The following is a 288,358-nucleotide window of genomic DNA, read 5'->3' on the forward strand; positions in this document are numbered from 1 at the left end:
ATACTCTGGATGATTCGGAACGTGTAAACGTTCCGAATCAGCAGCGTTTAAAACAGGTCCCATTTCTTTCTATGGGAGCCGGCATACGTGCGCTCCCCATAGAAATGAATGGGCTGCTTTTTCCCATTCATTTCTATGGGGAGCGCGCGTATGCCGACTCCCATAGAAAGCAATGGGACCTGCTTTAAAGGGATTCTACCACTAAAACACATTTTTTTTCTAGTTAACACGTCGGAATAGCCTTTAAAAAGGCTATTCGTCTCCTACCTTTAGAAGTGCTCTCCGCCGCGCCGTTCGTTCAAAATACCGGTTTGCACCGGTATGCTAATTAGATCTATCGCAGCGATGGGGGCGTCCCCATTGCAGCTCGAAAACCGACCGCAGCGCCACCTCTATGGTCTTTGGTATCCTCCCCTTCCTTCTTCAGCATCCTGTCAGACGCCTGCGCAGTACGCTCTGTTCGGCGAAGATTGCCAAACGTACTGCGCATGCGCAAAATTACGGTGCCCGCACTATGGCTGGGACCCCAATTTCGCGCATGCGCAGTACGTTCGGCAATCTTCGCCGAACAGAGCGTACTGCGCAGGCGTCTGACAGGACGCTGAAGAAGGAAGGGGAGGATACCAAAGACCATAGAGGCGGCGCTGCGGTCGGTTTTCGAGCTGCAATGGGGACGCCCCCATCGCTGCTCCTGCGATGGGGACGCCCCCATCGCTGCGAGAGATCTAATTAGCATACCGGTACAAACCGGTATTTTGAACGAACGGCGCGGCGGAGAGCACTTCTAAAGGTAGGAGACGAATAGTCTTTTTAAAGGCTATTCCGACTTGTTAACTAGAAAAAAATGTGTTTTAGTGGTAGAATCCCTTTAAACGCTGCTTAGCTGCAGCTTAGCGATCCCCACTTCACTGACACAACAGCCGTGTTCTGTGCTCCGTGTGCACAGCAAAGTCATCTGCTGTCTCTTCTGTATGCCGGCTGCTGCCTCTGGGATGAGCTGGGACTCGGAGAGCTCATCCTACAACAGCAGCGACAGCAGAGTCGGCATTGCTGTGCACACGGAGCACAGAGCACGGCATCCAGCCGGCTGCTATCTCAGTGAACTGGGGATTGCTAAGCCCTGCCCCCAAAAGCTCCACAAAGCCCCACCCCCGAAGCCCCGCCCACCACTGCCGGGCATGCCTTATTTTCGGGGGGGCTTTGTGGAGCTTTTGGCAATTCAACAGAAACCCCCGCATGCCTTACTTTCGGGGAAACACGGTATGTTTTGGATTAGCACAGGCTGTGTCAGTGTTTTTTCATTATAATGCCAGTTTTTATGTATTTAATGATAAAAAAAAAACCTCTTGCCCAAAATACTCTTAGCAAAAAATCTTTTTCACTAACAAGGTTGTCCGTAAAAACAATGTAAGCCACTGTCGGCAGTCACAGATCAAATTGCTCTATTGCAAAATAGACTTAACAAAATTACATGATTGGCATGAAAAAATTAACTGTCCAGTGCCTGTTGAATTCTAGGCAAACTGCAGTATTTGCAGGCTTATACAGCACAGTGCATAAATTCTATGTCCCTCCACTCCTATGAGTTATCTACCTGCCTGGAATTGATTAACACTAACTAAACTTCATTCAACTTCTCATCTGCCTATTATTTTGTGGTTCTATAATAATTGTTGGGGTTGTTTTCCAGTGCAAAATGGAGCAATTGGTTTGGATCATGTAGTGATAAATAACATGTCTGTCCCCTAGATTGACTGTCATTAAAATAACTCCTCTAATCCTTACATAAGGCATTATATTCTGTCTGTGATATCACCACTGTAAGGTCTCACTTACCGCCTATTACTGGCTGAGAGGCTGTCAGGTGATGCCTTTGTATATGAGAGCTTTAGAAACTGTCTAAAAACTAGTGTTACATTGTTGGTGTAGTGAAAAAGCTCCATCATTCCTTGACTAGAAACATGAGGTCTATATTTCATGAAAAAACTCTTTATCAGAAGAGAAATACTTTAAAAGTACAAAAGTACTATATATGAGTTTCAGACTGACAGTTAAACTTGATTGAGATTTTTGGTCATATTTCTTATTATCTATTATTGGGTTTTTTTTCCGCCAGCCACAGAATAAGGGGGTGGGTTTTGATTCATGGCTGGGGAGGGCTACACAGTATTACAAATCTCTTTATATGTTTAAAGGTTAGGTTGCATCTATATTGCATACATTTATTAACTAGCCACCAACAGAGACTATGTTATCATTCATGTTTAAATAGGATCACTTTCTGAAGCCCTAGCAGTGGGCACACTAGTGTGACACTCTTAGCAGAGGCAATTCGCAGTCTTCTCTTATGGAGATATCATTGAACATCCTATACAGATCACACTTTGTTCTTACTCGCTTACATGTGGTGGACATGCACTATTGCTATTAGATATTATACAGTAATCAGCATCATGATGGGCCACATCGGACTTACACAACCCTCAATATACCTCCCACGTGACTCATCTGACTCATCCAACTGATCTTTTGGGCCTCCCAGATCCATTTGGCTTCAAAGCGGTGCACAGAAGGGCTTTTAGTCTACATTTCTGCAGCTACCACAAGAGTATATGAAATCATGCCGTTTGGACAACTCAATTCCATCAGACTGTTTTCCATTGATCAGTTTAACAAGATGTGGGAGACCTGGCCGCCCTCCTCCTATTATCCCAACTGGCCCTATCTCTTTACAATATGAAGCCCCTATTACCTTCTTCATGTGAAGTAGGACCAGTAGTGAAATGTCTTCCTGAAATGATTCCATGGATCAGGGACCAGAGTCTTGATTCTCTGCCTCCTTGTATATGGATGAAGATGTCTTGTGTTATTATTTTCTACTGATGTTGTTCCACGTTACTGCTTTTGTGTGTTCTTGTCTGGTGTATTACTGTTGTATGCCTTATACAACACTTTGTGCATTCAATAAATGTATACATTTGTTGCCAAATTTATAGACAGTTAAAAGTTACACACTTTGCAAATATAAATAATTGGCAGTCTATGAAGACAGTCTTTTGTCTTCATAGACTGTCAATGAATGCAACCATGAATGCAGGAACTTTGTATAGTCTGGCACTTGACACAAAACCAGCCATGATTTTGTAATTGAGACAGGGTTATGTTTTTGTGCATTCTATAACCTTGTCTGTTTCTGTGTTCCAGTATGAGAATATCAAAGGAAGTCATGGCTGGTTTTCATACCATGTACATGCATAGTCATATTCATTGGTAACCCAACAAGACAAAAGATTATTATTAATTGTTTAACTTGTATTTGTCTATAAATTTTTAAATATAGTTAAAACCCCTTTATCTTCTTCAAAATGATGTCTACAACATGACCTACAACCTAGTTTGCAAAAAAACAAGGTATCAAAACTACTGTATGTAAATATACAAATAACTCATGAAATGTGGTGAGGCAAAAGCTAAAATATTTCTATGGTCCTGCAAGCTATCATTGCCTTGGTCCTTAAGGGTTAAAGCATACATCATTTACAAAGCATCAGATTAATTATAATGATGACGAGTTTGTGTTTCTCATATAGGGAGATTAAATCATATAAATCTTCTATTTCAGGTCATTTTCTCCTCTGAGCATTGAACCATAGAGATGACAGACACATAACAATCTAGAGGATTAGTAACTGTAATAATAGATAACTCACTCAGTAATAGAAACCTGTAATATAGGACTTTACTGGATTATTCCTGTGATATAGACACTTGAGACAGTCTGTGGAACCCTAGATATACTAAAGAAAGCAATGGCTATTTTTGCCTTCTTATCACGAATCCTCATTGACTAAATTGTCATTAAAATTTTATTTCTTATCTGACAAAATTGATCCCATAAGAGTTGGTGGTTATTATTACACACTAGTGTTATATATAAAGTTTGAATTTCTATGTAATGGATGCAAGATCATTGCATTTGTTGATATGTGTTACAAATGTGAATATATTCAGTTAACACAGTGATCTGAGACGTATAAATACCAGCTCACATTATATATTTTATCTTATACTTACATACTGGTATGAATACATCAGCAGATGCTATATGATATCATTGGTGGTGGTCAAAAAGGCAAATTTGGTGAAAATAAACTTTGACAGTGCGATCTACTGAGAAGTTATGGTGGCTATAGCTGTCCGGGACACAAGCGGACATGCGCAGTCGGCTCTGCCCAGGCCCGATGCCTGGCAGAGTGAATTCAGAGCCGGAAGACGCCGCGGGGAAGCTGCACGGAGAAGACTTCTAAAGGTAAGAGAAGAACCAGCGTTGATTGGCCGACTGTATAGCATTCAGCCAATCAATGCTGGTTCTGCATCAAACTTTTCCATTCGAATAGCGAGTGGTACTCGATCGAGTACAAGTATTGTGAATACTGTAGTATTCGATCGAATATCGAGTACTACTCGCTCATCTCTACTGCAAATGTGTTCATACGATTATAGAGACAATGATACTGGTTAACCATTTCGAGAACAGCCTGATTGTTGAAGATTATCATCATTCTATGACCACCTTTAGAGACATTGAGAAACAATTCATTTGTCAGGAGCCAGTCTGGAACCTCTGCGGCAATGCACCAAGGTTGCCTGCACTCTCCTATTGCGGTGCACGGCCTGCTACTTCCGGGTTCAATGGGCGGAGGACGGGAACCTCCGCATAGTCTGCAGGGGTTGCTGGCCTCCTCTGCTCCACTGGACTGCAGACTTATGGGGTAGGGGGTCATGCGACAGGCCTAACATTTTTCAATATGCTAGACACATGGGTCTCAATTCTCACGGAATGGGGCATGGCTTAAATGTGCTACAATGCACCAAAAAATGTACCAAAATAGTGTAGTAAAATTCTGGATCAAAGTAAATCAAGTAAACAGTGGTATATATCTAATCTAAAGATACACTCAATTTACCATCCAGAATCAGCCACTTTGATAAATCTGGTGTATTTTCAGACTACCTAAGTTTGCACTATTAGTAAATCTAGGCCTGTGAGTTTATGATAACTACTGCTATAAAATAGATAAGGGACAAAATCAAAAAAGTGTTGTTTACTATTTAGGTGCACTCAGATACCTTGATCACCTTGTGAAAAAATGGTTTTGACAGAAAGATTGCAGAATTTTCCTCTCCAGACTCACTGTTTCCATTACACCTATAGGGAAACCACCAGCAATTCTGTAGGTATAATTGACATGCTGCGATTTCCAAAAGTGTAAGGGGTTTGGGATTGCTGCATGTCCGCACAGCCTCTACTCTTTTGGGAAGGCAATACACTAGATTTTGGAGTGTGTGTGTAGGAATATGTGTCCATTTAGCAAAAAGAGCATTTGAAAGGTCAGGCATTGATATTGGATGTGAAGGACTGGCTTGCATTCCGTTTTTGAATGGAGTTGGGATCGAGGATCTGTTCGAGCTTCTAACGTTCTATTACAGCAAACTTGACAAACTATATCCTTAGGAATGCCAGTTTGTGCTGAAGGAGGAAAGGATATTTCCCAAACTGTCAACCATAAGTTCTAAACATACAATTGTCTTGAATTACTTGCATGCTGTAGCATTAAAAGGAGCCTGTCACCAGAAAACTATGTATCAAACCAGCACTATGCTCAGCACCATTTTACCTTTAGACCAGTGGCGTACCTACCGCCATAGCATAAGAGGCAGCTGCCACAGGGCCTGGGACATTAGGGGGACCGGTGACAGCCGCTACCGCTGCGTTTTTTTTGTTTTTTTTAATAGGCAGTTACAGGCCCTATTTACTTACCCGATCCTGGCTGGGCCAGGATCGGTAAGTGACACCACACGCCCCACAAACACTATCATTATACTCGGGGGTCTTTGCAGACCCCCGAGTATAATGATCGGAGGCCCGGGAGACGTAAGAAACATGAAAAATACTGTTACTTACCTCTCCATGATCCTGCCAGGCCTCCTTCCTACTTGTCTGACGTCTCTGACGTCACATGAACCCGGCCTGCATCCCGGGTCATGTGACGCCCAACGTCACTGAAGAAGGACGGCACCGGAGGCCGATAGCGTAGGAGCCGGGGGACAGGTAAAAAATAGTAGTTTTTTATGTTTTAATTCCCCTGGGTCTCCGATTATTATACTCTGGGGTCTGAAAAGACCCCAGAGTATAATAATTGTTTATGGGTGTCCACAGTGGGGCATAATAGTGTGTGCAGGGGTGACTATGGGACATAATACTGTGAGCAGGGGCCACTAATGGACAAAATACTGTGTGAAGGGGCATAATAGTGTGTGCAGGGGCTACTAAGGGACATAATAGAGCGCGCAGGAATGCGTAGGAAGGGGTCGGTATAGGTCTTCTGCGTCAGTGTTGGTCGGGGAGCCATGTCAAAAGTTCGCCATGGGGCCCCGCCATTCCTAGTTACGCCATTGCTTTAGACAGTCCAGTAAATGCGCTTGCTTCTGGCATTTGCTGCTGGAGACAAGGTGGTTCTATTGCACACATCTATTACATTTAATATTTATAAAAGGAACTTTTTGCAGGAAATGAAGCTTCTGTTCGACTGTCTAAAAGTATAATGGTGGTCAGTGTAATGTTCCCTACAATGCAGTGTAGCTGGTTCAATATCATGTTTCTTGATGACAGACTCCCTTTAATAGTAACCTTCACTAAAAGCCTAACTAACTAAAAGTATCCTCCACCATTACCCTTCCTTCACTATTTTTTTTTACAGTGAGCACTACAATCCAATGGGGTATCTGCCAAAGTAAGAGATCTGAAATGTCAGCCTGTATTACATCAGGGTGTAACCCCTGCAGGGAGCTCTCTGTATACAGCAGATGCTACAGGGATGTCAAGAGAGGAGGATTTTTTGTGCCTGGTAAAAAGCAGAGAGTCCCTGACTACTGAACACAGGACCGAGAACAAGTTTCCACAGCCTTCCAGCCCTCTCTGAGGGAAGAAGCAATTCTGCAGCAATGTCATTCCTGAAGATACTCCAGACAATCCACTCCATTTGTGTCCTCACACCTGAAAGACGCAGTACTCAGATAGTGAGTAGACCTTGTTGGAACTTCTTATACTAATATTAAGAAGTGAGAGCTGTTGCTAATAGTATCTTGCTGTGTCTCACATACTAAAGTGCATCAAAAGTTCCTGAGAGCATGCCAATGGCCACGGCAACTGGGCCCGGATGGTTGGACTGTTGTCATTGAATTTCTGTGGCCATTAATTTTTTTTTTGTTTTGTGAGCAGTTAGAAGGCATGTTCTGCACCTGTTTCCTGCAGTATAAGGCTAGGTTCACACCTGCATCCGGTCTCCGTTTTGGGCTTCCATCCTCGAATCCGCTTAAGAAATGAAAGCAGGAACTTTTCTCTCCACATTTTCCTACCTTTTTCGGGCAGAAGCTGGGGGGGGGGGGTAGGGGGACTTAGTGGAGCAGACCCCACTATAGTCTAACTACTTTTTTAAGTGGATTAGGTTTCCGCTTATTGGAACCAACAAACAGAAACCCAAACACAGGTGTGAACCTAGCGTAAGTGCAGATCACTACCATCTGTGAGTTACTGTACTAATGTGCTCAGTAAAGACAGTATAATTTGTCTGTTTGCATTATTCTTACTAAGTTCACCGCTGTTTACCCTTCCTCTATTAAATCTGCAGAGTACTTTTACCCTTACCTACTGTGATTGTGTACTGAGCTTGGGTGGGGGGAGGAAAAGACCCAGAGTGGATCCCTGAAATACATTTCTATAAAGTTCTCAGCAAGATTCAGGTGGAGGCCTTGCTCCATATTGAAGTGGGAAATACAACACATCCTGCCTACAAAGGTGAGCCCAAAGGGGTGGTATAAGAACCCATTTCCACTGCTCTGGTGTCCAGTGGTGGCATTTTGGAACCAAATGACACAACCGAGGGCAGGCGATTTTAGGCACCTCAATCTTCTCAATTTCATGGCCTGACCTGTGAATTTTGCATGGTCTAACAGGTTGTATATTAGCTATTGTTACTCCCTAGACAATAACTCACAATAATAGCACTTACAGCTGACAAGGACACATCTAAGAGGTCAAAAATGTCACAATCGGACTTGTGGTAAAGGTGGCATCCTATGACTGTATCACAATTATAACCAGTGTGTTCTTCAGAATGACCCCTGCTACCACCAATGGTTGTCTATGAATATTGTATTGCATTGCTGTGTGCTTGATTTGGAGAACATATGATCACATCCTCAAATTTTATATTTCTCTCAAAGTACTATTCTCCAGATGTACAAGGTAACAATCTTTGCATCTGTTATATATTTCATTGTTCTCATTATTCACTATAGAAACTGAAATATCTACAAATGGTTCTGGTCAGACACAAGATCACATTACTGTAACACATCGCCGAGAAGGATTATTGATCTTTGTCCCAGTAATGTACAGTTGAGTTACAGGAAACCATCTTGTGTATTGGTAGCTTTAATATGTATCAAGTTGGCCATACACATTAGATATTTATCTGTATAGGTCATTGGCAGATCCAGCATCTGCTTAGACTTATGTGTATGACTACTACAGATATCAGATTCTCAGCAGATCTCACCAAATGTATCTGAATCCAGCTACAGTACAGACCAAAAGTTTGGACAAATCTTCTCATTCAAAGAGTTTTCTGTATTCATGACTATGAAAATTGTAGATTCACACTTTTTTTATTAAAAAAGTGTGAAACAACTGAAAATCTGTCTTATATTCTAGGTAGCCACATTTTGCTTTGATTACTGCTTTGCACACTCTTGGCATTCTCTTGATGAGCTTCAAGAGGTAGTCACCGGAAATGGTCTTCCAACAGTTTTGAAGGAGTTCCCAGAGATGCTTAGCACTTGTTGGCCCTTTTGCCTTCACTCTGCGGTCCAGCTCACCCCAAACCACCTCGATTGGGTTCAGGTCTGGTGACTCTGGAGGCCAGGTCATCTGGAGCATCACCCCATCACTCTCCTTCTTGGTCAAATAGCCCTTACACAGCCTGGAGGTGTGTTTGGGGTCATTGTCCTGTTGAAAAATAAATGATGGTCCAACTAAACGCAAACCAGATGGAATAGCATACCACTGCAAGATGCTGTGGTAGCCATGCTGGTTCACTATGCCTTCAATTCTGAATAAATCCCCAACAGTATCACCAGCAAAGCACCCCCACACCATCACACCTCCTCCTCCATGCTTCACGGTGGGAACCAGGCATGTAGAGTCCATCTATTCACCTTTTCTGCGTTGCACAAAGACACAGTGGTTGCAACCAAAGATCTCAAATTTGGACTCATCAGACCAAAGCACAGATTTCTACTGGTCTAATGTCCATTCCTTGTGTTCCTAGCCCAAACAAGTCTCTTCTGCTTGTTGCCTGTCCTTAGCAGTGGTTTTCTAGCAGCTATTTTACCATGAAGGCTTGCTGCACAGTCTCCTCTTAACAGTTGTTGTAGAGGAGAGTTGTTGTGTCTGCTGCTAGAACTCTGTGTGGCATTGACCTGGTCTCTAATCTGAGCTGCTGTTAACCTGTGAATTCTGAGGTTGGTGACTCGGATGAACTTATCCTGCGCAGCAGAGGTGACTCTTGGTCTTCCTTTCATGGGGTGGTCCTCATGTGAGCCAGTTTCTTTGTAGCGCTTGATGGTTTTTGCAACTGAACTTGGGGACACTGTCAAAGTTTTCTCAATTTTTCAGACTGACTGACCCTCATTTCTTAAAGTAATGATGGCCACTCGTTTTTCTTTACTTAGCTGCTTTTTTCTTGCCATAATACAAAATCTAACAGTCTATTCTGCAGCACTATCAGCTGTGTATCCACCTGACTTCTGCACAACACAACTGATGGTCCCAACCCCATTTATAAGGTCATAAATCCCACTTATTAAACCTGACAGGGCACACCTGTGAAGTGAAAACCATTTCCGGTGACTACCTCTTGAAGCTCATCAAGAGAATGTCAAGAGTGTGCAAAGCAGGAATCAAAGCAAAAGGTGGCTACTTTGAAGAACCTAGAATATAAGACAGATTTTCAGTTGTTTCACACTTTTTTGTTAAGTATATAATTCCACATGTGTTAATTCAGTTTTGATGCCTTCAGTGTGAATCTACAATTTTCATAGTCATGAAAATACAGAAAATTCTTTGAATGAGAAGGTGTGTCCAAACTTTTGGTCTGTACTGTACATTCTGCAGATAATCATGTATGACCTGCTTTATGAAGCCTGCAAGGCCTTCATATGTCACCAGATAGCCTTCCCTGGGTGCTGTAAGTTTCTAGATATTCTCCCCTAAAAGCAATACTTCTTTCATACAAAGTTGATGGAAAATGTATTTCTGTCAAATGAATGCAGAAGCTGGTAGAAAAAAAAAACGTCTGTGTGAAATAGGAAGCACATAGAGGAACAGTGGACATCCTATAAATTGCTATGGCAGCCCTTGTACAACTTGGTATAAAATGGTTGTTGTGCATGCCTTAAAGAAGGCTGAGTAATGTCATAGCAGAATTTCACACCTTCTTTGATTTATGAATTTGCTACTATTTATACTGTACTAGCTGCTACCCGTGACTTCGTCTGCGGTGATTGTAGAAGTGTGTAAATAGAGTGGGGGGTGAAATGTTAGTAGTGTGTCAAAGGTATGGGATATGACTTTTTGTAAATTGAGAGACTACGTGAGCCTTTTCTTGGCGGCGGCAGTCTAGCTCAGTGTAGGCGGCGGAGATGAGCAGAAGGATGCCTACACGCTGCAAGGGACAGACCGGAGCCGCGGGACAGGTAGGAGAAGGTGGCGGATGAGCTAATGTGGGCACGAACTGGAGACATGATGGGGGTAGTGCACTGTATGAGCGATTGTGGAAGGGAAGGGCTATGGCGGGCGTACGGCCACCTGGCATACCGAAAGTGCCGGCATGCGCCGTAGTACAACAGGGTATGCCGGCAGGGAGCAAAGGCAGTGTAAGGGAAGTGAGCAGTGGTATGCAAAGAAGCGGCGGTTATGGCGGGCGGTTGGCATATGAACATGAGTGGCATGGGCCGTAGCAAGGGGGGTGAAGTGAGGTGCAAGTGACTGTGAGGTGTGTTTGGGGAGGAGAAGTGGAACGATGGGGCATTGCGGGAGAGGGGTAAGGTTATTATGGAGCGTAAGGTGTTGGTACAGCAAAGTATAGAGGCCAGAGGTCCTGGTAGTGGACGAATGGTACGTGAACTTATCAGTGTCGGGCTGGTGGATGTATCCTGCAGAGGAAACAGCAGGGAGGTGATAGCGGCGTCGGGTAGTGTTGCGGCCTGGAGCCAGTCTTTCGGGTGCTGTGGCCTAAGCTGTAGGTGCAAAATGGTGGCGTGCTGGAAAGATGTTCTTTATGTGTGCAAAGTGCGCATGCTCCTGTCAAGATAGTGTAGTAGTGTGGTGGGCGGTGGCGTGGATCCTCCCAGCGGTGGGGTCGGCAAAGATGGCTGATCCGAAGAGTGACAGAGGTAGGCTCCTGCAGGATGGTGAAGGTGAGGGTGAAAGTGAGAAAATAAATGTGAATGTGAGTGTGGGGGGTTAGGGGCTAGGCTGTAGGGGGTAATGTGAAGTTTAGGGGCTTGCTATGGTCCAAGGTGTGTGAGATTGCAGAGATGGTGATGTGCGTTTGTTTTTTGTGGGGGTCCTGTGAAAAACATATGTGGGTTATTGTGTTGAAAAGTAGCCTATTACGCAATTGGGTGTATTAACTATGTTTGTGGAAAATTTGAGACAAATCAGTGGAGCAGGTTTTGTGTGATTGACCGCCAAACATCCGAACATCCAAAGTCACAAACCCACAAACTCACCATTCTTTGTACATATGGTATTTTCTGACAAATGACAACTTTTGCAGATACTAAACATTTTAGTCATCTAGTAAGTAATGGCAGTACACTGCATTGTACACACTGACTACGAATCCAGGGTCCCCTTCATAGGAATTTCCGTATTTAGCCATGGACAGCTATATACTGCTTATGACATAACCATGTTATGTATAGAGTAACTCCTGATATCATTGTCAACCACAAGTTGGAACAACGTTGAACAATGTATCTGAATCCATAACTAACTTTAACATTCCAATAAATGGATAATTGCAGTTACAGAATTTTTTTTAAAGCAAAAAGGCAGAGTTCAAGATGGACATGTATAGTTTTGCTTCTGGGCCTTTTACAGAATATCTTCTTAAAGCATAGGAAAGTCTTTCTTTACTATCTTAACCAGTTGCGCTATATATCATCCCAACTCACAATGGCAAACCTTATTGCTGTGAATTCTCAAACTTCACTAATGCCCTTGTGACTTATCAGACATAAATCACCGCAATGACACTAAGGAAGTATATTAGAGCTTTGTGGCTACTGACAAGATCAAAAGTCATAATGATATAACACCATTGTGCGGGTTAACAAGCAGGGTAGTCTGCTATTAAAAGAACCTCTTTATGTGAGAAAGATGGGGTGAAAAGGGCAAACCCCGACTCTATTAGGACAGTCTGTGTATTGTATTTTCTAAGCAGTAGGGTTTCCATACACAATGCTCTCAGTCCTTTGGGAGAGAATCTAGAGTCTTCAAAGAAGATGCCGTGATTGTATCGCAGTTTACTGTAAAATGTGTGCTTAAGACAACCTCATTCATTACTTCTAGGGTCTCATTTTCGTGCAAGTTATCAGTCATCAAAACATCCTGTGGCAGTGAGATTCAAAGTTTCACCAATTTTAGTGTGAAAAAGCCTCACATAGGACTATGTAGAGGACGCCCCCTTGTCATAGATATGGGCATTGATGTAAACAGACCATTGAAGAGATCTCTGTACTCTTCATTCATATATTTGTACATCATAATTAGGTTACTATGAAGCCATCTTTTCTCCAAACTGAACAACCCCAAGTTTGATATCCTGTCCTTGTACTCCAATCCAGCCACCCTCTTAATTACCTTGTCGCCTTCCTCTACACCCGCTCTAGGTCAACTATGTCTTTCTTACAGTAGATACAGAAAATTGTGCACAGTATACTACATGTGGCTTGACTACTATAGCCATTATATATACACCATGTAGAAGGGTGTTCTTCAATCTACAAGTCTAGAGCATGAGTTGGCTACTTTTTTACTATTGCATGCGTATTTAAAAAATAAAAATAAATCAAAGATGAAGCACTCAGTGTGCCATTCAATAAAGTCATACAACACCATCCATATCAGCCACCAATCAATTAGTTGATAAGGAGAGACTAAGACCTCCCTAAGCATATAGCCATGCCCAGACACTATGTCACACTTCATGCTTCCCCACTTAGTACATCCTCTCTTGGAGCATCACAGTTTACGCTGGGTTCACACTAGCGCCCGGAGTCCGTTCTGAGCTTTCCGTCTTCTGCATGCAGTACCTCTCAGTGTTTCGAAGATCATCGCTATAATGCAGTTCATTTGATAATTGTCTATCGGCTGTACTCCCCGCACTGACACCTTTCTTCAGTAAAGCCGGGGTGTACATCTCTGGCTTCACTGAAGAACAGCACAGGCATCGGGAGCACCAGAGATGAATTCAATACGACTTATCTGTAGATAAGTATAAAGTTTCTTTATTTTTAATGCGCTGCAGATTTCATTATAACAACGCAATTTTTGGTCAACTAAGCCCCTGCTCCATAAGAGCCCATGCATGGTTTAGTGCCCCAAATCGCCCTGACATATTCCCATAAGAGCACAGCTAACCTTTCACAAATATTTTCTGACTCTCTCTTGACTGGTGGTTGGAGACCAGGTGCTATGAGGTTTCTCAAAGATGATCACAAGAAGTCTCAGAGAATCTTCTCTTTCTCTCCCTCATTCTATAAAATCAACAAGATCATATGGAACATTATAGAGAAGTATGGTCCTGCACTGATGTGAATAAAACAGTTGGGATGAGATAGAAACTTCCTATTAATCTCCAGAAGTCTTTGCCTGTGCCCATGTCTCTTGTTTCTCTCACTAGGATCCTGTTTATTCCTTTCTCTCTTCTATCTAAAGGCTTATATTAAAGCTTTACTATGATACCTCTGTGATCTGCAGTTCCTATCACAACATAGAATACCACAGATTTTAGAATGAATGTCAGTGTAGCACGTAGAGGAAGCAGGCAAATTTTATATTATAACATGCTCGGAGCAGGTTAATTTGCCCCTTCTTTATTGGCAAAGCCCACCCATTTGCGATAAAAAAAAAAAAAAAAATCTCTCATTGATAATTCAAAAAGAAAGGCCATAATGCAACCCACTGCTGTGGTGCCCCCCTGATTTCTGGGGTCCCACGTGGTAGTGCGTGTTGAGTTATGGCCAAAGATGCCCTTGGTTATACTCACCTGCACTATAGATTTAGGTTGGAGGTTTGCATGGCTGTTGATATTGCCCTGTACAAAAAAGCAACTAGAGCGGTTTCCTGTTATTTGTATTAAATCTTGTCTATGGCCATACACCAGTAGTTCTTGAAGAGCCTATTGTCAAGATGAGCTGAATTTGGGAAACTCATGAGATCTTCATCTTCTTCAGTATACTCACCATCTTAAATATTTCTTGTTGATTTGGCATTGTCTTAATTGTTTATTATGTGTATAGTTTTAGAAAGGAGTCAGTAACAAACATAGATAATTACAAAGTTCTTTTTATTAAGGTAAGAATTTTTTTGAGTTTTTTTTTTAATTTTTGTTACAAAAAAGCTAAGTGGTTCTGACAGCACAAAGTACATTTATTTTGTACATAATGCTACAGATCCATTGGGCTGGTCCAAAGCTTTAGATTATTGGATCCACAGCTTTTGAATGTCTGTATTGAACTATGGCTAGCAGGCCTATAAATCCATACTCCTATCTCTAACCCACTTTAATATATTTACACAGTAAAAAAATGAAAGGAAAACAAAAAGAGTACACATTTCAATACAAAAACATTTGTAAAAAAAACCCAAAAAGTGACAAATAAAAAGTACTTATTTCTATCTTACATTTTTTTTTTCAGGATGCGCCGTACAAAGGCGCAAAATGAGCAGTTGTGTAAAGACAATGTGTGGGATATGAATAGAGTGGCATGCTATTCTCTGATTGAAAACTGTATTAGGATGATGGGTTTGGCAATATTCTTGGTCCCCATGAAAAAAAATGACAACAAACAAACAAAAAACAAACATAAGGCACATACATTTCAAGAATGTTCTAAAATGCTGATATGTTGTGGACAACGTAAAAGGCTATAGGCAAAGTAAATAGGAAAAAAAAAAACATAGTACCTTTTGTAAAGCGATAACAAAATCTAATATAAGTCTCTTTGGGAAATAAAGTCCACAGTGCTACTTGAAGTCAAGTACTGTACTGTTCCACCATATATAAGAGTACCATACATGAAGCACGTAACAATAACAATAAAAAGTGGATACTTCCCTTTCTACAAAAAAAATGGATTCTTCACAAATCAAGACATAAGCACAAATATCAGTCAGTAGAGGTGTGGCCTAATACAAGTATGGCAAAAAGTCATTGCTAGGACCCATTCGAAATATGGCATGGAAAAACATACGGATTGCTTGAAATATTTGCAAATTTTTGGGTTAACGATCAATTAAAAATCCTGTAGGTGTCATATAAAATAAACAAAAAACCAACAATTTACAAAAGAACTGTAATGTGTCGTCAATACATATCCATTTTTCATGCAACCTCCAAAAACATTGACAAGTTCTCTTCTATAGTAACTGTGTAAAATTAGGAGCTTTGCTTTTAGAAACTAAGTGAGGACATATAGGATGTGAGATGGACAAGCGTGTTCAGGTAACATGTGAGCACCATGGATGAGTCTGATCTTCCAAACACAATACACTTTATACAATACCGATTTTCTAATTGACTAAACAGAACAACTTAACATAATTAAGACTTTTTTTTTTTTCACATGTCAAACATGCACAGACATTACACAGTTATGTTGTCGTACACTAAGGAAAAATGTATATAGACCCATTTGGAGAAAAATAATAATAAAAACAAAACAAAAAAACATGGTTTTGTGTTGGCAATACTGATCCATAATTGAAATGGAAGACTATTTCTCCCTACAACACTTTAGGGTTTGAGTCTTTATTCCATAAAAGGAACATACTTGGAATGTATCCCATTTACTAGGGATAAAATTGCTAAAACACGTACATACATATAAAAATGAGTTGCCTTCTTGTCGATAGAAGTTTGTTCTAGTCTCCAGTCTATTGCATAACAGCAAGAAACTTGCTTTCTTCTGCAAGTGAGGTTAGCAATGAACTCATGTCCCCTATTGCCATATTACTGGTGCTTACTGGCATGCTTGGGAATGTAAGAGACGCTCGAGGTGTGGTAAGACGTGATGAATTTCGTGACAGGTTTTGGATGATGCTAGGGCTCAGGGCTCCTGAAATTAAGCTGGCATGATCCCCATCATCTATAATGGCATCAAAATCAATTTGCACTCCATCTAAACTACTGCCATCAATATTATTGACTGTGCTGGACACTTGGTTAGCTCCTGGTGAAACAAGCTCAGATGCATTGGTATTACTGCCATCTTCTAGGAGACAGTTGGCTTCTATTATAGCGTAAGCGCCCGGTTTCACCCGCTGTTGAGTGTATCCTATGGTTTGGTCATAGAACTGACCTGAATAATTCTGTGGATTAGCACAATGTTGCTGTGGTTGCATTTCTACTTTAATGCCATTGGCCTTGTAAATCTGTTGGTTGCTTGCACACGACTGGTAATTCCTGATTTGCTGACCATTGGGTTGCGAGGTTGTCAGGAAGGTCTGTGTAGCTTCCACGCTGTGACTGTTTTGATCTACGGATGTCTGGTTAGATCGATTCACTCCTAAGAAATACATGCCATGGATCATATGTTCAGCTGCAAATTGCTGTAGATATTCCTGGTTTAGAAGATTTTGATTCTGGACTATATCAACTGTATTGGATGACTGCTCAGTATATTGCATGGATGGTACAATGTTCTGTTGAACGTTATTAACCTGATGGTTGCCTGTAAATTTCTGCCCCCGATTTGCTGGATTGTAGGAACTGGCTGTTATTGGGTATTGTTGATCTTTGATAGATAGTGAAGTATTGTAGAGATTAAGATTTTGTTGCAATGCTTGAGGATTGCTTTGCATGTTTGGACATCCTCTTTGCAGCGACTGTCCACTCTTTGACATGATTTGCTGTTGGACCATCATATTATTATACATTCCAAAAGCTCTATTTTGTTGTGTATTTAGACGGTGTCCATACCTAACTCTGGAAGGGGAGTGCTCAGCACTGCCAGAGGTAACTTCATTCCATTGTATAGGAAGATCATTTTTATTATTTACTTGGTCTGTCTGCTCCACATTTTGGAAAGCTTGAGTATATGAGTTATTATTCATTTGGGATTGGTCATAGTTGTTAATGTTCCTTGCTGTATTGTTTTGCGTTTTGTCTAACTCACTATTTTGTGAATTTTCGTACAGGTTTTGGTTTTGCAAATTAAGGTACTGAACCATATCATCTGGTAAGAAATCTTCGTCATCCAAATTCCCTTCTGCTTCCATGATCATGGCCTCCAGAGCAACATTTTCACTTATACTGGGAGGACATGGAGAATACACACCGCGGGTATAGTTTTGCAAGGCTAAGTTGCGCCTTTCTATAGGCGGTGCCACATCGTGGGTGCTGATACTGTTTAGGCTGTTGAACCTCTGAACTCTACCAGTAGATAAGTTAGCAGAAACCATTTTCACAGGGTCACTTGCTCTTCGCATAGCATTCCCTTGAAGATCATTGGATATGAAATGTCTTCTTCCAAAAGTGCCTACCCCACCATCACTACACCTTCTAGAAACATTTGATGAAGAAAGAGGAGATAATCTACTATCTCTAGTATCACCCAGCAATGCCATTCTAGTCTTCAGGCTCATCATGTCCATGTTTGGCAGTGGTGTTGGTGGAGGACCACCTGTAGCAGCAGCATATTTTGCTTTTAACCGATATTGCTGTGCAGGAGTGAGACTGAGGAGGCTGGGTAGCCCATCACACTGACTGGATTCACTGGATCTCCTTGAGGCATCAGTGGATATAGGATCATAGGAATCTGCAACACTTATATTCTGAAGTCTTCCTTCAGTCTGGGAAGTTTCACTAGATCTTCGACTAGAGAAACATGGTGAAATTCCAGAAGACCTTCGACTGCTTAAGTAAGCAGAACTGATTGTGCTTGTATTGCTGTCCCTCCTGTTGTTCAAGATATTCAATACTGTGATGTCCGTGCTTGAAAGTTCATTTCTGTTTGGAAGCGCAGCCATGGGTCCTCCCACATTTATGTTGCTGCCCAATTGCAAACCTGGATGGAAAGAAGAGACAAAGTAAGTTTCACCATCAATGGAAAAGATAAAGCAAGTACAGGATAACAGAACACCAAGGAATAAACAAGCCTTGAAATACTGATTTTAACATGTGAAATACAAGGTTGAAGAAAATAATACTATACCATTTCCAGTGATTGGTGGTAGAGATGGTGTCTTTGAAGGTGGAACTAGGTTCAGTCTTGGAAGTACTCCATTAATCTGCTTTATTCGTTCTACTTTGACTTGTTCCATCCATTTGGTTCCTGTCATGATCCTTCTGCCTTGTAAACCAAGTCCTGTAGTTGCTGTGGAAATGGTAGAGTCCATGATTGGGGTATCGTCCAGGGTGCTGAGGTCTCCTATGCTGCCTCCATTATTCAGAGTAAGCTCGATCCCACTGTTGGTATAGTTGCTGTTGGGGGACTGCTCGCTGCTGCATGAAGACTTACCACCAGGGCTTGGCTGAGATGTCTGCTTTGCATAAATAATAAACACCAATAAGTTCACAATATAAAAAAGAACTTGCCTAAAATTATTTACACAGACCTTTCATGTCCTCTGACATTAGCAGCGTTATATACCGCTAAAAAGCTTACCACGTTCTGAATTTAGTACACTGTTGGCTTTGCTGATATGTATCCTAGTGCAAGATATATTTGTGCCGTTAGTTTCCACACTGAAATTGCTGCACTATCGGAAGGGTGGGCCGTACGGCTTATTGTCATCAGTTGGTAGTGAAGAACACCCTGATGGTACTCTTCCATAGCCTTGTACTGTCTGGTGGTGGGTATCCCTCATAGCCTAGCAATGACACTGAGCTGTAAGGTCAGCGCTTACGAAAATAACGGCACCAATATCTTTGGCACCAGGATGTATACTGGCAAGCTGATGGTGCATTGGATTCAGCACACTGATAGTTTTCTAGCTGTATATAATATCGACAATGTCAGAGGACATAAGAGATTTTAGAGTGATGATCTGGTTTAAAGAGGACCTTTCACCACCTCCACCAGTTTTGGTTTTTAGCATCTATTAATAGGTGTCCCTCCACTGATTCCAGAGCAGTTGAAATTTTTTTCCTTGGCTCCTACCAGTCTGGAGCAACAAATACAGTTAGTTTTGATGCCTGATGTGCTATGTAAGGTGTGTAATGTCAGAAGGGCACTGTCAGGCAGGGGGTGTGATTCAGAGCACCAATCAGAGGCAGCCATTGTCAGGGCTCAGAATCACACCCCTTGTCTGCCCCTGCCTGACACCTCCCTCCTGACAGTACAGAGCCTAAATGGTATATCAGGCACCAAAACTAACAGCAATGATTACTTGGGAACAGTGGGCGCTAAAAAAAAAATTCCAACTGTGCCGGAATCAGTGGAACAGCGGCTATAAAAATGGTGTAAAGAGTAAGACTTGTTGGAGGTGGTGAAAACTCCTCTTTAACTATTAAACAGTCATAATTGTAACACAAATTGTTCACACGACTTAGATTTTCACATGGTTATCATCTCAACAATTCTAACACATTCAAAATATTCTTTCTATTTATACACTTTTTCTAGAACATAGAAGTTAAAACACATAGCACACCACTAACAAGCACAAAAACAAGCAATGCCAAAAACACAAAACAATGGTCAATATACTGAAAGAAAAAAATCTTTTCACAAGGAAAACCAGCAAATCATATGTAAAACTAGTCTAGTTAATAGAGTGGAAATGAGGAAATGGGGTGTCTGATCCAAATATATAGAAGTGTTAGCCCTCACCTTATTACCCACTGTCCTTAGAAAGGTTGAGAGAGACAATTAAGAACATCAGACAGAAAAGACATTAAATTAGTAAATTCAAGTTATAACAATACTTTACACATGTGTTTAAATTCACATTTACATTTACAATGTAGGTAATAATGTATGACCACGTGAGATGCTCATACACTATAATATAAATTCTGTTACACTCCACAAAAATGGAATAACGCAACAAGCCAAGAATCTCTCACTACCTAGAGGAAACGGGAAAACAGTAGCAAAAAATAAGGATGACAAGGAAAACCCCCCACTTGGTGAAGGTAGATGTCATGTGTAAAAGGGTGCATCGCCCAACAATGCAAACCGTGGAACAACAACCATGTACTTTTTTTTAATATGTACATGTAGAATGTGCACAATGGGTTGCCAAGTGGCGAAAAAGTCCCACATTCTGGATTCCTTCAGGAACAAGGCATTCAGGCAACTCATATTTCATCTAAAAACCAAAATTAAATGTAATGGAGCACTTGGGCACAGCCATGCTTGTAAAATGGTTTTTAGCCGGCTGTGGAGATGCAGAAAACAGTATCTAGCTAGTCAGGGACAGAGGAAGTAGTTTTGGGTAGATGGCACACAAGTACACAAGCCCCACCCCAAGACCCTGTGCTAGGTAGTGTAGCAGTTTAATAATACCCTCTGTGAAAGGCTCTATGAAAGTATGAAACCAGTCCATGGAACATATGACTAGGCCATATTAATAGAGATATTAGTAGAGATCTCTGCCCTTTCCTGTATATTTAGTAAGGAATGTAAGTTGTTAAATGTCAAGGTGACAGGGAACGAATAGAGATAGAAAACATAGAATGGTATCTAAAGAGTAAGCTACATACCATTGGCTTTTCAGTCTTCACGGATTTCACGTGGAGGCATTCTTCATGCTTTGAGGTAGTGTTATTGAGGTCCTTGTGCTCGCCATGTGCACCCTGAATTGGATGGCCTGGCGACCGTGATTGTGAATGGCTTCCAGGTTCTCGTGGTGGAGGGGGTCTCGGGTGGATGTCTCCCCGCTGTTTCTTTGTTACGTGCGCTTCAGGACCATGTACTGTTTTTACATGTTTTCTCAAGGAGCTTGGATCTGTGTAACGTTTAGTGCAGCCAGGGATCTTACACACATACGGTTTCTGTGGGGGGGAAAAAGAGAAAGAGAATATACTAACTGTAGTAATAATAATGTCACATCAGATGAAGTTTGCAAACAGGAGAACATACAAACTTTATGCATATTTTGCCATTATTTTAATCAATCCCAAACCATCTAAATACACACAGTAATGAACTTTATACAGAGAAAACAATATACAGAGTAATAAGTGGCTCGATATACCTATTTTATTGTAGAACCGCTAGATGGCGCTAACGTCCAGGTTTTTAACAGGTTAGAATAGCAGTCTACTATTTTAGCATTCGTATGGACTGAGCCTACCTCATCTCTATGTAGAGTAGATGATAAAAGACTGATATTATTTTGGCATAGTGACCCACTTCTTATAAGACCTCCTGAATATACTGGCTGTCAGTTTAATATAGGATGTGCATGAAACTGTTTTGTCATCAGATTTTGTATACATACTGTTATATGGACACGCGTGATACATTTGCAAGAAAGCAGAAGATGGAAGAACATTTTCTGTAACTTGATTAATGAAGCAAGCAAGATATTTGTAAAACTGGAACACGCATGCAAAGCTAAGGAACATTCACTCAGACAAGCCTACATGGGAACTGAATTTAGCAATGATACAATTAAAATTAGCACGGAAATTCATGGTAGAAACCTAAAACATATTGTGGAATTTCAGAAAAATACTCTTTATTGTAATGAGTCAACATGGAAAGCCTGAGTCATAACATGGAAGCCATACAAAGTCATACTGGATCCACTCAGTCTAAGCTTTAGCTATATTATCTAGTCTACAGTCAGAAACATCCCTGCTCTGACCACTTTTATCATGGACTATACATATATGCTATACTTTTATACAAACCTCTTATCTTAACATAACAGAACAGTTAATGTCTTCTTATCTACAGATTTATCCTCCCTCACCTTTCCTCTTGGCTAGACACAGCCAGATATCTAAGTCACTAGATGATTCGCTTTTCAAAATAACGTGATTTTGGGTTATTGCATCACAAGATGCCTATCCTATGTCTTTATGAGTGGTCACCCAGTGTTTGAGTTGTGATCTGCAGCCTTTCACATTATGATACAGCAATAACTTATTTAATGAAAAACTAATGATCTTTACTAAATTTCACGCTCCAGTAAGGGTGGACACATTTGTATTCAGGTACTTACCTCATTAGAATGAGTTCGGTTTTGGTGCTTCGCTCTGTCTGATGCGTTGGAGAAAGCCTTGTTGCAGCCCTCATGCTCACAGACATACGGTTTCTCTCCAGTGTGAGATCGCAAGTGAGTTTTCAAGTTTTCTAATCTGGAGTAAGCCTTTGAACACCCTTCAAACTAATCAAGAAGAAAGTTTTAACATCACCTTGACTGTAAACACCAGTAGCATTTCACAAGACAATCCCTGTATGAATGTACTTTTGTACTAATGTCTCATCTAGACAACCTCTTGTGTAGATGAGATCCCACAGGTAATAAAGAGATGTATCAAACCCGTAGGCAGAACCTTATTCCTCTAGCAGCCACTGCTGGAAAATGTGCTATTGCTTGATAACTATATTTTAATACTTGGCTCTTCTCTTTGGCTAATTCTGTGGTATCCTGAGCTGGACATATCTGTGTTCCCTATAGCAAGTTAATATGGCAGTGAGACTCCTTTCCATTGTTCTTTCTTTTAGCTCAGGCTGTAGTATACCTTAGATTATTCTGAAAGTAAAATATTAAAGTATTAAAGTAGAGAGGTTGAGACCCTATGTTGCGGGAATGCAACTTTTTTTTGCTGCGTTTTTTGAGCCAAACCTAGTAGTGGCGACAGAAGGAATGGGAAATATATAGGAAGCTACTTTCTGCTCTTTCCAACCCTTACTTTGTCTCAAAAAAATGCAGCAAAATTGGCAACAAAAAAGCTGTGTTTCCGCAAAGTTGGGCTTTAGCCTAAGGCTGAGGCCCCACCTTGCGGAAACGCAGTGTTTTCTGTTGAAGATTTTGTTGCGGGTTTTTTTTGAGCCAAAGGAATGGGAAATATATAGGAAGATAGGAAGTTCTTATACTTCTCCCTTCTGCTCAATCCACTCCTGTATCTGGTTAAAAAAACAAACAAAAAAACCCATCAAAATCTGCAACAAAAAAAGATGTGTTTCCTACTACTTCGGGCCTCAGTTTAAGGGATGTGTCATTTACTGCAGAAGTAAAAAATTATTTTAAAAAAAATAAAATTCTCATGAAGATGTCACCACTACTTACAGTGCATTTGTGTGGCTTCTCCCCTGTGTGCCGCCTCATGTGGACCACCAGCATATACTGAGCCTTAAATGGCTTTTGTTCTCTAGAACAGTCCAGCCATCGGCACACAAACTCTTTCTTCTCTCCATGTATGTGATCGTTGTTTATATGCTGTGAATGAGAGTTTAAAGAAGGTTAGTATAAAAATAACAATAATGATATGCAGCTAAATAAAAATAGATCCTGAATCAAACATTTCAAATGGAAATGTGACTAAAAGTAGAAAAAGCACGTCACTTTCAGAATTTTGTGTTGGAATGGTACCACATCTTACACAGATTATTTCCTTAAATATTTAGTTATTATTCCAATGAATTTAATCATATTTCAATTTGTAGCCAATTTAAAGTTTAACATTTTTACAAATAATACGGTAATTGAAATTTTTTTCCTAGTTTTAGTAGATTTTCTCTAACTATTGTAGTGGTGCCAATTTATTGTCTTAAAAATCTGCCAATGGATAGGACCATGAATGCAACAACTTTCTGTGGTCTAGGACTTGTCAGAAACCCACACGACTTTCTGACCAAAGCAAGTTCCTGCATCCATGATCGTGTTCATTGGCTACTACATAAGACTGTCACTAATAAGATGGGTAGAGAAAATCTTTAAAATGCTGCAAAACTTATAATTATTTATGTTTGCAAAAATGTTTACCTTTAATTTTCTGCAAATTTAAATACAGTTCTTTTCATGGGAAAACTCCTTTTGGTCAGGGCCCCACTTGGAGTAAACGCCATGGGAAAAGAAAAACGTGGTGTTGTACAGTCACAGCAAATTGGATGGGATTCACATAGCAGGAAAATACACAGTGCGGACACAGTGATTTCCAAAACCGTTGCGGTTTTGGAAATCGCAGCATGTCAATTATAACTACGGAAACGCCGGCGGTTTCCCTATTGAAGCAGAAAGTCTGAAGGAAACCCCTGCAAACTTTGGGTGCAAAGCGCTGTGTGCAACGTGTGGATGTAATTCGTTAGAATAGTAGGGGCTCTTAATGGCATAGTAAACGTACATTAATTTTCTTGCTGCTGAGAAAAATAATTTTTAACCAGTACGGGCACAGCCACGCTTGCTAAGGCACCCATTCTCACCTGTGTTTGCCATCCAGTGCTGCTCCCTAAGGCCGCGTTCACGCAGGATTCTTTGGTCTGCAAACTGAGGCCGGCTCAGTTTCCGAACCGAAAAACGGGTAGCTGCGACTTGATGCCGCTGCCGTGCACCGGAATCCAGTTGCGCACATCGCTCACAATTAGGCCCAATGAATGGGCCTAGTTGGGAGTGTCTTCACGCCTCACGAATCCGCCTGAAGAATGAGCATGTTGCTTCTTTTGTTCCGACTCCATTTGCTCTCCGGCTCTCGGAAAAAAAGAACTGGTCTGCTCCCATTGATTTCAAGGGGAGCCGTCTTTTTGGTCAGGATTTTGAGGCAAATTCGGCTTCAAAATACTGACGAAAAAACTATGTATGAACTCAGCTTAAGGTAAATACAGGTCAGGAGGTGCCTCAACCACAGACAAAAACAGGTGCTCAGGCAGATATGGCCATGCACAGAATAGTCATTTGCATGCAGATTAAAAGCTAATTTTCTTAGTAGTAAGACTGCACTTTGACACACAATAGTATATACAGTATGCCACTACCTGTCCTTACAACAGCATAAAGATGATTGAGAAGTCAGTTTGGTGATGATAGATCTCCTTTAACAACTCCTAATGTATTTCTGAGCAGGGCAGTTCATTCCTTACCTAGATATCCTGGGACTGTATAATTGCAGTCACTTTTTATAATATTCCTCTCAATGTCTTTAAAGTGCCACCATAAATTATTATTGACTCCCATCCAAGCCATATAAACTCTAGCTCGCCATACACCACTGTGGTTACTGTATTTCAGCTCGCACCTTTCTACAAGACACGGTAAACCTCTAAACTAGTATAACTGTGTCAATAACGTCTAGGTCAGGGTTGTCAGGCAGCTTTATGTTTAGAAAGCCACAGGGACTAATCTCTGCAACTATTCCAGCTGTACAGAATCCGGTGAAATGACAGCAGGCGTTGTACAGACAAAGACACATAAACCTTGTTTCCTTGCGAGGGAGGAATGGGTCAAGCAGCAATTACAGTTGATGACATTTCACAAAAGCCTAAAGGGACTATTGCGAAGTCCAAAGCTTTCAGCAGACTCAACCTCAAAACAGGTTAGGAATTAAAGCGTGTCAGAGCCACTTCACATGCTACCCCAATCCGGGTACAGATACAGCTGGTAAACACTTACTTAACAGGCAGACTTTACTGGGAAATACCTAGAAATCATTCTGTTTTATCAAATAGGATTTTTCTTCTCTAGAAAGAACTCTGAGCTATCTATTATCTTTAGACCTCATGCACACAGCTCATAGACTCTGGCACACGGGCCTGTTTTATGGATTCATAGAAACTGCATATGCTACCATATGGTTTGTGTATGTGTTACACTATCTATAGCAGGCTATGGATGCCATATCAAAGATCAGTATTATGGTTGTGTACGTATGACAATCATTTAACAAATATGTATTTATTAGGTTCTAGATCAGTTACTGTATATACTCGAGTTTAAGCCGATTTTTCAGCACAGTTTATGTGCTGAAAAAGTCCCCCTCGGCTTATACTCAAGTCAAGCAAAAAATAAAATAATTTTTTTTTTTCTATGACCAGCCGCAATAGAATTTCCCATAAAATAGTGAAAAAAAGAAGCTTTAAAAAAAATATAATAAAAAAAAAAAAAAGTAAATAAAAGTTCTAAATCCCTCCTTTCCCTAGAATACATATAAAAGTAGAAAATGACTGTGAAACACATACACCTTAGGTATCCCTGTGTCTGACAGTACCCGGTCTACTTAATATAGGGTATCTGCAGTGCTCCTGTTCCGTCGTGAAGGGGTTAATAGGAGCACTGCAGATACACTATATTCAGCCAGACTGAATTCCAAGTGGGGGGGGGGGAAACAGTCCTCAAGCTCAGGGAAGGGGCAGACAGACAACCAAAACACCCCCTCCCCTCCCCCAGCAACTACTGTACCCAAAAACGCCGACCATTTTAATTTTTTAAATTTTCCAGTAGCTGCTGCATTTCCCCCCCCTCGGGTTATACTCAAGTCAATAAGTTTTCCCAGTTTTTTGTGGTAAAATTAGGGGCCTCGGCTTATATTCGGGTTGGCTTATACTCGAGTATATACGGTATGTTAAAAAGTAAATGATAAAATGGACTACTGCACGATTTTGGTTTCTAATAAATGGAAATACACATAGATTGTCTGTATATACTTAAAAAACCAAACTTTAACCATATATTTACACAAACTTGTGTAGTAGTTATTCTTCTATATTGCCTCTAGATGGAGCAATGCACCAATATGTTCCACAAACTACAGTATAACAATAATAATATACATACAATACTTTGCCTGAAGTGACTACTTTGTACAGACACATTCACATGTTGCAAAAACACTAATTACATGAAATCAAAAACCTGACAGGGATAAGTATAATATTTTAATCTGACTGCTGCCTGGGGTACATATCCTGGAAAACAAAAAACTCAAAGAGCTCTTTAAGACAAAGACAGGCACATAATATAACACTTGTAACTCAAGTTCAAAAACAGCCCAAGGGTTTTTTATGAAACGAAGAATCTGATTTTTCTTCCTGGAGGAACATTCGGGTGGTTGGTAATTAATGTTTTAATACATTCTCTAGATGCAATTGTGACTTAGGGCCATGTCGAGAGGGCAGTCTGACAGCAGAATCACTGCGGTGTGTGACAAGTCAATATCGTTTGAGCAGATCATTCTTGTGTTTCCCAATCGAACAAAAAAAAAGTGGACTCACACAGACAACTCCTATATCTGCAGGAGAACATAGTAATGAATGACTGGTGAATGGATGTACACTGAAAGTCATACTGGGTAAGGCTACATTTACAAGACTGTGCAAAAAGTTAAGAACGGATGAAACGGTCCATTTTTAATAGTCATTTAGCACAAATCTTCACAGATTCGTCATAGACTTGAGTCTATTCAGGGATTCATGAAAATGGGCAAAAAAAAGCACGTCCTATTTTTTTTTTTTTTTATGTAGATTGTGAGCCCCACACAGAGCTCACAATGTACATTTTTCCCTATCAGTATGTCTTTTTTTTGGAATATGGGATGGAAATCCATGCAGACACGGGGAGAACATACAAACTCCTTGCAGATGGTTTTTTGCCCTTGGCGGGATTTGAACACCAGGACTCCAGCGCTGCAAGGCTGCAGTGCTAACCACTGAGCCACCGTGTGGCCCCCCACGTTGTATTTTTTGATTGCCAGTATTCATGATTTAAAAAGTGGATGTGTGAATACACCCCCAATCTTTCATTGTTCTTAAATACATCTGATTTTCATTGTTGTGGACATGTATCTTGTTAGCAGCTCTCTACTATTATTCTTAAAGGTTGGTCCTGAGCAGGCTCTATGAACGGGCCTTCTTCTGGACAACCCCTTTAATGGGACATTCAAATCATATTTTTAACATGTGTTTAATAATTTAACAAATTTGTCAAGAACTGGGAGTGAAATTATTATAATCTGTGAACTTTTCAGACCCCAGAGTATAATAGGTGGAGGCCCAGAGGAGATGAAGGAAAATGGCAGTTATACCCCCCTTCCTTCACCTCTTCTGGGCATTCTTATGGCATCCAAAGTTCCTTCTGATTCTTCTTCTGGCTTCTTCCAGCCTTCTGGTTGATGTCATGCACTCCGGGGTCACCATTGAGGCCCAATCATGGGGCACGCGAACATCATGACACTACACAGGCATAGTCATTGGACCTCAGTGGTGACCTCAGGGCACCTGATGCCATCTAGGAGGCCGGAAAGGACCCAGAATGAGCACCTAAGGATGCCCAGAAGATGTGAGGGAAAGTAAGTAAAATGTAATAATAGGCCTCAACCTATTATATTTTGGGGTCTGAAGGGATTCCAGAGTATAATAATTTCACTTCAGTTTAGCCAGTGTTGTGGGTCGATATCTGGTTTGATTCAAACTGGTTTGCTCATCTTTAGAATTTACATTTACATAAAGTTAATGTTAAAAAAAATTAACAATGTACAGAATATCTATTAATAGGAATAATTCTGTTTCACCTCAGTAACATGAGAAAAAACTGATTTGTAAACTGATTTGTAAATTGATTTGAAAATTGTTGCAGATTATGTTTGGCACTCTATAAATAAAAATATTATTAATTATGAAAAATAGATGATAGTTTCCCATTATGGTAAAAATACATTTGAAACAACTTTTCAGATTTGAAGGATGTGAATACTGGCAAAGGTAGAGTTCCTAAGAGTTCCTCTGCTACTGAGAATGAAGAACTGTGGAAATTTTTGGAACAGATGATATCTAAACTCCCCTTATCACAGTGAGATTGCTTTGACATGCAGATTTGTAGTATATATACACACATATACATATTATTGGAAATGAGGAAAAAAATGTTAAAGGGTATGACTTCTAGTATACAGTGAATTATTAAAAAATAAGTTGAAAGGTTCCCCTTTAGGAAGAGGATAAATGGGACACAGATCTTGATTTATCACTAAAATCTAATTGGAAGACAATATTTAATAATGTGATAGAGCTCTTAAGGAATCCCAGTTTGGGGTTTAATTTAATCCATAGATTCTACACTACACATTAAAAATGAGACCAGATAAGGTAGATATTTCAGATATAATTTGGACTTGTCTTAATAATCTAAATAATTGGAAGGCGGTAACACATATTGGTAAGACCGTCAAGTGTAATCTGTCATAAGGCCCAATGTATTGCATGTTGGGTTGAAGGTTTGCCTAATTACTGGGTAGAAGGATTTGTCTAATTATTCAAAAAGTTGGCTATATTAGAATTATAAAAAAAGAATACCAATCTTTTCTCTCTCTTGTTGCTTCCAATACCACTGCACTACTCCTCTCCAACAGTCTGTGTTTACTTGGCTGCAGAGATGAAGTCCCCATATACCCCCAAGTCACTGTTGCAGCCAATCTTTGTCCTTAGTGGTCATATGCCATATACAGCAGAGACCAGTTATTTGCATTGGTGACATGGGGTATCTGGGCACATCACTGCAGCAGCCATGTACAAAGTCTGATGGGTCGAATTAAAGTGCAGGCATTGAAAGCGACTGGGGAATGAATAGGTAGGTATAGCTTATTTTCTTACAATTTCTGGAGATGGGCAACTAGATTACAGTATACAAAAGTCATATTATTATGCAAGTAAACTGATCGGAAAAAACTGGATATGGCATAAAGGGCATGTATAGAAACATTGGGTGTTGGACATAAAATAAAACTCTTAAATATATCAAAAAGTAACAAGCGATGAAATGTTTTGATCTTAAACTCTCTTTAAGTACTGCAAGAAATATGAATTAGCTCAAGGCACAATAGGCATGCAATGTCTAGTTATGCTACTAAAATCACCTATGGTCTACAAATACACACCCTATGGGTGCCAACTAAGCGCAGTCAAACATGGATGAGTGCACAACCAAGCTCAACTAATAACAACCCACCATAGAGCACAATGAATTTCACAACTCATCATGTAGCTTAGGCCTCACTCCTACATATTACACAAAACATACCATATTCCAGGCATACTATGTAAAGCATTGTGCATCTAGGAGAGCAATGTATATTATTAGTAGATGCAGATGTATCTGAAAATAACAGGATAAAGTCTGGAAAAGCAGAGTTATTGAAACAAGAGACAATTGTGTGTGTTTGTCAGATTTTGTAGGGTCTCCTATCATTCTACCTGTCAACCTTTTGAATCCCTGAGATAAAGTGAAGCTGTGTTACCAGGGTAGTTTATACTCCTGCCCTCATTTCATAATATAGCTCGACTTTCATTTTTATCCGCTGGTTTTGCAGCTGCCCGCACATAACAGTCAATAGGTTAAACATGCTCGGTTTGTATGTTTAAATACGAGTCCGAGAATTCCCAAAAGAGAAGAAAATCCCTGGCTCTTGTACAAAGAAAACACAGTACTTTGCTCCAAAGAGCTTTCTGTGGCAATTTAAATGTACAGAGACAGACACAATATCCTGGAGAAGTCAAATCTACCTTATAACATTCCTGACCCCAAGAAGAAGATATGCCCCCGCAGGGACTTGTTCAGAAGGTATCTATTCAGAAAAATACACTTATCCATAGTGCAATGCTCCCCTTCTTGTTACAACAAGACATTCAGTATTACAATGGTACAGTGTGAACACTGAAAACAATGACTGTTGTAATGTATTCCAAATTGTCCAAGGGGCACAGTGCCGGCATGTTATCCGGGCTTGGAGAGAATAGTAATGAAATAGCATTATAGGTACAACTACTTAATATCTTAAACATTTTACAAAATTGTAACATTAACCGTTTTACAGTCCAAAGCTAGCCCTGGAGAAATGGACTGTCTTGGAGAAACAGAAGTAAACATTCCACTTTCAATTACATATAAGCGAATAACGAAACACTGTAACAAGTGGAGTAATGTTATAGGCTTGTATAGACATTGAATAATGTAGTGTAAAGAAACAAACATATGTTATGGTTGAAACGTTGTGGCTAAGGTGTGAGCTGCCCTTAATCTGCCTTGAACAAGACGTATATACCATTGAAGTGTACCCAAATTGACGACTGAAATAAGAGGAAGGAGGCCCCTACTCACAAAATATTTTCATTTATGAAGAATTAGGGGTACTTAGGGTAATATCTATCTATCTATCATCTATCTATCTATTATAAATTTGCAAATACAGAAATGTGCCTTCTGAAGGAAGTAAGTGGTTAACAGAGCTCTGAGCCTTAAATTTACAGTGCTTGCTTTCATAGCGGTGTTGCTTGGTTTGTCTTTTAGACTCTGTCAACACGGCTGTGGAAGCCCGTAGCAATGTGATTCTGTTTCACGTTCCATGACTATCCTGTGCTCTGCCTGAAGAAATGGAATCCAACAGGAAGCTAGTTAAGGAGGTGGTATTTATGATGTGACATTCTTCCCTTGAGATCTGCACTTTGTTGGCCTATGTACTCTCCATGGACTGTAGAGCAGTTCTGAATGATGCATTTAGATCCCCTTTCTTTTATAAATAGAGAACTGTGGCTGAATTACTACTAGAGATATACAGGGCTGATTTAAGAGAAAAAGCTGAGATGGCACAATGGGGTTCATATAAAGGACATTTTCGAAAAAGCACTTATGATGTCATGGGGAAATTGATTATATTGCAATTTCATAATAGGCTGTCTCAAAAACAAAGAAAAGTCTAGATACTTAAAAATGGATTCCCACCTCTTTGAACTGGTCAGACATACAGTCTCATGACCATGTTCCTGGTGTTTAACTCCACTTTTTGTGATGACCTGTACATTAAACGCATGCAGGTTATTAACCTCCTCTCTGTTGTACAGGACTTCACACCTCACTTGCCTCTAAGCACCATTGCATGCTGACTCTCCCTCGCCCTCTCTGTAGGGATCATGTTTTACATACTGGGAAGCAGACTCTGCAGTGAGCAATAGAACAGCATAATTGTGCCTGGATGTAGGTGTGTTTAAAAACAGTAACTGAATATAGCATTGTCTTACACTTTGTAATAGATGCATGCAGCTCTAAATAGAAGTAATGTCTGTCATATAGGAATTATTTTTCTTTACATGGTAATCTGGTCCACTGCAGGGCCTGGTAGCTTCAAAACAAAGGTGCAAAACAGTGCTGGGCAAGGTAATGAAACTGAAAAGTAACTACTTCTGATCTGTGGAGGCATAAGTACATGCAAAGGTATTTTAATTTACATTTAAGAGCTTGGAAAATCCATTTAGGCTAAGGCTCCATGTAGCGAAATGGAGCAAAATTACAAAAAAAAAAAAAAAAAAAGCTGCAGAATGCATCGTTTTTTTCATTGCATTTTCGCAGAGTTTTCCTTTGTGAACCTTCTGCCCCTATCATATAGAAAACCCCAGCGTTTTTTAAGGTATAATTGACATGCTGCGATTTTCAAAAATATGGGCATTTTTGAAAACAAAATGTGTGAATGGTATTAGCCAGAATCCCATCAACTTTGTAAAACAAAACTTTTTTTTTTTTTTTTTTTGGGGGGGGGGGTGTGCTGCGTCTTCGCAATGTAGGGCTTCACCTCTAGGCACTCTGTGACCCTCTGGCTGACTACATGCAGCAGTCTAAAAGGTTTACAAAAAGTGTTTTTTCTTTTCTTTTTCCTCCAGAAACAGCACTATTATTATCAATGGGCTATGCAGGGTATAGACAAAAGTGATGCGGATGGGGGTTGAGATTTTTTTTTTTTTTTTAAATCCGAGACAAACCCTTTAAAAATATCCACTTGTTTGCCTTGATGGAAAGAGCTTAATCACTGTTTTGAGCCAGTTTTGTGATCCTTATGGCTAGCTATATTTCTATAGCACCCATATGGTAGCATTGCGTCACACTGACACAATTCCCTTCTGTGTTCATTCATTAAATCAGTGTTACCTTGGTGCAGACGGTTTATTGCTCAGTAAGCTTCAGTTTCATATTAAACATCTCAGCAAAGAAAGAGGATGAAGGGAAGTGTTTCATTCCAATGTCAGGTGCTTTTCCAAGCACACATCTGCAAGACTACACAATACATAACATAGGCAAAACTAATGAAATCTCTACCAAAAAGCACCAAGTTTCTTAATATACAATCTGCATTGGTTTAACTGGGTAAATACACAGCGTAGGAAAATGTTGCCCCTTTTTTTCCACATAAATCTAAGGTAATTTTAGGATCAAGAGAGGGAAAGAAATGTGCAGCTTTAATGGTGAGACATTCTACATATTTTTCTATTTGCAAGCAACACTTTTTTATGGGGACTATGAATTTTCTCATAAGGTATTAAAAATAAATTCCAGCTAAATTCAGGTATTGATAGCTGGAAAGTTAATAGCTTAATATGGTTCATTCTGGTGTTATGGAAAAAAAAACGTCTTATATAACACCTCAAGTCTGGCTCACAGGCTGAGCCTTGCCAATCTCTTCCACACGGTGCTGACATTTTTATAAAGCATTTGCATTGGTCCAAGGCGAGCGTAATTATTTCCACACATCATGAAATTCTATTGCCAATTTAGTGTTTTCACATGTTTATGGCAAGAACGTAGAAATTGGGAGACAAATCTTACGCTTCAAGCTTTTTTTGTTCTGTTTGCAGCCACTAGTAGGCTTAGGAAAAGGTCAATGTAGCATTTCAAGAACAACATTTTCTAGGTTGGAAAGATGTCCAGCTCTCATTCTTTTTTTTTCATAGAATGCTGCTTAATAAAATTGGGATTGTAATGAAAAAAAAAATCTGAAGATACATACCATAAAAATAATCAGCAAATGGCTAAAAATAAGAAAAGGTAACATGGTAAGTTAATGCTGTCGTGGTTGTGTCTTTTACATGATGCTTAAAGGGGTTTTATCAGCACAACACAATGGCTCAGTGGTTAGCACTTGTGTCTTGAAGTTCTGTCATCCTAGATGTGAATCCAGCCAAAAGCAACACCTACAAAGAGTTTGTATGTTCTCCTTGTGTGTGTGTGTGTGTGTGTGTGTGTGGGGGGGGTTTCCTTCGGATACTCTGGCTTCCTCCCACAATCCAAAAGCATACTGTTACTGAATTTAGATTGGGATCCCTACTTGGGACATTGTTAACAATATCTGTAAAGCGCTGCAGAATATGAAGTTGCCATATAAGTGTCACGGGGTGACTAATGCTATACAGTCTCAGAACACTTCTCACTGACAAGTGTGTGATGTGATAATAGCAGTGGTAAAAGGAGATGTTTCTGTAATGAAAAATTCTATTGTAGTAATTCTTTTTGACCACAAGATGCCGCTGTGTTAGGTAAAGGAAAAACCAGGAAGTGACGAGTTCAGGAAGTGGACTGCTGTAGTGGGGGAGAAGAAGCTGGCTGTGAGCAGTGAGAGATCTGAGGGACAATCCATTGCCATCCGCTGCCCTGCAACGCTTGTTTCAGGCCAGGGCCAGCTCTGGAGAAGCCCGAACCTGTTGCTGGTTCCCATGTCAGGAGAGTTGGAGACGATTGCTGTGCAGACGCCGCGGAGCGGATGACAAGAAGGACCAGCCCTTGTGACACCGTGTTCCAGTTGCCTGGAGGCAAAGAAATTCCTGTTTCCTTCGGAAAGTCCATCTGACTGTTCGCCCCCTTGCTAACCCGGGTAAGCGGAGCTCCGATTCACCTTTCATAAGGGTGAATAGTGTATACACGCAGTAAATAGTTTTTTTTTTTTTGGCGCCAAAAACCTAGCATAGACTGGTTCCGGCCATTTTGCTTTAAAGCGAGTTCTATCTAAACGGAGATACAGCACGTGTTGTCCTGCTATTCAAAAGAGACACTATATCCTGGATTATAGTACCAGAAGTACATCATAAGAGGAGTTATTTGTTTCACTAAGACTTGTGCAGCTAAGCACCAACTTCTGATAAAACAAAACCGGTTGCTGAAGTCCTCCCTGCAGGGTTGGGGTAGTGTGTTGAAATGTGGATATTGGGGAGTGGGTAAGTTAAATAGTAAACTGTGATATTGTTAACCCCAGTGTGACACCGCAGGTGATCTTCCTCTGCATACTTACATTGTTTTGTTAGCTTGGTATTAATAGGTAAATTGCAGCTGCTATATATATGTAGCCGCTAGTTAAAGGCATAGTTCACTAGTTCTGACATATTAGGTCACGGTGCAGTGTCACTCAGGGGTCTCAGCCCTCGGCTGAGTGTCTTGTAATTATTGATTTCATCAGGCCTGTTAGCCTGGAGTTCACCCCAAAAGGGTATAGAGTAAAATTTATATTTCTTACTTCGTGTCTGGTGTGGTTGTGCCTGTCCGTGGAACCGCTGTATCCTAAAAGTTCCTGCAAGAGCCCCGGTAGCCAGTCGGCTGCCGTGTCTTTCCCTTCCTCCTCCCCCCTTACATTTTTGGCGTAGTCGGCAGGATACGGTGCCACCATGGACATGGACAACGCATCTGGGGACGCGCCCTTGGTGGACGCGGACCGTGTGCCTAATGGCGGGGTGGCTGTAGGTGCTGTCCTCCCGCCTGTTGCACCTACCCTTGCACCGACAGCCCCAGTCAGGTGTTTACCAGCAGGTGCCATCTTAAACCAACTGACTAAATTTGACGGACATAACATGTTGCTGACCGATTGGACTGAACGACTGAGGAGTGCGATTAAACTGTGTAATCTAGCCCCCGAACTCCAACCGGAGGTAGCGATAAATGCTCTGGAAGGGAATGCCCGACGGACAATCACATTACTGCCAGAGTCCCAGAGGAGTACGGTGACAGACGTAGTAAACAGGTTGGAGAAGGTTTACGGGAACCGTGCCCCGTCAGTTGATTTACTTGCCCGGTTTGTTAATCGGAGACAGAGGGAGGGGGAGACCGTCCCTGAGTATGCTAATGAACTACAGGGGTTGTTAGCTGATGTCCGGAGGGCCGAATCCCACGCCCAGCGTGCCCCTGAGGAAGATGACGAGCTGTTGAGGGACTATTTTATTCGGGGATTATGTTTGAGTACGGTGAGGCGGGAACTACAGAACCGCGTGCTGGCGGACAAGACCCTGACCTTTGTCCAGATTCTGGAGGAGACCATCGCCAGGACTCAAATGGAGGAGCCAGAGGTGGGTCAGGTCGCCATGCAGAGAGCTGGAAGGGTGATGACCAATGCTGTAGGGGGTGAGACAGAGGCCCAGATGAGAGAAATGCAGCGTACTATAGATGCGCTAACCCAACAATTGAGCCAGGTGCAGAGTAGGGTACAGACTCCTGCTGCTGGGAACCCGTTACCAACTCCCTCAGACGGGCCCCCATGTCAATGCTCAGCAAGACCCCCCATGTGGCAAACAGAGGAACCACAGGGAAGGCCATCTCCATCACGGCCGTGGTATCGCTCTCCTCCTGACCCCCAACTGCGACAAAGGCCACCACCTCGGGAGTGGGACTATAGCAATGTTCAATGTTGGCAATGTCAAGAGTTCGGGCATATCTCAAGGAACTGCCCAGGACCGAGAAGGGCCAGGCCCAGCAACTCACCGCCGTTAAACGGGAGACCTCCGCGATAAGAGGGCGCACCGCGGGGGTATCAGGGGGCCCAAGTGCTCCAAAAAGCCCACATGATTTGATCGCAAAAAGCCCCGTGCTGGAAGTGAGTTTTGAGGGAAAGAAGGTCCCCTGCCTAGTGGATACGGGTTCTGAAGTGACAACAATGCCCTTAGACTATTTTGAACGGCATCATGGCCACCTTATGCGACCAAACACCGGAATGGTTATCCGACTGAGAGCGGCAGATAATGGAACTATCCCTGTACATGGGGTAGTCTGGATGCGGCTTCGGGCCTGTGGCCAAGAATTAGGAGTCAAGGGAGTTATCCTTGTCAAGTCTACCTACTTGCCGGAGGTCCCGGTGATTCTAGGCATGAATGTGTTGCGAGACCTGAACCACGTGCTTTTCACCAAGAAAGGACCGGAGTACTGGAAGCGGACTACGGCACATAGGCCAACACAGCAAGTTTTCCGGCAAATTGTCCAGACTTGCCGAATCCAGAAGGGACTCCCTGAAAACCACCGGCTGGGGGCGGTGTATACCCCGAATGGTGCGCCCGTAAAAATACCTCCCCGGCAGGAACGGACATTGATGTTGCCTGTGGGGACCAATCTGAATGTGGACGGATTGGATGTCGAGCTGGAACCGGTAGAGCGGTGTGAAGAGATAACTGGTGTGATGTTTGGGCGAGTGGTGGCCACAGTCCGAAACGGGCGAGTGCCGGTGCGGTGCGTGAATCTACAGGATCATGAAGTGACCCTACCAAGGAGAGTCAAGGTCGCCAGAGTCTTCCTACACCAGGGTGAGACAGCCCGGAGAAGACCCTTTACTCTTAGGGAAGAGAGAGGGGACGTTTGGACCTTGGCGGTACAGATGGATCAACCTGAAAAACCCACGCCCGAGTGGAATGGGAGGAAGATCCTGGAAATGATGGGAATAAACCGTCCCTCTTTGAGTCCAGACCAAGTACGGCTAGTGGAAGAGACCCTATGGGAGTTCCAAGCTGCATTTTCTAGGCATGACGAAGACTTTGGCTGTACGTCTGCTATCGAGCACCGAATACCGACCGGGAACACGGCCCCAATCCGTGAAAGGTATCGACAGATCCCACCAAACATGTACCAAGAAGTGAAGGAGATGTTACATCAAATGTTGGATAATGGCGTGGTACAACCAAGTCAGAGTCCGTGGGCTGCCCCGGTGGTGCTGGTCCGAAAAAAAGACGGCACCTTACGCTTCTGTGTCGACTACCGGAAGCTGAACGCAAAGACAGTGAGAGACTCTTATCCCTTGCCGCGGATCGAGGAATCCTTATCCGCATTGGGAAAGGCGAAATACTTCTCATCCCTAGACCTGGCGAGCGGATACTGGCAAGTGCCAATGGCAGCAGAAGACAGACAGAAAACAGCGTTCATCTTGCCGATGGGCTTGTATGAGTTCAGAAGGATGCCCTTTGGATTGTCCAATGCCCCCGGCACGTTCCAAAGACTCATGGAGTATTGTCTTGGTGACCTAAACTTTGAGTCAGTGCTCATCTATCTGGACGATATTGTGGTCTTCGGATCGTCCTTCGAACAACATCTTCAGAGGCTGAGACAAGTCCTGAAGCGCCTGATGGAGCATGGGCTCAAGGTCAAGCCCAAGAAGTGCCAGCTGTTCCAGACACAGATTGAGTACCTGGGGCATATTGTCTCTGCTGAGGGGGTGCAACCGGCAAGCAGCAAGGTGGAAGCGGTACAACGCTGGCCTGTCCCAAGAACCCTCAGGGAACTTCGCGCATTCTTGGGCCTAGCTGGATATTACCGGCGCTTCATAAGAAATTTTTCAAAGAAGGCAGGACCGCTGAACGAATTGCTGAGGGGGACCTCCCGGGGGCCAAAGAACCAGCCCATTCCATGGGGAGAGAAACAACAACAGGCGTTCGAGGAGTTGAAGGAAGCCCTGACGAGTGCACCAATACTCGCCTATGCGCAGTTTGACAAGCCCTTCATGTTATACACAGATGGGAGTCTCCATGGCCTAGGTGCGGTGCTCGCCCAAGAACAAGATGGCCGTGAGAGGGTCATAGCCTATGGAAGCCGGTCCCTGAGGGAGACAGAGAGGAACTTTGACAACTATAGTTCATTCAAGCTGGAACTACTGGCCCTAGTGTGGGCCATGACGGAGAAATTCTCAGAATACTTGACAGGAGCGGAAGTGACTGTTATGACCGACAACAATCCCTTGGCGCACCTAGACAATGCAAAGTTGGGTGCTTTGGAGCAGCGATGGATGGCCAGGTTGTCCAGGTACAAGTACAAGATCAAGTACCGATCCGGTAGAGAAAATGCAAATGCGGATGCCCTGTCTCGAGTGACGCCGGATGACTCCGGACGAGATAAGGATGGAGAGTTGGAAGACTCAGAGGTTCCCCACTTGGGTAGAATACCCTTGTTTGTGATACTGGCACGGACAAGTGGGGTGGTGACAGACCGACCAGTGTTGCTTGGGAAAACCCATGGAGATTGGGTATATGCTCAGAATGATGACGTGACCCTAAGAAAGATCAAGCAGTGGGTGATGGCAAAGGAGTGGCCTACCCCGATGGAGCGCAAACGCTTGCCACCTATGGGGGCAAGAGTAATGCAACAGTGGGATAGACTGAAGTGTGAGAATGGGTTACTGTACCGTAAAGTATATTTAGAGACTGAGTTGGAGGTGAGATGGCAACTAGTAATACCAAGTACCAGTGCCAGGGAAGTTGCCCGTGAGGCTCATGTGAGAGGGGCCCACTTTGGTCCTGATAAAACGTTCAAGTGGCTCCAGCGATTTGTCTATTGTCCTGGTCTTGAGCAGACAGTGCAGGACGTGTGCCAAGCCTGCAGGGCCTGTGAGCTCGCTAAACCCCCAGAACAAAGGGCCCCCACTCAGACGATTAGGACCACTGCGCCGTTGGAGGTGCTGATGATTGATTATATCCTGATAGGACACTCCAACAGCGGACATCAGTACTGTTTGGTAATGACCGATCACTTTACCAAGTTTGCAGTAGCAGTAGCTACGAAAGATCAGACTGCCGAGTCTGCCGCCAGGGCTGTGTGTAAGCACTTCATCCAAGTGTATGGGTGCCCCACTCGTATTCACTCAGATCAGGGGGCATGTTTTCAGGGGCGGCTCATGTCGGAGTTGTATCGGGTGTATGGTATCCACAGATCCCGGACGACTCCTTATCACCCAGAGGGGAATGGGGCCTGTGAGCGATTCAATCGCACCCTCCTTCAGATGTTGCGAACGTTGGAGAAAGATCAAAAAGCTCGGTGGCCAGAGAGCTTAGCTGAGTTGCTCTGGGCCTATAATAATCGGGTCCATAGTACCACCGGCTACACGCCATACCTGATGCTGTTTGGGCATCCCGGACGGGAGATTGAAGAATTGAACTTGACAAATCCTGAGAGAGAGGGCGCTCGCTCGCCCGATGACTGGGTAGAACTACACCGTCGAAAACTGCAGACCATACACCGATTGGTGATTGACAAAACCCGACTGTCCAGTCACCCAGACAAGACCCCGGTTCAACATGAACCCTTCCAACCTGGGGACAGGGTGTTAGTAAGGGCCAAGAGACCCTCGGGAAAGTTGGATGATCGGTGGGAGGCAATGCCATATCGAGTAAAACGAAGGGTCATCCCTGACGGACCAGTGTATGAGATAGAGCCTGAAAGGGGTGAAGGAGTTACCCGGACTCTTCACCGTAATATGCTCAGACCTTGTAATTCAGAGACTCCCACAACGGAGACTGAGGTGCATCGGTTGAATCCGACAGCCCCAACCTTCACACCTGCTGCACAGATTGATCCCGATGAGTGGTGGGATGTACCAGTTCCCATGTCTGAAACGGTTCCAGCCGTGGTGATCTTACCTCCACGGGAGGGGACGACACTAATGGCTGCTCCTGTACAGGAACCTGAGCCGACCTGTGGGAATGAAGTGACTGATGCCCCGACTTTACGCAGAACGCCAAGGTCTAATGCTGGGGTTCCCCCACAGCGATACGCCCAGGATGAGTTTGTCTGGGGAGGTCTGTCGAGGACGCCGACCTCTAGTGGGGTGGTGTGTCACGGGGTGACTAATGCTATACAGTCTCAGAACACTTCTCACTGACAAGTGTGTGATGTGATAATAGCAGTGGTAAAAGGAGATGTTTCTGTAATGAAAAATTCTATTGTAGTAATTCTTTTTGACCACAAGATGCCGCTGTGTTAGGTAAAGGAAAAACCAGGAAGTGACGAGTTCAGGAAGTGGACTGCTGTAGTGGGGGAGAAGAAGCTGGCTGTGAGCAGTGAGAGATCTGAGGGACAATCCATTGCCATCCGCTGCCCTGCAACGCTTGTTTCAGGCCAGGGCCAGCTCTGGAGAAGCCCGAACCTGTTGCTGGTTCCCATGTCAGGAGAGTTGGAGACGATTGCTGTGCAGACGCCGCGGAGCGGATGACAAGAAGGACCAGCCCTTGTGACACCGTGTTCCAGTTGCCTGGAGGCAAAGAAATTCCTGTTTCCTTCGGAAAGTCCATCTGACTGTTCGCCCCCTTGCTAACCCGGGTAAGCGGAGCTCCGATTCACCTTTCATAAGGGTGAATAGTGTATACACGCAGTAAATAGTTTTTTTTTTTTTGGCGCTAAAAACCTAGCATAGACTGGTTCCGGCCATTTTGCTTTAAAGCGAGTTCTATCTAAACGGAGATACAGCACGTGTTGTCCTGCTATTCAAAAGAGACACTATATCCTGGATTATAGTACCAGAAGTACATCATAAGAGGAGTTATTTGTTTCACTAAGACTTGTGCAGCTAAGCACCAACTTCTGATAAAACAAAACCGGTTGCTGAAGTCCTCCCTGCAGGGTTGGGGTAGTGTGTTGAAATGTGGATATTGGGGAGTGGGTAAGTTAAATAGTAAACTGTGATATTGTTAACCCCAGTGTGACACCGCAGGTGATCTTCCTCTGCATACTTACATTGTTTTGTTAGCTTGGTATTAATAGGTAAATTGCAGCTGCTATATATATGTAGCCGCTAGTTAAAGGCATAGTTCACTAGTTCTGACATATTAGGTCACGGTGCAGTGTCACTCAGGGGTCTCAGCCCTCGGCTGAGTGTCTTGTAATTATTGATTTCATCAGGCCTGTTAGCCTGGAGTTCACCCCAAAAGGGTATAGAGTAAAATTTATATTTCTTACTTCGTGTCTGGTGTGGTTGTGCCTGTCCGTGGAACCGCTGTATCCTAAAAGTTCCTGCAAGAGCCCCGGTAGCCAGTCGGCTGCCGTGTCTTTCCCTTCCTCCTCCCCCCTTACATAAGGAAAATAAAAAAATATCCACAGGCGCTCGAAATGGCATGTCCCTACTCCATTCATTTCAATATGATCACCTGTCAAAGACACAGCTGAAGCTCAGCATTCTGGGGAATCACACTGAAATGAATGGAGCAAGGGTACACTTTTCTTGCCACCTCTTTATTCAGTCTTTGGGGCAAAATATTTTCCTTCTCATGATTAATGGGAGTCCCAACAGTTGGAGCCCTACAAATGAGTAATTTATTTCCTACCATTTGGACCATGGCACTGGAAATGCTGTAGAGTTATGTATATACAAGTGCATCTAGATAAATTAGAATATCATCAAGTGTTTCTTTCTGTTAATGATGATGATTATGGCTTACAGCCAAGGAAAACCCAAAAATCATTATCTCAGCAAATTGGAATATTATATAAGACCAGCTGTAAAAAAAATTATTTAACACAGGAATGTTGTCCAAGTGAAAAGTATGTTCAGTAAATGTCCTCAATACTTAGTGCGGGCTCCTTTTGCATGAATGACCGCATCAATATGGCAATGTGGCATGGAGGGATCAGCCTGTGGCACTGCAGAGGTGTTATGGCAGCCCAGGTTGTTTAATAGCAGCCTTCAGCTCGTCTGCATTGTTGGGTCTGGTGTCTCTCATCTTCCTCTTGACAATATCCCATAGATTCTCTATAGGGTTAAGGTCAGGTGAGTTTTTGGCCAATCAGGCACAGTGATACTGTGGTTATTAAACCAGGTATTGGTACTTTTGGCAGTGTGAACAGGTGCCCGGTCCTGTTGGAAAATGAAAATTCCATCTCCAAAAAGCTTGTGGGCAGAGGGAGGCATGAAGTGCTCTAGAATATTCTGGTAGATGGCTGCGTTGACTTTGGTCTTGATAAAACACAGTAGACTTACACCAGCAGACGACATGGATCCCCAAGCCATCACTAATTGTGGAAACTTCATACAAGATACTATCTTCTGCATTTGTTTATTAGCTTCAGCTTCCTGCTATATAACTTCCACACTAACCCCTCTCACCTTATTCCCTCACGTCTTTCTCACTCCCCGCTCCTCTCTCTCTCTCCCTTCCTCCCATACACCCTCTCCATGTCTCTCTAGCTATCCCGCAATTCCCTACCTACTCAGCTCAGCCCCCGACACTATTACAAAGTATACTTACCTTCCTGTGAGACAGCTCCTCCTTCATTACTGATTCTGTGGCAGGCGCTCTATGATCCACCTCAGCTGTGCATGAGGAAGCTGCATAGTAGAGGTGGATTATCGGCAGTAGTGTGCAGAGCAGCGCTTGGACAAGAGAGTGCGCCTGCAGAATCGGTAAAGAAGGAGGAACAGTCTCACAAAAAGAAGTGTAGAGGGTAAGTATAATGGGGTGGATGGGTGGGGAGTAGTAGTGATGATCCATTTCCAGAAATGGGGAAACGGATCGTCACCGGATGGGTAACTATACATTTTTGATTAATTATGTAATTCAGAAAGTAGGAGGGTGTTTAGATTAGTGTAGGGATTTCCAGTTATCCTGGACAACCCCTTTAAGGATAACTTTTAATGTGTAGTAGTATATACTCAGCAAGGAACTGCTTATATGATTATAAATGGTAACATTAAAGGTCTAAGGAAACAGAAGGCTGAAAACTAGTTACTGTAAATTGCTTTAAAAGGTGCCGTAAAAAAGCTGGCAATGCCATGTTTTATATAAAAATCCTACATTCGCTGCTGGCTACATAACCTATGAAGAGCTGAACCCGTTTCCTGCAGACAAGGCAGACAGGATACTGTTAGGGAGACCAGCCAGGTCTAGAACAGGTTTACTTAGTCCTGTTTTCAAACACGTAGCACATTGTGGATTTTTATTGCTCATTTCCAACATGGAGGAATTCACTAAAATTATTATAGGAATCAAAATAGCTGGCCTGCAGAGTCTCATCAACTTGGCACCGCTTTTACTTGGCATACTATGTACTTTCTTTGCTGTGAAGTCCAGGATTCACTTAGTCATGCTAATAAACTACATCAGAGTACGCCATAAATACAGATACTGCACAGGTCAGCATCTGGAGCTAAAATTCACAAAAAGAAATTCAGTGACATTTAATCGGAACGATGGAAAAAGGAGATAATTGACGGTAACTAGCAGGATTTGTAGCTCCATTTCAGGCACACATGGGGCTAAACACGGCATTCTCAGTTATTAAAAATTACAGGCCCTGGGCAAATTACAAGAAGTAATGGACTAACAACTAAAAAAAAAAATAAAAATCTGAAACTATTTTTTTTTTTTTGCTAAATTATCTCAATATATGAGCAAAACCCGTGACAAGTGCAATACAAATAAAAACCATTGGGTAGGCCACATAGATATATATAGCATATACATCTCACAACAGAGTACTGTAAAATCAGTTTTCTTCCAAAAAACTAAACTGAATCCTAGTATACTCATTTTGGAAGGTCTAAAAAGTCTATGGAAAGTCCTATTAAGGTACAAAAGTTTCTTTCTGACCCCAAGTGGTTGAATCGGAATTATAAGTGAAACCATCTTAATAGAAACTCAACATCTACATTTGATATCTGTTCTATTTGTTGATCAATGCTGGCCAAAAAACTAATTCCTACTAGTCAAATCCATATACAGTGCTGCTTAAAGGGCCAGCACGTGGTCTGTTTGTTGTGGCCTGTGGAGCTTCAATTAACTGGCAAGTATGCACATGAGTATAGCAAGTATTTCCTGTGGGAGCACATAGCATGGAGGTGTTGAGTGAGGAGAAGAGACATTAGTCATCAGTAAAGAAAAAAAAAGATAAGGGCTAATATGTTACAGGGAGCAGCAAGAAATGTTTGCACAAGAAGAGTTTTTCACTGAAATGGAAATCATAGAACAACCATGCTAAAAAAAAAAAAAAAACCTATAAAAACTATAATACAGATAACTCATATGTTTTAGACATGCAGGCACATAACTACCACATGTTACAGCCAAAACAGGGCACGGGACATTGACCTCAGGAAAACTCTTGCAAAGTAAACATGTCTGGAGTGCGTCATAATCATAGTTCTCTTTTATTATCCCTGGGGGCTCTACGGCAGCCACTGTTAGTCTGTGGCTATCAGTGTTATAGGTAGAACAGTGGTCTTGTGTATGGGGGCACCCCAACTTTTCTCCCTACAGAATAACTGGAAAAGTATCAACAATTTCAACATGATATACTGAGGACTTACAGAGATTTTCTAAGCTAAAAATATTGATGACCTATCCTAAGAATACGTCATCAATACCATTCGTATATGACACACCCACCGATCAGCTGTTCTCAGCAGCAGTGAATGGAGCAGGAAGCAGGCAGCTGTGTTCACCATGTAGTAACCAAACCAAGATATTGCAGATCAGCTGCCATTCTTTTGAATGGACCCTAAGTTGCAGTGACTCCTACCACGTTCTACCACGTTACAGAGAACAGCGCTCTCTGCTTCCTGCTCCATTCCCTATGTGTCAGCTAATGAGAAAAACTGATACGTGGGGGTGTCAGGTGTTGGACCCTCACATATCAGATATTGATGACCCATCTGTATGATAGGTCATTAATACTTTCAGCCCAGAATACCCCCTTTAAGGGATTGCTTCACCAAAAAAAAAAAAAAATATTGTTAAAATTAAGTTTTATGTTTATATATATATATTTTAGATAATTTCTGGTGAGTTTTTAAAAAGTTATCCATGTTATTAGCTAAAGTAAAAAAATTTAAAAATCCTCCAGTTCTGAATCCAGCCACTAAGCCAAATAACATACCGAGATTTAGGCTGGTCTTACACGGCCGTAATGTAAGTCCGCAAATGGTCCGCAATTGAGGACCATTTGCGAACACATTATATTCAGTGCGGCCTCTTACACCACCGGATATTTTATCCGTGGTGTGCCAGGCCGCAACTGTGGTCTGCACTTTATAGAGCAGGTCCGCAAAGGCCATGAATTCATGGCACTGCACGGACTCGCCCATAGAACTCTATGGGCAAGTGCAGCAGTTCACAGGCGTCTGGGGTGTCTATGTTGATTATCAGCAACTAGTGTTGCTGATCAGCAACTTGTGCAACCTAAAATCATTACGGCTGTGTAAGACCAGTCTTACAGTTTTCTGTAGATTTCATTGCTGCAGCCACCTCGCCTAACAACACACCGATAATCACAGTTATCATATTTATGTAGAGATGACTTATCACAATAGGCGATTTTGAACCCTATCTAGTCCCATTTCTGCAGAATGACCTATGCCCTAGTCGCAGAGCACGCTTAGAAAACTCTCCCATAGTCTATAGGGTCTGCCCCAAACTACTGTGCCCATGGTCCATATCCAGGAGACAGGAAGTGACAGCATATTTAGGTTTAGTGGCAGGAGTTGGAACTGCAAGTTTTTTAGGATTAAAAAATAATATAAAAATAACATAGGAAATTAAAAACAACTTCACCATGTGATTAAATAATAGGTCATTACCTAGCGACACTTTCCCTTTAGTATTCGAGAGATAATTTGCTACTGTACTTATACATGAAAAGAGACCCAAGTACCATCTGTTCTAATGAAATCTACTTTTTAAAGCATGTTTTAACATACAGTTAAAATGCACACAATTCAGACTCTTCACATAAACACACCATCACAATATATTCCATTTGTAAATGTTTCCTTTAGTTTGTATGGATATAAAACACTAGAGAGGTCTTTACTCTAGAGAGCTCTATGAAGTATGCTGAGTGAACTGGGCATGGCTTCCAATCCCATTTTCAGTGGACTGGAGACGGGACAGACAGCTTAATATGATGCCAGTTTGGCGGAGGCAGCAACGTCTAGCTGAAACGTGATGAGTGAGTGGATTAAAATCCTGGAAACATCTTAAGTCACAAAGTAATAATTTCTTGATATGCTTTGTAAGTGATGAACCATGGATAATGAGTCTGGGATGCGGATGAAATCGTAACAGTATTTAGGTTAGCATGGGGACAACAAGACAAGAAGAGAGAAACAGAAGAGAGAAATAGATACACTTAAGGAGTACACCGAATGGAAAAAGCAGGGAGTGGGTGAAAATGTCTTAGTCTTAAAGGTGATCACATACTAGTTATATAATATACTGGGATATATTTTGTTGATGTAGAAATGCTACTCTGCAGAGTTTCATCATTAATGTATGATTTATGTGTATTAAATGCAGAGGATACTAGTAAACTAGTTGGCTGTTGACTAAACAAGTGAACTAGTATACCAGTGTCTACTGATCATATTGTTGAAGGTGGTACTTGCAGGTGTTCGGATTTGTACCAAGAATCCCAATGTTGCCCCACTTTGCTACAACAGGAACATCAATGCAATGGGGATGTGCATATCACAAGCTACAAATACCTCTGGGTGAGTTTTTATTGTTATGAGTGTAAGTAAATTTGCAAACTTTATTTCTTTCCTTCATCACAAAATAGAAGTTCTCTTAAGACTGTCTTGTTGTACATGAGATCTTGGGTGGACCTTGGTTTGAACTTCCTCCTTAACTTTTGCTCACACGATTGTATCCCTCCCTGACATTTCAAGCATGTACAACTACAGTTTTCCATGTAGCCTGTGTCATCTGCTGCCAAACATCCAAACAGCTCATTGACCGGTATCAAACTGTAGGATGAACTGTTGAAAGTTTTTTGGAAATCACATTTCCTTTTCATCAGTCAGCAGTAAACAGTCTGCCAATTTTTAAAGAAAAAGATTCCAGTGATCATCCTTTGGAGAGAACATAACAATGGATTAAAAAAATGGACGTTTTAAAAGAGGACCTGTCACCTCTCCTGTGTTATATCATTTCTCTGTTATTCCTCCTAGAAAACGTATAAATCGGCAAATGGTGACCCTCCATACAGTGACCCTGTCCAATCAGTGCTGACGGGGTGAGACTGTGCCTGGATCAGCTCCTTTGTTAAAAGAAAGGGGGCAAAAGGGGGTAGATTTTGACGCCGAATCCACCTCACAATCTGCCCCCTCACAATAGAGGTCTATGTAGACCGCTAGCATCCTTTTTTCTGTGAGTGGTTTGTTCCCGCTCTCAGAAAAAAGAAGCGAGCTGGCCTTTCTTCAGCGGATTCATGCGCCAGGGACTTCCCCGGCCCCGGACCAAGGCCTGGAACACTGGAGCACCGGAGAATATGTTTTTTTTTAAAGTGGACAACCCTTTAAGGTTTCTAGGAGGAATAAGAAGGGAAGGGCAAAACACAGAGATAAAAGAAGAGATGGACCAGAGCTGAAGATGGCTACATTTGTAGTGCTAGGTGATGCTGCCACCTTGCCTGATACAATTCTGCGGTTGTGGCACCACTGCGCTACACAATATGTTTAGTTGAGTGTTCTATAAAATAAGATCATTTCATAATGCCATTGTTAGACAATTGGCTGCAATAGTCATATGAAGACTTGCAGATGTTTAATACACATAATTATGCCTGTTCATATCTTGACATATTACTATATACCTACATTTGGTCCATTCTGCATACCAAAGGAGCGGGGCAATGGCTCTTTTCTAGATAAAAACTGCATTTTTGGTCAGAGAATTACTATAAATTCTTTACCGTAAAATATAATCTTCTGATTCCTGACAATGTGCTTCCTCTTCACGAGCTATATGAAAAAGCTGAGATTTATGATGCTTTATGTCAGTGGCGTTAATGTGTTGTGTGGGTCTTTAGACAGGTAATGCTTTCTATTGTTAAACTTTCCGGTCGGGATTCTATCACAGTGCGTACCCGCTAACTATTAGCACGACAACATTTTTTAGTAACTTTTTTTGCAGTTATTTATAATTCCTGCATTCCGATTTACATGCCACAATAAATAACTCAGCAGGAATCCTTGCCTGTGTATTCTCACAAATACCACAACGTGATTTCCTTACAAAAAGATGGTATGTACTCTCATCCCCATCACAAGTGAAGTGAGACAAATTAAAAAAAAAAAAAAGTAATACAAGCGTTGGACCTATCTAGTTTTCTTTGTGATCAATAAAGTCCTTTCTTAGTGGGCAATCCTGAAAACAAATTACTGCCACCCTCTGTCCTTCTTCCCGGATGTGGCTTTGTCTCTGTCATATAATGCTGCTCCTAGTCTGAGTGTTGTTCTTCCTTTGCTGGCACATATCTAAAATGGATGTCCCTAATAGGTGCGGATGTCACAGCAATATAAACGAGTTAGGCAGAAGGCATGATTCATGGCACCGCATCTTACTGTCCGCTGCTGTTTGTGATTATGGATCAACTCACAACCTAATGACACTTCTTATTTAATCAATAATTTCCATGCTGAGCAGACAGGCCTCTTACAGGGAATCGACAAGACGCTACTGATAGCAACAAGGCACTGTTATTAATCTTTCCTTTGCCAGCTTATCAGGCAATGCTGAAAAAGAACCACCAAGATAGATTTGAAGTAACACTGACTGGCGTTCACATCCTAAAAATCTGCTTAGCGCTTCTCAGTACACTTTTCAAGTCTCTGCCTCCGTTAGTGTTATTTATTCTAAATGCTGTCATTTTAGGAAATATTAGCAGGGAATTGTATATAAAAAGCAATTCGTTTAGAAAAATTTGCAAATCAGCGGGACCTTCACTAGATTACTTAGGCTAGGCTGGCCAATACAGACTAATAAATCACAGTTTCATTTGAGATGTCAGTCGCCACAGCGCCTTGCAACAATGTTGGCATCTGTGATTCAGCGAAGCCTTTTCATCTTCAAATAAGATGCTTTATACTGATAAGAACAGTAATCCTCCCCTGATCAAAAAAAAAATCTGCATTTTACCAATTAAAGCTTCTGCCAGGAGCAGCACTGAGACTCCAGTGAAGTTTATCTCTGCTAAACACAAGGAGGAATACAGTCAGAGCTTTGTTTCATTTTCAGCTTGAATACTTATCTTTCTATAAGAACTGCAGTGTCTAGGTCTGGTGATATGCTCGTCCCATACCTACACTACAGCTCACCATATGATGGGAAATGCACACACACACCAACCATACCTTCTGCAGATCAGATATGCAACCACTTTGCTTGCAAACAAATACTGCGCTAAACATAACTAACTATACAAAACACACCGAAGTAAATAATCTACAGCATTTATATAATAACAGAGAAAAGTTCTATAAAAGAAAAGCAATCAGAAATGTGTAAGAAGAGAAAGAAGATTGCGGGTGACCACTATCAGCCCCAGTTCAGGAAATAACTATAGTGTTTATCCACGACTGCTGTAACCATTAATCCCCTTTAGGCTAAGGTGCCACGTAACAAGCCGAAGGCAAAAAATGCTTCAGAAAAGACACTGCGTTCAGTTTTCTTCTGCCTCTGTTCTACCTATACAGAAAACGCCATCTTTTTTGTGGGTATAGTTGACATGCTGCGATTTGCAAAAACAGTTGCGTTTTTTAAATCACGGCATTCCTGCTACAGATTTTTTTCAGCAACGGATAATCCCATCCATTTTGCAGTTAAAGTAAAACCCAGCATTTTTTGCCGTGTCGGCAAAAAGCTGCATTTTTGCAGGGTCCTGGCTTTAAGGGGTCTTCACATAATGTGGCTGGGGTTGGTAGCATGCAATGTGGCTGAAAAATACACAGGTACTCTAACGTAATGTTTCTTCATGAAGTACCATGGTTTCAGAGACACAGCTAACACAAGTGTAGGAATGTGTAAAACTGCTTGTGCTTTTGCCATGTGGCACACTATTGCCTCGTAGGAAATGAATCCAAGCCACAAGATCTTCTGAGGAGACTGGGACCTGCCATAGAACTCTTCACAGCTAGCACACACTATTTTATAAGTATATGTTTTAACTTTTTCCTTTAAGGGACATGTTAAACAGTGGCATTTTTAAAAACCTATTACTATCATGATACTATAATGCTATGGAAGAGGTTTATGGGCTAAAAATGTAAGAACAGGTTTCTTTTAAGGGCCTTAAAATGATGTTTCCCTTCACACGACTAAACAGAATTTTTGTAGCACTATTAATTCACTTTAAAGGAGTTATCCAGGATTAGAAAACATGGCTGCTTTCTTCTTCTAGGAAGTGATATTACATCTGTTGATCCCATAGCCATGCTGTAGCTAAGTCCCATTCATTTATTAGCACTAAGCTGTAGCATGGCCATGACCCTACAAATGCAATGTCACTTCCTAGGAAGAAGTAAGCAACAATGTCTTGTAATGTCTTTACCTCTTTAACTATTCTAACTGTGCCAGAAGAAGAGGATCAGCACCTATTCAAAGATGCAAAGAGCTGGACTTGTTGGAGGAGGGGAAGTTATATATTTCCTTGCTGCCTGCAGCCACCACTTGGAGACCCACTAAACATCTTATAGGGGTTGTCCACTTTCACACCAATATTGAGAAACAATTGTTATTGTTTATATTATAAAAAGTCTTCCATCTTTCCAATATACTTTTTGTATCAACTCCTCATGGTTTCCTAGATCTCGGCTTGCTTTCATTCATTCTATTTACTCCCAGTGGATGAAAATCAGTCCTTGGTCATGTGATGCGCACACAGGTGCTGCTCGTTATAGTCACAGCACAGTAATCAGACATCTGCCTTGTAACGAGCTGTGCACCTGTGTGCTCATCACATGACCATGGACTGTCTGTCACGTGAGCATGGACTGATTTTTGAACACAGGAAGTAGAATTAATGACAGCAAGCAGAGATCTAGAAAACAGTCAGGAATTGATGCAGAAAGTATAATGGAAATTTTATAACTCTTTATTATACAAACAATAACATTTATCTGTCAATGTTGGTCTGAAAGTGGACAACCCCTTTAAGTTAAATATGAATTTGTATGGTACAAGTGGTTGTTGTAATAGCAGATTGCTAACCACAATTAGGGTAAGTTCACATGGCTGAAAATAAAGAAGAATTTCTCTTCATTTTCCGCCGTCGCTACCCGTGTTTGGATGTCTATATAGGGCATTGGCATCCCGTTGTGGCTTCCACTGCTAATTGGGCCTAGATGAATGAGGCTGAGTTACTTTTTGAGCGTCTTGCTGTAACTTGGGCGGAATCTGCCACAGCTTTGAGGGTGGAATCTCCCCCAAATTCGTAGCAAATTCCTCCGTGTGAGCGTACCCTAAAGCATTATAATATTATTATTCAGCATTTTGGACTTATATAGATTAAACATAAGTGAGACACAATATAGGACACTTTAAAAGTTAATCGATAATTAAAAGTTAAAAAACAAAACAAAACACTATCTATTGCTAAACAAACAAGTCTATTAGTCTTCAGGCTAGTAAAAGGGATCATGTACACGGCATGGCCCTGTGCACAGAACGTGTATGGCAACCTAGTATGGACCCTTACAACTTCCATGCACTGAGAAATCTTGCTTTACAGAAAAACAAAAGAAGATTGAGTAGTGGAAACATTCTGATTCTTTCCTAGTAAAAATAAGAGGAAAATATTGGGGCTAATGTGGGGCAACTGGCTGAGAACATAAACTGTTGCAGATGACTGGAGATAATTGTAACCAGCTTCTCTGTGCACTGAAGAGAACAGTGAAACAACAATTGTTTTTAATAGTAAGCTGAATTAATGCAACGCACTAAACTTGTCCAGAAAACAAGGGGAAGATTAATTGAGTCCAACTGTCTTTTGACCTTGTTTCAAAGCCAGGGAAAACTCAAAGTATGGCCAACACTCCATAAATTAAACACCACAGGAATGGTTACAAGTATCTGGAGAGTCTTGAAGTAAGGCTACACACAGCACTGTCTTTCTGATGAGGGTCTTTTTTACTGCTTCCCCAGTCTTATGTTTGTCTGCCCAGTAAGAGATAGTCTTTACAGCTTAAGCGAGAGCTGAAACAGTACTTTATTCGTTTTTTCATAGATCTTTTAACAGGGTATTACAACAATCTACCTTAATCAACTATCCCGAGGACTGATTCTAAGAACGCGGGTCACAAACCATTCCTCCTATCTGTATGACCAGAGCAAGAAGGAGTTCAAATAGGAGCAGACCCTCAGTTCACCCATTGTAATGATTGTGGTGGTCCCAGAGATCAGGACCCTATGTTGTGGATAAGTGATGTGTTTTCTAAGAAACCCTCTTTAAGGTCAGAGCCCCACGTATCGTAAATGCCACGATTTTGTCACGGCAGAGACGCTGCTTAAAAAAAAAGCATGACATTTTACAGTTCCTGCAAAGTGGATGGGATTCTGGCTAATCCGATCCACACGTCACAGAAAAATATTTGCAGGGGACACGCTTGTGTTTCAAAAACATGTCAATTATAAATACGGAAACACTAGCGGCTTCCGTTTAAGTATAATAAAAGCAGAAATTCCTCAGAGGAAAACTCAGTCTGTGAAAAGCACTGCGGGAAAAACTATGATGCGTTTCTGCCACAGTTTTTCCCTTAAAGCTTTTTGGCTGAGGCTCGTTATGTGGAACCTTAGCCTAAAGCAGTGATGGTGAACCTATGACACGCGTGTCACAGGTGACACACCAAGCCATTTTGTTTGACACACATTGGCAGCTATTAATTCTGTTACTACAATAAACAGCTGTCAATACATTTACTCACCTGTCCACGCTCCTGTCCCGGTCACCCTCCGCTGCCTCCTCTTGGCAGCACTACACTGCCGTCACAATGCTGAAGAATGCCGGGATGCTACGCTTAGCATCCTAGCCTTCATCTGGGTTGGCAACAGCGCACCCTGGAGACGGCAGTGGAGGGCATCCGGGTCTGGAGCGTAGATTGGTGAGTAAAAAGTATTGGCCACTACTCTGTGTGGAGATAACAGGAGGTAATATAAGACAACTACCTGGAGCAGAAGCCTATCTGCCATCATCTGTCTGCACTAGGGACTTGTAGTTTGGTACATTTAACTCTCGCTAGTCAGGCTAACTAAACTGATCAGTGGAAAATTAACCCCTATATATAATGTGCAGGCTGTCTCTAGTTTACTTATATCATTCTAGGTTCCATGTTCATTTAAACCGGGATTTCTTCGGAACGGCGGCGCGGAGAAGAAATCTAAAGGTAGGAGAAGAATAGCCTTTCTTAAGGCTATTCCTACGTGTTAGGGACAAAAAAAAATGAGTTTTAATGATAGGATCCCTTTAAATAACCACTATTCTTTGTTCCTAGAATTAATTGACGATATCATTTTCCTGTTCATTTGCCTATAAGAATTCCAAATATCCAATTTAGCATACCATGGAATGCCATATAATAGTTGATAAAAAAAATGACATCAAGCACTCTTTTATGCATGTGTGCTGTATATACACAGTATATACAAGATAATATTATGTATTTGTACCAGGTTAAAAGAACTCTTTCATTTCAGCAGCTTGTTTCACAACCAAGTCAGGACAAGAGGCAGGATTTAAAACTGCTCAGCAAAACTCTGCTGTTGCTGCCTATACCCCATTCCATAGAAGGATATTAGAGATGAGCGAACACTAAAATGTTCGAGGTTCGAAATTCGATTCGAACAGCCGCTCACTGTTCGAGTGTTCGAATGGGTTTCGAACCCCATTATAGTCTATGGGGAACATAAACTCGTTAAGGGGGAAACCCAAATTCGTGTCTGGAGGGTCACCAAGTCCACTATGACACCCCAGGAAATGATACCAACACCCTGGAATGACACTGGGACAGCAGGGGAAGCATGTCTGGGGGCATAAAAGTCACTTTATTTCATGGAAATCCCTGTCAGTTTGCGATTTTCGCAAGCTAACTTTTCCCCATAGAAATGCATTGGCCAGTGCTGATTGGCCAGAGTACGGAACTCGACCAATCAGCGCTGGCTCTGCTGGAGGAGGCGGAGTCTAAGATAGCTCCACACCAGTCTCCATTCAGGTCCGACCTTAGACTCCGCCTCCTCCGGCAGAGCCAGCGCTGATTGGCCGAAGGCTGGCCAATGCATTCCTATGCGAATGCAGACTTAGCAGTGCTGAGTCAGTTTTGCTCAACTACACATCTGATGCACACTCGGCACTGCTACATCAGATGTAGCAATCTGATGTAGCAGAGCCGAGGGTGCACTAGAACCCCTGTGCAAACTCAGTTCACGCTAATAGAATGCATTGGCCAGCGCTGATTGGCCAATGCATTCTATTAGCCCGATGAAGTAGAGCTGAATGTGTGTGCTAAGCACACACATTCAGCACTGCTTCATCAAGCCAATACAATGCATTAGCCAGTGCTGATTGGCCAGAGTACGGAATTCGGCCAATCAGCGCTGGCCAATGCATTCTATTAGCCCGATGAAGTAGAGCTGAATGTGTGTGCTAAGCACACACATTCAGCACTGCTTCATCAAGCCAATACAATGCATTAGCCAGTGCTGATTGGCCAGAGTACGGAATTCGGCCAATCAGCGCTGGCTCTGCTGGAGGAGGCGGAGTCTAAGGTCGCTCCACACCAGTCTCCATTCAGGTCCGACCTTAGACTCCGCCTCCTCCGGCAGAGCCAGCGCTGATTGGCCGAAGGCTGGCCAATGCATTCCTATGCGAATGCAGACTTAGCAGTGCTGAGTCAGTTTTGCTCAACTACACATCTGATGCACACTCGGCACTGCTACATCAGATGTAGCAATCTGATGTAGCAGAGCCGAGGGTGCACTAGAACCCCTGTGCAAACTCAGTTCACGCTAATAGAATGCATTGGCCAGCGCTGATTGGCCAATGCATTCTATTAGCCCGATGAAGTAGAGCTGAATGTGTGTGCTAAGCACACACATTCAGCACTGCTTCATCAAGCCAATACAATGCATTAGCCAGTGCTGATTGGCCAGAGTACGGAATTCGGCCAATCAGCGCTGGCCAATGCATTCTATTAGCCCGATGAAGTAGAGCTGAATGTGTGTGCTAAGCACACACATTCAGCACTGCTTCATCAAGCCAATACAATGCATTAGCCAGTGCTGATTGGCCAGAGTACGGAATTCGGCCAATCAGCGCTGGCTCTGCTGGAGGAGGCGGAGTCTAAGGTCGCTCCACACCAGTCTCCATTCAGGTCCGACCTTAGACTCCGCCTCCTCCGGCAGAGCCAGCGCTGATTGGCCGAAGGCTGGCCAATGCATTCCTATGCGAATGCAGACTTAGCAGTGCTGAGTCAGTTTTGCTCAACTACACATCTGATGCACACTCGGCACTGCTACATCAGATGTAGCAATCTGATGTAGCAGAGCCGAGGGTGCACTAGAACCCCTGTGCAAACTCAGTTCACGCTAATAGAATGCATTGGCCAGCGCTGATTGGCCAATGCATTCTATTAGCCCGATGAAGTAGAGCTGAATGTGTGTGCTAAGCACACACATTCAGCACTGCTTCATCAAGCCAATACAATGCATTAGCCAGTGCTGATTGGCCAGAGTACGGAATTCGGCCAATCAGCGCTGGCCAATGCATTCTATTAGCCCGATGAAGTAGAGCTGAATGTGTGTGCTAAGCACACACATTCAGCACTGCTTCATCAAGCCAATACAATGCATTAGCCAGTGCTGATTGGCCAGAGTACGGAATTCGGCCAATCAGCGCTGGCTCTGCTGGAGGAGGCGGAGTCTAAGGTCGCTCCACACCAGTCTCCATTCAGGTCCGACCTTAGACTCCGCCTCCTCCGGCAGAGCCAGCGCTGATTGGCCGAAGGCTGGCCAATGCATTCCTATGCGAATGCAGACTTAGCAGTGCTGAGTCAGTTTTGCTCAACTACACATCTGATGCACACTCGGCACTGCTACATCAGATGTAGCAATCTGATGTAGCAGAGCCGAGGGTGCACTAGAACCCCTGTGCAAACTCAGTTCACGCTAATAGAATGCATTGGCCAGCGCTGATTGGCCAATGCATTCTATTAGCCCGATGAAGTAGAGCTGAATGTGTGTGCTAAGCACACACATTCAGCACTGCTTCATCAAGCCAATACAATGCATTAGCCAGTGCTGATTGGCCAGAGTACGGAATTCGGCCAATCAGCGCTGGCCAATGCATTCTATTAGCCCGATGAAGTAGAGCTGAATGTGTGTGCTAAGCACACACATTCAGCTCTACTTCATCGGGCTAATAGAATGCATTGGCCAGCGCTGATTGGCCAGAGTACGGAACTCGACCAATCAGCGCTGGCTCTGCTGGAGGAGGCGGAGTCTAAGGTCGGACCTGAATGGAGACTGGTGTGGAGCGATCTTAGACTCCGCCTCCTCCAGCAGAGCCAGCGCTGATTGGCCGAATTCCGTACTCTGGCCAATCAGCACTGGCTAATGCATTGTATTGGCGTGATGAAGCAGTGCTGAATGTGTGTGCTTAGCACACACATTCAGCTCTACTTCATCGGGCTAATAGAATGCATTGGCCAGCGCTGATTGGCCGAATTCCGTACTCTGGCCAATCAGTGCTGGCCAATGCATTCTATTAGCTTGATGAAGCAGAGTGTGCACAAGGGTTCAAGCGCACCCTCGGCTCTGATGTAGGAGAGCCGAGGGTGCACTTGAACCCTTGTGCACCCTCAGCTCTGCTACATCAGAGCCGAGGGTGCGCTTGAACCCTTGTGCACACTCTGCTTCATCAAGCTAATAGAATGCATTGGCCAGCGCTGATTGGCCAATGTATTCTATTAGCCTGATGAAGTAGAGCTGAATGTGTGTGCTAAGCACACACATTCAGCTCTACTTCATCGGGCTAATAGAATGCATTGGCCAGCGCTGATTGGCCAGAGTACGGAACTCGACCAATCAGCGCTGGCTCTGCTGGAGGAGGCGGAGTCTAAGATCGCTCCACACCAGTCTCCATTCAGGTCCGACCTTAGACTCCGCCTCCTCCAGCAGAGCCAGCGCTGATTGGCCGAATTCCGTACTCTGGCCAATCAGCACTGGCTAATGCATTGTATTGGCTTGATGAAGCAGTGCTGAATGTGTGTGCTTAGCACACACATTCAGCTCTACTTCATCGGGCTAATAGAATGCATTGGCCAATCAGCGCTGGCCAATGCATTCTATTAGCGTGAACTGAGTTTGCACAGGGGTTCTAGTGCACCCTCGGCTCTGCTACATCAGATTGCTACATCTGATGTAGCAGTGCCGAGTGTGCATCAGATGTGTAGTTGAGCAAAACTGACTCAGCACTGCTAAGTATGCATTCGCATAGGAATGCATTGGCCAGCCTTCGGCCAATCAGCGCTGGCTCTGCCGGAGGAGGCGGAGTCTAAGGTCGGACCTGAATGGAGACTGGTGTGGAGCGACCTTAGACTCCGCCTCCTCCAGCAGAGCCAGCGCTGATTGGCCGAATTCCGTACTCTGGCCAATCAGCACTGGCTAATGCATTGTATTGGCTTGATGAAGCAGTGCTGAATGTGTGTGCTTAGCACACACATTCAGCTCTACTTCATCGGGCTAATAGAATGCATTGGCCAATCAGCGCTGGCCAATGCATTCTATTAGCGTGAACTGAGTTTGCACAGGGGTTCTAGTGCACCCTCGGCTCTGCTACATCAGATTGCTACATCTGATGTAGCAGTGCCGAGTGTGCATCAGATGTGTAGTTGAGCAAAACTGACTCAGCACTGCTAAGTCTCTGCATTCGCATAGGAATGCATTGGCCAGCCTTCGGCCAATCAGCGCTGGCTCTGCCGGAGGAGGCGGAGTCTAAGGTCGGACCTGAATGGAGACTGGTGTGGAGCGATCTTAGACTCCGCCTCCTCCAGCAGAGCCAGCGCTGATTGGTCGAGTTCCGTACTCTGGCCAATCAGCGCTGGCCAATGCATTCTATTAGCCCGATGAAGTAGAGCTGAATGTGTGTGCTTAGCACACACATTCAGCTCTACTTCATCAGGCTAATAGAATACATTGGCCAATCAGCGCTGGCCAATGCATTCTATTAGCTTGATGAAGCAGAGTGTGCACAAGGGTTCAAGCGCACCCTCGGCTCTGATGTAGCAGAGCTGAGGGTGCACAAGGGTTCAAGTGCACCCTCGGCTCTCCTACATCAGAGCTGAGGGTGCGCTTGAACCCTTGTGCAGCCTCGGCTCTGCTACATCAGAGCCGAGGGTGCGCTTGAACCCTTGTGCACACTCTGCTTCATCAAGCTAATAGAATGCATTGGCCAGCACTGATTGGCCAGAGTACGGAATTCGGCCAATCAGCGCTGGCCAATGCATCCCTATGGGAAAAAGTTTATCTCACAAAAATCACAATTACACACCCGATAGAGCCCCAAAAAGTTATTTTTAATAACATTCCCCCCTAAATAAAGGTTATCCCTAGCTATCCCTGCCTGTACAGCTATCCCTGTCTCATAGTCACAAAGTTCACATTCTCATATGACCCGGATTTGAAATCCACTATTCGTCTAAAATGGAGGTCACCTGATTTCGGCAGCCAATGACTTTTTCCAATTTTTTTCAATGCCCCCAGTGTCGTAGTTCCTGTCCCACCTCCCCTGCGCTGTTATTGGTGCAAAAAAGGCGCCAGGGAAGGTGGGAGGGGAATCGAATTTTGGCGCACTTTACCACGTGGTGTTCGATTCGATTCGAACATGGCGAACACCCTGATATCCGATCGAACATGTGTTCGATAGAACACTGTTCGCTCATCTCTAAAGGATATCAATTATAGATAGTGACTTGCTGTAGCAGGAAGCCTGTACTGTCACATACTAGATAGACAACCATGGAGAATCATGAATCCTGCTATTAACTGGATGTAGTAGTGCCGAAGGATAGGTGCTGTAAATAAGACAGAGACTAAGGATGCTTTAAAACACCTTGTCTGCCGATTAATGTATCATGAAAGGTTCACTATATCCACAGTTGAAAGGTGCTTTTCAATTCAAGTCTCAGATGTCCCTTTGTAGAGTGGCATCTAAGAGATTAACATGTGGTACCTGACCTGTAGTATTAGTCAGTTACTTTGTCCACATCTAGTAACTTCACTGTATAATTCTACCAGGAATGCTGAATTTATGATGCAGTATAAGCATATGTTTTGGTAGGGTTAGATCATTTTTGATTTTTTTTTTTCAGCTACAGCACCATATCTGTCAACAGGCTGTGTCTGGTATTGCAACTCAAGAACATTCACTACAGGACAGCTGAGATGCCATACCAGGCACAGTCCATGGGCAGGAAAGTCACAGCTTCTGTAAAAAGCTGGAGCTTTATTACCTAATTCATAGGGTGGAAACACGAATTAGACTGTGAATGTGACCTATGCGAAGTGTCAAATCTCTACATCTCTGCAGCATATATTAGTATTGTGTTGCAGTGCTCACACTTTGCTTAGGTATTACATTTTCATTTCTTTTTGATGCGCTTTTAACCACTGCACAGCAATGTATATACTGTGTAACGCCATTTCCACATGACAGTATTTTGTATCAGTATTTGTGGACCAAAACCAGAAGGTGTAATAGGTGCAAATGTAATGGTTCAGCGCTTGTGGTCACACATGCCCAGAAGTTCAGTCATACTGCCCAGATGCTCTTATACACGGGCAGAAGAATTATTTATTTTGCAGGCCAGCTAATAATAATCGGAGCATTATAAGTGTTATTATCTCATGAGCACTTGACTTAGGTGGGCTAATTGCTGAAAAGGACCACCAGGGGGCACTCTAACAAGTGTGTAACAGCAATATGTAAACACGGGAGCAGTTCTTAAATTGTTTCAATTGAATAATTGTCATGTACTCCATCACTGTTCCATTCAATCTTGGCTCAACCCGTTTAAGACCAGAAGAGCATAGCGTAGAATTAATGACATGTTAATCATCATTCTCACAAATATTCTTATACTATTATTATTATTATGCTCATCATATGAAACTCTTCCATGAATCTAAATATACCATTTGATATGTGTGCACTTTGTATTCTTGTTCTATATAAAATGCCTTTCTGTTCAGTATCACATTGTTATCCGTTGCTGGCGCTCTGCTGCTTCAGTTGTTCTTCTGCATAATTTCCCTATGAACATTAAAGGTAAGTTTCCCTCCCCTCTACTTGAGGATGAAGAAGACTCTACGGTATTGAGCTGAGAGGTGGTCTAAAGGATGTGAGGGTCAACAATCATTTTCTGCCTGAAGCGAACAATCTTCTTTTAACAAAACTAATAATGTATTAAATTTGCGAAGAAGAAAAAGACGCTTTGGTTTATAGAAGAAGTCCTGGCTTCAGGTTAGTATTAATTCATGTTCAGCTTACTATTACTCAATAAATATCAAAGTCTCCTACAGAAAAAAATAATGTTTGCTGGCTTACAAGATCAGAGCCATTACACTCTCTGCCGAAGACTTTATTGAATTTTGCAGTAAGCTTTAGCTGACTGAACAGGTCAAGCACCACAGCTAAGACTTCCCTTTATTCTTTGAAACTCATAAAGTCCTCTCCAGCATGCAATGCTGCTGGCTAAGAAACTTGACTCAACACGGGGTCAAAGACCCCGACCTCTATGGAGAAAGGTCACATAGCTTTCAAACCCCAGTTCCTGAATTCCATTAACTTACATGCACTAGCTGTTCTTGTGTGTCAAACTCTCTGGAGCAGGCTTCCCAATGGCAGTTTGTCTCATAGACGACTTCAGGCTCTTGTTTACTTTCATCTTTGTCCCCCTCCTCTTTCACCAGAGTCATTCCATCTGGCTGATCCTAGACACAGAGTTAAAAGATGGGAATGTTAAATTACGAGGGGGTTACATAGTGAGACAGAGATCTGCCTAATTGCCCAAAATACTCAGTTCTTTAACATGCCAGCAGTGATCTGGATACAATGATTATTGATATTTAAAGACGTTGTATTATTGGCAGAAAATTGTACATACTAACATGCAAACCTTTTATTTTATGAAAACCTAACAGGCAGATAAAAAAAAAATATACATATTTCTTATAGTAACAGTTCACCAATTGGCAGCAACATTCAGACATAACAGTCTGAGGCACTGGGCTCTTGGAATTGTCTTCAATTCATAATATATCTTCATACGTTTTTTTTTTTCTATTTATACAAGTTTCCCTGCAGAGGCCACTAGAAGGAGCTCACCCGAGGTTTACAGAGCTCCTATTAAACTCCATAAAAATACAGCTCCCCTAGTGGTGGCTGTCAGAATTTCTTTAAACTTTTAATTTAAACAACAAAATCTTAGAATGAAGTCACCTAGGGAACAAATTTAACATGTTTTGGGCTCTTGTAAAGGTGCATACACCTTCAATAACTGTCCTCCTGATCTTCTCCTACACATGAAGGCTCAGTTATACCTGTATGACAGTGGTTTATTGTCCTTAAGAACAAAATGATGAGAAGATTATACTGAACTTCCTATCTTTTCTTACACAACATCTTATGTCATACATATAGGATAGTCGCCCAGTTCTTACTGAATCAATGGGTTTGGCTAAATTATTGCCCTCATCTCCTACTGACTACCAAGGGAAGTGTCACACAGTGATTTTCACTGCATTAGTTTAGCAGGTGAACTGAAGTGTCTCATACAACATCCACTGAATGTAACAGTATATAGTTACATGAATTTTGCAAGAGAAGAAGCCACACTTTAGCTCTAACTTACGGAGAATTCAGCTTGGAACCCCCCTCCCCCTCTCTAGGTCCTTTAGGACCTATGGAAGGGGCTTATCCAGATGAGACAACTATAAAGATATATTGTGAAATAAATGAACACAGAATTTTGAACCAATCTGTATTTAAAAGTAAGTGTAACAGGAAATGTAAGACATTTAAGATATTGTTACCTGTATGCTCCCTGCAACAGGACTGGGCAGCTCATCCTCGGGCTTAATTTTGGAACGCTTATTGTGCATTGGATCCCCTGTACTGCTCACCGCAGACTCACTTGTTGGTTTGTTCTGTTGAACAACATGGTAATGTAAGTCTGTAACATTCAGGCAAAAACTTTACATAATGCTCTATTATAAATTCACCATTGCAGTTTTTGAGGCACGCTTTTTGCTTGATAATTTGAACAGTTGTTGATCTGAATAGTTTGGACCAATGACAAAAAAAATTCCAGTTTTGCATAACTTCCTCCAAAAACATAGTTTTTCTATCCCATTAAAAAGAACAGAACCTTGTCAAAATGATAAATAATGGAGTGAAAAGTGGATGCCCTTATAACCTTTTTCCTTTCATTTTCTGATTTTCATCTTACTCCCTGCCTCCCAAAAGCCAATTAATTTTTTTATTTTTAGCCATTTGTTTTGATCACTTTTTGTTCAAATTTTTTGGGAGACGAAACATGAACTGTATGGGAAAAATATCTTTATAAGTTAATCAGTTAGCCATTTTTTGACACAGGGATGTATTGTGTCTCTGGGTTTTACTTTATTTTAATATCTAATCTAAGGAAAGAAGGTGTTTTGAACATATATATATATATATATATATATATATATATATATATATATATATACACTATTTTTACTTTTTTCTACCTTCTAGGTCTTCAGCCCCCTGGATCTGGTCACTAGTACAATATAGCTCAACGCTAATGCACTGCAGCGTCTTGTAAAATCCAAGAGCGGTCTGTAATAGAGATATGCTGAAAACAGTTATTGGAGCCTTCAGTAGGCTCCCCGCTGTCATGGCAATGGGGTGCCAAACAAAGACAGTCTCCATGGACCAATGGTATATAGTTGCCTATCGATGCCTCAGTCACATTTGACTAAGGCATCTAAAGGGCAAATGCCAGTGATATGATGGCGGGGGTCTTTACTGTGTTTAAAGATCCAACAGCCTTGGTTATTTTTTTCATATTATCCTATCTACACCTCTCAAAATTCATAACTTTTTTTTTATTTTTGTGTCAGCATATAAGGGCTTACTTTTTGCCCAACTAGTTGTTTTTTTTTTTTAGTTGGTACCATTTTGGGTTTTGATTAGCTTTTATCAATGTTTTTTTTTTGTGGGGGGGGGGGGTCTAACCTACTATATGTATGTTAGCAAGAGGAAGAAGACAGAATAAAACAGGACAGCAGGATCAGATTACAGACAGGATTTGTAGAATTTCTGCACTGCAGTAACCACTGCCTTTAGGTAGGACAACATGAAAAAGACTCTCTGTGTGTTACAGTATATCACGCATACTCGTGCCTCATTGACTACAACCAATGAGTATGTCAGAACTGACTCTTTCCCTTTTTGTACAAACAAAACATTGAAAAACGGAAATGTTTTATCGGCCAGGGAGACAATTCCAATTTTGTCCCACAATCTAGCCCATATTACATTCCTAGCAGTCAGATACACACCTATTTATAGTAAGTTGCTGGGCTACCGGGTTTGTTTTTGGCAAATTACCCTATTGTTTCTATGCTGCCTACATTCTGGGGACTGCAGGGAGGGATGAGATATGCATATATGTCTACATTTGTAAGAAAAAGTGTCTCCCCTGGAAATACATCACGCTGACTTATTCAGAACCTGGAGTATGCTCAGAGATGAGATTGGTGCCTACAGCTGTTCATTACAGATGAAGACAAGAGGCAGAAAGCTACATTGACAGTTAATTAGAAGCCCAGTTGAACCACATGTTAATATAATGATGTGCATAATGTAAGATGTACAGGACATGGGAAAATATACAAAAAAAAAAACAATGGGCCAGACAGGAATGATATATGTGAATATAATGTATGCTCCGCATTACTCCTCTACAATCCATCCTGGAGCTTTGAAGTGATAGCCTGGGATGGACAAGCAAAATGACTTTGATACATGAGCGCAAACACATTTTCATATTTAAAAAAAAAATCCATTGATGTGTAACCATAACAAATATTTCAGAAACTTTGCTTTAAGACGTCTTCTAGAAGGTAAATCTGCAAATCCAACTGAACAAGTTTTCTATTATCTTTAAATATGTATAGCCTAGAACATATTTGCCTCTACAGCAAATGCATGCACAGGAATTTTTTTCTTATATGGTACATTGCTCTCCCTATAGAAAATAAAAAACACCGCTGTGATTTTTATTACATTTTTTTTGTAGGAGAAAAGGTACATTTGGTTATGTATTAATTTCACATGTAAAAAAAAAATGTGCATCTACCTGGATCTGTGATGGGCAGTTTACTTACAAAGTAAATAAAATAGGTGATAAAATACAACAGCAAAACTGTATGTAGTAAAGGGAAGAAATAACATCTCACCTGAGTGACTTCTGATGGACCCACACTGACTTGGACTGGATTCAAGACACTAGGAATTCCTGGAACGGTTCTCTGGCTGGGAAATGTGGGTGCAGGGTGTATAAGCGGGGGGCTATGCCCAAATGCTGAACCTATACTATGCTGCCGATTTATTATATGCTGATGCATCTGTTGCAAGGACACTGGGGTAGGAGGATACGTAAAGCTCAATGCCGGGCTGAAAAGAAAAACAATAATAATATTACAAAAACTACATAAAACCATTCTGTTTTTAAGAGACACCGGTAAAAAAAAATTTTTTGACTCATTTTACTTTCTGAAAGACAATACCCTCAATAGTAAGGCTTAGTTCACAGGGGAACGGAATAGCGTATTTTGGTCCTGATTTTGACGCAGGAAGCCACATCAAAATCAGGACCAAAATATGCCTGACACGACCAAAATGAATGGGCCTAATCCAGAGGGTGCCGCCATGTGGCGGACGCTGTGGCTCAATGAGCCGCTGAATCTGTGTGAAGAAAGGGCAGCTCGCTTCTTATTTACATGAGCGGCAACATGCCACTCACGGAAAAAAGATTGCGAGTGGTCTCAGTACACCACCATTGTGAAGGAGCGGATTATGACGTGGATTCTGCACCATAATCCGCCCCCTCTGTGCCCGTGTTGTCTACTCATAGTGTCTTTCCTGCCTATAATTCTCCATCTCTTACAGTTAGGTCACCATATCCCCTATGTTATCAGCAGTCCTTGGAGCAGCTGTCAGGATTTGTGGTGGACATTATTCTATGATTCTGACAGAGTAAGACCCTGATAGGTGTGTATATATATATATATATATATATATATATATATATACACATATATATAATGTGCTCTGTAGCATTTTGCAGAATGGGAAATAGATGTGGGCTTAGGTGCTAAACATGGAGTCGTGGATGACATGGGTAACAGTAGCAGCAATGGAAGATTTGAATCTACTTCAATGTCTAACTTAAACAGCTAAAAATAAAACACTGGAGTGTGGCTCTAAAGTTTTATAGATACTCTTATCTATGTATAACTGCACAGTAAACACAATACTTGACAAGAAGACTGATAACAATGTGACCTATTACAGAGCAGTAAACATAAGTCAGTTTACAGAAAGGTAGACAGGATTTTCTAAGACGCCTTGTGTAATGAGAGATCCTTTAAATCTTAGAATGTGGAAACTCCTACATAAGTCTTCAAATCGCATTATCAAGAAAGAAAATCAATTGGTAAATGTGTCTTGTACAGAGCGCTTGTCATATCACTCATTTAGAAAAAAAGCGAAGGAAGGTTCTGCTCAGCCAGAATGTCACCTAAAAAGAATTTCCGTCAGTGCAGCTTGCATTAAAATCTGCTGTAAGACTGCTGATCAATGCGTTTCAGTGTGGGGATATTCCGATGGGAGATCCCGTCTCTCTCTTCCAGTTTAACATCATTAAATGTCTATTAAAGCCCATTATGCATGCTAATACCTGTCATCACTTCATTACTCCTCTGTGTTCCTGAGCCTACGGTTCAATTCTGAGGAAAATTATATTACAGCATAAAGACTTCACTCTGCAAGCAGGCATTGCCAAACCACTCTTTATTGCATGCTCCTCAAGTAAATTGTTCCCAGTGATACACTCCAATTGCTAATGGAAGATAACAGAAAGCTATGTTAATTCTCACTTTTTCTTCTTTCTAGAAACTCTTTGCCTTCTTACTGCATGTCTGCATCTGGACTGTTCTTATTGTTATATCCCTAAATAAAAAGGAGTGATCGCTTTGCTTAGAAACGGTTTGACAAATTTGTATTGAGGATTTTGTGTTTCTTGTTCACATGATGACTTTGTAAATTTGTCTTTATTAATCTGTGTGTACATGAAAAGTCCACAGACCTCGGCCGATTATTTTCATTATGATTAGAATTTTTACTGCGTTTGGGGAAGAACTCGATATGCTATAATTAATATAAAACAGGATTTAATGGAAAAAAAAAAAGCTTCAATAACCGCGTTTACTAAATATATTAAAACTCAATGGCAGGGAACCCGAAGTTGGCGAATCTGCTTCCATCAGTACCTATGACATATTCACGTGGCCCCTGATGTCATTCGGTGAAGCCCTGAACCAACTAGACACAGATGATCCTGGATGTGTCAAAGAAAAGAAAGGTGGCCACAGCTCAGGAGCGGTGTAGGAAAGTACTGACAGTACACAGTGCCACCAGATCTGAGGTCCTTAAAACAGAAAAAGGTTACACATCCCCAATCAATAAGAATGCAATAGATGGACCAATCTGTTTGGGATACAGGCTGAAAGACAGCGCTCACCCGGACATACCAGAAACTTCTTTATTATTGGGATGAGAACATGGCACAACGCGTTTCGCACCACTGATAGTCCTCTCCTTGTTTTCCAATCAATAAGAAGTCTTGCATGGTTCTGTATGTTTATTATTTAGTTCCCTTTCATCACCCAGAAGCCAGGGAAATATGAGCTAATGGCCCTTCCACTTTGTAACACCCCTACCCAATAAGGGCTTACAGTCTCTTTACGCACACGCACTACAGTTATTTTCACAGGGACCGAACTGGCCTATCTGTTTGTTTTTGTATTGTGGGGGAAAACTGTAGAACCCCCTGAAGCTCAGGGAAAATATAGAAACTCTATAAGCTTCACATAACTGTGCTGTTCTTTATGGAGCTGACGGACTTGATGATCTATTTAAGGCCTTATTCACACAATAGATGTTGTTGGTTTTTTTTTTTTTTTTTTTTTTTTTTTTTTTTTAAACCAACAAATGTCTATGGGTCTATTCACGTCTATTTTTATGTCCGTCAAAATAGACAAAAATTGAGCATATGAGTTTTTTTTTAATAGCTGAGAAAAATGGTCTGTTGAAAAAAGGATATGTGAATTAATCCATAGACATTTAAGGGTTTTAGGGCTTGTTCACACGTGGGCAAAGGGGCGGATTTTGACAGCAGATTTCGCTTCAAAATCTGCCCCTTTACAATGGTGGTCTATGTAGACCATCCGGCTTTTTTTTTCCGCTAGCGGCGGGCTGCTGCTAGCGGAGGAAAGAAGCAACCTGCCCTATCTTCAGGTGGCCGCCCCCGGCAGCTCCCTCCTATGTCGGCTCATTCATTAGAGCCGACAGCAGAGGGGAAAGCCGTGACCGCGATGGTCGCAGCAGGCGGGTTTTGACAAGAGAGAGACGCGGCTCGCCGCGTCTCTCTCAGTGTCAAAACCCGCGCGGGCAGTTCACGTATGAACTAGCCCTTAAAATAACCGTGTGAGGACCATTCGAAAAACAGCAACATCGTGATGTGAATAAGACCTTAAGATGTTACCTTGGAGCACAGGGCTGCAAGACAACATAGAAAATAGGCAATGGCTCCCCTACTGCCATAGTGCTGAACTATATACACTGTATTCTTAAGAACCCCTAATTTGACGCTTCCATATGACATAAATCTTGACGGCGATATAAAAAGCGATTGGTCAGCACATTGCACTGGCATTGAAATGCTTTGTTTTCCTCCACCATATTAACGGCCATGATAAATGAACACATCTCACGTTCAGACGCATTAGATTAAAAAATACACATCTTATAATTAAGGGCAAATTAACTCATTAAAGCAAATAATCCCAACGATTTTCATTATTATGCCTTCTTGATAAAGCGCAGCCCAAAACAGGACTTATTCCGAGTAATTATATTACTATTATTATGACTTGCAAGAGCTTTTTGCCGTTTAGGACAGAATATCATTAGAAATACCCTAAGAGAATGTTGGCAGTATTTGAAGAGAACTCTTTTCATTTTACTCTGCGCTACTTTTTTTTTTTCTTTTTCATAATGCAAAGCCCAAACATGGGGAACACGGTAATTGTTCTCTGCAAGAGTCAGGAGGAAATCAGTAATAATGTTCAGTTATTACAAGCCTATAGTCCCTGCCAGTGTTCCTGAAAGGAACTATGAATGATTACAGGCTGACTTTGCTAAGGTAACCACTACGGATGATTGATAGGGCATTAATCAAAAGATGCATATCAGCTTCAGAATTTGTTCACAAGCTCCCTTCTAATAGCTGATTTCATGTTCACTGACTTCTATGCCAGTTTGTTCAATTTATTCTTCAATGTACAGTACAAACCATTCATCACACGGCACAATGATTTAATGCTCCCTCTTCCTTTCAGTGAACATATATTACAAAGTGTAACTACCCTGTTCTGTTCATTAAAACGCAGGAAAACAATGTCATGTGTGGATTTAGAAGATCATTCTGCATTGATAGAGAACAAATGTACACTAAAAAATAGGGAGAGTTCTTCACGGAATCGCTACAGCGTACTATTTATTTCCAGAATATTTCATTTTGCCAATTTTACACAAATAATCCACCTGATTTACCAATTCATTGCAGTTTTTGGTAGACTCGAACACTGTTACAATTCTTTCCCCAATAACCTTCAGCTCTATAGTCAGTTAATCTGTCCTCCTATACTGATAATTAATTCATGTACAGTCATAATCTATCCAGCCACAGAGACCAGGAGCACCGATGCACAATAAAGAACCGAATACATAGGAAAAAGAAATATATATATATATATAATATATTATATATATATATATATATATATATATATATATATATATATATATATATATACTAATATAACTAGCTAATAATTTAAGTATCTAAGTTATATCAAAGGGAGTCTGTCACAAGAACTCCTACAGATAGATAGGTTAGGAATTCCTGAATCGAACAGTCTTTTCCTTATAAATTGCTATTTTTAAGCAATGCAGTTGTTGCTATTGCACAGAATAGGTAATCTCTCTCTCCCCCCTGCCACCTCCCTACTGATTGACAAGGGCAGGTGAGATTAGTTATATACTGCCTGACTTTGTGAATCAGCAGAAAGAGGGGGGATAGGTGAAGGGTGGCAAAGAACAGTGGAGGTTTAACTCTTAGGAGCAATGGCAGGAACCTCATTGCTCCAAAAGGCTCATTTGCACATTCACAAAATGGGAATATCTCAGCAATACACAAGAGGAAAAAGCTGCTTCATTCAGGTTACCCTAACCTATCTGTAGGGATGGGTTGATATCCTGGATTCTGGTGACAGACTCCCTTTAACCCAGCACCACTTGCTGACATCATGTTAAATGTGGAGGAGCTTCTTTATATTTCAGCTAAAAGGGACCCAGGTGTTATCCCAGGGGTAGGGAACCTTCGGCTCTCCAGCTGCTGTGAAACTACAACTCCCAACATGCTCCATTCACTTCCATGGGAGTTCCAAGAACAGCAGAGCAAGTATACATGCTGGGAGTTGTAGTTTCACAACAGCTGGAGAGCCGTACGTTCCCTACCCCTGTGTTATCCTATAAATGAAAAGCAAGTAGAAAAACATTTACTATTAATTGTATTCAATTATAACGCGCCTATATAATCTGTTGTGCTGTGCGAAGATTGCTAGCACTCCCAATGGTCCCTGTCCCTATTTTGGGCCACAATCTAAATTCCAAATAATTTTCTTTTTTTTGTAGTGTGAGAAGAAACTGGAGAAAGAACATACAATACCTCTGGTCAGATTGTTGAGGGCCCCGAGTCTGTAAGGCAATAGTGCTAACCACCATGCCACCGTAATGCACAAACATTTGTACAAAAGATCGTGTTGAGAAGTTTATCATGTAAATTAAGAATATTATGACCATAAGTCTTCATCCTGTAAAACTACAGCTACCAATATGCAGTTTAGGAGCAGTAACAGCTGGAAAAGCACAGAATGGAAACTGCTAGAGACTATTTCTTTGCATGTTCCTGGCTAACAATGGAATGGGCAGATGACGCTTGGTTTGGGGTCAGCAGTTCCAATGTACTGCTACTACAGTTGTTCATATGCCTCAAAGAACAACGCTGAAGGAGGTTAAGTTTTCTAGACCCAGAAAGGAATTTTTTTTTTTTTATGGCTATCCAAATTTTTTATGTGAAAGACACTGAATAGCTGCTCTGGTTACTCTTCATTCACATAAAGGAAAAGTATATTCTTGTGGGAAGGGTAAAAACAACAGGGGAAAGAGGTAAGCTCCATCATGCTTCTGGAAACACAAGTAGACGGGCAGCTCATTACGCTCTTACTGACAGCTGCAGATGGGGAGAATTTATCATCTCAATCTACTTCTGTACAAAATTTTCTTCTGTAATAACAAGGCAAAATTTACACTTCTGCTGTGTGGTACAGTCTATACAGGCTATTAATCCTGGGCTACAAATTTATTGATAAATTAAAAGTCCCGGGATTCGAAGTTACAATAAAAAATGACAAAGTAGGGTAAACATACACTAAACATTCACTAGGACCAAAGAAAATGTTATTGAAGTCTGAAACTGTTTTGGCCCCTTCTGGTTTGTATTTGATATTGTTTAAAGTATCTTAGCACTATAGGCCTCATTCACACATCAGCATATTTACATAGTATGCAGTTTTTTTCACTGATGTGGAGATATCACAGGTGCATCACATCAATCCAAATCTCTGGGTCAGTTTAAAAAAAAATTGATGGCATCGATGTGTCATCCATTTTTTCATGGATCCAGAGATACAGAAAATACAGTAAATAAAAAAACAACAATTCTGATCTGTTTGTGCATGTGAAAAATGGATCAACCGTGGACAATACACCAAGAGCAAATGAGCCTGGTGGAGTGCTGTACACGATTACAACTGACACCACACGTCCATAAAATGGTGAAGTGTGAATATAGCATAACAAAAATTCACAGACCATAAAAGCTGAGCTACAAATGTTCTGGAAAATATCAGATGCTCTATACAGGAAAAACATTGGATATCTGCAATGATGTGTTCCTACTCTTACAATCATTGTTCATGTATCTGCGCCTTCCACAGTTAGCATACATAAACAGCTATGCTACATGCCACAAAACGCTGCACATCTTAATAGGGGGCCATTCACACGGAGGAATTTGTTTGAAATTTTAGCGCAAAAAAAAAAAAAGCTAGCCTTCTGCTAGCAGAAAAAGGAACCCATTGAAGTGAATGGGAGGCTTTTTTTTCAGCGCTGAAATTCCACACCAAATTCCTCACCATTCCTCTGTGTGAATGCAAGGCTGAGGCCACACAATGCGGATGTTGTTGCAGATTTTGTTGCGTTTTTTTGAGCCAAAGTCAGGAGTAGATTGAGCAGAAAAGAGAAGTTATAGAAGTTATAGAGTTCCCATTCCTTTTGTAGCCATTCTTGGCTTTGGCTCAAAAAACTGCAACAAAAAAGCTGCATATCCACAACATGGGGTCTTAGCCTAAATCTGTCATATTTTAGAAGTCTGAACATCCAGAGCAGCGCTATAGGGAGCTGTAAGCCCACCTACAGTGGTATAAGACTCCAAAGTTGTTTTTCTCCAAATCTCCAAAACACACATAAGAAAGCTATGATGTTTATCAGTGTAATGTGCTCAGTAATGTGGTGGGGGCAGTTGAATATGCTTAGGGGTGGTGATAGACTCCCCAGTATAAGAAATATGGTTCCCATTTTGAATGCCGAATCTTCTCACATACAAGTTTCTGCATCGAATGCTGCACGAGACCTTTTATGTATCATAGATATTCCATCATAACACTTCAACAGCCTCAGTCCTAGTGTAAGGTAATACGTTTCTTCTTGGTGTGCATTTCAACAAAGACAGTAGTTTCTTCCTATATTTGGCAGATGGGGCCGTCTGGAAGCCTCTAGTGCTGTCAATCTGCTATTTGCCTTGTATAGTGTTTTATTCCCGGTGTGATGTAAAATGAGTCATAGCTCTATTCCTTATTAGGTCAGCGTGTTGAGGATTAGCTGCATGTACATGACAAATATGCAATAGAAAATAATAGCACTGCATGGAGGGAACACGACAAAGGCCCAACTCCTTTGCGGCTGAAACATCTGAGACTCTGATATGTAATTCTGGAAAGGGAAAGATTTTATTTTTTTTTTCATGTGGGTGAGTGAACTGCATTGTAATTTTATTAAGATGTGGAGTCTCGAATCGCTAGCTTAACTAACTTAGAATAATAATAAAACTAAACATCGCAGAACTCATAATGAAAACCAAACTTTGTGGCAATTCTGATACCGGTCACAGCTGTGGAATTTACCCAGAAACAGCTGTGATTGAAGTTACGGTAATTGAATGGATTTCTTTAACTAGAGTGTTTTTTTTTTTGCTCAGTAACTTATTAATTTGCATCAAAATACTAAAATGATGTAGAAATCCTTGATTCCAAATGTGCACTTAAGAGTTTCATGTGCACAAAGGGATTCATAACCATGAGTGTGCTGGGCTTGCCGCTGCTAGCCAAGTAGCACAGTACACTTACACTGGCTGGGCTAATGAAATAATAGACCGATCGCTATAATATTCTGATCTTGAACAGTGCAGCATTATAGGGACAGAACCCTCTTTAATATATTTGAAAACTATTTTGGAATCCTAGGTTTGGTTTCAAGCATTGTTACAGTGCCATGCCTTTATGGGATTTTCTGGTAGTGAGTAATTTTGATAAATAGGTTAGGCCTGGTTCACATCTGTGTTCGGTATTCCGTTCAGGGAGTTCACTTAGGGACCCCCCGAACGGAATACTGAATGCATTAAAAAGTGGTGAGCAATGAAAGCACACGGACCCCATAGACTATAATGGGTCCTTATGTTTTTCGCACCGTGTCCGCACGAGTCAGGCGGAGAGAAAAGTACTTCAAGCACTACTTTTCTCTCCGCATGATTATAGTCTATGGGGTCCTTGTGCTTTCATTGCTCACAGCTTGTCGATGCGATTGGTATTCCATTCGAAGGGTCCCCAAGCAGACTCCCTGAACGGAATACCGAACGCAGATGTGAACCTGAGCCTGATGCCTGCTGCTCTAGATGCTGTGCAGGCCCCCTCAGTCTCTACTTCTTGGTCCCTCTGGAAACACATACAAAAAATGTCTACTTGGCCAAGCCCTGTCCATACTAGTGACCCACCTTGGCCAGTGATTTGTTAAGCAGCATTTCCTGTGTGTTGAAAAGAAAAAGGAAATAGAGACTGGCAAAGAACCTTGGCAGATTCAGAACAAGGGCAGCAAAGGACTCCTTCACATTGATCCGAAAAAACACCTCCAGTTATTAGAAACTCTTCTGAAAGTGCCACAACCAGGTGATATTTTTGCATATCGTCTGTTGGTATCTTTGAATGGGTAACTATTTAAAGAATGTATAGCCAGGCAGCCATCTTATGTACACAATTACATCTACAGATATCATGTGTGGACTTGCGTTAAATAACAAAGTACACCTATGATTTATAGCTATTGTAACGCCATGGTACTGTTGCTAGAATTGAGTGTTTAGTGATATCACATTGCGTTTTGAAATCTTTTGAAATGCTTGAAGTGGATTGCCAACCCAATAGAATAGCAAGGAAACTGCACACTTTTGTGCATGAGAAATTAATTTTTGTCGCAATTTTTGTGATATAAGGCATGTCTGCTACACACTACCTTATATGCATCTGCTATCAAGAAATACCTCCTAAAAACTGAACTATACCAAATTAGACATGTCTATTCTTTATTTGCTTTTGTTTTGCTTCACCTATTTTTTTTTCCTTAAATATTTTTAAAACAGAATTTAGAGACGCTTATTTTAATTACTTGTAATTCTCAAAATTTCTAAGATTAAAAAAAAAAAAAAAAAAAAAAAAAAAGAAGAATGTCCGGAAAAAAAGACTTTACCTTATTGCGCTTGCTGATAAATGTCCATAAGAACCGCTGGCTGAGGAACTGCTACGTGAGTTGTTGAGAATGGTAACAAGGGAGTTTGGCGATGTTCTGATCATGGTCTGAAGGTCAAAGCTGTGATCAGACAGTGGCGATATAGACAATGTTCGTTTCCTGCTCGGTCGGGCTGTGAGTCTAGGGCTGGGAAATCTGGAACCTGAAAAGAGGAGAAAAAGTTAGTGCTAACTATACCCCGGTACAGCGGCACATTAATTTCAGTCTGTCACACTGGTCCAGATGTATTCAGCAGTTCCGCATAACGGATAGTCCAAGCGATGGCCCACATTTTATAAACTTTTTGCTTCAAGAACTGAATAAAATGTATTAGTGTACAAGATGCAGAAAAATTGGGACATGCAGATCTATTTTCTCTTAAAGCATTGATGTAAAAGGTGATGTGTAAATACATGCTATTATTATTACAGTACAGACCCCGTTTGCTATAGAGTGGGTCAAACTAGCGAGTAGCTTTGACAAGTGCCTTCACTTTCCACCTGTGATCTACTGGCTACAATTGAGGAAAATTAGGAAGAAAAATGTATCTTCCCAAAGCTTCCCTCAAGGGAGTGTTGTTTATTAATGTGCAAGCGTATGATAAATTGCTAAACAAAAGGATAAGACTTCTATGTATTAGCCCTCTCATTTCTGGTGATTTATGAATCTGACGGCTGCTACGACGTTCCATTCATTAATTCACCACAAGCGATGAGATGCTGCCGCCTTTGCTTGGGTATGAGCTACCAACAAACCTTTGTTTAAGTAGAAATGAAGACATGTAAATGAACAAGAGTCCCATTTAGGTAAATGTTGTCCTTCCATTGTGGTTCAACTGTATTTTTCTATGGACTAAGACGTTTGGAAAAAAAAAATAGTGGAATCGGTGTACTAATAATAAAAATAATATGGTGAAAAGCGATGTGTAAAGAAACACTTTTTCGTTGCAGTTTGCTACAAGGTGCCTTAGCCTAAATATTTTAAGTGCTACATGTTCATGGGGTTTGTCCAACCCTGAGCAGCTACAATGCTACCACATATCCAATGTCCACAAAAATAACAGTATAAATTACAAAATCAACTGCCCAAGCTCAGACTGTGAGGTTTTACTAGGTCTTACTGAAGAGTGGAGTTCATGACAGGGTAGCACCAGTTTTCATCCACTCATGGCATGTAACCCCATTAAAGCTTTCCTGCTACAGAGGAGATTAACATAAGTTATCCACTGTGAATACAATTTATCTGCTGTTTATATAAAGCCTTTGGCTCTCATTATAAACACAAACATGGGACGATTTATTTTATGCCCAGAGATAATTATCTGCTCAAAACGTTTTTCCAGTTAGGCCGACTGCAATGTTAAAGAAACCAGAGCATGTGCCTCTTCTGTTCGTTTCAGCAACCGCACCCGTGTGATGAACTTTTTACAAATCTCTATTACCCTTTTAAAAAGTCACCAAATTGCAACTACTGGCCTGGTTTTTTTTCACTTTCTATTTACAGTATTTTTGTTGCTTTTATAGCTCCACCCGGTAATCATACATTTCAGTGGTTGTCCCCAATGGGATACAAAAAGAATTACTCATACTCTACGTCCATACCTGCAGCGGGGCAGTCCATTACAAGACCAGAAGAATGGAAAACCAGTCGGTCTATTGACTATTTTTTTCCCTGAAACTGTTGGACAAAAAATCTGGCTTGCAGGGTTTTTTTAGCAGGGAATTTCTGACCTTTTGGCTAAGGCCCAATGGGATGTCCCGCAGCAAAAAAAAAAACACTGTGAGAAAACCACGGTGGCAACGCATCACGGTTCTTCTCGCAGCACTTTAAATAGAAAGTTCACAGAGGTTTCCTCTGCAGACTTTCTGTTTCAATTACACCTATGGGGAAACCGCCGATGTTTCCGCACGTATAATTGACATGCTGTGATTTCCAAAACCACCCCGGTTTTGGAAATCAGGGCATGTCTGCAGCATAGTTTTTACCATAAAGGGGCCATGAGATTTGCTAGAATCCCATACACTTTTCTCTGACGGTAAAACGCCGCAATTTTTTCCATCGTGTGCAAGACCAAGTACATATCTTTGCAATGGTGCCACTATAATCTTTTTGTTGCAACAAAGTGAAGTTAAAAATATTTGAAAGCACGTAAAGTGATATGCAAATTAAAGGGATCCTATCACTCAGACATGATTTTTTCCAAGTACCACGTCGGAATAGCCTTAAGAAAGGCTATTCGTCTCCTACCTTTCGTCGTCTTCTGCGGGCCTCGTTCGCCTACAATCTACGTGGCAATCTACTCTCGGTATGCAAATTAGCTCTCTCGCAGCACTGGGGGCGGGCACCAGCGCTCAGACAGCACTGGGGGCGTCCCCAATGCTGTGAGAGAACTCTCTCCAGCGCCGCCTCCATCTTCGTCAGCAGCGTCTTCTTCAGCGTCTTCTTCCGGCGGTGGCTTGTAACTTCTAGGCCTTGGGCAGAGCAGACTGCACATGCCCATAGGCCACGGGAAAATGGCTGCTTGTAGGCGATTGGCGGCACGGAGAAGACGATGAAAGGTAGGAGACGAATAGCCTTTCTTAGGGTTATTCCGACGTGGTACTTAGAAAAAAATTATGTCTGAGTGATAGGATCCCTTTAACCGCCATGGAGCAGTCTCAATCTGGTCTCGCTTTCTGCTTGCTAATTGAAAGTCCTGAGCGTGACCGACATTTTCATATTCCTAAGGCCCTCAACAAGGCCCTGGACTTCATTACATGAAAGAATAAATTATAACATGCATTCTACTAGTCATTACTGTAGCCAGTCTGTGAGAGTATCTTGGCCATGACTTATATTATACTATGATATCATTCACACTGTTCTTGACATTTTTGAGTTTATTCACAGATAATCAGGCAGAGTTCCCTTTGGCTTCTTAAATGTAGTTTGAGACAAAGTTATGGCATAACTGATTCTAGTATTTTAATGGGATTATTTGTTTTGATTCACGGTTTCCAGCATTAAAGGGGTTGCCCTGTGGGGGAATTATAAAAATAGTAAAAATAAATAATAAATAAATAAATGCTCTGACACTTCCCAGGTTTCCTGTTGTTCTCTGCGTCCTGCTCTTCCTAGACACGTAGGAAATGACTGCTCAGCCAATCACAGGCCAAAGCAATGACTTGTGATAGGCTGAACAGTATTTCAATAGGGACTATGGAGTAGAGAGTAGATCATTTTTTTAAACTAATTCTGACACTTCTATAAAAAAGTATCCCATAACCTTTTTACTGTTCGATGTTCATTAAGCCTACAGTACTGTCTAATGAAATATTACATGTGATGTTCCTACAGGTCAATGTCCTGCTAAATGGAAATAATCCAATCTATATATTGAATTTCATAATGCAATCCTAACAAACTTTGAATAAATCAATTGTAAGAACAAATATAAGAAACTCTGTGGCATGCCTGATCCAACTAAAATCCCTCATTCTCCACTTATCAAGTTCTCTACCTGCTCCACTTCTCCTTGTTTAAAGCGACATTCACTCAGAAATCGCTGATGAATTCAGACTAAAGTTCACATTAGAAGTCAATAGAGACAGGCGTTATGAGTAAGAACTGAATGAGAGAAGAGACTGTGGCTGCAAGCAGCTATATAGGAAATTTCTATGTTATCCCAAGTGATTTATTCACAGCAATACAGTAAGGTGCTTCTCTATAATGCCCAACATGATCCTGTGAGGGTAGATTCATTCTCTATGTTCTGCGTCTTGTCTATGGCAGTCATAGTAGCTGGGCCTCTACCCTCTAGTTTTGAGAAAGTGAAAATTAGAGGCAGAGTCTGCAGAAGGAAAAGCTACTAATAAATGCACAATATAAGAACTAATATTCTTCCTCATGTACATACACTGTAATTTATGCAAAGTTTGTTCAAAGCTTAAATACCCTTTAAGAGTAGCAACAGTAGAAAGAAGGGCTCATAGATATTAACACTACACTGTACGCATCCTGAGTGCTCTTAAAGTTAGTGTATTATTTCATGCAGATACCAAACATACAGTGCTGACCTAAGTTTTCCTAATTTTGCATCCATGAACATTAATATACAAGCGATGTTGATAGAAAACTTTATTTGTACTGTATTACTGAGGTCAACTGTTTTCTTTAAGTCTGACTGCAAAAGCTTTCATTTCCTCCAGTGATAAATGATAGGACATTCAAAGCCCACCTTAATGACAATTAATTTACAGACCAGGGAAATTATTTTAATTGGTTTTCCCACTAGCCTTTGTCTAAATAAAAACACCCATCATCCATTACCTGACTACACACATTCCCGTCATGTGAAGAAAACGAGACGGTGTCAACTGCCTTTGTTTTTCTCAGCGTTTCAACTTAATTTGTCTTTTTAGTCATTAGCACCGTTCCAGCAAATAATTAGCATTAGTGGAGACTGAATGCAATAGAGTTATACAAGGCAAACCTTGCACAAAAAAGTAGCAAAAAGACATATTAATAAGTTACAAAAAACAGACACTAAGCATGAAAACAGAAAGCACAACTTTTAGTAAGATGATTTTGTAAGATTGTAAGATTTATCATGTGTCTGCACCTATTTTAAGGGGTTTTACACAAACTTTATGAGCTTGGGGCTTTTTGTCTGGGAAAAATGTGCAACAAAAGGGTAACTGCACTACAGTAGATGTGTAATATAAAAAAATATATATGTATCTCACAGCCAGAGGCATAACTTGAAGCCACTCATAGTATTCGATTGAGCTTGCTTATTTTTATTGTTACAATAAATCACAGTTCATGGAAGCCACATAGTAAGTTGCATAGAGAATTATAGCATACAGTTGACAATGCCTTTCATCAGGCAGTTGAAGGTATCAATAGAAATAAGGATGAGCCACAAAGGCAGGGCCCATGGTAGAAAACCATGTATCGTTCAACAAAAAAGAGGAGACAGCTGTGTGTTGGAGTGCTGTCCATCCTTCTAACATACTTAGAGTATTTGGAGTAGTCTAGCCAGTCCTCCTTGGAATTGTGTACCCAAGAAATTCCATACTTTGAGAGTGCTGCCTATCTTTCTTTCCCTTGGTTAACTTGAAGCTCCTGAACTGGGCCCAAATACAGACGACTCAAAGGGTTAACCCAATACTTAATTATGCCGTAAAAGGGGTGTGGTTTAAAAGGGGCAGGGCCTAAATCATCGCTATTAATCATAATTAAGATAAAATGTCTGATTAATCACAAATTTGATTTAGGCCATAGTTGCTCAGCTCTACACTAAAAGCAGGAAAAAAAAACTGAAGATGGCAGCAAAAAGTAAGTGGTTTATTTACCCATACAGATGCAATGTTTCAGGTACTAATGTATATACACTGTAAAGGTGGCAAAATGTTCAAAGAGAAAGAAAAATATAAAGCAGGATTTATACTTTTCCTTCCGAATGCAATTCTGACTCTGGCTTCAAATGCGACTGTGTATGAAACTACCAAAAAGGATAAAATCATGCACAGAACCAGTTTGAAGTTTTAGATATACCATGTTTTACTGTGGTGCCCACAAAAGGATCACTAGCAAAGAAGTAATTGCATATTTCATTGTGTACGTGCACTATAATGTTTTATGGTTTAAAATGTAACTTTAACTGGACTGCATCATTAAGGATGAATATAGTAGATGTTATTTCTCTCGCTTTTGATCATTCTGGTGAAGTGGAGGAGACACTGGAACACATTTACCAATCCAAGTCTGACACTTTTCTGTCTACATTTGTGCCAAAATTCATAGTGCACAGCATTTATGACATATTTATGAACAGTGTGCACTAGAAAGAACAGAAAACTACGACAGGCTAGACACTTTTGAAAAATGTGCACCAGAATGGACGATGGGCGTGGTTCAGAACAGAATGGGCATGGTTCAAAACACAATGGGCGTGTTTTGAAGTGTCTAACTTTATAACATTTATTAAACAGAAAAGAACGAATGTGGTGCTGCTTTCCTGTGCAAAGTAGACCAAGTTTAAAATGGTGACAATTTACTTTGTGCTCCATAAATTTCTGTTGTGCGCCACATATTTGTCTCAATAAGCGAGAGATGATTTGCATGCTTATGTTATGCCATTATGTTTTGTGCCAAATATTGGTCCTTTTTGTGCCAAATATTTGTCTCATGGTGAGACAGAATTTTGGAGCTTCTAGAAACAATCTATATTTACGAAGGTCTATATGACAGATTCATAAATGTGTCTAAAACTACAAATGGGATTCATAATTTAAGACCGTGCAAAGTTAGACAGTATTGATAAATGTGCCCCAGTGTGTCTCCTTTTTCCTTAAGGCTAAGGCCCCATGGGACGTCCCACAGCAAAGTATAAACCGCGGTGGAAACACATCATGGATCTTCCCATAGTGCTTTAGACAGAATATTTGTAGAGGTTCCCATCCACTTTGCGCTGACTATAAAACGCTGCAATTTTTCCCATTGTGTTTCCACCATGGGCAAATTTCTATCTTGGGTCCTACCAACTACTATCAAGCTTACTTTTTTTTTAACACTAAGGGTCCATTCACACAGAGGGAAATGGCGCTTTATATGGCGCTGAAAAAAAAGTCTCCCATTGACTTCAATGGGTGCCGCTAGCTTTTTTTCCTACTAGCGGAATTTTCTACTAGTGGAATAAAAGCTAGCAGAACCCATTGAAATCAATGGGAGGCTTTTTTTTCAGTGATGAAAATTCAGCGTCAAATAAAGCGCCATTTTCCTCCGTGTGAATGGACTCTATGAGTGAATACAAAAATAAATGATGATCCCTGTATACCTACGATCTTATGGTTAAGTACAGGCACTGTACCAATGTCACTGAGATAAAAACATGTACTTATATTTAAAATGCACATTTTCTCACTCGCAGATATAATAATAGTTCAGCAAGACAGGAAAAAAAAGCTTTTTGGCTGGACATTTGATTCCTGTCTGCTCTAGTCTGGCATTCTTTGTCTGCTTTGTTGAATAGTTTAGTCTAACATTTATTCAATAATCCCTTCTTTAATGAGCTTCCTCGAAAGCTGACCCATTAAATGTAAGCATTACAGTTGTTGTACTCAGGCAAATGGTGGACATATTCATGTGAACTCTGATGGCTAGTGCTGGTTTATTGATCTCTCCTAGACTACAAAACCTTTTTATAGGGAATGTTGCTCAACTTTGTTATCAGAAACTAAGCTACCCGTATGTTACATGTACAATTCTACATGTTATAAATGTAAGATTCTACTGTCTGCTTATATAGTATATAACATATCTCAGTCATCATGGAGCATTTCATATATAAGTAAAAAAAATATAAATCATGGACTAAGATTTGACATAAGAAGGATTGTAATTCTAGTTATGATTATTATTATTATAATAGTTTTTTCATAGTAGGGCAGCAACAGAAAAAAAACTTGTCTGTGTACTGCCCGCTCCTTGACTGACGCATTGATTTCCAACAGTGAACCTGGCTAAAAAACAGGCAGGAATAGGACCCATCCTTTGCTTCTGAGCGAACAGCAACCTGCATGGACCCGACTATGTGTATGGGGCCATAGAAGATAATGAGTCAGTATGCTAGCCGTGAAAAGCACCGCTCACATACTGACAAAGCACTCATGTGTATGGAACCATATTTAGACAACTCACTTTTTGTCACGCTATCTATTTTGGCTGTCATCCAGTTTTTGCATTCAGCCTGAATATTCTATGGGGCACGCGACACATTATATAACTTTGAATTGTGTTCTAAGCCTTCATAGCCTGAAGGTTGACTTGTCGGTCATGTGTTATTTTATGCTGCTCCAACTACTAGCTGCTCCAACTACTATACTATACGTATATAGACCATCAGGAGAATAAGACGACATTTCCTAGAGCAGAACATGACTGTATCCATGCCAGACTGCCATTACTCGGGCCAAAAGAATTTAAGATTAAACACAACATTTCCCTGTGCTTCCCAGTGCTACTCAAAGGCAAGACAAATGTCTTAGCTGGAAATGTCTAATAAGAAGAGCACGAGAAAGCATATTTGAAAATTTCCCCAGTCTCCCTTTGATGTTCTTACAAGGTCCACTCAAGAAGTTGTTTGACGTTGGATATAGTCCCAGAAAATAACTGGGCAGATGTGTAGTGAAAAGTGTGATGACTTTATTTCTCTATTTAAATACTGTGCAAAACAAAATAAGGGTTAAATTCTATGGATAACAAATACTAGAATAATGTTATGTTGTGGCACATGCAATATACTCCATTGGATACTGCGTCTTGAACCTTCATAAAAGCACTTAAAGGGGTTGTTCAATATATATATATATATATATATATATATATATATACAGTCCTATGAAAAAGTTTGGGCACCCCTATTAATCTTAATCATTTTTAGTTCTAAATATTTTGGTATTTGCAACAGCCATTTCAGTTTGATATATCTAATAACTGATGGACACAGTAATATTTCAGGATTGAAATGAGGTTTATTTTACTAACAGAAAATGTGCAATATGCATTAAACCAAAATTTGACCGGTGCAAAAGTATGGGCACCTCAACAGAAAAGTGACATTAATATTTAGTAGATCCTCCTTTTGCAAAGATAACAGCCTCTAGTCGCTTCCTGTAGCTTTTAATCAGTTCCTGGATCCTGGATAAAGGTATTTTGGACAAACAATTCAAGTTCAGTTAAGTTAGATGGTCGCCGAGCATGGACAGCCCGCTTCAAATCATCCCACAGATGTTCAATGATATTCAAGTTTGGGGACTGGGATGGCCATTCCAGAACATTGTAATTGTTCCTCTGCATGAATGCCTGAGTTGATTTGGAGCAGTGTTTTGGATCATTGTCTTGCTGAAATATCCATCCCCGGCGTAACTTCAGCTTCGTCACTGATTCTTGAACATTATTCTCAAGAATCAGCTGATACTGAGTGGAATCCATGCGACCCTCAACTTTAACAAGATTCCTGGTGCCAGCATTGGCCACACAGCCCCAAAGCATGATGGAACCTCCACCAAATTTTACAGTGGGTAGCAAGTGTTTTTCTTGGAATGCTGTTTCTTTTTGGACGCCATGCATAACGCCTTTTTTTAGAACCAAACAACTCAATCTTTGTTTCCAAAATGAAGTTGGCTTCTCCAAATGTGCTTTTGCATACCTCAGGCAACTCTATTTGTGGCGTACGTGCAGAAACGGCTTCTTTCTCATCACTCTCCCTGACAGCTTCTCCTTGTGCAAAGTGCGCTGTATTGTTACCGATGCACAGTGACACCATCTGCAGCAAGATGATGCTGCAGCTCTTTGGAGGTGGTCTGTGGATTGTCCTTGACTGTTCTCACCATTCTTCTTCTCTGCCTTTCTGATATTTTTCTTGGCCTGCCACTTCTGGGCTTAACAAGAACTGTCCCTGTGCTCTTCCATTTCCTTACTATGTTCCTCACAGTGGAAACTGACAGGTTAAATCTCTGAGACAACGTTTTGTATCCTTACCCTGAACAACTATGTTGAACAATCTTTGTTTTCAGATCATTTGAGAGCGGGCTGTCCATGTTCGGCGACCATCAAACTTAACTGAACTTGAATTGTTTTGTAGAAAGAAATGGTCCAAAATCCCTTCATCCAGGATCCAGGAACTGATTAAAAGCTACAGGAAGCGACTAGAGGCTGTTATCTTTGCAAAAGGAGGATGTACTAAATATTAATGTCACTTTTCTGTTGAGGTGCCCATATTTTTGCACCGGTCAAATTTTGGTTTAATGCGTATTGCGCATTTTCTGTTAGTACAATAAACCTCATTTCAATCCTGAAATATTACTGTGTCCATCAGTTATTAGATATATCAAACTGAAATGGCTGTTGCAAACACCAAAATATTTAGAACTAAAAATGATTAAGATTAATAGGGGTGCCCAAACTTTTTCATAGGACTGTATATATATATATATATATATATATATGTATAATGTGACAGGTGGGGGCGTAACAAGCTGCCCCCACACAGATCAGCTACAGTTGTACAGGGTCACTTAAGGATAGGCCATAAAAGCCATTCCTGGACAACCAATTCTATAGAAGGAAGCCACTGATCAGTCGTTTTATGGGACCACAGTGATCATGACCCTGTTTATATCACACACTGATGTCATTCCAGCCATAGAAGTGAGTATGAGAGGCTGTAATTACATCTCACAGCCACATCTCGCTATCAATAAGTCAGTGTGCAAAGTGAAAAGTAAAGGGGTTACAGTGCTTGTACGAGCACTGGGGCCCCTTCAAACAGATGATCAGGAGGGGTTCTGGATGTCAAACCCCTACTGATTTTCCATTGATATGAACAATCCTAAGGATAGAGTGTCAATAAAAAGGAACTGAAGTAAACCTTAAATATGGAGCAATACTGATTGTAAATAAGAATGCAATACCGTTACCTATTTCACAAGGGTACATCTCAAACACAAAAATTCAAGCATGAAACTGATACATTACTTACTTTCCATGGCATGAAGGTACTCCATATGAAGAGCTGTGGCTCCAGCACCTGGAGTTGCTGGGGAAGTGATGATATCAGCATATGGACTACGCTGTCCTGCGAGCAAGGCCATATGTTGGTAATACTCAGCAGGGCTCACACCAGCATGTGGAACTGAAAGATACAACATGCAGAAGCAATAAGTATCACACAGTCTTATGTGCACAATAACTATACTTTCATGACCTATCTGGAGATCTAAGGAATATTGCCATCTAATAACAAGATGACAAAACATGAGTATATAACATCACCCAGTGAATTAAGGAGAAGCAGTACTGGTGCCATCCTTGCACAATCAATGCAAGAAAATACAGCTTGGTTGATGGCTGCATCTCCCTGCACAGCCTTCAGGTTGGGAGCACCACTGGAAGGAGAAAACTTTACAGAGAACACAGCACTATGCTTGTGGTGAGGTTCCTTCATTCTCACGATCACTGGACCCTCGCTGATCATAAAGTGATGACACATCACAGCCATATGCTATACCTCTTTAATCCCTGTATAATGAAAATCCAATTTTCTAACATGATCTGTGCTTCAGTTCTTTTAAAAAGAAGTCTGTCAGCTGGAAAATTGTAAGTAATGACAGTACCTTGAAGGGTTCTTTACATAATTTCCAAATATACATTTGTTATTCAGCATTGTAGCTCCAATACTGAGAAAATTGCTGTTTTATTCATATGCAAGTTAGAGTAAAAGGGATTTGGGGGCATTTCTTTTCTTCCCTGAGCTTTACTTCACTATTACCTCCCTGTTGTCCAGCTCAACTCACCATCATTTCAGTGACAGCTCTCCCCAGAAAGAGTTGGGTGGCAGTTAGGGGAGTTAATCTAATGCTGGGGAAGACAAGAACCACCTCCAAATCCCTTTTCACCTGAAGGGGTTTTCGGGGCAAAAAAAATTTAGTACTTTTTTTTTTTTTTAATGTCTGTTAGTGCTACTAATGGAGTAATAAATGCACCCATATACCTTTTAGTGTGTTTTGAGTGACTTATGGGTGTCTCTGCGGGCTGCTGGTATTTCCAGCTTTTGTTTACATGCTCAGCTTCTTGCTATGTAACTTTCTCACTAATCCCTCTCACCTTACTCCCCCCTCCTTCCTTTCTTCCTCCTTCTCCCTCTCTTCCCAGTCTCTCTAACTATCCTGCCCTCCCCTACCTACTCAGCCCAACCCCCAACTCCTATACAGTACTTACCCTCCACGCGTCTTCCGGCGAGACGGCTCCTCCTGTACTGCTCCTGTACTCCTCCTTCTCAGCAGTGATGATCCATCTCTATTGCGCATGCAGTAGTAGTAGTGGTGACGATCCGTTTCCAGAAATGGGGAAACGGATCTCTCATCGGATAATCAGAAAATGTTCCTGGGGCAATCACTTGACCACCCCAAGGATACGGGTAACTATTCATTTTTGATAATTGATGTTATTTAGAAAGTAGGAGGGGGGAGGGTGCTTAGAGTAATGTAGGGATCTCAAGTTATCCCGGACAACCTCTTTAATTTACATATTAATAAACAGCTATTTTCTCAATGATGGAGCTGCACTGCTGAATAACAAAGGTATATTTGGAAAGTGTGTAAGGTGAAATACAAGGTACTGGGATGGCTTTAATTCCAATATTCATTTAGACAGACTCCCTTTAAGATCTCTACTTAGTGTCAGTGTCAGTTTTGGCTACATCCAAGGGCTGAAACCACTTCTACAGTTGCAACCATTTTCGGCAATCCTCTGACAGTTCTTTACTCTTTCAGTCTTATACACATTTCTACGATTGTCCAATCATAACAATTATTAATCTGAGAACTATCAGGTCCTGTTAAAGTTGGATTAAAAAAATCTACTGCATTTGTTTTTCCTTTATCTCTCAGATTCCCGTTGGCAGTCATATTTACCGAGTGACAAACTGCCTTCTTTTCTGTAAGTGTAACTTTATGTTCTGTGTCAGTGACTTGATTTCTCTTTAATATGTTAATTCTATCATGGTAGATGATGTGAAAACGGTGTTCTAGTTATGTTCAGTATTACTGATCTTATTTACACATTTAGGCACAAAAGAAGAACATTTCTCGCACAGCAGGTTCACGTCAACAGCAGCGCTCGCAGCGAGAGGACAGAAAGCAAGATGTTTAGTGAAAGAGGAAATGTTAGCAATTTCCTACCATCCTGCCTTATCTTCTATAATTTATTAAGGTGTCTAATAGATAAGACATGTCCTTTGCTGTCGTGCAGCCAGCAAAGAAACGGCTGGGGATGCCTTTCACATGCTGAACAGGAACGGATTTGCGTTTAATAGCAACTCATTTTACACAATGTTGATCATACCTATCACACCTGGCATTGAGACTGAGTGTATGCATTTGTGATAGTCATCTAAAAGCCGTGCACATCCAATGTGAAATCTTAACATCCAGCCTAGGATTACAATCTGATCAGACTGACAGTGACTATGATTAAGTTAAAAGCTAAAATCCAAGGTTCTCCAGTTAAGGTTTCATATATTGCTGAAGGCTTTTGAGGAGTAAATTAGTTATCACAGCACTGTAAAAAAAGTAAAGAAATAAGGCAGCAAGATCATTTTTTTAATCATTGTGGACCATCTGCAGGGTGGCTAAACCTGCAGCAACGACCACACATATGGTATAAGGCTAGCATTCCATAGAAAGTTTCTACTTTCTCCTTCTAGATCACTGTTGTATAAACTTACCATCAGTAGGGCTGAGCCCACGGGCTGCTGATATCATAGAGAGTGAGGGGCTACTGTGTAGAGATCTGATATAGTCCATGTAGGGATTGATGTAAGGATGAGGAGGACTGAAAGGGGAGTCTGAAGCTGTTGCGGGGTTCCTGTGTGGAGATATCCGTATGAATGGAAGATCTGGATATGTCGGGCTGCTTGCTAATGCAGAAGGCCTGGAAAAGATGAGGATAAAAATCTCAGTCAATAATACTGTCCAGTTGTGATTTTTTTTTTTTTTTTTTTGTCATTCAATAATAATGTTTTTAAAAGGGCTTATCTTATCATCTGATATTGGAGTAATCTTACTAAGTATCGGAGAATCGTATGCAACCATAAATTTGCACAAATATGCATTGTATGCATGTGTCCTGGATAGGGAGGAAGACCTCTCGCAACATTTTCTCCAGAAAACAAAAGGTTCAAGCATGTTCAAATACAACTTTACAATCCTTTTCCATTCTACTGTGAAGGGAAAGTTGTAAGGTTCCATTACACATTAGTTGGTCACTAGGTACTGTCAGAGTTATCAGCTTTGGCAGACATTAGTCTAATGTGTATGGTCAGCTTTAGGCATTATTCACATGAACATCAAAAATGGCTGTGTGAATACTGTCTTTGTAGCGACCGCCACATGACCATCTTTAGAAAACATTGATTACAGTGCGACTATTCACATATCCGTTTATTTGATGGACCACTTTAACAGTCCATCACAAAATAGGATATGCCCTATTTTTTGTCCACTTTCACTTCCTTTCTCTATGTCTATGAGGGATCTTTGAAAAAATTTGGAAAAATAACTGAAAAACTGGTGGTTGCATCTGGTTTTTATGGCCAATTTCTAAAATGTTTATATGCATGTAAACTAAAAGCTCATGTACATACAGTTCCCAGTCCATGGATGCCCAAGTTTCATCCATTTAGTATCTATTTTTCATTGATCCATTTTTCACTACTCACAATTCATCAAATCTGTTGTTTGGCAATGGATCAGTGAAAAATGATGGCGCTCAGAAATATACTCTGATCAGTTAAAAAACCTGCCATGTACACAAGCCCATAGGAAAGCATTCTAATGCTAATGCTGTTAAAAAAATAAAACGGATGATAAAACGGTCATGTGTGTGGACCCTAAGTGGCCGAGCTGCAATATCGGACACAAATAATGCTGTTTTTAAAGTATTTTTAGTGGACCACCGTATTCCTAAAAATAATAAAACAGATTTTGTCTGTGGCAGGACAAGTTTTTGGACATTTTAGGTTTTGAATACAATTTTCATATCATTTTACCTTTAAAACGGAGAACAAAAAAACAAGACAGAAGCTCTAATTAACTAACATGTTGGGAGAAGACAGAGGGCTCCTCAATACAGAAGAAGATGTGTTTTGATATTGGTGAGAGCTGCTATTGGCAGATGTCACCAAAGCAGACTGTAATCTAATGTTAGAGGCAGCTCTACCATGTCTTCCAGGCTAGACAGAAAGATATCTTAATCACAGATCAAAGCAATTCCCGGGAGAGCTCCAGAGCCAATGAAACAAACTATGGTGGATGTGATACTTGTCTCATCTCCCTCATTCCTCTCCTATCTACTCCATCTGGAACTTGTACAACTTTGTTTTATTCTCAGCACAAAATTAAAATACTTACCGTATACACTAAAATATGCAGATTTTAGAAAATGGGCAGCACTTTCTATTCAGTACTGCTAAACGTACGATAAATAAAACGGCTTAAAAAATTCAAGAAAATTCAGTTTTATAAGAAAATTCCCATTCCTATTTAGTCAGTTCAGGACACCAATTCTATTACTCATTGTGACCACACAGTCGCTCCCTGGCCACACAGAGGAACATATAGAATATATATCTTGTGAAAGAGTAAGGCAAAATGATGGGTAAAGGTAAAGAAGAACATATACAATATAACGCCATATTCACATTTGCTACTCATAGAGGGTAGTGGGGTCTTACTGTACTTCCATCTGCCTTCAATTTCATACAGGGGAACAAGGAAGCTAACATAATACTGACTTGTTGTCTAGTAATAGCATTGCGTCTATGGGGAAATACACCTAAAGCAGGGGACCCCAAACGCCGGTCCGCAGACCACTACCGGGCCGCGGGGCGTGTTGCACCGGTCCGCGTATTGTCGCTTGGTTGTTGCTCATCAGGATAAGGTGAGCAAAGTGCGGGGTTGAGCCGGGACCCGCTGTATGCCCGGGATTCTAGTACTATGCAGGACATGCAGCGGGTCTTGGCTCCACCCCGCACTCGCCTACCAAACTTTGGGCAACTACATTACACGTCACTTATCCCTGTGATGTGTAATGTAGCTGTTGTGAGGCTGTAGTGAAGTTAATAGCAGCGTTAGAAGTGATATCCATCATCAGTATTAGAGATGAGCGAGTACTGTTCGGATCAGCCGATCCGAACAGCACGCTCGCATAGAAATGAATGGACGTAGTCGGCATGCGGGGGGTTAAGCGGCCGGCCGCCGTCAAAGCGGAGGTACCAGGTGCATCCATTCATTTCTATGGAGCGTGCTGTTCAGATCGGCTGATCCGAACAGTACTCGCTCATCTCTAATCAGTATCCATCTTCATAACAGTGTCTGTCATCAGTAGCCATCTTCATAACCTGCAGTGTCCGTCAGTTTGCACTTTCTCTTGTGTTTTCATATGTACATGATTCTAATCTACACCCCCATGCTTAACCCTGCCCCCAACAACACCCCATTCCTCACCCCCATCCACACCCCTTCCCATCCCCATCCACACCCCTTCCCGCCCCCACCGGGCCATAGAAAAATTGTCTTGCTGAAACTGGTCCCTGGTGGAAAAAAGGTTGGGGACCACTGACCTAAAGCATTCAGCAGAGTGTCCCGTAGTACAGACCATTGCTATTACCAAAACTTTTCTTTATGAGTATCGGTGGTCCATTAAAAAAAAGAAACTGAGACGAGTGTTCTGCAGAGTATGAGTATACATTTTGTCATGAGATTTAGAGAGCCTTAAGCAATATCTGGAAAAGTCCAGCAGAATCTAAGAATACAGCAGTGGCTTAATTCCTTAACATTATACCACAGAATAAGAATTTACATTTGAATACCAGCTCACTGTCTGGATAGTGCTATGTTGCGTGCAAATGACTGAACTTTGTCACGTATATTAGAAAACACTATAGTAGATACTATTCTCTCTGATACTTCTTTGCCCTTAGGAATTAATATCATCTCAAAAGATTTTCTTAAAGGCCAACAGTTGAGGGCAAAGAATCACAGCACAGAAAGAAGTGGAACTATGTATGAAAGAATGCCCAGTTATACAAATAAGAATGCTGTAAAAATACACTGCTCAAAAATATAAAGGGAACACTCAAATAACATATCCTAGATCAGAATGAATGAAATATTCTCATTGAATACTTTGTTCTGTACAAAGGTGAATGTGATGACAACAAAATCATAAAAAAATCTTAGGGGGCATTCACACGGAGTAATGCCGGGTGTGTATCACAGCCGTACACGCCGGCGTTACGGCAGACTGCCGAACACTTTCCCATTCACTTCAATGGGAGCGCACGTAACAGCGGCGTTTACAAGCGCTCCCATTGAAGTGAATGGGAAGTGTTCGGCAGTCTGCCGTAACGCCGGTGTGTACGGCTGTGATACACGCCCGGTGTTACTCCGTGTGAAGGCCCCCTTAAAAGAAAACAAATTTATTAACCAATGGAGGCCTGGATTTGGAGTCACCCGCAAAATTAAAGTGGAAAAACACACTACAGACTGATACAACTTTGATGTAATGTCCTTAAAACATGTCAAAATGAGGCTCAGTAGTGTGTGTGGCCTCCACGTGCCTGTATGACCTCCCTACAATGCCTGGGCATGCTCCTGATGAGGTTGCGGATGGTCTCCTGAGGGATCTCCTCCCAGACCTGGACTAAAGCATCTGCCAACTACTGGACAGTCTGTGGTGCAACGTGATATTAGTGGATGGAGCAAGACACGATGTCCCAGATGTGCTCAAACGGATTCAGGTCTGAGGAACGGTTGGGCCTGTCCATGGCTTCAATGCCTTCATCTTGCAGGAACTGCTGACACACTCCAGCCACATGAGGTCTGGCATTGTCCTGCATTAAGAGGAACCCAGAGCCAAGAGGGACAAGAGGTCTTGGGAGCTCATCTCGGTACCTAATGGCATTCAGGCTACCTCTGGCGAGCACATGGAGGGATGCACCTCCCACCATTAATGACCCACTGCCAAACCGGTCATGCTGAAGGATGTTGCAATAGATCGCTCTCCATGGAGTCTCCAGACTCTGTCACGTCTGTCACATATGCTCAGTGTGAACCTGCTTTCATCTGTGACGAGCACAGTGTGCCAGTGGCAAAGTTGCCTATCCTTGGGGGCCACACGGTGGCTCATTGGTTAGCACTGCAGCGCTGGGGTCCTGGTGTTCAAATCCCGCCAAGGGCAAAAGAACATCTGCAAGGAGTTTGTATGTTTTCCCCGTGTTTGCATGGATTTCCATCCCATATTCCAAAAAGACATACTGATAGGAAAAAAAAACAAAAAACATTGTGAGCTCTATGTGCGGCTCACAATCTACATTTAAAAAAAAAAAAAAAAAAAAGTTGCCAATCCTGGTGTTCTGGGGCAAATGCCAAGCATCCTGCACGGTGTTGGGCTGTGAGTACAACCCCCATCTGTGTAAGTCGGGCCCTTATACCATCCCCATGGTGTCCGTTTCTAACCGTTTGTGCAGACACATGCACATTTGTGGCCTGCTGGAGGTCATTTTGCAGGGCTCTGGCAGTGCTCCTCCTGTCAGGGCCGGCTCCAGGTTTTTAAGGGCCCTTGGGCGACAGAGCCTCAGTGGGCCCCCTTATGGAGGAGGCGGGAGTCGGGACACTGAACGCCACTGCGGGGTGGACGAAGCGAGTGACGTCACGCAGGAGCGTGGCATCACCTATGCCATGCCTCCCAACTTTTGAAGAGTAGAAAGAGGGACAAAATGTGCGGCAAATTTAGCTCCGCTGACTTTTATGTTGACTCTGCCCATTCTTATTCATTTTTCATGTGCCCCCACACCGTATAATCCTCCTACAGTCACCCATAAATTATATGCCCCCCCTCCATCTCTCCACCAGTTTCATATACACCCTTCCTCTGCCCCCAGTTTCATGTCCCCCCCCTCCATCTCTGTCCCCAGTTTCATTCCGTTCTCCCCCCCTTTATCTGCCCCAGTGTCATGCTTTCCCCCCCGTCATCTGCCCCAGTGTCATTCCGTTCTCCCCCCCTTCATCTGCCCCAGTGTCATGCCGTTCTCCCCCCCTTCATCTGCCCCAGTGTCATTCCGTTCTCCCCCCCTTCATCTGCCCCAGTGTCATGCCGTTCTCCCCCCCTTCATCTGCCCCAGTGTCATGCCGTTCCCCCCCCTTCATCTTCCCCAGTGTCATGCCGTTCTCCCCCCTTCATCTGCCCCAGTGTCATGCCGTTCTCTCCCCCCTTCATCTGCCCCCCGTGTCATGCCGTTTCCCCCCCTTCATCTGCCCCAGTGTCATGCCGTTCACCCCCTCCATCTGCCCCAGTGTCATGCCGTTCTCCCCCGCCCTTCATCTGCCCAAGTGTCATGCCGTTGCCCCCCATTTGCCCCCAGTTTCATGGGTCCCCTTCATTATATTCCACCTTAATGTTTAACACAAAACAAACACTTACACTCACCTTCCAATGCTCCCCCGCCGCTCTTTCTCCACTCACATAGTTGTAGGCCCGATGTGACATCATCACATTGCGCCTACAAATGCAGAAGCCGGACCACAGCGTTAAAGCAGGAGCTGAGCTGTGACAGTTCCTGCTATAATCGCTTATGTATTCCAATATTTTAGAAAAACCTCCTGGTACAGATGCCTCTATCTCATTGGGCCCTTGAGTTAAACCTGCCTACACAATCTTTAAAAGTGTACCCCAACTGTGTTACAGTTCCTGTTCAGGAGGGATTTTGGAGACACTACTGGAGCAATCTCACACCTTAAAGGGGTATTCCCATGATCACAATCATATTTATATTTGTAGACAATATATTTGTAGAGGGCAGCATAACAGTGGCACTGTCTCCCTGTTTACATCTTGGGAGACAGATTTGTATATTTTTCCCATGTTCCCTTGCAGTCAGTAGAGCAACTATGGCTGTATAAGTCTCCACACACCTGAGAAGGTGGTCTCTCCCTAAGGATAGACGTTATCCCCATAATCTGGTCTCTCAGCCTCTCACTTAAACCAAATCAATTCTCTCTAGGCTGCGCTGATGAAGTCCAAAGAGACAGAAACGGTGCCGTCCGTAACTGAGAAATTGATTTGGTTATAACCCCGCATTATGCAGTGAAGACTTCTGGGAAGTCGGGCATGATGTTCAGGGTGCTTGCTATAGAGGGCAGCATAACAGAGGCACTGTCTCCCTGTTTACATCTTGGGAGACAGATTTGCATATTTTTCCCATATATTTGTAGAACATTTTTAAAACTGTAAAATTTGTAATGATTTACATTTGCAAAAAATTTCAACTTTTAATTGTTTACAAATCTAAATATAGGTATGATCATGAGAATATCCCTTTAAGTACAAATTCAACTCTAGCTTAGGGTTCGGTCACATCTGCATGATTCGTGCAGGCAGTGCGCGGCAAACCATTATAGTCTATGGGGTCCGTGTGGTTTTACAGCACAGCGCTTGCAATTGCGTTTGTATTCCGATTGGGGGGGGGGTCTCCATGCGGACTCTGTCTGGATGGAATACAAAAGCAGATGTGAACAGGGCATTAGACCCTTCTGCTGCTGAAGTCCTGCGTCACAACTGCCTCCACTGTGGTTTTTCCTGTATAGTTGGGAATAGGCAGTACACATCAGAATTTAAATTGTGCACATTGTGGTGGAGAAAATAACCATCACCTTTTTGAAGGGTGATGTCTACCTTGTCTTCCCTAACTATAAGAGATATTAATTATGTATCAGAACTCAGATAATGATTGTCAATCATACGGAGATCAGTTACCGATCATTCAGTTATTATACAATAAAACTATAGTTTTTATATTGAATGACAAGGTAATTTCATGTTGCATACACTGAAAAAAAAACATAGTCACTTATAACATTAGGCTGCATTACAGGAATAGCAAAATGCCAAAATGCATAGTCTGTTTTCAATTAATGAATCAAGTGACAAAGAAATAGTAAGGCTATTAGGAGCATGCACTTCAGTGTCTCCAGCTCCATTAGTAACAGATACAGCAATGGTCTGAAGAATCTGGGCTATTCAAAAAAGAGGGCATGTCGTGTGAGAACACAGCTCAGGAAGCAATTAATTTGTCAAACAGCCTTTGGGAATCTCACACCTGCAGTCTTCTTATAAATCCATACTACTGGAAACGTAACGGCGCTTCCTGCACGATAATAACCAAATGGAGCAACTTAGCTTAGCATCGGTGTACAACACCAGGGATTTCTATCCATGCTGATAAACTTCTTGGACTCTCTCTCTAAATATGTAGAACGGTTACTATATCTAACAGTAAACCTCACACAGTTACGGTGTATACATACAGATATGTCTATTCCTACCTTAGCTAGAATTTGATTAAGGTCTATGAAACCAATTCTATACAATATAACTACATGCTAGCAGAACCCTTGGCAGACTGCAATTCAAAGAACGACTACTGGTTGTTCACACATAGACACATATGGGATAGTAATCTTGTGACACAATATCACAAAACCATGCTGTTTTGAAAAACTATTCATTTCTTCACACACATGTTTGGACATGTGAAGCACAGATGAGTAGTGTGGATGGACATAAATGTACCATGGGGCCACAGAAACAGTCATCACAAGACATAAGAAAACACTGAATGTTTTGGCAAACACACGTCACAGTAGGTGGGCATTCAGTTTAATAAGTACAATTTATGTGTTTTTCCTCAAAAATGTTAATTATTCTTTTTGATAGAAGACAAAAACCATTACAATGTTCACACAAACACCTTAAAGGGGCTCTATCAGCAAAATCATGCTGATAGAGCCCTACATATGCGTGACTAGCCTTTAAAAAGGCTATTCAGGCACCGTAAATGTTATATTAAACTACCCCCCAGCCAATGATCAAGTGGTTGTTAAGGGTTCCGTTTCTCTAACCACCGGTGATCAGCTGTTATTGCAGGGTCACATATTTCACCTCCCGTGGCCAAACTGTAATATATCATAGCAGCTATTCAAATGAATGAGCGACTATATGATACATAGGCTGGTTGGGTCCACAAGGGCAAGAGCGGCTCTTTGTGTGCTCATTAGGGGGAACTATCGGCCATAACCTCCTTCCAAGACATTTCTATACCGTTATAGGGCAATTGCAAAACAGTTTTAGTTGTGAGATAAAAACTTATAACCAAAAATATTAGTAACTATATGAACCATTATAAAAAAAAAACAACATAAAACTTTCTTTCCAAATACTGCTGACAAGCCAGTTACGGTATCTTAAGGTTAGCATCTTTTGTGAGGAGGCAATTATGGTCTGCAAAAGTTCCCAAGGATATTAGTGAATGCTTGTTTTATTAAACATGTGCACTTCCCTTTGAGGTTCATTTCATATGGCTCTAAATACTGCATGGAAATTTCCAAACAGCCGCTAAGGGTCTGTAATCATTTAGATGAAGGATAGGGTCTCCCTGAGACCAAAGCCCGCTTGTCATTGATTAGAACAAACAGAGCTACATATCAAGGCAAAACGCTTTAAACTGAGCCTGAAAGTTATAATACTGAAGGACCTTTTCACAAGTCACTTTACTGCTATTAGACGATTCCACATTTACATCGTTTTCCCCATCCAGGTCTCAGCTTCTTTATCTGTATTCTTTCAAATCCTGAAATTGCTTGGATAAGAGTGAGGTATTTTTTTTTCTTTTGCATTTCTAAGAGCAGTCTGAACTTTCAGTGGAATTGAAGAGGCTTTGTGTCAAGTACAGCTAAATCCAGCCTTTCCGTATCAAACCACTGCGAGAAAATTACTGTGAGGATGATAAGGCTGTGAGATATAATAAAAAGTGACTCTACTCAATTTACACTGCAATATTGGTATGACTGAATATTTCTCATTCAGGTGACTGATAAAATCACTAAACTGTATTGCAGATAAATAGAGGAGGCTTCTGTCAAGAATAAACACCATTAATCATGAAGTCTCAGCCACAGAGTGGATGTGCTTAGTACCGCTGTACAACGCCAGCCAAACATTGCATGTAACCTGCACTTTTTTCTCTCTTCTCCATCTCTTTGCTTAACCTCGTAACCTCTGATTATTATTTTTTTTCCATTGAGGAAGAATTGGACAGTTGCACTGCACTCCGATAACCTCCTAATGGCTTATCTAGACCAGCCGGAGAGCAGCCCGCAGCATTTATAAGTGGTGTGTAGTATCATCAGACTAAAATAAAGAAGACTATCTTTAGATGGATGACTCTCTTTGCCCATGCATTACCAATTAGCTGATCAGAAAACTTATATAGTCAGAATTAGTCATCTTCAGCAGTGTAATAGGTCCAACGATAAAACAAATGTTAAAACCTTTAAAAGGGTTGTGCACAAAAAATATTTAGAAAAACTGCTGGTCACTGGGGTCTAACCAATGAGACTACCACCAATCCTGAGAATAGAGGGGGATGTATTTTGGAGATATCCTATATCTAGCCAACATCTAGTGCCATCTCTCTGAGCAGTTACACACATCAATTCCATAAACTGATGATGCTTTACTAGTAATATCATTAAAATAACAAAAAAATCTAATTGAAACGGCATAGATTAAAATGTGTACATAGGAGTAAGGCTAGCCACACCTACATCAGTCAATTATCTTATTGGTATGGGGGCTTCTGAACTCTCCACCGGAACATGATCCTTTGTTTTCAGGGAAGATAACCTAAGCTTACTCTCTTTTACCCAATTCCACAAGCCTGATTCTTTATCAGGGAAGTCAATCCACAACTTGAGGTGTCTGCAAGTAACTAAGGGGGCGTTCACCCTTGCGCCTGTGTCCGCCCTGTGTCAGTCTGCCGGGTTTCCGTCCTCAGCCCCGGCGAAACTGGACAGGCGATGGCTTCCCGGCGGTCTGCTTTAAAACTCATTCATTTGAATGGTTTTAAAGCAAAGCGCAGGTGTCTGCCTGTAGCCTCTCCGCAGTGAAACCGTTTTTTTTTACCCGGAAACAAAGTTGGACATGTAGGGCATGACACAGGGCGGACACGGGCACAAGTGTGAACGCCCTCTTGCTGTATTCCCTTTCCTCACCAAGAACAGCAGCTTGCAGGGTTCAACCAGATGTTTGTAGAAATCAGAAAGAGCAGGCCAACAGATATGCTATAGAATCTAGTTGGTCAAAAGGCTGTTTGTGCAATGAAAGGTTTTTTGCTGAAAGAATATTTCCAGAAAGCCAGGTGACACTGAAAATATACAGCTAGTCTGAACAATGGCATTGGCCAATATGGACTAAAATGTGTGTGGCTGCGTCGGCAACACAACTGTTCACCAGATGATCGATCTTTCAACAGCTGTTCAGTGACTTTCATATAATGTGTATGGCCACTATGCAAAAGTGTATTTTTTTATTATTTTAAATGATATCATATGTGCTTTAAATGTGCTTTACATCTGTCACGTGTCTTTTGAATATACCCAAGTTAACTATTTTTTGTATATGTCAAGAAGGTTGGTCTGAAGGAGTAAGCTGAGATGAGAAGATGAGTTATTTACCATCCATGTGGAAGTCATTTAAGTGGGCAACAAAAGCTAGTAATACAGTAAGCACTATACACTGGGAGTACTTCAATAGCAGTTTACTGGGCCAGGGCAGCTGTAAGTGGGGACCAATAAAAAGGTTCAGAAATCAATCCTACAAGAACTAAGGGGTTGGTGCCCAAAGGAATGTCATTGAAGCAGAAAATGAGTTGGCAAGGAGGGGGTATGCAGGAAGAGAGAGACCAAGGATCCCCATGGGAAGAAAGAAAAAAATAAACATTTCTACAAAGGAAACAAAGACTCCGCTAACAATAGCTCTCCAAACACTTGAGTACACTGGAACTTTACTGCAAGTGCAGATCACAAAAGCTTAAACAAAGAACACCCTTCACAGACATAAATTCCCTGCAAGACGGCAATGTCCAACCTTATCCAATGTCTGTCTTTCTACCAAACTACTCGGTATTCTGTCTACCTCTAGTAAACAATACCCCAGTATTACAATTTATGGCCCTGCTTCATACACATTTCTAGACTGCGCTAAATAAACTTTAGCATGCGCCATAAATACTCTGATACTCTGTTAATATAGGCAATTATTGCAATTCTTGTAACTAAACTCATATGGTGAATAGACACAGTTAATATGAACTACTAGATCATTTACTATCAACACAAAATTTATGTAGAGTCTGCATTGGCTTCATTTGTGCTAAATAAGTCTCCCAATGTTAGATAATGTGGAGCATCTATAAGTCTAACACTTCTGTCCTGAGACATTACGCCATCTTCTACACCATGAAATCATTTGAAGTCTTTTCGATAAATGTGAATTGATCTGATATTATAAAACATGGCAATACTTGTCCTCTATTATAATTATGAAATAAAAGTTATAGTACATAGAATATTGGTTACATCTAGCTATATAAAGAGAGCAAAGTGTGTGACATCACAGGGAGAAGTACAATACGAATGTAGGAGAAAGTACAATCTAAATACAGTATGTATGATCTGAATACAATATGATATAAAGTACAGTATAAAACGGTATGAAGAACATTAAGGTATGTAGTACAGTGTAGTATTACTATGTATGGAAAATAGTATAATGTACAGCATGAACATGGTTTAGTAAAATAATATAGTAACAGGCAGTATTAATACAGTGTGAAGTATGTATACATATGAAATACAGTATAATGTACAGTATGAGTACAGTACAATCCTATGGTATGTAGTGCAGTGTGACGTACAGTATGAAGCTCACTACTGGCTGACTGGAGAATACGACTGCAGTCCCTGATGCCGTGCTGATCATTAGAGGCATCTTTGTGTTGGGGAAAACTTAGTTACAGTTCAGTGCATCATCGGCCATTGCAACAGGTTTGACAGCCGTCTATAGAGCAGCCCGCTTCAGGTTCACTGCTTGTGAATACATGAGTTCATTTCTAATACTGCTGACTGCTGCACAAAGAACACAGACCTTTTTTCAAGGCGTTTGCAGTAAACCCCCAATGTACAGTATATCAAGTGCTTGCATTACGTATTTTTTATGATTAATTAGACACCTCCAAACAATTTCAGCTGCTTTCCACATATGACTGCAAATGGTTTTATCAGATTTAGTAATTCAGTAGATTGTAAAATCAGAAGATATTTCACATTTTAGAATATCATAATTTTCAATGATCTCATTAGGGAATTATAAAACAGGCCATACACATAAGATAGTTGTCGGCTACTTTCTCTTTTACACATAAGCACGCTAAGCTCTGTTGAGAATTGCACATGTACTGAATAAGATAGGGGGTAAGCAGCTGGCAGCCATGTCCGACATCTTATCTCTTTGTGAGCAAAAAGAATGGACAGTTCAAATCCAGTAGATGTTGGGGAAGACTCAGGCAAACCCGATAAACATTAGATATTTAACTGAACACGCTAAAATATGCGGGATCGGCTGACATACAAGTAATGTGTTTGGGCTGCTTAAATTAGAAGGCCAGCCTAATTTCTAGAACCGTCATCTATCAAGCCGGATCACCTACAGATAGTATCTCATATGTGGAAGGACCACGAACAGTCCTACATTTATATAGGCAGCCCTTATTACAACTGGGCTGTGCAATGCTGCATTTACCCTGTAGAGGTGCTGTAGGGGAAAAGGACACCTGCTGATGTTCTAACTCTGGGCAAGACAGCACTCTGTGATCAGCTTCAGAGGAGGAGACTTTTAAGGAAATGTCACTGTCCAAAGCAAGCAATACCTATAAGAAGAATTCCAAACTCTATACATTCTAAAACCATATTCAGAACGAATCAAGTAGCTGCTAAAAAGCAAAATACATAGACTGTGCCATTATAAAACACAAAAAGGTAATTAAACCTATCAAGTTGTTCGGAAATCTGAGTCTCTGTCATTGGCTTTCCAAAGCAAATTGGGCTGCTAAAATAATATCTTTTTCCTTTTATGTTTATGTCACATTCTACATCTGTATGGATTACGGCTTATTATCATCTATATAATTGAAATTATCTGACTATTCAACTGCTACGGCTGGAAAACAAAGGCAGGTTAATTTGTGATTTCCCTGCATATTCAGAAGCAAATGAGTTGTCATTCAGTTAATATGGAGCATATTTCATGTTATGAGATTTTAATTTAATCTACCCTTTTGTGATGAAGTCTTACTACGTGCTTGCTAGTCTAAGAGCAGCAGTTGGAGCACAGCCACATCATGCAGGGAGAATGTAATAATGAAAAACAAATGAGAAATTGCCATTCCTCCCAATACTCAAACTCTATTCAGCTTGGAAACTTCTGCAAAGAAATTACGATCCATAGATTGGCTAATGCTTACAATCTGAGCTCTTAGTAGCACACAACACAAAATTACTAGTTTAAGGACTGTTGTGTTTCCATCAGTCCAATGAAATCCTAATATTCAGGGTCTATTACTGCTAAAACACTTCAGTTCTGCTCTTTTTCCTAATCTATAGCAAAGGAAAAACTAACTATTACTATTTAACTATAAGGCTATCAAAAACCGACCCTCGCCCTGGCAGAATTGACCCAGCTTTCTAGTACATGAAATATTTTAGGTGGCAGCCTGACATAAATGGCCGATAGATTATATTACAGTTCCTCTGCAGATGCCGCTGCAGGGAAATATATTGCCACCCATTACTTCTCCTACAGATATTATCAAATCGGCAAGATTTTTAGGTACCTATGCTATAATGGTCAGCTAATCTGCAGGCTTCCTTACTCTTGTGAGACCACCCCTGTAGTGCATTTAGATACCGGCATAGAGTGGGACACAACTATTCCATAAATAAAATACATTTTTAAAGTAAAGTATATGTTCCATTTTAATTCAATTTTTCAGTTATTATAACCACAGTTTAGCAAACACAGAAAAAAGAAAATGATGACACAGATCTATTGCTTTCCTCCTGGCACATTTACTCTGCTATTACAGCCCAGCCATGGTTAGACTAGAGCAAACATCATTAGATATGTACTCCAGCAGTAGTCAGGAGTGTTAATATCAATTAATTCTTCTCGCAGAGGAGGACTTGTTTATAAGAAGCTCATTCATCTTCTTCTCAGACACAATTACAAAGTGAGTAAAGACTACAAGGATGGAATACAACAACAACAAATCCCAGGGGCTGCTAGTCAAATCTGGATAAAAAAATGACTGCAGTCACATAACTATTAAGAGATATTACTTAATGTTAATGTACACAAACCTTTTACTAGTTCTTTGTAAGTATATGTTAGTGTCCACATTTGTGTTTAGACTAAGGCCTCATGTTGCGGAAAAGCTGCTTTTTTCGTTACAGATTTTGCTGCAGTGTTTTTCAGTGGCTTGAAAAGGATCCATCTGCAACCAAAAAAGCAGCTTTTTCACAACATGAAGCCTTAGCCTGAAGCCAGGGTCCGACATTGTGAAAACGCAGCATGCCATGGCAAAGAACACCGCGTTTTACATTACCTGCAAAGTGGTATCTAATCCTAACCACACATTGCAGAAAAAAATTTGCAGCGGAAAAAACAAGATTTACAAGATGATAATGTTTTTGAAATTGCAACATGTCTATCATACGTATGGAAACCCTAGGTTATATATATATATATATATATATATATATATATATATATATATATATATTAGGGGCAGAAAGTCCGCAGAGGAAAACTGCAGACTTTCTGTGAAAAAATGCTGCAGAAAAAAAACATGATGAGTTTCCACAGTGGTGTTTTCAGCAATTCACTGTGTGGGGCCTTTGCCTAAGGCCGGGGCCCCACGGGACGTAAACGCCGTGGCGGAAATGCTGCGGGAAAAATCGCAGCGTTTTACGGTGCAAGCAAAGGGGATGGGATTCGTGCGAATCCCATGCCCACTTTGCAGAAAAAAAACGCAGTGCGAACATGCTGTGATTTGCAAAGCCGTTGTGGCTTTGCAATTCGCAGCATGTCAATTATATCTACGGAAACGCGTTTTTTATGGCTGCGCTTTTTTTCAGTTTTTTCGTTGCACTTTTTTCTATGTGTATACTCTATATTTTAATGGAATGAATTAAAAAGTTGAATTTTACTTAAGAGTGTTGCAAGCCGCCATCTCTCTTTCATCACGTTTCTATAGGTATATTTTGACATGCTGCGATTTGCAAAAATGTTTTTTGGCGTTTTCAAATCGCAGCATGTCAATTATACCTATGGAAACATTAGTGGATTATTTTCTGCAATGTGTGAATGGGATTAGCCAGAATCCCACCCACTTTGCAGTTAATGTAAAATGCCAAAGCCAAATTGTGGCTTTTACGCTACCTGGGGCACTGGTCTTCTTCCTTAAATTTGTGTGTCGGATCATATTTTTGTGCTCAGTTCATTAGCATGTTAGAATGTTAGCGAGCAATATTTCCCACACTACTGCATCATTCCGTGCTTGCCAACCTGCCCCTGTTCTCTAAATACAGAATACTACAACTCTGCAGCTAACTTGAGTACATGAGTACTACTGTTTCACAAGGACTAAAGCTCTGGAAAGGTAGACCATGATAATATATGTAGTTTACACTGAGGCAGTGCAAATGGTTTGATGAGGATGAGGAACCAGGCACAACGGCAATTCTAATGTGTATTTGCATTTAAAGTCACTTAAAGAGGACCTTTCACCACCTTCAGCAAGTGCAGATCTTTGCAGAACTTACTAGGCTCTGCTCCATTGATTCTGGAACAGTTGGAATTTTTCATCTAGTGAACAGCCATCCAGAGGAATCAGTGCTGTTAGTTTTGGTGTGTGATATGCTATTTAGGTTCTCATGAGGGGACGGTGTCAGACAGGAGCACTGCCCTTCTGACATTACAGAGCTTAAAGAGGACCTTTCACCACTTTTGGGCACATGCAGTGTTATATACTGCTGGAAAGCTGACAGTGCGCTGAATTCAGCGCACTGTCGGCTTTCCCGATCTGTGCCCGGTGTAAAGAGCTTACGGTGCCGGTACCGTAGCTCTTCTATGGTCAGAAGGGTGTTTCTGACAGTTAGCCAGGAACGTCCTTCTGCCTCGCGGCGCCAATCACGCTGTGCTGTGGAGCGGGCAGGAACTCCCCCCTCCCGCTCCTGATAATGCTCGTCTATGGACGAGCTGTGTGAGCAGAGGGAGGGGGCGTTCCTCCCCGCTCCACAGCACAGCGCGATTGGCGCCGCGAGGCAGAAGGACGGCTCTGGCTAATGGTCAGAAACGCCCTTCTGACCATAGAGCACTACGGTACCGGCACCGTAAGCTCTTTACACCGGGCACAGATCGGGAAAGCCGACAGTGCGCTGAATTCAGCGCACTGTCAGCTTTCCAGCAGTATATAACACTGCATGTGCCCAAAAGTGGTGAAAGGTCCTCTTTAAAGAGGTTGTCTAGGATAAACTTTTTTTTAACTTTTTTTTTTTCAATATTAGGCCAGGGAGGGTGAAAAAACCCAAAAAAAAGCACATACAGTATTTTTTGGACTATAAGACGCACCAGACCATAAGACACATCTAGATTTTAGAGAAGGAAAATAGTGAAGAAAAATGGTAAAATATTTAATATATGGGAGTTGTAGTTTTGCAACAGCTGCAAGGCCACATTGACCGCCCGGCAGTTGTACAGAGATGCATAGGGCATAGGGCATCTTATTTGGCGGGGCCAGATGTACTTTTTAGTTATACCATTTTGGGGAATGTTTACTGCTTAGATCACTTTTTATTCAAAATAAAAAAAAGGAGAAAAAAAATGACATTTCGACACTATTGATTTTCTTTCCTGCTACAACGTTCACTGTACAGGAAAAATACTCTTATAAGTTTGTAGACCGGGCATTTTCAGACACAGGGATACCTAATATGTCTGTGTTTTACCGTAATATTCAAATTGTATATGTATTCTAGCGAATTTTTTTTTTTTTTTTTTTAGAATTTTTTAAAAAATGGTTTACTATGTTATTGGCCCCCGCTTTAAGGGGTTTGAACATGCAGTCTTGTATTGCAGTCTATGGGAGATTCTGTACATTACTATTGAGGCTCCTCACAGACCAGCCGCAATAGTAATATTGCTATGACAGGTCTGGGAGCCTTCATTAGGCTCCTGGCTGTCACAGGAACAAGATGGCTCGCAGGGGAGCTGTCCTGCAACAAGAAAGACCTGAGGGCTTATTTCAGGCTTTAGGGGGGACCTTAGCATAGTAATGCCTGCGATCAGAGTGGACTGCAGTAGAGCGGCCACCATCATCTTTACAGACCTGGCTACCGTTGTAATAGCACGGTGATTGCGGGGATAAATTCACTGGGACACCCTGTCATCGCAGCTCAGGGCCTGCACATCGCCCCACTCCTGCCGCTCCAATAAGCTAGTAGCAAAAGGAGTGGGGCGATGCTGCGAGCCTACTCCTGCGCGCCCTTCCCTCCACCAAAACACCCAACAATCAGACTATAAGACGTACCCCCACTTTCCTCCCGAATTTGGGGGGGAAAAAAGTGTTTTTTATAGTCCGAAAACTATGGTACTTACCTGTCCCCGTTTGCTTTGGTGTCTCCCAGTGTGGTGCGGTCTTGCTGTTCTGGTGTTTTCTTGTGGCACAAGTCTGGCTCCTTAAGGCTTCTGCAGGACCACACCACACTGGGAGACACCAACGCAACAGGTACAGGTCTTTTTTTTTTTTTTTTTTTTTTTTTTTTGGGGGGGGGGGGGGGGGGTGTTAGCCTGGACAACCCCTTTAAATAGCACATAAGAAACAAACTACCTCTTACTTGTTGCTCAGGAATGGTGGAGCTAGTGTGAAAATTTCAACAACACTGGAAGCAGTGGAGCGGTGCCTATTAAGAGATGCTAAGAACGTGAATTGGTGGAGGTGGTGATAGGTCCTCTTTAAGTTACAGTAAAATTCACTGTGCAATAAATATATGTTCCAGAATCTGAAAAAAAAACCCTGCCTTTATGCTCTTTTAGGACACATGAAGGAGGACACGCTCTGTACCCATCTCCAGTGACACGGAGGAGAGCCTACCTGATTTATCGCAACCTTCTGTTATCTATGTACACAAATAAAAAAAAATCTGCCAACGCTTGGTTGGTTGGTGTTGAAATATGTAATATTGTAATAATTCTCTTTGTGAATGTACTTACACATGCAGTGGAGGGATAGGAGAAGGTTCATAGTGATAACGCCCTTCATGATGTCTTGCGTCAATTGGTACAGGGGGGTGAAAAGCAGGAAACAGATGAGGTGGATCTTTAAAGAGAAAAATGTCAGCCATATTAAAATACAGATAATACTCTCAATAGACAAATATAAAGAATATCAGATACTAAATACCCAATACTAATATTCCTTAGACAAACTTTACCCAAATTTGCAAAGATCACTACTGAGAGCCAAAAACATGCAAAGGTGGTGTCAAGATAGTATAAGGAATTGTCAGCTTTTAATAATCCATTTTTGTTACAGAGTCCCCCCAATGATAAATTCAGTACAAGACATCCCGCTGCTGTGATCTCCCTTTCCCTTCGACATGAGTTGTATTTGGTAAACCAGTTCTCCAATCCCCTGTAGTGCCACAACTTATGAAATGCAGCATTACACAGTTACCACCGAAATATATAGGCCGGCTGATGGCATGCCAGATCCTCCACAGAACTCCTTAATAGAGTGACTCAAATGGGTTTTATAGAGCGGACAAACCCTTTAAATCCCAAATACAGCCAGCATGTAATATAAATCAATGTCACATATACAATAGCCAAGTATTGTAAAATGCTGAGCGTGGCAGTTTCCTAGACAATGGAGTTCAGGCATGTCATACTGCCATTGTCACTTGGTAGGACAATCCTAACCCTAAAACTTCTACTACCCAAGACAGCATTAGTGGTATAACATAGGTAAATATGTATACAGTATATGGGGAAGTTCAGCTCTATATGGCACATAGAGTAACAGTTTTGTAAGTCTTTGCAGAAACAGTAAATCATTCATAAGCAGCTATCTCTAAGGCCTAATACACTGCTGCATAAAACATTGGGCATCTGATACAATTATCCCGCTCATGGTTTATTATTTACACATGAATGGAACAGCTGGTGCTCGTCATATCTCAAATACATGTGAAAAATGTTAGTGTATGTGATCAATCTCCTGATGTTACCCCTTGACAGAATATCACACGACAGCCTCTCTAAAGTCAAGCTAAAACTGCTGAAGCAGAGTGAAGTGCCTGCGGACCTGGCTACCTCCAATTTATCATACAATTTCCTGACTGATGTTCCAAAAAACAGCTGCTAAGCACTGCATAATGTACGCTAAGGCAAGTAGGCTACTCCTAATCCAATGCACAGCTTCCCCCACATGCCACTTATAATATTCTCACAAGTCGCGCAGTATATGAGAACCATTATTGTCTCCTATATAATAACATGAGGTTATTCTATCTCAATGCTATAGACATGCTACATACGTCTTTAAATAATCTCAATCTTTTTACCTTCAACTTTTTAAGATAAGAAGCAAGTCATAGTAACTTATTCTTCTAGTGAGCTGCAGCATATTGATAAAGGCTAGAGTATATGGGCTCCGTAGAGACGTCATAAGGACACGTGAGAAGGTCCTGCAACTTTCACGCGGCAAGAGGAGAAAAGTAGGGATTATGGAAGTGCTGCATTACGAGGGGGGGGGGGGTGATTGTGGAACTGTTTTTATGGGTTTGCATGATCCCTTGTGTGTATTTTATGGGGGATAACATCAGAGTGAGGGTTGTTCTGAGGATGCTTTGGGGGTGGAGTGACCTCTGCCCATGGGAATTTTGCTACAAACCCATACCTTTTAGACACAACCAAAGTTGAGTAGTCTATAAAGAGTTAAACTATTTTCTATCATGATCTGGAGAAGTTTCATCATTTTATAATTCTCATTTTCTGTATAACAAATTGTCCCCTCCCATATAAAAGACAATCTGTTTCTTTGAACATCTGTATTCAGACTTGCTGTAAGCAGGGGGACCCCTTTCTATGACATACATATGTCCCAGTAAAGTAGATAGATCTGGAATGTCTAATACAACAACCCTTAAATAACTGAAGTATCATAATCTGATCAGGATATAATTTTGCTGGTTTATTAATAAGAAAATATAACAGATATTCTCAACAGGTCTCTATGGCTTATAATGTATAGCTATGGATAGATTCTAAGGACTGTGATATGGATTGTATTGCTATGAATGAGTATGAATGTGTATTACAAAATCAGAACAGTACACCTCCTTTATTTACCTCTTAGGCTAAGTTCACATATGCGTTGGAGTCACCGTTGACACCGACAGAAATTTGCAGAGAGAAGTCCTGCACAGAAGACTTTTCTCTCTGCCGGTTTCAGTATAAAAAAGACGGACATCTGACGGGCCACATTATAGTCTAAGGGGTCTGCAGGTGTTCGCGAGTAACCCATGTTTTGGCGGTCGCCTGATGGAGAGACCAGCGCAGATGTGAACCTAGCCTTATAAATACTATTTGAGGGCAGACAGCAAATCTGCGGTGCGATCAAGAACAGATATTACCTAGCTACTTGTGGGTTTGCGCTTTCATTTACATTACTATGAATACTACTAGGGCTGTCATTTCTGCTATAGAGTAGTAGAAATACCGAAAAGTTCCATGGAAAAGTGTCTCGGCCGAGGATTGTTGCTTTCCATGTTCTATGGCAATTAAGTAGTTAATTATTGTATTTTCTTCCATCTTTCTCACACGACTTTCCTCTTGGCAGCTGCACCTCAAACTCCCTCTATTCTTTCAGGATAAATTCCTTACTTCATTTTCTTAATCCCCTATCTGACAGGACATTAAGCAGATCCCAGTCTCTGCATTCTTCAAACTTTTCTTTTTTCTGTTTCAGAGTAAAATACTTGTAGGAGTTCTACTTAAACAGGGAAACTTCTGAACAGTGCAAAAGAGTGAGAGTAAAGGAATCTGTGGTGAAGTAGTCTGTAGCGAGTCCTTAGATTCAAGAAAGCGCCCCACAGTTCAGAATTAAAAAAAAATCTAAATAAATGCATCATTCCAAATAACTGAGATGCTCTATGTATAATCTTCTGAAGATGTTCTTCTGCTTCCCAGTCACCTCCTTATTTCTGTGAAGTTTCCAACAGCATTTTAGACAACTCTATGCACACTGGGCTTTTGTAGTCTGAGACACTTATCCAAGTACAGGGGTCATGTCTCCAGACTACTCTACGCACAGTCTTAAGTGGTAGTCTGAGACACTCCCCCTAGCTCTGGAGAAGGTAGTGTCTCACCTATCAAAGCACAGCCAGCATCAAGTAACCTGAGACACTAATGGCTGGTTTACAGAAATGAAAGGAGACTAGGAATCAAAAGAACAAAACCAAAATGAGGAAATAGGAAGCCATCAGAGATTTTATGTATGCGTTATTATGAAATTAGTAATGGCAGGGTCGCTTCAACATAAGTATATTGTCAATCATTTATAGCACCAGCAAAAGCCCTGTAGTGCCATGGTCCATGGTGAGGCCTATGCTGTCACATAGGCCGTCTACAGCTGGGCAATGAGAGCCACACTCTGAAAGGATCTCTGACAGTCTTTGTAGAGGTAAACTAGGGCCAGCAAGCTTTCCTCCATCCGCACAGTTTATTTGAAGGAGTTCGCTGTGTATACACTAGTCCCTCTTTATATAGGCTCTGCGACATATTTCAAACAAACAGCTTGGTATCATTAGAACGGCAAACTGCAAGCAGCAGAATACAAGAGGGGGGCAGGCCGGGAAAGCCTTTTGTCCTATGTAAACAGTCTTCATGTTAAAGCGTTCTTCAAAGGTCAGTTTGCTTACACTTCACTTGGCCCCAACATGTGACATAATGATAATCTGCTAAGATTATCAGACCGGGCTTCCTATTATAATTGACTTTTAGGTTTGATTGCTTTTTAGCTAAAGGACCGTAAAGAACACTTAATCATTCTACAAGTAGGAATAGCTTCCATATGTAGAACTGAAATTTATTCTCCGACACCCTAGAATAGTCATAACACATCCAAAACTGAACTCCAAACCTCAAGCACCACTTTCCTTCAAATAAACACAGGCGATATACATGCTTTTATTATTTTAACTTTCCCAAGATTGGATACTTAGGGCTAGTTCACACGGGGTTCCATGTTACACATTCCGTTACAACCAAATGAATGGGCCTAGTCCAGAGGGTGGTGTCGCGAGAATCAGACGCGGAATCCGCCTGAAGAAAGGGCAGCTCACAAATGACCGGCTCCCATTGATATCAATGGTAGCCGTTTTTTTTTTAGCAGGATTTTGATGCGGATTCCGCGTCAAAATCCTGACCATTTTGCCCCATGTGAACTAGCCCTTACATGGGCTAACTAAGTTTAGAAAAACATGACTACTTTCTTTCATAAACAGTGCCACATTTGCCCATAGGTTGTGTCTGGTATTGCAGCTCAGCTCCATTAAAGTGATCGAGGCTCAACTAGCATGGCAATTTAATCTTGGATAACCTAAGAAGCTTCATCAGCAGGTTTATGCTGGGCAATAATCCGCAACAAACAGTCATATCCAAATGCTGATCTAGTCAGTGCAAATCAATTAACAATTTCCGCCTATATGAGAATACCGATACTATTACATGACATTCACCAGTTTATTGATTTTGACTAAATGCCATTATTTAATCTTAGTCTATTAGACTTTATCCAGCATCAAAAATGGAAGACAAGAGGTCTTAGGGTAAATTCACACAGGTAGCCGCGAATGAAAGCCTGTACAGTGCAGCGGCATCCAGCAGCGCACTCCGCTCTGGATTAGGCCCAATGAATGGGCCTAGTCAGGAGGAGGGAGTGTCTTCAGGCCAAATCACGAAGCGACTCAGCCTGAAGAATGAGCACCTCGCTTCTTTGATACGGCCTCAAAACCCTGACCAAAAACTCTGTGTGGACTTACCCTTATTTTAGTAATGCTTCTATCATGATACTTTAGTTAACATGACCATCAGCGGAAAAATATGAGACATACACATACAAACAGTGGAGGAGCGAATAGGGTAGTTGAGGTATTATAAGGTTCCCCATACTGTGGTAACATTAACTTTATAAAATATATAATTGTATATAACTGGTTCATTTTATAGAACAGATTCATATATTATAATACCCAGACAGTCAAATCCACTCTACTGACCATAGGTAATGTAGTTCGGAGATCCTATGAAACCGTAAATTGTCAGAACTAGAAATGTAGTATATAAACAGCACTGAAAGCAATTGTAGGTTTTCAGAAAATGTATGCCAGAGGTTATGAAGACATAAGAAGGTCTTTGGAGCACATATTAAATAAGTTAAATGTAAATCCACGCTCCATCCATCATAACACTGAGGTATCCCATGTGGTGTAACTTTTCTGGCTATCTTTGCAGCTATAAATAACAAAAGTGTTATGTGGGGGGTATGAGACGCTTACATTTTATAGGAAATCTCCAGTCTGAATTTTGGACATATACAACAGACGCATCTGGTGTTTTCCCATATATCTGAAATATAAATGGAGTTGGAGGTGAGAACCCCTGCAATCTGCATTCCTCAGCAAGATTTATCACATTTCTAAACTTTGAGCTCTTTGATATTTGCTTTGCTGCTTGTAGTACCATCCTGACTAATATGTGGTTTTCCATTGCACATCCATAGCTTGTGCACATAGATCAGTTGTTAAATCTAGGCTTTCAATTCATTTGAAAAGATTTATATCCCTTTCTTACAGCTTAAGGATTAGAGGGGCCTGTTGGGGCACTTACTAATGTTTGTGTGGGTCACATATGATAAAGGTATGTAAGATGCATATTTAAAGGTCAGACCCAAGAATTACATCAAAAGAATTTTCCTTTTAACATTATCAACTGAAATACTTTAGACTTTGGTATGTATGTCTGACAACTTAAAGAGGACCTTTCACCATATCCGGGCACAGGCAGTTCTATATACTGCCAGAAAGCTGACAGTGTGCTGAATTCAGCGCACTGTCGGCTTTCCCGATCTGTGCCCGGTGTGAAGAGCTTACGGCCCGGTACCGTAGCTCTTCTATGGTCAGAAGGGCGTTTCTGACCATTAGCCAGAGACGTCCTTCTGCCTCGCGGCGCCAATCGCGCTGTGCTGTGGAGCGGGGAGGAACGCCCCCTCCCTCTGCTCACACAGCTTGTCCGTAGACTAGCATTATCAGGAGCAGGAGGGGGGAGTTCCTCCCCGCTCCACAGCACAGCGCGATTGGCGCCGCGAGGCAGAAGGACGTCTCTGGCTAATGGTCAGAAATGCCCTTCTGACTGTAAAGCGCTACGGTACCGGGACCGATAGCGCTTTACACCGGGCACGGATCGGGAAAGCCGACAGTGCGCTGAATTCAGCGCACTGTCAGCTTTCTGGCAGTATATAACACTGCCTGTGCCCAGATATGGTGAAAGGTCCTCTTTAAAGTGATGTAGCCATATTGACGGATAGTATAAATTGTAATTTTTTTTACTCTATTCTATAAAATGTAAGTAAAATGGATTATCTGGGGACAAAAATGTTAACCATTGACAATAACAGCTCACATAATATGTTAAATCCAACTAATAAACTGCAAAAAGCATGGATTTTGGAACAAAACCTGGTCAAATGTCGCCTAAAGTCCTCTATTCTTCTCCTGCTGATGACATAGTCCCACATGACAGAGGGCTCGCTCCCCTCCCTTTTGCGTCAGCAAGTATGTGAACACCATGACACTCTATGTTGCCTCATTCCTTGGTCCCAGCTCTGTGTCAGCTAGAGAGCATCAAAGTGGATGTCTTGACTCTCAAAAAGCATGCTGGGATTTGTAAAAAAAAAAAAAAAAAAAGAAAAAAAAGAAAAGAAATTTATTTTAAGTGAATGCCATCCTAGAAAAGGAGGTAGAAGACTGTATGTGTTGAGATCTCAGGACTTGGTAATTAACCCTAAAAAAAAAATTTCTGCCTGTATATAATTTAATTTTTTTTTTTCTTGGACCACTGGACGACCTCTAAGTTTAGAAAAATTTTAATTACTGTATATACTCGAGTATAAGCCAACTTTTTCAGCACATTTTTCATGCTGAGAAAGCTCCCCTCGGCTTATACACGAGTCAGGGTCCACGGAGCACAGAAAATTGGAAGGACCTGGGAGGGGGAGGTCCTTTAGTGCTACTGCTCTGTGATTGGCTTGTCATGAGGTCACGTGACTGTGATGTCATCAAAGGTCCTGTAGCCACTGGTATGTAAGATCTGCAGATAAGGTTGAGTCTAAATCCTAGTAGCTCCGCCCACACCAGAGTCCGATCACATGGTCATGACGTCATCAGAGGTCCTTTAGCACACTAGGATTTAGCTTCTACCCTACAGATGAGTGGCCAGGATTCATTGTGTCTTATGGAAGATGTCTGTTGTATGGAGGAGAGGAAGCTACAGTAACGTGACACACAGGGACCTTCCTTTAGTTACTCTGCCTAGTAATGTCAGGTATTTGGGGTTATTCATTTAGTTTCAGTAACTCCATGTGCCTCACAGTAATAGCAGTTAACCCCATCATGTCCCTCATATTAACCCCTGTGTGCCCCATATAAGGGTTACTAATATGTGAGACACATGAGGATACTAATGAAGGACATTAATTATGAAGATACCTAATTATTACCTCCATATGTCCCACATATCAGTAACTCTTATGTGAGGCACACAGGGGGTTAATGTGAGGGACATGATGGGGTTAACTGCTATTACTATGAGGCACATGGAGTTACTAAGCTGTAATGCACATGACCAGACTTTTTATCTGCAATGGTGGATTCCCCCCCCCCCTCGGCTTATACTTGAGTCAATAAGTTTTCCCAGTCTTTTGTGGTAAAATTAGGGGTTTCGGCTTGTATGCGGGTCAGCTTATACTCCAGTATATACAGTAATTAGGTTAATAATGTAGAGCGAAATTTAGAAAATTTCAATGGGAGGCAGAGATCGCAGCAGGATGCGGAAAAAAGAAATGTCTTGCTCGATCTTGCTGAGGATTACGTGGCTGATTCAGTCACTTGGTGCACGGCTTGAACCTCCCTCCTGATTAGGCCAATTTATCTGGGCCCAATCAGCAGTGGGATGCCGCAATGGAATACTGATGCACAGCATAGGCAACCCGTTGCAGCTAGACCGCGGCGAAAATGCCGTCGGTGGAAAATGAAAAGGAATTCCTCTTCATTTTCCAGTGTGTGAACATACCCTTAAAGAAGACCTTTCACTACCTGAAGCAACTCCGATCCTGTTATTAAGTGTCAATATGCTGATTCCTGTGCAGTCAGAATTTTTTCTCTAGTCCCCCATTACCAAGCATTAAGTGCCGCTTTCATGCCTGATATGGGTAGTGTCAGGAAGGAGCAGACAAGGGGGTGTGATTGAGACCTCCATTCAGAGGTGGACTGTTTCAGCGCTCAGAAACACACTCCTTAAAGAACTCTTCTCTAACACTGCCCACCTAACAGTACATAACCTAAATGGCATACGAGACATCAAAACTAATAGCATTTATTGCTTGGGAACAGTGGAGCTAGAGAAAAAAATTCCAATTGTGCCACAATCAGTGGAGCAGTGTTTCTTAAATGATCCAAAGAACTGGACTTGGAGGGGATGAAAGATTCTCTATAACCGAATTGTGTATGACTAGAATTTAACTTAAAAAAAAAAAAAAAAAGTCGAGGTGCAATACCTAACACAACCTATATAAAAAGTGGTGCCCTTTCTGTAGACCTTTTCTCTACTCTCATACAATATTTACAAAGGGCCTTTACATAAGTACAACCCCATGTAAAAAGCCTATGGGTGTTAGGCAGTGTATCCTTAGCAACTAAACTGTCAGCCATGACTCAGCTGAAAGCAACACTGACACTGCTGACAACTGGAAGTGCAACTTGGCACGGTCAGACCTTTCACAACCGGTTCAGGTTGCATTATTATCAGATTTAATATATAAAGATAGGTAAATCTATTTAAAGTGAAAAATCTGGATTATTCCAATCTTCAGGTAGACACATACTGCAAAGATATTAAAGAAACATTATAGGAATAGACCCCATTGTATTACATGACACGAAGCACGCTATGTTTTTTTTATAAAAGAATATTTGAAGGCTTTGGATGTATGACATGGATGAGACTGTCTCAGATTCTAAAAAAAAAAGCAGACACATTATTTCTTTGTATGAATTTGAGTCCTTGCGTAAGTTCCCTTTTATCTCAGCTTCATGTATCAGTGGCAATGCAAAAATCTTCTGGATCTGTTCCTCCAGCTGGCATTTTCATAGTAGCAGTGAGTATGGAAGCTTTAATGTATCAGTTTAAAGAGGAAAGCTTGCCTCTGACTAGTGTCTGCAATGAGCATTGAAAGTGACTATTTCGTCTCAGCAAGTTACCGAGACTGTGGCTGTAGTCTAGTGCTCGTCCCTTTGATACATTCATGGGTTGTTCCATACTTTCAGCTGGAAAAGTAATAGTTACAGCCGGCTGGAAACTGGAAACACAAACAAGGATGGGTCTTATTATGGCATAAGAGTTTTGACTTGTTTGAATTGCTCGGGGTCTGGTTCTGCTGTTGAATGGAAGAAATGATGTTACGGGCTTGAAGCTGCCAGGTTACATTAGCTGTCTATGATCTCACAGCTCATGCATGTTCATTTACAGTAGACCTTAAATTTATACCATTGATGTTCTTTGAAGAGCATTTCATAAGAGCAAGCCCTGTGCTAGAGCTAGACAGGTATATCACATAAGCATTCTGTTTTGTACTAAAATACACAAGTCATTTTTCTAACCTGAATAAACATTGTTTTTGGAGTGTGCTCCTGCTTCCTCCTCCGATCCATTACTACCCTGTCTTCTAATAATCTATCCTATATTATGTGTAATTGTGGACCCAGTGTTTACTCCTTACTTCTTGCTTGAATAGCATTGCTATGCTGCATTAAGCAATAAAAACCCTTTCATCATGCAGCCTAATCCTCCCCTTATCTGCTTGGGATAATCCTATAATTTGGACGGCTGAATCCTAAAATAGGGTTGTCCAAACTGGGCATAATTTGACAACTTGGCCCCTCAGGCCAATCCACCGGAGGAGTGATCACTGGAAGAATCTGATTCCAGTTGATGATGGAGTCCTGAGCTGCACAGAGTACATACAGAGGTGACAGACATAAAGAGTCTGCCAGCCAGTGTTTTGTATATATCCTATACTCTGCTGACAAGTAGCATTACATTGAGCACCACTTATTTTCATTAGTGACAATTCCTCCATGGCTCACCACTAGCAGTGCATATAACACAAATTCTGATGGAATGATGATATTGCTTTCAGAAACAAAGCGTTCATAGCAAGAGCAGGATCTGCAGAAGACATCAGAAATATAGTGCTGCATGTACAATGAATTGACCCACAGATTACTAGAACAAAATATACTGGACAAGGAAAGTTTCCATACAGTTTCAGAAAATGTATTACATGGACCAAGATCAATAGCAAACTATGGTAGTATGTTCACAGGCTATGCCATACATGTAATAATAAGGAATGCCCAAACTCTTCTTGTGAAGACGGGTGGAAGCATCATACAGAAGAAGATAGATGTTTTAGCTATTTCCCAATCTCTCATATACTTTAACTGGCTCCTCTCTCTATATATATATATACACACACACCAAAGACCATCTTGACTAGAAGAACTGGGCTCAGAGGACAATAGACACCAGTTCTGCAACAGAAAAAGGTGTCAGAAGTGGGATTGCTCATGGCCATAAATGTCTCCACATGGAAAACATATCCCTTCTTTCTGATCCCATACAAAACAGTAGGTACATTCTGGTTGTACTGTAATCTCATGTTAGAGATTAATTTTTCTTGGTAAAAAACAAGAGAGACACAGAAAACATGAAGGACTTTGTTAGATTTTGGCAAGCTAAGGATGTGGTCATGCCCCCTCCCCCTACATTGGTGGTTCAGATGACGTAATAAATGATATGGTAAATAATTGTAGTTCCCAAGAAAAAAAAAACTATTTTGGAGCATCATTTCTTGATACTCTACAAGGTGTCATTTCTCTGTTATGCCTCCTGGAAATGTATGACTAAGGCTCGGTTCACATCTGCGTTTGGGGATTCCGTTCCCCTGTCCTCATGAAAAATGCCGAGAGAAAAGCGCAGCAAGCAGCACTTTTCTCTCCGCATTTTTCGAGCGGAAACCTCACGGTTCTCATTTTAGTTTATGGGGTCCGCAGACTTCCTAAGGTAACCATTTTTTTATGCGGAACAGAAACCCGAATGCAGATGTGAACCTAGTCTAAAATAACAAATGGGCCCTATCCTTTTCACTACCCTGTGCAGTCTGGCAATGTCAGCACTGATTGGGCAGTGTCAGAATTAGTAGGAATACACCCCCAACACCAAGCAGTTACTTATTCTTAACAGAACACAACAGAAAATTCTAAGACACTCTTGTATTGATATTTTATGAGAAAAACAATTACTTATTGAAACAGAAGTGTCAGAAGAGATGACAGATCTTCTTCAAGTCACAAACCTTTGTGTCGCAGCTTAACAAACTCATCATATTGCTGTATGTAACCTGTGTATTTTGTACGTCATCACTTTCACTACCGGTCTGGTTTCTACTCTTTTGGAAAACATAATGCTTGAATATGATTTCTTCTACCTAGAAAGTAAGAGGTCCTTTATCCCCGTGCATCAGCTCATCAGTACGTGAATCATTCTACCTGGTTGAAGTGTCCTTCCTGATCAATCAAGCTGCTAAATATCTCCAACCAGTACACCTAAGAAGTATAATAAAACCCACCTAAAGTTGGAAAAAAAAAATCTGTCACTTTTTTAAAGCTTTTACGTATATGCATTTCTGACTTTTTACTCCATATACACTGTGTCTGGGTGAAAAAACGTTGCGAGTGCGATGATTTTTAGCACCGTCCCATGGCAATTAGTCCAGGGAACACTTATCAAGGCAATTTCAAATCAAAATAGTTTGTAGCAGCTAATTACACAGCCAGGGCCGTGTGCTGAAGGCATTTACAGTCCTGCTGCTGTGATTAAAAATATCAGCTATTACATCTGCATCTGTATAAAGTGGGCTCTTTACAAATTGTTATGGAGCAATTTGCACACAGTTAGTCCTTTGTTTAATCGAGAGATCTGCCCAAACCCTTGATTGTGCGCTTATTTCCCTACGGCTGGGAATGAAGGTTATTTCATTATGACTTCTGGGACCAGCAATCTATCTAATATGTGCCTGAATTATTGCAGACAGTCAAACATAAGAACAAAGCTCGGGCTCCAGAATGCAGAAGCTAGCTCCCAGCTGGGATAGGTTTACTCAAAGATTTATAAGTGCTACCCCCTACAAAAACTATCATGTAACTGATGTATTTACATTCTTGTGTCAAACGCAATAAAATTGTTTATTTCAATACATCAGCGGGATACATCACAATATCTCACTCTTCTGATCCTACCGAACACACAAACTGAATTTTATATGCCCAGACATATATAGGTAAATGGAGCAGAGTGCTAACTGCTTCAGTATGGATGTATAACAATTCAGTATATTTCACATCAATAGCAACAGTGTCAAGGTGACCCCATTTAAAGGGGTTTCTGGGAAAAGGGAACTACAATGGAAATCCAAATGTTGCTATTATACTTACTTGTTTCATTTTGCTCTATACCTAGTACAAAATCAGTAAGTGAGCATATTATAAAGATTATTTTCAAATTCCCACCTTATCCTCCTATAGCCCTATTCTTCTAACTTGATAAAGTATTGTATGGCAATATATTTAGAATATACAAAATTGATTGAATCCAGTTTTCGGGTCTACATATATTTTTATTTTCTTTTTACATTTTTGTCTACAAAAATTTTTGCATAACAATATAAAAAAAAGTTCAACAAAAAATCCCAAATGTGAAAATATCCCAGAAAGCATAGTTATGAAGAGTATTTGCTTTTTGTTTTTTAGATGAAACCATTTTTAGACATAAAACAAGTTTATACTCTGGCTAAAAAGTCATGGAAAAACTAAACAATACAGTCCTATGAAAAAGTTTGGGCACCCCTATTAATCTTAATCATTTTTTGTTCTAAATATTTTGGTGTTTGCAACAGCCATTTCAGTTTGATATATCTAATAACTGATGGACACAGTAATATTTCAGGATTGAAAAAGTATGGGCACCCTTATCATTTTATTGATTTGAATTCCCCTAACTACTTTTTACTGACTTACTGAAGCACAAAATTGGTTTTGTAACCTCAGTGAGCTTTGAACTTCATAGCCAGATGTATCCAATCATAAGAAAAGGTATTTAAGGTGGCCAATTGCAAGTTGATCTCCTATTTGAATCTCCTCTGAAGAGTGGCATCATGGGCTACTCAAAACAACTCTCAAATGATCTGAAAACAAAGATTGTTCAACGTAGTCGTTCAGGGGAAGGATACAAAAAGTTGTCTCAGAGATTTAACCTGTCAGTTTCCACTGTGAGGAACATAGTAAGGAAATGGAAGACCACAGGGACAGTTCTTGTTAAGCCCAGAAGTGGCAGGCCAAGAAAAATATCAGAAAGGCAGAGAAGAAGAATGGTGAGAACAGTGAAGGACAATCCACAGACCACCTCCAAAGAGCTGCAGCATCATCTTGCTGCAGATGGTGTCACTGTGCATCGGTCAACTATACAGCGCACTTTGCACAAATAGAAGCTGTATGGGAGAGTGATGAGAAAGAAGCCGTTTCTGCACGTACGCCACAAATAGAGTTGCCTGAGGTATGAAAAAGCACATTTGGACAAGGCAGCTTCATTTTGGAAACAAAAATTGAGTTGTTTGGTTATAAAAAAAGGCGTTATGCATGGCGTCCAAAAAGAAACAGCATTCCAAGAAAAACACATGCTACCCACTGTAAAATTTGGTGGAGGTTGCATCATGCTTTGGGGCTGTGTGGCCAATGCCGGCATCGGGAATCTTGTTAAAGTTGAGAGTCGCATGGATTCCACTCAGTATCAGCAGATTCTTGAGAATAATGTTCAAGAATCAGTGACGAAGTTGAAGTTACGCCGGGGATGGATATTTCAGCAAGACAATGATCCAAAACACCGCTCCAAATCCTCAGGCATTCATGCAGAGGAACAATTACAATGTTCTGGAATGGCCATCCCAGTCCCCAGACCTGAATATCATTGAACATCTGTGGGATGATTTGAAGCGGGCTGTCCATGCTCGGCGACCATCTAACTTAACTGAACTTGAATTGTTTGTCCAAAATACCTTTATCCAGGATCCAGGAACTGATTAAAAGCTACAGGAAGCGACTAGAGGCTGTTATCTTTGCAAAAGGAGGATCTACTAAATATTAATGTCACTTTTCTGTTGAGGTGCCCATACTTTTGCACCGGTCAAATTTTGGTTTAATGCATATTGCACATTTTCTGTTGGTACAATAAACCTCATTTCAATCCTGAAATATTACTGTGTCCATCAGTTATTAGATATATCAAACTGAAATGGCTGTTATAAACACCAAAATATTTAGAACTAAAAATGATTAAGATTAATAGGGGTGCCCAAACTTTTTCATAGGACTGTAACTAACGCAATCACATATAGTTTTTTCACACGTGCAAACAAGGAAGAACTTTAAGACACTTAGCTAGTGATCACAAGAACAGGGTTCCCAGGTTCACTTTATGAATGGAGAAGTAATCCCATTTCCTTCTATAGAACTTAAAGAGAACGAAAGCACAGATTTACTGGCCTGCACCTAGGGACTACTAGCAGTATAGTTAGGCCAGGTTCACACAGGGTTTTTTGGTCCGGAAACTGAGGCGGAGTCTGCCTCAGTTTCCGGACCATAAAACGTGTAGCTGCCATTTGATGCGGCTGCAGTGCTCCGGCATCCAGTAGCGCACTCTGCTCCGGATTAGGCCCAATGAATGGGCTTAGTCAGGAGGAGGGAGTGTCTTCAGGCGGATTCATGAGGCGAACAAACGGCTCCCGGAAAAAAGAACTGACCGGATCCCATTGATTTCAATGGGAGCCGTCTTTTTGGTCAGGATTTTGAGGCGAATTCGGCCTCAAAATCCTGACCAAAAAACTATGTGTGAACTCAGCCTTATCTGTTATGGGACAGTATGCCACTGGGAGGCAAGGACAACTAGCAGAATAGATAACTATACGCTAGGAGTCCCTTCTGCTAAAACTCAGTTGTGTGAATGTGCCCTTAGTTAAATATCTATAATTTATTTTGGAAGGATGTACAGAGTCTGGTGTGAGCATGACACTTCCTAAAATGCAAATCACAGTAGAAAGCACTTTATAGACCAAGGGTAGACAACTTTCATCACTCCACTTGTTGTAAAACTACAACTCCCAGCATGCATACTTGCTCTTTTGTTCTTGGAACTCCCATGGAAGTAAATGGAGCATGTTGGGAGTTGTATATACATAATGGCTGGAGTGCCGAAGGTTGCTGACCCCTGGTATAGACACTAAGGCTGCCTTCACACGGAGTAACGCTCCACACATTCTGACACGTAAACACGTGTCAGAGTGAGCGCAGTAAAACAGAATCCCATTGACTTCAATGGGTTCCGTCTTACGTGCGCTACACATTGAACTCAATGGGAGGCTTTTTTACCTATTGATTTTAATGTGTTAGCGTGCGTAAGACAGAACCCATTGAAGTCAATGGGATTCTGTTTTACTCCGCTCACTCTGACACGTGTTTACGTGTCAGAATGGGTGGAGAGTTACTCCGTGAAGGCAGCCTAACATTTAAGGAATATGGCTGCCACAGATGGTAGCTTTTTGTTAAATGATCAAAACATATAAGCTACCAGTATATGCCAGGGGGGAAAAAAACAAACAAACCTGCAAAATGTAACCAGACTACTGCCATGATTGTAGACAGCAACATTACAAATTAAGATGCTGAAAAAAATGAGAATACATCATTTTATTCACGGCCCTTCCCCCAAAATGGGAATTTTTTGGTGGAAAAATTGATTTGTGGTTTCTTTGAAGTGGACGTTTCTGTGTTTTGTTTGATGTGCTGAGTGTGGAGCTGGCAGCCATATTTGTAATAGACTTTTCAGAGGGGACTTATCAGATAACCAAACACAAGCATTTCAATATTTAAAAATTTCAGAAGAAGAGAAACTAAGTGAAAATTCTAGGAGTGATACTATATAAGAGAAAATCAAGATAAATGGATATGATTTTCCTTTTTCTATCGCTACATATTGACAATGATTTCTATTAACAGTGTGCATAGCTCTACTGAAGACCCTCACAGTGCCAGGTGTTAGTCTAGACACCCTCAGTTTAATTATTACAGACCCCTCCTCTTATCTTTGACCCTCTCTTTCATAATCTTCTAATTCTTACTAAAATCACACCCATTAACCTTTAAACCCTGGAGTTTTTACCATTAACCCCTTTCATTATAGGTGTGGCCTGAGGCACCACATGTGACAGGCCTTAAAACAAGTACTATCCAGTCAACCTGCGAGGGCTTTAAGTGCACTGGATAAAAATGTACTTCATCTGAAATTATTTTTGCAATGATATATGCATTTTAAGGCTAAGGCCATGCGCCGCAAATCGCTGCAAAGAAACGCTGCGGAAAAGACTGTGGTGGTAATGCGTTGCATTTTTTTCTGCAGCACTTTTTTTGCATAAAGTCTAGGGAGGAAAACTTCTGCCTCTATTATACATATACACGGAAAATGCCAGCTTTTCCATATGCAGCCTCCCTGCACATGGAAACCTTTTTTTTTTTTTTTGCATGTCTGACTTTGTGTCCTTGCAAATAAAACCCGGTTTCTCTGCAGCTGCATATGGACACCGGTGGTTTGCTTAAAAAACCCATTGTAATCAATGGGTTTTTAAACTGATCGCCGGCAAGTTGTCCCCAAGATGTTTTTCCTAGAATTTCAGCCGGACAGTGGTGCAAGTTTGAACGTCCCCTAACAAAGAAAAAATCTAATAACAAATTATACAAAGCTCATCACAAACATGATTTTCCTTAGGCGTTGACAATGACATTCATTTGTAATGCGCTTTTCTCACACAAGAGACACACAGTGCAGGGAGCGCTTATGGCTACCATCTTTGTATAAAAAAAAAAAAAAAAATTGTTCAAATATAGTACTATAATATAAATCTGTGGACATACAATTACTACAAACTAGAGATTGGAAAGGGTTTAGTAAATGATAAGTGCACACTGTTCTCTTAGTTTGATGGTCCGTGTGACAGAAAGATTTCCTAGTTTAGAAAATCCATTTTCTAGACTATAATGGGGTCCTTGTGCTTTCCGCACGGTCTCCGCATGAGTCATGCAGACAAGAAATTAGATTGTGAACTATTTTTCTGTCCGTATGTTCCCTACGGAAAGCACACAGACCTCATTATAGTCTATGGGGTCCGTGTGCTCTCACTGCACACTGTGTTCGGTAGTCCGTTCGGGGAGGCTCGTCATGTGGACTCCCCCGAATGGATTAACAACGCAGATGTGAACCAGGTCTTAGCCAGTCTAGAGAGTGGTTACAAAAGTGAGTCTCACGCTCTAAAATCTACAGCAACTCCAAGTAGAACAAAGGCAGTTTATCAATGTTAATTTACACAGTGCAATGCTCAATTTCACCTGCTGGGGCACTGCAGAATAACTGCACACTTGCTGCTGGGTTCCAGCAATGCATGGAACAAGTTGAGGGTACTTTTTAAGTTGCGGTCACTGAGGTCCCAGGGATAGGACTATTGTCAGTCATAATGTGATGGCACATATAATACGTTCTAGCATCATAAGTTCATTGGCTTCACCATATGAATGTACTTGAAATTAAACAGTTACCTTATATACAAAACAGACGGTTTTGAGTATTAAATCCATAAAAAAAAACATCATTCCTATATATTTCATGGCTCAAATTGCATCCTAGTCAGTGAAATTGGGCGCCACAAATTAGTTTTTTCACTTTGCTACACAGTGAGTTAGACATAAATCAGAGAAAAAGAAATGGTGTAAAACCCAAATTTGTCCAAAAGAGATTTGTATAGGTGGTGCCAAGGTCTCTGGCAAGGTAAAGCCTCTGTGTAAACCTCAAACAAGAATTAATCCTCAAGGACCGTTACAATCAAACCCTTAAAAGTAGAAAAGCAGAAGCCCATCACTGAGGGAGTCTACAACCTGCTCCCAGTAGTCTTGCCTGGCATACTATACATCAAAGCAAACTGGGACCTGATAGCAGGATTCTGCACGAATCCCTTATCTCAGAGCAAGCGGATGCTTCTCCTCTGATTGTCTTGAACTGCCACCTGTCCCGGCATCTTTGAAGGCAATGCTAAGCCTGTGATGGATCTGACCTCCTTGAGCTGGGATCCTTTTATGTCTTTCTTCATTTTCGGCTCAGTTACATTTTTTACCCTTGCAATGCACAGTACATGAAACAAAGAATGTTCTCCCTCTTGACTCATTTTGTCCCCAGCTATTTAGAAAGAGAGACAGCAAAAAAAAAACAATGCTAAGGATTAGATTATACTCCACCCCACAATATGGGGGCTGTCCTCTCGAGACAAGCCTCTTATTTTCAAGTTACAACTAGATGTCTGCTGTGAGAAGAGGCTTTGCAAGCAGAGTCCTATTAACTGAAAGCCAGAATATGAAAGCTGCATATCAGAGATAGCTTAACAGTATAAAGCCCTATGTATAAAGCAAGACAGGGGTAAAGAAGGGAAAATAGGTTGGTAAAAAATGCTAGTTTCTTTTGTAAGCAGTAACCGTGCTTAACATCTGCCAGTTCCTCACAGAATGATACATGCATCTCAATATCCACGCTGTCCGTACATGTAACCTTCTTGGCAGCAGTACACGCAACAACCTTCACGTCCATGTATCTGTACACACACTTTAGGGCAGAATACGGCTTTATTCTGTATAGCTAGAATTGTATTAGTGTTGTATAATAGATGAGCAGACACGAATAGAACCTAAGGGCTCATTCACACGGGGTAAGAGGGGGCAGATTCTGACGCTGAATCCACCTCAGAATCCGCCCCCTCATAGAGGTCTATGTAGACCATTAGATTCCTTTTTTCTGTGAGCGGTATGTTCTGGCTCACGGAAAAAAGAAACAAGCTTTCCTTTCTTCAGGCGGATTCCGTGGCTGAGTCAGCCCCAGCGTCCGCCTCGTGACAGCACCCTCCGGACAACGCCCATTCATTTGAGCCTACTCCGGAGGGGGAAGCCGCGACTGTTGGAAGCCGCGACAGTCGTGGCAGGTGCATTTTGGTCCAATGCTGTTGCGGCTTCCTGCATCAGAATCAGGACCAAAATACGCGGTCCCGTGCCCCATGTGAACAAGGCCTAATAGTCTGAGGATACAGCCTAAGAAAGCACTGTATTGGCCAAAGAATAACTAATACATCTTAAGCATCCCGTCTAGTTTAGAATACTCAATTTCAAAAGTCCAGTGAGTTCATGCCTTACTCAGTCAACCTACTGATGTCAATGGGCACTGTTTCATATGGCCTGTAGTGATGCTTCAGGATATGTGAGCACCAGCTACCATTTTCCTTCACAGAACATGGGGTGGGGGGTCATAACAGTTCAACACCGTTTAATGAATATATTTTTACAAATAAGCATTAGCTAAAGTGGACAACCCCTTTAAGAAAGCAGCAAACTTTCCAATTACAAGTTACAAAGTACACAAGAAATGTTTCATTAGTCGGGACTATCTGAACTCATAGCGTCTAAACATTACTGGCATACAGAGTAAGGCTTATGTATTATACCATCACTCACTGTCATGCTGTCACGTTGGCAGGGCATCTACTTTAACTGTTCTAACAATACTGACAGATGGATGCCCAGATGCAATTACTCTTTCTATAAATGAAAATAGTGATAGAAATGAAAACGGTGAGGCATTCTCTCCAAAGAAATGTGTTTGGAAACTGCAACAGAGCTAGCACTAAATGTATGGGATATCAGGATCTCAGCAAGGGACTGTTTAGGGGCTGAATGCCGTCATCCAATGTACTTATTAAAGGGGGCGCTCAGTTTTTAAATACCCATTTCATATTGTTGGCTCTGTTTTTAGAAGGAGGTGTTGATCCTGTAGGAGCACTATATAGTCAGCTGTCTGTAGCAGGGGAACCTCAATATTTATGTTCACATGCAATAAAAGTTTGGCAAAGTGCCTACTCTATTTAATAGGAGTCTATCCCACCCATTCACTTTAACGTGTATTTCTGCAGTATGAGGGACATACATGATAAAACATCAGGTAACTGGGAGAAAGGACAAGTGAGGGTCCCCATTTGTTTAGCTTTACCTTTCTGAATTTGAAAATGTCTTGTCCAAAATTAAATTGGTTGCAGAGAGTAAAGTGTGACAAACTTTTGTATGAAATGTAAAGATTGAGAGTCCTCAGTAGTCTGATAGCTTTTTTTAATGGCTAACAAAAAATGATGACAGATTGCGAGCTTTTGGGACCGCTATAAGGTCCCTTCATCAGGCTGGTATAACACAATATCTGAAGGCAAGCACACTATTCCTGTATAAATGTGCTTGCCTTCAGATATTGTGTTATACCAGCCTGATGAAGGGACCTTATAGCGGTCCCGAAAGCTTGCAATCTGTCATCATTTTTTGTTAGCCATTAAAAAAGGTATCAACTACTGAGGACTCTCAATCTTTACATTTCATATCCTCTGTCTAACACGGTACAAAGAGTAAATTTCTCTTATACAAACTTTTGTATGCATTCAATAAAGCAAATTATCTAAATTTTCTCATATTTGTTACAAAAAAAGCCTGTACAAATTTTTAAAGCTTTGAAGATTTGACTTCTATCCATTTGTCCCAAACAGGGCCAGCATCAGTCAAATCTGGATGGCCTCACTTAATGGAGAGGATCATGATAATCTGGGAAAACATCTTGGCAATTCTCTGTAAAAGTGAATAGAGTACCCTCTGTGATTTTGTTATGCAAGTGCCAACATATACCTGGTATCTGCCCTAGACAAGAAATAGTATATTAAAAATAATTTTTAAACTTTATTCATTCTTCCATTAATACATGATGAAACTACGGACATGACAACTCTAGTATTAAATGGAGGTTTGGTGTAAAGATAGGAAGGTGTAAACTTCACATTGATAAGATTCTATAGTCAGCATTGCAAACATTATGTACTTTGTTCACAACCAAGGACAAACATAAAAAACTCCCACTGAATGCAGAGCGTGGAGTTAAAATACCTGGTGTTCATTAAATCAATCTTTCTCCCATTCCATGGCCTTACTTCAGTTACGTAAAATGGCCACGAACTTCTCAGACTACTTTATGCACATTGTGCTGTGGTAGTCTGAGACACACACCATTGTTCTCACATGGACCAGCACTTATAAGGGCAGACCCCGGACGGTTCTTTGCACCAACTATTGATTGAGTTTGCATAACCTGCAGCAAAGGACTTGTGACATAAGACAGGATGCGCCATCATCAGCAATGGTCCATTGGAAAGCAGGGGGGGGGCTAGCTGAAATTTTAATGGAGAACCAGAGAGTCCCTTGTAAGATATATTGAGAAATGTAGACACGTAAAAGTCTTTGTGCTGGTGTAAAAGCCATTCTTTGTGTAGAATGTATCCTCTTGATCATAAAATGTTAATTAATCTGCAGAGCACTCTGGGAAATGAAGCCGGGGAAGAAGGGTAACCCCCACTTTGAATAATAACTCAAAGAAAGATCTTTTACAGTCTCTTGTGGACTTGCTATTTTGTTCCTTAGAAGCAATAAGTTGCCTTTTTCTTAGCCGGCTATGGATAACAATGCTTTTCTACTATGCTAATAATTCATGAACATAATGTGCCTGCAGCCGCCTTTGGGGCTGTATGGCCTGCTTGAAACCTGAGTGACATTTCAAAAAAGAGAAAAAGGAAAAAAAGAGAAGGCAAGATAATAAATATTAACATTACTCTGACTTTTCAATTAAATCTTACATATGTTTTGACACAGATAAGAGCAGATTTTACACAACCTTCATTCTCAGCTTTGTGGCTCAACCACTAGAGAAATGTCCTTTTTAACCTTTTTCAAAGCAGAAATCTCAATGTGTGTTTTCAGAGTTTGCTTTTTCTTTCAGGATTTCGAACTTTCTTTAATCATGTGGAAGTGTGGCGATAATGTAGATTGTAACTGCATGCGGTAGGCATTTGTTACCTTACATAACAGCAGGTGCCACTTTCCTAATATCTGTGATGAACAGAATCAGATTTTTCTTAACCTCTTCTGCTTTTAAAGTGGACCTGTCATGAACCAGGGAGATCAACATCAAGTCTCTAAAGCCGCAAACTAGCAAGAATAAAGGGGTCCTTTGTGCTGCCACCAAAGCAAATGCTGCTCCTACCACCCTAGTGGTGTATATTGTACTATAGATAGTCCTCAGTGTCATCAATGATCACGGCTGTGGAGTAGATAGACCGAACCACCAAATCCAACTTCTCCAAATGTCCACAGCCCTACTCCAACTCTGACGCTTGCTCTGTGATGTAAATTACTATGAAAGCGAATATGCAACAAGCAATGCATCTAATTTATTAATATCAATATTAAAGGGATCATATTAGAGATGAGCGAGTAGTATTCAATCGAATACCTCCCCTGCATAGTTATTGGTGTAAAAAAGTGGCAGGGAAGGTGAGAGGGACATCGAATTTTTACTGTGTTTACGGTGTGGTATTCGACCGAGTACACCAATAACTATGCAGGGGAGGTATTCGATCGAATACCACTCGCTCATCACTAGATCCTATCATTTAAACACATTTTTTTCTGGTTGACACGTAGGAATAGCCTTAAGAAAGGCTATTTGTCTCCTAGCTTTAGATGTCTTCTCCAGGCCGCTGTTCAGTTAAAATCCCGTTTTTCGCCGGTATGCAAATGAGTTCTCTTGCAGCACTGGGGGCGGGCCCCAGCACTCAAATAGCACTGGGGGCGTCCCCAATGCTGCGAGAGAACTCTCCAGTGCCGCCTCCATCTTCTTCAGGAACGCATCTTCTTCCGGCGGTGGCTTCAAATTTCTAGGCTTTTCCCTAGGCCTGAAGCCTAGAAGTTTGAATCCAACCCCCAGAAGAAGATGCGTCAAGACCCCGTTCCTGAAGAAGATGGAGGCGATGCTGGAGAGTTCTCTCGCAGCATTGGGGATGCCCCCAGTGCTGCGAGACAACTCATTTGCATGCAGGCGAAAAACAGGATTTTACCCTAACGGCGGGCCGGAGAAGATATCTAAAGGTAGGAGACAAATAGCCTTTCTTAAGGCTATTCCTACGTGTCAATCAGAAAAAAATGTGTTTAAATGATAGGATCCCTTTAATACTTATATAATATTAATGAAGATAGAATTTTGAAATCACCCAAAACTGTCCGACTCTGACTCCACAACTCCAACTCCACAGTCCAGTCACTGAACACACCCATCTTAGGGGCATCATATAAGGACCATAACTGCTTAAAATATACTAGTCTCTTGAAATGACTGCCTAAACTGCTTGGGTTTCAAAATTGGATTTCCAGGATTTTGCATCCACACACATAATTGTATAATGTCAATTCAATCTCAACCACTCATGGCTGGTTTTACCCCTGCATCACACCAAAGCAAGAAATTGACCAGACTTGGGCTTTTGCAGCAGTGTGTAGATGGGATTTTCTTAAGGCTCATTCACACGGAGCGTGCCGCGTGTACGGGACGTTTGCGCCGCGATTTTGACGGTGCATGTTTGCGGTCGTGTTAACGCCGCGCTAACGCGACCGCAAACATGCACTGTCAAAAGCATGGCGCAAATGTCTCGTACATGCGGCACATTGCGTGCCGTGTTTACTCCGTGTGAATGAGCCCTTACACTGCTACTGTATATATTGCTGTGGGTTATCTGCTTAAATAGTGTTGTGGTTGTTCTTTAGGTTTACTACTATCATTTTATGTTATGCTATTTAAAGTGTAATTTTTTATTATATTTTTTTTAATGAATGTAGATTGTGAGCCCTACAAACTTCTTGCAGATGGTTTTTTTGCCCTTGGTGGGATTTGAACACCAGGGCTCCAGCGCTGCAAGGCTGCAGTGCTAACCACTGAGCCACCGTGTGGCCCCTTCTAAAGTGTAATTCTAGCATGGATTCACTTTCTAAATGCATAACGACTCATTCCCTAAAATAATGAAGTGGAGCACCAATCTATTATGCTGGTGTAGTGCTAAATGTTCCTTAAATTCACTGACACATCTCACACAATATTTTTCATCCAAATTTTCCTAGTGCAAAAAAAAAATCCAGTAATAACCAAGCAGGGCTGCAAGGAATTTGCAAATGCTACTCTAGAGAACTGTCAGCCTGGTACAGGATTCAGGTACAGCAGTCTGCATTCTGTCAAACTACTGCTGACAGAGCCTACTGAAATGCCCATCAGAACAACCCTGTAGCCTCTATGAGCAGTTTGTTGACAAGTTACAGTCTGCCGAGGGCGACTTCAAGAATTCGAAATGCCCCAGAGCTTTAAAAGTGGCACGACACTGAGATACAAGGAGGAACTTTGTATCTAGTCATGAAGTGCATTACTGATCCATAAATGATGCTAAAAAGATATATAATGGAAATATCATCTGAATGACAAATAATAACAATCCAGAGTATCCAACTACAGTAAAAGGATATACACTAAACATGTATATCTATATCCTTACATAGCCCTTGTAACGCTTAGTTCACACGTAAATAACGTGTGGCTTATTTTGGCACCGGAAAAAAACGCTTCCTAATTAGGAAGCGTTTTTTTGACCTTGGCACGCTTTTTTGTAAAAACCGCTTCCAGGCGGTTTTCCCATCCTTTAAGAGAACGGCCCGCAAAAAACGTGCAGTAAAAAACGCTTCCCATTTACTTCTATTGCTTTCTTCAAGCGGAAAACGCCTGAAGAAAGGTCATGTCGCTTCTTTTTCTCTGCTAGCAGAAAAAAAAAGCTAGCAAGTCTACATAGACTAACATTGTATGGAGGAGGATTATGACGTGGATTCCGCTGTTAAAATCCTCCTCCATGTCCCCGTGTGAACTAGCCCTAAGAAGCAATACTCATTCTCTGCATCATTCTCACAATACTGACCTGAGGCTCAGATACTTTTACTTATTGCCTGTCTCTTCATATCTCCATAACAGTTATAGCTGTACATCAGAATCACACGCCACTGCACAAACCAGGAAGGGGTTACTCCATGAAACATCTTTTTTGGGCAACTCGTGGGCAGCACAATCTGGTTCATTTTTATTTTTGCAAGGGTACTAAACCGCTATCACAAATATTTAGTAGGGTTGTCATGGGGTTTAAGTTATGTTTATTCAGAAATCCAGACGGGTTCTAGCTCATCCCCGAGCTACTCTCAGCAAGGGAGCACATCCCCCCTGCCATGTTTTTATTCCACACATATGTTATGGATGTTTGAAGTAATAGTTACCATCCGTCTGCAATGAAAGTCTTTCAGTTCTGCCTGATAAGTGGAACTCCCCAAGAGAACACGACATTCCACAGGCACACTTTTAGAAAAAAACCCCCACAATAATAATAAAAAAAAATCATCACCACGGCAGTATTTTCCACAATGAGAAGCATACACATGCCTTTCAAAAATCATTTTCTTCTCGTCCGTGCTTCAGGAAGCTGACCCTTTTTCTCTGGAACACAAAACATTCATAAATCATAACTGCTAACCTTAAAGAATACATTACTCCAGGGCACATTTTTCGTACTACACAATTTGAGCGCTATGAGAATACATGTTTGCAGACAGAGACCTGAGCCGGACAGAGGGGGTGACGCTCTAAATACTAAGCAGTCAGGAGAAATACGAGGATTAAAAATAAAGATGTAGGAGACAAGATATGATGTTGCAGAGTCAAGATGCTGAGCAGCAACAAATCTATCAATAAAAACAGATAACACATCATAACTGCAGACTTTTATCAAAAATGTGCAAACGGTTTCCTAAAACAACCAATCAGGTCACTTCTTTGATTTTCCAAACAGTACCTGAAAATCACCTTGACTGCTACAAGATAATCACTCCCTTTTTCCAGATATAAGGCTTCATAAATAAACACTAAATTTATTAGCATGGCATGTACTAAGGAAAATAAACACTAAATTTTAATTGCTATCTAAGGCCGGGGTCCCACGTTGCAAATATGCAGTGTTTTGGCCGCGGTGTAAACGCCACAGCAAAAAGTGCTGCATTTTACAGTACCTGCAAAGTGGATGTGACAGCGGCGAGAGCATTCACAGTTACACCACTGTCCGCCCAGGGATTTTCATCCTGAACCCTGGGGAAACTGGACAGGGGATGGCTTGCTGGCATCAGCTTTAAAACCCATTCATTCAAATGGGTTTTTAAAGGTGACCGCTGGTGTCTGTATGCAGCCTCTCTGCCTGGAAACCTTTTTTTTTGCACGGACACAAAGTCCTGCATGTACCCCTGAGCAGACAACGGCGGTAGTGTGAGCACCCCCTTATCCTATCCACACATATTGCAGAAAAAAATCTGCAGCGGAAATGCTTTGATCTTAAAAACGTGTATTTTTGAAAATCGCAGCATGTTAATTATGCCTATGGAAATGCCGGGGCATCGTTTTTTGTTGTAGATTTTGCTGCAGTTTTTTTTTTTAGCCATAGTGGAATTAACAGAAGGGAAACACCTAAGAGATTCCTTTATATTTTCCATTCCTTTTATAGCTATTCTTAACTTAGGCTCAAAAAACGCAGCAAAATCTGTGGTTTCGCTACATAAGACCTTAGCCTCACTATTAGCAAAGTACTTTGTAAAAAGGCACTGCCACTAAAACAATGTACATCTCCCTTTTCCTCTCTTGTTCTATCGTTTATAATCTCATAGGACATGCCTTCTCAGATCCATTATACCATTAAAGCTGAGGCCACACGTAATGGAAAAGCTGCAATTTTTTGTTGCAGTATTTGTTTTGACGGTTGCAGTTTTTTTTTGTTTGTTTTTTTTTGTTTGTTTTTTTACAGAAAACCAAGAGTGGCTTCAAAAGGAATTGGAAAGATATTATATAGTGATTTTTTCATGTCCAATAAACTTCCTTAGTTGAAGTCATTGGCCTTTTGTGTAAAACTACCGTACTTCATTCAATAAATACACATGGAAACTAAAAGAAACAGGAAAGATAAAGGAAGCAAAAGCCAAGAGTGGATTTAGCAGAATCGAGAAGTGTAAGCGCTTCTTTAGTATTCCCCATTCCTTTTGTATTACCTCTTGTCTTTGTCTCAAAAAGCAGTAAAATTTGCAACCATAGCCACAATGGGTGGCTTCAGCCTAAATGGGTTTTCTAACAAACAGTATTTATCAACAATCCATGGGTAATAAATGTCTGACACCTCATCAATGGGACCTCACTGATTAGTAGTTCAGTAGTTCCAACCTCCTAGATTCTCCTTACTACACCCCTGTAGTGATGTGTAGGTGTTGCATGTATTCTACTACTTCAGTCATACCCTATGAGATTGATGGAAATGGTGGTGCATGTATTCTACTACTTCAGTCATACCCTATGGGATTGATGGAAATGGTGGTGCATGTATTATACTGCTTCAGTCATACACCATGGGACTGGAAATGGCCAAATACTGCACTCGCTGTGGTTGTGCAGTGAGGAGGATTGGGGAACTTCAAACCTTTTTACTGAAAAGTGGAATTTCCTTCTACATAGATTGCAGAACAACTCATTTAAGACAAATCCACAAAGTACTGTATAAAAGCAATATGACCAACATGGAATGGAATCTTACCAGAACAATAATTAATGGTTGATCCATGGACACACACCTCTAATGACTGACAAATAGAACATACAATTCTATATTCAATAGATTTGGAAAGAAAAGAACAAGGTTAGAAAGTGTGAGCACAGACATGGTGACTTCTACTCTGACTTCATCATGAAACCATGGAGTTAATCTGTGCATGTCACCAGTGCAGACAGAAAGCATGGCATGTACTATATCAGCACTGCCAGGTGCTGCACAGTCCAGGTGCTGTTTCTTTTTCTTTTTTATAGCAATGACTACAGTGGACATAGAAGCCTGACCCTTTGGGGATACTGAGAAAGTTCTCTGCCGACTCTGCATTATGCCAAATGGTATCACTGGCACCTGTGACACATTTAAGAGGTGACATTTAAGGCTGAGGTGGAGGGGGTCAAAGTGGCATTTGTCATCACCCATGTTTTCATTGCACATTCAGCTGCAGGGCTCAGAAATTAGATCATTTGCTTGTATAAACCCCCATGGCTCTCTGAAAATACTGTGGAATGTACGTGCCTCAGTCTAGAGTTTTATAGGTTAATGAAAAGCAGTCAAAGTGATCTCACCAGCTCTAAATGAACCCAACTAACACCTACAGTCCTCGGCTTCATCACTTTCTGCAGTTTTTTCACACATAAAGGCAAACAGTAAACTCTGAAATATGGCCAACTCTTCACTTCGTTTAGACTCGGTGAAACATTTAACCAACATTCGTAAGCCAAAATTGTAAATTAATATCCTGTGTTTTATCGCAATTCCCCAAAAAGCAGAACTTTCTAGAACCACAAGAGGACGGTTATGCTAAATCCTCCATTTTTCTTAGACAGAAGTGGTGGTGGCAAGAAAAGTGGTGCAGGTAATCGTACGTACTCTGCCACAGTAGTAGAGTGCATTTCTTCATAGCAGTCAATCGGGGTTAGATTATTTGCTTTCTATGAAATAGGCTACATTGAGGCAACGTATGTCCTGGGAAAGCACCTACAGCTATAGGCCACCCCTCATTCTACTGAAAGGTGCCTCGAAATGGCAAGACATATTGTGTAGTCAATACCAGTTCAGCATGTTTGCTGGGAAAGCTACAAGCATAGATGTCAGAAATATAGGGGGCAACACGGTGGCTCAGTGATTAGCGCTGGAGTCCTGGAGTTCAAATCCCAGCAGGAACATCTACAAGGAGTTTGTATGTTCTCCCTGTGTTTGTGTGGATTTCCTCCCATTCTACAAAGACATACTGATAGGGGAAAAAAATGTACATTGTGATCCCTTAATGGGGCTCACAATCTACATAAAAAAAAAAAGAAGTCAGAAATATCTCCCGAGGCCCATTCACCTGACGTCGATCAATCAAATGTCCCTTTTCCAGTTGCTGTACTTTTTAACTGTGTAGAAAACGCAAATTCCAGCCACACACTGCAGAAAAATATGCACAGCGGACACAATGCGATTTCCAAAACCGTTGCGGTTTTGGAAATCGCAGCAAAGTCAATTATAACTATCGAAACGCTGGCGGTTTCTGTTATAGGTATTACCTAAGCAGAAAGACTTTCTGTGAAAAACGCTACGGGAAAAACCGTGAAGCATTGCCGCCCAAATTTTTCCTGCAGTGCTTTTTTGGTGCGACCCGCTAAGTGGGACCTTAGAGTAAAGCTGTCCTTAATTTTTTTCACATTATTTAGATCCTTTCATGGTCTTGGCTTGCTCTTGTGGGGTCAAACATCAGATAGCTGTCACAGAATTTTAGTTGCAGAACCTGCACAGAAGTTCTACATCAATGTATAGTATGATGCAAGGGTATGAGGTTTAAACTAACCGCACCTATAGCTGTATATGTCCCATTCATCTGCAGGGAGCATGAAGAAATCCATGCGCTTTGTGACGAAACAACCACATTCACATGTACGGGAATGATTTTCACTAATGCAAATGTGCTTTGTGTGAATTTGCCCTAAAAAATCTGCAGGTTCAACAGAACAGAACGGATCTAGAACAAACTGCAAAATTTCAACTCTGTAGCATTCCCTCTCTGTTGTTGATATCTGATTCATATGGATCCATTTCACAATCCGTATTTTCACATCCATTACGGCAATGTGATTTGCTGAATTTGTTCCTTTCCATGTAGTTTTTTCCAGCACAGCGCTACAAAAAGATTCCATTTATAAAAATGCAGCGTACCACCAATGGTTTTGACTTGTTGGCAGGGAACACATCAATGTAGATCCTGAAATATGGGCATTTACTACAAATAGATCATTACGTTCTATCAAATTTATTAACTCAAAAAGTACCTTTACCTAGGATAACTTCTGAAATCACAGAACAATGACCACAGTCTGTGAAAAGTCATGTAGTGAGGACGGAGTGTGTTTTATCAGGATAATCTTTGCTTCAGAGTGAGGAGTATGACTGCTGTCCTAAGACATCTCTGACAAGGGAGCACAAATACCTTTACAAATGCTGTTTACATTTGCTATGACTATTAAGATCGTTTTAGTCCTGGTTCACAACTGCACATGGATTTCCATTTGGGGAGTCCATTTGGGGACCCCTCTGAACGAAAACTTAATCTGCATAAAAAAGTGGTTACCAAAGGAAACCCATGGACCCCATAGACTATAATGGGGTCTGTGTGGTCTCCACAAGAAAAATGCGGAGAGAAAAGTGCTGCTTGCAGTACTTTTCTCTCTGCATTTTTAATGTAAAAAGGGGAACAGAATGACCCGAACACAGATGTGAACCGGGCCTTACTGTGACATGACTGATATTTTGATTCACTCTCTGACCAATTATCATCAGGAAAAGTTGTAAACTAGAAATTTGTGACTGGCCTACAAGTTGGTGCTTTGCTACCTGTAGCTCCTACCCTACTGTCAGGTATGAAAAGTCAGATGTAGAAAACTAGGATGCTTCATACAGCACCAAAATCTCTTATATTGATCATTAGCAGACAGAAACAATGTTTCTCACCCGATGCTATTTGGAGAGGAATCTGAGGTTATCTACTCCAGAATCCAGCCTTGTGGAACCCTGCTACAGAAGACTGATGCCAATCCTTGGTTTTCTGCTGTAGATTTAGAAGGATTTTGGGGTATGGGGTTAATAGGATGTAGGCCCCACACCATGGTTTCCACCGAGATTCAGCTTAAAAAAAACCACACCTAGATTGAATAGGACAATTCTTTTTTCAGTGTCCTGAGAAATAAAGAGTCTGTCACCGCTTCCCCTTGAAAACAATGGGAGGCAGATTCCAGACAGATTTTGGGGAGCATCTTGAGGCAGGAAACTTCCTTAAATTCCTCTCCAAATTCCATGTAAACGATAAACCAGGCTCCCCCTACCTAAGGCTCATTTAGCTCAGTATAGGTAGAAATCACTTTATTCTTGCTGGTAGTTTCGTAATCTGAAGTTTATAACCATTCATTTCTTGTTGTAATATAAATCAGTTTTTCCCAAAGAGACTTTTTGGTGAACTTATGATGGACATAAGTCAATACATAGCAGTCAGTCTAGAGAGGCAGCGCGAGCAGCAGCTTGTAGTTGAGACAGAAGTTGTCTCTCAGACCACCTTGGACCTCTTGTAGGCACTGAAACTAAGCTATGGTCACAGATTATAAGTAGTTATTATGGAGCTGACCTAAGAAGCAGTTAGCTATCAAATGTAAGAAAAATAAATAGCAAGTGATCGTCTCCTGTAGGTATTGACATGTCATTCTTCAGTTCCTGACCGGACGGCCAATTTTACTTTGATTCTTTTTTAGAACTTCTTGCAAGCCACTTTCTATAAAAAGTTAGAAAGTATAAAATCCATACGTACATGAATATATTAAATGATCCTTAATTCGCACCAGGGTTCAACATCTTAAAAAAATTACATGAACCGGATTCTTCAGAAATCATTAAAGATGCTTATTGCTCATAAATAACTTTAAGGAAGGGGTTTCTAAGCAAAAAACACATGTGTTGTCTCATTATTGTAAACTGCTGAAAAATAAAGACTTGCTGGTGAAAATTATTAAAGTTGTGAAGCACTTTGATCTGTTCCCCAATGAGTGAGCATTTCTTGTTTTCTGCTGCTTACCAACTAATGAAGGGATAAGGCGAGCTTTTATCCTTGCCACGTCTCTCCCAGCCAAACCTGCGCACTAATCAGCTGTCCCCGCTAATCAGTCATCTGGTCAATGACCTTAATACATAAACCTTCAACTCTGCCCAACTCTATGGAGGCTGGGGGAACACACTGGGGCCCATTTCTTAGGTCGCCAAGTGTCATCTGGAATTGGAGACCAAAAGGCTAAACAGCAAAGTCATATCCTGCCTGGGTGATAAATCTGTAATAGGAAGGCGTAAGCTCTGACACCTCGGAGACGCACTTTATTACCTTTTTAATCTCATTCTGAGCAAACTTGTCTTTCCCACATTAGTGTGAATTAAAAGAAAAATATAATATGTGTTTTATTTTCTAAGGCTCATTTCTCAAATGTTAACAGTTCTAGGGATATGCCTGAAACAGAACTGTGGTTCTAAGCACTTGTAGATACAACAGCTAGAAAACCAGAACGTTTTATAGAAAGTAATGTACAAATAAATCACTTATGCTTTGGCCATGAGTATCTCCAAAAGATGAGCACCAACCCATTCACTGTAAAGTCACGCAACTCTACTTTAGGTTTGTCATCTCGCAGAACAGTTATTACAACTAGCCGCCACTTGAAGAATGAATCCGTCTTGTACCTAGACACACATTTTTTTTAAGAACATGAGCTTAGAATTGAGCACTCTCTTCCAGAGCTGGACTGACCCACCAGAGTACCACCAGTGGTCCAACACAATTTGAGGACTACTTCTTATGGGTTGTTAAAAGATGTACCCAAAAATAATCTGGTTTCCCCAATGAATATCAGTCCAACACTAATATCTGCTACTTGTGAAAAGGAAATGTGCAAGCACGAACATTTCCAAATCTTCTATATAAAGGTAGCAGCAGTATTTTGGTGCATTGAGTAGAGGTAGACTTGTATGGTCACATTTACATTCAGATAATACCACACTAGGCCTTTAACCTTTCGATATTAAAACAATTCTTCTATCTGGACATGCCTTGCTCATGTGCACTATTAGGGCAAATACGTGGCATATATTATCTGCTCCATTAGCCGAGAATAAAAGGAGCTGACTACTTTAACCTTTTCTTAACACTAGGAAAAGGCTCCTACAACAACTTACTAATATGTTACTATTAAACACATTGTGTTGCTGTCTCACATTAAGAAGAGCTCCTCTCCTCAGGCCGTGCAGTCTCTTTGTACTTCATCAGGCTCCCATCTTATAACGGCCAGTGATGGAGGGTCAAGTGACCAGACCTGCCCATCAGGTTCCTCTATTTGTAAATGCTACGCATGTGAAACTATAACATGTCCCTTCAGGAAGATATATTTATGATGGAAATACATAATTGTCTTCTTGATTTCTAAGCAACGATCACACCAACAAGGAATTATAGAGAAACTGTCTTATATCCTTAAAATAGACTGCAAAATATTTAAGGTATGGGAATTTCAGCAGGAAGGGTGCAATAAATAGGACTCTATGACTACTGGACTGGTCTGTAAAGTAGAAATTTATGTGATGCTGTCACGTGAAGTTTGCAGGGGTCTGGTTTGAGTTTAATTTTACAACTCATGCAGATCTCTTGTGCTTTTGAGATCATCAAGCAACTTATTGCTTAGAAAATGAAACCTGTTGTTGGTTAAAGGGAGTCTATCAGCAGGAAAATCGGTATGATATTAACTGACAATACTTGCAGCTCTGATTCTACACTTTCCAAAGATGGCGTTCTTCTTCTGCATTGTAGCACCATTTTCATGAAAATCAGTATTTATTTTTACGAAAATTAGCTGTAAAGGGTGACAAACTGGAAGATGTCATTCAAGCAACTGGGGGCAGAGCGGTAGTTAGGTCGGTTATCTAGAGATTGAAGCCCTGGCAGAAGAAGAAACACCCTAAAGACTTGTCAGATAATTTGTATAAAATAACATTCAGATTATAAAAAAGGAACTTTAATGCAAAATAGAACAACTTTAGAAAGTGAAGAAGGATCTGTACAAGTTACTGTCATTAGTCTGATACCAATTTTTCTGCTGACAGACTCCCTTTCATTTAAATTCTTTCTATTTCTGGACTTCAGAGTCCGGTGACCCTACCCACTGATTGACATCCTTCACTGTGTGAGTGTACATATACAATGGGATCGCCCACTGGACTTCTAAGCTCCCCCAAAAACAGTCATTTAAATGAATACATGAAAAGTTGTACTAAATCTTTTCCGAGAAAGCTATATATCAAACAGCTCAGCCCTTCCTGTCTTTCAAATTAGACTGTATTTTCTATGGAACGGGTTCACTTTAAGATAAAACTTATTTCTGGGAGGACACAAGCATGAAAATTCAGGAAAAAATTAAAGCTTAGTACTTACGATAGTGTGGATCAATATAACCATTTCGTGGGTCCATTGCAAATACGGTGCCCCGATACGGAACAGAGGGTTCAGGCAAGTGTGTAATAGATCCAGGAATCTCTTTCTTTATTAAAGAGGTCCTCTCCTCGCTAGATGTAGATGGCTCTTCGCTGATTTTACCAAGGCTTTGTCCTCCTTGTGGCTGCATGGCAATGGCATTTCTTCTTTCCCTGTGAAACGTCTGTCCTGGACTTTCATCCTCTAAAAATATAAAACAAAAAATGAATGATTTGGTTAAAATGTGTGGAAATGATCATAAATAAACAAAATAACTGAAGTCAGATTAAGCACTCATATCTTAAGGATGTGAAAGCAACGTGCATTTGAACATTTCTCTAAAGTTTAAGTAAACTAGAGAGAGATTTTGGCTAAAGACATGATAACCTGTCATTAATATAAGATCAGTGGCACCCCCATTGATCAGTTGCTTACAGGAGAATTCAGCATCGGACCTATCCTCTTAATATACATGCCTAGAAATGTAAGTTTCCTATTTGCTTTGCAGGCTACTTCCAGATGTCCACTCTTATCTGATTTCATTTGATAACTTAAAAGTAAAATGCAACCACCTGTGAAAGTTTTCTACAGTATTTGCACTGAATCTGACTGCATAAAAAGGCCACATCTTTTAGGTTCTACGTATCAAGTTCTAACGGCATCATGTATGCATTTTATTTCACTGATCGACCAAGTTGCTGTTCTTTGGCAACCGAACATAAAAATAAGCCGAAAAAGTTTTGAAAAGCTTTATTAACAAATCTGCAAGAGCCGGGCACGGTCGTATCTAAGTGACTGCTCTTCATTGCCAGATGCACCAGCCTCGCTCTGTAAGAATTCACACTTGTGTTGCTGTAAACGCTGACAACTGCAAATACGTGACCTGGCATTTTGTTAATTGCTGTAGTGTGATAAATGAAAGTGGCCGCCTAATGCTAATAAACAGATTGAGCTCTTTGCTGTGGGACAGAAAAGATTTTCTTTTCAAGTTGACAAAGCAAATATAGACAATGGAAGATTATACATATGTCGCTCTTTAGAAAAATAATAACTTATCACATATAGATCATGCGGAATGCTATACATTCTGATAAAATCTCTATTAGGTTATGTTCACGCAGAGTTTTGGTAAGGTCAAAAAATCTACTTCAGGAATTAGGAAATGGCTTTTTGATGCATTTTTTTTTTACATGATACAGTTTTTGTTGTGTTTTTTTTTTTTGTCACAATTTGTCGCAGTTTGTTGCGGTTTTTTCTCCAGTACACCGTATGGACCTAGAAACTTCGCTTTAAAAAATGCTAGCAATTTTTGATGTGTTTTTTGCAGAAACAGCAGCAAAAAAACACATCATGTTTTTTTCCACCTCCCATTGATTTCAATGAGTTTTTCAAGACAGAATCCACCTGCTTCATGATGCTTTTTTTCTTTCTCTAGCTGAAAAAATTAGCTAGAGGAAAAAAAAACTGCTACTGACTCCCATCGAAATGAATGGGAGGTGTTTTTTGAGGAGGATTTTGAGGCAGATTCTGCCTCAAAATCAGCCTGCAAAAAACTCCATGTCAATATACCCTTAGGCTGAAGCCCCACGTTGAAGAAACGCTTTTTTTTTTTGTTGCAGATTTTGCTGCGTTTTTTTGAGCCAAAGCCAGAAGTGGATTGAGTAGAAGGTAGAAGTATAAGAACTTCCTATATATTTATCATTCCTTTTGTAGACATTCTTGACTTTGGCTCAAAGAACTGCAGCAAAATCTGCAAGAAAAAATGTTGCGTTTCTGCAATGTGGGGCCTTAGCCTTAGGCTGAGTTTTACAGTCCTATGGTGAGGCGTTTTTAGAAGGAGAAATTTGAGTCAGTTTCCTGACCAAATTCCTGACCAAAAAACTCTGTGTGAACTCAGCCTTAATGGGGTCCATTCACATGTAGGAAAATGGTGAGGAATTTGGTGTGGAATTTCAGCGCTGAAAACAAAGCCTCCCATTGACTTCAATGGCTTCCTAGCAGAAAAAGGTACCCATTGAAGTCAATGGGAGGCTTTTTTTCAGCGCTGAAATTCCACACCAAATTCCTTACCAGGGGTTTTGTGACAGAATTTCAACATGGCCGAGCTTAAAAATAAAATATTTAAAACAAAAATAGCATGTCGGGGGTTTTTTTTGTTTTGTTTTTTTGCAGCACCGCTATATATAGTAGAGATATGACCATAAAGACTAAGTTCCCCAGATCAGAGGAGTACAGGTACTACAGGGATGTGGCTTTATATGGCTAAAACATCTGGAATGCCTCATATCTGATATCTATACTTGGATGATTCAACAGTATAAACTTTACTACAAAAAATATATTTGTGTAGATGGGCATGGTAAACACAAGCTGCAATAAAGTTGCTATACAGTATAATTTCTTACAATAGACTTACAATAGGTTATTCCATTTCAGCGATCCCTTGCTATTCTGGAACTGCTGAAAAGGACCAAGAAGTCGATACTAGCAGGGACATGGGCAGCGTTAAGAAGTGAGCAATGTTGATCAATTGAGTACTGCTTATTTTGCTTTTTCCCATTGTATGTTTTAGAAAATACCCCGATATTTAAATACTAACATATACCGTATATACTCAAGTATAAGCCAAATTTTTCAGCCCAGTTTTTGTGCTGAAAAAGCCCCCCTCGGCTTATACTCGAGTCAGCAAAAAAAAAATTTTTTTTTATTTTTTTTTTTTTTTTTTAGGAGGAGGGGTCTATGACCAGCCACAATATTAATGTATAGAATCTCCCATAAAATAGTGAAAAAAAAGATTTAAAAAAAAAATAAAAATATATAAGTTCTAAATCCCTCCTTTCCCTAGAATACATATAAAAGTAGAAAATTACTATGAAACACAAACACATTAGGTATCCCTGTGTCTGACAGTGCCCAGTCTACTGAATATAGGGGATCTGCAGTACTCCTGTTCCGTCAGGAAGGGGTTAATAGGAGCACTGCAGATCCCCTATATTCAGCCAGACTAAATTCCAAGTGGGGGAAGAAAAAACAGTCCTCAAGCTCAGGGAAGGGGCAGACAGACAACCAAAACACCCCCTCCCCTTCCCCAGCACCCAGCAACTACAGCAACCAAAAACTCCGACCATTTAAATTTTTGAAGTTTTCCAGTAGCTGCTGCATTTCCCCCATAGGCTTATACTCGAGTCAATACGTTTTCCCAGTTTTTTGTGGTAAAATTAGGGGCCTCGGCTTATATTCGGGTCGGCTTATACTCGAGTATATACGGTAATATCTTGTGTACCATTTTATTCATGTCTATAAAATATTTTATTGCAAGACTACTTAAACTCATATTGGCTCATGGACTGGTTCATGTGCTTCATAAAGTCTAGAGAATATTGTGCTTACATGGTGCAAATACACATTTATCAGATTAGATGGATCGGATAAAAACAAATGCTGGGGTTAAGTAAAGAAACCTTGATTTTATCACCACCAGTTTTCTTTCTCCGTTATCAGCCCCTTATAAGGCCCCATATATGTAGTATGTACTAGACTGATATCACACATGCAAACAATCTGTAATATAATCCCGCACCTAACAAATATAGTCCAGATGTTGTATTATCAGAAAATCACACAATGGACCCATATTTTCATGACTGGAACCCGGAAGTAATAAGTGAGGGCATGCTGGGTCAGTATTAGGAAGTATTGGTTCAGTATGTCAGATTAACATAGTTACAAATAAACACAATGAAACCAAATAAAACCTATAAACGTCAGACTGTAGTAGTGTACAAGCGGAAGTGAATGCATTATTAATTTCAAACCAAATAAAATAAACTACAGAAAAGATACCAGTCTGAAGCAACATGTGAAATATGTCCCAAAGTATATAGAGCAAGTATATAGCACTGAAAGGATAAATCTGTACTTTGGTGCTCAGCGTTATGTAAATAGTTTATACCTCTGGCAGAAAAAGAACAGAGAATTCCCAGGAGATGTCACTGCAAACAGTAAGTATTAACAGCTGTGACATCAGAATGCAAGGGAAAGGATAAATCACACTAAACTTTTACACGTAGGTACTCACTTATTTCTTCTTTCAGTTCTATAAAAGAGACTAGATGTATACATATCAGATACAAGAGCTGTGAGTAAAAACAGACAGCCCGTGTTCAATCTTGAGAAAGTCTCATCGTTGACTTGAGCTGTTTTACTGGCCTCTTACAAGGAAGGATCTTTCAACAAACCTCCTCCACTTCTTTTTCAGGCCTTTGTAATATACATAAATGGGCTGTACAGTCATTTTAAAAAATGTTCAGAATGTAAAAAAAAAATGTAAAAAGGAGTAATGCTTTACCGATCAACCATTTCATCCATTCCAAAACTGCTGTCAGGGCAGTTTATGTACTTCTTAGCCCCTTATGGTGCAGAATGTGACTGCTCAGTCAGCCATTGGCCAAACCAGTGACCTGCTGCAGCCAGAGACTGGATGAAAGATCGTCTATCTGTGTTGACTGAAGCCGGAGCCGAGAAGCAACAGAAAAGGATCAGCAGGGCATTGGTGAGAAGTGTATTACATCTTTTACTACTTTAAGGCTAAGGCCCCACAGTGCAGAAACGCAGCTTTTTTGTTGCAGATATTATTGCGGCTTTTTGAGCCAAAGCCAAGGATGGCTACAAAATATATGAGAAATATATAGGAAGTAATTCCACTTGTAACTTTTTCCCAATCCACTCCTGGCTTTGGCTCAAAAAACCGCAATAAAATCTGCAACTTAAAAAGCTGTATTTCTGCAACGTGGGGCCTCAGCCTAAGGCCAGGGCCCCACAGGCTGGAAATGACACGATTTGGCCATGGCAAAAATGTGAAAAATCGTGGCATTTTACAGTACTTGCAAAGTGGATGGGATTCATGCGAATTCCATGCCCACTTTGCGGAAAAAATCGCTGCAATTTCCAAAACCGTCGCAGTTTTGAAAATCGCAGCATATCAATTATATCTACGGAAAATCCGGCGGCTTTCCCATAGATATAATTGTAACAGAAAGTCTGTGGAGGAAAACTCAGTGAACTTTTTGTTCAAAGCGCAATGCGTTCACGCCACGTTTGTTCCCGCAACGTTCTACCACGGCGGTTCTGGCCCGTGGGGCCTTAGCCTTAAAGAGGACCCGTCACCAGGTTTCAAAATCCCATTGACATACATCTGGTGTGTGCGCCCTCCTCAACATTTTGGAGTTTTGTTTATCCAAATCCATTCCAAAACTACAAACCCTGTTAGTGTTGATGTAAATTAGGGTATGCTAACCAAGTGGGCTAGGTTTGCAACGTCTTATGCCAGAAAGCTAGCATAAAATTGTAGTAAATCTACTTCTATATAAAACTCCAACGTAGAACAATAAAAGTCTCAAAAATTGATTTTCCTTCCTTATTCCTATTTTGAAGATGCAAGCCAAACACCGTGTCCCTGTGATAACACATCCTGTTCTGTAAGCTGACAGTGTAGTGTTATCACTGGGAGATATGTATTAATTCTACAGCGTGCCGCCCACAACAGATTTATTAACAGGATGTGCAAGTGATAAATGAGGTGCAAATCATTGATAATAAGTTGTACTTAATGTGACTTTGAAGCCCTGTCCACTTTTTCTGACACATTTGTATGTGTCAGTAAGAAAAGAATAAGAGAAGTTTCTATCAAACACAATATTTTTACATGCCATTACATCATACATTGGGGCTTCCACCTGGATATTAGTAAATACAATGATCTATCTGCACTGTTCATTTTTTCAGTGCAAATCACCCTCCATACTAATAATCACTCTTAGGCCCGGTTAACATCTGCATTCAGGTTTCCATCTGGGAAGTCCCCCCCCCGAATGGAAACCTTTCCACGTAAAAAAAAAAGCAGTTACCTAAGGAAACCTGCAGACCCCATAGACAATAATGGGGTCCATGTGGTTTCCGCATGTAGAATGTAGAGAGAAAAGGTCTTTTTTTTCTGTATATTTCATGCGGATAGGGAATGGAAAAGCCCAAATGCAGATGTGAACCGGGCCTAATCCAAGCCAGTTGGTGTGCAAAGATTGATCAGGATGGTACAATGTTGCACCAGACAGGAAGTGATGTTATTGGGATACCGGAATGGAAGTCTTTCCACAATTTCTAATGTGTCGTGAAGAGTTTTTATATAATGGTCGTGTTAGTTCTGCTTTTCACATCATACAGTCGAAACCAAAAATGTCTTTCAAGGCTGTCTTTGTTAAGCCCATGACTGAATAAACTGTGATTAATTCATGTTGAGAGCATTGATTGAAAGATGTAATTGGGTCCTGTTCTGTTTTATCATAACATCACAAATAACATCCCTTAATTGTGGCTGAAATCATGGAAATGAAATCCAGGTTTCTTCTGAAATTAACAGCTATACTTGGACTCATTTTAGCAATTATGTTGATGTATTTGGCTGCGTTAAACCTCTCTTAAATTAGACTTACAATGCTAACACATGTTTTCAAATAGTGAAAACATTTTATTATACAAAATGTCAAGATTTGCCATATCCTGGGCATAAAATGAAAAAAATATGTTATGTGAGCAAAGGTTCATATTTAATGGGGATGGAAAAAATAGATATTTAGGAGTCACAAACTTTACTGATGGGTTTTTAAACTTTGCGTCTACGTACCTCAAAATTTTCAATACTTGTTTTCAATAAAGGAAACATGACAGCATAAGGAAGTGAGATTTATCATGACACTACTACTACTTTCTACGCTGGTCTTGATACCCCCTGTGCCATCATAAACAAAGCGCATCTTCTTTGCTTTCACACAACCAAATCTTGGCCACAAAACTCAGCCCCTGTGTGTGTGCGCTGAACAGCCTGAACACTATGTGAGGAGACGGATTCCTAGCATTATAGTTATCTATGACGCTAGTAGTCCATGCCTCTCTGTGGAATACTATCCAATAATAATATCTTGTAATTACCATGGGACAGTATTGCACTGGGAGGCAGGGGCTCCTAACATTATAGATAACAATAATGCTAGACGTTCATTTCCCTGCAATGTTCAGGCTGGGAAATCCAACCCACATATAAACCAAGTTTCATGGGAGAGACTAGGTCATGTGAATCAGAATAAAATGAAATCTACACAAGCTTGTAAGTAATGTGAGATCTAAAGTGGACAATGGCCCCACAAATGCCATGCTCCCTTTTCAGAAAGTGACAATGGCAGCATTAATTTGTGCAAAAAAAAAGTTTGTTTGTGACACTTTTCTGCTACATTTCCATTGTCTGATAAATTTGCCCCCATTATTTTAGCAGTCTATGAATTAAGTCTTCATATTTGAGAATGTATCCAAACATGCATGCTTCTCCTGCTCTCCAGTCACAGATTGACAGTCTTCTCCCTATGCATAGTAATAAGGAGAAATCTGTCAATCTGGACACTGCCAGCACTGGCTTTCCTATAAAAAAAAAATATAGCAAAAGTTTTGCTGCTGAAAAGACCCTAGCATAATACTTATAACAACGAAAATACAAGTACCAAAAAAACAAACTTGAACCAAAGTCAAGTAATGCCATGTTGTTAGTATATTCCACCACTTTCGAATCAGCAGGGATCCACCTGACCTAGACTAAGGCTTCGCGTAGTAGGCCATAGCAAAAAAGTGTTTGGGGAAAAAACGTGGCAGCAACGTATCATGGTTTTTCCCGCAGAGCTTTTCACAGAAAGTCTGCACAGGTTTTCTCTGCGGACTTCCTGTTTCAATTATACCTATAGGGAAACCACCGGTGTTTTCATAGGTATAACTGACATGCTGTGATTTTCAAAACGGTGACGGTTTTGGATGTGGATGGGACTAGCTAGAATCCCATCCACCTTGCAGTGACTGTAAAACGATGCGGTTTTTTTTTCCTGCAGCATGTCCACCGTGGCCAAATAGCGGTGTTTACATCATGTGGGGCCCCAACCTTACGCCCAATAATCCTCAGCACTGTGGCACATTTCAGCCACTGTGCAGAGAAAAGCAACACTCAAATGAGATCTTGGGATCATAACATGCACTTCCCTTTTAAGAACCAGCTGAATTATTGAAAGGCCCATGGCAAGATGGGTCTAGTCATATCTAATACAAATTAGGTTACTAGTCATAATCTTGTGACTAAGTTATATATATGATCTAGATGTTTTCAATTATTTGTACACTAAATTGACCGTTAACATACAAGACTGTTCTTGAGCGTTTATAGTCTAGACTAAGAGTCAAAAGATTTCCTAATGATAATATCTCTACATATCATGAACATGTCACAAATCACCTAGTGAATTCTAAATCCTAGCAGAATATAAGAAGTAACATTGTGATTACTCTCATCTCCTTTACAAACTTTAACCTATTAATGACTGTGTAGATCATGTCTCGGTAAACCATAATTTTTCAAATATAAAAAAACCCACAAACATTCCAACAATTTCCTAAACCAAACGGAAAAAAAAAAATACAAAAAAAAAATATTTCCCTGTCTTGTTATTTAATGTCCACTGAATACTATTTTTAATGTTTTATTATTTTTTATTCTTTTCACATTCACATAGCAGTTGATGTTATTTTGATAGTGCCTAGTAACCATGAGAAGGATTTGCTTAGCTTCCCTGTTCTGCAAACTTCGACTTCCTCACACTGACATGGAATTCCATCAGGCAAACATTATGTTAAGAGTTTACCTCGTGCCCCACATCACACAGTTGCCTTTGAAAGAGGCAGATATAAACTTGACAGTGCACGCACTCCAGAATACAAATAGCTGAGGGATTTGCAAGACTCTTTTTTTTTTTTTCTGTGCTCGCAGTGAGAAGAAACTTCCCCAGCAATAATTCTGCCTGCTGTAAGTGTTGCAGGCACTTCAGCTGGCCAAAGACGAAAGCTGCCTAATCTTGTTCTGCTGAACTGAATTGTTCAATAAGATTTTTAAGAGGATGTGTAGACAGACCGCGCCAAGCCAAATTATTGACAGAAACATACTGTCCGCCATGGCAACAAGTGGGAGTCTATTGCAAAAATGTAAGCAAACAGCCCACTTCTCCGGCAGTAAGTGCCAAAAGATTTCGACAGCCAAACACAAGACAACTGTTACTGCTTGTCCAGGTTTTTAAGCAGACAGCTTTAGAGGCAAAAGCAACATCCGATCAGCTAAAATGTTCTTCCCAGATGAATGCCTCACAGTTTACCAAAGACATTCCCTTTCTTTTTTTCTTCAGCATATTTCCTACTTTCCTACAAACATATGCACACACGTGCTCTCAGGAATGAATACATTGTGAAACTCTCACAAGTACAGCATACGGTAGATTATGTGGTGAAGTCCTAGACCAGATTGATGGAGTTATTTATTCTACATTGCATAATATTCAGATACATTGTATCGATTTTATGTGAACTTTTAAACAAAGTATAAAAATATCAACACATAAAAGTTCCATCCAAAGTAACAATACCCTATAAAGCAGCATAGAAAGTATGGGTATAGGTCTTTATGTAATATAGGCATGCAACAGGTTAGCATCAACTCATAGAGGCAACCTATATCATTAAAGAACAGTCAAGGACTTGTAGTGTCTAGACCAAAGTAATAGAGAATACTCACAATCACCCAGAAAATCAGCGTGGCTCTCAGGACGGGTTAATTCTTTCAAAGACATGTCCTACTTGTGCAGATATGCCCTCCTTTCTCAGGCTCTACCCCTCTTTCTCTCTCTCTCTCTGCCCCATTAGATGTATTAAGAGTTTGGTACCATGCTAAATTTAACAAGCTCATTAGTATTCCTGGGGAGTTCCCGCTAGTGAACTCTCCCTCTTCGACAATCCTTCCCTATTTTTTTGGGGTCAGTCGGCTATCATTAAATTAAACTAGTGCCCCCCTGTCACAATGGGCTGGTGAGAGCACAGTGTATTATTTTGGCTTATGTTAAATAAATAATGGCTTTGTATCCTTTTATTGCATTATTTTGTGAGAGGTCAACAGCAAGATTTTGATGAAGGGTCAACAACAACTTCAACCACAGGGCAAACTTGACAAGCGTTGCTATGAAGCAACACTTTGGCATTAACTTAGCTCAAGTTGCATGTACACCCTGCCAGTAGAGGGGCTGTATAGGAATGCATATTATCATACAGAGGTAGGGGAATCTATTCTTTGCCAAATTTGCGACTGCACAGAGACTGCTCATTCACCTCTCCCCAGCCAGAGAGCTGCTCAGCTCAATTCACCCCACACAAAGGCTGAAGACCAGACCTCAATGGACCGAGTGAAACATGTTCAAAACTAGGCTCTCTATTGTGACTGAATTTCTTAACATCTTTTCAAAAAGCGGAGAATGCCTTGAGGCTAAAGGAAGAAACAGGCTAATGGTGAATTGGGAATACTGAGCAAATTTCAGAGCCCTTTCCTCCTAGCTTTTGAGGTTGAAAGCAAGCTCTTTCCTTTCAAGTTTCAAAGTCCTTTTTCCTCCCGCAGTGTCACAGAAGGATTTGAAAAGAAGGTAATTGTGCTCACACTCTCCCTGATCAGAGCTTACGTCCTATTTCTGGTATTTCGAAATACTTCTTGCAATAATGGTGCGTGTAGCTCAATCCCTTAGCCGTCCTGTACTCTGCAATTGCTCATTAAATGAACAATTGCTGGTATAAAATGCCTTTTATGTTCAGGGTCTGGATATAAGATAAGCATTCCAGTACTTTAAATTTGGTTTACTAAGGAAACTCGTCTCCATCATTAAATCACAACCACTGAAGTCAGTGCATGAGTCTATCCCAGAAAAGTAGCAGATTGCCAATGCAGCCACTGCCTAGGTGACACTGTACAAATGGAAGCAGGCATATCTACCTCCAAGGAGTACTGTGTGTGCTTACGTCTTCAGAAAGATCTTCAAATAAGGACATTAGTTTTCCATCTCATCTGAGTTTTTATGCTCCTGCTATCTTTGAGAAATCAGTTCTGCCATTTTGTTTATTTTTTTTAAGTTATAGGAATGCCCCATTTATTTATTGGTTAGTGATCAAAGTGGACAACCAAAAGTACTGCTCATATGTCGGATAGGAAGAGGTGACGCACTGACCAATGACCATTGGCCATCTTTTTCCTCCTAGCTGTCATCAGGGATTCTTCAACATCCATAGACTGACTGACCTGTCAGCAAGTGCTTTAATCCTGGGATTTTAGCTCTTGATAGCCACTGGTACTACAGACCAGAAACTAAACAGCATTTCTTTAACACAAATGTAATAAAATATCTATTTGCACTGCTGCAATGAAAATTTAAAGGCTTTGCTCCTTAACCCAGAATAGGGGTAAGTGTCTGATTGCTGGGGGTCTGATTCTGAGATTCCCATCAAGCACAAAAACTGGGTCCTCATGACCTCTATGAATGGAGTAGTAATGTACATGACCACTGCTCCATCACTATGTGACTGAATGAGATAGAGAAATACAATCCTGCAGGATTTCAAAAGGAAAAAATGAGGCCCGGTTCAAATTTGCGTTCGGACCACTCAGTTCCCCTCTCCAAATGAAAAATGTGGAGAGAAAAGTCCTGCAAGCAGCACTTTTCTGTCCGCATTTTATGGGCGGAAACCACACAAACCCCATTATAGTCTATGAGGTCCGCGGGTTTCCTGAGGTAACCGCTTTTGTATGTGGATTAGGTTTCCGTTGGGGGTGGTCCACTAGCAAACTCCCCAAAGGGAAACCCATGCGCAGATGTGAACCGGGCCTAAAGAGAGGGTTATGCATGCGCACTATTGCCCAATTCACGCAAAGGATTCAAATCCCCTATTCTCCTGATTTCTGGGGGTCTCAGTGATTAAACTCCCAATAATTAGCCACGTATCGCCTTTACATTTACATGTGTTGCTAGTGGGTAAAACCCTTTAAGGCTGAGGTCACACGTTGTGGAAACGTGCACATTATTGCAGATTTTGTTGGGGGTTTTTGAGCCAAGAATGGCTTCAAAAGGAATGGGAAATATATAGGAAGCTTCTTATTCTTCTTCCTTCTGTTCAATCCACTCCTGGCTTTGGCTCAAAAAAACAGAGAAAAATCCACATTTAAAAAGCTGCATTTCCGCAACATGGGGCCTCAGCTTAAAGATAGAATTTCTTCTTAACCTTATGTGGTTTAAAAACAAAAATAGCTCTTTCAATTTCAAGAAACAAAAGTTGTGGCGCTTTTGTAAGTAGAACTCCTATAAAACAAACCCACGGAGAAGTGCTCAGACAAGTTCTCAGGTTTTTTCACAATCAATAACTGAACACATTCAATAAGATCTCCTACCTAAGGAGCCATCATAAAGACACAATGTATGGATGGAGTCTTGGATAGCTTATTTTTTCCTATTTGGAGTTAAGTGTATTTACAAACAAGCCATTGAGCTTAATGGTTCTGAGGGTATCCGGGAAATATTTTTCATTTTAACTTTAAATTTCTGCCATGACATCACTATGTTCCTTTTCGGGGGTAAAAAACAATACTAAGACATCTTTAAGCATCAATCAACTTAAAGCCAATAAATAAAAAAAAGTCTTATAATGTAACATTCAATATGAACTTGGTTTTAGATATCACATTACATGTTACATTGATTTAAATGATGTAAGACTAGGACTTCAGATGCAAAATCACATTAATCAGGTCAAAGGCCGAAGATTTTCCCGTTACCATATGACATCTGTTAAAGGTAAGAACAACATTTTTAAAAGAAGCTCTTTAGTGAATAAGGTTTTGTTTTCAATATTATATTTTTAAATTTATCAACGCACCCATCTGTTCTCTCTGAAAGTAGCAGTTCTTTCTGTATTAACATCTGGTTTCCATAAGTCACGGGCATAAACCTCTCAGGTCTCTCCATATCATGATTTGTCCAACAGATAACAATAAAGTGGTTTTCTTTTGAGATATATACATACATATACAGAAAAATACAGAGCAGCACTAACAGAATGGCAAAAATGGTGCAAGCACACACAAAAAAGACCTTTTTATTCTGTGTGACATGACGTTGCAGTCCCTGCTGAAACCTTTCTCAAGTTCTTTTTTTTTTTTTTTTGCACTTTTCAAACTTAGTGTGCTATCCATTTGTGAATCTACAACATTTATATATATCGTATATATATATATATATATATATATATACATACAGTATATATATATATATATATATATATATATATATATTTGCCCATTATAAAAGTTGTCTTCTTTTATAATTCAATTGTGTAATTTTTTTTATTTGTTCCATTTACCATTATGCTGTGGTTAGCCCCTCTATTTTTTGTCCCCATTACTTTCTAAGAAGCATACTATATTTACAATATTACAAACAACTAAAGTATAGGATTGGATAAAGGACACAGTAGTTTGATATCATAACACACAAAATATTGAAGCTTGAAACATTTTATGGAAAACCATTGAATTTTGATATAAATGGACCCATGAGATTCAGAAGAGGATATCCACATCAGAAGCTGAAAGTGGACATACATATGTTCCGTATACTGTAGTCTTAGGGTAGACCTTCTGAAACACTTCGTCTGGTGGGCCTAAAGTTGGTTACGCATCAGACTGCTATCAGCCAAACATTGATTCACATAACAGCTATGTCCATTGCTTACATGTATCATCAGAAGAAGAAGGGAACAAATAATAATAAGAAGAAAAGAACAGGAATGTTGAATTCCAACTGTCCTATCTTTCACTCCCTTGACATCTACAAGACACCTAACACCACATACACCATAACATTGTCATCTGGTACCATAAAAATTGGCTACTTTGGGTGACAATAATCTAAAGTACGTGGCCTGTTTAATATACAATAATCTGACATCCTGTAGATATATATCATGCATCACGGTTGTCTAATGGTAACTTGATACCTAACAGGAGGTCTTCACTTCGGGGCAGCTGGATGACGTTTCGGTGATTTTTTCTTTATTCCATCAGTTTACAAAGTGTTTTGTTCGAAGCACTTCACAATGCTTTCATTAAGGCAGCGCCTCTTCATTTATTTCTAGCAGCTAATTAACCACATCAAAAGGGGCTATCCCAAGTATAAATAAAAAACATAGCAAAAGAGAAATATCTCCCGAAGGGTTTACAACATGCCATTCTCATCCGTGCAGTTGTTCTTATCGTTGAGTAACAGTTAGACTCAACATACAGACTATTTCAAACCTAAGGGGAAAATGGATGAGTCTAAGCCCTTCTGGGTCTAACTCTGTGAAAAAGTGTGGAAATAACCACTGCCGCCCAGAAAGGGTTAACACGAGGGAGGCTGTTGGATTTACCTAGGACTAAAACCTGCTCAAGCTGCTTAAACCCGATAATTAGCTCTGAAATAAGCAGTTTAACTACAACAGTCAAGCGTGAAAACCCTTTTAAATACAGAATATTGGTTCATCTCGGTAAGATTCTGTGTGACTGGACCACTGAAATGTTGTACATAATGTCATTAAATACCATTTTTCCAGTTTTTATGTTAAAAAGAAATGATGCCTGAGCATAAATTGTACATAAGATTGCTTTACTCAAAGGTTACCTGGTTTTCACCAATAGTTGAGGATCCTGCTGAACAAAGGTTAAATGGCTACATAAGCCTTCATATGTAGTGTCCTATCAGTTTTTCTGCTGCTCATAGCTCCATTATGGCTGCTGCATATTTTGCATTTCTCTCTGAGGCAGGGGTGTGTTCAATAAGGGCCTCTATCCATTATTACTATTGCTGGTTTTCTTTAAATGTCATTTTTTTTCACAAATAAGTGTACATTAGCAAACAAATAGTTGAATAGCTGAGAAAAGCCCAAGTAAACATAACATTGGACATCTAGGGACACTGGACTCCAAATACAGGTTATGATGCTTCTAAAAAGATCTCTGAGAAAAAGTAAGATTTGAGCAAAAACAGGAAAGCTACTTACTGTCTATGAATAACATCATATCAACAACAATATAAACAGCTAGTCAGAAGTAGACAGACTCTCCTTATACTCACTGTGACCAGTGATAACCTGCAGACTCCTCTCTCAGCATTGTACAGGCAGGGACCACTGACCATCAAGCTGTGTGTAAACCTTTGGAGCAACTTAACAGAGACCTGTCCCTCCCCCTCCACTTCCTCAATTCCTGTATTCCCTCTTGTGCCTCCTGGTTTCTATAGCCAGACCTTCCTTAGTAAAAGGGAGTGAACAGCAAATTAGGAGGTAGGGAGACAGTAGCAGGAACTTTAGAAGAGTTAGTGACCACTGAAAGGATCATTAATAACACAAAAGATGTGAAAGTATAAGTTCCCATGTCTTAATTGCTGTCAATTTTGATCCTGTATTCCATTTGCTTTCACAAGGTATTCATCTAAAAAAATCCCTATGGCATTTTTATATTAAAATACTATAGAATAAGTTGGCTGTGCATTGAAAAATGTCCACCTGGAGCAGTATGTCTCTTTTCAACTTGGAACTGGTCCTTACAGATGACATATAATTGTTAATGGGGAAGCTTGAATTTGTTTATGACAAAGCCTTATACTGTGGATCACATCCCATTCCTTTTGAGGCCTATGCAAATACATTGGGTGTGGAACCAGTGTGCAACATAACCAATCTGGCTTCTGGCTACTTTTGAGGGCGTTGTCTAAGTGATTTCCTGCGTTTCACCCTTTAACCCCTGTACAGGGATTTGCTCTACACTGCAGGGAACCACTAGGTTACTAACTCGAAAAATACTTCCTGTGTAGGTGAAAGCTGACCCAGGCAGGTTGAAAGACACCAATGCATAGCACCAGGAATTCAGGCAAATGCGTGGTCAAGGTATGGTCTAAGGTTAGGAGGTATTAATGCAAGAAGTGGTCTCGGCAGATGTGACACAGTCAATACAGAAATCCAACAGGGGTCATGGTAGGCAGCTCAGTATACACAAACTACAAACAAACACCATTGCAGCACATTAGCAAACAAGGAAGCTCTTTGCTCTGGCAGCTTTCTGTGGAACAAGTTTCAGGAGACTGTCTGGTAGCTGAAAGTTTCTTAAAAGGACCGTGCACTAGTCAAAAAATACAGTGCCCACTTACAGTTAGAACAGTACGTCAGACAGAAGGAAGTCCCCGGTAAAATATGGCCAGGTAGCATAGCACATCTTACTATAGTGAAGTACACATGAAATTGCATCCATGGTCATACATTATATAGGTTTACCAGTTACCAGTCCACTAACTGTATACTACTAGAGAAAGACATCTGTCTGCTCTCTCGTCTATATCTTCTACACACTTCTGACAAATCTGTGTATGTTACTCTTGTAGTTTTATTGCATGTTTGGATTAGTGGCAGTGCCAGCACCAAGATCAGGGAAATTTCTTACACAGATTCAACCTTATGGGGATCTAAGCAAACATGTTCTACACTTTTCATGCCAAAGATGAGGTACACAGGGCACCTATTGTAACTCTACTACATGAGGCTTCATATTCACCTTCATTCAGGTAGGTGAAGTAGTCAACAATATACTGTCTGCAATATACTTTTGTAATGGATCACAATACTATAATACTAAATAGTACCTTAAAGCTATATACAAGTGAGCATTACACATATTTTGTAATAAAGATAGGCATGAGCAGAGCCATTCTTTCTACATTTCTAGCTCACACATGTATTTTGGCAGCATGATCCATGATGCCAATATTTAACTTATTCATCCAGAAAGCTTCATCCCTGGACAGGACTGAGCATGTCTGACACACAGAAGAGACATTTCCTTCACTATATGTGCTCTTACATAATAAACTTATTATTAGCAGTCTGTTACCTTGTTATTGAATAAGACTTAGATAAAACATCATACAATGTAAACTAGGCTTATGCTGCCTGACACTTATCTCTATCCATACATCCACAAAAGCACTTGTGTATCAAATGTTGGAAAGAATTATTTTACTGTAGTTGTAAGAAGACAAATCCTAGGCATGTGGGCAAAAGTACTAAAAGTTTGCTTGATGTGCCTCTGATTTATTTATCTAGCTACTATATGTATTAGTATTACATTTGTTCAAACACAATTACATTGGTTCCCTTTGACATGGAAACTAGACTGTCAAACATACAATTATACTATGGGTGGAGCACATAGAAACTGTCTCTTCTTTGCATCCACAGGAATGTAAAGGTATCGCCGAAGATTCCCTGGAATAGATTACAAACTAAGTCGAAAATGCTAAAACAACTTGGTGCTTTTCATGTGGCTCCTATGATAATAAAAGGTTATCGCCCACTTGGAGAACCAGAATCTTCCAAGGACCATATATTTTGAGTTGGAGGACTGAGGAAAGTCAGGAGGATAATGTGACCTGTTATACATGGAATGGCCATACACTTTTTTTCATTATAACCCACAGGTCATAGTGAAGAAGATGTAAATCCCTTAGCTGATCATAAACTTAATATAGATATAAGTAAAATGTAACCTTATTTTGGAAGCAAGTAAAGAGCTGCCACATTCAATTATAAAGTAAATCATCATGTAATAGACATAAACCTAAAAATATTTTAGCAGCATCTGTGGTCAACCATCCAATGAAAGAACAGCTGCAACATGTGTGTGTTGGCACAGATGCTTGGCATGTGCCAGCAGGCAGCTTGTTTATTAAATATTTGTGCATGAAGACATTTTTTGTTCCCATATTTCCGCCGGAAGAGCCTGGAGCAGTTGTGGGTTTATGCTGCGACACCTGTGAAATCTCAGTTCTGGTGATTGCCAAATTGACACGTTAAAGAGCTTTCTTTTCTATTGCCTAAAAAAAGCAATTAAGACAATTTAGGGCACATGAAATATGAAGTGTGTGTACCACTGAACTCTATTAGATCTTGTATGGGAAAAGGCTACTGTATTATTCTAGACTACAATGACCAATTGGGTATTTCCAGATAAAGAGGACCTTTCACCATCTGGGGCACATGCGGTTTTCCGTTCTGTGCCCCCGGTGAAGAGCTATCAGTGTTGGTACCATAGCTCTTCACTGTCAGAAGGACGTTTCTGACAGTCAGTCAGGAACGCCCTTCCTCACAGCAGCGTTTTTAGCGCTGTACTATGAGAGCGGTGAGGAAGTCTCCTCCCCTCCTGATAGTACTTGTCTATAGACAAGTACTGGGGGGGCGTTCCTCACCACTCAGCGTCAACGCCCCCTCTCACAGTACGGTACCAGCACCGATAGCTCTTCACTGGGGGCACAGAACGGGAAAGCCGATAGTGGGCTGAATTCAGAGTACTGTTACCTTTCTAGCGGTGTATTAAACCGCATATGCCCCAAATGGTAAAATTCTCTTTAAAAGCAACCAAAACATAAATAAACATGTATACCATATACTGGAAGTTACTGGTCCCAAATACAAAATCTCTATCCTGGCCCCCTATTACCTTGTGTATCTTCAGATTGTCAATTGGGCACACTCAGGCACCAGGGTGATGGCTACTCTCTCTCCACAACCTCCATAGCTATGCCTTGATTAAATAAAATATTACCATACAATTGCAAATATTCACTCAGGCTGGGTTCACATTTTCACTCAGTGAGAGCTTGGGCATTCCGTTCCCCATTCCATCTATAAAATGCAAGCAAGACTTTTCTCTCATTTTTCGATCGGGACCCCAGTAGATCCCATTATAGTCTATGGGGTCCATGGATTTCCGCTGTTTACCGCTTTTTAAGTGGATTAGGTTTACATTTTTTGGGTCCCCAAGCAGACTCAAAGAACGGAAGCCAAAACACAGGTGTGAAAATTATAGGAACCATTAAAACAACATTGATATTGAAATGCATTCATTCATTTTCCTGTTATTTTTAGTTTACACAATGTTTGTAAGATCAGAGCATGCTTCCTATGTCCAACAATTGCCATTTTACAGGCTTGTTTTTACCACAAAGTTACCAACACCAAGTTACCAATCCTGCCAAAAAAAGCTTCATGCTCTGACCATTGTATCCGCATATTTATTATTCATATCTGTATTACTTCTACAGGTTTTGCTTTTAGCTTGTTTGTCTATTTATAGTACTGCATAAATAAAAACATGTAATTCCATAGAAAAGTCTAATTTACATTATCTAGGATCAATGATTACTTAATGACAGAGCTTTACAAGACTAGAAATTTGTATAATGGAATTAAAGGGGTTTTCCAGAAAACACATTTGCTGTATACCTGTGACCCCAACAATATTTAGCTATGAACATAGTGGCATCAGTTTATGTGCCCGCTTTTCCTTCTCAGTCCATTCTGCTGATGAGTTCAGTCCTACAAGTGACATATCACCATCACATCCATGCAAAAAATAAATAGAGTGCTAACTGTACACGAGAGGCCCTTTCCATTCACTTCTACGAAAGTCATGGAGACAATTTAGCTCCCAAACTTAGCTATTATCACAAATCCCTTACAATGAACAGAGAAAGGCCAGTACTTGAACAGTCACCTCTCAATGGGGGCTGAGGGACCCTAAATATGTAGAAACTATAGATGCCAGAAGAGAATATATGAAAATCTGAAGTCCTTTAATATCCTTTTCAATTGACACAGACCAATTAGATTTAGTAACGCTCAGAAAAAGGAGAATCAGTGGGAGCACTGGTCACTATAAATGTTATAACTATATTTAGTTACCATTTCTCTAAAAAAAAAAAAAAACGTATCTGTGATTACAAACATGTCATTCTAGCTAAATGACAGAAAATGGTTCTGGGATGGAGGGAGATAAGATCTATAGAGAGATGCATTCACTAGCCACATGTTTGGCATCAAGTTGGACTAACAGTTGACACTTGCAAAATAAACTTCTGTCACTAGGCTGAGAAAACAGCAGGGTTCACTTTCGGGAGACCCAGGAAAGTAACAGGCAGTCCTTGCAATTCATTATCTGGGCAGTCAATTCAGATGGCCATTTACTGACTGGGATGTTTGATATGAGGGGAATAATTTTTACACTTACTACTTACATGTAATCCTATAACAGGGTTTTCTGATCTATTTGCTGCCTAGTATTGCTTAAATTAAGCAAAAAAAAAAAAAAAAAAGGTTAAAAAGGTGATACCCACAGGATACAGCCATATCAGTCATTTACAATTTGTACAAGAATTATCACATCTTCCATTAGTAAAACTGCAGTTAAAAGTCGCATGACCATAGACAATAGACAGATGTACATTGATTGCTGAATGACCAATAAACAAATGATCATCTGGCGAAAGATGTTTTTAAAGATGCACCCATACACGGCATACTCCATAATGGCCATTATAGTCTAACAAACTGGTCATACATTTTCAAAGGCCAATCTTTCTCAGAACATTCTTTCAAAAAAAGGTTCATTTGTGAATGAAAGATTTTTAGTCCAACCATAAGACCAAAATGTCAAGCAAGCCTGACTCCTTCCCAAGCAATGACATTGTGTTGTTGGTTGGCTGTCCATTTTCATTAACTGTAATATAATCTGTACAAGCACCTTAAAGTGTGACCGCCGATTCACTTTTTTTTTCTAGAAGGGAGAAGTTTGCTGAACATTTTTGTACTATACAGTGAAAACTTTTTTTGAGACAACTGCCCAAATTTACTAGAAAGAAAAATTGTGTTTAATTGAGGTGGGTCTCTCAAAGAAAATAGTATAAAGATTTCAGGATAAAGTGCCTGATGGAGTCAACAAAAATGTACAGCCCCCAAACTCCCAAATAATGATGAAAGAGCCAAAAATCACTCATTTTATGATTCATAATATTACACAGAACCAGGTATTACATCAGTCTGTTACGCAGAACCAAAGTATCACATCTGTGTATTACATAGAACAAGGACGAGGATAGGAATAATAAACCAGTCATGGTACTCTACACAAGTTGCTCCAACCCACACACATAACCATAGGAGGCCCCAATTTACTCTTGGTCTCCTAGTGACCTGCTCATTTCCTAGTTCAAATTGACCCTAACATTCTTGATCCCCAGCATAGCATCTTTCCAAATCTTGGTTCCCAGCATAGCTTTCCACTTATTCCTAGTCAGCAGCATGTCTTCCTCTCTGTCATTCCTGGCTGGTCCCCAGCATGATACCCCTTCAAATCACGGTCCTCAGCACACATTCCCTCTCATTCCTAGTCCTCAATGTGGCATCCCTTTAATTTGTGGTTCTTTGCATGATTCCACTTTCATTCCTAATCCAAAGCGCACAATATCTATTTATATCTTGGTAATCAGCATAGTCCCCCTCCAGGATCCCAGCTTGGCTAGACCTTTAATTCCTGGCTCCTAGCATGGCTTTCCTCTCTAACCTAAACCACAGCCTAGCACCCCTTTCCATATTTATTGTTGAAGGGATTCAGTCATTAAAGCTGCAGTTTTTCTCGCTAACACGTAGGAATAGCCTTAAGAAAGGCTATTCTTCTCCTACCTTTAGAAGTCTTCTCCACACCGCCATTCCGTAGATATCCCGGTTTTCATTGGTATACAAATGAGTTTTCTCGCAGCACTGGGGGGAGTCCCCAGCGATCAAACAGCACTGCGGGCGTCCCCACTGATGCGAGAAAACTCTCCAGCAACGGCCTCTTCTTCCTCTGGAACACCCTCTCTGTGACGTGTTCTTCGAATGGATTCTTCTGGCTTTAAATGGGACGTATGCGCTTTTGGCTCTGCAATGCCTGCGTCCATTTTTTTGTGGCCGCTTACACAGTATGCTCGTGTAAGCGGCCACAAGAAAATGGCCGCAGGCATGCGCAGTTGGCCCAATGGCAGAGCCGACTGCGCATGCGTCCCAATTAAAGCCAGAAGAAGCCATCTGAAGAACATGTCGCAGAGAGGGCATTCCAGAGGAAGAAGAGAACGTCGCTGGAGAGTTCTCTCGCAGCATTGGGGACGCCCCAGTGCTGTTTGAGTGTGAGGCCCGCCCCCAGTGCTGCGAGAAAACTCATTTGCATACCGATGAAAACCAGTATATCTACAGAATGGCGACACGGAGAAGACATCTAAAGGTAGGAGACGAATAGCCTTTCTTAAGGCTATTCTGACGTGTTAGCGATAAAAAATGCAGTTTTAATGATTGTATCCCTTCAACCATAAAGGGGTTGTCCGGGATAAAAATAAAATCGTACATTCATCTAAACACCCTTCCCCAACTTACTTTCTAAATTACATTATTAATCAAAAATGTATATTTACCCATATCTCTGAGCACGGTCACATGACTGCTCCAGGGACATTTTCTTATTATCTGGTGACGATCCGTTTTCCCATTTCTAAAAATGAATTGTCACTACTACTCTCTCCCCCTCATCCAATCCATCATACTTATCTATCTTCTTCCTGTCTAGGCTTCCTTCTCCTGAGAATAGCTCCTCCTCCTTCCTTGACGTTGGTACTTGCATCTGCCACAGAGCCAGAGTCCTGGCTTAGCATGAAGCCGGCCGATAGTATATCTCTATTGCGCAAGCTGGGAGCCTGCTCAATAGAAATGTATTGAAGGCTACAGCACAGTGCTGCGTGTCCCCCACAGAAGGAAGACTGGTAAAGTATAATAGGGTAGGGGGCTGGTCTAAGTGAGTTTGGAAGAGCTAGCAGTGGGAGGAGTAGTTAGGAAGAAAGGGAGGGGGTGTTAGAGAGGGAGGGGAGGAGGAGTGAGAAGGAGATAGTATGAGATCCTGCAACTACCAGAATGCATTGTAGCAGGAAGCTACACACCAAGTAAACAAATGCAGAAGATGCCAAGCACTCCCCGAGAAACCCAGAAATCACTCAAAACACTGCTAAAGTTATATGGGTGCACTTATTAACCCATTAATATCACTAACAGACCTTTTTTTAAAGAAAATATTTTTTGCCCTGAAAACCTCTTTAACAATACATGCTGACATTTTATAGGATAAATTCCACCTTTAGAGCCCACCTGGGTACAACCACTAACTAAGCTTTCCATATTCTCCTTCTGTTGCCAGTATGTACTTATAGAGTAAATGTCAAAGGGTGGTGTCAGTCAAATAGCTGTATCTCTGGTTTTATACCACCTAGAAAGGTACGTTCAGCTTCTACCAATACTGCAGCTCTCGTGGTATCCAAAATTGAGAAATAAGTCAAAACACATATGCGACACCATATGTGTGCATATTTCTATGTGAATTTTTCATTCAGTAGATGTGTTATTTTTAATTATTATGCTACGGAGCATTAAAAGTTAAGTTTTATACATTTATTGGTCTCTTTTGTGTTGCTGGAAACATTTTTTTGTATTTTCCATTTGGTTTGCTCCTAGCCGAGGAGTTTTTTCCGTGCACGCATAGATTCCTGTTTATGGCCACTGTTTGATCTGTGGGGCAATTTTGGGGGGTGTTTTGGCTAATCTGTCACATTGTTCACTTTTCTGTCATCCTAATGGGGAAACTTAACAAAAAAAAAATCCATAGTAGATCATCTCCCACAAATATTAACTAGAAACTTTACAAAATCTCAAATTTTTTTTATACATATTTCATATTAGTTTGATGATCTCAAAAGTATTACAATCTCTGAAGGTATTCTAAATCTGAATACTGTCTACCATATATTCATATACATTTAAAGATTCCTTTAGAAAGATTTACTTCACCCACCTGGATACTTTTTAAGAACATACAGATCCCCCCCTTCCCCTCAACCTTTAAGAGAAAAATGCACTTTTTTTTTTTTTACACCATTTTCCTGCTACATGAAAATAATACGTAGACAATCTTTTATGTACAGCGTCTACCAACCTATTACCAGAACACAAACTATGTCTTACAACAGCAATAAATATTTTATCTCACAAGCACGCTGCTACAAAAGACAGTCTGATTAACATTTCTTTGCAGAAGATGCGCAGCATATCAGAGAAAAAGGGGGGAAAAAAGAATCTACATTTAAATGGCAAGACACAATAAAGTGCGGCACAAAAGCATCCTCAGACATTCACTTTAGAAAAAGGCATAGGTGAAAGGTTTGATTTATGTAGACTTTAAAGAGGTAGTATATTGCTTTTGTTGCAGCAGCATTTACATGGCACTTGCATACTCACCTTTAGCTGAGGGTGAGCATGGTATTCTTATAAACGTGAAAGGTTAAGGATGGTACAAGGTCAAACATGAAAGGTTGAAGGTGGTCTGAGGATGTAACAAGGTTAAACATGAAGTACTGAGCATAGAGAAAGGTTAAATATAAGGTGTTGAAGATGGTACAAGGTTAAACTTAAAAGGTTTAGGATGACACAAGACAAACCATGAAAGGTTGAGGATAGGACAGGGTTAAACATGAAGAATGGAAGCTGGTGCAAAGTAATCATGAGGAAGGCACAAGGACGTTACAGTGAACAAAAAATACAGGGCATTTATATATTCTTCAACTGATATAACCATAAAAGAATCAAGTTCCAATGAAAAACCAGTGGCCAAGTAGTTAAAATGATCATTTCCATAAGGCAGGGCATAAATTACAACCTAAAAAGAAGGGCACGTAGACAGAGAAGACCACATAATAACTGATTCCTTTCACCAGCAAGAAGACATGTAACACAAGGTTGTGGAGATCACCCTGACAATAAATCTCATTCCTTTAAGCGACTTTCAAATAAGGCAATGGCTGCCCGAAAAACCACTCATACAGTATGGACGTGTGTATATGTATACTGGGTGTAAAGGTCTCCAGCCATCGGCCAACAAACAAGCCTGTCTGCCATTGGTCAGATCTTTTATGGAGACCCAATTTCATTTGCTAGCAGCAGATCTAAACATGTGAACAGGGATTATGTGTGAGTGCGGGGGGTAAGCAAGTTACAATCATCGGAAAGTAAAACAAGTGATGATGGAATTGCAGATACTTGATATAGGTAAAGAATTGACGGTACCTCGTACTATATTTTATATATATATATATATATATATATATATATATATATATATATATACACACACTGCATGGATATGTTCTTGTCAATATCCATAAATCGCTTGGCAAAGTAAGTACTATATCTTTTACATAATAAAAGAGAAAACACTGGCAAACAAGAGGGTTATAGAGTTGTACATGGTTGAAAGCAGGGTTGTGGCGACAGGACCATTATAAGAGAAGAGAGCAGTCAGAGAAAAATAACAAACTCCGACTCCAGCTTCAAAATAAAATTATTATTTATCCAAACCATATTATAGATTTATTGATATCGTATCGTATAGTTAGATGAATAGCTACTATAGCTACTTGCATATTTACTTTGACAGGAATACTTTGTGACTTACTGATCCTGTCTGACTATGGTTGTCAACTACTTATGAAAGAGTTGTAGTCAGAGCAGGATTTAGAGATGGGCTGTGGAAAAATAGAAGACACGGTGTTGGTGGTTTGGTCCACAATCTTGGGTGAAAGTGTCTACCATTTGACCTAGCTGAATGTGATAGGCTGTCCTCTGATGGGAGACAAAGAGCTCCCTAGTCCAATACTGAAACACATTACTAAAATGGGAAGGGGGAAGGGTGATGCCTCCCATCAGATGAATGATGAATGGATCCACTCTCCAGCACTCCCAGAAAATGCTGCAGCTCCTGCCTATAGTGATAACCAGCAGTTCCAATTCATTTGGGCAAAAATAGGCTAAAATAAAGAGCAGCGATATTTAAAATAACGACTTTTTATTTTATGAACAATGACAATGTGTTTTGAAAGCTAGGACTGCTTCCTTCATCACGCATCACAATAGGAGTTGAGGGACATATTTGAGACCCCTATTGGTCCCATTTCTGTGTCCTTTATGGCGTTTTAGCTTGGATCCAGTGGAAAGGCAAAGAGGGGATTAAATCATCAGGAAACCTGTACATCACCCTAAATCACAGTCACCTATTCTATTTAAAACAAAAAACAACATAAAAATATCATCCAATATAATTATGGAAATACCTTGGCGAATTGCAAACTGGAATTAAACCACTAAACCATCAAAGTGTAGTACAAGGTGTAAGCAAACCTAAAATGTAAGAAGTCAATGGACTTTATAAAAAAAACAGAGGAGGAGGAGGTTGAAAGTTATTCTAAGACTTACCAGCAGGAACAGTTTATTCATTGACCAGTCACAAAGGGATGTTTAGGATAAAGAGAAGGAAGGAAAGAAGCTATAAGTGAGGAGATCACCCACCTATTTATATGTATATTACGTTGGAGCATTAATTGCAGAATCACAACATAAGTCTTAAGACTATCCTTGTATTCAATGTAAAGTTGAATAGACTAGCTCAGGAGTTACACAAAGACACTCTATTTACACTTAAGTGAGGCTATGAAAGACATTTTGTAAAACCTGTGTCATTGCTACTGTTCATTTAAGAAGTGCCAAGATAAACTGCATTGTTCTTCAATGAGGTGACACTATTCGAGTGTTGTCTAGTATATGCTATTCTATGAACCCCCTGAATAAAAACATTTACTTTGGATAAGGCAGGGAATCATACTGACTAAAACAACTACATGCAGACACATCTGTTTTCTTTTTGGGTTTTTTTTTGTTTTTTTTTTGAACACTCTGAACTTTAGACTAGATTTGGGAGGTTGACCATCTAATGTGTATGTGGTCTCCTGACTCTCCTCAGATTACAGATTCATGGAAAAGAGAAGTATTGGATGCGAAGAGATAAGCTGTTGCCTGTAGTGTCTGGCTTTCTACCCTTTTCCTTTTCAGAACATATGCATGCGCTACTGACCCAAACATACATGCGTATGAGCCTCATATGTGTGACTAACGTCTAGATGGCCTTATACATAACACTAAAGTTGGTGAAAAAGGGCGATTTCAAGCCAAATGATTATTCATTGGGTCAAATTTGCTAAAAGAAAGATTGGTTTGTCAATCATGCTTTAAATTTTTGGTCAACCGCAAGATCAAAGAAGGAAAGGATCTTTAGTTTATGAACATTTTTTCTTGGAAGAAGATTCCCAGAACGATCCTTCATCTTTCACTTAACATATATGCCCAGACTTAAGAATTGTAATAGCCAACAGGGTCTAAAATATGTATGGTAGCATCTCCACTGTGCCGGATTCCTAGTTTTCAATCCAGCCAAGGACAATCATCTACATGGAGTTTCTATGTTATCCACTGATAGGGCATTTAGATTGTGAGCCATATATGGGACAGTGACCACAATGTCTGTAAATCAATGCAGAGTATGAAGGCGTTATATAAAGAAGCAAAATAAATAATGAAACAATTGTAATAATGGAAACAAAACTTTGTACACTTAATTGACCCTATAATAGTGATAAATGTTTCAAATCCCCTTGAAGCTAAGGCTCCACATAGTAAGTCGCAGCCAAAAGGCGCTCTTCACAGAAAGTCCATAGAGTTTTGTTTTGCGGACTCTCTGCTTCCATTATATCCATATGGAAACCGTCAGCATTTCCTTAAGTATAATTGACATGCTGCCATTTGCACTTCCACTGCAGATTATTTTCTGTAATGTGTGCATGGGATTAGCCAGAATCTCATCCACTTTGCAATTAATGTAAAACACTGCAGTTTTCGCCACGGCGTTTCAGCTGCAGCCAAATCGTGGCGTTTATGCTACGTGGGGCCCCAGTCTGAAGTCGGCTCTCCTCTTAGCACAATTTTCCATATGCTGTAATACAAATGTATGACCCTATGGTAAATCACCTCTTTAATATGAATTTCTTTAAATCTTGAAACAAATATATATGTATAAAAAAATTATTGTATCTCATAAAAATATCCAGAGCATAAACAATGCCCATAAATGAATTACTAAAGCAAGTACCCACAGTAGGTTAACGCAAATATTTTCCCGGGTTTTTCACTACGTTGTGACTTTGTGTCCTTTTGCTCCTCCAAAGCAGCCCCAAAAAAGTATCACTCCAAAATCATTCAATCAATCTCCAACCATAATTACTTTACAGGCTTATCACAATGGTAGACTCATTTGCATTATCTGTTATCTATAGATGCTCATTCTGGTCCATAAACAGAGTTATCAATCCCATTCAGAGGCCAGCCCACAAATTGAAGTTTTCTCTAGAGGGAATCAGCAATAAACAAGCCTGCGGCAATCTCCTCTGACAGTCAGTGGCAGCCCTTAGGAAGTAACTCTGCTCATGATTAATAGTTCTGCTCTGGTTTGCATCAAACTTTTCCTTCTACAGCTCCTGTTCCATCGAACTGGAATTCTGCAGATGTTCTCATTTTCCATTCAAGATGCAATCACTCCACACTATTCTAAGGTGTATCTGATTCAATTTATATGCTGAATTCATGGTGAGCATAAAAAATCACCCCCACCTCCTGGCTATGTTATTGCTGCTATGTGTATAAGCATTCTGGCCTTGCTTTATAAAATATCAATACCAATTCTTAACTATTGCCTGTAAATATTGGAATCTTTTCTTGTGCATATAATAGGAATCTATAATGTTGAAAATACTGTGTGATTGGCAAAAAAAATATTATACAGCACAGTGATACGCAGTTTTGTTATTGTCATGTATTAATCATTCTTATTGTATTAGTCATATGGGTGGTCCTACAGAATGACTGACAGCCTCACCTCTATGGTAGTGCATACACAGACAAAGGGGGCAATTTTTCAGTTTCCGGGTGCAGATGATTGATATTGCACATCTTTGGCATAAGGCCGTTTCTTGTGCCAACTTGTTTGCCACTTTCTGCAGATGTGGGAGGAGCAAGTCGGAGAGAGGGTTGAACCGAGGACATATTTATTCAAACGCATACCATTTTTCTGGCAGACATTATGCAGGAAATGTACACAAGTTCCTAACTGGCACAGCTCATAGATTTCCATTCTGGAGATTGGGCATGTGCCTGATTTATTTAGAGGCCAGAGCCTTGTGCTAGCTGGGGCGTATGAAACGTCAGTCTTAATAAATCTTCCTGTGTGACTAAATACTACCGCCCACTTGACTCCTAAACCCAGAAGAGTGCAGTTTTAATGAATAAATGAAAAGTAATAAAAAATTAAAGATTACAAATTGTATAACTGAATGTAATAGACATAAAAAAATTCCCTATACTAGATATAAAAATAGTTAAAACATGGCAAAGCTTTTATAAGCTAATAAACTAATCACCAGGAGTTCAATAAAAAAAAAATAACATATATAATAATATAAAAATATAAGTTATTGTGGAAACTAGCAAATGAACAATTTTAGTGAAGTCATCTTGAGCATCTACATTTGACTTTTACATTAGAAGACAGCTTAACTAAAATAATAAAGCATACACAAATGTATTATGGGAGAGCTCTAAAATGAGATGCTAATGGATCTGATGTGATAAGAAAGAGGACATGCAAAATGCTGCAAAACTTCTGTTCCCCATCAATCACTAGAGATCAGTGACATCACTAAAGCCTTTGATCACAGATCTTCTTTCAAGCACTGAATAGGGGATGAATTGACCCACGCTAGCTCAGAGAATGGCGAAACACCTAAGAGACAATTCAAAGTGAAATATGAGAAGCCCGTAACATTTCCCCTATGAAAACCTATCCCTACCTGAAAAAAAAGCCACATTCCGGAACTGCGGGACAACAAGAGAGAGTTTGTGAGCTAATTATATGATGATGATAATAATAATAATAATAGTTATTATGGTCATCATTATCTATAAATCACTTTTCAAGGCGCTGTTTCCCCTCACTTGTGCATCCCTAATCGTCGCTTGCATTTCCACTTAAACTGTTTGCAGAGATGCGATTTGTGAATAGCAGAAGAATCCTGTGTATTATTGCCCTCATCAAATGATCAATGAGTTCATTAATAAGACCTATAACCGCACTGACATGTCATCGACACTGTTTTGAAAGATGATCCCGGCTTCCTGCTCCACACGCCAAGGTCTAAGATTCTCTGTGGCAGCTTGGAGCCCATTCAATATTTTTCTCAGACAGAGGAAAGTGAAAATCCATTTTGAAACCAATTTCAATTAGGATCTGAGAGCTGTTATCACAGGTGTCGCAGAATGGGTCCGTTAGGGGAAATGTCGCCTATCCATTCTGAAATGAAACCTTATCGGGGCTACAAATATGGCTAAGGACAGACTATCTGTAAATTACTTTTCATCCAGGGTTAACTCAGCTTTAAGTTCTGTCATGTGTGATTCTTTCTATCCACTTGCAATAATCTAATGAGTGAGTAGACGCTGCTTGCGAGCGGCTTTTATTCTCGCAAAGGGCTTCCCTTCCTACAGTGTTAAAATGCAAATAACCAGAGGCCAGACAAGCCAACTTACTTAGCTACATCACAGAAAGCCTTTATAGCTTATTATGGGGAATAAAAGACTAGCATTCTGAAGTCGGTCTCCGCCCCTCATTGCATTCCTGGTGATTTTTCAATTGCAAACTCCAGGGCCCAAGTTATTTCATTAATTCAGCACCCAAGTAGTGAGGCTTTTCTCTCAAATCTTTCAGTCTCCTTTTAGCAAATTATCCCATGACGGCGGATTTATTCAGTCAAAGACCCCCGGACTTTGAGAAGCAACAAAAGAATCAAGAGACTTTCTGGTCCACCTGCCTGGCGAATGATGAGGCAGGGAAAAGCCTCCCCCAGAGAAACCAATCAAACCATTGTGTGGCACAGTCAGAGCTTTTCAACTGTCAAGCCAGGAGAGCAGGGAAAGAGATGAAAGAACGCAGGATGAAGCTACCATTTACACAACCATGTGGGAATGGTCTCCAAAGATTTCATAATTGGACTCCAACTTAACTTTTCCATGTCTTAAGGAAATGGTATCAGTCAGTTAGACCTGTGGAAGATGTCTTGGCAATATCCAGTACCGCAAGAAAATAGGATAAATTAATTACAAGAGGTTCGCCAATACACTGGCTATACTACGTTATAGCTTATCTGGGAAATATCAATATTAATTATTACATTCATATTAATAATTGCATAATTTACAAGGTCTGAGGTTATTCTATATTAGATATGACCAAGCTATATTGTTACAAATATTTTCTGTACTTCTTTTATAGGATTCTGCTCTCTGTGCTGCAGCAAGGCCTCAGTAGTTGAGACTCAAACTGATAAGGGCATAGGGGATGTTTTGATTGATACTGTTTTAGTTATCATTCAGCAATTTGTGAACCTTAACCAAAGGAAAAAAACACTGCGCAATTCAATGTTCCTATTGCATGACCAAGTTACATTAAACGGGTTGTCCCATCTCAGGGATCCTACCTATACTGGTAGCTTATATAAATTGAAGACTTTTCCTAAATATATTGCTTTAGAAATTCTGCTTTGTTTGCCTGGTATGTGAACGTATTTCCCCTATTGTTTACACAGCGTTGCTATATCCATGGACCTGTGAGATAGGACCAGTGACCTCACTTATTCAGTGCCAGCAGGACAATCAGTTAAAATAATTGCAGTTTGCTGATAAAGCCTATTATCTCTCTATCTAAACACTCAGATAACACTGAGTCCTTCTCTGTAAGCATCTGAGGTCCCTTCAGCAAAAGGAATGGTGGAGAGAGAAATACAGGAAGAGAGAAGAAGAGACTGCAGGCAAAGCTGAAATAGTGAGATTGGAAAACCCCTTTAAAGGGGTATTCCCATAACCCTTGTTCACAAACCTGCAGGCTCCATGCTCTGTTCACTTCCTGGTTTTCTCGGCACATTGGTGGGCGGGGTTTCACTTTCTCTGCTATCGGCTATGTTTGCAGTTAGTAATGAGGGATTGGTTGTAAATGCATTACCACAGTATGAAGCTGATGTAGAGGCTGATGTAGCAGAGCTGGATTTGAATCAGCTTGCATTACATACAGAGGTACCGGACTCCCTATCTAAGCCCTTATCAGCCAAATTCAATTAAATCGGCTGATAAGTGAAAGAGCTGAAGATAGAGTTCGGAAATCCCGGAGCTCTCACCTCCTCCTCCCCTATCTGAGGAGCTCCGTTACTTGTCAGACGTAAACAGCTCAGAGCTGCTGCCGAGCACTCAGCCCCTCCCTCCCCCCCTGAGAGAAGGCAGCTACATCACTTGGGAACTGAGCAGATAAGCCCAGTGGCCATAGAAACTGAGTGTAAACAATGAAATGAATAAATTAAGATAGCGGCCAAGCAAAGCAGTTTTGATAAAGCAATGTATTTAGGAAAAGTCTTAAATCCACATAAACTAGCAGTATAGATAGGATGCTTGTTATGGGACAACCCCTTTAAGTTTAGATAAGCAGGGAACAGAAGACAAAAAAATTGAGTGCAAAAAGGAAATTTGAGTGATATTACTAAACTTTTTCCAAGACAAATTTTTCTGAAACTGTCATCTGTCCTAAGAATTCATACATTGAATTCTAATCAGAAAACATTCAACATGTTATGCGGCATTCACACTTGAGCCTTGAGGTGTCCGCCATGATTCCACCTAAATCCCTGGAAAAAATACATAGGGATGGTTTCCCAGCAGTCAGTTTTAAAACCCATTCATGTCAATGGATTTTTAAAGCAGACCGCCAGCATCCATATGCAGCCTCTCCGCCATGAAACCTTTTTTTGGGGGGTTTTTTTTGCACGGTCACAAAGTTGGACATGCATGGCGGAGAGGCTGCATACAGACACCGGAGGTTTACTTTAAAAACCTACTGAAACAAATGGTCTTTTAAACTGACCGCCGGGAAGCCGTCCCTATGCAGTTTTTCCGGCGATTTTGGCCGAATCACGGCAGACACCTCAAAGTGCAAGTGTGAACTCTGCATTACTTGATTCTGTGCATTTTAGCTGATTATCAGGTACATAATATGTAATCATATTGCACATTGTGCTGAAATTGTGCCCTAAAAACAGTGCTACTAGGGTAAAACTCAGTCTGATATATGAAATCCAATATGAATGTAACTGTTTTATGTAGACTCTGCATTAAACCCTTGGATTAAATTATGGGATGTAAATAAGCAATATTTGGGATGACAACTACCCTATAGACATGCATACCCATTGCAGTAGAAAGAGGGAGATAAACTGATACCAAAAAAGTAGTGGTATCTGTTGGAATAACCCATAAACATTAGACCCTCAGCAGAAATTACTCCTTAAAGATTTGTTTAGCCCTTTTTTTTTTAATTCACTACAGGCAAGAAACTGTATAAAGTAGAAGAAGCCATGAATAGTCCTCCATAATAGCCTAGCTCCCATCCAAGCTGCTCCAACAGCAGTGACGTGATATTCATGCACATGTGACCGCCAACAACAGTGTTTGGCTTCAGAAGTCATGCGCCGGAAACGTTGTCATTCTGCATTAGAAACAGCAGGGACAGGAGTGGTGACCCAGGAACAAAAGGACATTCAGACAGTGAGTAATGTTTTTTTTTTTTTCTTTTGTTAGAAGTTAGACAACCAGTTTACCATTCATAACAATGAAGTTACCATTGTTGAGGTAAAAAGTTCATTAAATGTATACCAGCCCCTGTTTTCCCTGAAAAATTAGGTTTATTGCGCTATAACCTGATACAGCTATTTGGCAGTGACTAAGCGCTCTTTGAATTATACAAAGAAATAAGAAAACAAGGCTAGATATATATCAGACGTCCGCATTCCTCCATTCTATTGACTTTCCAATAAGAAGTTCTAAAATGATATGTAAGTCAGTACTTACTGGGGACACTTATAAGCTATTAATTAAAGACAAATCTTGCTGCTTCGTTGCTTTTTAGCTTGTCACCATTAGGGCAGTGCTGAAATCTGTGGCTACAGGGCCTATAGGGAGTCTGAGACACACCCCTTGTTTCATTATTGGTTAAGGGCGCTGCTCTGTTCCTGACCCTGCGGCTGTGTCTCCTCAGATTGGCTGCTGTATATAAATAAAGGCCCAACATAAAAAACAGTCTAAGGGCAGGTTGACATCTGCGCCCCAGTCTCTACGCTTTCAGGTTTCCGTCTTCTGCCCAAGAAACTGGACAGGAGATGGAAACCGACAGTCTCTTTTCAAACCCATTCATTTGAATAGGTTTGCAAAGTGTCCGCCCGTGAGCGTTTTGTGGTCTCCGCAGCCACTTTCAGGACTTTGTGTCCAGTTACAAATAAACGGTTTCGCTGCGGAGACCACAAAACGCTCACAGGCGCTCATGGACGGAATCTGTCTGCCGCGTTTCCGTCTCCTGTCGACAGAAGACGGAAACCTGAAAGCGGAGACCGGGACGCAGATGTGAACCCACCCTAAACAGGAAGACAATGAGAGCTGATTTCCAGTGCAGACTACTAAAAACTACCAGTTAGTAAAGATGATTATCAGGTACCTCATCTACAGCGCCTTAGTAAGCAGACGTTTGGATGGTCACTTTAAAAGCCCCCCGCTTTACATGTCACGACAAATTTGTCATGACATGCAAAAAAAAAAGTTCATGCCAAAAATTCTATTTTCATTTTTATCAGGACAACAGTGTCTGAGAAGCAGTGGATGTCACTGTGAATGGCTGCCAGTAAAAATGATATTAAAGAGGACCTTTCACCACCAACATCAACTCTTATTATCCTTAAATAGATGTCACTCCCCTAATTCTGGCACAGTTGGAATTTTTCTCTACCTCCCACCATTCCCGAACAATCATTTCTGCTACTTTTAGTACCTAGTCCCCTCTAGTCTGCCCACTTGACAGTAGAGAGCAAAACTAGCATACAGAGTGCTGAAACTAACAGAACTGACTGCTCAGAAATAGTCGGGACTAGAGAAAAAATTTCCACTGCACTAGAATCAGTGTTGCGGCACCTATTGAAGGCTGCAAAGAGTGGGAGCTGGTGGAAGTGATGAAAGGTCCTCTTTAAAGGTAGCAAGATTATTGGACCATATTCACATCAACTACACAGACCAAAATAGAACAAGAACTAGCAAACTGCCATTACAACTGGCCAGTATAAATGGGTCTAAAGCAGGGGTGCTCACACTTTTTCAGCATGTGAGCTACTTTATAAACTGACCAAGGGATAAGATCTACTACCCACTTCTTATGGACGGGGCCAGGGTGGGTCTTTAGGCGGGGTCGGGTGTGTCTGTGGGTGGGACCGGGCATGTGGGCGGGGCCGCGCAGAGCGTGAGAGCAGGAGACAGTGGCGTTCAGGGATCCCCGATGTCTGCTTGTTCACAGCGAAGGCTGAGAGTCATCTCCGGACACTTGCAGGCGGGGCCTGCAGACACCGGGGATCCCTGGTTGCATTCCACGATTGACCCATACGTCCTTCGCGATCGACCGGTAGATCGCGATCGACATATTGGGCACCCCTGGTCTAAAGGTAACATGGATGACATTTCCCATTGTCCATGTTCCAAAAATTGTACACTTCACTTAAGTGAAAAATGAAATTGATGGTAAGAAAACAGTGAATATTCTCACCAGTGATACAACCATTCGCAGAAGTAAAAAAAAGAAAAAACTGAATTATATCCTTAAATAAAATACTAGAATATGAGGTAATTTATAAGACTATCCCTAAAATTACCCTGCAGCTGCATTAACTGAATGTATTTCATCCCTGTGTAAGTCATTAAAATAATTTAATTAGCATGTATGCAAAATGAGTTGTCCATCTACTTTCAATATGGAATCGGTATTTAATTAAAAAATTGTGATATGATAAATCTGGGACCTTCAGGAGTATTTTCCTCAAACACTACATCATGTCATCTAACAGGTAATTATTTTCTAGTAAACTTTGATGGTGGAACTGTAAAAATACTCAGTATTTAGAAGGTTCTGGAGACAATGGGTATACAGCAGCTTTTCTACTCAGACGGGTATATTTCAAACAGGTTGTCATATGAGCTGCAAAATAAGTAAGTTTACATTTTATGCCCTTACTTCCCATTATAATGAATGGAGAGGGAGAGATCTTTCTCTATGTATATCAAGAAATTCTATTTATCCTAAAAAAGGAGCTTTAATAACTTTTGTCATGATTATAGGCAAGTGCACACTGCAGAAAGGTTCATCAAGTCAACAAATAACATGAAAGACATTCTCCACCCAAGTGGATTTTTTTAGATGGAGACTAATATATACTAAGTGTGCTAAGCCCTTGTCTTCTGACAGGTCTCTCATCATCTCATGCACTGAAAAGTCAAGAATGCTTGGCAATAGAATTAAAGGGACACTCTGAGAAAGCTGATTCATTGTTTTATACCAGGAGCAGGGCCCCAGAAAGCAATTCTCAGTTTTATTGTTGATTTTCTTGTTTCAAATAATTTAAAAAGTTCAGCAGACTTGTACATCTAGAAGGGACCGGATACATTTGATGTAAGCTTCCTCGTGCTACCACCGACTATTGACTACAGTAAACAAACTGTTGATCAAGTATGTGGTGGGAGGAAAATATCAGATTCTGGGGCAGGCTAACATCGATGACGAATATGATGAAAATCAGAATTGCGCTACTTTGAAATGGTGAATTAATCCAATTAATTTGATTCATTGCTCAGTCCCACATATAGGTATAGTTTCATTGCCCATGGTATTCAGGATCTTTGTGGCAGCAAAGTGATTTTGCAAGAATGTATTGTGATTTTAGAAATGAATTATTTTTATTTGGCCCAGAACATAAGACTTTAACTGCTCTCTGCAATGTTAAGAAGACTGCCCGGTGGGAGGCTGCAGTGTGAAGGAATTTTCTTATACAGGAAATGTCCCTACACAACACTGATTGGAGATAATAAAGCATGTACACCACAATACACAAGGGGATAGCATGAAAGGATGACATCCTGGAGCCAATGATTGGAGAGGAGGCTGAGACATGTTACTCACTCTTCTCTAAACAAGTTTGCTTATAACAAAAGCAGTAAAAAGGAAGAAAAAAGAAAGAAAATCTCCTTTTGACCCATATAGCTGACCTAGAGTAATTGAGACACTATACTAAAATACATTCCCCATGCGGGAGAATAAATCCCACCCCATGTATGAGACCTTTATGGAACATGGCAGCACTGTAAGTGACCGACTGCTTCACCCCAAGTGTGAGAAGGAGCGCTATCGGAGGTCCTTCCTCCCAACCGCGGTCAGGCTACATAATGTATACCAGACCAAGCGAAGAGAGAGAGCTAAATGATCCTGAAGTCTTCTTTCTTTTCTTTTTCTTCCTTAGCTGCTATGGATTGCTATGAATCACTTTGCTGTCTCCTTCTGTAATATATTACTGTTTATTATCCTGTATCTGTATTACCATGCTGCTGTAACACTGAAATTTCCCCATGGTGGGACTATTAAAGGATTATCTTATCTTATTTTTACATTTGAATGGATTGTCCACGGATCATGTAAAGGAAACAAATGTTTGATATTCACCCTTTAAATGTCCCACCACTTAAGCACTGCCAGTCCCTCCTGATCCTAAAGCAATAATGGCACACAACCAATCAGGCCAATGACCGACCGATGGTCGTGACATTACTCAAGTAGAACCAACAGGGACCTAATCATCAAGACATTTACAAGATCAGTATAGGTTATTTATCGTACAAAATTCCTTATCCTTAGGCTGAGGCTCCACACTGCGGAAAAGCGGCTTCTTTTATTGCAGATTTTTTTTTACCCAAACCTAGGAGTGGCTACAAAAGGAATGAGAAATATATAGGAAGCTCTTATACTTCTCCCTTCTGCTCAATCCACTTCTGGCTTTGGCTCAAAAAACCGCAACAAAAACTGTAACAAAAAAAGCTGCTTTTCCGCAACATGGGGCCTCAGCCTTAGACAGATTTTGAAATATCTAGGATAGCCCCTTTAAATAGTTGCTCAAAAAATATCCAAGAACTTAAAGAAGCAGCATGTTATTATCAAGGCAGTGATGTATGAAAATGAGAAATATTAAGTTACAATTCTATAAAGTTAGGTTGAAATGAAGACAATGAGGCACACCTGGTTCTCAAAGAAATGACCTAAAATGAAAGGTCTCTTTCACTAGCTTTCTTTCTTTACACGGTTGAACAGTCAAGGTGCCATTTAAATAGGGCAATATACACAGGTATGGCATATGTTACTCTCTACAACCTTGCCTGAAGAACATTCAGAGAAGGCCTGGGCTACCATAAATTCAGGAATTGTTTAGATTATGGAGAAGTGTGGAAAACCTTTTATTACATTCTTTTAATTCTCATCCAATAAATTATGTTCACTGTCAACTTAGTAGATGTTTTATGTTCTGAAAACATTACATTATATTCCATATAGGGGGATGTATTTTGTTGTTCAAATTATTGCTTTAAAGACATTGCCCACTACCTCTCACCAGTGACCACATCCATAGATTATGAATAGGATATATTCACATCATCGTCAGAGACTCTCTTAGATTTCTGGTTGGTTTGAAATACAAATGAATATGAAGTACTAATATCGTGGATGGTAGCATTACTGTCCTATTCCCATCTCTGTGTCCAGATGAAGGGGGCTGGATATGCAGAAACAGAGAAGTGGACTGACTTAGCTATTGCACTGATCAGGACAGCCACCACTCCACATCATGTCACTAATATACAGAAAGGTAAGAAGCTCTCTGAACAGATGTAGAAATGGAGTTTCCATGATTGCCGGACCACCACTGATAGTAGGAAAATGGTGCAGCTTTGATAATTAAACTATATTAGTAAGTTTTATTAATTTATAATAACAAGCCATAGAATCTTTTATTCCTCTGGACAGCCTATTTAATTATTTCTAATAGTACTTCAGGGAATGTATAAAACCAGTCCTTCTGTCCAGAGGAAAGCACAAAAAGAGCTATGAAGTGGCCAGAAAGACTTCCTTAGGTAAAAGAGACCCAAGCTTGAGTCAAGATGTCTGTGCACTCAACCTACAATCCTGGATTCCTCGCCATGATTCTACATCCAGCTGTACAGCTCACACTGCAGAATAAAGCTGGCCAAAAATGTAAGATAACTACTGGCTGGTTGTTGTTCTGCTCTAGAGCACCTCCACTGTAGCATGCCGGCTTATGGAATTGGAAAAGAAGATAGAACAAATGAATATTAGGCAAGAGAAAAAAAAGGTCCTTCCCTTAAATGTAAACTGCACAGCTGAATGTGGATCCTATTACCACACATGTAACTACTCTGTTACAGACACCTATTTCACAACAGATACATGTATAGACATGGCTGACACATACATAGACATATAACAAGACTTCATGTTGCCCACTTACCATTGGAAGTTGTACTGGAAGCAACTGCCTTCTCACTCACATCTGTTCTAGTGTGAGTTTTCACTATGGAGTTCTCTACTTTTTTCTTTTCACTCATGGTAGTGTTGTGAGACTGTGCCTCCATGTTGTCTTCTCATAACTTACAACCTCCCAGTTTAGAATACTGTGGAATACAAAAAGTTTTCCACTATTAAAATAATGTAAAAACAATTACGGTATCAACCTGTCACTACAGGACGCTCTAGACAAGATGTATCATCGGCAATTTGTGCCCTTTAAAATAATAGTACACCACAGTATTGTACCATAGTTCCAAGATGAAGTGGTGTCAACCCAACGTTGCACATTATACCACCATAGATGTAGTGAAGTGCTGGCGCATCCTACACCACACCAAAACTTTCTAGTCCTCAGCAATGAAACATTACTATGTGGTAAACCAATTCTTTATAAAGGTTATCTGTCAAGATTCCTGTGCCTCCTTGTCCTCATAAATATTAAATATAAATATTCTATCAAGCAGTAACTGGAGTGTGCCCCTTTAGAAGACGAGAGCGAGACACTTGTGAAGCTCATTAAAAGTATCAAGTTGGCCAAAAGTGTTCTTAATCATTATTAGAAGTGATGGGATATATCTGGGGAGAAGGACTTTGAAGAAACCCTCCTTAAGCACTCCGCTGATACTGGAAAATTGCATTGACGCAAACTCTAATGCATACACACAATATTACATCAATCACATGAGCCAGTCATACAGTTCTTTGGACACTTTGCACACAACCACGTGATTCTCATAACAATAGTGCCTGATCCTTCATGGCACACACACTCTTTCTAAACAAAAAAAATAATAATAATTACCAAATCTACAGCAAAATAACTGGTCAAAGGTTTAAGCTATTTTGGTGACTGACACTAGTAACTGATACCAATTTTATGGTTCGTTTTACTGAAACCAAAACACTTCAACAGAATTTCCTTCTATAGAACATTTGTGTACAAATCCAGGGGATAAATGGAAATAGCAGGAGCAGTTACCACTGGTATCGAAAAAGTCAAACTTTGGTACATTAATACTTTATTGATATTATTGATAAACTATGATTGGACCACGTTCTACTTCCTTGAATATCTCCCACCAAGGCCAATGGGACCTGCTATTTTTAGATACTCTCTGGCTTTATGAGAATAACCAAATCTAATTGAGGTTTCATCAAAGTGGGATTTGCTGCGGTGGATTAACTAATGCTTAAGTAAGCATAAAGCGATAGTGTGCTCACCATGCACAATCCCACCAGGTGAGAACATCATCACAACACAGGATACACTATGGAGCGCCAGTCTCTCTGTTTTCTTTTTTACATCTTACCAACTTATAGCTTTGTTCCATTTAGTAGTTATTTCTATAACCCTACAGTGCTATTATTTAAGCATAAAGTGCTATTATTATTATTAATTACAATTTGTTGTGCAGTATATGTGATGCCATATATCACTATGGAATATGCACTGTTAAACAGTAGTATTTAGATGTGTAAGGCAAGGTAAAACAACCAAATTGGGTCTTTATAAAATGTGCGTAAACACCAACTATTCCTGTAGTTTGAAAATGCAGTGTTGTTGCCGCAAACACTGTGGCAAAAACATGATGTGTTATACAGTACCTGTAAAGTGAATGGGATTGTGGCTAATCCCACCCGCACATTGTAGAAAAAATTTGCAGTGGAAAAACTGCACATCATGTCAATTATACCTACGGAAATTCAGGCGTTTTTGGTATAGGTATAATAGGGGGAAATAGTCCGAAAATTCTGCACAAATGCAATGAAAAATTCATCCGGAAAAAAATGCAATGTGTTTCCAGCATTTTTTTATTTTTTTTGGCAGCAGGTCTTAGCCTTTTGGCTTTTTATCCCCCAAGACTTAGAAAATTACAGCCATTATAAAAATCATATTGGGTTGCTCAGTTTTGGAATTGACAGTTTTATGAATTATGTAAAGGAGATTTTCCAAACTTCGCTATAACACCCTGAAATCTTAAATGAAAATAAAATGGTAAAAGTAGTCTTAAAAGCAAATCTTAAGATACAGATGATGATCCTGATAGATGACCTCCCATAATAACTGTCCTTTGCTGCCTGTGCTTCTGGAAAATAAAAAAGTAGAGAATCCTAGAAGTAGGTGAAGGCATTCTGCATGTGGAGCACGTGTGAACAGATAAGACCTGAAGAGGAGATGGGCTTCTTATCACAATAAGGTTTCCTCATACTGAAGACTTCAGGCTTTCACAACCTGAGTTTCAGACTAACTATGGAACACAATTGATTCCCTTTTAAGAGAAAACCTAGAGCATGACATGGCAAGACTTTAAGCCTGAGGACAAGAATGATAGTCTTGTTATTAATGTGTAATATTTGTTAATTCACAGAGCGGTTTTAATCCATCCATACAAAAAAATGACGACTTTTACACTAACTTGTTATTCCAGGGGACAGCTGGATTCTAAACTGGCACATGGGAGGTTAATTCTTTTCTCAATCTAAAGATTCCCATGCTCCCATCATCCTATGATAGATCAACCTCCTCAGCCATGAATCCAGGAGACTGTTCATGTTAGACTAGGATTGAACCCATTTCAAGCTTGTAACCTGTTTGGTGAGGTAACCAGTATAATCATTTCCTTTAAGATGAAAGTCACTTATAATTGATGATCTCAGTCTGTCCAATGACAACGTTGGTAGACTACTTACAGAAACCACAGGTCACTCCAAGTGGGCACTGTGTATGATATAAAAAATATCACACTAATGTAAGCCTAAAACTCTATAAGATGCACAGGGAACAGTAAAAGGTATATATGGAGAGATTAGAAAGTGGAAAATATAGGGACATTTCCGAAATTATAAAAGAACAACAAAAAAAAAAAAAAACAGTTTCCGATTGTTACCTGCCATTACCGTGAAGGTCCAATTCTATTCAATCACTTTGCTTGTCATAAATTATGTCTACAGACTTCAGTGACCACTAACCATCAAGATTTATATGAAAAATATCAATTTAAATGACAATATATTTAACAAACCATAAACTGGACATACAAATGAGAAAGGTGTCTGCTGAACGCTTGTCTGACCAACGTCTATGTCTCTCAGCAGTGTCTCCTAGCTCTGCCAAGTAGGCATACAATAAGGAGAAAGCTTCTGCCAGACTCCTATGGAGGATGCATTTCTTGCATTTCATCATGCTTGAACCTTCTCTTCCCCAAAATCAGTGTCTGGAAGAGAGTAAGGAGGCCCCATATACATAACAATGGATGGTCAACAGGTGCTGACGTGTAACTAATGTTTATGGCCATTCCTATACTACAGCCTCCAAGTTTCCCTGAAGCAAAGACAAATTGTCTACACTTACTATCAATGTAAAGGAACACTAAAGTGCTTTGTCTTTAATAACATCCCCCCTCCTCAAATTAACACAACTACAGGATTCCCACTGTTGTAACACTGAAAGTTCAGGAGAAAGCCATCGCTATCAGTACCTGTCCTCTTGGTAGCCTCAGGGCTATCTCTTAATGTGCATCTCCACAACAGACTGGAGTTCACCAACAACAGTCCTAAATACTGCAGGGCTTGTGGCCACAACCAGGGACAGCCATATCACCTGCACTGCTGACATGTTTTCTGTAACCTAGTAGAAAACAGAAAATGGTATAGGTACACAGTGGCATATACCCATTGACGTCCTTTGAAAAAACAAAAAAAATAAATAACACCATTCTTTATTCAGACCACGAATGAACACCTTCAATGCTTCAATGCTTGTGGAATCTAAAGGCCTTTAAACACATCAGTGAAAAGTTAGTCCATAGTCGGAGGAGGAGCTGCCGAGGAAGTGTATGGCAATCGTAAGGCCATGAAAGCAAAATTTCATTCAGTAATCAAGCTTGTAAGATCCCAACAATCTTCAATTACACATAACACATAATAGTGGTACCAGAAGTCATGCAAATGTAATAGGATTGGCAATAGAGCTATTATATCAGCAATACATAGTACCATAACATAATACCAACTGGACCTCATCCAAAAGACAAAATTGATCTTTAGGCACTATGCTCACGGAGGAATATGGACCAGAAAATCTGATCCATATTTTGGCCAGATTTCTTGGCCTGAACTTAGTCCGGAGACCCAGACTCCCTGCATCATAGTAACCTTGAATGTCCCAAAATGTAAATAGTATAGGACTGTAGAGTTGCAGGGAGGCAACACCTTCTGTCATCATAGATCACTATGATACAGAGAGTCTGGGTGTTATGACTGAATTTGGGCTGGAAAATCCATCAGATCTATGGACCTGATTTTCCGGTCCATATTTCTCCTAGTGCTCGGGGTTCCAAGTAGAATTCCCATTGAATCATCTGTAATCGTAAATTGTAGGGTACTATTACACATCTGCATTTTTACTCCTGTTAATACATGCTTTTGTTAAAAAATAACACGTGTTTTGCATTTTTGATCAGTGTTAGTCATTTTTATTGGTATAGAAAAAACAACAAACGCATTAAGTCAAGTACAAACAGCTTGTGTGATAGCACCCTTGGAAGGTATAGGAAATCCATATCAATACAGCTGCAAACTTGGGTGTATAAAGTTTTTTCAAAAACGCCAAATTCATATAACCCTTGGATATGGTCATAACAGATGGCGAAATAACAAAAAAGTGAATATAGTCATGTCAGGTGAATTGTTATATCTACTCACTTCTAATATCCCACTATTATTTTTCCATAAAATTGTTACCTTAGAGAGATTTAATTCACTGTAGTGTGAACATAAAGACGCCTATCATTTGCATGTAGAGATCTGCTCTTTATACATACAGGCATAACACACCAAGACATTACATTGCCGTTGTTGTATCTGACTAGTCATGATGAATAATTTTGTCAATATACGGCGTTGCTCAATAAGTGTCCCTCAGTGGCAATCACTATTGCTGGCAATTTCAGGAATACATCTATCCATCAGTTCATGTTCATCAATATGATCGCTCTACACGCCAGGGCACACATTTACATAGAGAAGGAAGGCCGGACCCACTAGTGGTACAAGTACAACATCATTAGAGCTTATTATAAACCACTTCTTTATTAACAGTGCTTGTAAAGCAAATTATAAGATCAGCACATAAGGTAAGTACTCCCATTGGAAAGCAGTAAGTGCCCCAGGACATTAGGTAGTAGTTATCCATTAATTGTTGCATTCATATGGAAATAGAATTAAATGAATCTTTATGTTTGTCAGACAAACCTAATATATTACCCAGCATGAAGCTTTATCATATGTTAAAGACAACTTGATGCTATACAAATTTCTATTTAACATGTAAATAACAGCAGGCTAGTGGCAGAAATGACACCCACTAAACAACCCCACAAATGTCTATCCATACGCACATGCTGTATATGATACAGCGCCACCTAGCTGCTTACACCGCCACCTACTAGCTCACATACTAGAGCACCTAGCAAATGAATGGTCTACTAAAGGGATCTGCTGACAACCGCTTGTCTATAAGTGTATGTGGATAAACTTATGGTATGTAGGATTATGTTATATGAATCACTGTGGTAAATAATACTATATATCTATTACTGTATCTGAGAAAGAAAATTGGGGTATTAATACTAACAGTCCTCATGACAACCCATCTTTGCTCTGAGTCTTAACCACTGAAACATCCACCGTGACAATGCCATTATCAATAGCTGTAATGGGGTCACAAATTACAGATTAGAGATCCCTTTTATACCGGGTAACTGTCATATAAACCACTGTCATATGCAGAAAACATTCCCAATCACTGGCCAATAAAACATTCAGCGATTGCACAATGAACGAGAAGTCACTCATTTGTCATTGATCAAATCTTTTATGGTGGCATAAAAATGATCTCTTGTTGGTATTATATCACCTCATGTAGATAGGTATATACAAGGAGAAAGGAGGTCACGAAATGAACATGTATCATTATTGTCACATAGGAGTGCCTGACACAACTCACTATATTATTGATCGGTGATTTAGCTTCACATGTAAATGGATCCTTAGAGAGATCGGCTCCCTATTGTTGTGTACGTGAGAAGTAGGTAGCTAACATTCAGCACTCACTTGTATTACTGTGCTGAGATGGAAAGGTTAGTTCAGGATAACGAATATTTTACTGATATACTAGAAATCTCTGCTCATTCTATTTATTGATAGAATTCTTCACACAATAGATAGTTGTCAATGACTGGTAGCACCGCCCACTGGACTCTTTAAACCCAGTAAGTTACCAGCGGCTGGATAGGCTTTGTAGGCAGGCAGATATAGAGACCACTACATATACAGTAGCTTGTCACACAATATATATTATGTAATTATAAGACAATGATGTTATTTGTAATACACTTGAGTTTACTATTCCACGTCCAATAAGTACAACCCTCCATCTTTTTACATAAGGCTGCACTGCCTTATCCAATGATGAGACTTTGCCTTGGAAGAAAACATCCAAATTCAGTTTTGTTTCCAAGGGCTTGTCCTTATGAAGTCGTAGAATTTGGCTCACAAATCAGGCCAGTGAGTAAGCCTCCTTGGAATGAAACGCACAGTGGGTGTGAGAAAGGCATTTAATAAAACAACAGCGCACAGTCCATCTTAGGGGATTTTTGTTTAAAAGAAGGTAGGAAACAATTTTTATCACTTTTATACAATGTTTAAAGTAGACAGCATACACACCTAAAAGAAAACCAAAGCGTGTAGATATGGTGGTGAGCTAGCTTCTGCCAGTACTCAGTAACATACAACTCTTCTACATCTCAGTTACATTGGGAAACAATGCAACATTCATTTTGTTGACTTCCATAGCAAAAAGATTCTAACGTTATCTAAGGCTAAACATGTTGGCACAATAGTCAAAAGGGAATGAATTGCATTGCGGAAGCCATTTTATCACAATGTTACTGTGGCTTTAAACCTTAACCTGGCCATGTACTTCAGATGGCTGGATGGCCACATTTTTCTTTCGCTATCTTCACTGACTCCATATACATGCATGCTTGGTGTGACCAAGTTGTACCTCTGTCCTAAATAACGTGGGGGGAAAAAGCCAAACACCTCTGGCAGCGACTTATCTCCCAGAGAACAAAAGGGTTAGGAAGTTAAAAATCCAACCGCCAATCCAACAGGTGGAGGGCCCGATGCACAAACGATTGGTGGCCAAACCTGCCAAAATTAGTGGGTTTGTCCAATACACATCTGAAATGTATGGCCATCTGTAGCCTAATTGTATGAAAATACATTATATAGGGGTAGCCAAGGACAATATCATATTAGGGTTAGTTCACACGGGGGCAGGTGGGGCGGATTTTGGGACCAGGAGTGCCTCGTCACTCTCGGGTCAAAACCCGCCTGTCACGACCATCGTGGCTTCCCCCTCCGGAGTCAGCTCAAATGAATGGGCCGACACTGGAGGTTGCTTCCGCCTGAAGAAAGGGCAGCTCGCTTCTTTTTTCCGCTATCGGCAACCTGCTGATAGCGGAAAAAAGAACGCTAGTGGTCTCCATAGACCACCATTGTATGGAGGCGAAATCCGCTGTCAAAATCCACCTCTATGCCCCCGTGTGAACTAGCCCTTAGATTTACAGTGAACTATGGTTAGATAAGTGAATAAGAAGAAGAGATTATTGTGTTATGCGATAGATAGATAGATAGATAGATAGATAGATAGATAGATAGATATCTTAGTCTAGCATAATCCCCAAAATGTGATATCTAAGACCTAGTTGGACTGACAAGATGTCAGGAAGTCAATGTGCAACTTGTGTCCAATTCACACAAAAAAGAGCCTAGCTACCCAATACTACCAGACACAGACCTTCCTGAATTTTGTCTATTATCTGTCTATGGTTGTATCTAATACAAGGCTATTAAAGTGACCCTCCAGTTTTGCACAAAATGTTTACATAATATGGGAAATGTATTGAGAACATATGTTGTGACGACCATTTCAGTCATTGTGCTGAATATCCACCAATTCCAGTCCCCTGTGTGCTTTCAGTTAAGATGGCTTTCCAGATCACTTCATGCTCCACAAGGAGCTGTGGTAGTCTAAGGCTACATGCACACGGAGTTACGCCGGGCTTGTAAAAATACTCATTCACAGCCGTACACGTGAGCGATACGAGCGCTCCCATTGAAGTGAATGGGAAGTGTTTGGGAGCCGGCCGCAGCGCTCGCGTGTACAGCTGTGAATGAGTATTTTTACAAGCCCGGCGTAACTCCGTGTGCATGCAGCCTAAGACAGCCCCCTGCTGATGACACCAGTCACCGATGACACAGAATTGGTTCTTCCAATAGCATGTGCCACCAGGTACAAAATACTAAACAACTTACATCATTTGATTCTTGCTGTTCCCTGATCAATTTGCCATTTTTAGATTTACGGTAATATCCGACCATCTGGTCAAAAATATGGCCCCTATAAGGTTACATGTAAGCTAGTTCTGATTCACCAAGTGGGCGGGAACCTTTTATTTTTCTTTAAGGGTTACGCCCCCATGGTGAATTAGAGCTAATTTACATATAATTTTCCAAGGGCCGATATCTTTTGAATAGCTGAACGGATTTTAAAAATAAAATTGCCAAAATTAACAGGGGCACAGCGAGAATCAAACGACGTATGGCATTTAGCATTTTGTACTTGGTGACAGACATTCTTTAATTTCCTCTCCGTCCGCCTTAAGTGGTTTCTAAAGTAAACAGTACAATGGTCATCCTCGTGCCAATGCAGAGCTCCCAATATAAGTCTTTTATGTACTCATTTCTAAGGAAAAAGTTTAAACTACAAATAAAATCAATTCTAAAAACAGCCATGAAAATATACCTAATGTAACCGGAGATTTACAACTAGGCCAGACTTTATTACCAAAACAGAAAATGGAAATGACATCGCACATGTTCAGACAGTAAGTGAATGGCAGTTCACACTTTGAGTGCACAAAGTGTCCTTCAGCTGTGCGCTCTTATCCAGAAAACGTCATTTATAAACATTTGTGGTTGAAAACTGTCACATGTCTCAAGACATATGTTTTATAAGTTCCCTCCACAGACTGTAGCACTTCCCAAAAAATCAAAAGGCCCAGAGGAGCCAAACAAGTATCTAATCCAAGTGATAAGAAATCTCTTTTTCTTGAAATGCAGAACATAGTACATAAGATACAGGGGCACATTTCACATAGGACAAAATGGACAGTAATTCCTTGACCGTCCACTTTAGGGTAACGCCTCATGCGCCAATTCAAGGAGAGTCCGCACAATGTATACTATCCCAGTTCATGGTCACACGACGCTATTTTTAAGGTGTTTTAATAATATTAGAACAATACCTGACTTGGTACATAAGGTGTAAAGAAAAGGGCTCTGAAAGTCATAGGGAGCAGCTAGACAGAAAAGGAGGATTAAGTTGAGTGATAAGGTGGGGAGGGGACTTACCTAGGACCCAGTAAGGCGGAAATAACAGCAGTAATTCTACAAGTCGGTACAGTACGCTTTTAAAGTCATGCTGGTGTGAAGTAGTGCAGGGCTGGACAGCCTGAGGGCAATACTAATACAGCGATGACTAATGACTAGGCCGTGCAGACAATGAATTTGGGGGTTGAAAACTAACAGGAACCTTGCACTACCTTGACAAATGGACTTTCACATTTCCATTCATTAAACAACCTTTGAGCACAATATTGGCCGGGGTCTCGTGGGTAATGAGCTGACACATGTTATTGTTTAGAAATAGGATATGACTTTTTTTTCTCGCTTCTAATTAATGGACTCACACCACATTTATAAGAGGAGGGGCTGCCATGTCAAGCACCAGCATGATTATCCTGTGATTAGACAAGGGGGTAGATTTACTAAGATAATTTACTTCAGGGTGATTAAGAGGCTTCCGCTCTTTTCCCTGGGATAGGAGTAAATCAACTTAGTTGCATTTACTAAGAATTATTGATGCTAAGAGAGTGGATTTTCTATATCTACATATAGTTGCATTTGGGCAGGTATAGCAGTAAGCTCTGCCGCCGATGCCGCTTGCTAGTACATGACATCAAGATGTACACGTAAGATGAGTTCACATGCCAGTCTATTAGAATTCATACAATTAAAAAACAATAACTCTGAATAATGCAAAGGAATTAGAAGGATGATGCTAGATTATATTGTCAGCCATGTAAAAGCAAACGCACTTAAGGCTAATGTTTTATACCGCGCTGAGGAGGCTTATGTAGCATGACATTCTAAAAATCTGCTTCTCCTCTGATATACTGATCTAGAGCAGTCATACTGAATGTGATTAACTTGGTAACTTTGATCCGTCTATACAATTCCTTTCAATGATACTCCAAGGAAAAGGCAAAGAAGGGCAAATAGCAGAATGAACAAACACATAGATTATCTATCTAAATGCATTCAATTTAACCTGCAACCCTCTTCTCCTACCAAGCAGTACTATATATGTAAGAGGAAACTGACAATGAGCAGCAGTATACATCCAAATTTGCTTCCGTTCACATTTGCATTACTTGTTTTATATTCTTAAAAGAAAAAATATCACTAATCTTTTCGTAAAAAGCCAATTGAATATCATCATGAACGTCTGGATTCTTGGGGATCATTCCATAATACATTTGGCATAGCTGTGATAACTAGAAGTCATGACGGTAGTGTGAATAGAGTCTAATAGATTTCAACAGTTTGAAATTTCTAAGATTTTAAAATTTAATTTCCCCGACTTTTAGATCTTTTTCTTCCCCTGTTAGAAAACTAGAATGCATATTTTCAGCGAAAAAAAACAAACTTTTGTAATACTGACCAGAGGTAAATTATCAGTGTATAATATTTAATAATTATAAGTTAATGATGGCTATGATGACGACTGTGAATAAGCACATGGTACCCAGAAATTTGCATCACATCTAGTCCCTGGTCACACGTAAAACGGAGGTATTTAGGAGACTGAAGTTGCTGCAGCTCAAACAAGCCCCACATTATAAAGTTGTGACATCTCCTCTTGGGGTCCTCTCATTTATAAACTGATAGCAACAGTAATAGCCTGTGAACTGGAGCACATGGAGCGGCGGCGCGCCTCTGCAAACTTATAATAGAGGCATCAAATCCATCAAGGCTTTGTGTTTTATGTTTGCCTTTGCATAATAAGACATCCAATCTGAAAACTTCTACTTTGTCAGGTCCCTCTCTGTCAGGAGCGATCTGTCCAAAGCTTCTTGAAATTAACAGAGGCCACTTATGGCAGACATCACTGCCTATAGCAGCTTCAGAAAGGGATCTTAAAGTCGGAAGCTTAGTGGGCTCATAAAACTGTTGTTGGGGCCAGGAACACATAGCATATTTAATCTGCAAACTGTGCAAGTCTACAATGATTTCACTGAGATCTAAGGCATGCCCTCAAGGTTTTCAGGGACTTGGGATTAGGGAGTTGATAAGAACCTCAGCTGCCCACAGACATGCTATTTCTTCTGCACTTAAACACAAATGCATGGAGACATTTGACTGCTGCTTAGCATTGCCGCTCAAGCTATATAAAAGCTTTGCGAGCTCCTTTTGCTGTCAATATATCAAAGTTAGACGCAGGAAAAGAAGAAAGGGGGGGATCATCAAAGTGTGAAATTTCATTGAAAGTCCTTGCCTGGCTACATCACACTTTTTTTTTTCCTTAGACCCATTCAAATACCTGGAGAAAGTTGAGAGATGATAAGACTGTTGGAAGTATTGGGAAAGTTTATATTGGGCACCCTGTTGGTTTATGCTTTTTCCCTTCTCGTCCATTGTATACAGGTTTAAAGCACAGCAAGCTAATTCTCATGCATGGAGGGCAAAGGGTATTGTTGTGTTGTTTTCTTTCAGATTTCCAGAGCCTTAATGGGCATGAGGAAGTATTAAGACTCTTGGGTGATGTCTTGTGGGCCTTGACAGCAGGGGAGTGAGCCTTGCAAAGGACCTCTCCGCCTGATTAACCTTTTTAGTGCTGCAGGGGTTCCAAAAACATTGAAGTTTCCCTTTGCTTTCAACATGCAAACTGATTAAACCCTACTGTACTGTGAGTCCCTGCAATACATTACATAGTCTGTTCTAAACATGGCCTGGGATTAGCCATCCTGTCATGTATATAACACTGTAGTAGAAGGGGAAGGCTGACAGTCCAAAGAATGGACAGACTTAACCCCTCTGCTGCTAAACAGCACTTCATGCTCTCCGTATGACAACACAGAGAATGCTCCATATTCACATTCTGCTTTGTCCAGATATAACACAGCCACATGCCACTTTATAAAGGGATATACCTCTTCATACACCCCTTATGTTTCATGTCAAAAACACAAGAAAAATTATTTGCAGCCTGAGCTAAAAGTAGTTAAAGATATGTTTTTTTCTGCTTTTGGGACATTACCTTACTACTGCTTGACCCTTGTCTAACTTGCATGCAACCTGCCAATAATATTAGAGGAAGAGGCCAGACCACAAAAGTTACTGACCGCATAAAACACATGTTCCTTTATAAAAATTACATTGTGCCTCGCTTGTTATTAGTCATGTTTCTTCTTATGTGACTGGTGTGTAATGGAAATATATCATGTAGACAGAAATATGAAACTTTGGTTATGTTATATTTTTATCATCAACATTTTAGTGTGAAACAAAGCAATAAATACTATATATATATATATATATATATATATATATATATATATATATATGTAAAAGTGTATCCTTTAATTAAAGATATTATTTTCCCATAAAAGAAATACATTTATAGATTTTATAGTGTAATGATTATGACATATGTTCTGTAATATTAAAATATAACATTAATATTCGATCCAAGATTTGTCCATAACTGACACCGATTACGGTTTCACGTCCATCTTTACCATAAATAGTCTAATGCTCCATTGTGTAATATACTTGGTTTTTCAGAAATACCTTGAGGTTTTTCAGTATTCCTGTCCCTTCCATCAAAATAATCTTGACAATGCTAATTTAGAAACTGCAAGGCCACTGTTAATTTTTAATAAAGAACCTAGATGAAATAATTATAGAATCAATCAATGCGGCACCTTTCTAAATTATAAAGCAATTATATTAAGAAAAAGCTAGAAACTAATAGAATGGGTTAGGGACTTGTTTTTTTTTTTATTTTGTTGATATCCCAATTATTAAAGCCAATATGGGCAAAAATATAAATATGAATTCGGAAAATGAATATATTTCCAATATAGGCATAAAACAGAAAACGTGTGTCCTAATAGTGTTTTTTTAACTTTCTCTGCACTTTGTAAGAATGCCTGCTTTGTCTTTTAAAGCAAATTATCTAAATATATCTGATAAAGTATAAGCAGTAAGTAAATACTAATAGGTATCACAATCTACTATTGTTACAATGGTAAAAATACTTTTTACCTAGGCCACTATTACACATGTAAACTTGGCATGAATGTAGACCTGAGGCTCTTAAGGCTAAATAAAAAATAAAAGAGATATATTGTAACTATTTCTTCATTATATATCACAGTATATACTTATATTAGTTATCTGGACTGGATTGACTAATCTCATGCTCCCACAATACTGCTGATCCTCCGCTGACAAAGGCTGCTAAACTTCATGCTCTTGTAGTGTGAACTTTTCTTCGCTGCACACTGAACTGCATTTGTTATCCACTTGAGTCTGAAAAGAGCATGTTAGTAAACAAAGTAAGTACATATGCCACTGAAACCTCAGCATCCGCTCGACTCCCTTTCTGTCTCTCCAAGCTATTTATTTAAAAGGTGTAGATCAGTTAATCCAGTCTGGTTTGTGGTGTTCTCTGTGTATTTACTTTACCTCTTACTCTTCCCTTTCTCTCTCTCGTCTTGGAGAAAGTGAGTGTCTGGCATGATTCACTTTGACCAGAGTCCTTGTTTGCCCCTTCTGCACAGAGCCTGGCCCTCCAGCCACAGAATTAAAATATTCGGAGCGAGACATGTAATTGTACCAAGTTGCAAAATATTGCTTGGAGTCGTAAAACCACAACTGAGAGCCAGAACTATCCGTCAATTTTACTGGAAAATAAACACACCAGAATCTACTAAAATCTCAATGCATCTGAAAAGTTGTAACAATGACATAGCTAATATCTAATGTATACATATATATATGTCTTTGTAAAACACATGCGTTCTCTCGAATAACTCAATGCAGTCCTGATGTGTAAAACTAGAACTCATAACCCAAGTTTCCAAGTTCTTTGTGTTCACTTTCAATCACATCAACTATGCAGCTGGAATCTCAACTAATATTATACTAAGAATTGAAAGCCCTCAGCTCGGAGCAGCGGTGCATGTGCATCCCCTCCCTCTGAGTCCAGATGTGAGAGCACTGTGTTAAAGATACAAAGTTTCAGCCAGCATAAGGCTGGCATGAAGCTCGACTTTAGGACTCGGGACAATTTGAACACCAGCCAAGAAATGCACGGTGGAAGTTAAGCTCAGCACTGTCCAAAGAAAAAGGGGAGGGGGTGAGGAACTATACAATGTTCTTCAAAATGATATCTTCGCGCCCAGAGTACTATCTTATAATAGGGTGGAACATAAACATTAAGTAACTTGTACCATCAATGCACTTTTCTATCACCATCAGCTCAATGATACCAATGAATGTCAGCGTTGTATATTTATATATAGTAATACGTACTTGATATACTTTATACAAACTACACGCCCTGTTCACATCAGCACTGCAAACTCCATAAAATAATATACTTAGAATATAGTACAACATCTTGCGCTATTTTGTCCTGCAAAATGACAGATAGGATAAAAAAAAATCCTAATGGACCCCATTAAAGTCAATGGGATCTGTCAATTCCCTGCGGGGGTCTGTCATGATTGATCCAGCACCTCGGTTTTTTGGAGGTGTGAAATAAGCCTTAAGCTGTACAGGTGAATAAAAGCTATTGCTTTCTGTTATCAGCTATCTGAAGCTCTGGGGAGATAATCATGTTCATCAATGGGATGACAGACAGGAAGTCCACAAAAATGTCTGCCCCCCCCCAGTGACTACTTAATTTCCCAAATCTCAAGAAATCTGTACATACATAGGGGAGAATGATATTAGCGATGTTGGCACTTTTTTTGGCTCTCCTTAAAGTTTAGAGTCCAGTGAAACAGAGTCCAATACAACAAGGAAACATCTCCAACTTCTCAAACTCTTCCAAGGCAAAGTGAAGCAAAGCAAGTTCTCGCAGTAAAGTTTCTTGCGCTCAACAATCCCAAATGTCTCCCCTCCTTTCCTTCCTTATAAAACAAAGACACGCACACTCAGTCACACTTGTAGCAGGCTCCTACCTTCCTCCTCCCTATCTCTGGCATGGACCGTACAAGCCCCCCAGTGTCAGGCAGAAAGTGGAGGTGCCCCCTGGCAGCCACTCACTGAGCACTTGGCTTTCTCATTCTTCTTTGCATCAGTCTGAGGGATCTTGTAATGTGATCCTTCCTCAGACTCCCTCCTAAGCAGCAGCAGCAGCAGCACACTGACTAATGCCCCCTCAGCCCCACAATGCAGGCACCCCGATGGCACAAGCTCTGGCACCACATGCAGGGCATACTCACATGTGGCTTCTCAAAGTTTCTCTGTAGGACTCTTCGTTCTCTCACACTGGCATTTTCCTCCTTCCTCCCCGTCCTCCTTATTCTTTCCCTCCTCCTTCTGGTGTCCAAGTTTTACAGATGTTGCTTCTCTCTCAACTTGTCCAGCAGTTGTAAGGCAGCTCGGCGCTGCTGACACACAAGCTACAGACTGCCCCGCAGTTCTCTTAGGGAAGCTTGGCACTGTTAGTTTGAGGGGTTTAGGACATTTTTACCCGCTTCATTTATTTTCCCCCTCCATCTCCTTAATAAATGAATCCAGCAGAGGAGATACAGGAGGGAGTGGCATAAGTTGGAGAAGACAGAGAGGAGAGTGAATGCACGGCTCACAGAGGGGGGAGACACACACACACGTGTGGCACCACCCCTCTCCTCCCGGGCATTCCAGCTCCCACTCAGTGTTCAACCTCGGAGCGGACACTCCCACCGCAGCTAGGCGGGGAGGGATAAAGTGGGAAGGAGGGAAAACACAGAAGGAACGAGATATTGGCAGCCTGAGCACAGCGCGAATCTGTGCGAGGCTCATGAATGGCAGCGCGTTCAGCCTCCTCAGCACTCAGTCTGTCCTCCTGCCGTGCGCTCTGGGCAGGACAAGGTTAAAACAACGAGGTCTGCATGCTGAGCGTTACCTGAGCGCATGGGCTGCACTCATTAACCCTTCATCTCCAGGGGGACAGGGCTTTTACCTCTCACTCACTGTTCTCATGGCTTTTAGGCCCGACTTTAAGGAGCACAAAACTCAGGTCTATTTAAATAAAACATCAGATACACAAATGGCTAAAAGCTGTTAAAGGGGTTTTCCGGAACAAAATCAATTTTTTAATACTCAGGACCTTTACTCAGGAGAGTTCATCTCAGAGAGTATGTGATCTGTAGGGTCCAACCGCTGGATCCCACGCAGATCAGCTGTTGCAGCAGACAGGCAGCGCTCGCAGCATGGCTCCTATTCAAGTAATAAGGGAAGTGCTGCAATTCCATGGAAGTACCACTAGGGAGCTGAGTGTCAGACCCTCACAGATCACATACTGGTACCCAGGTCATCAGTATGAAAAGTCAATTTGGGTCAGAAACCCCCTTAACAAATATGAATAGATTGTATCTTATAACCACCCCCGTCTGAAGCGGCTGATAACAGGAGCAATGGGTTGAATTCTCCTGTCCTACAGTCAAACTGTCCCCAGACTGCAATGACTAAGAACAGAGTACAACAGCCTGCATTTCCCTAACCTATCTGCAACCTGAAACAGCTGATAGCTGAGCGCTACAGTATTCCCCCGTCCTACATTCACCCTGTCTCAGAGCGGAAGTGGCTGATAACAGAGTGCAATAGATTATATTCCGCTGTCTTACAGTCAGTCTGTCCCTGATGAGAAGTATGCAATAACATACTTTTTTTGTTGGGTTTTTCAGATTTTCAAAACTTCTTCAGCAATCCTTTAGTCTTCAGGTTGTCCACTCTTTTCTGGTTTGGGCCCAAATCCAAATTCCATTTCAGATTCCATGACAAATACTGGATTAGGTGACAAAGCTGATTCTTCTTTGGTCTCCCATGAAATTCAGTGGGAATTCTCAGGCGGATTCTGCCTGAAGAACAACCAAGACACTTAATTTTTCCTCTAACTGAAAAATCTGCTAGTAGATACAATCAGCTATTGCCGCCCTTTAAAAACAATGGAAGGCCACACGGTGGCTCAGTGGTTAGTACTGCAGGATTGTAGCACTGTAGTCTTGGGTTTGAATCCTGCCTGTGTTTGCATGGATTTCCATCCCATACTCAAAAGACATACTGATAGGGAAAAATGTACATTGTAAGCCCTATGTCGGGCGCACAATCTAAATTAAAAAAAAAAGAACAGGCGGCATATTTCAGGCCGTAGCATAGGCAGATTTGGAGGTAGATCCTCCACGTTTAACCTGAGCACAACCAGGCTGAACTTGGCCAGGACTGGTGATGGTTGGTACACAGAGCTGAGGTATAATGGAAAGATTTGAAACTGTTATCTTTCTTTTACCTGTTTCTGGTTTTGGCTCACTGATGCAGATAAATGACTATACACAGTGGCGTAACTAGGAATGGCGGGGCCCCGTGGCAAACCTTTGACATGGACCCCCCACCCCCCCGACTGACGCCAAAGACCCTGACAGCATTAGTGGCCCCTTCACTCAGTATTATGCCCCATAGTGGCCCCATCACCCAGTATTATGCCCCATCACCTAGTTTTATGCTCCATTGTGGACACTTATTAACAACTAGCTGGTACCCGCGACTTCGTCTGCGGTGATTGTAGAAGTGGGTACGTAGGCGCGGGTAAGGTTTTCGTACTGTGTATAAGGTATGGGATATGAAATGTAACTTTGTATCTTGTTTTTGCTGTAATTCCGAGAGCACATGAGACTTTTGTGTTGAAGTTAATTTGTATTTCAGCTGCTATACGGTGTTCTGAGAAACTGTACATAGTGTCTTTGGGACAGAAGTATTTCAAGTGAATATACTTCGATATACGACATTGTATGATTTGTTATTTTCTGCCAGTACATGTAAGTTTGGGCACAGGATACTCTTGAGCAAGCAACGTAAAGTCTGGCCCTGTGCATGACAGTTTAGTAACTCCATGTGCCTCTTATTAATAGCAATTAACCCCATCATGTCCCTCACATTAACCCTTGTGTAAGAGTTACTGATATGTGAGTACTTTTATTATTATTATTATTTATTTATATAGCACCATTAATTCCATGGTGCTTTACATTTGGGGGTTACATACAATACACAGAATATATATAGGTAGATATAATGCTAACAATGACTGACTAGCACAATGGGGTAGAGGGCCCTGCCCGCGAGGGATTACAATCTATGGGGGAAGGGGGTAGAGACAGAAGGAGAGGGGGAGACTGTACAGATGGTGGTGCGGTGATAGTGTTATTGGAGGTTGTAGGCCTTCCTGAATAGGTGAGTCTTCAGGGCCTTCTTGAAGCCTGTGATTGTGGGGGTCAGTCTTATGTGTCTTGGTAAGGAGTTCCAGAGTATGGGGGATGCACGAGAGAAATCTTGGAGGCGGTTGTGTGAGGAGCGGATGAGAGCAGAGCGGAGTAGGAGGTAATAATTAAGTATCTTCATTATTGAGGTCTTTTATTAGTAGCTCCATATGTCTCACATATTAGTAACCTTTATATGAGGCACACAAGGGTTAATATGAGGGACATGATGGGGTTTATTCCTATTAATGTGAGGCACATGGAGTTACTAAGACTAAACTAATAACCCCAAATGCCTGACATTAATGAGAACAGTAATCCTATGTACCTGTGTGTTTTTCAGTTTCACTTTGCTAGCAGCTTCCTCTCCTCCTCGGGGAATTTTTGCAGGATGCAGACCACTATAGCAGGCACAGACCTGAGCGATTAAGCTCCACCCCCTGGGTTTCGTGCACCCCTCTCAAAGGGGAGTGTCCTTATGCCTCAGCTCTAGCAGAGCACTGAAGGGACCTCGGACTTCATTTAACTCTTGCAGGTCCTGTGCTGCTGGTGTGCCAGTGAAATATGGCAGGAGTGCCACTCTTGGCACGTGTGCCAGGGGTTGCAGACCTCTGCTGTAGAGGGTAATATGAATTTTGTGGCTTGCTATGGTCCAAAGTGTGTGAGATTGCAGAGATAGTGATGTGAGTTTGGGTTTTGTGGGGGTTCTGGGAAAAACGTATGTGCGCTATTGTGACGAAAAGTAGCCTATTGCGCAATCGAGTGTCGTAACTATGTTTGTGGAAAATTTCAGCCAAATTGGTGGAGCTGGTTTTGCGTGATTGAGGAACAAACATGCAAACACACAAACCCACAAACATCCAAACTCACAAACTTTCATCTTTATAATATTAATAGGATTATTATACACTGGGCAATTTTCAGACCCCAGAGTATAATAATCAGAGACCAAGAGGGGGATACAAACATAAACACTGTTACTTACCTGGGAGGAGATTCCCAGTTCCCTAGCCCAACTATCTGTAAATGAAGGAGGCGAATCCCCCACCCTATCCGACAAGAAACCATAGAGGAGAGAGACCGTATGTGAAGGGGGCGAGGGGGAGATACAGAGATGTTCAAAAGGCAACAGGGGTCTATGGAGGTCTCGTGAAGACCTCAAGGAGGAGTAGAAGTGAAAGAGTTGGGAGCACTGCCAATGGAAGGCGACAGTATCAGGACAAGACATTTGGGCCAGGAGCTCAGAGCGGGGGAGGAGCGAGGAGGCCAACGTAACCTGCCGAAAATGAAGGACAGAGGAGCCTACCCGACCGTGCAAAAATGAGGTTCGGAACACCGCAGGGAAATCCGGGTTGCCCAAGAAAGGAGTTAACGGGCCGTCATTAGTGAAGAGCAATCGCAAGGCACTATATCTACGACATACTCCCATAGTTTGATGCGCCACATAAGGAAGCGGGTATCTCTTGTCATCAGTCCAAAGTCTCTCATGAAGCCAGGGAAGGGCGGTGAGAGGGAGCGGGCTCAGTGAGTCCTCTAGAGCAACCCAGAGCTTGGAACAAGCTGAGTGATGCCAGTCTAGTATACACGTGGCCACCGCCGCCAAGAAATACCTCGAGCAGTCTGGGACCGCCAGGCCCCCACTCCGTTTGGACCTGGTCAGAACACTACGCGCTATACGAGGGGGTTTCAAGGACCAGATAAACTTGTTAAAGGCCTTATTGATTGACGCGAAAAAACACGAGGGCATGACTACACGGACGGTCTGGAAGAGATACAACAACCTGGGGAGGACGTTCATTTTCAAGAGAGTGATACGTCCCAGCCATGAGAGACCCCTGGTGTCCCACCGCTCAAGATCCGCTCGCAGAGCACGCAGAATCATGAGGAAGTTCAAGGCATACGTATCCGCAAGGTTTCGAGGGAGCTGTACCACCAAAAATCTAGTAGATTTTGGGGACCACAAAAAAGGGCAAGAGGATCGCAGAGCTTGAAGGGTCGATGGCGGTAGGGAGACATTTACGGCAGTACTCTTCATTAAATTGAGCTTGTAGTTACTGAAGAAACTATAAACACCGAAAAAGGGATTCTAATGACAGAATGCCTTTAAGCGCTATGAAAGGAGACCCAGGAGGACCCCACTGCTGACACAGAGACATAAAAAAGCTAGTCTGCAGTTTGTGTAAAAAATGTAATGAGTAAACCAAAATTTGGGAAAATGTCTTATGGAAAGATGAGACCAAGACGTGGTCTTTGTAGAAAAAGGGATTCTAATGAAAGATTCTAATGATAGAATCCCTTTAATTTCATTTGACTGATAGTTTGCGCTGACACTGATGCAACCTGAGCCAGCAGCACAGCTTGAATGTCTTTGGAACTTGATTGGGCCTGCTTATCCACCATCCAGACTATCCTGCGTTGCAAGCTTTCATCAATTTTTCTGTTTTGTCCAGGGAGACTAGCTACAGTACAATGGGCTGTAAACTTCTTGGTTATGTTGCACACCATGGTCAAAGGAACATCAAAATCATCAGTTTTTACCATGCTGGTCCACAAAGACATGATGGACTGCCAATAGAATTCCAGTCAAATACTTTTAGTATTCCTACCTCTTGTGTCATCCTCTCTACCTCATAGATTGTAAGCTCTTGTGAGCAGGGCCCTCAGTCCCATTGTGTGAAATGACGTTCTTTGTTTTGTATCTGTCTGTATCTGAACCCTACAAATTGTACAGCGCTGCGGAATATGTTGGCGCTATATAAATAAAATGTATTATTATTATTATTATTATTATTATTATTTTAGTAAAGGTCAATGAACGCGTACAGTATTTATGGGATTTTTTCTGACAAAAAGACGCATCTGACTATAAAAAGCATCCCATGTTTAGACAAGAAAAATTAGGATTAGGTGGGGAGACAGTATACTGTGCGGGAGGTGACTAACAGGGCATTATACTGTTCAGGCATGACTAACATGACATTACATTGTGAGGGAGACTAACATGACATTATACTGTACAGGGGCAACTAAAGTAGCGTTATACTATACAGGGGCACTAACGTGGCATTATACTGTACAGGGGGCACTAGAATGACATTATACTGTGCAGGAGAGACTAACATGGCATTGTACTGTTTGGGGGGCACTAATGTGGCATTACACTGTTTGGGTAGCAAACATAGCATTATACTGCGCAGGGGCACTAATATGGCATTATTGCCTAATTATTACTGGATCTTGTCATAACATGATGTAAAATTGCTCCCCTTGCCGCCCTATAGCAATACTTTCAGAGACTACTTTTGGCTAGTATACATCTTAGGCCAGTTGCAGACGACCATGGCCATGTTCAGTGTGCTAATCGTGTATATTATGGATAGCACACTGACCCATTCATTTCTATGAGTCCATACATATGACCGTGAATTACACAGTCACGTGTGCGGGCCGACAGTCTGTGCCGCAAAAAATATACAACTGGTCCTATTTTGTGGCCCTTGCTTCTGTGGCTTCTATTCATTTAATGAAGCATGGCCTGTGCATGGGTGGCACATGGAGGACGTCCACGTGTCCCCTGTGTGCCGCCCGTGCCTTTAATTCACGGCTGACAGCACATAGTTGTATGCAACCAGACTTAATGAGCGATCATAGATGCTAGACAATCATGCCTCTACAACATTGTAGAAGACTGTTTACTCACCTGAGAGTAGTTCACTCTTTTTTTATACCCCCTTCTTATAGTGGCTACTAATTTTCTATAATAACACTTGGGCAAGCTGGGAGTTTAGTTTTCTCCTCATATTCCCACCTTGAAATGTCCTTACTATAATGTATGTAGATGTATTGTTGGGAATATACACACACAACTAGTCAGCTGCTGCCTATACACCTGCTTCTAAGCACAGTAAGCAGCACATGGACTATCCAGGATTCAAAGAGCAGCCAGAAGCCCCAAACAATACACCAGCGCCACCTCCCCACTCCACTGTAAGCATGATCAGCTCGGTATCTTAATATATACTGTGTCCTCCCTTAATAGAAAGTGTCCTGCCTTACAATATACAGCTTTCTACTTTATTATATACAATAGTAACTTTAAGATATATACAGGTTCCTCTGTTATTACATACAATATGGCACCTTATATACAGCATTCTATCTTCTTTATATAGCCTTCATCTTTATTGTTCATGCACTATTGTATATGTATTGTATATGAGAACACCTTTCACCATATTATATTAAAACTATTGTTCCATTTATTAATACTACATATAGCCAATCTCTTTTGGTTTTTATATAAATGGGACATTAGTATATAATTTTACTGATACATAGCCAAAAATGTGCAAATAGCACCACTATACCAAGTTACAATTTGCACTGATCGCAGTGACGATGATAACTTGGGGTGTATAGCACATATGAAAGGGAATATTCTTTGTTTAATAAGCTCTTACTTATTGTACTATTCAAATTGGTAAAAGCCAACTATTTACTCACCCATCCACGCAACTATCCAGGATGGTCTCCGTTGCCACCTCTAGGTAGCACTGCACTTGCATCCCAACACTGAAGAACCCCAGGATGCTATGTCCAGTGTCCTGGTCTTCTTCTGGATGGGGTACAGCATACCCCAGAGGTGAGAAAGGAGGCCGGCCTTGACAGGTGTGTGGTTGGGTGAGTAAATTATCAGCTGATACTTATTGTAATAATTCAATCAGTATCTGCCTAACATATCACTGTGTGTGGGCCATAAAAAAGGGGGTTCTTATACTGTGTGGAGGCCATAAAAAAGGGGGTTGTATACTGTGTGGGGGCCAAAAAAAAGGGATTGCGTACCTTGTGAGGGTTAAATAAGGAGGATCGTATACTGTGTGAGGGGGGGCATAAAAATAGGTCATACACTGTGGAGAGTTTATATAAAAAAAAAAAAAGGGTAATTCACTGTGGAGGGCCATAAAAAAGGGGTCATATACTATGTGGGGAACATAAAAAAATGGCACCATACTGTGGGTGGGCCACAAAAAGCTTCATATACTGTGGGGAGTCATAAAAAAGGGAGTCATATACTGTGGGGGGGCCATAAAAAAAGGGGTCATATACTGTAATGGGGCCATTAAAAAATCTGTCATATACTGTGGGGGGGGATAAAAAGGTTGGTCATACTGTATATCATGGGGAGTGACAAAAAAAGGAAATCATATATTGTGGTCAGGCCAAAAAAGGAGGTAATATTCTGTGAGGAAGCATAAAAATGGGGTCATATACTTTGCGGGGGCCATAAAGAAGGGGGATCTTATACTGTAGAGGGCATAAATAGGGGGTTATGTATTGTAAAAAGGCAAATAAAGGATGTTATATACGGTGTGGGGGCCAAAAACAAGGGGGTCTTATACCGTGCGGGGGCCAATTAGGCACCTGGGTTGTGTACCTTATGAGGGTCAAATAAGGAGATTTTTTTGATCTGCAAATGGGGATAATGTCCTAAAATTTTAATTAAGATTCAATAAAGATTGAAGTTCTCATACTGATTGTCCTTAAAGCCAGGGCTTCACGGGACGTAAACGCTGCAATTTGCCAGCAGCATAAATGCCGCAGGAAAAATCTCAATTCTATCTTTGGAAACGCCGGCGGTTTCCCCATAAGTATAATTGTAACAGAAAGTCCACAGAGGAAAACTCTGCAAACTTTCTGTAGAAAGTGCTGTGGGAAGAACAGCAATGCGTTGTTGCCGCGGTTTTTCCCGCAGTGCTTTTTTGTCGCGGGATGCCTGTGGGGCCTTAGCCTCATATCCTGTTTCAGCAGCTTTGCATGCTGTCTTTTCTTCTCGCTCCCTCCCAGCATGCTGAACAGGACACTATGACGTGTCACAATACTTATGATTACTAGAAATCTAATATAAATGCAGATTAGATAATATGCACATGCTTGTAGTGAAGGGACTCAGTGTTATCTGTGTGTTTACTTAGAGAGATAAAAGACTTGACTTTATCAGCAAACTGCAATTAGCTTAACTGATTGTCCTGCAGAGCTGTAGATACCAGTGAGAGCAGTGAATGACGCCACTTGTCCTAGCACACAGGTCCGGCATCATGGAAACACTGTGTAAACAATGGGAGGAATAATTTTATATAGCAGGAAAACAAAGCAACATTGCAAAAGCAATATATTTAGGAAAAGTCTTCAATCTACATAAGCTACCAGTATAGATAGGATCCTTGAGATGAGAATATCCCTTCAATAAAAAAAAAAAAAAATGCTGCATATATGTATGTATGCATGTATGTATTTATGTATGTGACACTATCTTTAGTGGTTATTGGTAGTAAATGAGTCAAAATTTGCGGACATCCCAGCTATTCTGTCGAAATGAATGGGTAATGGGCACATTTCTGAAGTACCTGTGATTTGCGAATGGTTTGGCGACAGCACGCGGTCACTAACAATCACATAGACAGTTAGAGCCCTATTGTACTTAGAATAAATTTAGACCACAGAATTAATACAGGGCCCAGACCCAAAAATAAGTGCAATCCACAAATAAATATAGATCCCAGAATAAATACAGACTTCAAAATAATTACGTCACATTCCCCCATATATATAGGTATCTGTACCTGACCCCAAAATAAATACAGACCTCAGAACATAGACCTAATGTATCAGCAGGGTAACCTTCTTGCAATGGCAGGAGAGAATAATTCACCATAGTCAGATAGATGGGACACACAGGAGGCACAGGTAATGATAGCTGTGGGTGATCCTAACCCCCCACCCCCCAATGCTCCCATATTATTAGAGAGCTGAAGATGAAGAGATGACACATAAGAATGGAAAAGGGAAAAGTGAGTGCGTGAGTAAATAAAAAAAATAGGGAGAAGTTAAATGAGAAGAAAAGGGTTGCAACAATGCAAAAGGTGTCCACAACAAGACAGAGGCAGAACAATACTGTAGCAAGAGGAGGGCTAGGGTATGCAAAACAGCACAAAGCAGTCTGTTCCCTAAAACTGAGAACTGTATCATTAGTAGTTGGCAGTATGTACAGTTGTTACAGGATAGTAAAATAGTCAGCCAAGGTGCTGGGCCTCATCTATTTCCCACTCTCAGGCAACTTCTACCAAGAAGCAAGCACACTACAGATCAACCAGCAGAAATCCAACAGCCTACCTTCCAACTGTCCCGGATTCCAGGTCCTGTCCCACCGTTCTGGTGGAAGGTATGTCCCAGCTTCAACTCATCTGCGTCTTCTTGAATACAAGAATGGTGAAGCGGGGAATCATCCACTCCCTGCTTCACCATTCGCCCCATCTTTGCTGCGGGAGTAGTACACCTGATGTGGTGATGTTGCTCAGATCGCACCTGGAGCTCCCTGAAGACTCTGACAGCAGAGACTTCAGACGGAACAGCAAGGGAACAAAGTTAGGTGAGTATTAGTTTTTTTTAATGTTTGTTTGATATCAGGAGAGGGACATAATATTGCAGGGGCAACCGCAGGGGACTTTAAACTGGGGGAGGGGCACTAGAGAGGGACATTTAACTGGGGCAGATGGAGAGGGACATTATATTGGGGGCAGATGGAATGCGACATTACACCATGAGGACAGCTAGAGAAGAACATTAAACTGGGGGGCAGATGGATGGGGCATTAAACTGGAGGCAACTAGAAGGGGATATTAAACTGTGGGGGTAGCTGTAGGGGGACACTTAACAGGGAAAGAGAATTTACAGTGTTGGCCAAAAGTATTGGCACCCCTGCAATTCTATCATATAATACTCATTTTCTTCCAGAAAATGATTGCAAGCACAAACTCTTTGGTATTAATATCTTCATTTATTTTGCTTGCAATGAAAAAACACAAAAGAGATGAAAAAAAAGTCAAATCATTGATCATTTTACACAAAACTCCAAAAATGGGCCAGACAAAAGTATTGACACCCTCAGCCTAATACTTGGTAGCACAACCTTTAGACAAAATAACTGCGAATAATCACTTCCGGTAACCATCAATGACTTTCTTACAATGCTCTGCTGGAATTTTAGACCATTCTTCTTTGGCAAACTGCTCCAGGTCCCTGAGATTTGAAGGGGGCCTTCTCCAAACTGCCATTTTGAGTTTTCTCCACAGGTGTTCTATGGGATTCAGGTCTGGACTCATTGCTGGCCACTTTAGAAGTCTCCAGTGCTTTCTCTCAAACCATTTTCTAGTGCTGTTTGAAGTGTGTTTTGGGTCATTGTCCTGCTGGAAGACCCATGACCTCTGAGGGAGACCCAGCTTTCTCACACTGGGCCCTACATTATGCTGCAAAATTTGTTGGTAGTCTTCAGACTTCATAATGCCATGTACACGGTCAAGCAGTCCAGTGCCAGAGGCAGCAAAGCAACCCCAAAACATCAGGTAACCTCTGCCATGTTTGACTGTAGGGACCGTGTTCTTTTCATTGAAGGCCTATTTTTTTTTTTTCCTGTAAACTCTATGTTGATGCCTTTTCCCAAAAAGCTCTACTTTTGTCTCATCTGACCAGAGAACATTCTTTCAAAACGTTTTTGGCTTTCTCAGGTAAGTTTTGGCAAACTCCAGCCTGGCTTTTTTATGTCTCTGGGTAAGAAGTGGGGTCTTCCTGGGTATCCTACCATACAGTCCCTTTTCATTCAGACGCCGACGGATAGTACGGATTGACACTGATGTACCCTCGGACTGCAGGGCAGCTTGAACTTGTTTGGATGTTAGTCGAGGTTCTTTATCCACCATCCGCACAATCTTGCGTCGAAATCTCTCGTAAATTTTTCTTTTCCGTCCACATCTAGGGAGGTTAGCCACAGTGCCATGGGCTTTACACTTCTTGATGACACTGCGCACGGTAGACACAGGAACATTCAGGTCTTTGGAGATGGACTTGTAGCCTTGAGATTGCTCCTGCTTCCTCACAATTTTGCTTCTCAAGTCCTCAGACAGTTCTTTGGTCTTCTTTCTTTTCTCCAGGCTCAATGTGGTACACACAAGGACACAGGACAGAGGTTGAGTCAACTTTAATCCATTTCAACTGGCTTTAGTTATTGCCACCACCTGTTAGGTGCCTCAGATAAGTAACAGGTGCTGTTAATTACACAAATTAGAGAAGCATCACATGATTTTTCAAACAGTGCCAATACTATTGTCCACCCCTTTTTTCATGTTTGGTGTGGAATTATATCCAATTTGGTTTTCTGACAATTCTTTTTGTGGATTTCCATTGAAGACAAATTAAATGAAGATAATAATACCAAAGAATTTGCAATCATTTTCTGGAAGAAAACGAGTATTATCTGATAGAATTGCAGGGGTGCCAATACTTTCGGCCAACACTGTATACTGTGGGGGCAATTGGAAGGGAACATTATATTATGATGGCTTATCATGTTAGTGGTACTACAGACCCATTTAATGTGTAGGGGCACAAAGAGAAATGGGTGGGAATGAGCTGAGTCAAAGTATAAATGGGTAGGGTTAAATTCGCCACAGTGGGCACAGCGTGTCGCACATTCCAACTTTCTTTCATGTTTTTTGTCACCTCCCAGTGATGAAAAATCAAAAATTTCAGTCACTTCCCCTTTGCTTGTTACACTAGAACCAAATTCCAAAATAAATATAAACTGCAGTCCAGGTTTAAGGGCCTACACAAATATGCTTATGTCACCTGTGCTGTTCACTGCAACTCCAGCACACATTATTGTACACTGCAGATTTCAATACTAGCTATAAAATAAATTAAGATATCATTAGTAAAAAAAAAAAAAGCACAGTTTGGAATCTGAACTTAACCTTTTTCTTGCCACATGGAGTTTTTTAATTTTCATTTCAATTTCCCCACCTTCCATACCCAATAAGTTTGTTATTTTTCATTCACAGAGTCATATGAGGACTTAAAGGGGCTCTATCACTGGGAAAAGTCATTTTTAACTAATCACATCCTTGCATAGCCTTTAGAAATGCTATTTCACACCTAATGTTAGTATGTAAATTGTCTCAGCGGTTTCTGAATAACTCCGTTTTTATTCATATGCTAATGAGCTTCCAGCCAGCACAGGAAGTCCCCAGCAGCACTCGTCTCTGCTATTATCTCCTATGTGTGTGCAAACAGGAAGCTGAATCATCATCAGCAGCAGCAACCTGTTCTGTATAATCCCATAGGAAACAATAGCAAAGAGGGTGCATGATGCATTGTGCACCAGTCTAATTAGCATATGAATAAAAACTAACTTATTCAGAAACCATTGAGGCAATTTACATACTAACGATAGGTGTTGAATAGTCTTTCTAAAGGCTATGCAAGGATGAGATTAGTTAAAAATGACTTTTCCCAATGATAGAGCCCCTTTAATTTTTGCAGGAAAAATTGCAGTTCGTAATGGTACCATTTAATATTTCATATGTCATACTGTAAAGCTAGAAAAAATTCAGAATTTAAACTGGAGAAAAACTGTGTTTGGGCAATTTTCTTATGGTCTTTGTTTTTATGGCAGTATGTGCAGCTAAAATGACATGTCACCTGTATTCTATGGGTCGGGATAATTCCAAGGATACCGCATTTATATTGTTTCTTTTTCATTTTAACACTTTAGAAAAGTTTTACCAGGAGTTTCCATATTCTGAAACCTAGAAAACGTGCCTATGACATCTTTTTTTGCAGTGCCAGATGTACTTTTTAGTAATACAATTTTGGGGAATGTCTGATATTTTGATCACACTTTATTCAAATTTTTATGGGAAGCAAAACAGCAATCTGTGGCTTTTGATTTTCTTTCCCGCTATAGTGATCACTGTATGGGAAAAATATTTTTTATTATGAGTTTGTAGACCGGGCGTTTTCGGACACGGAGGTGTATAATTTTTTATGTTTGGTTTTGTTTATTTATATTTTAAATCTAGGAAAGAGAGGTGATTTTTTTTTTATCTTTGACTATTTTATTAGCCACCCTAGCCTGCAGTCCTTTGATTGCCACCCTGTTGGCCTTGCAGCAACATAACGGTCTGACCTTGAACCACCTCACCTGCAACTGGAGCATCAGTGTGATCAGAAAAATGCAGTGAATAATTTCTGCATGCAGTATATCACAGGGACAAAGGTTTTTTTTTAGATCAGCCGTGGGAGGCTCATGAAGGAAATATGTCACCTTCTGAAGCCCTTTGAGGTGGCCACCAAATTTTTTGCAGTTTCAGAAATGTCATCCCTTTTTTATATATTTTACAGTAAACTTATATAATGAGGGACGGAAGAGGAACAGCTTCCACCTTTTGGTCATCATCATCCCCCTTGCTTGTGATACAAAGGAACTGGATGAGGATGAAGAACTAGGTCATGGTCATTCTGGGGGACCTGCGACTCCATGTGATGCTGATGTGTCGCAACCAGAGAACCAGGCTAACCTGTATTTATTTCAAGATTATGATGACAAAAAACAGGCTTTAAAAGAAGACCAATTGTGGCAGGCCCCTGAGTCTGTGTACACAATTGCGAGCATAGCAGTCTGTATGCTGTGTGGCTTACACAGTGGCAAGCTTGTTATTAGCATGATTCAGAGGGATGAGTACTGGATTGCCATGCTATTAAACCCTCTCTATAAAGCCAAAATGGGAGAATTCTTCCCTGTCTCCCACAGTGAGGCAATATTGGCATATTATCAGAAATAGCAGAAATACCCAGCATGCCTCAGCTTTTGAGGAGACCACTGCAAGTGTATGTTGCAAGTCTTCCCAGATGGACTCTGTCCACTCCCAGTCTATCTTCTCTTTCTGTGCCACAACTGCAAGTAGCAAAGTAGCAGGAGGAAATGCAGCTCCATCAGCAGCCAATACAGAATCTGGAACATGATGAAGCAGAAATTTCCTTAGCTTTCTATCATAGGGAGCCAGAGGGCTGAAAAATGAATTGGAGACAGAAATTTGCCTCAATTCCTTTTCGTTTCCAACAACTGAACAGAGCCAAGAGGAAGGGACTTGACGTCCCGAAACGCGTTGCCAAGCCAGACGAGCTAAACCATACAGTTACTATGTAACTTTTTTAAGAAGATGTGAATAAAAGTTGAGTTTTATTATTATCGTGGACTTCGATTACTTACATCCTGGATGCAGCTGGCGTTTTTTACCTTACGTGGAGTGCATTATCAACGAGTTCAAGTTCACCTGTGAGCCGAGCCTCTCCAGGAAACATTTACAAGGTTGAGCTGAACCTGATAGAGTGAGCTGAAACACTTTTATAATTTTGGACTGACTAATAATGATGATGATGATGATATAAACTTCAACAATAAATTTTAAGAACATGTTGATTCAGGGTTTTTATACTGACTGCCAGATTGGAGTCAGGAAGGAATTTTTCTCCCTGAAATGGGATAATTGGCATGAGCCTCATGGGATTTTTTGTCTTCCTCTGGATCAACACTGTAGGGGACTGTAGAGTTATAGCTTGGACTTGATGGACTGTTGTCTTCACCCAACCTCATCTACTATGTAACTATGTAAATATCAGCCCTTATTACCAAGTAAACGACTATTTGCTAATTTTCCAGTTGATTGTTGGTATTGATAACCACCTGTGTAATAAGACCATAACACAGGAAGTATCAATAGCAAACCACCTTTTCAACCACATTAGTACAGTTGACCCGCTGTATATTTTGTATGTGCCAGTTACGTGGCCCTGTGAATTGAACTGGGGCTTCTTCTCTATTCTTGATTTTTAGGATACATGTACTACATGGCCAAAAGCATTTGCACATCTCAGCAGTAAATTTGTATGTGCTTGTTGAATATCCCTTCCAAAGTCATGGTCATTAATGGAGTTGGCCTCTCTCTTTTTTTTTTTTCCCAGAAAAGCTCCCACATTTTCATTACATTTTGGAACATGGCTTGGAATTTCTCAGCCACAAATGGATTAGTAAGGTTTGGTAGTTCTGTTTTTTTTATGAGGTCTACCTCACAGTGGACACTACAGTTTATACTGGAGTAGTTTTGTAAGGATGAGGTTAGGGTTCTGGGTAAACCAATATAGTTCTACTCCAATCTGAACAAACCACTGATATAGTTCTCTCTTTCTGGACAGTGAATTATGAAATGGAAAATCAGGTTCCACTTTAAATTTTCTAAAAAAGCAAACAAAGTCTCTGATTAACCCATAATACAGCTGCTAAATGGGTTTTATGGAAATATGCCTTAAAAAATGGCAGGTTATAAAAATAATGGCCTCCACTGATCTTTTCTGTGTAACTAGCTCTCTATCTAGCCAGTCCTGAATAGCACTGATAATGGAAGGGAGAGCCCAGAGTCAGGGCCGGCTCCAGGTTTGTGTGGGTCCTTGGGCGACAGAGCCCCAGTGTGCCCTACTTGGAGTAACTAATGCACACTACAGCAAAAAAAAAAACAATCAAAATTGGGTGTATTTTGCTGAAAGACACCTACAGGAGTGGACTATAACACAGTCCATTCCATACAAGTAGATGGAACCTGTTCAGACATCAGAAAGTAAAAAGAAAGTTGAGGTGGACATCTGACTCGATTTTTCTTTATCTTCTTCCCCCAGCTTATGATGCAGAGCATCAGCATCCTGTTGCAGTTTTCCACTACTGCAACTGAATGCTAGTTCACACGGGGTCTTTTGGCAGCGAATTTTGATGCGGAATCCGCCTCAAAATCCACTGCCAAAAATGGCTCCAATTGACTTCAATGGGAGCCACTCGCTTCTTTTTTCCGCTAACTAATAGCGGAAAAAAGAAGCAAACTGCCCTATCTTGCCGCGGATTCCGTGTCTGAATCAGCCTCGGCATCCACGGCGCCAGGCTCTGGCCCATTCAATTGGGCCTAATCCGGAGCAGAATGCCGCGATGGGATGCCAGTGCACTGTATCGTCATCCCCGTCGCAGCACCCACGACGGAATGTGTACACGCGGAACTCCATGTGAACTAGCCCTAAGGGTTCCCTTTATACCAGAAACTACTATTTGCAGTGTCTATTTGCTCTGTATAAGAGAGAAAAATATTTATTGATCTGAGCACCCTTGTCTATGAAAACCATATATCCTAACAGGGAAAATGTAAAGCTTTGATTGTGATATTTGATGACTGCTGTTTTACTTCCAGCTACAGAAGGAAACTGTGGTTACAAAAATATAAAAATTTATATTTATATACTGTATATTAATAATAGCAGCTTCAAAAATGTATTTACTCCACTAACCTTATTTATAGCACCACCACAGACCACAAAACCTTAAAGTGCATATTTTACATACAAAATTAAAGCAAAGGCTTTCTAAATTTTAAGATTCATCACAGTGGCTGATGGTGGCTGTTAAATGTAGTGCATCTTTAGGCTAAGTTTATTCCACCTCTTTTTGGCTTATTTTTGACCAGATATTTGGCAAATTCTAGCTCCGAGCAGCCACATCCCTTTTGGGTGAACCACACTACCATTTAATTAAATTACTCCTTTTTTTCGAGTGAGTCAGAAAGATGTGCTGTTCCAAAAAATACCACATTGACAGCTGTAAACAAGCACAATCTGACAATTGTTAAAAGGTGGCTGCTTATTAAGGTCGAAAATACATTTAGGAATATATGTACATAGCAAATCTAAAGTATGACAAATATGTCCAGGGATAAATACAGTGTAATGTATCTGTGATTTTACTTTTCATTTGTTCTCATTTTATTGGTCACTAAAATAAAAGATTGTCTAATAAATTATTAAAGACTAGCCTCTGCCTGTGACTTCGTCTGCGTGTTGTTGGCGATGGGGTATTTTGGTCAGGATTTTGAGGCCAAATACGACATCAAAATCAATGGGAGCCGGTCAGTTCTTTTGTCCGGGAGCCCCTTGTGCCGGCTCCTGGAAAAAAGAACCAACTTGCTCATTCTTCAGGAGGATTTACCTGCCTGAAGACACTGCCGCCTCCCGACTAGGCCCATTCATTTGGGCCTAATCCGGATTGGAGTGCCGTGACTGGATGCCGGTGCATCCACCGTGTCAAATTCTGGTCCAAGATAGCCCGTCTGAACCTGTCCTAAGCGGGGGTTCACACGGAGTTTCTTGGTCAGGATTTTGGTCAGGAAAAATCTGCTTTGTAAAATTTGTGCGGCGTTTTTTGGCACATTTTTTCAGATTTTCTTGAGGTGTTTTTTAGAGACATTTTTTGAATGTGGCCATGTATTATCTTCCTAAAAACGCCTCGCATTTTATAAGGCGGTTTTTATCAATTCTGCGTCAAAAACGGAGTGGATTTAACAGATGAGAAACATCTCAAAGCTTCATTTATATTTTCAATTCCTTCTCAAGCCTTTTCTGACTTTGGCTCAAAAAATGCAGCAAAACCTGCACCAAAAAATTCAGCATTTTCACAACGTGGGGCCTTAGCCTTAAGCTATATATAATATTGATATACATAGAGAAAAATTACCCAACTGCAAGAATCTAAATAATAAAAAAAAACTATTACGAGAAGACCATAAGGCTCCATTCTCACTGAGTAACGCGCCGCTCATTTAGACACGTATACACATGTCAGAGCGTGGCGCTTCAAAACAGATCCCATTGATTTCAATGAGTGCCGGCTTACACGCGCTACACATTGAAATCAATGGGAGGCTTTGTAACCCATTGATTTCAATGTGTTACGCGCGTAAGATGGGACCCATTGAAATCAATGGGATTTGTTTTAAAGCACCGCGCTCTGACACGTGTATACGTATCTAAATGAGTGGCGCGTTACTCCGTGAGAACGGAGCCCTTTTCCAACCTCCTTACCATTCATTGTATGAGTAAAAGGCAATGTGATTATATTAAGACCCCACATTGCAAAAACACAACTTTTTTTGTTTCAGATTTTGCTACTTTTTTTTTTTTTTTTTTTTTTTTTTAGCCAAACCTAGGCACGGCTACAAAAGGTATGGGAAATATATAGGAAGCCATTATGTTTCTATTTTTTACCCAATCCACTTCTGGCTTTAACCCAAAAAAGCAGCAAAATCTGCAACAAAAAAAGTTGCTTTTCCACAATGTGGGGCCTCAGCCTTTTACTGTAATTTTCACTTTAGGGAAGAGAAATACTGGGCTCTTCAGAAGCCCAGAGAAATCAGTAGAATTGTTTGTAAAAGCCTGTATCACATGTGCATCACTTTCAGGAATACAGTTAGCTACTTCTACCCTAGTAACATAGTTTTGATTTGAATTCAATAAAATAATAATATAAAACAGACAATGTACAATGCTACTCCATGGTCTAAAACCTACGGTATGTTTGCGGAGAAGTTAACTTGTAAGTAAAAACTAAATGGACCCAGAACTGTACTATTTTTAGATATTAAGGGAACAAAGTATGTATGTATGTATGGATGTGTTTCTGTTTTCTGTGTTTTTCTGCATTCACAGATATGTAGGGCTCAGAGTAAAATCACTTACTGTTTAAATTTTTACACAAACCTTTCTTGGTGACATGGAATCTGGAAAATGTCAAAATCCATCAGATACTGTACTGTAGCCTGCTGTAGAATCAACTAACTCTACACTGCCTTGTAAGGGAACGATCCTACAAAGTGGAAGCCATGTGGTTGCAAAGTGGTTACAGTCTGGTCAGAAACTGCACCAATTTAGGTCAAATTTCAAATGGATTCTTAAAAATGGATTAATTAATTAAGTAATTAATTAATCAATGAATGATAATGGACACATGATAAAGCAAATAAACCTGCCATGCTGCTTGGCCTTTGATATTCATCAATCATGGGTGATTCTCCGAGTAAGATATTGATGATCTATCAATCTATTGGTGTAGGTACGATACCCAGGATACACCCACATATCAGCAGCTCAAAGGTAAGTGACATCGCATTCAGTTGTTACATGGGCTGCTTGAAGCTCAGGCCTCGTTCACATCTGCGTTGGTAATCCGTTCAGGGGAGTCCGCATGGGGAACCCCCTGAATGGACTACTGAACGCATTGGCAAGTGGTGTGCAGTGAAAGCACACGGACTCAATAGACTATAATGGGTTCCGTGTGCTTTCCGCACGGTCTCCACATGAGTCATGCGGACAGGAAAGTAGATCGTGAACTACTTTTCTGTCCACATGTGCCACTGTGCATCATGACTCAGTGTCAAAAACTGTCATTCGCAACATAACTGCAATAGGGAGTATAATATATAGTTAAAGGGTTTGTCCAAATTTAGGAAATACATGTTATTATTTGTATAGTGAAAGGCTATACAATTTGTGAATAAACTTTCTGTACCAATTTCTAGATATCTGTTTGATGTCCTTCTTTGTTTCCTACAAATTAGTCAATGGTCATATGACGGACAGTTCATGGTCATGTGATTGACACACAGGTGCACAGGTCGTTGCTAAAAGGAACTTTGACTACTGTGCTGTGATTGTAAGAAGCTGTGCACTTGTGGGTCCATCACATGACCAATTACTGTTTATCACATAACCATGGACTGATTTTTATCCCGTAAAGTAAACTAAGAATGACAGCAACCACAGATCTACAAAAGTGTGAGAAATTGATACACAAAATACAATTTTTCATTATACAGGCAATAGTACTTATTTCTTGAAACTACAAAACCGCTTAAAGTATTATATATTTATTACTTTCTTATGATTTAATTAAAATATGTAAATAACCTACACAGCCACTTTTATTTTTGTGATTATTTTATATAAACATAATTTCTATACTAGATCTGTACTGAAAATAAAAAAAAAATAACAGGTATTAAAAGGGTCAAATGAAAATGATTTTTTTCCCCATTAAAGGTGAAATTATCACTATTTTTATTTAATATATTGCTAATTTGTGCATTTACTCCTTTTGTTATAATTGTAGATGGTACTGAAATTTTAATGAACTTTGATGAATTTTAAAAAACATTGGTCTAACAAGGATTCCAAACAGTGGTTTCACAATAGAATTGAAAATAGGGCAAACCAGCATTTACCTTTTCACATTCATTTTTCAAAATATTTTCACACACACACAAACAATAAAAACTCCACATAAGAGCAGGGTACCTAAGAACACTTGAAGTGGACCTTCTGTTGTGGGAAGGTCATTGAGATCTTTCAGCTTTATTTCAGTGTATTCATGCGCAGTACAAAGAGAAGGAACGGCCTTCCCCAAAGGACTCTTCTTCTATTGCCTCTAAATCCCATTTACATCCCTCTTTACTGCTAGAGAATTTATCCTACTTGTCTGAAAGGTCATGTTAAAAACCTATGTAGCTTCCCATACCTTCTGTGGAGCAATGTATGGAAACAAAAAGGGATAATCAATTCACAATGTGCTGAATTTCCTAATTTGATGTGGCAGTGGGCCTTAAGCTACAGTCACACAACAGCGCATAATAGCCATGTGATGGCAGTTTTTTAGCAGATGTCACACGGCACCATTAAATGTAATGTCAGTGAATGGGGGCTATTCACATGACCGTTATCTTGACGGTCCATTGCCATGGACCGTCAGAATATAGTTCATGTGCTATTTTTGTCAATTTTCATGGATCCTTGTACACACTGAAATTTATGGGGAATTTGTGAAAATGGAAATTTTTCATGGCTATTTTGCACCTCGGTCGTCAGAATGTAGCTTTAGCAGAAACAAAAAATTAACCACCGTGAACAAGGGTTAACAACACATTATTTACACAGTCTTCTGTTTGTTAAAGTTGCTTTTTACTTATCATTATGTTGGGGAAATTTCAACTGTCTCATACAGCGTACACATGCCATGCCACAGTCAAAACCTGATTCATTGATTTTTCCAGAGAAGATATTGATTAGTTGCTACTTCAATGGAAGAGTCCAAATTTTCTCCAGCATATAGGCTTCTTTCTTCTTCTTCCTATTGCCATCTTTCTCAATTGGTGATGCCTACAATTAATATACATCAATTGTGGACATGCTAGATTGGTGGACATGATGGACATGTGGACATTATAGATTAAAAAAATCACATTTGTACAACTATTTTAAAAGAACTATTTTAAAAAATTCAATTCTAAGGATCTGACCAGTTAATAATAATTTATATTGACCATATATATATGTGAGTAAAATAAATTATACAGTATCATCTCCATATATCTATATTAGTAAAAAATCTCCATAGAACTACAGGAGCGTACTGCGCCTGCTTGCGTAAGCGGGCAGAAAAAAATGGTCGCCCGCATGTGAAGTCAGCTCTGTCCACGGCCCGCTGGCAGAGCCGACTTGCACATGTGTTGAATTTTGACTCACCACGCGCCGGAAGAAGAAGATGAAGAGGCCGTTGCTGATGAAGATGGAGGCGGCGCTGGAGAGAGTTCTCTGGTAGCATTGGGGACGTCCCAGTGCTGTTTGAGCACTGGGGCCCGCCCCCAGTGTTGCGAGAGAACTCATTTGCATACCGACAAAAAACGGGATTTCGGGCAAACGGCAGGGCAGAGATGAAAATGAAACGTATGAAAGGAATAACCTTTCTTAAGGCTATTCCAACATGTTAGTCATAAAAAAATGCGTTTGAATGATATGACCCCTTTAAGGCCAGGAGCCCCACGTGGTGTGGTGGAAATGCTCCGGCAAAAACTGCAGCATTTACAGCCCTATCCACACACTGCAGAAAAGTACCTGCATCGGAAATGCAGAAATGTCCAAAACTATCCTGTTTTGGATATCACAGCTTGTCAATTAAAACCTAGGAAAATGCCAGTGGTTTCCCTATAGTTATAATTGAAGCAGAAAGTCTACAGAGATTAATTCTGTAGACTTTCTGTGATAAGCACTGCGGGAAAAACTGCAATGCATTTCCGCCGCAGTATTTTTTTGCTGTAGCTAGATATTTGGGGTCTTAGCCTAAATGTATTTTTGTGTAACCACTGCTAAAATGTATTTACCTATGGGTTCGAAATATGTAAAAGTGACCATGGACTTTTTCCAGGATGTTTCATACTTGTTTTTAACTATTTTTAGGAATATGTTAGTCACTTACATCAAAGTGTTTTCCTCTAGTGATTCTAGTGAATCCCATCCACACATTGTGAAAAAATAAGTGCGGTGGACATGCTGTGAGTTCAAAAATCATTGCGGTTTTGGAAATCGCAGCACGTCAGTTATACCTAAGTAAATGGCAGAGGTCTCCCTATAAGTATAATGAAAGCAGAAAGTCCACAGAGGATTCCTCTGTGGTCATTTTATAAAAGGTTCCACAAGGAAAAAACGCAATGCGTTACAGCTGCGCTTTTTCCCACATCGCTTTTTGCTGCGGCCTGCTGCCTTGGCCTAAATCTGTTAATTTTTGGCATTTTTGGTGTAGCTGCTGTATAAGGGGAATTTATGTTGTCATGTGCAATATGAAGTTGTTGTTACTAACTCCATACCTATAGGGATTTATTTAATTTAAGTCACATTTACATCTCCAATTCTGTGTGACGAAGGAAGTAGGGCAACCCCAAATATACTGAATCTAACCATGTGCCTATATACAAAGTCTAAAGGAGTGTCATTTTGATTTCTGTCTTTTTTATTTACTATATACACTCACCGGCCACTTTATTAGGTACACCTGTCCAACTGCTCGTTAACACTTAATTTCTAATCAGCCAATCACATGGCGGCAACTCAGTGCATTTAGGCATGTAGACATGGTCAAGAAAATCTCCTGCAGTTCAAACCGAGCATCAGTATGGGGAAGAAAGGTGATTTGAGTGCCTTTGAACGTGGCATGGTTGTTGGTGCCAGAAGGGCTGGTCTGAGTATTTCAGAAACTGCTGATCTACTGGGATTTTCACGCACAAACATCTCTAGGGTTTACAGAGAATGGTCCGAAAAAGTAAAAACATCCAGTGAGCGGCAGTTCTGTGGGCGGAAATGCGTTGTTGATGCCAGAGGTCAGAGGAGAATGGCCAGACTGGTTCGAGCTGATAGAAAGGCAACAGTGACTCAAATAGCCACCCGTTACAACCAAGGTAGCCAGAAGAGCATCTCTGAACGCACAGTAAGTCGAACTTTGAGGCAGATGGGCTACAGCAGCAGAAGACCACACCGGGTGCCACTCCTTTCAGCTAAGAACAGGAAACTGAGGCTACAATTTGCACAAGCTCATCCAAATTGGACAATTGAAGATTGGAAAAACGTTGCCTGGTCTGATGAGTCTCGATTTCTGCTGCGACATTCGGATGGTAGGGTCAGAATTTGGCGTCAACAACATGAAAGCATGGATCCATCCTGCCTTGTATCAACGGTTCAGGCTGGTGGTGGTGGTGTCATGGTGTGGGGAATATTTTCTTGGCACTCTTTGGGCCCCTTGGTACCAATTGAGCATCGTTGCAACGCCAAAGCCTACCTGAGTATTGTTGCTGACCATGTCCATCCCTTTATGACCACAATGTACCCAACATCTGATGGCTACTTTCAGCAGGATAATGCTCCATGTCATAAAGCTGGAATCATCTCAGACTGGTTTCTTGAACATGACAATGAGTTCACTGTACTCCAATGGCCTCCACAGTCACCAGATCTCAATCCAATAGAGCATCTTTGGGATGTGGTGGAACGGGAGATTCGCATCATGGATGTGCAGCCGACAAATCTGCGGCAACTGTGTGATGCCATCATGTCAATATGGACCAAAATCTCTGAGGAATTCTTCCAGCACCTTGTTGAATCTATGCCACGAAGAATTGAGGCAGTTCTGAAGGCAAAAGGGGGTCCAACCCGTTACTAGCATGGTGTACCTAATAAAGTGGCCGGTGAGTGTAGGTAAGGAAATCAAAGTAGGCATTTTTAGTTTAGCCAGCACGGTGGCTCAGTGGTTAGCACTGCAGCCTTGCAGCATTGGAGTCCCGGATTCGAATCTTGCCAAGGACAACATCTGCGAGGCGTTTGTATGTTCTCCCCATGTTTGCGTGAGTTTCCTCCGGGTACTCCGGTTTCCTCCCACACACCAAAGACATACTGATAGGGAATTTAGATTGTGAACCCACAACAGTGACTGTCAATATCTGTAAAGTGCTGTGGAATATGATGGCGCTATACAAGTAAGCATAATAAATAAATAAATAAATAATAATTAGTTTATTTTTTTAATATTGTGGAGAATGGAGAGATATATGCTTGGTATATATCACTATATGGCATTCATTAGAGGTATATATTGGGGAATTCTCCTGATGTACAGCTGTGGCCAAAACTTTTCAGACTTACAAAAATTTAGGTTTACACAAATATTAGCTATTTCAGTGCTTTTAGATCTTTTAGTCAGATGTTATGCTTCCAGAAGCCAATTCTGTCCAAGATAAGTATCAAGGGCAGAGTGACATTCTGCAGAAAAAGCAGGGATTGGACTGCAGAGAACAGACGGAAAGTTTTTTTCACTGATAAAGCCCACTTCAAACTGTTTGGGCCATCTAGAGGAATGATTGTCGGGAGAAGAAAAGGAGAGCAGTCCTGTGTCATGCCAATAGTAAAATATCCTCAAACCATTCATTTGTAGGGTTGCTTTTTATCCAAGAGAGAGGGCTCACAGTTTTGCATAAGAACACTGTGATAAAGAATGGTATCTAAACATCCTCCAAGAGCAACGTCTCCCAACTACATAGAAGCAATTTGGTGAGGAGCGCCATGTCACAAGGCAAAAGATAACTAAGTGGCTTTGTGGGCAAAACATTGAAATTTTGGGTCCATGGTCAGAATCTCCCCATTGAAAATATATGGTCTTTAAGTTCTAAGGGTTATATATATATATATATATATATATATATATATATATATATATATATATATATATATATATGTATATATATATATATATATATATATATATATATATATATATATGGTATATGTACAAGTCTAGATATATAAAAGCTGACACTTTAAATGTTGAGCAATTTCATAAACTTGATGTAAAAGTTTAAAAACTTATGAAATGCTTGCTGTATAATTGTACTCTAATATACCATAGAAACATCTGACTAAAAGATCTAAAGACAGATTTTAGGCCATAGCTACATGGCCTAAAGGCTTTAAAGTAACTTAAAGTGTTACCTTCATCACACAAATTGCAGGAATGATTGAATAGTTTAAAGATTATTGAAAGGAAGTCTGTAATTTGCCTCTTTATACTCTCTCCCATTCTCCTGCAAACTACTTGCCATGTTATCCTAAGAGGACGAGTCCTAGAGTCCTCTTTGTCCTCTTTAATATGTACACACTTAGGAGTCCTCTCAATGTATAATATAGTTTGCAGGTGTGCAATGGAGGAATGGGAGTGGTATAAAGAGGAAGTTAACAACTCACTTCTGGGTAACCCTAATGCCTCTGACGGCCATAGTGAAAATACCTCCCTGCATGGAGGTGTGTCTGAATTGGATGCTAGTGGTGCAGACATTGTGGATACTGCACAGGTGGAACTTACCCTGCTGAATGTAATGAAAGCAATCAGTGACTATCATATATCTCTCACCTTCCGGGTAGGTGGGTTGAGAGAAGATATTTTCATCCTCAGGCAAAACTTAAACTTCTTCCCACGAATATAATTATTTTTACATTTTTGGATAATTAAAAGTTAAACATTTTTGCAAATATAAGTAATTAAACATTTTGCAGAGGTTTAAAGATTTTCTCTAAATATCTTGTGGTCACAAGTTGTTGTCTTGATCAGTTGCCAGTGGATACGACCTCTCTAAATTCAGAAAATCAGCCATGATTTCCTTATTGTGGCCGGGATATCTTCTGATACATGTAGTGTCCCTGCTTGATAACCCAGCTACAATAAGAAAATCATGGCTGGGTTCCTAACAAGTCCCAGACCATAGAAAGTTTCTGCATTTGTGGCCAATTCCATTGGCAACCGATCAAGACAACAGGATGTCACCACTAAGAAAGTTAGAGAAAATCTTTAAAACTCTGCAGAATTTTTAACTAATATTTGCAAAAATGCTTAACTTTTAATTATCTACTAATATAGATATGATTATGTACATGGGAATACTCCTTTAAGAAAGGTGTGGGCTACAGCATATGAGGAGAAGGTACGGGGTCATTGAGGATGATGTGCTCCCCTTAAAACGGGACTCGCAACAACATTCTAGAGCCCTGGACACCATTAAGGCCAAACAAGATGACATGGAAAATCGTCTAAGGAGCAACAATATTCACAGGTGGGTTTGCCAGAGAAGGTGGAAGGCACTAATCCTAAAGATTATGCTGAATTCTACAAGTCTTTGGCAAGAACAATCTCTCCCCACTTTTCACAGTAGAGAGGGCTCATTGGGTCCCTATGAGGCTCTTCCTACTGGTAACCCATCTTGCACTATAATAGTTTATATTTCATTCTGAAAGCATGAGATAATTATAACCTGGTGGTGGACAACCATAAGATTTCCATATTTCCGTATTACTCTGTTGAGGTACAAAAAAGAGTGCAATTTTCAGATGTTAAATACCGGACCTGCAACTACCATACTCAATGATGTATCCTGCAAGACTCAGGGTTGTGGCTCAAGACACTACACATTTCTTTGAAGCTCTGATGGCGGCCCTTTGCTGGATAGATTAACATGATCAGCAGTTGAGGCGCTAACAAGATTGGCTATCCATTTAATATTGTTTAGTCATGAATTCTCTCGAGAGTGGGGGTGCTTGATACGATACTATATAACTGTGACTATCCATTCCTTTTTCGTTACAGGTGTTCCATTAATATTGTTTTTTTGTGAGTTGTCACATGGTCTATAGTTTACCATATTGCAACCTGTTATATAGACAACAGTGGAAAAATCTCATTGATTACTACTTGTATATTGATTTCTTTTTTTGTATTTGAAAAATCTTTATAATAAAAATTATCTGATAAGAAAAAATTACATATTATAAATCAGAATCCTTCAAATCATTCACTCATTACTGTAGCTTGGATGGATGGTTGGAGGTAAAAGAGTCTCTTTAAATTTACATGTAATGCTGGCAGCACACGACCACCATATTTCTATTCCTTCCTGCTGTGACGGCTGTCAGAATACTCATCAATGCTCAATACATTCTCCTTCTGAGCATGCCCTTAACAAAATGCTAGCGTACACAGTGCCTCTACTGTACCCAACCAATTTCCTTTGATAAGTTAAATATTTTCCCCCACAGGAAGGTATCTGAGCAATTTAGGCTCCTACTTTGCAAGTTCTTGTAAAGGTGCAACCATTATTGTGTTTTGCTGATTACTCTTGTTTAACATATGCCTGTTACCTAACTTCAATTTTGTTCCGCCTGTCCTGACTTCTGCCCGATTATTATACTGACCTTCTGCTACCTGCCTTGAATTATTGCCTGAATCATCATATAGCATGAACACAGCCTGCCCTGACCTTGGATGTTTCAGTATAAAACGATAGTCCCCATTACATTCCATGGTCTGCGGGTAACTGCTGTTTTAGTGGACGGGCCCTCCATTGTTTGGGTCCTTCAGCAGACCCCCAACGACAGAGAACCTAGCACTAATGTGAACCTACCTTAACTTAGGTTTACAGCTGGATAAGGGAGTGATTAGAAATGTGAGTTAGGCTACATGCACACAAACATGTGCATCTATAGGTCTGTGGGAAAATGACACATATGACAGATGGATAACATCCATGTGCTGTCCGTCCCCTCCATGGACCCATTCATTTCAGGTAGTGAGCATGGGCTGCAAAACAGAATAGCAATACAGCTATAGCACCTGTCCTGAGTTTTGTCCCCATAATAACAACCCCTTACAAGGATCCGTGATAATACATGGGAGTATGTATGGGCCTATAGTAAATAATAGGTTAGTAGGATATCTGGTAAATACACGGCTAGCACTGGCAAAGCCTTAATAGAGCCATACATTTTAGGTGCCTGGACTTCCAGTTGGAATATGTTGACTTTTATCTTGACTATACGGATAGCTTTAGAAAAAAAATATGCATTAAAAAAGTTGACAAAATTCTACAAGTTAAACTTTGTACATTATCCTATGATACTTTTGTTTTTCTGGCAGTTCCGAAATGCCACAATCCAACTGATAAAGCTTGTTTCTAGAAAAAAAATGTAATATTGATAGATTTTCCCAGTTTATTGCATCTCTAGTGGATACAAATATGTGGGAGGAAATTTTGAACGAAATTAACTATAGTGAGTAGGTACATTTCCTATTAAAGGCAAGCAGATTGGGAATTCCTTTTGTTTTATTTGTCTCTATAATTGAATAAATATGTTATTCTGCATGTTAAATATGCGAACATTATATTGCTTACATATTTTCATTTTATACCAGATGGAAGTCTTGGATTTTCTAATTACTGTTATCCCTGGACTTTTTTATAATGTGTTTTATTTTACTTAAATGCACTGTTGTAAAATATTCTTGTGGTAACGTGAAATTGATGCACATGTTTTTAATATTCCATCATCATGATGGGTTCTTTGGCTGTTTCCCAGTTGAAATTCCAGCTCACAGTTGAGCTTGATGGATGAGATGGACTTTTTTCTTAATGTTACGAGCAATGGGGTTTGGTCATACAAAATTACACTTTGGGGATACGTTCCCACATAAGTAATTCTTTTATGACAAACAAACTCTTGTATGATTTTCAATGTTTAATACATGACTGGTGCATGAATATAGATATGAATGCTTTGAAAATTGAAAATGCAACAAAACGTTTATTATTCCTGGAGGAAAGTATTGAGATGACACTACATTATTTTAGACAAAGTTATCAAAGTAAAAAAAAAATGTAATTCATAGATATATGTATAAATGTAATGTATCAATTTCCATAGAAATGTATAAATCTTCTTTATGGTAAGGACATTCTTTCAGATTTTAGGTTAAGTTTTTAAAACCAAAGCAGTAGGGAAACTATAAAGGACATATGATACACAATACGGACACAATATAGGGACATCTTATCACATCTTAATCATTGAATTGATTTGTTTCACTCAGTGACATTGTACATTATATAAAATCCAATACCTAAGTATGTAGTCTCTACAAACATTTGTTCTGAAGCGGAAATTGACTTACAGCATGGAACTGTAATAGGATGCCACCATTGCAACAACTGAATTTACACAATCAAATATCAGTGATATTACCAAAAAGTGGAAGCTTTTAGGAACTGCAGCTACTCAGCCAAGAAGTGGCAGATAATGTAAAGTTACAGATTGTGGTGAGGGCGGGTTCACACTTGCGCCCGTGACCGCTTTAGGCAATCCTGCTGGGTTTCTGTCTTCTGCCGAAGAAACTGGACAGGGGATGGAAGATTTTTTCGGCCTAGCCATGAAAGCGTAGGTAGGTCATAAGAAGTCAAAGCTGCTTTCACTTCCTCCAGGAGGGGAACAAAGTTCTCCTGATATAAATCTTCGAGGTTGCTTGTCAACTTCATACCCAAGTATTTAATGTAGTTGTTTTTCCAAACATACAGAGAGTTTTCTTTTATTCTTTGTTGTATCTGGGAGGATAGGTGGATCACTAGTACTTCAGATTTGGTTCAATTCGGTTTATAGTTTGAAAGGGCCCCATATTCATTCAATAAATCAGTCAGTGTGGGAATACCTTCTTCAGGGTTAGTAATTAGAAATAAGATGTCATCAGCAAATGCAACTGACTGTAAAGTCTTTGGGCCAAAGGAGAGTCTGTTGATTTGTGTATGCTGATGGACCTTCTGGAGTAAGGTCTCTAAAGTAAGTATAAAAAGGGATAATATGTTATTTATTCTAAGTCTAGCGTTTGGTGCAGAATAGAGAGAGAATATTGCCGTAATAAAGGCCTGAGGGAAACCATATTTATTCAGGGTGGCTCTTATAAATCTCCAATCTACTCTGTCGAACGCCTTCTCAGCGTCTACACCAAGAAGGACTAGTGACTTACGATGTTTGCGAGAGTAGGAGGTTGCATGCAAGAGTTTATGTGTATTGTCCTTGCCTTCCCTGTTTTTTACGAAGCCCACTTGTTCTTCATTCAGAAGGAAAGGGAGTAATGGTTGAAGTCTTAAGGAAAGTAATTTGGCCCAAATTCTTATATCTAGATTTACTAAGGAGATTGGGTGATAGCTACCACACAGGGTAGGATTTTTGTCCTCTTTCGCAATTAGAGTAATAAAGGCCTCTTGTGACTGCTTTGTAAGTCTACCGCCCTTAAAAAGATCATTGCACAATGCAGCAAGGTGTTGTAGCAGAATTTCGCTGAATTTTTTGTAAGATGCATTGCTAATGTAAACCCGTCTGGGCCCAGGCTTTTCCCGTGTGTGAAAGAATTGAGAACCTTCTTTAGTTCTGGGATTGTGACTGGTTCTACTAATTTGGATGACATGTCCATATCTAAAGTAGGAAGCGATAAGGAGCTCAAGAAGGTCTCGATGTTTGTGTCTCTCTGTTTTGCTTCTGTGACCGATTCATCTTTATTAATATTATATAGATTTTCGTAGAAAGCTTGAAAAGCTTCTGCAATTTTTTCTGAATCATGTGTCATGACTCCTGCCTCAATTTGGATTGACCTAATGAACGATTTGCCTTTTAATTACTTGATATAATTAGTCATTAGTTTCTCTCCCTTGTCACCGTGTTCATACAGGCGGAGTTTGAAAAAAAGCCTATGTTTGGAGGTTTGCTTCTGAAATATTCTTTTGAGTTTTTCTCTCAGTTTCTGCAATTCATCTAATTGTGTCGATAGTCTAGTTAGCTTGTTGGATCTCTCAATATGTGTGATCTGGGTTAAAATCGTGTCTATTTCCTTTTGTTTATCTTTTTTGATTTTAGAAGCTTTAGAAATTAATACCCCCCTCACGAAGGCCTTATGGGTTTCCCTTAAGGTACCTAAGGAGATCTCGTTTGAGGTATTAGTAGAGAAAATTCTGTTAAAGAGGCTTTGACCTCTGAAACGACTTTTTCATCGTTTAACAAGCCTTCATTAAATTTCCATGTAAAAAAAGGTTGGCGTTATTTCTGGGAACAAAAAACAAGTGGAAACAGGGGCGTGGTCGGATATAGTGGTACAACAAATTTTAGCTGATTGAACTAATTTCAAAAGTGAGTGAGAGCAAAGTATATAGTCTATTCTGTGATGTCAATGAAACTGAGCAGAATAGTGAGAATAATCTTTAGTTTTGGGAATTTTTCTGGATTAGATTTCCAGACACCATGTCTCATTTGCAGAGCCCTTAGAGTACCTACAAAATGGAAACCCCCCAAAAGTGATTCCATTTTGGAAACTACACCCCTGACAGAATTCATCAAGGGGTACAGTGAGCATTTTGAACCCACAGATTTTATTAACAGTGGGATGTGTAAATGAAAAATTACTAAATTGTCACTTCATCCCCATTTTCATTTTCAAAAGGGGTTAAAGAAGAAAAAGCATGCCACAGCTTGCTCCTGAACATAGCAGTACTGCATATGTGTTTGTAATATGCAGTATAGGTACATGAGGAAAAAAGAAAAGAGCGCTATTTGGCTTTTGGAGGCCAGATTTTGCTGGAATTAATGGAGCTATATAAATAAATTAATAATAATAATAATAATAATAATAATAATAAAATAATAATAGTTTTCAGGTGCCTTGTTGCATTTGCAGAGCCCCAATACAATGGAAACATCCAAAACTTACCATTTCTAGCATACACACTCCTCACAGAACATATCAAGGGGTACAGTGAACATTTTGACCCTACAGCTGATTTTATTAACATTTGGACATGAAAATGAAAAAATAATTTTTTTCCAATAAACTGTCAATTTAGACCCACATTTTTCATTTTCAGAAGAGAATAAAGAAGTAAAGTAAAGTTACACAATTTCTTCTGAACACGAGAATACCCCATATGTGGTTGTAAACTGCTGTATGTTTACACTGTGGGGCTCAGAATTGAAAGAGCGCTATTTTATTTTGGAGGGGAGATTTTGCTGAAACAGATTTCAGTTACCATGTCACATTTGCAGAGCCACTAAAGTACCAGTACAATGGAAATTCCCAAACAGTGATCCCATTTTGGAAACTACACTTCTCATAGAATATATAAAAGGGTATGGTACAGTCTTGCAGTACTTGAGTCCTAGGTTCAAATCCAACCAAAGACAACATATACTGGGAGTTTGCATGTTCTATCCATGTTTGTGTAGGTTCCCTCCCACACTCCACAGACATACTTGATTATAAACATAACCATATCTATATTTGTAGATAATTAACAGTTAAACTTTTTTTGCAAATATAAGTACCGTATATACTCGAGTATAAGTCGAGTTTTTCAGCACAGTTTTTGTGCTGAAAAAGCCCCTCTTGGCTTATACTCGAGTCAAGTGCAGGGGGGATATTGTTATATACACTGCAGACACTGTATTGTTTGCACGGTGTAGGTTGCACTCCAGCCAGAAGGTCCACAGGGAGTGCAGCGGGATGCCCTCACTGTCCGGCTCCTGCAGCAGCTCCAGGCTGGTGATAGTTCAGGTGCAGCTGTTCCTCGCTCTCCGCCTTCAGCTGCTGCTGGTCCGGACCCACGGGGAAATCTTATTGACTCGAGTATAAGCCGAGGGGGGGAAATGCAGCAACTAGTGGAAAAGAGTTTTAAAGATTTTCTCTGTATTAGTGGTGACAGCTTGTTGTCTTGATTGGTTGCCAATGGATACGACCACATATGCAGAAACTTTCTATGGTCTGGGACATGTCAGGAACCCAGCCATGATTTCCCATGATGACATCCCAGCTACAATAAGTAAATCATCGCTGATTTTCTGACCTTGAAAAGATCCTGCATTCATGGTCATATCCACTGGCAACTGATCAAGACAACAACTTGTGATTACACAAAATTTAGAGAAAATCTTTAAAACTCTGCAAAATGTTTAGTTATAGTTGCAAAAATGTTTAACTTTTAATTATCTACAAATTTAAAAACAGTTATATTCATGGGAATACCCCTTTAATGTACATTTAATAAACATCATCTCTGATACAAGCTGGGCACAACATATTACGCACCGAAATCATGTATTCCTGGAAAAATTTCCACTTTTACCTTTCACCATCAGCTACGTTTTAATTTCTGGAACATAAATTATGGCAGCATTTTGAGGATAAAAATGTTCACTGTACCCTTGGATAAATTTCTTCAGGGGTGTAGTTCCAAAATGGGGTCACATATCAGGGGATTACACTTAGCTGGCATTTCAGGGCTTTGCAAAAGTGGCGTAACATAAACTACATATATTGCAGTGTATAGAGGAATCAGCAGATGCATAGGCTGACTTCATCTTATCTTGGCAGGATCAACCAGGTACTGGGGGTTCCTAGCAGCCTGGGGTCACTGGTTATACCCTGGGCTGGAGAAAATACATATCGGCACCCCTCAATCTCACCGTGGGGTTGCCGATGGGGGTCAATTATAAGCGGAACCCTTTAACTGCCAGGGTCATGTTTGAGCCTCTGAGCATGCAGGAGGCTTCCACCATAATAGTACTGTGGTTTGCCCTAAGACCTGGTAGGCTGCACTGTAATAGCATGGCACGCGTCACCTAGGGATTAATATAACTTTTTACATATGCTATTGTTTATTTTAGAAGTGGTCTTTTTTTACTAGTTGTTGTAAGACATACTGTAGATTTGTTCATGAAAAATTAGGAAAAAATATTTCAGATTAAATTTATCCTTCCATCGTGGTCAAATGGAGCAAAGTTAATGTCAATAATGTGTATGCTATGGAAGATAAAGGGGGTTATTCGCTAACAATTAAGGTAGCCATACACAAAGCCCCATTAGTGGCATCCACATGGTATAATGTCCTATTGGTGTCTCCACACAATATAGTGGGAACATTAATAGAGCATTATACTGTGTGGGGAACACTAAGGAGAATTATACTCTTTGTGAGGCACTAATTAAGCATTAGTGCCCCCCACAGTATAATTCCCAATTAGCTCCCCCACACAGTACATGCTTCTTATTGTCCCCCACACACATACAGTAACAGCAATCAGGAGATACACTTACCTCCTGACTGCTGGCTTTTAGCTTTAATGCATTACTACATGGCAGCAGAGATCAGTGATCATCTCTGGTGCCTGCACACAAGTTTTACAGGCAGCAGGGACGATTAACAATCACTGGTGCCATGATAGTCATTTATGAATACAAAAGGATAGCGGTCAGGAACTGAGCAGTTTCTCCAGGCTTCCTAGTTTCTCCCACTGTGACTATGTAGGCAGGGGTATGGAAAGATGGCAGCCATGGTCCTTGTTTGGATCGGTCCACCGACCAATTTATCATCTCCCTTGCCCTACACAGTTCTCTTATTGGATAAACAAAGAACAGCACCGAGCTGCACATAGTGAAGTACCGTATAGTAAGGAGGTCAATAAGACAAAAAAGTTGCTCACCTTGGAAGGTTGTAAACACAACCGTTTTTCACAGTTTATAGACCACTTATGAAGGGGAGGTCTTTTGCCCCTAGGGGAGAGCCAGCGGGATCCACGTCACTCTAGGTGTAGGTAATGGCAAGGATGGACCAAACAAAAAAGAGGATCTCTGCGCTCAATCCGTCGTCTTTTAAAATTTCACTTTATTTTGGAAATATAAACACAACGCGTTTCGGGCTAGCTGCCCTTTTTCAAGTGTATGAACTAAATAAAAATAAGAACAATAGCCCCCCCAAAAAAGGGGGGGGGGGAAGTAACAGCAATAAGCAATCCAATAGAGACCAATAAAATATACATAAGTAAAAAGCATTCAAATGTTTTTTTTTGACAAAAAAGTGTATTACACAACATGTTGTCACTATAGCATGGAACTAGCAAACCATTACTCATAGAGAGAATACCCTCCATATGTGTCCTGAGTCAATAAGCATGATAACAGACCAGTTGTTCATGACAATTTAAAGTTATTACAGTGAGGAACCAACAGGCTATTTCTCATTGAAAGAATTCACTCCACATATGTCCCACATCCTAACAAACTACTTAGTTCGCGTATAAGGTGGTGATACAGATACATCAAATCCCCCAGGCTAAAATCAGCCATATAAAGAGACTAATGTTCGGAAATAAAATCATGCATATCAAAAATATAATCAAAATATGGTAAGGGGATATTAAAAAGGTCCTACCTTATATCTCACGTCGAGCTGGATGCTTCATCCAGCCGACGAGGACCGGACCTTTAAATAACATTGGTGATAGTGGATGTTTGTGCGCCTTTTTCGGGCGCATGCGTGGACTGCCGCACATGTAAGCGGCGTCCGGCAGTATGAGGTGCGCATGCGTTGGCTCGGTTAGCCGTGCGCGTGCGCACCAGAGCCCCGGGACATCTTGCGCACGCACCACAATGTGTGCGCGAATGGCCGGCCCCAGCGGTCGTCAGTGCGCATGCGCCGGCCGTCGCCGACCCGCACCTGCGCACTGACACCAATGTAAGGAGGTGATTGTCTCGTATTACGGGCTCCCAGCCAGCGCATGCGTCGGGACACGGGCTCTGCGCTGCTGGCTAAAAGCATGTGCAAGCCAATGACAGCTGCACGATACATGGTAGTGTTCATAAACCACCAGTAGGTGGTGAATATTTAGCAGAAATGGTATAGTGATAAAGCCCAATAGATATATATTAAAATGGACAAGCATATAAAAAGTAATAAATAAATAAATACATGGACTCCTCCATAAAGGCAACATAAAGAACAATATAAAAAATATATATAAATATGTCATAAAATTAAAAGAACATTCCCGTAAAAATGCATTCACATAAAATTTATATTGGGACAGATATATTCATTTGTATAAAAAAGACCGGACTCCCAAGTTACTAATAAATGAGGGTGAAGCCCCAATCACCAAGGAAACCTATTCCCGTCAGTAACATGCTACTGACGGGAATAGGTTTCCTTGGTGATTGGGGCTTCACCCTCATTTATTAGTAACTTGGGAGTCCGGTCTTTTTTATACAAATGAATATATCTGTCCCAATATAAATTTTATGTGAATGCATTTTTACGGGAATGTTCTTTTAATTTTATGACATATTTATATATATTTTTTATATTGTTCTTTATGTTGCCTTTATGGAGGAGTCCATGTATTTATTTATTTATTACTTTTTATATGCTTGTCCATTTTAATATATATCTATTGGGCTTTATCACTATACCATTTCTGCTAAATATTCACCACCTACTGGTGGTTTATGAACACTACCATGTATCGTGCAGCTGTCATTGGCTTGCACATGCTTTTAGCCAGCAGCGCAGAGCCCGTGTCCCGACGCATGCGCTGGCTGGGAGCCCGTAATACGAGACAATCACCTCCTTACATTGGTGTCAGTGCGCAGGCGCGGGTCGGCGACGGCCGGCGCATGCGCACTGACGACCGCTGGGGCCGGCCATTCGCGCACACATTGTGGTGCGTGCGCGAGATGTCCCGGGGCTCTGGTGCGCACGCGCACGGCTAACCGAGCCAACGCATGCGCACCTCATACTGCCGGACGCCGCTTACACGTGCGGCAGTCCACGCATGCGCCCGAAAAAGGCGCACAAACATCCACTATCACCAATGTTATTTAAAGGTCCGGTCCTCGTCGGCTGAATGAAGCATCCAGCTCGACGTGAGATATAAGGTAGGACCTTTTTAATATCCCCTTACCATATTTTGATTATATTTTTGATATGCATGATTTTATTTCCGAACATTAGTCTCTTTATATGGCTGATTTTAGCCTGGGGGATTTGATGTATCTGTATCACCACCTTATACGCGAACTAAGTAGTTTGTTAGGATGTGGGACATATGTGGAGTGAATTCTTTCAATGAGAAATAGCCTGTTGGTTCCTCACTGTAATAACTTTAAATTGTCATGAACAACTGGTCTGTTATCATGCTTATTGACTCAGGACACATATGGAGGGTATTCTCTCTATGAGTAATGGTTTGCTAGTTCCATGCTATAGTGACAACATGTTGTGTAATACACTTTTTTGTCAAAAAAAACATTTGAATGCTTTTTACTTATGTATATTTTATTGGTCTCTATTGGATTGCTTATTGCTGTTACTTCCCCCCCCCTTTTTTGGGGGGCTATTGTTCTTATTTTTATTTAGTTCATACACTTGAAAAAGGGCAGCTAGCCCGAAACGCGTTGTGTTTATATTTCCAAAATAAAGTGAAATTTTAAAAGACGACGGATTGAGCGCAGAGATCCTCTTTTTTGTTCGGTCCATCCTTGCCATTACAGTTCTCTTATTGGGATACATGCTTTATCCGGATCACAAAGCAACTAGTCAGGGGGGTCTGGCACTGCTGAACCCCACTGACATTGAACTGTAAGACTTCTGAGAAATATAGTATTATTACAGTATTATAATAGTATTATTATTATAGTATTGTACTTATTCTGCCTGTGCAAATGTGAAAAAGTAAGAACCTCCATTGTATATAAGCATTTTTGTTGTTCACCCAATATACAGTCTAGCCTACACTAATCCGAAAAAAACGTGTGTTCATGAGCTGTTTTTTTCTGCGCTGGTGATCAAATACACAGTGGGATGCAGCATTGTTAATCTGAATAAAATTCATTCATCTATATATTCAAATAGTAGTACAGCCTCCGCTAATCTAAAAAAGAGACTCTTCATTATTTTAGTGTATTTTTTGTTGTTTTCACTCAATATATGGCCTAGCCTACGAGTATATGAAAAAAAAACCTCTGGTTATTTTAAGCTGACTTTCAAAAAACAAAAAATTACCCCTCAACAAAAAGGACATACACACATTGCCAGAATCAATTCCAAATAGCCAATCAATAATTAAGCACAGCTACTGTGCTTAATAGTCATTCTGGTGGGGAAGCTAAGGGGATATTTCGAGATAGAAATTCTGATGGTGTGTATGGCCATGATGTGTCAGAGAAAAGTGGGTAAGATGATGATGAATTTGCCAGTGATTCTTTTGCATATAGGACCTGGCAACTGTTTGGGTGAGAAGGTGACCTCAGATAAAGCGGGTGGTGGCAGTGGTAATAGTAATGATTTCAACCATTGCGCAGGCCCAAGTTCCAAAGAAACCTGGTAATGTCAGGCTGCTGCTTTATTGGATTTGGGTGGTTGAGAAATAAGGGGGATCTAGAATTTCTTTCTTTCTTTGATAACAAGCCAGGTAAAGCAACAGGAGCCCATCTCTATCTGTTTTGGAGTTAATATATACAGACTTTAATGATGCTATTAGGTGAAATCTGGCTGTCACCCAGCTTTCCCAGAAACAGATAAAATATAGAGATTTCTAATATATAGAGATTTCATCTGCCAGCTCTGCTACATCGGGCCGTGTGCTCAGCTCAACTCCGGAGTAGTTGAGCTGAGTGTGCAGTATCGTCTGCAGAGTGTAGTTGAGCTGAGTGTGCAGTATCGGATACTGCACACTCAGCTCAATACTCCGGAGTAGTTGAGCTGAGTGTGCAGTATCGGATTAACCCCCCACCACCACCGGTGTCCGCTTACCTGCAGCTCCCTGTTCTTCTTGGTCCGGTCCGGTCCTCTGTCCGGTCTTCAGAGCGTCCTGCCCCCCTCTCCCCCGACTAGTATTATAGAGAAGGCGGGGCTTAGGAGAGTGTGGGCAGGTACTGGGTGGGGAGACGTCTCCCCGCCCAGTACCCGCCCAAACTCTCCTAAGCCCCGCCTTCTCTATAATACTAGTTGGGGAGAGGTGGCGGGGCTTAGGAGAGTCTGGGCGGGTACTGGTAGGGGAGACGTGAGTGATGCACACACTCTCCAGCCGCATTAAGACCTGCCTACTCCCTGCATCTCTACAATACTAGTCTAGGGAGACTAGTATTGTAGAGATCCAGGGCTTAGTGCGGCTGGAGAGTGTGGGCGGGGAGATGTGAGTGCATCACTCATGTCTCCCCTCCCACTACCCGCCCACATTCTCCTAAGCCCCGCCTTTTCCATAATACTAGTCTCGGGAGGCGGGGTCAGGGAGCTCTGAAGACATGTGGACAGAGGCCTGGACCAAGAAGAGGAGCTGGGAGCTGCAGGTACGCAGGTAAGTGGACAGCAGTGGGAGGGTGGGGGTTTAATCAATACACAGCGTGGGGTCCAACAATTTTTGGACTACAAGCTGTGTAGTGAATAGGATCATTTTTAAAATCCAATCTCCGAATGATCGGAAATTGGATTTTAAAAACGATCCTGAAATGTCAATATCAGCTCAACCCTAAGTGCTGGCCGATGTAGCAGAGTCCAATGTAGCATCAGTAGAGCTGAGTATGTAGCAGGTTCAGCTCTGCTTCATCTCGGCATAGGAATGCATTGACCAGTGTTGATTGGCCGAATGCCGTACTTCTGTATGGCATTCGGCCAATCAACGCTGGTCAATGCATTCCTATGGGAAAAAGTCAGCTCGCGCATATCGCAAGCTGACAGGGATCTCGACGAGATGGAGCCCCAAAGAGCTGGGTGAGTAACATTCCCCCCTAAATAAAGGTAATCCCTAGCTAACCCTGCCTGTAGATATGTCCCTGTCTCACAGTCACATAGTTCACAGTCTCAAATTAGTCAAATGTTAAATCCACCATTCGTCTAAATTGGAGGTCACCTGAATTAGCTAGCCCAGGGGCGTAACTACCATAGAGGCAGCGGAGGCGGCTGCCACAGGGCCCGGGCCATTAGGGGGCCCGGTGACAGCCGCTACCGCTGCGTTTTTTTTTTTTAATAGGCCGTAACGGGCCCTATTCACTTGCCGATAAGTGACACCGCGGGCCCCACATATACTATCATTATACTCGGGGGTCTTTGCAGACCCCCGAGTATAATGATCGGCGGACCGGGAGAGGTAATAAACATAAAAAACATTGTTACTTACCTCTCCACGATCCTGCCAGGCCTCCGTCCTGACGTCCTTTCTGACGTCTCTGACGTCACATGAACCCGGCCTGCGTCCCGAGTCATGTGACGTCTGACGTCATTTCAGAAGGACGCCAGTGGAGAAGACAGCGTAGGAGCCTGGGAGAGGTAAGAAACAGTAATTTTTTATGTTTTTATTCCCCCCGGGTCTCCGATTATTATACTCTGGGGTCTGAAAAGACCCCAGAGTATAATAATTGTTTATGGGTGTCCACTATGGGGTATAATACTGTGTGCAGGGGACACTATGGGGGATAATACTGTGGGCAGGGGACACTATGGGGGATAATACTGTGTGCAGGAGACACTATGGGGGATAATACTGTGTGCAGGGGCCACTATTGGGGATAATACTGTGTGCAGGGGCCAGTAAGGGACAAAATACTGTGTGCAGGGGCCACTAAGGGACATAATAGTGTGTGCAGGGGCCAGTAAGGGACATAATAGTGTGTGCAGGGGCCACTATGGGGGATAATACTGTGTGCAGGGGCCACTAAGGGACATAATAGTGTGTGCAGGGGCCAGTAAGGGACATAATAGTGTGTGCAGGGGCCACTATGGGGGGTAATACTGTGTGCAGGGGCCACTAAGGGATATAATAGAGTGTGGAGGAGGGGGCGACGTTGGCGCTGGTTGGGGGGGCCTCATGTCAAAAGTTCGCCACGGGCCCCGCCATTCCTAGATACGCCACTGAGCTAGCCAATTACTTTTTCCGATTTTTTTCACTGCCTCCGTTGTCATAGTTCCTGTCCCACCTCCCCTGCACAGTTATTGGTGCAAAAAACACGCCAGGGAAGGTGGGAGGGGATGCACGCTCCAGGGTGTGTTTGCCTCGTGGTATTCGATTGTAATCGAATACCTCGAATGGCCTGATATTCAATCGAATATGTATTCGATCGAACGGTGTTCGCTCATCTCTAATTATAAGCCTATCTGTTTACACTCTAAACACCCAAAACATACCCACTTCCCAGTGGTGAACCTAGCCTCTCTGATGCCAGAGGTGGACAATCAAAAGATGTCCCCCCTTCCCATAATGAGTCCGGGGGGTGGGGGGGGTTCATCTTTTGATTGTCCGCCTCAGACAGCAGGAGGGAGGGGGGTTGTTGGGGGTGATAGCGGTAACGTTACAATAAATACAATGCAGTAATATTTTGTGCAGTAATACTCACAGGAGACGTCTTCCCACATTTCCCGTCTCCTCCCTTTGGACCGCGATGACTCTGTAAAGTTTGAATCACAGACATCTTTGGTTCCTCACTTCTCCATGCACCCAACCCATATATATATATATATATATATATATATATATATATATACAGTATATATTGTCAGGGTCTGGGGTTGCTAGGTGGGGTGGCATAGACACACAAGTCCAGTTTCTTTAGTCCAAAACAAAGGTAGAGTTTTATTTTCACTAAAAAATATAGTGCAGCAACAAAAGGAAACAATACAAAAAAATAAATACCTGCCCGGCTAGACTCTAACTCTACATAGAATAGGTTACCTCACCTAGAATATCAGAAATCAAAAACCAGTAGAATCATTCAGGACACAGCTCCAAAAATATGACCCCTCTGTTGGCTCTCCAGCCAAGCTCTGCCCCCAGTCTGCTGCTGGAGCTGACTTCTTAAGCTCCCTTGCTGAACAGACTCTCTGCAGCTGAGTCGCTGCTGGAACATCCCCAAAGTGTGGACTGGAGGGGGGTGGAATGACAGGTCCCACTACCAACCTACCTGCCATTCCTAAAAATCCAGCCCAATACTGAGTATTTACCAAAATGCTCAGAAGACAAAAGTTGTCTGCTGAGAACAAACATTTCTTTGGGAGTTTTATCATCTCACCCACCTTAGTAATCTTGGTGAGATGTACACCCCCTCCATTACCTGACCTGCCATCGGCTTACAATATATATATATATATATATATATATATATATATATATCCCACAGCGGCCCCTGCAGCCGATATTATGCCCCACAGTGGCACAATAGACTGTGGGGCATAAGAGAGGTTGCAGGGGGGCCTCTGTGGGGCATAATAGAGGTTACAGGGGCCTCTATTATGTTCCACAGTTGCACACCCATGAACTATTATTATAGTCAGGAGTCTTTTCGGACCCCTGAGTATAATAATTGGAGCCCCAGGGGAGATGAGGGAGCATAATAAACAGTATTACTCACCTCTCCGGGATCCGATGTTATTCCTAGCAGGCTTTGGGCCTATATGGTAATGCCCAGACGTCACATAGTCTGGGATATTACCATATAGGCCAAAGCCTGTGCTAACAGTACCATACTGGTCCAAAGCCTGTGCTAGCAGTAACAGCTTGTTGCCCTACAGGCCCAAAACCTGTGCTAGCAGTAACACTAGCACAGGCTTTGGGCCTATATGGTACTGGCAGCACAGGCTTTGGGACTAAATGGTAATATCCCAGACCACGTGACGTTTGGGCATTACCATATAGGCCCGAAGCCTGCTAGGTTTAACATCGGAGAGATAAGTAACATTGTTTATTATGTTCCCTCACCTCCCCTGGGGCTCCGATTATTATACTCGGGGATCTGAAAAGACCCCCTATAATAATAATAGCTGTAGTGTAGCTCAGGCCTATTCACTACCGCCCTCCGCAGCCTATAGTACAAGGGGAAGTGGGGGCGGCAGTGATCTTTTGACAGATTACAAAAATTGATTACCTGTAGAGACAACAACGCAGATATGTACCTAGCCTAAGAAAATGTACATCAGAACACCAACCATGCATATCTGTGGTATAGAAGAAGGTTATTTGCATTATATGCAGATATGTACTCCTATATATGTTATGTATAATAAGCCCAGGAAAAATACAAGATGTACTTATTGAACAAAGAAATTGCTGTTGTTCATAGAACAATAGACTGTCCAGCCCAGATCCCAGATCACAACACTACTGAATATGTTTGAGATTTCTTTGGATTGTGAAAACCAGAAAAATACCCAACTTCTAAGACTAAGCTTTTCAGTGTTTGTAAAAAGTAGGGAAATATCCCTGCAGATTTCTGTAAAACTAAAAGCATATCTCCCAAAAATAATAAAAGGTGGAATAAAGGCAAGGGGTGGACAAAACAAATACAGAAAAATGTGATATTACAGTATATTTAGTTGTTGAGGCTTCAGTGTAATTTTCTGTTAAATACGTTTCCTGCCTTATTTTCTGATTCTGAAAATCATAAAACCTGTATTCAATCATGGTTTTGACTGGAGAAAAGAAAATGAAAGGTGGTCTTTTACCACAGTTTTGTAAGTGTATGATGCTTAAAACTACTGAAGACCGGGCCCCCATGTTGCGAACATGCTACATTAAATATACTGCGCTTTACAATATCTACAAAGTGGATGGGATTCTGGCCAATCCCATTCACGCATTGTAGAAAAATATCCACAGTGTTGCGTTTTTGGAAATTGCAACATGTCAATTATGCCTAGCTGGCGTTTTCCGTATAATAGGGGCAGAAAGTCCACAGAGGAAAACTCTGATGTGTTCTTTTCCACAGCATGGGGCCTTAGCCTTGAAGAGTATTATGGTTTCAAAAAATAAATGTTTTTATTAAATATAATTGATATAGTTTCTCCAATAAATTTTATGTATTACTCATAACTTTTAATATTGTTGCTTGCTGTTATTTAACAAGAATCTTCTTTGTTTCATGTGATGGGCAAATAATCTTATGGTTTACTCTAAGACACTACTCTGATACAGGAGCATAGCTATTGGGGAAGCAGAGATGGCAATTGCTACCAGACCATTGTATAAGCTAACTGACACAGTTCAAATCTAATAGTCACTAAACAGGTAAAACATTTTTTATGGAAATATTTTTTTGGAGAAAAGAAATACACACAATGTCAATTAAATAGTGTACAATAAAATGACTGCAAAAAGCGCAAATGACAGGCAAAAGAGGGAGGAGCAAAAACTTGTGCAAGTACTAACAATAAGAATGTGTTTAGCAACTGCAACACTACTTCTGATTTTGGTGACACCGCCAAAAGTTGCAGGATTTTTGTACTTCCTGAGAAGGAAGATGAAGATTTTGATCCTTCAAACAATTTGTGTGTGATTTATATACCTGAATATAAATACCTCTTTTATGCCACAGCTAGAGATGGTCAAATCTTTTCCAATTTGGTTATATTGAAAAAAGCGATGACATTAAAAAGAATAACTCTTTTTAGAAACTTGTAAGTACAACGGGTTTGTTATTTTGAAGAAAAAATGGTAATGTACCTGGTTGAAAAATGATGAAAAAGCCTCCCAAGCCTCTTAAAATTATCCCTTGTTAATATAATGCTGTACCAATGTGTCATTGGTATTAGAAGAAGCAATGGTGGCAAACTGTCAGTGTGTCTGACCTACCAGTTGACAAATAAGCCACCCAAAATTATCTCTTTATGAGAACAGTATCATGTTGGAGGCATAAATAAAATACAGATGTAAAGGATTGACTTAAAAAAAAATGGAAGGCAGTGGTATGGACACAAATTGTTTGGTTAAAAGAAAGGTGCAATATCTCCTGAAATGGAAATAATATTTTCAATAAAAATTAATGACAGTTTGCCTGGTTGGAAAGTGATGAAGAAGAATGGTACTATAATGGTTTTAGTTACACTGAGCTCTATTTCTTAGCCTGCTATATCATAAGATGACTCTTCTGCTTTTTTTCTAGTATTCTATTTTCTAATCTAATCTGTTATGTTACAGTGTTATGTGAACAATGAATTTTCATATAAACGCCCCTAAAGATGTGCTGAGAACGGGGGATCTTCTGTAATCAACAATGGAAACAATCTTGCCTTTTCCCACTCAAGATCCTAATTTCATTTTTCAGTATTGTGTAAATAATTCATAGACTACAGCATCATTCAACCCATCGCTAATGGTGAAAGTGAGTGGCTGTACTATCTGTGCCTGTATCATTTGCATTGTGTTGGACAAAGAGGCTGTACTATCTGTGCTTACCCTTCGTTCACATCTGCGTTCGGGATTCTGTTCAGGGAGTCCAAATGGGGACTCCCTGAACAGAATACCGAACACAACTGCAAGCGGTGTGCCAGTAAAAGCACAAGAACCCCATAGACTATAATGGGGTGCACTGCCCGCACGAATCATGCGGGCAGGAAAAGTAGATCGTAAACTACTTTCTTGTCCGCATGATCCCTGTGGAGATCTGGCGGCAAGCACATGGACCCCATTATAGTTTATAGGGTCCGTGTACTTTTACTAGCACACCACTTTCAGTTGCGCATGGTATTCCGTCCGGGTGGGGTCCTCATGCAGACTCCGCTGAACGGAATCCAAACACTGTGTCCAATCCAAAAAAAGTGAACGAGGCCTTACATTGTTTTTTTTAGACAAATTGATATACTGCGTCCCCTGGGATGGTGACTACCATATTTCTCCAAGTACTTGTTGCTGCTGTATAATGTCCCCAAACCATAGTAAGTGTAAAGCTTATTAAAAGAGAAACAATGTATTGCCAAAACAGGAAGATCTTTTCTTTAATGAAAGCTTGCATAAGAATATTTAGGGAGAAGAAACATGAACAAATCAATTTTGTTTGCACATATCCCCATTAACATAAAGCATCTGTTTCCTATATCTTAAATACCACTTTTAAAGTCCTATACACGACCTAATCAACCCCGAACCTATTATCAGCAAATGTTTATCTTCCCACACTAAACTCTCTGGACTTTAAATCTACTCTTGGAAATGTAAAAAGGCCACATCTATATAATCGCCAAACCAATGAGTACAAATTATACAACAGACAGGAGTGAGGTTATGTGAAAGTTTTTCTTAGAGTGAAAAGAACATCTGTAAGTATTTAATCCAGGCTTCATGCTCGCATGCAAAGAGGGAAGACGTGAAAAAACAGTGCAGAAAATTCCTTTTTGCTTAACGCTAAACTAGAAATGATTATTCATGCACAACATGAATGTCTCTATTGAGTGAATAAAACTTTCACTTCAAAGAAAAAAAAAGCACCTGTGCTCGATTCAATTGATGTCACATATAATTCCAAATCCCGGCTAGATTTTTTGTGTCTGCTTGATTAGATAACTTTTGAGACATCACAATTCTAAAAGAGGCTGTAAAAAAACAGAAGGGAATGCTGGGGATGCCGAATCAGAGCTGTCAAAATCAGACTGAAAAGTGGTGAAGCCTTGAGGAATTTCAATTATTGTAATGCTGCCAGTGTGAAGCCAAGCATACTCAGAAGGCAGGAATATGTATGTGTATTTCTTATAGCTGTTTGGGCGTTTTATGTACATTACATTTATGATGGCAAAGGTATATGAATTAAAGTACAAATAGTTAAGATGGGCTACAGAATATTGATATTTGCATTGTAATACATACAAACATATATATATATACTATATATATATATATATCTTTTAACAAAACAATAAGGCTAGGGCTACAACAATGCACTTGTATATTACGTTCAATTTGTCTGGCAGTGCTACTTTTGAGTGTCTGTTGCATTGTGCGGCTTGAGGATGTAGATGACTCCATTGTGCATGCCACCCATTTGCCCAAAACTGATTTTAATTCCAAGGTCCAGATAGAGGAGACGATTTTCAGTGTATGCCAAGAATAATATGACTCAAATACACTTTCCCTTAATTCATTACAAGTCAAGGCCCAGACAGAGGCTAGTTATAGTGTAGGGTCCCATCTAAAGAGGTTGCTGTTGCTGACAGATGGGCTTATACAATTTTATCAAAATGTTAACCAAGAACCTTGTTTCCTGTATTTTTATATACAGTAGGTATTTGCAGTAATGTTCTTGGTGCTAGCAGAGTGCTGTTGCAATTTTTTCTGGCCATGACTTGATGCCGCAACCAAAGATAACCGTTTGCCTTGTGACAGCTATAATTGTAAATGAAAAAAGCTGCATTGCAACCAAGAGGGTGGAGGTAGTGACAGTTACACTGCTGAATTTATTTCCTACAGAAATCACATTCTCAGCACATTTAGGTTTAGAATATGACTCAAATAAGTTGCAGAGTGACACAGTGGTCTTTGGTCATGTGATGTGATGTTGTGCTGCCCTAGCCTAGTAGTAAATGCTTTATGTATTAGGGTTGAGCCGATCTTGACTTTTCAGGATCGATTTTGAAATCCAGTTTCCGATCACTTTTCATTCAAACCCGATCTCAATCCCAATTCCGATCCCAATGCAAGTCAATGGGATTTTTTTACTAATCAGAGATCGGATTTTTAAAAACAATCCTATTCACTATACAGCATGGAATCTAACAATTGAACGCTTTTTTCTAATCCTCTGGCTACTTAGTCCCCCCTGGTGTCCACTTACCTGCAGAGATGGCTGGTCCGGTGTTCATTGTTCTTGTTCTTCGTCGCCTCGCTGCCCCCTGCCTCCCGGGTTAGGAGAGTGTGGGCGGGTTAGGAGAGTGTGGGCAGGTACTGGGAGGGGAGACGTCAGCGTATACTCAGTGTGAAGGCTAAGATTGTTAGCTTTTCCCACAATGCTTGGCCAGTAGCAACGCATTGTGGGAAATAATCGCTGATCTCGATCCCACCTAAAAAGATCGTGTTCGGAATTCCGATCGTGATCATGAAATTTTCTCGATCGCCGATCGGAATCCGATATTTTCCGAACGCGATCGCTCAACCCTAATTAGGATCAATTTTGTACACATACAAGATCAAGCATAGATACATTATATATAGGAACTAGTTAAAGAAAACCTTTTATCACCTCCAACACCCACCTGACAGTTAATTAGAATAATTGGTATTGAAAGTAACTGAAACCAACAGTATTGCGTTTTATACAGCAGACTCCCGGCGCTAATGCCCGCGATCTGTGCCCTCACTGATCGCGGGCGCAGGGTTGGTTTTAGACAAAGTGAAGCCCTGTGCAAAATTAAAAGTGGGGCCCCAAATGTTGAAATATTGTACTTACTATATAATCATACTAGCAGTACCCGCGACTTCGTCTGCGGAACCCTGACCCCCCTGCGCAACCCACCTGTAGCACCGCGCAGGCTTCTTCCTTTGCCTTGTGTCCACAGCGGCTCCCTTTTCCTCATCTCCCCCCTGGCTCCCGCCAACCCCCTTTTTTTCCTACCCACTCCCTCATGTGCTCGCTTCTTTCTCCTACCCTGTGCCCCTTTTCCCCCCGAGCCCCGTGTCCTCTCCCCCCCAACCCCATGCCCCCTTCTCCCGTGTTGCACCCATCCCCGCAACTCAGCCTCGGCCTCCTCCCCTGCCTGAGGTTAGAAGCTAGGCCCGAGAGGGCAATAGGGAGTTTGTGGCATGCTATGCTAAAAAGTGTGTGGGATTACAGAGCTGGTGGTATGAGTTGTGGTTTTGTGGGGGTCCTGGCAAAAACGTATGTCTGCGATTGTGACGAAAAGTAGCCTATCGTTCAATCCTGCCTAGGAACTATGTTTGTTGAAAATTTGAGCCAAATCGGTTGAGCAGTTTTTGCGTGATTGAGGAACAAACATCCAAACATCCAAACATCCAAACACACAAACATCCAAACACACATAATATTAGTAGGATTGTCAATTCGATGTACTGCACTGCCTACTGGTATTTACTGGAGTGTTCCTAAGATCTTTAAGGCCAGGGCCCCATATTGCAAAAACACAATGTTTTGGCCACAGAAGAAACACTGTGGCAAAAAACGTAGCGTTTTACAGTACCTGAAAAGTGGAGAGGATTCTGACTAATCCCATACACACATTGCACAACATGTCAATTATACTGGTGGAAACACTGGTGTTTTCCGTATACCTATAATAGGCGCAGAGAGTCCGCAGACGCAAACACTGAGATCACAATTAGAAACGCAAAGTACGTTATATAGGATATGGTGGTGGGCGCTGCAGCATCACATGATCCTTTGTTAGTGGCCATATTCAGGCTACCATGGCTTGGTGTTTCACAATGAGATTCAACAAGACAACGTGTGAGATATTCTGCACCTCAGGTCAGATTATGCTGCAGGATTTATTTAGATCTCATCCACTTCGATGCTACAGTACAATACAGCAAATAAGCCACTGACAAGTGTGCAGTGTCTAATCCTCTGTATGTATGTCCCGTGTAAACCTAATCTAAAAGCGGCTTCCCTATAACCATATTTTGTCATCTCTCCACAGAATTGGTGATGTGTCTGATCAGTGAGGTCCTATGACTGAAATCGCTATCAATTACACACACACAAGGTCCCATATTCTCCTGGATTGGTGTTCATGTGCAGTGCCGATCCATTAAAAGTCTATGGGACAGATGACAACAGCTGACCTCTGACCTCTGCTTCCTCCATCAGTTCCATACACTTTGTACAGAGCCGCAGTGCGCTTGCTCACCCATCAAACTATTAATATGGGAGAACACGGGACTCCTGACCTCATGACATAGCAGTCGGGCACTTAACACCTATTTTAGGTTAGAAATTTGATTATCAAAAAAACAAAGCTGGCGGAGGATTTTTATAGGGCTGTGACATCACAGGGCTGACTGGCTGCTGATTGGCTGCACATATGGCATTGTGGGTTTCCTCATAGATATAATTGTAACAGATAGACTGCGGAGGAAAACTCAGTGAACTTACTGTTTAAAGCGCTGCGGGTCTTCCCACAATGCATTGCCTTTTCCCCCAGTGCTTTTTGGCTATGGGATATCCTGTGGAGCCTTAGCCTAAAGAATTTTTTATATTTTTTTACTCAATGACTACTTACTAGCTACATTACTATGCCCTGTACATATGACACACAGTACATACTAATATTTCATTATTTATTTTTAGCAACAATGAAGCCAGAATAGAAAAGTCATGTGTGAAAAACTTACTACTCCCCATGACTCAATAGCTTGTAGAACCTCGTTTAGCAGCAACAACCTAAAGTAATCGTTTCTGTATAACTTTAGCAGTCTCTCACATCCTTCTGGAGATATTTTGGCTCACTCTCCTTTATAATGTTGCTTCAGTTCATTGAGGTTTTAGGACATTTATTTATGCACAGTTCTCTAGCCACAACATTTCTAGTTATTAATTAGAGATGAGTGAACAGTAAAATATTCGATGTTCGTTATTCGTTTCGGATAGCCCCTCAATATTCGACTATTCGAACGAATATCAAACCCCATTATAGTCTATGGGGGAAAATGCTTAGTTTCAGGGGAAGCCACACTTCGACTCAGGAGTCACCAAGTCCACTATGACACCCCAGGAAATGATGCCAACACCCAGGAATGCAACTGGGACAGCAGGGGAAGCATGTCTGGGGGCATCTAATAAGCCCAAGTACCTGTATTATGCCACTATCTCATCGGGATCCCTGTCAGTTTGCGATATGCAGGAGCTGACTTTTTCCCATAGGAATGCATTGACCAGCGTTGATTGGCCGAAAGCCAGAGTACAGCATTGGGCCAATCAACGCTGATTCTGTCGGAGGAGGCGGAGTCTAAGATCGGACCACAATGGAGACTGCTGTGGACCAATCTTAGACTCCTCACAGACGAGCCTCCAGCAGAACCAGCGTTGATTGGCCGAATGCTGTACATAAATGCATTCCTATGGGAAAAAGTCAGCTCCTGCATATCGCAAACTGACAGTAATCCCGACGAGACAGAGCCTCAAAGAGCTGTTGGAGTAACATTCCTACCTAAATAAAGGTAATCCCTAGCTAACCCTGCCAGTACATGTACCCCTGTCTCACAGTTGCATAGTTCACAGTCTCATATTACCCGAATCTGAAATCGACCATTTGTATAAAGTGGAGGTCACCTGATTTAGCCAGCCAATTACTTTTTCCAATTTTTTTCGGATGCCTACATTGTCGTAGTTCCTGTCCCACCTCCCCTGCGCAGTTATTGGTGCAAACAAAACGCCAGGGAAGATGGGAGGGAATACGAATTTTTAGTGCATTTGCCTCGTGGTATTTGATTGGAATCGAATACCTCAAACGGCCTGATATTCGATCGAATATCAATTCGATCGAACGCCGTTCGCTCATCTCTATTATTAATATAATATAGATATTGTATATTAGATGTGCTGGTGTACTTGGCAACATTATCCTGTTGAATGATCCCCTGTAAGGATTGGAGTCATGGTCAGGCAGTGCAAAGTGACACAGCTGGGAAAGCAAGACTGTGCAACTAATGACAAAAGGGGTCGTAGGCCCTGCGGCTATGACTATGCTGTAGTATCTGAGATGAGGCAGACCAATGCACTTCCTAATTGAAGTGCACCTACCACGACTCCTTATGCTTTTATCCCAGCGGCTAGGATAAGGGGAGAGGAGGCCCTGAAAGTCCTAGGGACTGGAGTCACGGGGTCACACCTAAACAGAAAGCACAGTGTAAATGCAATGCAAAACAAAAGACTAAACAGCATGGAACCAGGGAGGACCACAAGTCCCAGCAAGACACAGAAGAGAAGGCGAGGTCAGACGAGCAAGAGGTCGAGCCAGGAGATAATAATAAAGGTACCGAATAAAAAGACAAGGGATAGTCAAAAATACAAGCCGGAATACAAACCAAGGAACAGACCGAATACAAACAGACAGGGAATCAGACTGAGCAGGGTGACCAGGAAACACAAAGTGAATGGCTGGCAAGGATCCATGCCTGGGTGGAGTTTAAATAGCAGCAGAGAACACACCTGATGGCTAATGACATGGAGACTGAAGGCAAGGAAAAGATTAACCCTTAATGACCTAAGCACACCCAATAGAACTCCTAACACATCTCCCAGGGAGACGCCGCGCAGCAAGGAGACCGCGGCGACTCCGTATCCTGACATCCCCATTCTTTGGATGGATGACTTCATATTTGACTCTAGAATTATTTTATATACGAAAAGTTCATGGTTAACCCAGGTCCTGTGGCTGAAAAACAAACCCAAAACATCATCTCTCCACTATCATGCTTGAAAATTGGCATGAAACCCTTGTTTTTTAGTTTACATGCATTCTCCCAATGCACCAGCCAATGCAATGCATCAGCCAAAATAGCATCTAAAATCCCTGGCAGGAAAACACCACAGAAATATTCACAGAAAATTGTAGTCAGGCAAGAATAAATATTCCAAAAAACTATTTTGCACATTTCTAAAATATTTCCTAAGCTCTATCTATAGTTCATAGCGGTCTATTCTATTGTCGTGTTGCCCCTACTGCCCATAATTGTAGTCCATAAGTGACCAGCTGTCCGCTAGTCATCCCTACAGTTCTCTTGTCTGCTCAGGTATGCAATGCTATCTGGTAGAGATGAGCGAATCAAAGCTGACGAAGTGGAACTTGATCCAAATTTCAGGAAAAATTTGATTTGCATTGAATCCGGATTTCCTCACGCTTCATGATAACGAATCAAATTTTTCTAAAATGGCTGCAGGACATGGGGCAAGGAACCGTGTGGAAAGCATTATAGTCTACGGGGTCCGTGTGCTTTCACTGTACACCGCTTGCCAATTCATTTGGTAGTCCATTCAGGGGGGTCCCCATACGGATTCCCCCGAACAGATTACTGACGCAGATGTGAACAAGGCCTCAGGTGAATTAGGCCAAAAATGGACCAACTGGTCTGTTTTTCATGGACGTTAGATCTTTGTAAAATGAAACTGTAATGTGCATAAGTCCTTGTGGAATCTGAAATTGAATTAAATTAAAATAATGAATATTGCAATATATGTAACAACAGAACATTGTTCCAGCTGCATCAAAATGGGATATTGTCAATATGTGACATTGGGGACACCCTTTCTGAGGAATGTATGGGATGCACAGAAAGTGTGACAAGGGGGCCGTGTGGGGACCTGAATGTTTAATTGCAGTGGTACTCTCAGGGGTGTAGCTATAGAAAGTGAGGTAGTTTCTCTACAACATTTGACACCTTTGGTCAAAAAGGCACAAATTGCCCCTTTCTAAAGGCGCAAGTCATAAATACAGATCTTCTTTTAGGTCACGCTGCTTTTTCGTACCAAAAATGCAAAAGCGTCAAGAGCAGCATTACAGCGTGAAAAAAGGCACAAATGCTTCCTAACTAAAGTGCAGGGAAGAAAAAAAAAAGAAAAAGGTGCAATTTACTCCATAAAAGGCGCAAGTAGCTTAATAAAGGTTCCCCAATGACACAGTCTTCTGCTGGGACTACAGTGATAAGCCTCATTCACACTTTCCAAATTTCTTCAGTATATACATTTTTTAATTTATATATCACAAGATTTATTAAAACGAAATACAATAAAAAGGAAATCATTTGGAGGGGGATACCTCTTAAAATTCACCAAGAGCAGATGGCCATGTGCTGTGCAGAGCATGCCCAATAAGAACTATGCATGTCAGCTGAACTACATATCTTATGTTACAAGAGACACATTAATAATAAGATGGAAGACCCAGGAAATCACCACTTCATGTTTGTCTGCATTCAGACAGCTCATAAATTATTGTTATTATATTCATTTTCTTCAAGGTAAAAGATAAGCAAGTGATCAGCAGAAATGTTTTCGCAGCTAATGTGTGACAAATGTAATCTATTTTTATCTGTAAATAATGCATGTAACATGTAGTGTATTTTTTGACAGCCATTATGTAGAACGGGCACTCGGGAAGAAGAAGCTTAGTGTAACGCTGCCACTTTTCGATGCCTGTTCTTTTGTGTTTTTTTTTCTAAGAAAGCATGAACTTTGGGAAAGTAAATGAAGAGCGTAAGAGCTGTCCCAGCTGTTGTTGCTTAGGGGAAAGGGTTTCACACTTCAGGAATGTTACATTTTAAACAGCTGGGATTCAAATCAGCCAACAAAAGCTCCGCCTCCTCCGCCGCTGCCAATCTACTACAACATTAATGAGGTTATGTGTGACTGGCCGCCGCGTGTATGTGCATGAGCCCCGTACCTGCAACGTAAACCACTCCTGACTGCCAAAATGCCGTCACAAAGAAATATACAGTTCATATAATACATGGGTTAAGCAAATGGAAAAAATATAAAATGTATAATTTATATTGTTTTATTCTTCATATTAACATTTGAACACCAGAACAGAAAAAACAACAAGCTCTTTCAGTAGGTGACACAAATACAGCATGTGCGTTTACAGATGACCAGGTGGTCCATGTCTGTTCTCACTGCTAAATCTGTGACATGTTATCCCTATTTAAGATAACAGATATTTTCTGGCTAATTCACAGAGACATCTCACCTGCAGCTGTTAATGCCTTATACAGGATTTCCTGTCCAATCTTACACATCCTAGAAAGAAATGAATACTGTATTCCAAATTACTGAAGCGAGCCATACATGTTACATTTTAGATTGCCGAAGAGGCAGATTACAAATAGAGATGAGCGAGTAGTATTCGATCGAATACTACGGTATTCTAAATACTCGTACTCGATCGAGTACCACTCGCTATTCGAATGTAAAAGTTCGATGCAGAACCAGCATTGATTGGTCGAATGCTATACAGTCGGCCAATCAACGCTGGTTCTTCTCCTACCTTTAGAAGTCTTCTCCGTGCAGCTTCCCCACGGCATCTTCCGGCTCTTCATTCACTCTGCCAGGCATGGGGCCTGGGCAGAGCCGACTGCGCATGTCCGCTTGTAGTGCAGGCATGCGCAGTTGGCTCTGCCCAGGCCCGATTCCTGGCAGAGTGAATGAAGAGCCAGAAGATGCCGCGGGGAAGCTGCAAGGAGAAGACTTTTCGGAGGATCCAGCCCGACCCTCACTCGTGGACTTGGTAAGTATAATTTGATCGAACGTTGCCTACCCCTAAAACGAGCATTTTCCCCCCATAGACTATAATAGGGTTCGATAATCGATTCGAGTAGTCAAATATTGAGGGGCTACTCGAAACGAATATCGAATCTCGATCATTTTCCTGTTCGCTCATCTCTAATCTCTATCTCTATAATGGGGTCTGTGTGCTTTTCACGCGATTTCCACATGGAACATGCGGACAGAAAAGTACTTCACAATCTACTTTTCAGTCCACATGACTTGTGCGGAGATCTCATGGCAAGCACATGGACCCCATTATAGTCTAGGGCGGTCCGTGTGCTTTCACTGCACACTGCTTACCAATGCGTTCGTTAGTCCATTCGGGGGGTCCCCATGCGGACTCCCTGAACGGATTAACAAACGCAGATGTGAACCAATCCTAAAGATGCTCAGAACCAAAATCTGTTGTGTTGGATATTTTCTCTTGTTATGCATAAGCTAGTCTGACAGACCTGTTGGCAGTTTTTATAAAGTGTACATAGTTTCCTGTTTTCGGCACTTCTTTAACATTGAATGGTTCGTTTTTCAAGTGTCTGGGGTAGTCAAACGATCATCTGACTTTTTAAAAGTCACCCACTTTTCAAAAGTGGAAATAGTGGTACAAAAATCAAAATGTAGCAAACTTTAAAGCTAAAGGACGCATGTTGTAGAAATGCTGCTTTTGGCCGGGGCCCTACGAGACGGAAATGTTGCAGGAAATATCACAGTTTTTTACAGTAAGGTAAAAGTGAATGGGATTCTAGTGAATCCCATGCCCATTTTGCGGTAAAATCCGCAAAACCACCTAAGGACAGAAAGTCTGTTGGGGAAAACTCAGCAAACTTTCTGTTTAAAGCACTGCAGGAAGAACTGTAATGCATTGCTGCTGCGTTTTCTCCCTCTGCACATTTTTGCTGCAGGATGTCCCATTGTTGCAGATTTTTCTGCGTTTTTTTTTATAACCAAATCTAGTAGTGGTTACAAAAGCAATTAACAATATCTAGGAAGCACTTATACTTTTCCCTTTTGCTCCATCTACTCCTGGCTTGAGCATTAAGGTCCATTCACATGGAGTAAATGCGCCCTCATTTTGGCAAAATACACGTGTAAAGAATACACGTGTAAAAATAAGGCCGGGTTCACACGGAGTATTGTGGCATTTGGTACGTACACGCCGCAAAATCACGGCCGCAAAATAGCGCGGTGCATATGATCCCCCCTCCCATTAAAATCAATGGGAGCATGTACGGCCTGCAAAAGCTCCCGTGGCGTAGACGTGCCACATCACGCAGCACGTTACAACGTGTGATTCCTCCCTAAGACTCCCATTGACTTCAATGACATTTTTTTACACGCGTAAAAAACGCGTCTCGTTTACTCCGTGTGAATGGACCCTTAGGCCGGGGCCCCATGTGATGTAAATGTAGAGGTTTGGCAGGGGTGGAAGCGCCATGGAAAAAAACTGTTTCTGCAAAGTGGATGGAATCCTTGTGAATTCCATCCACACATTGCAGAAAAATATGCGCTGCAGACACACTGTGAGCTGCAAAACTGTCGCAGTTATGGAATTCACAGCATATCAATTATACCTACAGAAAGGCCGACGGTTTCCCTATAAGTATAATGGAAGTAGACAGTCCGCAGAGGAAAGCTGCAGAGAAAACTGCGGACTTTCTGTGAAAAACACTGTGGGAAAAACCATGTTGCCACTGTGATTTTTTCCACAGCACTTTTTTGTTGACCTAAGCCTTAAAGATTTTTTCTAATCATCTCATTGGTGACAATCTGTTTTCTTGATATTACCACAAATGCGTGATCAGAAACCCACCTATTATTTCCTTATTATGAAATGGTTATGAGGCACGGACAGTGCATTCACAAGAAGATGATGCAGCCACAATAAGATGATCATGACTAGGTCCAATTCCAAGATCATAGAAAGTTCCTGCACTTAGGGTCACATCCATTGGCAACCAATCAATACTACAGATAGTCATCACTGAGATTATTATAGAACATTTTTAAAACTCTGCAAACTTTTTAATTACATATTGCTTATTATATTGTTCACTATTACTTTGAAAAATAGTTAACTTTTATTTGTCTACAAATTTAACAATTTCTGTGACCACCCATTGTCACCAAAACAGTATCATTTCTTCTTGGTACACTTGCACACAGCTTAACTCAACAGGGAGGTTGTTCCAAACATCTTAGAGAACTAAATAGATGTAGATGTGGATGTAGGTTTGATGAATTTTTTCTATAACTCTATGTAATACTAGAAATGATTAAGTTGACATCAGGCCTCTGAGGGAGTCACGTCAGGGCTCCTTGTTCTTCTTTACACTAAGGCCAGAGGCCCACGTGGCATAAATGCGGTGTTTTGGCCATAGCAGAAGAATTGCAGTGCTTTACAGTGCCAGTTTACATTTCTGCATTGTAGAAAAATACACACAGTGGACACTTTCTGTGAAAAGTGTTTCAGGACAAATCGCTGTGCATTGCTGCCACGGATTTTCCCGCATTGCTTTTTTGCTGCAGCCCGCTAGTTGGACGGGATTCGATATATATCAAAAGTTTTATAATTTGTTGTTATTTATGTTTTTAATTGCTGCTATTCCTGATCAAAATTATTGAGATTTTGGGGTATTTATCTTTGGTTAATTGTATTGTGTTTATCTTACCCTACCATTATTTAGTCTGTTGTTCTGATCTGCCATTTACAAAAGAGTTAAAAAGTAACACACATTCTGTCTGCATTCACCATCATTAGCTTTAGTGCTAAAAGTAAGATGGGAGCTTGTGTCCTGTTTATTTTTCTAATGGGAGACAATTTTTTTTTCTCACCTCCCTCACCTTAAAACATAATTTTTTTCCAGGGCAACTCCTTTAACAGAAGGCAGAAGTATAAATGACTCCTTTATAAATCCCACTCCTTTTCAAGCCACTCTTGACTTTGACTTAAAAAAAAAAACACAACATGGGGGCGTGGCCAGATAAGATAAGATAATCCTTTAATAGTCCCACCATGGGAAAATTCAGTGTGTTACAGCAGCATAGATAATACAGTAATATATTACAAGAAAGAACACATACAAGCTCATAGAAGATAGAAAATATACTAGGAGTCACAGCAACTAAAAGAAAAGAAGACTCCAGGATCATTTAGTTCTCTGTGTGGAGTGATCTCTGCTTAGCCTGATGTTGATTATACAGCCTGACCGCGAATGGGAGGAAGGATCTACGATAGCGCTCCTTCGCACACTTGGGGTGAAGCAGTCGGTCACTGACAGTACTACCCAGTACTGTTACGGTTTCATACATGGGGTAGGATTTATTATCCAGCATGGAGCTCACTACTGTCAGTATCCTTCTGTCACCCACCACCTGTACTGGGTCCAGGAGTCTCCCTCGGACAGAGCTGTCCCTTCTAATCAGCCTGTCAAGTCTATTTATGTCCCTGGCTGGTATACCACTCCTTCAGCAGGCCACTCCGAAGAAGATGGCTGATGCTACCACAGAACCCTATGTGGTAGATATGTATAGGGAGAGGAGATGGGGTAAAATGGAGTGAGCTCTTCATAGAATCCCAAAAACAACTAACTATAGTTTAATTTTTTTGGTAAATGCACAAATGTTTCCCTTCTTAGATTTCCTTTTTGGCTCAATGTGTCCCAAAATGTGTATGGCTCAAGAGTGCCAGCTTTAACCTTTTCACTGCCAAGGGTCTCTGGAAATTTTGCACCTCCAGTAGCCAGAGTAATTTTCACATTTTTGAGATGGACAAATCAAACCTAAATTGCAACATTAAAAAAGCATCCAACCCCCCCCATACATATATATTTTCTTAAAGTAGACACCTGCAGCATTGTCAGAATGCCACTTGGTACTGTATACGAACAGGCACCTTCATGCAATTTTGATTTAAAGTGAATGTTTTATGAAAAAATGCAAATAAATGTATATTAGTTGTTAAAAGCGGAAACCAAACAAAAAATTAAATGCACCAAACCTCCTAAAAATAAGAGTTCAACATGTGCAGAGTTCATACATATCACTATGGCCTGAACCTGCATGCACGTGTCTTCAGAAAATCGCTAGAACTGGAAGGAACAAAATTCTGCTTTGAAGCTGGAAATGTTAAAAAAGTATCATCCTATAAAATGTAGGGATTACACACTATGAAAAGTAAGTGAACCCCTAAACCATATATATTTTTTGAAAGTAGACAACCTGAAGATTACAAATGTCTTAATGGGTCATCGATAGCCACATCCACCTTCATGCAACTTTGCGACCAACACAAATAATTTTTTGAAAAAATACGCTAAAACACATATTTGCACCTAAAACTCATGTTCAATCTCACATTCATATACAAAATACTTTTAAAATAATAGCTTATGGTGTATACAATGTGTATATATACTATATGTACCGCAAACATCAACTACAACAAGAGCTCAGACTCCCAAAAACACGAATACAGAAGACAAGCAGGATTTTGCTGTTGTTGACTAATATGTTAAAAAGCTATACTGCACCTACCAAACTGTCACTGTGATACCAAAATCTAACTTTTTTCAGAGTACACAGCATACCGTATATAAAAGCACAATTTAATAGTTTATATATACAACCACCTTCATTCAACTTTGCCGCAAACAGAGATTGCAAGCAAAAATTGCGCAAAAATTCAAATTTGCCACTAAAGTGCGGCTCAAGAAATCCCTTTCTGCAAACATAATGTACTGTCCATAAAACTGCAATATGTGAGGAGTTCATACATGCGGGTGTTAAAGAATCGCCAAAATCGCAGAAATGCGCCATCCTATTTTGTGCATGCAAATTAAATAGGACTTTACATAAAAATTGTTATTTTCCATCTCCCTATAATAATTTTAGCAATCTATACGTTCATCTCTAGTGATAATCGTTATTACTATTATTTTAGTGTGTAATGGACATCACTAGAGACGTATTTTACTGTAGAAAGCTCAGGTATAGACAGGACAGGGATTAGGTGAAATGTAAACTTTATTTGCGACTTTATGTATATGTTGTATAAGTGTTTGGTGCGACTTTTTTGGGGGGGGGCTGCGACCTGGACAATGGTAAATGTCTGGGTCACAGTGCCAACAAACTTCCTGGTTATGTTCAGGAGATATAACATAAGAATACCCCACTAGTAAAGCTCAGGGGGGAATTACATTATAACTGTATGTGAAAATCAGAGACAAATGTATAGTATACGCTCTGATTGGCAGGAGAAGGGTTAATAGGGACAATAGACTCCCTGCCACCCCCCTCCTGCTGTCACATACAAGTTATGCAGAGAGTCAGATCGTTTCTCTGTCTCTCTCTCTCTGCTGCACTGCTCCGTGTCCCTCTTCCTTTCTTGTTAGATCGCAAATTGCTTGCTTAGACAGGAGGGGGGGGCATTTTGGATCTCTATATCTTTGGACTGCATCAACATATCTTGATGCTTTTAATTGCATTTTAAAGAGGAGAATCTCATCTTTAAAATGATATCAAGAACTCGATGATTGGAGGTACAGTTTTGGAGCAATTCACTGTTGAAACGCTGTCGGGAATTGAGATCTGCAGTTGGATCTCAATGCCAAATAGTGTTTTCAACAGTGAATCGTTCCAAGACTGTAAGTAAAATCATCAAGTCCCTGGTATCATTTTAAAGATGAGAGTCTCTTCTTTAAAATGCATTTTAAAGCATCAAAATATGTTGATGCAGTCCAGAGATATCAGCATTAGTAGGGAGGACGTACTAACTATGTCCTCCGCTACTGAAGTGCCACCTTGGGAGCACGTACAGTGTACGTGCCTGGCAACGAAAGGGTTAAAAAAAATAAATAAAAAAATCCATAATTTTTGTCAACCAGTGATTATTTTGTGAACTGAGCAAGCATTTTATCATCATGTCTTAATATTGTATTGAATTTGCTTCATAAGAAATTGTATTCCTTAACCAAATGTGAGCTAAGATAACTGAGCACTATGTATAAAATATATATTTATTTATAAAGTAGGTGAATGTAAGGACAATGGTAGTGTTACTTTGAATGTGTATAGATACAAGCATGATAGACATATATAGATATAAATATATGAACGTTGCACATTCATCTTTTCACCAGGATAGATCAAATGGAGACAATTGTGCTAACCCAGTTCTAGAAAACTGGTTATTAATTTGTCTTCAGCTTTTCCAAGCTGTGGCTGTTGATAGTTGGAGGTGGGGATGATGAAATGTTTACAAGAGATATGAGCTGAAGGATTCTGAATTCACTATCCTTCTTTTTGGGTGATAAATTTTTCGTGCTGGACTGCTTTTGTATATTTGTCTTGAGAAAGAGATTGATATTTCTAGGCTATCCTACCATCTTATCTGGAAGGCAAAAAATGTGGCTTCAGGCTCTGATTCCTTTGGTGTTTGATAAAATTATAAACATATTGGTATTAAAATAAATTTTGTACTGCAGCAAAAAATATTCTAAAATGAAAGACAAAATAAACTATAGCTTTGTATGTTTTGTTTTATTTTAAAGAGTGTCTCAAGTAACAATGAAGTGACTGGAGAACAATGTTAGCATAAGAGCACATTGAGTATACTCTGGTTTACTATAGCAGCTCATGGTCAGTGGCATAACTAAGGCCTTGTTCACATCTGCATTGGTATTCCGTCCAGGGGAGTCCACATGAGGCCCCCCACAAACGGAATACCGAACGCAACTGCAAGTGGTGTGCCAATGAAAGCACACGGATCCCCATAGACTATAATGGCGTCCATGTGCTTGCTGCCAGATCTCTGCAGGGGTCATGTGGATAGGAAATTGTTTTACAATCTACTTTCCTGTCCACATGATTCGTACGGCCAGCCCGCGGCAAGCACACAGACCCCATAATAGTCTATGGAGTCCGTGTGCTTTTACTGCACAGCGCTTGCAATTGCATTTAGTATTCCGTTCAGGGGGGTCCTCGTGCAGACTCCCCTGGACAGAATACCACCACAGATGTGAGCAAGGGGTAAAGATGCTGCAGCGAAAATTCAGATTGGGCCCCCACCTCCCTTACAGTTTCTTTCATGGACGTTGTTCTTTTCTGTAATGGTGACATTGGCTGAGATTTGTGTCAAAAAAACAAAGATTGCTATGTTGCCCTGTTAATCTTGCAAAAAGTTAAGTGAATGGAGTGGCATTGTTTAGTTCTAGAAGCAAGAAAATGAAGCACTAATCCCAATGGTCGCAATGCAACTCAATTCACTTACCTTACTGAAGGAGTTTCACGGCAACACACACAATGGCCACAGTGTAGCTCTAGCCTAACTTTCAGCTACAATGTTGGGTCCCTGAAGTGACTCAGTGATGCAATACTAACACCCAGGGCCTAAGTTAAAGCCCCAGTGGGTTAATAGTGCCCTCTTGAGGCTCCAAGATGGTAACAGAGCTCTAATAGCGACCCCTCACAGATAATGGTCCCCCATTGTTAATAAAGCCATAATAGCTCCTCCCACAAGTAAATGTTCACTATTAGAGATGAGCGAACAGTAAAATGTTCGAGGTTCGATATTCGTTTCGAGTAGCCCCTCAATATTCGACTACTCGAATCGAATATCGAACCCTATTATAGTCTATGGGGGGAAAATGCTCGTTTCAGGGGTGGGCAACGTTCAATCAAATTATACTTACCAAGTCCAAGAGTGAGGGTCGGACTGGATCCTCCGAGAAGTCTTCTCCTTGCAGTGTCCCCACGGCATCTTCCGGCTCTTCATTCACTCTGCCAGGCATCGGGCCTGGGCAGAGCTGACTGCGCATGCCCACACTACAAGTCGGCTCTGTGCCTGGCAGAGTGAATGAAGAGCCGGAAGACGCCGCGGGGAAGCTGCACGGAGAAGACTTCTAAAGGTAGGAGAAGAACCAGCGTTGATTGGCCGACTGTATAGCATTTGGCCAATCAATGCTGGTTCTGCATCGAACTTTTACAGTCCTATGAAAAAGTTTGGGCACCCCTATTAATCTTAATCATTTTTTGTTCTAAATATTTTGGTGTTTGCAACAGCCATTTCAGTTTGATATATCTAATAACTGATGGACACAGTAATATTTCAGGATTGAAATGAGGTTTATTGTACTAACAGAAAATGTGCAATATGCATTAAACCAAAATTTGACCGGTGCAAAAGTATGGGCACCCTTATCATTTTATTGATTTGAATTCCCCAAACTACTTTTTACTGACTTACTGAAGCACAAAATTGGTTTTGTAACCTCAGTGAGCTTTGATCTTCATAGCCAGATGTATCCAATCATAAGAAAAGGTATTTAAGGTGGCCAATTGCAAGTTGATCTCCTATTTGAATCTCCTCTGAAGAGTGGCATCATGGGCTACTCAAAACAACTCTCAAATGATCTGAAAACAAAGATTGTTCAACATAGTTGTTCAGGGGAAGGATACAAAAAGTTGTCTCAGAGATTTAACCTGTCAGTTTCCACTGTGAGGAACATAGTAAGGAAATGGAAGACCACAGGGACAGTTCTTGTTAAGCCCAGAAGTGGCAGGCCAAGAAAAATATCAGAAAGGCAGAGAAGAAGAATGGTGAGAACAGTCAAGGACAATCCACAGACCACCTCCAAAGAGCTGCAGCATCATCTTGCTGCAGATGGTGTCACTGTGCATCGGTCAACTATACAGCGCACTTTGCACAAATAGAAGCTGTATGGGAGAGTGATGAGAAAGAAGCCGTTTCTGCACGTACGCCACAAATAGAGTTGCCTGAGGTATGAAAAAGCACATTTGGACAAGGCAGCTTCATTTTGGAAACAAAAATTGAGTTGTTTGGTTATAAAAAAAGGCGTTATGCATGGCGTCCAAAAAGAAACAGCATTCCAAGAAAAACACATGCTACCCACTGTAAAATTTGGTGGAGGTTCCATCATGCTTTGGGGCTGTGTGGCCAATGCCGGCATCGGGAATCTTGTTAAAGTTGAGAGTGGCATGGATTCCACTCAGTATCAGCAGATTCTTGAGAATAATGTTCAAGAATCAGTGACGAAGTTGAAGTTACGCCGGGGATGGATATTTCAGCAAGACAATGATCCAAAACACCGCTCCAAATCCTCAGGCATTCATGCAGAGGAACAATTACAATGTTCTGGAATGGCCATCCCAGTCCCCAGACCTGAATATCATTGAACATCTGTGGGATGATTTGAAGCGGGCTGTCCATGCTCGGCGACCATCTAACTTAACTGAACTTGAATTGTTTGTCCAAAATACCTTTATCCAGGATCCAGGAACTGATTAAAAGCTACAGGAAGCGACTAGAGGCTGTTATCTTTGCAAAAGGAGGATCTACTAAATATTAATGTCACTTTTCTGTTGAGGTGCCCATACTTTTGCACCGGTCAAATTTTGGTTTAATGCATATTGCGCATTTTCTGTTAGTACAATAAACCTCATTTCAATCCTGAAATATTACTGTGTCCATCAGTTATTAGATATATCAAACTGAAATGGCTGTTATAAACACCAAAATATTTAGAACTAAAAATTAGAGATGAGCGAACACTAAAATGTTCGAGGTTCGAAATTCGATTCGAACAGCCGCTCAATGTTCGTGTGTTCGAACGGGTTTCGAACCCCATTATAGTCTATGGGGAACAGATACTCGTTAAGGGGGAAACCCAAATCTGTGTCTGGAGGGTCACCAAGTCCACTATGACACCCCAGGAAATGATGCCAACACCTCTGGAATGACACTGGGACAGCAGGGGAAGCATGTCTGGGGGCATCTAACACACCAAAGACCCTCTATTACCCCAACATCACAGCCTAACAACTACACACTTTACACACTCAATACCACCTCTCTGACAGTAGGAAAACACCTTGAAACATGTGTATTTGGCACTTGCAGTGAGGAGAGCTTGTCACCAGCAGTGAATTTGGCCCTTGTAGTAAGTTGAGGTTGGCACCAACATTTGTTTTGAAAATCAGGGTGGATTGAGCCTCTAACCAGCAGAGTTTGGGCAAATTCATGGTGGAGGGAGCCTCTAAACACCCCAGTTTGGGCAAATTCATGGTGGAGGGAGCCTCTAAAAACCCCAGTTTGGACCAATTCATGGTGGAGGGAGCCTCTAACCAGCCCAGTTTGGGCAAATTCATGGTGGAGGGAGCCTCTAAAAAACCCAGTTTGGACCAATTCATGGTGGAGGGAGCCTCTAACCAGCCCAGTTTGGGCAAATTCATGGTGGAGGGAGCCTCTAACCAGCCCAGTTTGGACCAATTAATGGTGGAGGGAGCCTCTAACCAGCCCAGTTTGGACCAATTAATGGTGGAGGGAGCCTCTAACCAGCCCAGTTTGAACCAATTCATGGTGGAGGGAGCCTCTAAACAGCCCAGTTTGGGCAAATTCATGGTGGAGGGAGCCTCTAAAAAACCCAGTTTGGACCAATTCATGGTGGAGGGAGCCTCTAACCAGCCCAGTTTGGACCAATTAATGGTGGAGGGAGCCTCTAACCAGCCCAGTTTGGACCAATTCATGGTGGAGGGAGCCTCTAAACAGCCAAGTTTTGGGAAATTCATGGTGGAGGGAGCCTCTAACCAGCCCAGTTTGGACCAATTCATGGTGGAGGGAGCCTCTAAACAGCCAAGTTTTGGGAAATTCATGGTGGAGGGAGCCTCTAACCAGCCCAGTTTGGACCAATTCATGGTGGAGGGAGCCTCTAAAAAACCCAGTTTGGACCAATTCATGGTGGAGGGAGCCTCTAAACAGCCCAGTTTGGGCAAATTCATGGTGGAGGGAGCCTCTAACCAGCCCAGTTTGGACCAATTAATGGTGGAGGGAGCCTCTAAACAGCCCAGTTTGGGCAAATTCATGGTGGAGGGAGCCTCTAACCAGCCCAGTTTGGACCAATTCATGGTGGAGGGAGCCTCTAACCAACCCAGTTTGGGCAAATTCATGGTGGAGGGAGCCTCTAAAAAACCCAGTTTGGACCAATTCATGGTGGAGGGAGCCTCTAACCAGCCCAGTTTGGGCAAATTCATGGTGGAGGGAGCCTCTAACCAGCCCAGTTTGGACCAATTAATGGTGGAGGGAGCCTCTAACCAGCCCAGTTTGGACCAATTCATGGTGGAGGGAGCCTCTAACCAGCCCAGTTTGGACCAATTAATGGTGGAGGGAGCCTCTAAACAGCCAAGTTTTGGGAAATTCATGGTGGAGGGAGCCTCTAACCAGCCCAGTTTGGACCAATTCATGGTGGAGGGAGCCTCTAAACAGCCCAGTTTGGGCAAATTCATGGTGGAGGGAGCCTCTAAAAAACCCAGTTTGGACCAATTCATGGTGGAGGGAGCCTCTAACCAGCCCAGTTTGGACCAATTCATGGTGGAGGGAGCCTCTAAACAGCCAAGTTTGGACCAATTCATGGTGGAGGGAGCCTCTAAAAACCCCAGTTTGGACCAATTCATGGTGGAGGGAGCCTCTAACCAGCCCAGTTTGGACCAATTAATGGTGGAGGGAGCCTCTAAACAGCCAAGTTTTGGGAAATTCATGGTGGAGGGAGCCTCTAACCAGCCCAGTTTGGACCAATTCATGGTGGAGGGAGCCTCTAAACAGCCCAGTTTGGGCAAATTCATGGTGGAGGGAGCCTCTAAAAAACCCAGTTTGGACCAATTCATGGTGGAGGGAGCCTCTAATTAGCCCAGTTTGGACCAATTAATTGTGGAGGGAGCCTCTAACCAGCCCAGTTTGGACCAATTAATGGTGGAGGGAGCCTCTAAACAGCCCAGTTTGGGCAAATTCATGGTGGAGGGAGCCTCTAACCAGCCCAGTTTGGACCAATTAATGGTGGAGGGAGCCTCTAACCAGCCCAGTTTGGACCAATTAATGGTGGAGGGAGCCTCTAACCACCCCAGTTTGGACCAATTCATGGTGGAGGGAGCCTCTAACCAGCCCAGTTTGGACCAATTCATGGTGGAGGGAGCCTCTAACCAGCCCAGTTTGGACCAATTAATGGTGGAGGGAGCCTCTAACCACCCCAGTTTAGACCAATTCATGGTGGAGGGAGCCTCTAAACAGCCCAGTTTGGACCAATTCATGGTGGAGGGAGCCTCTAACCAGCCCAGTTTGGACCAATTAATGGTGGAGGGAGCCTCTAACCACCCCAGTTTGGACCAATTAATGGTGGAGGGAGCCTCTAACCAGCCCAGTTTGGACCAATTCATGGTGGAGGGAGCCTCTAAACAGCCCAGTTTGGGCAAATTCATGGTGGAAGGAGCCTCTAACCAGCAGAGTTGTGGGAAAGCAGGGTGGAGGGAGCCTCTAACCAGCAGAGTTGGTGGAAATCAGGGTGGAGGGAGCCTCTAACCAGCAGAGTTGGGGGAAATCATGTTGGAGGGAGCCTAGTATTAGCAGAATTGTGCAACGCTTATGGTGGATGAGTATGAGGATGCGGAGGAATTGGAGAGGTTGAGTACAGACATGGAGTTTCATGTTGGGGTGCTTTACACAGGTGGGCACAAAAATGAAGGCTCTATCCAGTGGTGGTTCATTTTTATCAAAGTGAGCCGGTCGGCACTCTCAGCTGACAGACGGGTGCGCTTGTCAGTGATGATGCCACCGGCTGCACTGAACACCCTCTCAGATAGGACGCTGGCGGCAGGACAGGACAGCACCTCCAAGGCATATAGGGCAAGTTCAAGCCACAGGTCCAACTTCGACACCCAATACGTGTAGGGCGCAGAGGGGTCGGAGAGGACAGGGCTGTGGTCGGAAAGGTATTCCCGCAACATGCGCCTATACTTCTCACGCCTGGTGACACTAGGACCCTCCGTGGCGGCACTTTGGCGAGGGGGTGCCATCAAGGTGTCCCAGACCTTAGACAGTGTGCCCCTCGTTTGTGTGGACCGGTGAGAACTTGGTTGCCTACTGGAGGAACTGCCCTCCCTGCCGCCACTGTCACATGCTGGAAACATCTCCATCATATTCTGCACCAATTGCCTGTGGCAAGCATTGATGCGATTGGCCCTCCCCTCTACCGGAATAAAAGACGAGATGTTGTTTTTATACCGGGGGTCAAGGATAGCAAAGATCCAGTACTGGTTGTCCTCCATGATTTTGACAATACGCTTGTCGGTTGTAAAGCACCCCAACATGAACTCAGCCATGTCTGCCACAGTGTTAGTTGGCATGACTCCTCTGGCCCCACCGGAAAGTTCAATCTCCATTTCCTCCTCATCCTCCATGTCTACCCATCCGCGCTGCAACAATGGGACGATTCGAAGTTGCCCGGAAGCCTCCTGTATCACCATCACATCATCGGACAACTCTTCTTCCTCCTCCTCCTCCTCCTCCTCCTCCATTAAACGCAGTGAAGCGGACAGATGTGTGGACCTACTCTCCAGCTGTGACGGATCGGATGCTATCCCTAACTCCTCTGTGTGATCTGAGTTATCCCTGATGTCAATCAGGGATTCTCTCAGAACACACAAGAGCGGGATTGTAAGGCTCACCATCGCATCCTCAGAGCTCACCCTCCTTGTGGACTCCTCAAAGACCCGTAGGATGTCACAAAGGTCTCTCATCCATGGCCACTCATGGATGTGAAACTGAGGCAGCTGACTTTGTGGCACCCTAGGGTTTTGTAGCTGGTATTCCATCAAAGGTCTCTGCTGCTCAACCACTCTATTCAACATCTGAAACGTTGAGTTCCAGCGTGTGGGGACGTCGCACAAAAGCCGGTGTTGTGGCACATGCAGGCGTTGCTGGAGAGATTTTAAGCTAGCAGCGGCTACTGTCGACTTGCGAAAGTGGGCGCACATGCGCCGCACTTTCACCAGTAGCTCTGGAACATTGGGGTAGCTCTTTAGGAAACGTTGCACCACTAGGTTGAAGACGTGGGCCAGGCATGGAACATGTTGGAGTCCGGCAAGCTCCAGAGCTGCTACCAGGTTCCGGCCGTTATCACAAACGACCATGCCTGGGCCCAGGTGCAGCGGCTCAAACCATATTGCCGTCTCATCGAGGAGGGCATCCCTCACCTCGGAGGCAGTGTGCTGTCTGTCCCCCAAGCTGATCAGCTTCAGCACAGCCTGCTGACGTCTACCAACGCCAGTGCTGCAACGTTTCCAACTCGTAGCTGGGGTCAATCTAACAGCGGAGGAGGAGGCGGTGGCGGAGGAGGAGGCGGTGGCGGAGGAGGAGGCGGTAGAGGAGGAGGAGGAGGGGGGTGTTCTTCTCGTGTCCCTGCCAGGAATGTTAGGCGGGGAGACGAGGTACACCGGGCCAGTTTGGGAAGCAGTCCTAGCCTCAACTACATTCACCCAGTGTGCCGTCAGTGAAATGTAGCGTCCCTGTCCGCATGCACTTGTCCACGCGTCGGTGGTCAAGTGGACCTTTGTGCAAAGCGCGGAACTAAGGGCCCGCCTGATGTTGAGTGACACGTGCTGGTGCAAGGCGGGGACGGCACACCGGGAGAAGTAGTGACGGCTAGGGACGGCATAGCGAGGTGCCGCAGTTGCCATCAGGTCCAGGAAGGCGGGAGTTTCAACAAGCCGGAACGCCAACATCTCCTGGGCCAGCAGTTTAGCGATGTTGGCGTTCAAGGCTTGCGCGTGTGGGTGGTTAGCAGTGTATTTCTGCCGCCGCTCCAATGTCTGAGAGATGGTGGGTTGTTGTAAAGAAACGCCTGATGGTGCCTTTGATGGTGCAGGAGAAGGAGATAAGACAGGACCAGGGGAGGATGAGGTAGAAGTCAACAAAGTGGCGGAGGCAGATGAAGTGGTGTCCTGGCTCGTCCTCTGGAGTGCATCGCCAGCACAGTCAGCAGTGGCAGTGGCAGAGGCAGAGGCAGTGGCAGTGGCGTGAACGGCAGGCGGCCTTTGTCCTGCCGTTGCTGCCTGCCACTGATTCCAGTGCTTGGATTCCAAATGACGGCGCATTGAAGTGGTGGACAGGTTGCTCTTCTCAGAGCCCCTAATCAATTTCGAGAGGCAAATTGTGCAGACAACACTATTAGAGATGAGCGAACACTAAAATGTTCGAGGTTCGAAATTCGATTCGAACAGCCGCTCAATGTTCGTGTGTTCGAACGGGTTTCGAACCCCATTATAGTCTATGGGGAACAGATACTCGTTAAGGGGGAAACCCAAATCCGTGTCTGGAGGGTCACCAAGTCCACTATGACACCCCAGGAAATGATGCCAACACCTCTGGAATGACACTGGGACAGCAGGGGAAGCATGTCTGGGGGCATCTAACACACCAAAGACCCTCTATTACCCCAACATCACAGCCTAACAACTACACACTTTACACACTCAATACCACCTCTCTGACAGTAGGAAAACACCTTGAAACATGTGTATTTGGCACTTGCAGTGAGGAGAGCTTGTCACCAGCAGTGAATTTGGCCCTTGTAGTAAGTTGAGGTTGGCACCAACATTTGTTTTGAAAATCAGGGTGGATTGAGCCTCTAACCAGCAGAGTTTGGGCAAATTCATGGTGGAGGGAGCCTCTAAAAACCCCAGTTTGGACCAATTCATGGTGGAGGGAGACTCTAAAAACCCCAGTTTGGACCAATTCATGGTGGAGGGAGACTCTAAAAACCCCAGTTTGGACCAATTCATGGTGGAGGGAGCCTCTAAAAACCCCAGTTTGGACCAATTCATGGTGGAGGGAGCCTCTAACCAGCCCAGTTTGGACCAATTAATGGTGGAGGGAGCCTCTAAACAGCCAAGTTTTGGGAAATTCATGGTGGAGGGAGCCTCTAACCAGCCCAGTTTGGACCAATTCATGGTGGAGGGAGCCTCTAAACAGCCCAGTTTGGGCAAATTCATGGTGGAGGGAGCCTCTAACCAGCCCAGTTTGGACCAATTAATGGTGGAGGGAGCCTCTAACCAGCCCAGTTTGGACCAATTAATGGTGGAGGGAGCCTCTAACCAGCCCAGTTTGGACCAATTAATGGTGGAGGGAGCCTCTAACCAGCCCAGTTTGGACCAATTAATGGTGGAGGGAGCCTCTAACCAGCCCAGTTTGGACCAATTAATGGTGGAGGGAGCCTCTAAACAGCCAAGTTTTGGGAAATTCATGGTGGAGGGAGCCTCTAACCAGCCCAGTTTGGACCAATTCATGGTGGAGGGAGCCTCTAAACAGCCCAGTTTGGGCAAATTCATGGTGGAGGGAGCCTCTAAAAAACCCAGTTTGGACCAATTCATGGTGGAGGGAGCCTCTAATTAGCCCAGTTTGGACCAATTAATTGTGGAGGGAGCCTCTAACCAGCCCAGTTTGGACCAATTAATGGTGGAGGGAGCCTCTAACCACCCCAGTTTGGGCAAATTCATGGTGGAGGGAGCCTTTAACCAGCCCAGTTTGGACCAATTAATGGTGGAGGGAGCCTCTAACCAGCCCAGTTTGGACCAATTAATGGTGGAGGGAGCCTCTAACCACCCCAGTTTGGACCAATTCATGGTGGAGGGAGCCTCTAACCAGCCCAGTTTGGACCAATTCATGGTGGAGGGAGCCTCTAAACAGCCAAGTTTTGGGAAATTCATGGTGGAGGGAGCCTCTAACCAGCCCAGTTTGGACCAATTCATGGTGGAGGGAGCCTCTAAACAGCCCAGTTTGGGCAAATTCATGGTGGAGGGAGCCTCTAACCAGCCCAGTTTGGACCAATTAATGGTGGAGGGAGCCTCTAAACAGCCAAGTTTTGGGAAATTCATGGTGGAGGGAGCCTCTAACCAGCCCAGTTTGGACCAATTAATGGTGGAGGGAGCCTCTAACCAGCCCAGTTTGGACCAATTAATGGTGGAGGGAGCCTCTAACCACCCCAGTTTGGACCAATTAATGGTGGAGGGAGCCTCTAAACAGCCAAGTTTTGGGAAATTCATGGTGGAGGGAGCCTCTAACCAGCCCAGTTTGGACCAATTCATGGTGGAGGGAGCCTCTAAACAGCCCAGTTTGGGCAAATTCATGGTGGAGGGAGCCTCTAAAAAACCCAGTTTGGACCAATTCATGGTGGAGGGAGCCTCTAATTAGCCCAGTTTGGACCAATTAATTGTGGAGGGAGCCTCTAACCAGCCCAGTTTGGACCAATTAATGGTGGAGGGAGCCTCTAAAAAACCCAGTTTGGACCAATTCATGGTGGAGGGAGCCTCTAATTAGCCCAGTTTGGACCAATTAATTGTGGAGGGAGCCTCTAACCAGCCCAGTTTGGACCAATTAATGGTGGAGGGAGCCTCTAAACAGCCCAGTTTGGGCAAATTCATGGTGGAGGGAGCCTCTAAACAGCCAAGTTTTGGGAAATTCATGGTGGAGGGAGCCTCTAACCAGCCCAGTTTGGACCAATTCATGGTGGAGGGAGCCTCTAAACAGCCCAGTTTGGGCAAATTCATGGTGGAGGGAGCCTCTAAAAAACCCAGTTTGGACCAATTCATGGTGGAGGGAGCCTCTAATTAGCCCAGTTTGGACCAATTAATTGTGGAGGGAGCCTCTAACCAGCCCAGTTTGGACCAATTAATGGTGGAGGGAGCCTCTAACCACCCCAGTTTGGGCAAATTCATGGTGGAGGGAGCCTCTAACCAGCCCAGTTTGGACCAATTCATGGTGGAGGGAGCCTCTAAACAGCCCAGTTTGGGCAAATTCATGGTGGAGGGAGCCTCTAACCAGCCCAGTTTGGACCAATTAATGGTGGAGGGAGCCTCTAAACAGCCCAGTTTGGGCAAATTCATGGTGGAGGGAGCCTCTAACCAGCCCAGTTTGGACCAATTAATGGTGGAGGGAGCCTCTAAACAGCCAAGTTTTGGGAAATTCATGGTGGAGGGAGCCTCTAACCACCCCAGTTTGGACCAATTCATGGTGGAGGGAGCCTCTAAACAGCCCAGTTTGGGCAAATTCATGGTGGAGGGAGCCTCTAACCAGCCCAGTTTGGACCAATTAATGGTGGAGGGAGCCTCTAAACAGCCCAGTTTGGGCAAATTCATGGTGGAGGGAGCCTCTAACCAGCCCAGTTTGGACCAATTAATGGTGGAGGGAGCCTCTAAACAGCCAAGTTTTGGGAAATTCATGGTGGAGGGAGCCTGTAACCAGCCCAGTTTGGACCAATTAATGGTGGAGGGAGCCTCTAACCACCCCAGTTTGGGCAAATTCATGGTGGAGGGAGCCTCTAACCAGCCCAGTTTGGACCAATTAATGGTGGAGGGAGCCTCTAAACAGCCCAGTTTGGGCAAATTCATGGTGGAGGGAGCCTCTAAACAGCCAAGTTTTGGGAAATTCATGGTGGAGGGAGCCTCTAACCAGCCCAGTTTGGACCAATTCATGGTGGAGGGAGCCTCTAAACAGCCCAGTTTGGGCAAATTCATGGTGGAGGGAGCCTCTAAAAAACCCAGTTTGGACCAATTCATGGTGGAGGGAGCCTCTAATTAGCCCAGTTTGGACCAATTAATTGTGGAGGGAGCCTCTAACCAGCCCAGTTTGGACCAATTAATGGTGGAGGGAGCCTCTAACCACCCCAGTTTGGGCAAATTCATGGTGGAGGGAGCCTCTAACCAGCCCAGTTTGGACCAATTCATGGTGGAGGGAGCCTCTAAACAGCCCAGTTTGGGCAAATTCATGGTGGAGGGAGCCTCTAACCAGCCCAGTTTGGACCAATTAATGGTGGAGGGAGCCTCTAAACAGCCCAGTTTGGGCAAATTCATGGTGGAGGGAGCCTCTAACCAGCCCAGTTTGGACCAATTAATGGTGGAGGGAGCCTCTAAACAGCCAAGTTTTGGGAAATTCATGGTGGAGGGAGCCTCTAACCACCCCAGTTTGGACCAATTCATGGTGGAGGGAGCCTCTAAACAGCCCAGTTTGGGCAAATTCATGGTGGAGGGAGCCTCTAAAAAACCCAGTTTGGACCAATTCATGGTGGAGGGAGCCTCTAAACAGCCCAGTTTGGGCAAATTCATGGTGGAGGGAGCCTCTAACCAGCAGAGTTGGGGGAAATCAGGGTGGAGGGAGCCTAGTATTAGCAGAATTGTGCAACGCTTATGGTGGATGAGTATGAGGATGCGGAGGAATTGGAGAGGTTGAGTACAGACATGGAGTTTCATGTTGGGGTGCTTTACACAGGTGGGCACAAAAATGACGGCTCTACCCAGTGGTGGTTCATTTTTATCAAAGTGAGCCGGTCGGCACTCTCAGCTGACAGACGGGTGCGCTTGTCAGTGATGATGCCACCGGCTGCACTGAACACCCTCTCAGATAGGACGCTGGCGGCAGGACAGGACAGCACCTCCAAGGCATATAGGGCAAGTTCAAGCCACAGGTCCAACTTCGACACCCAATACGTGTAGGGCGCAGAGGGGTCGGAGAGGACAGGGCTGTGGTCGGAAAGGTATTCCCGCAACATGCGCCTATACTTCTCACGCCTGGTGACACTAGGACCCTCCGTGGCGGCACTTTGGCGAGGGGGTGCCATCAAGGTGTCCCAGACCTTAGACAGTGTGCCCCTCGTTTGTGTGGACCGGTGAGAACTTGGTTGCCTACTGGAGGAACTGCCCTCCCTGCCGCCACTGTCACATGCTGGAAACATCTCCATCATATTCTGCACCAATTGCCTGTGGCAAGCATTGATGCGATTGGCCCTCCCCTCTACCGGAATAAAAGACGAGATGTTGTTTTTATACCGGGGGTCAAGGATAGCAAAGATCCAGTACTGGTTGTCCTCCATGATTTTGACAATACGCTTGTCGGTTGTAAAGCACCCCAACATGAACTCAGCCATGTCTGCCACAGTGTTAGTTGGCATGACTCCTCTGGCCCCACCGGAAAGTTCAATCTCCATTTCCTCCTCATCCTCCATGTCTACCCATCCGCGCTGCAACAATGGGACGATTCGAAGTTGCCCGGAAGCCTCCTGTATCACCATCACATCATCGGACAACTCTTCTTCCTCCTCCTCCTCCTCCTCCTCCTCCATTAAACGCAGTGAAGCGGACAGATGTGTGGACCTACTCTCCAGCTGTGACGGATCGGATGCTATCCCTAACTCCTCTGTGTGATCTGAGTTATCCCTGATGTCAATCAGGGATTCTCTCAGAACACACAAGAGCGGGATTGTAAGGCTCACCATCGCATCCTCAGAGCTCACCCTCCTTGTGGACTCCTCAAAGACCCGTAGGATGTCACAAAGGTCTCTCATCCATGGCCACTCATGGATGTGAAACTGAGGCAGCTGACTTTGTGGCACCCTAGGGTTTTGTAGCTGGTATTCCATCAAAGGTCTCTGCTGCTCAACCACTCTATTCAACATCTGAAACGTTGAGTTCCAGCGTGTGGGGACGTCGCACAAAAGCCGGTGTTGTGGCACATGCAGGCGTTGCTGGAGAGATTTTAAGCTAGCAGCGGCTACTGTCGACTTGCGAAAGTGGGCGCACATGCGCCGCACTTTCACCAGTAGCTCTGGAACATTGGGGTAGCTCTTTAGGAAACGTTGCACCACTAGGTTGAAGACGTGGGCCAGGCATGGAACATGTTGGAGTCCGGCAAGCTCCAGAGCTGCTACCAGGTTCCGGCCGTTATCACAAACGACCATGCCTGGGCCCAGGTGCAGCGGCTCAAACCATATTGCCGTCTCATCGAGGAGGGCATCCCTCACCTCGGAGGCAGTGTGCTGTCTGTCCCCCAAGCTGATCAGCTTCAGCACAGCCTGCTGACGTCTACCAACGCCAGTGCTGCAACGTTTCCAACTCGTAGCTGGGGTCAATCTAACAGCGGAGGAGGAGGCGGTGGCGGAGGAGGAGGCGGTGGCGGAGGAGGAGGCGGTAGAGGAGGAGGAGGAGGAGGGGGGTGTTCTTCTCGTGTCCCTGCCAGGAATGTTAGGCGGGGAGACGAGGTACACCGGGCCAGTTTGGGAAGCAGTCCCAGCCTCAACTACATTCACCCAGTGTGCCGTCAGTGAAATGTAGCGTCCCTGTCCGCATGCACTTGTCCACGCGTCGGTGGTCAAGTGGACCTTTGTGCAAAGCGCGGAACTAAGGGCCCGCCTGATGTTGAGTGACACGTGCTGGTGCAAGGCGGGGACGGCACACCGGGAGAAGTAGTGACGGCTAGGGACGGCATAGCGAGGTGCCGCAGTTGCCATCAGGTCCAGGAAGGCGGGAGTTTCAACAAGCCGGAACGCCAACATCTCCTGGGCCAGCAGTTTAGCGATGTTGGCGTTCAAGGCTTGCGCGTGTGGGTGGTTAGCAGTGTATTTCTGCCGCCGCTCCAATGTCTGAGAGATGGTGGGTTGTTGTAAAGAAACGCCTGATGGTGCCTTTGATGGTGCAGGAGAAGGAGATAAGACAGGACCAGGGGAGGATGAGGTAGAAGTCAACAAAGTGGCGGAGGCAGATGAAGTGGTGTCCTGGCTCGTCCTCTGGAGTGCATCGCCAGCACAGTCAGCAGTGGCAGTGGCAGAGGCAGAGGCAGAGGCAGTGGCAGTGGCGTGAACGGCAGTCGGCCTTTGTCCTGCCGTTGCTGCCTGCCACTGATTCCAGTGCTTGGATTCCAAATGACGGCGCATTGAAGTGGTGGACAGGTTGCTCTTCTCAGAGCCCCTAATCAATTTCGAGAGGCAAATTGTGCAGACAACACTATATCTGTCCTCGGCGCATTCCTTGAAAAAACTCCACACCTTCGAGAAACGTGCCCTCGAGGTGGGAGTTTTTCGGGGCTGGGTACGAACTGGAACATCTTGGGAGATTCCGGGTGTGGCCTGGCTTCGCCTAAGCTGCTGACCTCTGCCTCTGCCTCTAGCTACCCTTTTTGGTGCTGCACCTGCCTCAACATCCACACTACTTTCCCCGCTTGACATCCCCCCTGTCCAGGTCGGGTCAGTGTCCTCATCATCCACCACTTCCTCTTCCAACTCCTGTCTCATCTCCTCCTCCCGCACAATGCGCCGGTCAACTGGATGCCCTGACGGCAACTGCGTCACATCATCGTCGATGAGGGTGGGTTGCTGGTCATCCACCACCAAATCGAACGGAGATGGAGGAGACTCTAGTGTTTGAGCATCTGGATACAGATGCTCCTCTGTTAGGTTCGTGGAATCGTGACGTGGAGAGGCAGGTTGAGGGACAATGAAAGGAGCGGAGAACAGCTCTGGGGAGCAGGGACAGTTTGGGTTATTGTTCTGTAAAGCTTCGGAATTTTGGGAGGAAGGAAGACAAGACTGTTGGGTAATAGGAGGAGAGGAGGCAGAGTCTGACTGGCTGCTGGACAATGTGCTGTAAGCGTTCTCTGACAGCCATTGCAAGACCTGTTCCTGGTTCTCGGGCCTACTAAGGTTTGTACCCTGCAGTTTAGTTAATGTGGCAAGCAACCCTGGCACTGTGGAGTGGCGCAATGCTTGCTGCCCCACAGGAGTAGGCACGGGACGCCCTGTGGCTTCACTGCTACCTTGCTCCCCAGAACCATTCCCCCGACCTCGCCCACGGCCTCGTCCACGTCCCTTTCCGGGAGCCTTGCGCATTTTGAATTCCTAGTTAGAAATTGGCACTGTATACCAGTAGTAAAAATTGTGGGTGCACGTAACCCCAATATATTCTTTGAATTCCCAGTCAGACACTGGCACTATATGGCAGTAGCAAGAAATGAGGGTATTTGTATTCCCAATATATTCTTTGAATTCCCAGTCAGACAATGGCACTGTATACCAGTAGTAAAAATTGTGGGTGCACGTAACCCCAATATATTCTTTGAATTCCCAGTCAGACACTGGCACTATATGGCAGTAGCAAGAAATGAGGGTATTTGTATTCCCAATATATTCTTTGAATTCCCAGTCAGACAATGGCACTGTATACCAGTAGTAAAAATTGTGGGTGCACGTAACCCCAATATATTCTTTGAATTCCCAGTCAGACACTGGCACTATATGGCAGTAGCAAGAAATGAGGGTATTTGTATTCCCAATATATTCTTTGAATTCCCAGTCAGACAATGGCACTGTATACCAGTAGTAAAAATTGTGGGTGCACGTAACCCCAATATATTCTTTGAATTACCAGTCAGAAACTGGCACTATATGGCAGTAGCAAGAAATGAGGGTATTTGTATTCCCAATATACTCTTTGAATTCCCAGTCAGACAATGGCACTGTATACCAGTAGTAAAAATTGTGGGTGCACGTAACCCCAATATATTCTTTGAATTCCCAGTCAGACACTGGCACTATATGGCAGTAGCAAGAAATGAGGGTATTTATAACCCCAATATATTCTTTGAATTCCCAGTCAGACAATGGCACTGTATACCAGTAGTAAAAATTGTGGGTGCACGTAACCCCAATATATTCTTTGAATTCCCAGTCAGAAACTGGCACTATATGGCAGTAGCAAGAAATGAGGGTATTTGTATTCCCAATATACTCTTTGAATTCCCAGTCAGACAATGGCACTGTATACCAGTAGTAAAAATTGTGGGTGCACGTAACCCCAATATATTCTTTGAATTACCAGTCAGAAACTGGCACTATATGGCAGTAGCAAGAAATGAGGGTATTTATAACCCCAATATATTCTTTGAATTCCCAGTCAGACAATGGCACTGTATACCAGTAGTAAAAATTGTGGGTGCACGTAACCCCAATATATTCTTTGAATTCCCAGTCAGAAACTGGCACTATATGGCAGTAGCAAGAAATGAGGGTATTTGTATTCCCAATATACTCTTTGAATTCCCAGTCAGACAATGGCACTGTATACCAGTAGTAAAAATTGTGGGTGCACGTAACCCCAATATATTCTTTGAATTCCCAGTCAGAAACTGGCACTATATGGCAGTAGCAAGAAATGAGGGTATTTGTATTCCCAATATACTCTTTGAATTCCCAGTCAGACAATGGCACTGTATACCAGTAGTAAAAATTGTGGGTGCACGTAACCCCAATATATTCTTTGAATTCCCAGTCAGAAACTGGCACTATATGGCAGTAGCAAGAAATGAGGGTATTTGTATTCCCAATATACTCTTTGAATTCCCAGTCAGACAATGGCACTGTATACCAGTAGTAAAAATTGTGGGTGCACGTAACCCCAATATATTCTTTGAATTCCCAGTCAGAAACTGGCACTATATGGCAGTAGCAAGAAATGAGGGTATTTGTATTCCCAATATACTCTTTGAATTCCCAGTCAGACAATGGCACTGTATACCAGTAGTAAAAATTGTGGGTGCACGTAACCCCAATATATTCTTTGAATTCCCAGTCAGACACTGGCACTATATGGCAGTAGCAAGAAATGAGGGTATTTGTATTCCCAATATACTCTTTGAATTCCCAGTCAGACAATGGCACTGTATACCAGTAGTAAAAATTGTGGGTGCACGTAACCCCAATATATTCTTTGAATTACCAGTCAGAAACTGGCACTATATGGCAGTAGCAAGAAATGAGGGTATTTATAACCCCAATATATTCTTTGAATTCCCAGTCAGACAATGGCACTGTATACCAGTAGTAAAAATTGTGGGTGCACGTAACCCCAATATATTCTTTGAATTCCCAGTCAGAAACTGGCACTATATGGCAGTAGCAAGAAATGAGGGTATTTGTATTCCCAATATACTCTTTGAATTCCCAGTCAGACAATGGCACTGTATACCAGTAGTAAAAATTGTGGGTGCACGTAACCCCAATATATTCTTTGAATTCCCAGTCAGAAACTGGCACTATATGGCAGTAGCAAGAAATGAGGGTATTTGTATTCCCAATATACTCTTTGAATTCCCAGTCAGACAATGGCACTGTATACCAGTAGTAAAAATTGTGGGTGCACGTAACCCCAATATATTCTTTGAATTCCCAGTCAGAAACTGGCACTATATGGCAGTAGCAAGAAATGAGGGTATTTGTATTCCCAATATACTCTTTGAATTCCCAGTCAGACAATGGCACTGTATACCAGTAGTAAAAATTGTGGGTGCACGTAACCCCAATATATTCTTTGAATTCCCAGTCAGACACTGGCACTATATGGCAGTAGCAAGAAATGAGGGTATTTGTATTCCCAATATACTCTTTGAATTCCCAGTCAGACAATGGCACTGTATACCAGTAGTAAAAATTGTGGGTGCACGTAACCCCAATATATTCTTTGAATTACCAGTCAGAAACTGGCACTATATGGCAGTAGCAAGAAATGAGGGTATTTATAACCCCAATATATTCTTTGAATTCCCAGTCAGACAATGGCACTGTATACCAGTAGTAAAAATTGTGGGTGCACGTAACCCCAATATATTCTTTGAATTCCCAGTCAGAAACTGGCACTATATGGCAGTAGCAAGAACTGAGGGTATTTGTATTCCCAATATACTCTTTGAATTCCCAGTCAGACAATGGCACTGTATACCAGTAGTAAAAATTGTGGGTGCACGTAACCCCAATATATTCTTTGAATTCCCAGTCAGACACTGGCACTATATGGCAGTAGCAAGAAATGAGGGTATTTGTATTCCCAATATACTCTTTGAATTCCCAGTCAGACAATGGCACTGTATACCAGTAGTAAAAATTGTGGGTGCACGTAACCCCAATATATTCTTTGAATTCCCAGTCAGAAACTGGCACTATATGGCAGTAGCAAGAAATGAGGGTATTTGTATTCCCAATATACTCTTTGAATTCCCAGTCAGACAATGGCACTGTATACCAGTAGTAAAAATTGTGGGTGCACGTAACCCCAATATATTCTTTGAATTACCAGTCAGAAACTGGCACTATATGGCAGTAGCAAGAAATGAGGGTATTTATAACCCCAATATATTCTTTGAATTCCCAGTCAGACAATGGCACTGTATACCAGTAGTAAAAATTGTGGGTGCACGTAACCCCAATATATTCTTTGAATTCCCAGTCAGAAACTGGCACTATATGGCAGTAGCAAGAAATGAGGGTATTTGTATTCCCAATATACTCTTTGAATTCCCAGTCAGACAATGGCACTGTATACCAGTAGTAAAAATTGTGGGTGCACGTAACCCCAATATATTCTTTGAATTCCCAGTCAGACACTGGCACTATATGGCAGTAGCAAGAAATGAGGGTATTTGTATTCCCAATATATTCTTTGAATTCCCAGTCAGACAATGGCACTGTATACCAGTAGTAAAAATTGTGGGTGCACGTAACCCCAATATATTCTTTGAATTACCAGTCAGAAACTGGCACTATATGGCAGTAGCAAGAAATGAGGGTATTTGTATTCCCAATATATTCTTTGAATTCCCAGTCAGACAATGGCACTGTATACCAGTAGTAAAAATTGTGGGTGTATATAGCCCCAATTCTATTGCTAGGGGACTTGCAGGGTATTTCTGGGGTGAAGGTGGGGGGGCACACCGTTGGAACGGGTATCGGGGTATATATCGGGTATACGGGAATACACTGACAGTGTATTCCATTCAGGATCCTGGGAAAGCTGGGTTGCGGCGATTGAGCCCGTCAGTGCCACGTTACACTGACAAGCTTCTCCCTGGAATTTAGCTCTTACAAGAGCTGTTGGTTGTCTTCTCCTTCCTATCCTAGCCTGTCCCTGCCTACCCAGAATCTAAGCCCTAGCTAGCTGGACGGAAACCTCCGTCCTCGGTGAATTGCAAGCTCAGAATGACGCGAAGCTGGGCGTCGCTGTTCTTTTAAATTAGAGGTCACATGTTTTCGGCAGCCAATGGGTTTTGCCTACTTTTTTCAACGTCACCGGTGTCGTAGTTCCTGTCCCACCTACCCAGCGCTGTTATTGGAGCAAAAAAGGCGCCAGGGAAGGTGGGAGGGGAATCGAGTAATGGCGCACTTTACCACGCGGTGTTCGATTCGATTCGAACATGCCGAACAGCCTAATATCCGATCGAACATGAGTTCGATAGAACACTGTTCGCTCATCTCTAAACACTATATCTGTCCTCGGCGCATTCCTTGAAAAAACTCCACACCTTCGAGAAACGTGCCCTCGAGGTGGGAGTTTTTCGGGGCTGGGTACGAACTGGAACATCTTGGGAGATTCCGGGTGTGGCCTGGCTTCGCCTAAGCTGCTGACCTCTGCCTCTGCCTCTAGCTACCCTTTTTGGTGCTGCACCTGCCTCAACATCCACACTACTTTCCCCGCTTGACATCCCCCCTGTCCAGGTCGGGTCAGTGTCCTCATCATCCACCACTTCCTCTTCCAACTCCTGTCTCATCTCCTCCTCCCGCACAATGCGCCAGTCAACTGGATGCCCTGACGGCAACTGCGTCACATCATCGTCGATGAGGGTGGGTTGCTGGTCATCCACCACCAAATCGAACGGAGATGGAGGAGACTCTAGTGTTTGAGCATCTGGACACAGATGCTCCTCTGTTAGGTTCGTGGAATCGTGACGTGGAGAGGCAGGTTGAGGGACAATGAAAGGAGCGGAGAACAGCTCTGGGGAGCAGGGACAGTTTGGGTTATTGTTCTGTAAAGCTTCGGAATTTTGGGAGGAAGGAAGACAAGACTGTTGGGTAATAGGAGGAGAGGAGGCAGAGTCTGACTGGCTGCTGGACAATGTGCTGTAAGCGTTCTCTGACAGCCATTGCAAGACCTGTTCCTGGTTCTCGGGCCTACTAAGGTTTGTACCCTGCAGTTTAGTTAATGTGGCAAGCAACCCTGGCACTGTGGAGTGGCGCAATGCTTGCTTCCCCACAGGAGTAGGCACGGGACGCCCTGTGGCTTCACTGCTACCTTGCTCCCCAGAACCATTCCCCCGACCTCGCCCACGGCCTCGTCCACGTCCCTTTCCGGGAGCCTTGCGCATTTTGAATTCCTAGTTAGAAATTGGCACTGTATACCAGTAGTAAAAATTGTGGGTGCACGTAACCCCAATATATTCTTTGAATTCCCAGTCAGACACTGGCACTATATGGCAGTAGCAAGAAATGAGGGTATTTGTATTCCCAATATACTCTTTGAATTCCCAGTCAGACAATGGCACTGTATACCAGTAGTAAAAATTGTGGGTGCACGTAACCCCAATATATTCTTTGAATTCCCAGTCAGACACTGGCACTATATGGCAGTAGCAAGAAATGAGGGTATTTGTATTCCCAATATACTCTTTGAATTCCCAGTCAGACAATGGCACTGTATACCAGTAGTAAAAATTGTGGGTGCACGTAACCCCAATATATTCTTTGAATTACCAGTCAGAAACTGGCACTATATGGCAGTAGCAAGAAATGAGGGTATTTATAACCCCAATATATTCTTTGAATTCCCAGTCAGACAATGGCACTGTATACCAGTAGTAAAAATTGTGGGTGCACGTAACCCCAATATATTCTTTGAATTACCAGTCAGAAACTGGCACTATATGGCAGTAGCAAGAAATGAGGGTATTTGTATTCCCAATATACTCTTTGAATTCCCAGTCAGACAATGGCACTGTATACCAGTAGTAAAAATTGTGGGTGCACGTAAACCCAATATATTCTTTGAATTACCAGTCAGAAACTGCCACTATATGGCAGTAGCAAGAAATGAGGGTATTTATAACCCCAATATATTCTTTGAATTCCCAGTCAGACAATGGCACTGTATACCAGTAGTAAAAATTGTGGGTGCACGTAACCCCAATATATTCTTTGAATTCCCAGTCAGACACTGGCACTATATGGCAGTAGCAAGAAATGAGGGTATTTGTATTCCCAATATACTCTTTGAATTCCCAGTCAGACAATGGCACTGTATACCAGTAGTAAAAATTGTGGGTGCACGTAACCCCAATATATTCTTTGAATTACCAGTCAGAAACTGGCACTATATGGCAGTAGCAAGAAATGAGGGTATTTATAACCCCAATATATTCTTTGAATTCCCAGTCAGACAATGGCACTGTATACCAGTAGTAAAAATTGTGGGTGCACGTAACCCCAATATATTCTTTGAATTCCCAGTCAGACACTGGCACTATATGGCAGTAGCAAGAAATGAGGGTATTTGTATTCCCAATATACTCTTTGAATTCCCAGTCAGACAATGGCACTGTATACCAGTAGTAAAAATTGTGGGTGCACGTAACCCCAATATATTCTTTGAATTCCCAGTCAGAAACTGGCACTATATGGCAGTAGCAAGAAATGAGGGTATTTATAACCCCAATATATTCTTTGAATTCCCAGTCAGACAATGGCACTGTATACCAGTAGTAAAAATTGTGGGTGCACGTAACCCCAATATATTCTTTGAATTACCAGTCAGAAACTGGCACTATATGGCAGTAGCAAGAAATGAGGGTATTTGTATTCCCAATATACTCTTTGAATTCCCAGTCAGACAATGGCACTGTATACCAGTAGTAAAAATTGTGGGTGCACGTAACCCCAATATATTCTTTGAATTACCAGTCAGAAACTGGCACTATATGGCAGTAGCAAGAAATGAGGGTATTTATAACCCCAATATATTCTTTGAATTCCCAGTCAGACAATGGCACTGTATACCAGTAGTAAAAATTGTGGGTGCACGTAACCCCAATATATTCTTTGAATTCCCAGTCAGAAACTGGCACTATATGGCAGTAGCAAGAAATGAGGGTATTTGTATTCCCAATATACTCTTTGAATTCCCAGTCAGACAATGGCACTGTATACCAGTAGTAAAAATTGTGGGTGCACGTAACCCCAATATATTCTTTGAATTACCAGTCAGAAACTGGCACTATATGGCAGTAGCAAGAAATGAGGGTATTTATAACCCCAATATATTCTTTGAATTCCCAGTCAGACAATGGCACTGTATACCAGTAGTAAAAATTGTGGGTGCACGTAACCCCAATATATTCTTTGAATTCCCAGTCAGAAACTGGCACTATATGGCAGTAGCAAGAAATGAGGGTATTTGTATTCCCAATATATTCTTTGAATTCCCAGTCAGACAATGGCACTGTATACCAGTAGTAAAAATTGTGGGTGCACGTAACCCCAATATATTCTTTGAATTACCAGTCAGAAACTGGCACTATATGGCAGTAGCAAGAAATGAGGGTATTTATAACCCCAATATATTCTTTGAATTCCCAGTCAGACAATGGCACTGTATACCAGTAGTAAAAATTGTGGGTGCACGTAACCCCAATATATTCTTTGAATTCCCAGTCAGACACTGGCACTATATGGCAGTAGCAAGAAATGAGGGTATTTGTATTCCCAATATACTCTTTGAATTCCCAGTCAGACAATGGCACTGTATACCAGTAGTAAAAATTGTGGGTGCACGTAACCCCAATATATTCTTTGAATTACCAGTCAGAAACTGGCACTATATGGCAGTAGCAAGAAATGAGGGTATTTATAACCCCAATATATTCTTTGAATTCCCAGTCAGACAGTGGCACTGTATACCAGTAGTAAAAATTGTGGGTGCACGTAACCCCAATATATTCTTTGAATTACCAGTCAGAAACTGGCACTATATGGCAGTAGCAAGAAATGAGGGTATTTGTATTCCCAATATACTCTTTGAATTCCCAGTCAGACAATGGCACTGTATACCAGTAGTAAAAATTGTGGGTGCACGTAACCCCAATATATTCTTTGAATTACCAGTCAGAAACTGGCACTATATGGCAGTAGCAAGAAATGAGGGTATTTATAACCCCAATATATTCTTTGAATTCCCAGTCAGACAATGGCACTGTATACCAGTAGTAAAAATTGTGGGTGCACGTAACCCCAATATATTCTTTGAATTCCCAGTCAGAAACTGGCACTATATGGCAGTAGCAAGAAATGAGGGTATTTGTATTCCCAATATACTCTTTGAATTCCCAGTCAGACAATGGCACTGTATACCAGTAGTAAAAATTGTGGGTGCACGTAACCCCAATATATTCTTTGAATTACCAGTCAGAAACTGGCACTATATGGCAGTAGCAAGAAATGAGGGTATTTATAACCCCAATATATTCTTTGAATTCCCAGTCAGACAATGGCACTGTATACCAGTAGTAAAAATTGTGGGTGCACGTAACCCCAATATATTCTTTGAATTCCCAGTCAGAAACTGGCACTATATGGCAGTAGCAAGAAATGAGGGTATTTGTATTCCCAATATATTCTTTGAATTCCCAGTCAGACAATGGCACTGTATACCAGTAGTAAAAATTGTGGGTGCACGTAACCCCAATATATTCTTTGAATTACCAGTCAGAAACTGGCACTATATGGCAGTAGCAAGAAATGAGGGTATTTATAACCCCAATATATTCTTTGAATTCCCAGTCAGACAATGGCACTGTATACCAGTAGTAAAAATTGTGGGTGCACGTAACCCCAATATATTCTTTGAATTCCCAGTCAGAAACTGGCACTATATGGCAGTAGCAAGAAATGAGGGTATTTGTATTCCCAATATACTCTTTGAATTCCCAGTCAGACAATGGCACTGTATACCAGTAGTAAAAATTGTGGGTGCACGTAACCCCAATATATTCTTTGAATTACCAGTCAGAAACTGGCACTATATGGCAGTAGCAAGAAATGAGGGTATTTGTATTCCCAATATATTCTTTGAATTCCCAGTCAGACAATGGCACTGTATACCAGTAGTAAAAATTGTGGGTGTATATAGCCCCAATTCTATTGCTAGGGGACTTGCAGGGTATTTCTGGGGTGAAGGTGGGGGGGCACACCGTTGGAACGGGTATCGGGGTATATATCGGGTATACGGGAATACACTGACAGTGTATTCCATTCAGGATCCTGGGAAAGCTGGGTTGCGGCGATTGAGCCCGTCAGTGCCACGTTACACTGACAAGCTTCTCCCTGGAATTTAGCTCTTACAAGAGCTGTTGGTTGTCTTCTCCTTCCTATCCTAGCCTGTCCCTGCCTACCCAGAATCTAAGCCCTAGCTAGCTGGACGGAAACCTCCGTCCTCGGTGAATTGCAAGCTCAGAATGACGCGAAGCTGGGCGGCGCTGTTCTTTTAAATTAGAGGTCACATGTTTTCGGCAGCCAATGGGTTTTGCCTACTTTTTTCAACGTCACCGGTGTCGTAGTTCCTGTCCCACCTACCCTGCGCTGTTATTGGAGCAAAAAAGGCGCCAGGGAAGGTGGGAGGGGAATCGAGTAATGGCGCACTTTACCACGCGGTGTTCGATTCGATTCGAACATGCCGAACAGCCTAATATCCGATCGAACATGAGTTCGATAGAACACTGTTCGCTCATCTCTACTAAAAATGATTAAGATTAATAGGGGTGCCCAAACTTTTTCATAGGACTGTATATTTGAACAGCGAGTGGTACTCGATCGAGTACGAGTATTTCGAATACCGTAGTATGTGATCAAATACCTACTCGATCGAGTACTACTCGCTCATCTCTATTCACTATTATTGCTCCCCACAGGTATTAGGGCCCTAATAGTGCCCCACAGGCGAAGGGACACTATTTATTAGGGGCCTATTACCTATGACGAAAACAAAATATTACTGCCACATGGAGAATAGGAGTTAATATAAATACACTAAGGGCCATATCTTTTGAATGGATTTACAGATTTTAAAAATAAAATTCGAAATTGATTAGGAGGACATCGAGAATTATACTATACATGTCATTGGGTGTTCTGTACTGTGACAGGTTCTCCTGAAATCTGGTGCACCTTTAGACTGTCTTGTCTAAAGCAATTCGGATAGCAATTCCATAGCAATTTGGATGCATATTATCACATTTTATGCCCCAATCCTTTCTCGACAAGTCCCTTTGCATTAAAGCATTAACCAAGGTAAGGTGGAAAAACTGTCTAAGGCTAAAACCTAACATAGCAAGCCAAAAATTGCTGCAGAAAAGACCACAGCGGAAACTAATTGCATTTTTTTCCCATAACATTTTTCACAGAAAGTCCACAGAGTTTTCCTATTGACTTTGAGGATGGACCATTCCATGACCCCCTTTTTGACATTTTTGCTTCATCTCTTCATTATTTATAGGGGTCCTCTTTTTATGTTATTTACTAAAAGTTAAGTTTCATCTGCGGCTCACATTGTTGAGCATAGAATGTAATAGCACTATTATGGGGTAGAAAAATCTCATGATTAAGTTTTATAAACTTAAACTGGGAAAGAATAGAAAAAAGCAGGAATTTTGCCATTTCCTTTTATGCTATATGTTTTGCACCATTCACTGTACAGCTTAAATTACTTATACATTTCTTCAGTGGGTCGATATCATTAAATTGATACCAAATTTGTGTAGTTTTCTTTTAAATTTTTAAGTAAAACCCTTTTTAATAACAAATTTTTCTTTTTACATCACCACTTTCCAAAATGGAATTGTGTGAGGGCTTATTTTTTGCAGACCTGACTTACTTATTAATGCTATTTTGGGGAACATAACACTTTTTGATCACTTTTTAAATGCTTTTCTTTCTATAACCAAGCTAAAAATTCTGGCATGTGGTCACGAAGTCAAGTCTGGCATTGTTTTTTTGTTTTTTGTTTTTTTAGATTTTTTGTGCTGTACACCGTGACAGACACAGAAATACTGTTTAAATAAATTATTAAACATTTTGAGATGTGGGATTAGTGTGTTGTTATCATTTTACATTTTTTTAAATACTATTTTTTAGTTCCCCTAGAAGACTTAAACTCGCAGGCTTCTGATCAGTTCTATAATACATTGCACTACCTACTGTATGTAGTGCAATCTATTATATCACCTGTCATATTCAGACCATTCAGGCCCTGCCTTTACAGAAATTTACCAAAAGCAGCCTTTAGGCCCACGACTGCCATGTAAATGCATCATATTCCTGCAACCTCCTTCACAGATATGCCAAAGCCTACAAGAGGGAGTGCCACGGTTGCTATTGACGGCAGCATTTAACTCTTTCTCTGCCAGGCACGTACACTGTACGTGCTCCCAAGATGGCACTTCAGTAGCGGAGGACGTACTTAGTATGTCCTCCCTACTAATGCCGATATCTCTGGACTGCCTCAACATATCTTGATGCTTTAAAATGCATTTTAAAGAAGAGACTCTCATCTTTAAAATGATACCAGGGACTTGATGATTTTACTTACAGTCTTGGAACGATTCACTGTTGAAAACACTATTTGGCATTGAGATCCAACTGCAGATCTCAATTCCCGACAGCGTTTCAACAGTGAATCGCTCCAAAACTGTACATCCAATAATCGAGTTCTTGATATCATTTTAAAGATGAAATTCTCCTCTTTAAAATGCAATTGAAGACAGAGAAACAGTCTCTCTGCATCAGACTCTCTGCATAACTTGTATGTGACAGCAGGAGGGGGGTGGCAGGGACTCTATTGTCCCTATTAACCCTTCTCCTGCCAATCAGAGCGTATACTATACATTTGTCTCTGATTGTCACATACAGTTATAATGTAATTCCCCCCTGAGCTTTACTAGTGGGGTATTCTTATGTTATACCTCCTGAACATAACCAGGAAGTTTGTTGGCACTGTGACCCAGACGTTTACCATTGTTCAGGTCGCAGAGCCAAAAAAAAGTCGCACCAAACACTTACACAACATATAAGTCGCAAATAAAGTTTACATTTCACCCAATCCCTGTCCTGTTTATACCTGAGCTTTCTACAGTAAAATACGTCTCTAGTGATATCCGTTACACACTAAAATAATAGTAATAACGATTATCACTAGAGATGAACGTATAGATTGCTAAAATTATTATAGGGGGATGGAAAATAACATTTTTATGTAAAGTCCTATTTAATTTGCATGCACAAAATGGGATGGCGCATTTCTGCGATTTTGGCGATTCTTTAACACCCGCCCCTGTAAATATATACATGTGTGGTATGTATGAACTCCTCACATATTGCAGTTTTATGGACAGTACATTATGTTTGCAGAAAGGGATTTCTTGAGCCGCACTTTAGTGGCAAATTTGAATTTTTGCGCAATTTTTGCTAGCAATCTCTGTTTGCGGCAAAGTTGAATGAAGGTGGTTGTATATATAAACTATTAATTTGTCTTTTTATATACAGTATGCTGTGTACTCTGAAAAAAGTTAGATTTTGGTATCACAGTCACAGTTTGGTAGGTGCAGTATAGCTTTTTAACATATTAGTGAACAACAGCAAAATCCTGCTTGTCTTCTGTATTCGTGTTTTAGGGAGTCTGAGCTCTTGTTGTAGTTGATGTTTGCGGTACATATAGTATATTTACACATTGTATACACCATAAGCTATTATTTTAAAAGTATTTTGTATATGAATGTGAGATTGAACATGAGTTTTAGGTGCAAATGTGTTTTAGCGTATTTTTTCAAAAAATTATTTGTGTTGGTCGCAAAGTTGCATGAAGGTGGATGTGGCTATCGATGACCCATTAAGACATTTGTAATCTTCAGGTTGTCTACTTTCAAAAAATATATATGGTTTAGGGGTTCACTTACTTTTCATATTGTGTAATCCCTACATTTTATAGGATGATACTTTTTTAACATTTCCAGCTTCAAAGCAGAATTTTGTTCCTTCCAGTTCTAGCAATTTTCTGAAGACACGTGCATGCAGGTTCAGGCCATAGTGATATGTATGAACTCTGCACATGTTGAACTCTTATTTTTAGGAGGTTTGGTGCATTTAATTTTTTGTTTGGTTTCCGCTTTTAACAACTAATATACATTTATTTGCATTTTTTCATAAAACATTCACTTTAAATCAAAATTGCATGAAGGTGCCTGTTCGTATACAGTACCAAGTGGCATTCTGACAATGCTGCAGGTGTCTACTTTAAGAAAATATATAGGTATGGGGGGGTTGGATGCTTTTTTCTTGTTGCAATTTAGGTTTGATTTGTCCATCTCAAAACTGTGAAAATTGCTCTGGCTACTGGAGGTGCAAAATTTCCAGAGACCCTTGGCAGCGAAAAGGCTGCTTTTGACAGTGCAGAAAATCTTTATGGCCATTTAACTTACCCAAATGATGTTAAGATTGTTTTTCATGATACATTGTACTTGTTGATAGTGTTAAACATTGGTCAACTTTTGCATTTATTTATGAAAAATAGGAAATATATAAGAAAAAATATAGAATTCCCAATTAGATAATAAATATTTTCTACCATGCTTATGATCAGGCATGTCAAACTCAGGGTACCCCAAGGGCCACATGAGTAACAAGAGGTTGTTGCGAGGGCCGCACACAGCAGCTAATGGCTAGGGCCTAGGGGACTGATCACTAATACCATGCATCGCAAAAATCCGGCATTTCTATTGCAGGCTACATAGAGTAGCCTACAATAGAAAGTATAGAATGACAGGCTGGAGCCTAACGAGGCTCCCAGCTGCTATAAAAATGCACGCAGGCCCCAAATCTTGCTCCGGGTGCCTGCGATTGCCGGTAAAATGGCACC

General features: G+C 41.3%; 1 protein-coding gene across 3 annotated transcripts; it reads right to left on the reverse strand.

Moving 5' to 3' along the window:
• Positions 1-14,747: 14,747 nt before the first annotated feature.
• Positions 14,748-196,540, reverse strand: GLI3 (GLI family zinc finger 3). 3 transcript variants are annotated; one of them, XM_075271224.1, is made up of 15 exons: positions 196,237-196,540; positions 180,531-180,693; positions 141,259-141,501; positions 106,946-107,051; positions 88,446-88,651; positions 85,701-85,853; positions 75,137-75,338; positions 65,332-65,548; positions 62,917-63,030; positions 61,675-61,815; positions 23,603-23,752; positions 22,532-22,696; positions 21,063-21,353; positions 18,568-18,895; positions 14,748-18,420 (listed from the first exon to the last, which is right to left on the reverse strand). In XM_075271224.1, the coding sequence occupies exons 2-15, from the start codon at positions 180,652-180,654 to the stop codon at positions 16,289-16,291; spliced, it is 4,572 nt and encodes a 1,523-aa protein (XP_075127325.1). In that variant the 5' UTR covers positions 180,655-180,693; positions 196,237-196,540; the 3' UTR covers positions 14,748-16,288. The 3 variants fall into 3 exon arrangements, with proteins under 3 accessions (XP_075127325.1, XP_075127324.1, XP_075127326.1); XM_075271223.1 differs by having other exon boundaries at positions 18,568-18,898; XM_075271225.1 differs by lacking the exons at positions 180,531-180,693; positions 196,237-196,540 and adding an exon at positions 150,947-151,063 and having other exon boundaries at positions 18,568-18,898.
• Positions 196,541-288,358: the final 91,818 nt, after the last annotated feature.

The sequence above is a fragment of the Leptodactylus fuscus genome, chromosome 4 (genome assembly GCF_031893055.1).
Source record: "Leptodactylus fuscus isolate aLepFus1 chromosome 4, aLepFus1.hap2, whole genome shotgun sequence".
Taxonomy (NCBI): Eukaryota; Metazoa; Chordata; class Amphibia; order Anura; family Leptodactylidae; genus Leptodactylus; species Leptodactylus fuscus.

Excerpts from the sequence above, each read along its gene's own strand:
- GLI3 (XM_075271223.1), bottom strand. The coding sequence starts at position 180,654 with ATGGAGGCACAGTCTCACAACACTACCATGAGTGAAAAGAAAAAAGTA. Across the intron at positions 85,854-88,445 it reads TGGGCTCAGCCCTACTGATG|TTCCACATGCTGGTGTGAGC; the intron begins GTAAGTTTATAC and ends TGTATCTTTCAG. Across the intron at positions 22,697-23,602 it reads AGAAGCCACACAAATGCACT|TTTGAAGGGTGTTCAAAGGC; the intron begins GTAAGTAGTGGT and ends CTTCTTGATTAG.